The 270,483-nt window shown below is 42.4% G+C and overlaps 8 protein-coding genes, 3 long non-coding RNA genes and 1 pseudogene across 21 annotated transcripts in view; 4 read left to right on the forward strand and 8 right to left on the reverse strand.

Annotated features, from left to right (window-relative positions):
- Positions 1-7,964, forward strand: part of TMEM176B (transmembrane protein 176B) — an 8,508-nt gene extending 544 nt beyond the window's left edge. The window contains exons 1-7 of one of the 4 annotated variants that reach the window (XM_010340466.3): positions 1-95; positions 2,865-3,073; positions 5,174-5,284; positions 5,665-5,721; positions 5,951-6,181; positions 7,089-7,211; positions 7,644-7,964. The exon at positions 1-95 is cut by the window's left edge and continues 78 nt beyond it. In XM_010340466.3, the coding sequence (XP_010338768.2) occupies positions 2,870-3,073; positions 5,174-5,284; positions 5,665-5,721; positions 5,951-6,181; positions 7,089-7,211; positions 7,644-7,736 (819 nt within the window). In that variant the 5' untranslated portion in view covers positions 1-95; positions 2,865-2,869 and the 3' untranslated portion in view covers positions 7,737-7,964. Of the gene's footprint in view, positions 96-438; positions 588-2,509; positions 2,606-2,864; positions 3,074-5,173; positions 5,285-5,664; positions 5,722-5,950; positions 6,182-7,088; positions 7,212-7,643 lie in introns of those variants that run through there. The other 3 variants (XM_074378919.1, XM_074378920.1, XM_003929852.4) reach the window with 3 other exon arrangements.
- A 40,134-nt stretch (positions 7,965-48,098) lies between these two features.
- Positions 48,099-128,916, forward strand: LOC141580005 (uncharacterized). The gene is made up of 3 exons (XR_012511992.1): positions 48,099-48,476; positions 87,769-87,847; positions 128,745-128,916. It is a non-coding gene; the product is annotated as an uncharacterized LOC141580005 (long non-coding RNA).
- Positions 48,684-49,717, reverse strand: LOC101046638 (barrier-to-autointegration factor pseudogene; annotated as a pseudogene).
- On the reverse strand, positions 56,168-79,712 carry GIMAP5 (GTPase, IMAP family member 5). The gene is given in 9 exon segments (XM_010340460.3): positions 56,168-57,566; positions 59,201-59,249; positions 62,510-62,527; positions 62,529-62,564; positions 62,566-62,619; positions 62,621-62,716; positions 74,936-75,294; positions 76,530-76,578; positions 79,608-79,712. Coding segments are annotated over 9 exon segments (1,638 nt in total). The 5' UTR covers positions 79,704-79,712; the 3' UTR covers positions 56,168-56,685.
- On the reverse strand, positions 99,751-128,949 carry GIMAP2 (GTPase, IMAP family member 2). Its single transcript, XM_039472865.2, has 7 exons — positions 128,717-128,949; positions 127,448-127,551; positions 126,587-126,624; positions 118,901-118,933; positions 107,095-107,155; positions 105,826-105,861; positions 99,751-101,005 (listed from the first exon to the last, which is right to left on the reverse strand). The coding sequence occupies exons 2-7, from the start codon at positions 127,476-127,478 to the stop codon at positions 100,020-100,022; spliced, it is 1,185 nt and encodes a 394-aa protein (XP_039328799.2). The 5' UTR covers positions 127,479-127,551; positions 128,717-128,949; the 3' UTR covers positions 99,751-100,019.
- On the forward strand, positions 128,932-135,389 carry GIMAP6 (GTPase, IMAP family member 6). 2 transcript variants are annotated; one of them, XM_003929849.4, is made up of 3 exons: positions 128,932-129,015; positions 131,052-131,136; positions 133,302-135,389. In XM_003929849.4, the coding sequence occupies exons 2-3, from the start codon at positions 131,052-131,054 to the stop codon at positions 134,093-134,095; spliced, it is 879 nt and encodes a 292-aa protein (XP_003929898.1). In that variant the 5' UTR covers positions 128,932-129,015; the 3' UTR covers positions 134,096-135,389. The 2 variants fall into 2 exon arrangements, with proteins under 2 accessions (XP_003929898.1, XP_010338758.1); XM_010340456.3 differs by lacking the exon at positions 128,932-129,015 and adding an exon at positions 129,404-129,491.
- A 651-nt stretch (positions 135,390-136,040) lies between these two features.
- Positions 136,041-151,366, reverse strand: LOC141580004 (uncharacterized). Its single transcript, XR_012511991.1, has 3 exons — positions 150,656-151,366; positions 138,541-138,700; positions 136,041-137,014 (listed from the first exon to the last, which is right to left on the reverse strand). It is a non-coding gene; the product is annotated as an uncharacterized LOC141580004 (long non-coding RNA).
- Positions 151,367-153,205: 1,839 nt separating this feature from the next.
- GIMAP4 (GTPase, IMAP family member 4) lies at positions 153,206-160,094 on the reverse strand. The gene is made up of 3 exons (XM_003929846.3): positions 159,565-160,094; positions 156,580-156,651; positions 153,206-154,449 (listed from the first exon to the last, which is right to left on the reverse strand). The coding sequence occupies exons 2-3, from the start codon at positions 156,635-156,637 to the stop codon at positions 153,518-153,520; spliced, it is 990 nt and encodes a 329-aa protein (XP_003929895.1). The 5' UTR covers positions 156,638-156,651; positions 159,565-160,094; the 3' UTR covers positions 153,206-153,517.
- A 4,874-nt stretch (positions 160,095-164,968) lies between these two features.
- GIMAP7 (GTPase, IMAP family member 7) lies at positions 164,969-222,642 on the reverse strand. 2 transcript variants are annotated; one of them, XM_074378926.1, is made up of 2 exons: positions 222,620-222,642; positions 164,969-169,926 (listed from the first exon to the last, which is right to left on the reverse strand). In XM_074378926.1, the coding sequence occupies exon 2, from the start codon at positions 169,883-169,885 to the stop codon at positions 169,001-169,003; it is 885 nt and encodes a 294-aa protein (XP_074235027.1). In that variant the 5' UTR covers positions 169,886-169,926; positions 222,620-222,642; the 3' UTR covers positions 164,969-169,000. The 2 variants fall into 2 exon arrangements, with proteins under 2 accessions (XP_074235027.1, XP_003929894.1); XM_003929845.4 differs by lacking the exon at positions 222,620-222,642 and adding an exon at positions 175,483-176,118 and having other exon boundaries at positions 164,970-169,926.
- Positions 182,893-190,331, forward strand: GIMAP1 (GTPase, IMAP family member 1). Of its 3 annotated transcripts, none has more exons than XM_010340453.2 (4): positions 182,893-183,040; positions 185,347-185,476; positions 186,442-186,490; positions 189,026-190,331. In XM_010340453.2, exons 2-4 carry the CDS (start codon positions 185,408-185,410, stop codon positions 189,901-189,903), a joined length of 996 nt encoding a protein of 331 aa, XP_010338755.1. In that variant the 5' UTR covers positions 182,893-183,040; positions 185,347-185,407; the 3' UTR covers positions 189,904-190,331. The 3 variants fall into 3 exon arrangements, with proteins under 3 accessions (XP_010338755.1, XP_074235026.1, XP_010338757.1); XM_074378925.1 differs by lacking the exon at positions 185,347-185,476 and adding an exon at positions 183,402-183,540 and having other exon boundaries at positions 182,894-183,040; XM_010340455.2 differs by lacking the exon at positions 185,347-185,476 and having other exon boundaries at positions 182,895-183,040.
- GIMAP8 (GTPase, IMAP family member 8) lies at positions 210,348-261,993 on the reverse strand. 4 transcript variants are annotated; one of them, XM_039473032.2, is made up of 7 exons: positions 261,837-261,993; positions 260,951-261,066; positions 256,535-256,693; positions 225,919-226,579; positions 222,620-222,665; positions 218,114-218,740; positions 210,348-216,119 (listed from the first exon to the last, which is right to left on the reverse strand). In XM_039473032.2, exons 3-7 carry the CDS (start codon positions 256,618-256,620, stop codon positions 215,431-215,433), a joined length of 2,109 nt encoding a protein of 702 aa, XP_039328966.1. In that variant the 5' UTR covers positions 256,621-256,693; positions 260,951-261,066; positions 261,837-261,993; the 3' UTR covers positions 210,348-215,430. The 4 variants fall into 4 exon arrangements, with proteins under 4 accessions (XP_039328966.1, XP_010338752.1, XP_039328968.1 ...); XM_010340450.3 differs by lacking the exons at positions 260,951-261,066; positions 261,837-261,993 and adding an exon at positions 258,753-259,220; XM_039473034.2 differs by lacking the exons at positions 256,535-256,693; positions 260,951-261,066; positions 261,837-261,993 and adding an exon at positions 258,753-259,220.
- On the reverse strand, positions 237,066-244,730 carry LOC141580006 (uncharacterized). Its single transcript, XR_012511993.1, has 2 exons — positions 238,698-244,730; positions 237,066-238,603 (listed from the first exon to the last, which is right to left on the reverse strand). It is a non-coding gene; the product is annotated as an uncharacterized LOC141580006 (long non-coding RNA).
- Positions 261,994-270,483: the final 8,490 nt, after the last annotated feature.

Consider the following 270,483-nt stretch of genomic DNA (forward strand, 5'->3'; position numbering starts at 1 on the left):
GCTGGGCTTCCTTTTGCGGGAATCAGAATCAGACGCTCCTTTGTGCATCTGCGGAATTGTCAAACTCCTGTCCTTTGTAACCCCAAGGAGGCCAGGTGGGTGAAAGAGTGAAACTGCTCTGAGAAGTAAGTGGAGTACGAATGGGAGGTGTTATTCGAATTGTTAATAATATTGGATTTAAACTGTGATACTTAGCCAGGATGTCCATTAGAATTGCTTATGCAGGATTTATTTTAGAGCCAGGCAAGCTGATTCTAAAGTGCAGGTGAAGAAGAAACCTAGCAAAAATGGCCATGACAATTCTGAAAGAAAAACCCCATGAAGGGATCATGAAACAGCCCCAGAAGCTTTAAGCTCCATATTAAAATTGTGGTAATGATGCAGAACATAAAGACTAGAGCAGGTCTATATTCCTAGGGGCGCTTCATTTTTGCTTAGGAGAGAATTTTAAATCAGTGAGGAAAAGAGAATGTATTTTCTACAAATGGAACATATCCTTCAGAAGTTAAACATCTGAATGACAGCAACAGAGCTGGGACCCCTGTCTCCTAACGGCCAAGGCTGGGCTTCCAACTCCCAGATTCCAGGTGGGTCAACATTTAAAAGTGAAAGCTGAAAGCGTAAACCACTTAGAGGAAAATATGGAAGAATTATTTTATAATCTTGAAACGGGGAAGTCCTTTAAAAGTATGAGAGCTAGACACCATAAATAGAATGAAACTTGAATTGTATGAAAATACAAGCAAGGTCAAAAAATAAACCACAAATTGTAAAGAAACATTTGAAACTCGTATCACAGATGGCAATTTTTTTTGAATAAAGAACTTCCATAAGAAACAAACAAACAAAAACATAGGATGTGAATGGGGAGCTCACAAAAGAAAAAATAAAAATGGCCCTTAATGTATGAAAAGATGATGAACCGCACTCATAATAAGAGAACTATGGGCCAGGCGTGGTGTATTACGTCTGTAATCGCAGCACTTTGGGAGGCTGAGGTGGGAGGACTGCCTGAGTCCAGGAGTTTGAGACCAGCTTCGGCAACAAAGCAACACCCCCATCTCTCTCTCTAAAAAAAAAATAAGAGAAAGGTGGATTAAAAATATGTGGAAATAAAGACTAAAAAAGAAAAAATATGTGGAGATAGTTACAGAAAGCAGGTCGGTGATTGCCTGTGGCCAGTGGTTGACGGTATTTACTGGGGAGGGGCTTTAGGGAACACGTTGCATTGTAGAAATATCCTATATCTTGATTGTAGCTGTAATTGCACAAATGTATAAATCTGTCAAAACTCATTAAGATATACATTTAAAATGGGACATCTTATTACATAGAATTGATGAAAATATACAGTGGAATGCAATTTTCCCCATATAAATGAAAAAGATAAAAAGAGTTTGCCTCCTGCATGTGAATTGCTACCACCTCCATGGAGGATAACTGACAATAGCTACTAAAATTGCAAATGCACTTACTTTCCTGTTGTCTTGCCAATTCCACATTGTCTGCAATGGAAAAGGATCAGAAATAACCTAAATGTCTGCCAACAGGGAACCACTTAAATAAATTATGAGGAATTCATACTCTGGAAATGTAAGCAGTGACACAAATGAGTGAAGAAGCTTTTGTGAAAGTTGTCAGAATCAGAATAGAGTCACCTGTGTTAAAAAAAAAAAAATCTGAAAATTAGAGCCTCGGAAGGCCCACAAGGCAGGATTCTCCTGTATAAATACCTGATAACAAAATCATCACAAAGAACTCTGTAAAATGATGACCTTACACAAAGGCCATCATGACTTGACACAAAAAAATGCTTCTGCAAGGACGTTCACCAGCAACTGCCTGTCTCACCCTGTACTGGACTGTCTCACCCTTGTTATTGGTCCTTATAGCCAGGGATAATCATCTCAAAGCAATTATGTAAGTCTCCCTATTTTTTCTTTAAAAACTTTTGTCTCTCTTTACCTCCCTGAATGTGCACGTGATTTACTATGGCAAGCATATCCCCATTGCAATGCCCTGTTCCTGAATAAATCTCATTTTCTTTTGGAGAGCCTCTCTCTGTTATTTAGGTTGACACTTTTTATGGACTCATGTAGGATTATTCTAAAAACATATGACAATGTGAGCGAACACATCATCATGCAAATCAGTGTGTGTGGTATGTTGGTATTTGTGGGAAAAGTGGGGAGAAATAGTTTTTCATACTTTTGTATACAAAAATGTCATTGTAGGATTTATAAGAAACTGATAATATTACTTTCCATCTGCAAGGCAAATAGTGTTTGAGGGAAAAAATGAGAGATAAGGTTTTAAAGGTATATATACCCTGTTGTATCTCTCAAATTTGTATGTGTAAAGTATTATGTGTAAAGATATATACACATATATACTAAATAACTAAGGTCACTGTGACATTGATATCTGTACTTCCAAAGGAAAGACCCTTTGGAGCTTGACAAAGACAGTTTGTTTGTTTTTTGAGATGGAATATTGCTCTGTCACCCAGGCTAGAGTGCAGTGGCGTGGTCTTGGCTTGCTGCAACCTCAGCCTCCTGGGTTCGAGTGATTCTCCTGCCTTAGCCTCCTGAGTAGCTGGGACTACGTATGTACCACCATGCTCAGAGAAGTTTTGTATATGTAGTAGAGAGGGGGTTTCGGCACATTAGCCAGGCTGGTTTTGAACTCCTGACCTCAAGTAATCTACCTGCTTTGGGCTCCCAAAGTGCTGGGATTACAGACGTGAGCCACTGTGCCTGACTGGGATCTTGACAAAGACACTGTTTCTCTCCTCTCACTCATACTGTGTGTTTTTCCCTCACCTGGTTCCCAGACCTCACTTCTGTATGTCTTCTCCCTGGCAGGCAGTATGGCCCAAAACATGGTGACCGTGAATGGTGTTGCTGTGTCCTCTACGCCATCCCAGCCCACCCATATCAATATCCACATCTACCAGGAATCAGCTTTGACACAACTGCTAAAAGCCGGAGGTTCTCTGAAGCAGTTTCTTTTTCGTCCTGGCGACACTGTACCTTCCAGAGCCGGGATAAGTTATGAGCAGCTGGCTCTAGGGGTAAGAGTGGGCTGGTGGGGGTCGGGGGGGGGCACATTAACAAGGTGATGAGGTCAATTAAAATATAGATCCAAATCTTCGAAATTAAAACATTTTATTTTAAGGAGAGAATTGCAATTTGGAGCATACATACGGACCAGGTGGTCTCCAGTATGTCTTTAGAACAAAGAGAAGGTCAGAGGTTTATAAAAAGGAGAAATGTTACATATTGCCCTCCAAGAAAGATCACTGGCTTTGGGGAGCTGGCAAGCTCTGATGGGTGAGCAATGGTGTGGGTACAACTAGTCCTAGAGTTGTCGCAAGGTATCTCAGAAGCTGTAGGTAAAGCTGGTTTCAGGTTATAGCAGGCAGCTGCAGCAGCCTGGCTTGCAGAGAATTACATTTTGGGAGCAACATTTTGTGCCCTGAGTGCTTTTTGCCCCTGGTCTCTCGACTCTGTTTTAGTTGAGTGTGACAAGAATGATCCATTTGGAGGCTCAGCTTTCATAATGGAAACTCTCCTTCTTCGATAGGATGCACAAAAAGGAGAGTGGGTTGAATTCCCATGAGACGGACATGAGAAATCACTGTTTATATCTCATCGTGTGTAAGAAAAAGTTGTAAGTTTCCCCACAGAAATGTGGATGGAAAGGAAGACTCGACCTCTTCTTTGACGCAGAGGAGTCGGTCTTAGCCAGAGGTGGGGCAACAGGAACAAGAGCCTAAAGGCTGTGAATTCAGTTTCATTTCCACATGGACTGAGAGCCCACAGGTGCAAGGCAATGTGTTTAGCACTTCAGGCCAAACTGCAGAGAGAATCCCTGGGCTGTACCTAAAAGTGCTCAGCGTCCCTCAGAAGGAACAGCAGCTCTACCAATGACTGGGACTAAAGTGTATCAGGCGAGGGAGAAGCACATCTCACATCCTTGAGGCAGAAGAACCCTGAATGGAGAAGGAATAGGTCTAGACAGAGGCGGACGATGGACAAAAAAGAATTCCAGGTTAACGAATGGCAGGAGCAAAGGCAAAGAGGCCGGAAGGCGTAGGGCAAGATCTGTAATGGTTAAGGGTACAGAGAATGGGCTTCATGAATGGGTGATTTGAGGCCATATTGCTGAGAACCTTGAAAGGCCAGGTGAGGAGTGTGTCCTGAATCAGCTTCGACAGTGAGAAGGTTGTGGATGGATTCTGAGCAGGAACCTGCTCAGAGTCAGGAGGCATCCAGATGAGAAGGATCGAGGGTCTGCACTCCCATAATCAGACAGGAATGGCGAGGAGACAAAGAAGTCCCGGTCCTTTGTGGCTCTCCACGGCATGGGAGTGAAGGGGTTTGGGGCATAAGGGCAGAAAGGCAACCACAACACGCAGAGGTTTGAGTGTGGGTGGCCAGGAGATCGGAGCCCTGATGTGTGTGTGTGGTGGGGTGAAGGGGTGTGGGATTTGGATGTGACAAATCTGAGATGCCAGTAGGATGTGCAGGTGGGTTGATAGTTGGGTTCTCCAAGAAGGAGTTCTCTTCTGAGTTGGAGCTGGGTGTGTGAACGGCTTACTGGGGTCTGACACCTACGAAATGAGAAGAGGGGAAGCAGGATTGGCGAGGAGGAACCGTCCGGCTGCATTACAGACTCTGCCAGCCCAGCAGGGAGCTCCCAGGCAAAGGCTGCCCATTGCAGGAGCTCCACCCTAGGTGGACATGGCCCTTGAGCCTCTGTCTTGCTTAATCATTGGCTGGGGGACCCTCCCCAGCGTGTGTTCTCGGAAGAGAAAAGATAGGGCAGAAACTAAGGTCAGGCTGGGGGTTTGGATGGAACAAAGGGACCTGTGAGGGAGAATGGGGAGAAAAAAGTGGGAATCTTCAGGTGGGATGAGAAAGTGTTGAAGTGGGGAAAAAGTGGTGACGGATAAATAGCCAAGCCTATGAGAAGGGTGAAGGGAGATCCAGGCCAGTGCTGCTTTGTGGACTTTAAGGGGACAGAACCTTCCAGAATCAAAGCTGCAGAGAGGTCAAGGCAAAGGGAAAGGAGAGGAAAGCCGCGTAGGTAGGAGCCAGGCAGTCGCTCCTGGGGCGGCTGGGGCACGGGGGCTCACGGGAGGGGCCTGGTTTCTCATCCCGTCTTGCAGATAACTCAGATATTGCTGGGGCTGGTGAGCTGTGTCCTTGGAGTGTGCTTCTGCTTGGGGCCCTGGACTGTGCTTCGTGCTTCAGGCTGTGCCTTCTGGGCGGGATCTGCGGTGAGTAAGGAACAGGCTGTGAGCCCTATGGGAAGCAAGTGGTGATGGGCAAGAAGGCGCTTATGGATCTAGGTTGGCGCTTTGGAGATGATCTAGGTTGGGGCTTTGGGGACGTGACCAAAGCCCCTGGGGCCAAATGGCCCTTTGCCACAAGGAAGCTTCCCTGGGGTGTGGATAAAACCCTGTCACTTCCGTTTTTTTCTCGTAGACAGGTGGGAGGGGTGAGGCAGGTGTAGGTGGAGTCCTGTCTGTGTGTCAGAGTTCTTTGTCCCTGAAATCCTTCTTCACACTGACTGTCTGGGAACGTTGGTGGGAGGGTGGTAATAGATCAATTCGGAAGAGTAAACTGCAGGCCTTTTTCTGGTGTATTCTCTTTTCAGGCGATTGCAGCAGGAGCTGGGGCCATTGTCCATGAGAAGCGCCGGGGCAAACTTGCTGTGAGTCTTGGACACCCTCTCTCCTCCACCTTGTTCACTGACTCCCTCCTGAGTTCTGCTCCCTTATGTCTTATGCTGTTTGGTTGCCAGTATCTCGGGGTCTTTCTTGGAGGGGAGGAGAGGGTTTCCTGGACAGTGGCTGGGGAAGAGGAGATGCGTTTGAGGTGGGAACCTCATGACTTTTCCACTGATTGAGAGAGCCTGTGTCTTGACCCTCCCTCTCTTCCAGGGCTACGTATCCAGCCTGCTCACTCTAGCAGGCTTTGCTACAGCTGTGGCGGCCGCTGTTCTCTGCATGAACAGCTTCCTCTGGCAAACTGATGACCTTTCCTACATTGATACTCTGTGTGATCTCCCGGACCCTGTCATCCCTACCTTTGAGTACAGACGGATGCGACAAACAAGTCAAAACATGAGTTGGCAGGAGAGAGACTGTAGATATCACATGCAGTTGCTGAGGGTGAGCAGGAAGAGTCCAGTCTTCAGGGACCCACCACAGCTCTTTGCTCCCAGGGAGCCGGGGGGCGCTGGAGGACAGAGATGTAGGCACTTTGAGGTTGGACCTCATGCTGGGTCTTGTTCACGAGGTTTTAATGTAAGCTGCAGACATTTCTCAGACTTCATGACATGAAGATTCTCTGCATCAAAGAGGATGAGAAACGAAGAGGAGATATTTCATAGAGGAGCTAGCGGGCCACCCCTTCTGGTTTTCCTGGTGTGTGGGTATCCCAGTTTTTCATTACTGAATTAAAAACCACCCCAAAATGTAGTGGCTTAAAATGACAACTTAGTCTTTCCCACAGTACTGGGAAAGAGTTGGCTGGATTCAGATGGGCAGTCATCACTTGTGAGTTTTCTCCTGCAGTTGCAGTCAGATGGGGGTGAAGTTATCCAAGCACTCACCGAGGCTGGGGATCTGAGATGATGCAGTTGAATGACCCGGAGCTCAGCAGGGGTGTCAGTGAGAGCCTGCGATGGCTTCTCCACGTTGCTTGGGCTTCTCACAGCACGGAGACTGGGCTCCAATGGGCAGCACCCCAGTAGTGAGCATTTCAGGAGGCAGAAAGTGGAAGCTGCCCGGCCAGCTAAGGGCTACTACCCCTGTCACTGTATAGTGTCACTTTCGCTGTGGCCAAAGCTGTTCTAGGCCCTTCCAGGTTCTAGGGGTTGAAGGAATAGACTCCACTTCTTGACAGGTAAGGTCACTCTGCAGACAAGCCAGCAGGATGGGAGCTGTGGCTGGAAACAGTCAGCTCTGGCTGGAGCCGCAGGCTGGAGAGGGTCAGCGCCTGGGTGGGTGGACAGGGTGGTGATGTGGGCAGCGCTGGAGCAGCTGACAGCTATCTTTTTTCTTCCCTTATCTCCAGAGGTTGTTCACAGCAATCTGTGCCCTGTTCCTGGCCGTCTGTATCTTGAAGGTCATTGTGTCCTTGGCTTCCCTGGGAGTGGGTCTTCGAAACTTGTGTGGTCGGAGGAGCCCCCCACCCCTGGTGAGTTGTTGGGGAGAAGCTGCTGGGCAGTGCGGATCTGGGTGGTGAGTGTGTGGGGCAGGTAGGAGTGTGGGGACAGGGGCACCCGAACCCGAGGCTGGGCCTGGTCCCCCTCAGCTTCCTTCCATATGCAGCTCTCCCCTTTGCTGTCTGGGGAATGTGACAGTCACCAGGGTCCTGGGTCAACTCTTGCTGCCCTGTGCCTCTCTGCACCCTCCCCTGCCCTGATCTCCCCTGCTCTCCCCTCGGCCCTGTCCCAGGTGTTAATCCGACTCCCCTTCCTCTGCCACCTGGTTTTTTTGCCTGATCTGCGTTTCCTGTCACCTCTTCCTTTCCCTCCACCTTTCCTCTTTCTGCTTTCCGAGTTCTGTGACTCTAACTCTGCCTGCATCCCTTTTCCCCTAAGGCTTGCTTTTCTCTTTTTTTTCCCAGGATGACGGAGGATCAGAGAAGAGGCTATTGGGGGAGAATTCAGTGCCCCCCTCTCCCTCTAGGGAGCAGCCGCCCCCTGCCATGGTCCTGTGAGCCACCAAAGACCCCACCGGGTGCCCCCATGTCCCTGTCTGGGCCAGCCCAGGGCCCCCACTGTCTGGTCCCTCACATTGCCTCCTCCGTGGCCAGTGTCCAGCCCCGGCTTTCTTCTCCCCACAGCATCGGCACCTGCTGCTCCCACTCTGAGGTTCTCAAGTCCATTAACAGATATTGTCGCATTTTCCCCAAGGCTGATTAAATATAAACAATCCAGAAAAGCAATTTTGCCCAGAAAGATGTGGTTTCCCTTTGTTTACACACCTTGTGTGCTGTGAAAGGCCTTTCTTTGTGTCGATATGCATGAAGTTAAATGGGAGCTGATGTATCACATGGGGACACGGTCCCAGGAAGACGAAATCTAATTATGTTCTGCTCCACATCCGGGTAGCAAAACTCCCCTTGATGGTTTTCTTCAACTCAGGGTAAAGTGGAAGGAAGTATATTGGGCCTGGAATCTCGTTCCCTGCCAAGATTGTCTAGGGTCCTGCAGCCTCGGCCTGCAGACTTTAGAGAACTGTGTGGAGCATGGAATGGGACTTGGGCCCGCCCCCTCCCTGTCTTTCCCTTCTCTTTTTTTGTTTTGCAGTAATTAGTGTTGGTTCCGTCTCTTTTCTTCTCTCCACACACACATAAACACATTCTTAGTCTTCTTTTCTTTTGTTGCAAATGATAACAAATTCATTTTGACATTTTCCATTTTCTTTACATATGAAGATGTAACAAATATATAGATGTAAGCATTTCTGAAGGTCAGGAAAGCTGGGAGGGGCTTTGTGAAATCTCCATGAGGTCGGTTTCATTACTGAGCAGCCCCACAGGGCTGGCCTTCAGATCCAGGCTGATAGACGGCAGGACCTGCTTCTTCCTCCTGGCAGAGCAGTGCCACGGAGGCGCAGAGCTGCTGTGCTGGGTGAGACCCGCTCCCACACAGGACTTGGAGAGGAGGCCTGTGCCAAGGTCAGTGCTGCAGGGCTGCTCTCCCTGGGACCCTCAGCAGTCTGTGCCTTACGTAGAGGTTTGTCAAGAAGCCTTTGAGACAGAAGTGTCTCAGAATATGGACAGGGTCAGCCGATTACAGCCTGAGGGGCAAATCCAGCTTGCCATCTAATTCTGTAAAGATAATTTTATCGAAACACAACCATGTCCATTTGTTTCCACATTGTAGCTGTTTTTGTGCTACAAAGGCAGAGCTGAGGAGTCTTAATAGAGACTGGCCCACAGAGCATAAAATATTTACTATTAGGCTTTTTACACGCAAACCTGGTCCTGACGCAGGAGCTTGCAGTGGAGGAAGTGTTTCATTCTGTTTCGTGGTTGAGGGGGTGGAATGCTCAAGAATCCCTCTCCAGAGGAGGCAACCTTGGATGAGCAGCAGGTGTGAAGCCAACTGGTTTCCTCATTTTTCAGGGTCCAGAGCCCATACATCATCACGTGGAAAAACTTGGGCTGAGAACCACTGCAGTTCCAATCCCCTCTCCTTCAGTCCTCGATAAAGACGACATTAGAATCGCAGAGGAATTTAGAACCTCGTGAACCTGGACACTTACTTTACCCCCAGCAATGGCATCATGGAAGCTCCCAATTCTCTGCTAAACAGGCAAATGTAAAGTAGCTGAGCCCAGAAGCCATGCTGGGTTGAAGTGGATAATGTGGAAAGAGACGCATTAGAAGGGCAAGAGCCTATGGGGCCCCACTTAGCCAGGCTCCAGGAAATGCTCAACCCATCAAAAAATGCGGATGGCTGCCTTTCCCCAGGTCTCATGTTTCCACACATCTCATGAGCAGTGGCACTGACTGGCTTTTCAAAGATGTTCACACCTCCTAGTGGGCAGCCTTGGAAAATAGTATCTCCTGGACCAATAGTGTCTCCTGACCAGTGTTCAGGCATGATCGCCTGTTATAAAAAAAAAATCAGGTTCCTTAAGCTCAGGGTTCCTCTTCTAGAATCCAGCCCACTGGGTGTGCTGGCGTCACCTGCAATGCCTCTTTGCCTTGCCTGTGGGACCTGGGGTTATGGAACCCATGCAAAAATGCTGCTACTGTGGCCACTGTTACTGCCGTGTATGATAAATTGTTCTTTGTTACAACTTGGGGTTTTGTGGCTTCTACCAGCACCCATGAAACTGTGGTAGACTGACTTGTTGACCTGCATGTACAGTTAGACCTCAGACCCTTCACTGTTCCTGACTACTGTGCCCTAGCAAACTCAGACACTGGGAGATGGGGACAGCTTGGGACAGCCTGGGAGGGGATCGGGTGTGCCCCAGCACTGCATTCTCAAAATCCCCTTCCTGTTTACTGTTGAGGAGCCTTTTGTGTAGCCCCCGGGTTCCCCACAAAGGGGTGCCTCTCATGGTGTGGGACCACACCTGCCTTTGCCACAGCTGAGAGCTGCAGCTCCCAGGGGCTGGTGTTCCTGGCACATCACCCTGAGGTCTTATCACATCCTCAGACCACCATTGCCCCATGTTCCCTGATCCTGCCAGCCTCTCCGCTCCCTCCACATCTGACTCCTCAGGGTCTACAGGACATCTCCTCACTCTCTAAGTGCTGCCTGAAGGGGCATGTCACCCACTTTGTCCTCACAAAATACATCTCTTCTAGTGTAATCTCTATAATCATAGGCAATTCTAGCACAGTCTCTTCTAGTATAATTTCCAGTCAATCTCCCAGGCTTTTCTGGTAATAATCTCTTCCGGGAGCTCAGATGCTAACAAGCCAGAAAGAGCAGCTTCTGCTTTCTGCTTTGGATTTCAGCCAAAACTGTCAGAGGCAGAGAGAGGCTTCTGAAATGTCTTTCCATCAAGGGCCCAGCTACATGGTCAAAAAGAGGAAGTAGAAATACTTGGAAATCAGGAGCCACTTAAGTCTGTTCATTATCTCGTCCTGATGACGTTCGCAGCTCCTGCCGAGTGTCCTCTGTCCCCTGGAGCAAGATCCTGCCACTCTGTTCTGAGACCGTTTCTTTCTGTTTCCCCATAGGGCAGATGACTCTGCTACCATGAAGTGAGGCTTTACAGGAGCTGCTCTGTCTCAAACTGGGCACGTCTATTCCTTGGGATGTGTCACTGGAACGGATGGGGTGAAGGAGGGAGAGACTGGCCAGGGAGAATGAAGAAGTAGTAGAAACTCTATCCTGCTCTCTAATTGTGAGGGCTTTGGGAGCAGGTCACGGGATTCTCTGTGCAGGTCACACCCCCCATGGGATGGCACAGTGCTGACCTGTTGGCACTAGCAGAGCAGGTAGCATGGGACACGCCTGGTCCAGACTGGAGGGGAGAGAAGATAGCACAGTTTATGAGCTCATCATCCTGAGCTTCTCCCTGGACTGGGGGAAGGCAGGGGCCATGCTTTTCTTGTATCCAGCCTCCTAGGAGTTATTAATAAATATTCACTCAATAAGCAACAATTTTTTTTAGAGACTAGGGTAAAAGTTGATTTTTTGTCACTTCTATATTCTGTAAAAGAAAAGTTTGGGCAGACAGTGGGTGGTCTCAATTCTTGCTGCTCAAGGTGTGATCCACTGGTCTGCCTGGGCAATCCCGGGAGCTGGCTAGGGATGCAAAATCTCGCCCCAGACCAGCCAAGTCAGAACCTGCATTTCCACAAGATCCTAGCACTATGTGTACTTTGTGAATTTTAAGTGGCACTGGCATGAATATAACAGCAAGGTGGTTTGCAGGAGGGAATTCAGATACAGAATTTAATCTCTGTTTTCATTCTTTTCATGAACTTGTTAACTTTGGAATTTTACAAAAAAAATTCTAGTGGTGGCCAGGCGCAGTGGCTCATGCCTGTAATCCCAGCACTTTGGGAGGCCGAGGTGGGTGGATCACGAGGTCAAGAGATAGAGACCATCCTGGCCAACATGGTGAGACCTCATCTCTACTAAAAATACAAAAATTAGCTGGACGTGGTGGCACATGCCTGTAGTCCCAGCTACTTGGGAGGCTGAGACAGGAGAATCCCTTGAACTTGGGAGGTGGAGGTTGCAGTCAGTTGAGATCATGCCACCGCACTCCAGCCTGGGCAACAGAGTGAGCCTCTATCTCAAAAGAAAAAGCAAAAGAATTCTAGTGGTAAGAAACACTGAAATTAAAAGCAAAAAGCGGCATCTTTACTTACTTTCCTTGGCTGAAGATGGCATGAATTTTGTACCTCGGTGCCTCTAAGTTATTCCTTTGATGGCCAGATTCAGTAGTAATTCTTTTTCCTTTTTAAAATCCTGGTAGACAACAGTCAGCTTGGTGGTTTTCTTTTTCTTTTCCCCCCACTCCCTGGTTCTTGTTGCACAAAATGGCCTCTTTCTGCCTGGCAACTTCCGTGTTTTTCCCCTGGAGTTTCCAAGCCTCTGAGGGAAGATGGTCTCCCCTCTATCTGACCTCTCTCGCCGCCCCACTTCCTCTATTCCTGCCTCCCCTGCCCTTCCTCTCCCCTCTCTCCTCCTGTGAATAGCCTTAGAAGTCTGAATCTTTATGCTCTGTAGAAAGTCGGATGTGGCACTCCACCCTTCTGCTTCTGTTTACTTGGAAAAGCTGACAGCTATTTGTCTCTGTGCTCAGCTCATTCGTGTTGGTGAAACTGCCCAGACACAGATGGCCATGATTTCACGGCCCTGGCGTGAGGCCATGCAGATAATCTCAAGGCTATTGTACAGCATATTTATTGAAGGATTGAAAACCATTCAGAGTATAAACAGGAAATGATTCTTTTTTGTTTTTTTTTTTTTCTAGTCACTGCTTTTGACTGTATTTTGTCAACTTCCTAATTCCCCATCAGATCTTGAGTCCTTTAATATCGGGACCAGATTCTAGATTTCACAACTCAGTCATTACAGTGGGCTCACATTTACTGTTCTATGTCCAATCCTTTTCATGTTAAAAACTGCAGCTACCAGAGCCTAGCTTGCCTCTCCTTCCAGAGGAGACCCAGGTTGCTTGGACAGGGAGGAGCTGGGGAGGAACGTGTGGTTGGGGCTGACTCCTCTCCCCGGCTGCTTTCTCGCCCCACTCCAGCTGAGACAAGGAAGAGGGATGCAGGACACGGTTTCCAGGAGCGACTGGCGGCAGGAAAGCTGCAGAGGGAGTTGTGTTTGGGCTTCGTTCACAGCCTTTGCTCATGTGATGTGGGCGGTGGGTGGTGTCTAATTTTGTTGCTCAATGTGGGAGGCACTTGGGAGTTTCCCTGCCTTTAGCTACCTTAGCTGCCTGGGTCAACCAGAAAAACCTCCTGGAAAAGTATTTCCAGAGGAGAGGAATATGAAATGGCAGAAAGGAGAGGGATTCTATCTTGGTTTATTTCACCCCCACAGATGAGATATTTTAACATACTCAATGTTTATTTAGGTTTACTCATGTTTGTATTAAGAAAAACATTTTTTTCCCCTTCTGGTAGCTCAGGCCTTATTTCTGATGTTGTTCTTCTTTCTTAAGGTTGTTACAGATTTTTTTAAAAGTAAAAATCTCTTAGTGATAAATCTTCTCAGTTTTTGTCAGAATACTCTTTATTATGTCTGGCTCAAGACTGATAGTCTCACTAAATGTACCATCCTATCTTCTCAGTATTTTCCGTGAACACTTGAAGGATATTACTTAACTACATACGTTCTGATTTCTTCTGTAGGAAATCTATCTTTTCTCTGGTTGCTTTAAAGATCTTCTTGTCTTTGATGTTTTGAAGATTTACTTTAAAATGTGTAGGTGTATGTGGCTTTATTTTTCCCTGAAAATTTTTTCTGAGGAATTATTTTAAAGAATTCTGAGTCTCAGAATTCACAGTTTTCCTTTTCGATTCTGGAAAACTCTCTGAATTATCCTTTTGAGTAGCTTTTTTCTTCTTCACTCTAACACCTCATCCTGACATTCTGATTAGACATGTTAGATCTTCTTCCAGCTTCCATATCTCTTAATCCCTTTCAAATTATTCTTTTATTAATCTTTTCATTTCTCTCTGTTATATTCTGTTTAAATTCTTTCATAATGACTCTCCAAAGAACTTCATTAATTTCTCCCTCAGTTATGGGTGATCAGCCTTTAAACAGTATTAAAATTTAAATATTAAACTTTTTCTATATATTATTTTTGCTTCTTTTTCAAATCTTTCTGTTGTGTTTTGAAACTATCTTGTTCCGAAGTTAAACCATTGAGAATCTATTTTATTTCTTTAAACTTACTATTTTATTTTATGTAGGGAATAATACCAAACTTTGAAATCTTTGCAGTTTTTCTACCAACTCTCATTAATAATGTTGTATTATTATTTTTTATATTTTAACCTTTTTTTTTTCTTTTTGAGATGGAATTTCGCTCTGCCCAGGCTGGGGTGTGATGCACAATCTTAGCATACTACAATCTCTGCCTCCCAAGTTCAAGTGATTCTTTTGCCTCAGCCTCCCAAGTAGCTGGGATTAAAGGCATGTACCACCACACCCAGCTATTTTTAGTAGAGATGGGGTTTTGCCATGTTGGTCAGGCTGGTCTTGAACTCCTGACCTCAGGTCATCCACCCGCCTCAGCCTCCCAAAGTACTGGGATTACAGGCGTAAGCCACCATACCTGGCCTGTTTTAACCATTTTAAAGTGTATAGTTCAGTGGCATTAAGTTCATTTGCATTGTTGTGCAATCATCACCACTATTCATCTTCAGAACTTCCTCATTATCCCAAACCAAAACTCTGTAAATATTAAACAATAACTCCTTATTTTTCTCTTATTCTATTTTATGCCTCTATGAATTTGACTACTCTAGGTACATCATATAAGTGGGATCAATGAATATTTACTGTTTTGGAATTGGCTTATTTCAGTTAGTATAATGTCTTCAATGTTTATTCATGTAGTAGCATATATCAGAATTTCACACCTTTAAAGTCTAGATAATATTCCATTGTATGTTCACATGAAATTTTGTTTATCTTCTGCCAATTGACATTTCGATTGTTTCTACCTTTTGTCTATTGTGAATAATGTTGCTATAAATGTTGGTGTAAAACTATCTGTTTGAGCACCTGCTTTCTATTCTTTTGGGTATATTCTCAAAAATGAAATTGTTAGATCATATAGCAATAATTCTGTGTTTAATTTTTTGAGGAACCATCATACCGTTTTCCATAGCAGCTGTACCATTTCACATTTCCACTATGTAAAATGCACAAGGGTTCCAGTGTCACCACATCCTTGCCATTGCTTTTTGTTGTTCTTGTTTGTTTGTGTTTATGTTTTTTTGTTAATAGTCAATCAAATGTGTATGAAATGGTATCTTACAATTTTAATTTATATTTCCCTAATGATTAATAATGTCGATGGTTTTTCATGTGCTTATTGGAAATTTGTATATCTTCTTTGGATAATGTTTATCCAAGCTTTTTCACCATTTCTTAATTAGCTTGTTTTTTCGTTGTTGAGTTGTAGGAGTTCTCATGTATTTTGAATATCAATTCCTTGTCAGATACATGATTTGCAAATAGTTTCTCTGATTCTGTGGGTTGATCTTCACTCTGTTAACACTGTCCTTTGATGCACAAAACTTTAAAATTTTGATGACGTCCAATTTAACTTTTTGTTGCCAGTGCTTTTGATATCGTACCCTCCCCAAATCATAGTGAAATCCAATGTAGTGAAGCTTTTGATGTATCTTCTTCAAAGAGTTTTATAGTTTTAGCTGTTTAGCTATCTTTAAGCCTTTGATCCATTTTGAGTTAAATACGGTATATAATGTTAGATAGACGTCTAACTTCATTCTTTTGGATGTAGGTACTCATTTTTCCCAGCACCATTTGTTGAAAAGACTGTTCTTTCTAGGCCGGTCATGGTGGCTGATGCCTGTAATTCCAGCACTTTGGGAGGCCGAGGCAGGTGGATCACAAGGTCAGGAGTTGGAGACCAGCCTGGCCAATACGATGAAACCCCATCTCTACTAAAAATACAAAAAAATTAGCTGGGTGTGGTGGCATGCGCCTGTGGTCCCAGCCACTTGGGAGGCTGAGGCAGAAGAATCGCTTGAACCCAGGAGGCAGAGGTTGCAGTGAGCGGAGAATGTGCCACTGCACTCCAGCCTGGTTGACAGAGCGAGACTCTGTCAAAAAAAAAAAAAAAAAAAAAAAAAAAAAAAAAAAAAAAAAAAAAAGACTGTTCTTTCTCTGTGGAATGGTCTTAGCACCTTTGTCAAAAATCATATTTGGCCACATATGGAGTGGTTTATTCTGGGCTCTTTATTTTATTTCCTTGGGTCTATATGTCTGCCTTTATGTCAGTGCCACAATGTTTTGATTACTACAGCTTTGTCGTAAGTTTTGAAATCAAGAAGTGTTTTAGTCCATTTTCTGTTGTTATAACTAAATATCTAAGATTTGGTAAATTACTTTTTAAAAAAGAAATTCTTACATTTTTGGTGGTTGGGAAGTCCCAAGTCAAGGAGTGGAACTTTCTCCACAGTCCTGAGGCAGTGTATGGTATCACATGATGACAGCAATGAACCGAGAGCCAGAGTGGCTTTTATAACAGACCCACTCTCTTGATAAATAACCCACTCTGGTGATAACTCATTCATTTAATAACCCATTCACCCATTAATCCCTAAATGTATTCATCTATTCACAAAGGCAGAGCCTTCATGACCCAATCACCTTTTAAAGACCCCATTTCTTAATACTATTACAATTCGGAGTTCATACATGAATTCTGAAGGGGACAAACATTCAAACCATAGCAGGAAGTATACATCCTCCAAATTTTTTTTTCAAGATTGTTTTGACTATTTGAGATCCATTGATATTTCATATGAGTTTTAGGATAGATTTTTCTATTTCTGCAAAAATCATCGATGTTTTGATGGGGATTACATTGAACCTAAGGATCACTTTGAGTAGTAGTGAACATCTTCACGATATTAGGCCTTCCAATCCATGAATGTGGGATGTTTTTCACTTTATGTCTTTAAAAATTTCTTTCAGCAATGTTTTGTGGTTTTCAGTGTACAAGTCTTTACTGTTTTGTTATTTTTTTTCCTAAGTATTTTATTCTTTATAATGCTATTGCAAATGGAATTTTTCTCTATTTCCTTTTGGGCTTGTTCATTGTTAGTATATAGAATAGAAATGCAACTGATTTTTTTTTTTTTTTTAAGAGACAGAGTCTCACTCTGTTGTCCAGGCTGGAGTGCAATGGTGCAATAATAGCTTACCACAGCCTTGGATTCCTGGGTTGAAGTGGTCTTTCCACCTTAACCTCCCAAAGTGCTGGGATTATAGGCATAAGCTATCATACCTGTCCCTGCAACTGATTTTTGAATATTGATTTTGCATCCTTCAACTTTGCTGAATTTGCTTATTAGTTCAAACAGTTTGTGTATGTGTGTGAGTTTGAAATCTTCAGGGTTTTCTACATATAAAATCATGTTGTCTGAGAACACAGATACTTTTGCTGCTTCTTTTCTAGCTTGGATGCCTTTTATTTATTTTTCTTGCCTACTTGCTCTGGCTAGAACTTCCAGTGCTATATAGAATTGAAGTGATAAGAATAAGCCTCCTCATCTCATTTCAGGTATGAGCTAAAAAGCTTTCAGTCTTTCACCATTGATGTTAGTTGTGGGATTTTTATGTTTTGTGATTTTTAAAATTTTGAGCTCATGTTTGTTGCAACTTTATCTGTTGGATACATTTAGAACCTAGGTTGATGAATGTACTTTTTTCAGAGAAGATTTTAGTTTGTTTCTGCCAGAAACCTGGGGTCATTATGAGTTTAGGATTTAAAAAATTCCTAGATTGAGATTTTTGGTATCATAAGTTTAGGCTATAAATTCTTCATGTTTTCCAAAAGATTTCTAATGGATTTGAGCCCATTGTGCACATGCTATTTATTTCTCCCGTTCTTTCTCACTCTTTTTAACTCCCTCACTTGTGATCTCCAGGATCATCTCCAAAATAAATGACCTGTATCCTCATCCTTGTCATAGTCTGCTTTGGAGAAATCTAAACTGAGGCAGTCCCCAAATCTACATGTAAGCTATTGTGCCCACAGTTTCTCAGGAAAATCTTTCCTTTCTGTCCAGAACCAAGGTAATGTCCTTGCTGTCCTTGCCACAGTTTGTTATGGGCAAAATTCTTTTGGGGTTTATCTTTCTCTTGAAAATATAACTTTTTTTTTTTTTTTGAGACAGTTTCGCTCTGTCACCCAGGCTGGAGTACAATGGCATGTTTTTGGCTCACTGCAATTTTGCCTCCCAGGTTCAAATGATTTTCCTGCCTCAGCCTCCTCAGCAGCTGAGATTACAAGTGTACACCACCACACCAGCTAGTTTTTGTATTTTTAGTAGAGATGGGGTTTCACCATGTTGGCCAGGCTGATCTCGAACTCCTGACCTCAAGTGATCTGCCCAACTTGGCCTCCCAAAGTGCTGGAATTACAAGCCACTGCGCTCGGCCAGAAAATACAATAATTTGAATATCCCAGTTTCATATAAACACCTAAATCTATTTTCCACCTATGTTAGTACTCAGTTCTTCTTCTGTCCTCTACCTAACCATGAAAACTCAAGTTTTTAACAAGTTAACAGAAATTGACAGCTGCTCTTAATGAATTTACAAAAATTTAAAGTAACTATTTGCATTCCAGAATTTCCTGCTTCTTACAGTGAGTTTTTTTTTTTTTAAGGCTTTTGAGCTACTGCATTGCTAGAAAATAAATGTTTGTGTAACATTAGTTATTACTATAATTTCTAATTTAATGACATCATTATGTTCAGATGATTGAGGCCTCCAGACCTCCATGTTTTTAGATATGCAAGCCCAAATCTCTCTTGAAAGTAACTGCTCTGGTAGCCGGCTTCTTCACCAAACATCTTCTCAGTGAGGACAGACAACTGCCAAGCCTGGCACTTCTGGAACTTTACCCTACTGTCTAGGTTTCTGTGCCCCCAGCACATGCCTGTTCCTGAAGCCAGCCCAGGAGCAGACAGAAGCTTCTCTGGATCAGGTTCATGAGCCGGGGAGCAGCATCTTAAGATTCGTTTCACTCATTTGCTGATCTCTTCCATAGCCCAGAAAATGTCCTTGTGAAGTTAACAACATCTGGGAGGCTGCATTCAGAAAAGACGACGTGCACACAGCTGGTGGTTGTGGAGATGAGGATGGGATGGTGTGTGAGTGGCTTCAGTGGGTGATCGAGTCAGAGGAGGGTCTTTATGGTCACTGATATGGGGCTACTTGAGATGTCTGGGGGGCTCCCACATCCTAACCCTGCACCAGCTCTATGTCTGTGGTTGTGGTCCTAGGAGTCAGATGCAGGGACATGTGGCCGTGCTGTCTCCAAGAGTCAGGAATCCCAGGAGGCGGACCTTACGCTTCTTCAGCAAAGGTAGGACTAGATGCCTCTTGTTACAGTTACTTCTAGATCCTTTTGTAACTGGGAATGTGTGGAATTGGGGGTGGGTGAGAAGGATGAATCCTGAACACTGAGCTAAGGATAAAGGGCAAAGGTCAGTGAGCAGACTCTTGTGATAATCCGAGCAAGCGCTGATGCGCTTTGGACCATGATGGTGGCAATGGAAGTGGCAAGAAGTGATTGCCTTCTCAATATATTTGGGCAGCAGAACTTACAGGATTCTCTAATAAGATGAATGTGGATTATTAAAAAAGAAGTGGAACAAAGGACAGCTTCCATGTTTTTGGCTCAAAGTATTGTTAATTACCAAGACATGGAAGACTGTGGAGGCAACATTTTCAAATGACAGAAACCAGGAGTCCAATTTGGGCATGTTAAATATGAGAGGAGTTTTAGAGATCAGGTTGACATGTTGAGAAGGCATTTGGACATGTTAGTCTGGAGTTTAGGAGCATTTGGTATATATAAACTTGGAAGTTAGCAATAAATTATAACAGCAAACAAATCCTCCTCCCTTGTATATACAACAGAGATATTAGAGGGAGTTGGGAGGACAGTTTCTAAATATTTGTTGGATGAATCAATAAATGGAATGAATTATTTTTTCCAGCTGTAGGTGGAGTTTGTTTAAGCCATTCACATTGAACAGTTGGCAACATGATAAACAGGACATATTTGGGTAATAATCGAGTAAGGCCGTGGTTCTTGGTGTGGGTTGGGAGAACATTCTCACGCAGAGATAGTGTGAAATCATCTAGGGGCTTTTTCAAGTTATACCACCATTCTTGGTTGAAATTTCTGTGGTGGGGAAATTTTTTTTGAGAACCACCGAGTTAGTGTTAGCATAGAATCTCACACAAAATGGCCCTGCATCCATTCTCTCTTCTAATAACAGCTCCCGATTTCCACTTTGGATCTACCTTTTCCTTTTTATCAGGCTAAGTGTTCATGGTGGGACTCTGTCCCCTGTTCTGGGGGTAAATCCTATGACCCAAACTTAAATCAAACTGCAGATCATTTTCCCAAGGCCATGGAGATTGTTTTAAATGTGGGCACATGGCCTGAATGGGTAAATCAGAGCAAATCTTAGGGCCTCTGAGTTATGCCACCCGCACTGGCTCTTGCTTTTCCCACTGAACTTGAACCTAGATGGATGTGAGCTGGAGCTGTAGCAGCTGTCATTGCCCCACGAAAAGTCCATTTGGAGCCGCCAAAGACCACCCCAGGTGCTTATGAATGAAGACAACATGGAAGTCCGAGTTGAGAGGTGAGAAATAAAAAACAACTCACACCTGATTATATTGCTTGAATTCTGAATTCAGCACTGCTTGAAGCCAGATTGAGTCTTGACCATTTTAGTATATGATCATTAAACAGTCTTTTGCTTAAGACACATGAAGTCAAAAGAGCCTCAATTTACAATAGGCTGAGAGACTAGGTACAGTAACTAACATTCAAGTGGGTTTTCTAGGAGTCTCTAGGGCCCAGATCTTCAGGCTGTACTCAGAGGCTCCTGAGCAAGGTATGTCTCTGGGGTGACCCCAAGTGTACTTGCCCATCTGAACTATGAGGAAATGCCATGTAATGGGGAAGAGGTGAGTGTGGCAGGCATTCAGAGATTTTGGGGAAACTCACTTCAAACAAGTGTGCTGTTTCTTTAAAAGCTGCATATAAACTCAAGTTTTGCAAATTGATCTATACATAAGCGTATATATACATATACATAAAATGTATAGTTTATGTGTCTTAGATAATTCGCTCTGTAGACAAAATCCAGGTGGAATAACTTAGTGCCTGTAAATGCTGAAGCCCCGAGAGTCTATCTTAATGTCGCTGCTGGAGGAACAGAATCAAATCAGGATTCTAGAACCCATTTACCGCTCAATACCTGCACTCTGAAGCTGTAAAAAAGAATGAAGAGGCTATTTATGTACTCATCTCATTAAAACTAAAAGCAAACACAGCACAGTGTGTAGAGTGTGCTGTGATTTATTTTGAAAGTGTGGGTAGTGGTGGTGGGGAACAGTATGGACATTTCTGCTGTCCTTAAAAATTTCATGTTCGAAAAAACAAACTTATGAGAGACTTATGGTCAGATCACATTGTTGAAAATCAGTGCTTGTGAAGAACACTAAGAAAAGCAAAAAACCAGTCTTAATACAAATATGAGTACAATGAGAAAGAAGTTAAATTTCTTATAAATGTAGAAACGCTGTAGTAAAAAGGAAAAAAGAAACCTTTTTACTTTTAGAAATAAGGTGAAGTTAGCTTGAGGCAAGCGCTGTAAGGAAGAGTGAAGTCTGCGGTATCATGGACACAGTGCAAAATGCGCAAAGATGAGCGATGGAAAAGCACCTCCATGGCACAGAACTGAGCCGAGAGAAAGGAGCGGGGAGAGGGCATCACGTACAGCCAGAGCGCGCCACCTGCCGGTAAGAGCTGAATAATGAGCTTCGTGCTTGGGATAAAACGTATAATATACGGTACTGGAAAAAAATCACATGTGCACTAACGCTACCTCTACATTATAGTGCCATCATTCCCCTAAATTATCACTCCCTTATGAGTAAATTTGGGTTACAAAAACTTGTGTAACGTAACATTGTGTATATTCTTTGCAATGTATGCAAATACCCACAAATATGTAAATATAGTTTGTTTGTATATGCATAGGATAGTTTCAGAAAGAAACACCCAGAGTAGCAACACTGATTGCCTCTAAGGAGGGAAACCAAGCATCTAGAAGCTGAGGGGTGTGTGTGTGTGTGTGGGGGGGCACTTTTGAAGTGTGGCCCACCTGTATGTTTTTAATACTCCCTAATAAAAAAATAATTTAAATAAAATCATTAAAAATTTTTAAAACTGAAGACTTCCTTTAGACCCTTTTTATCATCTTTAGCACCATTCTGGCTTTATGACTAAAGCGATCTGTTTTGGTCATTTTACTTCTTTAAAACAAGACAACCATTATGACATCCTAGGATCCACCAAAGACCTGGTACACAAGAGAAACCAGAGTACAGTCAGGACAAGGCAAAGAGCGCTTTTCTGGAAGAATTGGGCAATCTATCTGGAGAAAGATAAAGTTCAAATAGGGCCGTGACACTGCACATAAAATCTGCTTTTTTGGACGTTATGGGGGTTGAAATCCCTGCCTGACAGACTCAGAGTCCTTAACCAGACTGCCCCCCAGTGGGGAGAAGGGTACCAAGGGGGTTTCCATGGGGACAAAGGCAGCACATGTCTGACTGCCTACTCCATTTGCAAGGACGAATGGAAAGCCAGAGCTCATCATATACGCAGACAGTAGAAGACTGTAGCATATGGCAGTGTCATGCATCAATAAATAATAAGAACATGCTATAGAGAGAGACAATGAGAAGACAAGAGTCACTTAGCGATTAAAAATATAATTGCTGAAGTTAAAAAATCCCTTTATTGGCCAGGTGCAGTGGCTCACACCTGTAATCCTAGCACTTTGGGAGGCTGAGGCAGGCAGATCACTTGAGCCCAGGAGTTTGAGAACAGCCTGGGCAACACAGGGAGACCCTTACAAAAAAATTGCAAAAATTTGCTGAGCCTGGTGGCATGCGCTTGTAGTCCCAGCTACTTGGGAGGCATAGATAGGAGGATCACCTGGGCCCTGGGAGTTTGAGGCTGCAGTGAACTGTGACTGTACCACTGCACTCCAGCCTGGGCAACAGAAGGAGATTCTGTCTAAAAAACAAAAACAAAAACAAAAACAAACTAACCTCCTAACCCTTTACTTAGAAAATGATGAAAAAGAGAAAGAGGAATAAAATATGAGGGAAAAGGTACCAATTCAAGTGGGCAATCTAAGAGACTGGACATTCACGGGCAGGCATCTCTGAGCGAGAACAGAACAAAGAGGAAATAGGAAGGCAGGAAAAGGGAGTTTGCAGTTAAGGAAGACTTCGGTTTGCAGGGTGAAAAAGGCTGCCTAATATAAGCACATTAAGTAGGAAAAAAATACTCTTCTTTAGACTCACATTTATGAAGTTCCAGAGCACCAAGGATAAGAAGACTCCGAAACCGAAACAACAACAGCGATAATAACAACAGCGAGGCCACTCACCAAGGTGTGAGAATCGGATTCGCATCAGACCTGGCAGAGGCTAGATAGCAAATGGAGCCATGCCTTCAGAATTTTGAGAGAAAATAACTCTGGATTCGGATTTTAAATTTTTAAAATTTGCTCACGCTAGGTATACAGGGGCAAAAAACCCTAAAAATTTAAAAATTGTAAAGAAAACCCGAAATAACTTAGAAATTGGAAACTTTTACTTAAATAATTCATAAATAAGTTCCCAAAGTACATTGCTCTAGTGTGTACCAAGATTATCAATAGATGAACTATTAATCTTTCTGGAACGACTTTAGTAAACACTGGTTGTTGTCACAGCTTTGAATCTGTTCTGCTCCTTCCGGGAACAGGCCCCAATTTTTCTTTAGAAGAATTATTCATCCACTTTTCAAAAGAAGACATATATGAGGTCAGCAAACATATGAAAAAATGCTCATCATCACTGATTCTTAGAGAAATGCAAATCAAAACCACATCGAAATACCACCTCACGCCAGTTAGAATGGCGATCATTAGAAAAATCTGGAGACAACAGATGCTGGAGAGGATGTGGAGAAATAGGAACACTTTTACACTGTTGGTGGGAGTGTAAACTAGATCAACCATTGTGGAAGACAGTGTGGCGCTTCCTCAAGGGCCGAGAAATAGAAATTCCATTTGACCCAGCAATCCCGTTACTGGGTATACACCCAAAGGATTATAAATCATTCTATTATAAGGACACGTGCACACGAATGTTCACTGCAGCACTGTTTACAATAGCAAAGACCTGGAACCAACCCAAATGCCCATCGACGACAGGCTAGACAAGGAAAATGTGGCACATATACACCGTGGAATACTATGCAGCCACAAAAATGATGAGTTTGTGTCCTTTGTAGGGACATGGATGCATCTGGAAACCATCATTCTCAGCGAACTGACACAAGAACAGAAAATCAAACACCACGTGTTCTCACTCATAAGCGGGTGTTGAACAATGAGAACACATGTACACAGGGAGGGGAGCATCACACACTGGGGTCTGTTGGGGGGACCAAGGGAGGGACAGTGGAGGGGTGGAGAGGTCGGGGAGTGATAACATGGGGAGAAATGCCAGATGTAGGTGATGGGGGGATGGAGGCAGCAAACTACATTGCCATGTGTGTACCTATGCAACAATCCTGCATGATCTGCACATGTGCCTCAGAACCTAAAGTGCAATTAAAAAAAGATATACATATGTCTGTATTACATTTTATGTTTTATATATATATATATAACATTTTATGTTCTATATATATGATATATAACATGGTAACATATATATGTTTTACATACACATATGTATGTGTGTGTATATATAACATCTACATATTCACACACAGGCACACATATATAAAAAAACATTTTCTTTATCCACTCATTAGTTGATGAGCCCTTAGGTTTGTTTTGTATCTTTGCAGTTGTGAATTGTGCTGTAATAAACATATATGTGTAAGTGTCTTTTTGATATACTGACTTCTTTTCCTTTGGGTAGATACCCAGTAGTGGGATTGGCAGATTGAATGGTAGATCGACTTTTAGTTATCTGAGAAATTTCCGTACTGTTTTCCTTAGAGGTGATACAAATTTACTTTCCCACTAGCAGTGTATAAGCGTTCCCTTTTCACCACATCCATGCCAGCATCTATTGTTTCTTTTCCCCAACTTTTATTTTAGGATTAGGGATACGTGTGCAGGTTTGTTGTACAGGTAAACTGTGTGTCCTGGGGATTTGGTATACAGATTACTTTACTACCCATGCAGTAAGCACCGTACTCAGTAGGTAGTTCTTTGATCCTCACCCTCACCCTTCGCCCTCAAGTAGGCCCTGGCCTCTGTTGTTCTCTTCTTTGTGTCCATGTGTACTCGATGTTTAGCTCCCATTTGTAAGTGGGAACATGTGGTATTTGGTTTTCTCTTCCTGTGTTAATTTGCTTAGGATAATGGCCTCCAGCTCCATCCATGTTGCCGCGAAAGACACGATCTCATTTTTATAACTGCGTAGTACCCCATATGCAGGTATATATGTAGCAATTTTCTTTTTTTTTTTTTTTTTCAGATTTTAAATGGTTAGTTTATTGAATAATCAGCAACGTGACAACCATCTCATTTAAAAAACGTTGCATATGATCTCGCCATGTGTTGGTCTCTCAGGTACCTCTCCAGCTTTTGTCCCTGGGTGTACACATGTCACATGTGTGCAAATGGCACATATGCAATTTTCTGTCATTGCATCAGATGTATATTTGTTAACTGCTACTTGGTCTCTAAATTGGCATTTTGATTTACCGTGATAATTTGTCACGTGAATGGGATAGGATTTGCTTCACCGATCTTCTATTGTTGCCATTTAAATTTTTTTTTTTTACTTTTTTTTTTAATTGCATTTTAGGTTTTGGGGTACATGTGATGAACATGCAAGATTGTTGCACAGGTACACGCTTGGCAGTCTGGTTTGTAGCAATTTTCTTTATTCAGTCTACCATGGATGGCCATCTAGGTAGATCCCAGGTCTTTGCCATCACAAATAGTGCTACAATGAACATATGCATGTGTGCGTCTTTATGGTTGGATGATTTACATTCCTTTGCGTATATGCTCAGTAATGGGCTTGCTGGTGCAAATTGTTGTTCTGTTATAAGTTCTTTGAGAAATCACCAAACTGCTTTCCACAGTGGCTGAGCTAATTTACATTCCCACCATCAGGGTATAAGCGTTTCTTTTTCTTAGCAACCTCACCGGCATCTGTTACTTTCTGACTTTTAGTGATAGCCATTCTGACTGGTGTGAGATGGTATCTCATTGTGGGTTTGCTGTACCGTTCTCTAATGATTAGTAATGTTGAGCATTTTTTCACAACATGTATATGACTTCTTTTGAGAAGTGCCTGTTTATGTCCTTTGCCCATTTTTAAATGGGGTTGTTTGGTTTTTGCTTGTTCGTTTGTTTAAATTCCTTATAGATTTTGAATATTAGACTTCTGTTGGACGCATAGTTTGCAAATATTTTCTCCCATTCTGTAGGTTGTCTGTTTACTGTGTTGATAGTTTTTTGTTTTTTGTTTGTTTGTTTTTTGCTGTGCAGAGGCTTTTTAGTTTAATTAGGTCCCATTTGTCAATTTTTGTTTTAGTTGCAAGGGCTTTTGCCATCTTTTTCATAAAATCTTTGCCAGGTCCTATGTCCAGAAAGGTATTTCCTAGGTTTTCTTCTAGGATTCTGTAGTTTTAATTTTACATGTAAATCTTCAATTCATCTTGGTTGATTTTTGTATATGGTAAAAGGAACAGGTCCAGTTTCAATCTTCTGCATATGGCTAGCCAGTTATCCCAGCACCATTTATTGATTAGGATGTCCTTTCCCATTGCTTGTTTCTGTTGACTCTGTGGAAGATCAGACGGTTGTAGGTGTGTGGTTTCATTTCTGGGCTCTCTATTCTGGTCTATGTTTCTGTTTATCTACCAATACCCTGCTGTTTTTGTTACTGTAGCCCTGTAGAAAAGTTTGAAGCCAGGTGCTGGGATGCCTCCAGCTTTGTTCTTTTTGCTTAGGATTGCTATGGCTATCTGGCTCTTCATTGGATCCGTATGAGTTTTAGAATAGTTTAGCATTGAACCTGTAAATTGTTTTACGCAGTATGGCCATTTTAACAGTATTGATTCTTCCTATATATGAGCATAAAATGTCTTTTCATTTGTTTTGTCATCTCTAATTCTTTGAGCAGTGTTTTAAATTTTTCATTGTAGATATATTTCACCTCCCTGAGGGATGAGAATTACAAAACTCTCCTTAGTTAGGGAGGTGAAAGGTATTTTGTTGAAAGATATTTAAAAATGCTGAAGTATTTTATTTTGTGTGTGAGTGCCTGTTATAAATGGGCTTGCATTCTTGATTTGTCTCTCACCTTGGATGTTGTTTGTGTATAGAAATGCTACTAATTTTTGTACATTGAGTTTTTATTCTGCAACTTTCTTGAAGTTGTTTGTCTTGAAGCTGTGAGAGCTTTTCGGCAGAGACTATGAGATTTTCTATATATAAAATCATATTTGACTTTCTCTCTTCCGATTTGGATGCCTTTTATTTCTTTTGGCTAATTGCTCTGGCTAGTACTTCCAGTCCTATGTGGAATAGGAGTGGTGAGAGTGGGCATCCTTATCTTAATCCAGTTTTTAAAGGGAGAGAGAGGGAGAGAACGGGGAGAGAGGAGAGGAGGAGAGGAAGGAAGGAAGAAAGGAAGGGAGATGGGAAGAATGAGGAGAGGGAACAGAGGTGAGAAGGAGAGGCGGGAATGAGAGTGGAGGAGAAAAACAGTGGGGAGAGGGAAGGGAAGGAGGGCAGGAAGAAAGAGAGGAAAGGAGGGAAGGGGAAGAGGGAAATAATCTGAGCCATGACTAAAACTAGGTAAAATCTTTGGACTTTGGTCATGTGATGAATTGCCTTTTTGGCTTAGGCTCAATAGAAGTTGAGCTTCTGTTACCGGAAACTGAAAGCAAACTCACTGATTCAATAGTTTACCTAGACCTAGGGACAAAACTGTAAACGTTACAAGAATGTTGCCAAGCAGTCAGAACCAGCAACACTGACTGTAATTGCTGCAAGTGGACCAAAAGCCACACAAAATTTATAAAAGCATTCCAGGGTTCGGAAAGTTATCCAAAGATATCCCTTCCTGATTCTGGGATTGGACATAATTCCTTCAAGTTTCATAAAACTTCCTAGAACAGCAGCCATGATGAACAAATTCTAAAAACGTGTAAAACCAATAACCGAAATGAGTGATTTTAACATTTTTTCACATTTTTACTGTGGACATTTAATATTTGACTTTATTTTTAGTGCAGTATTTTCCCTCTTTTTCTTTTTCTTTTTCTTTCTTTTTTTTTTTTTTTTTTTGAGACGGAGTTCCGCTCTTGTTACCCAGGCTGGAGTGCAATGGCGTGATCTCGGCTCACCGCAACCCCCACCTCCTGGGTTCAGGCAATTCTCCTGCCTCAGCCTCCTGAGTAGCTGGGATTACAGGCACGTGCCACCATGCCCAGCTAATTTTTTATATTTTTAGTAGAGACGGGGTTTCACCATGTTGACCAGGATGGTCTCGATCTCTCGACCTCGTGATCCATCCGCCTCGGCCTCCCAAAGTGCTGGGATTACAGGCTTGAGCCACCGCGCCCGGCCTTCTTTTTCTTTCTTTTTAATTTTTTTTTAATTTTTTAAGATTTGTACAAATTTATGGAGTACATGTGATATTTTGTTACATGTATATAACATGCAATGAACAAGTCAGGGCATTTAGAGTGTCCATCTCATGAGTACAATATATTTTTGTTTCACTATAATCACTTTACTCTGCTATTAAACATTGAATTTATTCCTCTATCTAAGTGCATATTTGTATCATTTAACCCACTTCTCTTCATCTTTTCTAATTTTGTCTTTCCTTCCACCAACCTCACCCCACACTCACCTCCCAATTTTCAAGTAATTTGTCTTAATAACTTATGCCTGCTTAGAGTCTTCTCTTTACTAATTTAATTACACTTTGTGTGTGTATGTATTTTTATTGAGGTATAATTGACACACAATGAACTATATACATATATTTAAAGTGTACAATTTAATATGTTTTGACACATATCCATTGCCCCTAAAAATATCCTCATGACCCTCATCAGTCCTTCCTCCCGACACTTCTTACCCCCATCCCCAGGCAGCCTCTGACTTGCTTTTTGTCATTGTAGAATAGTGAGCATTTTCTAGAGTAAGCGGAATCACATCATATGTACTATATGTACTCCTTTTGTTTGTTTGACTTTTTCCACTGAGCGTAATAATTTTGAGGTTCATCCATATTGTGTGAATTGGTAGCTCATTTCTTTTTGTTGAAAAGCTATATTCCATTGTATAGATACGATGCAGTTAGTTTATCTGTTCACCTATTGATAGACATTTGGGTCATTCCCGATTTTTGCCTATTACAGATAAAGCTTTTATGAATGATCAGGTATAAGTCATTTATGAACATATGCTTTCCTCTCTCTTAGGAACATAACTGGGAGTGGAATGCCTGAGTCCTACTGTGGGTGTGTAAGATTACTTTTTAAGAAATTGACCAATTGTTTTACGAAGTCATTGCACTTTTTTTTTTTTTTTTTTTTTTTTTTTGAGACACAGTTTCACTCTTGTTGCCCAGGCTGGAGTGCAACGGTGTAATCTTGGCTCACTGCAACCTCCACCTCCCGGGTTCAAGTGATTCTCCTGCCTCAGCCTCCTGAGTGGTTGGAATTACAGGTGCCTGCCACCACACCTGGCTAATTTTTTTTTTTTTTTTTGTATTTTTGGTAGAGATGGGGTTTTACCATGTTGGCCAGGCTGGTCTCGAACTCCTGGCCTCAGGTAGGTGATCCACCCATCTTGGCCTCTCAAAGTGCTGGGATTATAGATGTGAGCTACCTTGCCTGGCCAACTGCACCATTTTATATACCACCAGACCCTCCACATCTTCATCAACACTCAGTGTGATCAGTCTATTTAATTTCAGCCATTCTAATTTTTTTATTGCTCCGTAATATTCCCATGATAGAGTATACCAATATGAGTATCCCTAGTGATGAACTTTTACCTCTCTTCTTATGTTTGTGTCTCTAGAAATAATTCTGCAAAACCAGACTATACTAACTGGAGCTTTTATTGCCATGAGATGGATTCTTTGGAATAGGGTTGATGCACTGAAGTGTATTAATATTTTAAAATGAAATAAATCTTATCAAGAGCTTTCTTAAAAGGCTGTAATAATTTACATTTACCAGCAATGCATTAAAGTATCTTTTGCCTTTCCTCCCAACCTTACCACTAATTTTGCAAATAGTATATAACATTTTTAAATGCTTGCAGGTTGTTGTTTTGATTTTTCACTTCCTTGATTAGGAAGTTGAACATTTTTCACATGTGTATTGGCCATTGATTGTTCATCTGTGAACAGTCTAAAGATGTTGCACATTTTAATTTTGGGGAGCTTTTTTGCTAACATAGATTTTAAAATTTCATCTTAAATGTTTTTTTTTTCCTAAGAGATGGGGTCTCATTCTGTTGCCCAAGCTGGATTTCAGTGGTGCGATCAGATCTCACTGCAGCCTACAACTCCTGAGTTCAAGAGAAAAATTTATTTTTTTATCTTTAAATTTGCTTATGGCATCTCTGCCATATTAAACACTTTAAAGCCATCTTTTCTTTTATAACTTCTGGCTTCATGCCCTGGTTAAGAAAGTAAATCCAACTCTTGGCTTGTACATATAATTTCCTGTATTTTATCTTAAGATTTTCACGTTATTATTTTTTTACAGACACAAATTTAATCCTTCTTGGATTCTTTTTTTTTTTTTTTTTTTTTTGAGATGGAGTTTCGCTCTTGTTACCCAGGCTGGAGTGCAATGGCACGATCTTGGCTCACCGCAACCTCCGCCTCCTGGGTTCAGGCAATTCTCCTGCCTCAGCCTCCTGAGTAGCTGGGATTACAGGCACACACCACCATGCCCAGCTAATTTTTTGTATTTTTAGTAGAGACGGGGTTTCACCATGTTGACCAGGATGGTCTTGATCTCTTGACCTCGTGATCCACCCACCTCGGCCTCCCAAAGTGCTGGGATTACAGGCGGGATTCTTTTTTTTAAGATGGAATCTCACTTTGTTGCCAGGCTGGAGTGCAGTGGCGTGATCTTGGCTCACTGCAACCTTTTCCGTCTCCTGGGTTCAAGCAATTCTCCTGCCTCAACCTCCCGAGTAGCTGGGACTACAGGTGCACGCCACCACGCCCAGCTAATTTTTTAGAGATGGGGTTTCACCATGTTGGCCAGGATGATCTCGATCTCTTAATCTCATGATCTGCCTGCCTTGGCCTCCTAAAGTGCTGGGATTACAGGCATGAACCACCGCACCCAGCCTCTTAGATTTTTATGTAGTGTGAGGTGGCAGTCCAGCTTTACTTTGTTCTAACTGGAAAGCTGTTTTTTTCTCACCACATTACCCATTTTCCCCTACTTTGTCATGCATTTATTCCCATTATTAAGTAGGATTCACTAAGTAATATGTATATGGCCCTACTGATCTATTTGTGTGTTTTATGCCAATGTCAGACTGACTTGATTATGTTCAGGCATTTTTCCCCCACAAGGGAGCCTTAAGAAAGTATATCTAATTCCACACACAAAAAGAACAGATTTCAGTTGGAATTTAATTATGTATATATCCATTTTGGATGAAGGTATATTTTTATAGTAGTATTTTCATATAAGAACATGATATGTTTTTCTGTTTGTTCAGATCTTGTTTCATGTTTTTCAATATGGTCGAGTTATATTTATAGTTAAGTATATCTCATATATATATTTATAGTTAATCTATCTCATATATATGTGTGTGTGTGTATATATATATATATATATATATATGTACATGTACAGCATAAAGATCAATAAAACAATATCCAGTTTAAGAAGTAGAGCATTGCCCTTGGAAGCTTCCCATCCCACCTCCATGACTTCTTCTCCCTCTCACCAGGGTATTATTACTATCCTCTCCTTTGTGTTAATCATTCCCTTTCTTTCTTTTTCCTTTTTTTGAGATAGGGTGTTGCTCTGTTGCCCAAGAGTGCAGTGGTGCAATTATAGCTCACTGCAGCCTTGATCTCTCCTGGGCTCAAGTGATCCTCCCACTTCAGCCTCTTGAGTAGCAAGATTACCTTGTGCACCAGCTCACCTGGCTATTTTTTTTTTTTTTTTTTTTAGAGACAGGGCCTCACTATTTTGCCCAGACTGGTCTTGAACTCCTGTCCTCAAGAAATCCTCCTTCTTTGGCCTCCCAAAGAATTGGGATTACAGGCCTGAGTCACTGTGCCCAGCTTGCCCTTGCTTTTCTTTATAGTTGTTCTAAACAATATATGTTTTTAGTTTTTTTCCATGACTAACCTTGTCAAAAATGGAATCAGATTCTGTATTCTTCTGGGAAAAGAATGGTTCTTCTTTGGTTAAACATTATGTATATGATATTTATTCATGTTGATGAAGGTAACTGTATTTTGTTCATTTTTCCTGGTGAATATCATTCCATTGTGTGAGTATCCTACAATTTGCTTATCCAATGTACTATTGATGAATATTTGGGTTGTTTCTAGGTTTTTATTGTCATGAATCTTCTTACAAAAATATCCTTTGCATTCATGTAAGATTTTATTTAAGGCAATGGTCTTCTTTTTTTACTTTTGTATTCACCAAAGGAATTTTTTAAAATCTAGGTCTTCTCTTGAGCATTTTAAGCTGAACTTCTAAAATTTTTTCATCATGAATATTTGCAAAGGATGCAATTACTAGCACATTGTCGATATTAACATTTAAAAATAAAATTACTTCATCTTTTAAAATTATTTTTGATATAATACAAATAACATAGCAATTGGAAACCAATCTTCAGCTATTAAAAAAATACATAAACAAGCCTTTTTCTAACAGTCAGAAATTTTACCTGTTCCTTTTTCTCTGTGGCTGTCCATTTACTTCCCCACAGAATTGCATCTTGTGATGGATTTTTATGCTTCAAAAATCTTGGTCATCCTAGCATCTTTTTCTATCACAAAAATAAATATGGAATTTGAAAAAAATTTTGTGGCCACAGATACTTAGTGTGAAAATTTTCTTTCATATTTAGTTATTATTAAAACATTTGAGGGTCAGTAAAAAAAAATAAAGTATTATCAGTACACAATTGATCAAAGTACATAAATATATCACAACGTTTGTAAAATAATTTATCACTAGCTTTTTAATTTTGAAAATGCATCTCTCAACTGGATGGATGAGGCGTCTTTCATTTATTTCACGCATGCACCATGACGTCACTCTTTGCCAGAATGAGACAATGTTCGGCGTCAATCCTATTTCTATTTTTTGTTTTCATCAGTGCAAAAACTGAGAAGCCTTGTTCATATAAATGAATCAATAGAAATGTAATCAATTTTGTTATGATAAGGGCACTCAATTCTTTGTACTGTTTCCAAAATAAATGCCAAAACCACATAGTGCTTCCTCATTAATTTTTAATTGTCTATTGATGGATATATCTGTCTTCCTTTTTGTTGAAAACAAAGTAGTGGAAACTGCTTGACTTGACAAAGAATTTAATGGCCAGTCATTAGAATCACTTGATTTCTCAATATCTGGGAAGTATACCCAAAAAGCTTTATCAAGACATATCAAATGACTTTAAATTATCTGTCTTACTCTTTCACTGAAAGGTTAAAAAGTATTCTATTTAGCCTATTATGTCTAAAATATTTGGAAAAAGTTGAAATATTATGAACTTTGATAAACCTTTGTCAATCTATTTTTAAAAACTTTTTAAGTGGAAGATTCTAAATACATAGAAGTAGAAAAAATGATGTACTAAACTCAATGTATCTATCATTAGGCATTAACAGTTATACGTGGGCAATCTTATTGTATCTAAACCCCCATCCTTTCTACTCCTAGTTGTTGTTGTTGTTGTTGTTGTTTTTGAGACGGAGTTTCGCCCGTGTTACCCAGGCTGGAGTGCAATGGCGCCATCTCGGCTCACCGCAACCTCCGCCTCCTGGGTTCAGGCAATTCTCCTGCCTCAGCCTCCTGAGTAGCTGGGATTACAGGCACGCGCCACCATGCCCAGCTAATTTTCTGTATTTTTAGTAGAGACAGGGTTTCACCATGTTGACCAGGATGGTCTCGATCTCTTGACCTCGTGATCCACCTGCCTCGGCCTCCCAAAGTGCTGGGATTACAGGCTTGAGCCACCGCGCCCAGCCTAGTTTTTATTTTTGTTATTGTTATTATTTTTTTTAAACAGGGTCTCACTCTGTCACCCAGGTTAGGATGCAGTGGCATGACCACAGTTCACTGCAGCCTTGACCTCCTGGGCTCAATGGATCCTCCTACCTCAGCCTCCTGAGTAGCTGGGACCACTGGTACATACCCTCACCTTCTGCTAATTTAAAAAATACATATTTTTGTGGAGATAGGTCTTACTATGTTGCTTAGGCTGGTCTTAACTCCCGGGCTCAAGTCATCCTCCTGCCTTGGCCTCCCAAAATGTGAAGATTATAGGCACGATCCACCATACCCTACCCCTTTTGCCATTTTTGACAAACTTCCCAAGATTAATTTCTAAATTAAGTCTTTTTTGTTGACCTTGAACTATGGATTTTCAAGATGGGCTGCTGGAAAATGTCAAAGAATTCATCTCTCACCTTGTAAAAGAGGGACATTAAACTAATTGGTTTATTTGATATGTTAAATTGTGTGGAATGCATTGTCAAGTAAAAGTGATGTTTAGCTTTATATTATATTTATATGGGTACATGTTACTAATAAGAGTATTTCAGAAATTAGATAAAATTTGTTAAAATTTGTCGATACTCTTAGCTGTTTATAGTATGTCTGATATAATGTTAGCAATAAGAATTCTAGATCTTATTTTGCAATGTTGTACGTCACAGAAATAACCAAATTTCCTTGTCAATTAGATTGTAAGAAACTCTCAAACTCTCATTAGATATTTAAATGTGACTATTTAAAAATCTTTTATTATTTATCTGTTTTTTTACTCTGATGTTCTCCTGAAAGCTTTTGCAAGCAACTGTGGTCACAGTTTGTCTTCGAAGAGATTAATGGAAAAGACTCCAGCAAGTACAGGTTTCTAGTAACTTTGAGATCACAGTATCAGCCTGGGTAAGAATTTCCAGAACTCTAATGAAGAAATTGATTGGTTTGTAAAACTGTCAACCCAAGGTCGGGCAAAACAAAAATTACTTGGATGGGACTAAGTGAACTGATGAAGAAAAACGATGTTTTAAAAAATTACCTTTGTTCAAAACATTACTGGTTCTTTAATGTTTTGTTTTCCACATCTGAGGAAACTTTTTCTCTTTTCTCCTAAGCTATCTATAGTTGACCACAATCTGGTAGATTATGCATTTGTAAACAGAAATAAAGCATTTCCTTTTTCTCCTTACCTAATCCCACCAGAATTTGAAAATGATCCATGAGTATTCTTATGTTCATGACAATAGTTGTTTGTATAGGTCCAATAAGAATCTAATCTCTTTGTAACAGGACACAATGGAAAACATTAGTTATGTTACCAAAGCTTTGGAATGTAATATTTAGAATGTCATAGCATCAGATATGACCACACAGTTTTAAGAAACTAAGGTTGACTTCATGGGGCCAATAAGCCCTTTAAAAAAATCCCAGCCTGGTACCTTGCTCACAGAGTTCCTAGTCTTACAGTTGAGTAAAGAAGGCCACTTTCTCCCAGGCCCAGGAGCCTTAAAAATATTCTGGAGACCTTGACAAGAGAGGAACTCACCCAAATCTAGAGGTGTTATAGGCAAAATCCAATGACAAGCTCTTGGCTTGGCTTCCTAGACTTGAGAGGCTTCTAAATTTCTTATTAACAGTTCCAGCAAAGCAGACTTAAAAAGAGCCTATACAATCAATCACTATTCTTGCTGCACTTACATAAATTACCAAGACAAGTTTAATGAGAATAGAATTATTTTGTAAAAAAAAAAAAATTAGTCTTACTGTGATTATATTTGGTAAAAATGGTAGTGACTGTGCAGAGAAAAAAATATATCAAAAAAAAAACTATAGTGTACCTGTTATTGGATTCTAGTACTATTCGTTGTCTTTGAGGTTTTGTTATCTACATGTAGAATGGATAAGATATTAAACTAATTTCCTCCCATATCTGGCAACAAATCTTCAAGCTAATGTTTCATGTTTTTCTCCTGCTTTCTGGACTTGAAAGTCTTTTTCCTGAAAAAAAGACTTTCTGCCCTTTTCCTGAAACTTTGCAAGCTGAAACTGGATGACTTGATATAAACTTCAGAGAAATCACCACCACAGCTCATCAATAAGCCACCTTTGTGCCTGTTGCTGTGTAGGCCACTCAGAAAGGTCATGGGAACACCCAGTGACCTCACCCGAGACGTTCAAACTGCAAACCAGGAAACTGATCAGAATTCCCATTGTTTATCTTCACTCCACCATCTAAAGATGCTTTGAGTCCAACCTATAGTACCCTTACCAACTGACTGCCCTATGGATTCAAACACTGGGCTTACAACTTGCTGTAAACCTTAACATTTATTTTTCTTTTGTTTCCATAGAAATGCCTCTTATTAAATACCTGATCATTTACAATATGAAGGCTCAACTTGGATCAGAGCCCACCTGCAACACTGCCTCCTAAAATGAGATGCGACTGTTTAACTGAACTGAATTATTCTCAGACTAAAAGCCTGTGTCAATAAGATATGGGGAATCTTTGTTCTTCTGCAGGTCCTAATCTGTGTTTTTCTTCCCCTTTGCTGATCTCGTCTCACAACTTCCAACCCAAATCCGAGGCGGGTGGATTACGAGGTTGAGAGATCGAGACCATCCTGGTCAACATGGTGAAACCCCGTCTCTACTAAAAATACAAAAAACTAGCTGGGCATGGTGGCGCGTGCCTCTAATCCCAGCTACTCAGGAGGCTGAGGCAGGAGAATTGCCTGAACCCAGGAGGCCGAGGTTGCGGTGAGCCGAGATGGCGCCATTGCACTCCAGCCTGGGTAGCAACAGCAAGAAACTCCGTCTCAAAAAAAAAAAAAAAAAAAAAAAATCTGCTCATAACTACTAACTTGACTTTTAACATATGAAACTTTCTAAAAGTAAAGTTTCAAATGGAGAATGAAGAGGCTCAGAATACACTACCCCAAAGCACGTCACTCAGAACATGTCATCCCCAAATACACCACTTTGGCATCAGAATTATTTTAAACTAAAGGCACATAAAAACAGGAAGTGGAAAAAGATTACTCAGACCTTCACTGTTTAAAAGCCAGTGATGAAACTCCCATGTGAAAGATGTCCTAAACCAAGAAGAAAGTAACATTCTTATCACCAAGGACAGGAAGTTAAGGATAGGAAGGATAGGAAGCTGTCCAAGGATCCCTTATCTTCCGAATCACTTCTCCACCCAATTATCTACCCTAGCACAAGCCCCTTTTGCCTTGTTACATTTTCACAATTCAGGGCATAAATGTTTGACTCTACCTGCTTCTTTATGTCTTCATTTCCTCATGAAGTCTCTCCTGCTATATACAGCTTTCATTAAATACTTCATACGGTTTTCTCCTTTTGTCTTATGTCTATTTAATTCTCCAGGCCCAGGCAAAAAAAAACAAACAAAAAGACAAAACAAAACCAAAAAAATCCTCCAAACAACAACAACAAAACCCTAAGAGAGGGGTGGTAAATTTTTGCCTCCTTTTCCGTACTTTTGACATGCTCTATCCTTTTTTTTGCTTCATTACTTGCCAGCACTATGAGGTATTCCAGGCTCATCTTGTGTTTATTTTCCCTGTTCTAGCCATGGAATCAGCCACCTGTACACTTCTTTACGGAGTCCTGGTTCCTTTCATTGGGGAATGGCATTTAGAAACCAGGTCTGAGTGCTGGCTGTGCTCATTGCTACCGGTCTCACTGCCTGTAGTCTCTCTCAGTGGACAGAGCTAGGTAATCCATGTATCTATAACTGACCCACATATATACACATATTATGTTTTTGTATCTATTAAAAAGAAATCAATTATGAGTTCATATGATATTTCTAACTCCAATCCAGCACCAGGATTTATCCTAGCATTATCTCTTTGCTTATTTGTAACTTCTTTCTGACAATGAGAAAAGTGAATCTCATAGCCTACAATATACTTAATTATTTTGAGCCTAAATATGGGTTTTGGGTTATTTATGAAAAACGAAATTACCAATGAGAGTATATTGCTTCTGTATCGTTCTTTTTGTCTTTGGCCTCACAATCTCCAGTCAAAACATTGCTTTACAAAGTCACTTAGGTCAGCTCCTTTCTTTCCCCCACACCTCTGCATGATTATGTGTTTTTTTTTTATTTGTAATACAGTTAAATTCATTTTTTCAGTCTTCTTTTCATCCTGGATTTCCCCAAGACCTTGGTTGATTTTTTAAAGATTTGCACACAGCAAAGTTTAACACCCTTTGTGCTGTGTAAGTTTATGGGATTGAGAAATGCTCAGAGTCACATATACAAGAGTACAGTTCAACTCAAAACAAGTGGATCACCCAAAAGTTTCCTAATGAGGCCTTTTAGTGGGGTGTCATTTCATGTGACCCCTCCAACTACTGGCGACCACAGATTTGTTTTCTGTTTTTTATAATTTTGCCTTTTCCAGAATGTCATATAAATAGAATCATTCAATATGTAACATTTTGGATCTTCACTCATTGAGCAAAAAGAATTTTAGATTCATTCATGTTGTTGTGGGTTGATAGTTTTTATTGCTGAAGAGTATTCCATTGTCTGGATATACACCAGTGTACTTACCCTGTGAAAAACAGCTGAGCTGTGTCTAGCTTTTGGTTATGAATAAAGCTGCTATAAACATTCAGGGCCGAGCATGGTGCCTCACACCTGTAATCCCAGCACTTTAGGAGACTGAGGCAGGCAGATCACTTGAGGTCAGGGGTTTGAGATCAGCCTGGCCAACATGGCGAAAACCTGTCTCTACTAAAAATACAAAAATTAGCATGCCTGTAACCCCACCTACTTGAAAGGCTGAGGCAGGAGAATTGCTGATCCCAGGAGGTGGAGGTTGCAGTGAGCTGAGATGGAGCCACTGCACTCCGGCCTATGAGACTCTGTCTCAAAAAAAAAAAAAAAAAAAAAAAAACAGGTACAGGTTTTTCTGTCAGTGTAAAGTTTCAGTTAACTAAGGTCAATACCTTTGAGTGGGATTGTTGGGTCAACTGGTAAATGCATGTTTAACATTATAAGAAAATGCAAAACTATTTTCCATTTTTAAGAAACCGCGATATTATTTTCTATTCCTACTGGCAATGAATGAGAATTCCATTTGCTTTCTAACCCTTGTCAGCACTTAAACCATTCTAATAAGTGAGTAGCAGCATTTCACTGTGCTTTTAACTTGCATTCTCTAATGACTAGTGTCATTAAGCATTTTTTAAAAAGTTGTGGTAAAATATACTATTTTAAAGTGTACAGTTCAGTGACAGTAAGTACATTCACACTGTCATATAACTGTCACCGTCTTCTATCTTCAGAACTTTTTCATCTTCTCAAACTGAAATTCTGTACCCATTAAACACCAACTGCTCATTATCCCCTCCCTCCAGCCTCTCCCATTCTACTTTCTGTCTCCATAAATGTAACTACACTGGAAACCTCACATAAGTACAGAGATGTAATACCTGTTCTTTTGTGACTGGCTTATTTTGCTTAACATAATGTCCTCAAGATTCATCCATATTGCATTAGGTTGGTGCAAAAGTAATTGCAGTTTTTGCCACTGAAAGTGATAGCATGTCTCAGAATTTCCTTATTTTGAAAGGCTGAATAATATTCCATTGTATGAATATATCACGTTTGTTTATCCATTCGTGTGTCAATGAACACTTGGGTTGCTCCCACCTTTTGGCTACTGTGAATAAGGCAGCTATGAATACAGTGTTCAAATATGTGTTCAAGTCTCTGTTTTCACTTCTTTTGGGGATGCACTCAGAAGTGGAATTGCTGGATCACAGGCAATTCTGTTCAATTTTTTTGAAGACTCATCATACTGTTTCCACAGCTGCATCATTTTACATTTTCACCAGAAATGCGCAAGAGCTCCCATTTCTCTCACGTCCTTGCCAACACTTGTCATTTTTTGTGCGTGCTTGTGTGTTGCTAATAGCCAACCTAATGGGTGTGAAGTGATATTTAATTGTGGTTTTGATTTGCATTTTGTTAATGGCTAGTGATATTGAATATCTTTCCTGTGCTTGTTTGTCATTTGAATATCTTCTTTGGAGAGATGTTTATCTTGATAAACCTTTTTTGAGATTTTATTAATTTTTTCAACTTTCATTGGTATATTGCATGATGCTGAGATTTAGGGTATGGATCCCATCACATAGCTAGTGAGCACAGTAGCATTAATTTTGTTAATCTTTTCAAAGACCAGTTTTGGGGTTCTTTGATTTTTCTCTACTTTTCTTTTCCTGTTTTTAATTTCGTGACTGTTCTTATCTTTTCTCCCCTTTCTGCTTGCTTTGGGTTTACTTTACTCTTCTTTCTCTAGTTTATTAAGGTGAATGCAACAATTAATTTTTTGAGATTTTTCTTTTTTCTCATACAAGCATTTAATGTTATAAATTTTCCCTTTAAGGTCTCCTTTAGCTTTCTTCCATAAATTTTGATTTGCTAGCATTTTAAATCCACTTATTTAAACGTATTTTTAAAATCTGCCTTAAGATTTCTTTTACCCAAAGGTTGCTTTCAAGAATGTGTCTAATTTTCAAATCTTTGGGAAATTTCTAGGTATTTTTTTTGATACTTATTTTGACTTTAATTCCATTTTGGCCTGAAAATATACTTTATGTAATTTCTATTCTTTTAGATTCGTTAAGGTTCATTTTATAACTCAAAATATGGTCTATTTTGGTGAATGCTGCATGTGCATTTGAGAAGAAAGTGTGTTCTGTTGTTGATTGAATTGTGCTTTAGGTCAAGTGTCAATAGCTCAACAACGTCATTAGTTCAATCGTGTCAATAGGTCAAGTTGGTTGATAATGGTCAAGTCACCTACATACCTAATGACTCTCTGGCTACTTTTTCTATCCATTACTGAGGGAGAAGTGTTAAAATCTCCAACTGTAATTGTAGATGTTCATCTATATCATCTTTTTTTTTTTTTTTTTTTTCAGTTTTTCTTTAAGTGTTTTGAAGCTCTATTTTAAGTTCATATACATTTAGGATTGTAAAATTGACCTTTTTATCATTATGTAGTATTTCTTTTTATCTTTGATAATATTCTTTGTTTTGAAGTTTCTTTTTAAATTTTTATTTACTTTTTTATTTTTAAAATTTTTAACTTTTCTTCATCATTCAACTTCATAAAGTTTCTTTTTTAACATTAATATAGCTATTCTAGCTTTCTTTTGGATATTGTTTGATGGTATACATTTTTAACATTCTTTTATTTGTAACATATTTATGTCTTCATTTTTAAAGTGAATTTTTCTTAAGGCAGCACATACATAGGTCTTGTTTTTCAATCATATTTGAAAATTTCTGCCTTTTAATTGGTATATGTTGATAATTCACACTTAATGTGGTTAACTGAATTAAAATCTACCATTTTCTTAGCTGTTTTTTATTTGATCCATCTGTCCTTTATTTTTTTCTGCCTTCTCTTGAGTTAATTGAGCACTTACTGGAATTATGATTCTATTTTATCTCCTCTATTGACTTATTATTTGTTCATCCCTTAAAAAAAGTTTAGGCGTTGATACAGCAGTTATAATATATATTTTTAATTAATTAGAGTGTATCATTAAATAATATTGTACATATTCACACATAATTTAAGGCCTTAAATTATCATAATCCCACTTCTCTGCTATTATATATATTATACATATTATACATAATTATTAGCCTATACATCTCTATATTATTAGATATCTATCTATCTATCTATCTATCTATCTATCTATCTATCTATAGATGGATAGCTAGTTAATTCCCCCATCCTGGGAATTAACTCAGAGACATAGATAAGCCAAAGGCAGGCTTAAAACAAAACAAGGGCTGGGCGCGGTGGCTCACACCTGTAATCCCAGCACTTTGGGAGGCCAAGGCAGGTGGATCACAAGGTCAGGAGATCGAGATCATCCTGGTCAACACGGTGAAACCCCGTCTCTACTAAAAATAGAAAGATTAGTTGGGCGTGGTGGCATGTGCCTATAATCCCAGCCACTCGGGAGGCTGAGGCAGGAGAGTTGCTTGAACCAGGGAGTAGTACGTTGTAGTGAGCTGAGATCGTGCCACTGCACTCCAGCCTGGTGACAGACCAAGACTCTTTCTCAAAACAACAAACAAACAAACAAACCGTAGCTAGATAAAGAAAATACTGTTAGGTGAATCATGAAAAATAAAAGCACTAATTTTGAGCCATAAAAGTCATACAGAGTAGTGGTATAAAATATGTTCTACATCTTCTGTTAATATAAGACTTTTATTACTATATTAAGACTCACTTCACACCTTCATATTATCAAATTATTTTAATCTAATGACAACTGAGTTATCTTGGCTGTCTCTCCAATGTCTTGTAAACTCAGTTCTTGCAGGGTGGGGAGTTTACCACGTGCAAATGACCCTGGTTCTTCCCTTCTACCCGTTTCCTCCCTGTTTTCCTCTTCCTTCTTTACCGCTTTTTCACTCTCTCCTCTTCTCATCCTTCTTCAACTCTCTCCCTATCCTACCTCCTTTCACTCCTCTTTTCTCATCTCACCTTCTTTAATCTCCCTCTTTTAAAAAATTAATAGGTTTTATTTTAAAAAGCAGTTTTAGATTAACAGAAAAATGGGAATGAAAAATATTGAGAGTTCCTCTATACTCCTCGCCATCTGCCCCAACGATTCCCCTATTAGTAACACCTTGCATTAGTGTGGGACATTTGTTGTAATTGATGACCCAATATTGATAAATTATTATTAATTAAAGTCCATAGTTTACCTTATGATTCAGTTTCGGTGTTGTATAGTCTATGAGCTTTGATGAATGTGTGGTGACATGTATCTACCATTACAGTATCATACAGAATAGTTTCACTACCCTAAAAATTCCCTCTATTCCCCCTATCCATCTCTCCCTCCATCCCCTGGAACTGCCAGCAACCACTGATTGGTTTACTGTCTGCATCATTTTGTCTTTTACAGAATACCATTTAGTTGGAATCATACAGTATGTAGCCTTTTCATATTGACTTAGTTCACGTAGCAATATGCATTTAAGTTTCCTTTATGTCTTCTCATGACTTGTTAGCTCGGTTACTTTTTGATGGAATAAGATTCCGTGGCCCAGATGTGCCATACTTTATTTGTTCATCCACCTATGGAGAGGCATCTTGGTTGTTTCCAAGTTTTGACAGTGATGAATAAAGCTGCTGTGAACCTTCGTGTGCAGATTTTTGTATGGACGTAAGTAATGTATTTTTAAATAATGGGACAAGAAAGGAGAGCTTTCTAAAAATGACAGTGTCGTAAAGAAAACATTTGTTCAAATTTCCAGACAGTAAAAAACTGACCATAGCAAACTTAAGAGACAAACAGCAGGGGGTGGTATTTGCAAGGTATGTGACCACAGTTGACAGTTCTATTTTACTCAGCACACTGCGAAGTTAAAGGAGATAAGATTCTGAAACTCTGACTATTTTATTTTGTTTTGTTTTATTTTATCACCTGAACCTCTGTGGTAGGAGAAAGATGTATCAGTGATTCTCTTTAGATTTATCAAAAAAATCTTATAAGAATTTAGATCTGCTAGGAATTTCCAGATTTCTATTTACATCTCACTGTTAGGAAAACACATTTTGAAATAAAACCACGGTAATTCTACAGATTTTTAGAGAGGAAAAGTTATAACTATTATTATATGGAAAGTTAACATTACAATGTTAATATGAGAGAATATTTTGAAAGTCAATTTCGGTTTCTATTGCAAAGTGCTAATTGTATATGTTCTCCGCATTAGAACCTCTCTCCTCTCCAAACTAAATCAAAGAACCGAGAGTTACCTGTATCTCTTTCTCTCACTTATAATTTCTTTAAAAATATGAATCAATCCAAATGCAAATGTGCAGGTAACTGATCAAGCTCTGCCTCATTCACCTGAGAAAGTCCCCAGAAAGGAGCTCTGTACCCCTGAACCTACCCCAACAAAACAGAGAGGGTCCCAGCATGACCAGGACCACCCTTTTCCCTTCTCCTGAGCCCCTTGTTAAGTACTTGTCACTTTGCCTAAATCACATAGTGAATGGGGTCAGATGTCTTCCTGGTCCCCGTAGAAATGAAATCCTCCTGGGCGGGGAACTCTGCTAAGCCTTGCCTCACCCTCATGTCAAAACACAGGTAACCTGAGGGTAGGGCATTTGGCAGAAGTAAGAGGGAGCCATAGAATGTTTCAAGCAAGATGCCTGCTACTTGTGCAGTGGAATCTTGAGAGCGCCCTTGGATTCAGTCCTCACTGCCATCTAAAATTCCATGTAGGAAACTCTCTTGGCCAGGCTCACGCCTATAATCCCAGCACTTTGGGAGACTGAGGCAGGTGGATTACTTGAGCGCTGGAGTTCAAGACTAGCCTGGGCAACATAGGGAGACCTCATTTCTTAAATAAAAAAAAAAAAAAAGAAAAGAAAAAAAAAACTCTCTTTATGGCGGACCACAGATGGTGGCTGGGAGATATGTATACATCCAGCCTGAACCAGTAACAGGCAGCTGCTGGCCTGCCCTGGGATGCAGCCATACCCAGATGTTTAGTGGCTTCTCTGGGTCTCAGTGCTCCTACTAATTCTGGTAAAAATATTGTTTTGCACAAAAGCATCACAGAGGTGTGGTGGGGAAAAGGAAGTACAGCTGTTTTATAAACAGCTCCTTCCCCTTGCTGTCTCTGAGGGCTTCGAGTCACCCTCTGAAGGCGGCTTTGTAAGGAAACCCACATACATTGTTATTTTCCTGTCCCCAGGGACGTGGTTCCTCTCTCTCTCTCTCTCTCTCTCTCTCTCTCTCTCTCTCTCTCTCTCTCTCTCGCAGACAAAATGTGTGGCCAAGTTTATCATCTTATCATCTCTCATTGCTCTTGTGTTTTTACAAAGAGCCCAGACACCGATGAGGGAGACTCTACGATAGGGAGAGAGAAGTTTTCTGCTGGGCCATCTGCAGATGTAAGAAACTCCAGGACCTAACAGCTAACCAGGCTTTGTTTTCTTTCATTCTCTCTTCTCTCCCCCACCGCCAGTCTTACTAGTAACAGTCTTCGCTGGCCTGGACAAGGCACTTGATCTTTCTAAACCTCAGTTTCTTTATTCTTGAATTAGGAGAAAAAAATCATATACCCTAAAGTCCCAAATATGTGCCAGCTGCAAACATGACGGATATATTTTTCAGAACCTAAAATCTGGACTAGAAAGAACTCAGATGGTACCCCTGTGGTGATACTAGTGAGCTCACTTCTTGTGTTTGTGCAAGAGAATTTTCATGTATGCACATAGTGGCTGCTGCACCCCTATGTGGGTACACATATGGATTCCCCATAAAATGCAGGGCAAGAAAAGATCACTTGAACATCCTTCCCCACCCTGGCCTGCCCCAGAAGTGATGCGATAGTCTTTGAAGAACAAGCTGAAATTCACCCTATGATTTTAATCTTACTTTATTCTCATTGCTTTTTGTTGTTGACTATACCACACAACTTGATGGAAGTCGTTTCCATCTTAAAGAGGGAAGAAATATTTCAGAAATAGGACTCAAGGTGATCTTATCTACCTATCTATCTATCTATCACCTATCTACAGTTGTGTGTGTGTGTGTGTGTACAGTTATATATATGTATATATTTTTAAAAGCAGTTTTAGGTTTACAGAAAAATAAGAATGAAATATCCTGAGAGTTTCCCTGTACTTCTCACTGTCTGCCCCAACAATTTTCCCTATTAGTAATATCTTGTATTAGTTTGGTATATTACACATATATACATAAAGAATTAGTTAAAAGCCCCCTGTTAGCAAGAACGAAGTTATAGATGGCAAGGGCTTTATTACTAGGCAGTTGCCCTGACTCGTAACCCTCTAACTGGCAAATCCTCACAACTGCACGTCATGCTTTTCTAATCAGCATGCCGTTTGTCTTTTGGAAACTCCAGTGAGGGAAGTAGAGAGATTATTATTGCTACTTTTGGCAAATGAGAGTAAAATGATCTGTCTAAGGTCAACCAACTAGTTTCAGAGCATTTCACAGTTTTTCCAGTGGGAGTGTCCACCCTTCCCGTCTCTACCATGCCCCTCATAGCGGAGGGAACCATTCTTTACTCTCATTAGCTTAGAGATGATGCTCTCCCAGTCTGGGGCATGAGCTGTTCTTTTCCTTCTTCCTCCTCCCTCCCTCCCTCCCTTTCTTCCTTCCTTCTTTTCTTCCTTCCTTTTTCTTTCTTTCTTTTTGAGACAGGGTCTCGCTCTGTCACCCAGGTTGGAGTGCAGTGACAAAATCATGACTCACTGCAACCTCAGCCTCCTGGGCTCAAATGATCTTCCTACATCAGCCTCCTGAGTAGCTGAGACTATAGGCATGCACCATGGTGCCAGGCTAATTTTTGTTTTGTTTTATTTTTTGGTAGAGATGGGGTTTTGCCATGTGGCCCAGGCTGGTCTTGAACTCCTGTGCTCAGGTGATCCTCCAGCCTAGGCTTCCCTCCTAAAGTGCTGGGATTACAGGCATTAGCCACTGTGCCTGGACAAGTTAAACTGTTTAAACTGGTTCAACCATATTCCATGGATGAGAAATGCCTGTAAATACAGGGATTTACCACCATTTTAAAATGAATTAATGGAAGGATTGCTGGATATGAGCGTGGTGGGTTGATGGCCAGCCCAGAAAAGGCTTTCTTTTTTTTTTTTTTTTTTTTTTTTTCCTAGAGAGGGACGATGACAGTGCTGTCCAGAGGGCCAGTGTGGCCTTTGGGTGGGGCTCTCTGCAGTGGTGGTTTGGGCTAGAAGAATAGCACTGTGACTGGAGAGGAAAAACTCCTCAATAAAATAATTAAGGAAAATGAGAACAATCCTGATGTTTGTGAGAAGCCCCCTTTTCACTTCTCTTTCTGTTCAGGCCGGATTCTGAGAAAGCAGCAATTTCAGTTCTCGTTCTTGGAGGAAATAGCCTGCGACCAGTCTCTTGGCCAAACGTAGCACATGAATAGCCCTGCTGCACACAGGCCCGGAGGGCTGAGCCCTCTCAGCACACGGGAGCAGCAGCAGATTCTGGCCCTACAGACACTCAGTTTGTCTCCAGACACGTGAAAAAGCTGCCATCTCCTTTGACAGCCTTTCACTCCCTCAATCTCAGGTGCAGACTTGGCCTCATGTTACTGCTGCTTTAGGAAACCCTGGAAATCTTAGTTTCCTGGTAGTTAGAAGAAGTGGACGGTATTGCAAGATGGCCAGGTCCCTGGCCTCCCCTCGCGTAGGAATATCTGCTTGCATGTTCCCTCGCCCCTCTCTGCAGCTCTTCTAGCATTGCCTCGTCTGCCCCTCGCCCACCTCTCTAGGCACCTACTTGGTACTACGGGTTTTCTTCTGATGCTTAGGAGCCCCTCCTTACCAGCCCTCTGTGGAGACCACCGTTCAAGACAATCCAGGGGCAGCACATAGGAAAACAAGGAGTCTTGAATTCAAAACCATTAGCATTGCAAACAAGATGGTATTTTAAAAAAATGTTGATTTTCCCATTTGCCATCCCCCTCACGCAATCCCATCTTTAAAAAATGTCCACCCCAATATCATCCTTGGAAAGAAAGGAACCATCCTTGGAAACATGGGGATTCACTCGGGGTGGCTGGCAAAATATTAAGGGAAACATTAGGGAAAGGTTGTAAGATATAGTCTCACCTTTTGGAAGGCCGAAAGGTTTTATTAACTTATGGAACAGGCTGAAGGCAGCCAGTCAGTACGTTCGAGTATTAAGTCACAGAGTAAATATTAGAATAATAAAAGCTTCCCCAGTTAAGTCTGTTTACCCCACATCCCTTTGCCTCCACTCTGTTTACTTATGTAAATTTTCTGCTGGAGGGGAATTACCTGTTAATGGTTTATTCTGGGCCCTGCAACTGAGACCTTTTATCATTTGTAAAACCACTCTTTAACCACGTAAATTATCCACAAGCACTTTGACTTAGAACCTCTGTTATTAAATCTATGCTGAATAAACGCAAGGAGGAAGAGGGAGTAGTGGTCGTTAGCTGCAATCGCCCTCTGAGAGCAGCTGACAACCATCCCTAGCCAGACTCTGACACTGTATTCTGTGTGTGAGAGCGTATTTCATTCATCCGTCGCTGAGTCAGGGTCTGCAGGACAGACCTCTTCGGGTGGTGACCAATGTCTCAGGTGGTGACCCCGATGTGACCCTTGCCACAGCCAGTGTCCTGGTGTGAGGAGACCTGACCAAGTCATCGTCACGGCAGGCGCCTGAACTTGGAGTGAACTGACGTGATCATCGCTGGGAAGAAGGAAAGCGGTGGACCCCCCCAAAAAAACAGAAGGTGCAGAGACCTCGCGTTCAATTCAAGTTGTCAGTAAGTCATTTGTACCCACTAGGGATTGCCAAGTTTGGGAGGGATTGTTTCAGCCTACGGATTCATTATAGGACAGCAGTTATCAGTGCAACAGAAACTGTATCAAGCTCCATGAATGCACACTATTATTTCCCAAAGCCTATGGTTCCCAGCAGAGAGCACGATGGACATAAAGCTCTGGGAGGGAGTGGGGAGAAATCACGCACAAAGGTGTCCAGTGAATAGGAAAAAGGACAAGGGAAACGCTACAGCTATAGGTCCTCGTCTTTTTTTTTTTTTTTTTTTTTTCCGTGAAAGCCACTGACTTTATTGATCTAAAAAGCTTTACAACGACAGTGACTGTTCTGCCAAAAAAGGAGCCAAATGGTATCAAACGGACTGAAAGTGAGGGTGGGGGTGAGGGAGAGGGCCAGGAATACCATTCAGGAAAGCCAGTAAGTGTCACCAGGGAACTGGCAAGGGAAACAGGAAGAGGGAGGCATGCGGGAGCGAGAATCCAAAAAAGTTGAAATGGTTAGGGGAGTCGGAGGTGAGTACGACAATAGCAATCTTTTCCTTTGTAGCGGACAGGGGAGGCGTCCCTACTGGGCTGCAAACTCCGGATGAGGGCTGGGGATTGACAGCTTCCCGGAGAGCATCGCCAGAAGGCGTCGCGCCGCTCTCGAAGGCATCCAAGGCCGTCCCGGGACTGCTTGGCGCTGGCGCCACAAGTGTCCTTGAGCCATTCCCGGAAGAGGTCTTCATCTTTCTTTAGCACCAAAAGCTGGCCAGGGACAGCACAGGCCTTGTCAAAGCCCCTTTCCTCCAGCTTCTCGCCCAGGACTTCACCAGTCCCGGCCAGGCTCCCCGCTGGCTTTTCCCCCATGGGCTCTGCCACGAGGTCTCGGTGCTTTTGGGAGATTGTCATCTCGATCAGGCTTAATCGGCAGCTTCGGTTCCCTGCCGCCACCCGGCCGCTCCCGCCGATACCTCGAGCCACTGGAACTTGCCTCGGTCCCTGTCTTAAGCAAGCAGCATGACAGAAGGAACTCTTAGCCCGCCCGGTGTCTGATGATTGGCAAGGCAATCAGGTTTATGTTTATAAGAAGATAAGTCAAAGCATTAGAAACCAAAGCCGTGCCGCTAAGCAAAAGGAAAAAAAAAGTGGGGGCGGGGAGTGGGGAAGACTCTGGCAGGGCAGCTCTGTCCAAGCCCGCAACCTCCGCGTGGGGGAGGCGGGGAGCGAGCAGCCCAAATGGAAATGGAAGAAGCACCTGGGCGGGGCCAGCATGGCTGCCCACCGGGACCCACGTCCCTGTGCCTTGGCTCCGCGGACGTCCGCGGACAGTGAAATTTCATGTGTTCCTTGTTTACAAGCAACGTCCTAGATTATAATTCTCCGCTGAGATTTAAGTAAAATTCAAATTCTGATAGTGGCCATTGTTATTTTCTCTTATCCTTAATGTGGCTCTTTAAACATCCAACTTAAGTGAAACAGTAACCTCTAAAAGGAGATAAATTACAGAAGGCCCATGAATTAAAGAGCGATGAAAAGCTAAGCATGTAAAACCACACATTACCCTTTAAAAGAGAACTTCAAATAGTATTTGTTGAATTTGGAAGTAAAAATATTGTGCCCATTCTCAGAAAGTGAAATTTGTGTGTAAGTGTAGTAGAAACATATGCATAAATAGCTGTCTTGCCTCACTGATTAAAGATAGTCTTTGTCCTGGTAGTGAGTCACTGTTTTCAGAACAGTTTGCCAGTTTAAGGTCCATAAACTTAGCCTGAAGACTCAACTGCAAGATTTAAGCTATCCTACCTGTGGTTTTAAGCATATAGTTAAAGTATATTATTTGAGTTTCTGCTTCTAGAAATATTTTCATATTTCCTTTTAAATTTCATGTTACCAATTTCAGCTTGCCATCTTAATGATTAATGCAGTCAATTGCTAAGTTATGATCCTAATATCATCAAGATTCCCATAAGAGAAATTTGAAGCAATATTGCACTTCTCCATACCTAATGCTTTATCACTGTTTCCCGATAAGTCAGGTAAACAGGAAAAGCTGTAGTCTAGTAAAGACCACATAATTCAGTCACCCGATCTAAGTTTACTAGCAGTCAGATAACTGAGATTAAAGCCATGATACTAGCCTTAAACTCTTTTCCTGCTCAGCCCATAAATATAGTAAGTGGCTTGGCTTACTCAGTTTATCCACTACAAAATCTTGAAACAGCTTTAATTAAGTCTAATCTCAAGCCCACAGCTCACTGCCTGGCCCATTGGCTCATGGCAATGAACAAGCAGACTTACAGGTGATAACATCACGCCTGACCAAGACAGACAGATACAGAAAGTGAGACTAAGGAGATAGTATAAAAAGAAAAAAGAGAGTCAGAGAGAGAGACAGAGAGGAAAGGAGACAAGGAGGCGAAGAGAGAAAAAGAAGCACAGAAAGCAAGACAAAGGAGATATAGTAAGAAGTAGAAAAAGAAATGTTTAAAAAAGTTACAGATATTAGAATGTACCATTAGTAAAGAAGGCTATAAAACAAAGAAAGTTAAGACATGTCTAAGTTTGCCCATGAAAAATGTTATAGAAAGGAATTTATGCAAGTAGGTTGTATAATCTTTGTTTTGAAAGTCTAAGCAAGTTTTAAAACATCAGTTGTAAAAGAAATTCTGTGTGTAAACATACTAGTCAAAAGTTAAAGAAGCATCATCTCGTTTTTCTGTAAACTAGACATTAAAATAAAGCACAACAAGTTTTTTGTTTTCAAGTACTAACCTGCTCTTTTACGAAGATTATAAAAAGTCTCTTAGCACAGGCACAACTTCTAGAATTTCCAGTACACACACACCAGCCTGGAGACTCTGTCCTCTCTAAGCATAGACAGAAGAAAAAACTTGAGCCAGCCTAGGAAGACTCTACAAGACCCACAACTCCAAACGATGCAGCTTCCTCAAACCACACAAGCCAGGGCATCACCTAAGGAATGCTGAATAGGACCATACAGGAGGTGGAGGGGAGTAGGAGGTAGGAGGGAGAGGTATGGTGGGAACAATGCAAAGAGGTGAGGGGGCTTGATGACAGATGCCCCTGGGGTAGCAACTGGTCCAAGACTGTTTGAGGTAGGAATATGGAAGCAGCAATCCTCCTCTGTAGCATAAGGCATTGATCTGAGCCCAACAAATCAGTTCTTTTCTCAAATTACTGGATGTACATGCCCTACTCCCCACTCCTAACCTGGACCCATGACAATCTCCTACCCCTGGGGTAAGCCTGGGACTTTCCCAGTTCAGCACTGAAAGTCCTTTGATCAGGGAATCCTCTGAGACCTGGGCTAACCAGGATGGTTTGTCACCCTTTGCACCATCATCACCATGGAAACTTGGGGGATAATTTCTTTTGTGAGTTTATTTAAGGGGAATGCTTTGCCAGACACACTTTAGTTTGGGTACCAGCCCTGAGACCCTAAAGGCAGACAAGAACCCATGACAGCCAGATGTTCAGTTGGAAATGACTGCTGACTTTCTTGATCTGGGAAATCATCAGGTCTTAAGGTCTTAAGGCAAAAACTGACTTGAAAAGGAATTCTGCCTCAAGACTGCAGCATCCACTCCTGGCTCAGCAGCCAGCCTGCCCACCTGTCCTACAGATTTTGGACATGCCAGCCCCTGAAATTACATGAGCCCAATTCCTGGAAATAAATCTCTTAATAGATATATCCTGTTGTTTTTGTTTCTCTGGAGAAAACTGACCAATAGTCAAAGCTAAATATTTCCAGTGAAACTCAGAGAAAGAGCACACCTGAACATAATTGTCATCTTTTTGGCCAGGTGTAGTAGCTCACACCTGTAATCCCAGCACTTTGGGAGGCCGAGGTGGGTGGATCACCTGAGGTCAGGAGTTTGAGATCAGCCTGGCCAACATGGTGAAACTCTGTCACTACTAAAAATACAAAAATTAGCTGGGCATGGTGGCATGTGCCTGTAATCCCAGCTACTCAGGAGGTGAGGCGGGAGGATCACTTGAGACCAGGAGGCGAAGTTTGTAGTGAGCCGAGATTGTGCCACTGCACTCCAGCCTGGGCGACAGATTAAATAGCATTGTGATATTCGGTTGTTATCATAAACGTAGGTTTATGCCTGATGTAAGGAAACTTTTAGTAGGAGAGTAACAGAATGCCTGAAAAGTCTGACTGAGCTCTAGAAGCTCTAGAGCTCTAGAAGCTCACAGTTGACAGAGTGAGACTCTTTCTCAAAAAAAAAAAAAAAAAAAAAAAAAAAATCTCATCTTTCCATGTGATGAGTGGCATGTCGGGGTCACCACCTGAGACGTCAATTACCACCTGCAGAGGTCTGTCCTGCAGACCCTGACTCAGTGACAGATGAATAAAATACACTCTCACACACAGAATACAGCATAAGAGTTGGGCTAGGGATGGTTGTCAGCTGCTTTCAGAGGGCAATTGCAGCTAACCCACCACTACTCCCTCTTCCTCCTCGAATTAATTCAGTATAGATTTAATAACAGAGATTCTAAGTCAACATGCTTGTGGGTAATTAACTTGGTTAAAAGAGTGGTTTTATGAATGATAAAAGGTCTTGGTTCTGAGGCCCAGAATAAACACCATTAACAGGTAATTCCTCTTCGACCTCCCCCTGAGAGGACCATCCAGCACAGTTTACATGTGAAAACAGTAGAGACAAAGGGATGTGGGGTAAACAGACTTAACTGGGGAAGCTTTTATTATCCTAATTTTTACCCTATGACTTAATACTCGAAAGTAAGAACTGGCTGCTTTCAGATTACTCCTTAAGTTAATAAAAACCTTTCGGCCTTGTGTGCTGGGTTACTGATGCATGCAGTTACAGTCATGAGTCTGTCAGGTGAGGCAGTCATTGTGTCTGTCTGGTGAGGGGGTCATTGGTCTTATTTCAGCTTTGCATTCTAGAATTAACAAATAACATAAGACAATTCTGAGTACAATTGGCAACATTCTTTTCTAGTCAAAGAGTGACTCCCAGGAATGGGGTTTTCACCAGGAGAGATGCTCTCGCACACTTTTCTATTTGGCTGTTGTTGGGTGTGTAGATCTATAGTGTGAAGAAATTCTAAAATTGTAGTTTTAAGTTGCTTGATGTCTGCTGTTCTGTTTGTACTGACTCAGTAAGAGATGTCACTGCAATGCTGGCAGTTGCCAGGCTGACTATGGCTGAGACTATAAAGGCCATAAGTTTAACTATGAATCTTTTGTGTCTGACTTGTAATGTTACTTGACATCTTAGTTTATTGTATGCCATTGATGCAGAACTTCACCGGGGGTATGTTAACCTCTTTTAGTCAAGCAGTTGCATTGTTAGAAGCTGTGAAGGGGGTGTTAGTTTAAGTTACAAGGCAGAAAAATGTATATCCCAGCTCCTTATCTCAACTTTGCTGCATAGACAAAGGCCACCAGGGATGAGACTGTAAGCGATGTGCAAGGCTGCATCCCCTAGAACTTCCTGAGCACTGAGTTCTTAATTTCAGGCAGTTTTCATGTGTGAAGATGAAATGTTATTTTTCTTCTGATTTCTTCAACCATTTAGAAATGTTAACCTCCTTCTTAACTCACAGCTGTACGAAACAGGAGGCAGGCCAGACTTGGGCCAGGGCCGTCATCTGTTTCGCTGATTACCCATTCTTGGTGGGACTGCACTGCAACACAACATCCCTACCCCCAAACTCAGTACCATCCAGGACAGCGACGTGTGATGTCCATGGGCATTTGAGGAAAGGGTGGTGTTCCCCATCCAGTGGCAGCAAAGAGAAGAAGGCAGACATGAGGCTCAAGTCTGCACAGGAGGGGAATTCAGTGGAAACAGGTAATCAGATGAGGAGGAGGTCCCTGGGTCCCTCCGCCACGCCTTCTTTGTGTTAGGTAAGGGAGACCTGCACCCGTCCCAGACAGCCTGTGGCTGGACGGGCAGGTAGCTACTCTAGGGTGAGTCTGAAGTGCTAGGCTACGATGCCCCTTAGCAGCATTCTCCAGCACCATTGCTGGCAGTGAAGCTCCACGTCTGGCTCCATGACCCTGACGCCTGCATCATCCAGCACAGAACCCATCCCAAACATGCGCAGGGAGTGTGTTGTGTGCCAGTTCCCCAGACCCTGGGAATCCCGAGGAGTCCTGAGTTCTCAGACCAGGAACCACTTCCTCAACGCAGTGTTCCCAAACTGTTCCAACTGGGCTTGATTTAATTCAGTCCAGCTTCACAGACGTTTATGGTGTGAGTACTGAGGGTGAGGGTCAATGCTGGGCGCCAGGAGGGAGTGTGGGGTGGAGGGATGAAAGCATATAAGAGTGGGGCTGTAGGAGGAGGTTTATTTTGGAAGCAATGTCAGCAAGGAGGAGACCACGGCAGGCTCTGCAGAGGCTTCCTAGATGGGATGACACTAAGCTAACTGGGAACATCCTTGCCTCTTGGGGAAAGTCTCTGGAGGCTGAGGGGCCTGTGATTAAGGAAGGAAATGAGAGTCAGCACACAGGAGGAGTGCACAACGGGCTGGGGCTGGGCAGGGGTAGGGGGTCTGGGTCTCATTCTCAGGATTCGAGGGGGCTCCTCAAATCCTCCATGGAGGCTTCTGAGCATGTTGGTGTGTCTTGGGAAGAGAAGGTGGCAGCAAGTGGCAGCTGGGTTGTACGAGTATAAACCTGGAGACAGGGATAACATTCGGAGGGAATCACACCTGCACTCCAGCAGTAGCAGTGGGGACGGATGGGACAGATTGGGGAGAGCTGAGGAGGTGCCCCGCAGTGTGGTCACTGATGGCAACATCAGGAGGGAGCTCACCTCTGTCCTGGGTGACTCTGAAACGTGGCTCCCTTCGCTGCAGTGGCCCTGCAGAGGAGAACTGGGAGAGCAGAGGGAGGCAAAGACTGCATATGAGTGTGGTGACCTTGAAGCCTCCGGAACACTGGTCCAGTAGACGATGTCTGGGCTCTTCCTCCCTCCAGGGAGGCACTCTGGGTTGACACAGCCAAGACCTTAAGAAAGCATTAGGGAGCAGCACTGCCAGAGTAGCCTCCTTCCAGTGTGGGGATGGCCCATTTCCGGGTCACCCAGTCCAGACTCCCTGTACCAACAAGGAGTCACTTTCACGGTGAGCAGGAGTGCCTGGTATCCAGCCAACAGCCCCCCTCCCCACCCCAACCCTGTGGACATCGAATTCCAAAGAAATAGAGCCGGAGAGTTGATCCGAGGACATTTTACAGTGGAGAAGGAGAGAGGGTTTGGTTAACCTTTCTCAGAATGTTTGCCAAAGTGATTCCTTCCAGAGCATTCAAATGTGAACTGTGTTTCTCTTGTGCCTCTGGTCACACTGAGAAGAAAGCACAGAGAAAGCCCTGCCTAGAGGCCACCCCATTTCCTTGGCCTTCTCCAATTCCCATTCATCAATGCAATCCAACTGAAAGTGTTTTGCTTTACTCAGAGTTCAATGAATGTCCACTATGTGGCAGGTACTTCAGTTAGAGCAGGGGGTTCTTCCTAATTTTAGGAACAAGAAAAGCCAACCCTGTTCCTTTATTCTGGATGCCACTTGCTGAAAGGAAGCATGAGGACTGGGAAGTTCCAACAGATTAAAAGGATAAAAAGGAATGAGGAGAAATTTTCATTAGTTTGAATGTTTTCAAATGCAGGTTAAAAGAGACCTGGGACTCAAATAGCTTAAACAATTAGAAAATTTATTGGGTAACACAATAGGAAATGCAGAGATAGGGCAGGCTGCAGGGCTGGTGGCTCAGGGTTCAGGTGGCCCCAACTCTCTGGCTGCTCTGAGGCACTGCCTTCAACCTCAGGTTGGCAGCACAAAGCTGCTGACAGTCCCACCGTCACACCCAGACCCCACAATACCGGGGATGAAGACAGGCTCTATCTAAAGAGAGACCACCCATCCCCACCTCTGCAGACTTTTACTCACTTCTCATGGGTCTGCATCGGATCTCAGGCCCATTCCTGAGGCAGTCATTGGCAGAGAGAGTGAGATTGTGCTTAGAGCAGCCAGGCAGCCCTGGAGCAGAGGCACACAGCTCCAAGTCTATAAGGAAGAAGGGGAAATGGGAGCTGTACAGCCAGCAAGCGGCTTGCGCCACCGACCACAAGGATCCGAATCTGAATCGGTGATTCTTAGAGCTATGACTCCATTTGGTGATGCTTCAGAAAGGCCCCAGGGTCGAGAGACTTAAACATAATGAAAGATGAACAGAAATAAAAGAATTAAAATTACGCCGCACCAAAACAGAAAAGCACAAATCTCATAACGCAAGAGCATCTGGTGTTTGACTCTGAGGAGCGCCTTGCGTGCCCAGTTGCTCTCGTTCTCCCACAGCTCTTGCCTCTGCTTCTCCACCTGCCATTCCACCTTGATCAGGTACTGCCAGTAGTCTTCTTGGCAGGGCACGGTCCCACCTCTCTGGAGCAGCTGGGCATCTAGGAAGAGGTCGTTGCTGTGGAAGGAGCCCTCTCGCTCCCTCTCCAGCCTTTCAACCACAGCCAGGAGCTCTGCCCGCTGTTGCCTCTGCTCCTCTTCAGTGGCTCGGTTGTTGAAGGCACAGTACCTCTTCTCGCACTCCTGCACCAGGGCCCTCAGGTTGCAGTTGTCTATGTTTGCTACATAGTCATTCAGGGCCTGGTCCACTAAGTCCTCTTTGTGGGTGAAGAGAATGACCACGTGTCTCATGACCCTTACCCCAAAGACCTCCTTCACCCTCCTGACAGCCACCATGTCCTGGGCGGTGAAACGTCCCAGCTGGATCACCAAAAGCAGCACGTGGGGCCCTGGGGCAGAGAGCAGGTAGCAGTCTCCGATGTCCTTATACAGCTCTTGGGCATCAGTCTTTGACTCAAAGATGGAGGGCGTGTCGACCACCAGGACTTGCCTCCCGTTCCATGTGCCTGTCTCCACCTGGCACGTCCTGGTCACCGACTGGGCCCCTGGCTTGGACTTAAACACAGGCTGGCCAAGGATGCTGTTCCCTGTGGCACTTTTCCCGCAGCCTGATTTGCCCACTAGGATAATCCTCAATGCTGGTGGTGTTGCAAACCTGTCATTTTCTGATCTACCTGTAGAAAAAGAAGTTTTGTGTCTTACTAAGTTAATGATCTTTAAGACTGTTAGGTCATGGTTCACGGTTATCTCACGAAAGCTATGAACCTCATCCCCAGAATGACAGACATATTTATATGCATATAAAAGTATGCATACAACTGCAGGTGAATATTGCATGTAGAAAGCCCCCATTGGAAGCCCATGTTTGGATCCACAGCCAGGAGTCAGAATTTTTGCATGAAGAAGATCCGTTAAGCACTCCATCTGGATCGTGGCAAATAGAGCTTTCCCGAAAGAAAATGGTCCCTGTGTTTTCCCCTGCATGGTGTTTAAACCAGCTCCATGGAGGATTAATTGCTAAATAAATGTTGTGAGATTAGAAGGAGGCAGGGGATGAGTAGCTGCAAGTGAAAATACAATTACTTCTCTTTCACCCCCACATTTCCAGGCACACTTGTATAGACACACTTCACACATTCATACAAGCCTTGAGGGTCAAGGAGGTCTCCACTGGCAGAGCTATAGTGGTCCACTGCAAGGGTCAGCTGTCTGTCCCTGGGCCTGTGCTCTCTGGATAGGGAGTGAGATGCTTGAAATTGAGATGATATAGGTCGCAGTTAATGTTAGAGCAATGTCTAGGAGATGGCCCTAGGGTGGACGGCTCAAAAAGGTGGAAGATAAGGTCAACAGAAGCATGTGTGTTGAAAAGCTCATTTATGTGGCTGATCCAAGCACATGAAATTATGGCAGAAGTCGTGCTGGAGAGGGTGACACTGGCAGAAGCTAAAATCTTCAAGGCATGAAGAGGGGGGATCCTGTGGATTTCCAGAGCCCAAATGAATTTGAAGTGCACTGTAGGCTCCTAAAAATCTATTATTTTAGGCCAGGCATGGTGGCTTACTCCTGTAATCCCAGCACTTTGGGAGGCCGAGGCAGGCAGATCATAAGGTCAGGAGTTCGAGACCAGCCTGGCCAAAATGATGAAATCCCGTCTCTACTAAAAAATAATAATAATAAAAAAATTAGCCAAGCATGATGGCGCATGCCTGTAGTTCCAACTACTCAGAAGATTGACGGAGTGGAATCACCTGAACCCGGGAGGCGGAGGTTGCAGTGAGCCAAGATCTCGCCACTGCACTCCAGCCTGGCGACAGAGCAAGACTCCATCTCCAAAAAAAAAAAAAAAAAAAAAAAAAAAAAAAAAAAAAAAAAAAAAAAATCTGTTATTTTATTCCTCCTGCTTGTGTCAGTTCTTCCTTTCCTTAAGTTATTCTGTAGTGTGCTGTAGCAAGCACAATGTCTAAATCCCTATGGAAAACTTTTTCTTTTTTCAGCTGTCAGAATACAAAGAAAGATAAAACATATTCACCATTTGCTTCCAGACCTTTCAACCTCTGGGGTTTCCTTTCCACATTTCCCACATACCTGGTGCAGGGAGAGCATCTATGGGGTGTGTGTGTGTGTGTGTGTGTGTGTGTGTGTGTGATGGTGCGGTCAGGCACAAGAGGGCTGGGGAGGTAAAAAATGATAGTTGCCTTTATCTTTTTCATTTAAAATGAATGGGTTTCTGCCACTGTGTTTTAGGTGGGGAGAGAACTGTGATTCTCCCAAGTCTCTGGAGCTCTTAAGAACTTCGAGACTTTCTTACCTTCAGTCATAGTTCCATATTTGCCCTTCTGGAATCCTTCCATTCTCTCCTGGAATGAACACAGGAAAAGGATAAAAAGCAAATGTCTATATGGGAGCTGGTAGAGCCTGAGAGCACCCAATTCAGACATCTAAGAATAATTAACCTGCAGATGAGCCATTCCCATCACTAATTTTCTAACTCATACTTTATTTGAAACATCTGTAAATAACTTTAAGCAAACCAGCTGATGTTAGGTTCTGCTAAAACAATGCACTACTGCCTCCCTCCCATCAACTTACACAAAATCAGGAAATGTTTTGAAGCAAATCAGTTGATCATCTCCCCCAACCAGAAAGGCATGAAATGAAGAAAGCATTCTTCTATGGAACAAAGAGTGGGGCATTAAAAAAAAAAAAATTGAAATTAAAATAGGCATAGGCAAACTTGCCAGAATAGAGAAAAAAAATTGCCTTGCTGTAAATAACATTGGTTTATTTGAAGTACTGGAAACTTCCAGTCCCGGAAATTCTTTGTGTCAGATGGTCATTCCAGTGGTGGAGAGGAAATTATGAGGTACTTTCCAATGGGAGGGTGGAAATGGGAATCAGGGACACGAAGAACTGACGTGAGAGGAAGTGGTGCTGGAGGACTGGCATGACTGCCTTCCCACCCTGACGGTTGGTGGAGAGGAGGTAGTGAGGTGACTGAATAGAAAGAATCGACTTCAGGCAGAATTCAAGAACAACTCATTTCCTGCTCCGGGTAACAATTTCCAGCCTTGTGCAACAGTATCGGGGATGTACATTTGCCACCTGACTGGATATTGCCAAATATGACTCCCAGGGAGTCGTGCTAACTCCTATTTGCACCACTCATTTATAAGAGGTCCCCAGATCTTCACAGTCACTTGGTAGTAATACACTTTTAATTCCTTGTCATCTGCATGGGCATAAATAAGGATGTCTTAATTGGCTTAAACTTACATTTTGCTGATTGTCATTGAATTAAAAACAGTTTTCACAGTTTGTTTGCTATTTCGGCTATTTATAAACTTCCATACATAATAACTTCTGTGATTTCTATCTTTTCCACATTTTTCTATGCATTTAGTAGATTTTCTTGGCCTTCTTTAGGTCAAGCAATCCATTTTTATATAATCAGAATGTATTAAGACAGCTTCCTGCCCCCTCCCTTCCCTTCTTTTCCTTCTTCCTCCTTTCCTCTCCCCCCCCCTTTCTTTCTTTTTCTTAAGCCCAGAGAAGAGTGTTCTCCTCTCTCCCACACATTGTTCTTGTCTCTGATAAATGACGCTTTTGGCTTTTGTCAAAATAGCACCAGTTCCCTGACATCCTCTCTACTTTAGATGACGTTTTCTGAGGTTTCGAGTCAACATCATGCTATGGTAAAGGTCAAGATGACAGCGGTAACGATGCTAATTATGAACATCATCACTGTAATAAACCTCTGTGCAGACATTTGTAATTTTCAAAGTTATCTCATCCTCCTTATTTTAATTGCTCTCCCAAATTCCCTGTGATCTGATCAAGGATGGTCTTACAATTTCTGTTAAAATGCAAGGAAACTGAGCATTAAATGACCTGCCAAAGGTCACATGTTTACAATGGAGCCAACATCAGGAAATGGCTCCTTTTGTCTGTGGATTGTCTTTGATTCCACAGGTGGAAAAAGAGGCTATTCCAAAGAAGTCAACAGTCCTTTTGGGACATGTGTACAATGCTGCCACTCCCTGGTCAAGACAAATCAATCGGACAGCTAGAAGCCTACCCTAAAACCAACGCGAGGAATTTTATTGCAAAATCTCGAGTGCATTCTTAAAAAAATGTTATTCAAAAATAAAATTGCAGGTGGCAGGAGTTTCTCTGAATTGAGGTCTTTCCTTTTAAAACAGACAACTGCCTGTCACAAAAGCCAATCAAACTCTGTTATGGTAGCCAACCAACAACAGCAATATTTCTCCCAATCCAACCTCAGTGGGTCAGGCTGCATTGAAGAATATATTTCTTGGCAGATATTAACAAATAACCAAGTGTCCACAGGTGAGTCAGAAAGGATACTGAGGACAATACTAAGATGAATCATGAAGAAGATGATAAGAGAACTGAAGAAAGCCTAGAAAAAGACCGGTGGACACGTCACAGGCTTGGAGGAATGTCATACGTCTTGGTCTACAGGGCAGACAAAATTGGGGGAACAGAGAATGAAGTCAGGTTTCTTCTCCAAAGGAAAAATGTTACTAATCTTCCCGCAAATTAGTCCAAAGGTCATGAGAGATTGGAAGGCAGTGTGCAAGCAAGACAATAGCACCCTCTGCTGGGAGGGTCTGGCTCAGGGAGGAGGGTGAAGCAAATGAACAAAACGCACATTCTGAGTTGGAAACGGCATGAACCTGATTTTACCATGAGAAGACCTTATTTTAGCAAAACATGAGAAAGTAGCCTTTTCCATGCTATTTTAGAAGAGATCAAACCACTTCTTTTCTTCCTTGTTCATAGTATTTCCTTCACCCTGTCTGTCCCAGCCCATATATTTCCAGGTATTGGAATCATGTGTTTTGCGGTCTGGTCGCTGTGATTTCATGGCACCTCTCTCACATAAGATGTGGCTGACAAAGGGATTGTTCACAGGTGCCCCGAACATGAGTCTGTTTCCCTATAGGGTGCATCCTGCAGGGGGTCACAGGAAAACTGTGGGGCATCTGGGGGAGCATGGGGTAGATTTCTGAAGTTGAAAGTCACAGGACGAGGTCCACTCAGGGGTCTTGTTTGGAACAGGAGGCTCCTGGGATGGGAAAATATCCCACCTTTGCCCTGGGGAGCCCTAAAGAATCCATCGTCAGCTCCCAGGCTTGTCTGGGACATGGCGCATGTCTGGCTGGGCTGAGACAGGAGAAATTAGGAGGGTAAAATTGGGAAGAATGCCCCGGCTTGCTAGGGGAGCTGGGGAAAGCCTATCACCCTCTGGCAGCTTCAGTTTTCCCATCTGTCCCACGGATGAGAGGATCATTTCAGTCTTACTCCCCGAGAGTCCCATGGAGATCGACTCAGCTAAGTGATGGGCAATGGGCCAGCAAAGCCTGCTGCCCTGGGCCTGGGCTGCGAGTGCAGGCGCTGATTCTTCAGGCTGTGTTCCACCAGCTGCGCACCTGCGGATCCTGCAGCACTCACTGCTGTTGCCCCGTTTTACTGACCAGGGAACCCAGAAGCGAGGGAACCTGTGCAAGGTCACATCAGAAGTGAACAGCTGTGACCAAACTGTGATTCTTCCTATTCCCACAGTCCCTGTGAGTATAAACCCGGTTCTGCTTACCAGAAATGGCTGTTGTGCCCCTGTCCTCCAGGGCGGCGGTCACTGAGGCTCTGGCCGGCTGGCCCTCTCTCAGGAAGGGGAAGCGGCAGCAGAGAGAGCCCTGCTCTGTGGTCTGTGTGTGGGGAGGCTGTTCACAGGGCTGAGGGAGGCCGAGCAGACGCAGTTAAGGAGGAGCCACGTGCTGGGGCTGAAAACTTCGTGACTCAGCTGCAAAAAAAAGAAGAAAAGCAGAGATTCTGGAGTGTGCTCCCCACACCCTTGGGGACTAGGACAGCCCAGCATTGGCTGGAAACTGATTGGGAACAAGACCCTGAAAACCAGCCAAATGCAGTGATGTGCTGCCTCCTTAACGGGTCACTTCCTGTCAGGAGCCTGCCTTGGGACAGTGTACCCCCACCTATTTCCTTTTTTTGACTTTTACGCAAGCAGTATTTGGAAGAAGGAGATATGAAGGGAATTACAGACTCCCCAACTTCCAGGTTCAGATAAGGCCCCTGGTGACTTCAGATAAGGTCCCTGCCGCCCTGAGCACCCATCACCAGGGCACTGCTCCTCCCAGCACTCTTGGGCCCCTTCTCACAGGCTCTGCTTCTGAAAAGTTTCCACTAACCGGGGTCAGAAAGGCACTCTGGTCCACAGAGGACCAGAATGAGCCCTCGCAGGATTTGACTCTGGGCTCATGACTGACCCTGGTAAGGTGTCTGCCACGTGGTGGAGCCCGCCGTGTGAGGACATTGTGGCGCCTACATGTCAGTTTATCTGGTGAGGGTTGAAAGCAGGGTGATAGCACCTCTATTTTTTTTTTTTTAGCTGATTGCCATTTAAGGCTAGATCAGTGGACATAAAGTAATTATGAGATGGAGAACATAATGTGGACTTAGGTGGAGGGCTGTCACCGCCCAGAGAATCCCCACATCTGTTGACATTTGAGGTGGGACTTAGAGTCATATTGTAACAATTGTCTAAGATGTGATGGGTAAAACAATTTTAAACAGTCTCCTACCAGCCCAGAAAACCTCTCCACAAAGGCAGAAGAGAAATAAAGCAATTTTATTGTTCAATGTGCCTTGAACCCGAATGTGATCTAGATTCCACTAGACAATCCAGGAAGAGATTGCAAAGACGGAGAGGGATGCCACCTGGTCATATAGTCAGGCAGGTGCCACCCCTTACACACGTGTTCTCAAGCTAAACCGTAACTAATCCTCAAGTAAGAGGACTTAACAGCACCCTTTGTCACAAATAGTTCATCCTAAGTTCATTCAGTAACCGTATGTGTTAGCTAACTGTCTTTTTCTAGAGGAAAAGTAGACTTCTCATATCTTCCATGGAAAGGGGAAGATTTGCAACTCAGAAAGGCGCTGGCAAAAGAGAGGCTCCTACCTAAGTTAGGCTTCTAAGTTAGGCTCCTTCTTTCCTATGGAGACTGGGAGGTGGGGACACGATCTTCCTTGATGTTTACATTTCAAAGGGATGGCTCCCAGGTGCTCTAAAGTTGTAAAGATAGCCCTAGGCTGTCAAACAGCTTTTAAAAAAGATTTGCATTACAAAGGGCGGAGAAAAAAATTCACACTTACAAGCTTTCTAAAGAAAATGCCCTAAGAAGGGAGGGGTAATTCTTTTCCACCTCCCCCGTCCCCCCCTCCCCAGGAAAGAGAATTGACGTTTTTTTCCTTATTTTTGATATTTTATTGACCCTTACTTTTTAAATTCCTCAAGGACTCTCAACCTAGTCGGCACTCATAACTTGTGTAAATTGAGCAGAGCAGGGCAGGAAGCAGGCTGTAGTCTGATCAGGATTTCACCCTTATTAGTTAGGGACCAGGTACTCCCCCAGCACCTGGCTGCAATCTCTCAAAAACTTGATGGACAGAGTTCACATCAAAATCTTATAAACAGTGAGGGACACTGATGCTAATCATTCTTATCAATGTCGCAAACTTTGCTACTTTCACTTCATTCTAGCAACATCTTCAAACTCCTTCTCTTCTTTCCTTTGGTTTGAGCTATTCACAAACATATTTATCCACTTGGCTGGGTGCTCTGGTACCTCAGTAAGGGCTGATTTTCTGCTTTGAGTTCTCCTGGTCTCTAAATTTTATCTTTTCTTTGCTAGCCATTCCCGGGGTCCTCTTATGACTCAAAGAGACCCCAGGGAGTCAATGATGAAATGTGTTAACTGGTACCTATCAGACTTCTGAATGAGATCTTGGGCTTCTCAGAAGTCAGACACTGTCTTTAGGTCAGGGTTTTGCCAGAATTTAGCCCTAGAAAGCGCTCAAAAATACTTATTAAGTAAATGGGTAATACATACTACGTAAACGCTCTAACTCTTCCCTCACGTCCCCTTTTGTAGTTACATTTAGTGCTAGAAGAATAATCTTAGGTAGTTACTTTCAGAACCTAGGATTGTAGAAATTAGTATATATCCAGACATAAAAGTATTTCCAAAACTAGACTCCTTGTGCCTTTTCCTCACCCTCTCTAGTCCTCTGTTCAGATTTGAAAAAAATAAAATCAAAACCAAAACAGGAAACCTGGGACACCTCTCAATTGAAGTGTGGAAATGGCCATTTTCCCTATCCTGTTTGACACCAAATTCAATCCCTTTTCAGCCTGGACAGAGAGAGTTCTCTACCAAATATGACATACTACAAAATATAATGAATCATTGCTGAAAGCAGGTCTCTATCCACCCCCAGACTCCTCTGTCTACATGTTTTAATGATTACTGAGAAAGAAGGTTTAAAGTACCCAAGTATAATTTTGGATATTTCTATTTATCTTTTTGGTTTCTTTAGTTTTGCTTCACGTATTTTGGAGCTTTGTTTTTAGGTGCAAACATTCTAAAGGATTGTTATGTCTTCCTGATAATTTAAGACATTTATCATTATGTAATAGCCATCTTTATCCTTGACAATATTCCTTGCTCTGTAGACTACAGATCTGTATTATATTAATGTAGCTACTCCAGCTTCCTTTTGATGAGTGTTTTCATGATTTTTATTTCCCCATTCTTTTACTTGCAACCCATCTCTATGACTGTGACAGGCAGAATTCTAAGGTGGGCTCCAAGATTCCCATCAACTAGTGTACATGTCCTGGATAATCTCTTCCCCTTTTGTGTGGGAAGAACTGTGAGTAGAATGAATGCCATTCCTGTGATTGGTTTACATGGTAAGTAAAGGGATTTTTTCAAATTTAATTAAGGTTCCTAATCAGCTAGTTTTGCATTAGTTAAAGGGGAGATTGTTCTGGATAGGTCTCACCTAATTAAAAGAAGCCTTAAAAGCAAGAGATACTTCCAGCTTTTAAGAAAGCAAACATTTATGCTTTAAACTGCCTACGGAGAGGATCAGCCTCCAGGAGCTATCCACACCACAGTCTTTCAACCACAAACAACTGAATTCTGCCAATAACCTAAATGAAGTTGAAAAAGGACCCTGAGCTCCAAATAGCAGCATGGGTGACACTTCTATTTCAGCTTTATAAATTGCTGACTAGAGGGTCCACCTAAGCCATGCCTGGACTCCTGTGCTAGGCTGTTTTTGCATTGCTATAAAGAAATACGTAAGACTGACAGTTTGCAGAATAGGCAGGAAGCACATTGCTGGCATCTGCTTCTGTTGAGGGACTCAGGAAGCTTCTAATCATGGTGGAAGACAAAGGGGAGTCTGCATGTCACCAGAAGAGAGTAAGAGCAATGGGTGGGGGAGGTGCTACACACTTCCAAATAATCAGATCTTACTCACTGCAGTGAGGACAGCAGCGACCCATCTATGAAGGATACACTCCCGTTACCCAAACACCTCTCACCAGGTCCTGCCTCTAACATCATGAATTACATTTGAACATGAGAAATGAGGGGTCAAATATCCCAAAAATATAAACTCTTGATCTACAGAAATTGTGAGATAATAATTGTACGTTGTTGTAAGTTGTCACATTTGCAGTAATTTGTTACACAGCAAAAGATAACCAATTATATTTAAAGCGCATTTCTTGTAGATAGCATATGGCTGAATCTTGTGGTTTTAACCAATCTAAGTGGATTTTAGACCATTTATCACAGTCTATAAAAATTTCAGGCCACTTCACATGTATTTTAAGAGTTATGATAGTGTACTTGCAATTCTTCCTTCCCATTTTTGTGTTATGATTATTGTAAACTTTTACATATTTTATAACTTCCCTAATACACGATTACTTTTTTGTTACAGCTAAAAAATGTAAAATAAATTCCTTTTATATTTGTATTTATTTTTTCCATTTCTAGGGTTTTTCATTTCTTTGTGTAGATTCAAATTTCTATCTGGTGTCATATTTATTCCTTCTGCCTGAAAAACTTCTTTTAACATTTCTTGTAGTGAAGATAAGCTGATAATTAATTGTTTTAGCTTTTGTTAGTTAGATTCTTTATTTCTAACTAACAACTAACATTTTTATTTACCATCATATTTGAAAGATTTTTGCTGGCTATACATTTCTGGGTTAATAGTTTTGGTTTTTTTTTTCCAGCATTATAAAGATGCTATTCAATAGTGTTCTGAATTGTGGTTTCTGACAAAAAATCAGCTGTGATTCTAATATTTATTCTTCTAATATGTCTTTTCCCCCAGTTACATTTAAGACTTCCTCTTTATCATTGGTTCTCAACAATTTAAGTATAAAATGTCTAGCTTTTCTATTTTGCTTTGTTATGTGTTTACCCTGGTTGGAGCACTCTGTTTCTTGAATATGTAGTTAGGTGTCTTTCATTATTTTTTGAAAAGTCTTAACTACTACCTTTTCAAATATTTCTTCTGTTCATTCTCTCTTTTTGACATGTATGTTAAACTGCTTTATATAATTTCATAGCTCCTAGATATTTTTCCCCTCATTTATTTTTCTCCCTTTACTCAGTTTGAACAATTTCTATTAACTTATTTTCCAATTCACTGATTCCTTCCTCAACGGTGTCAAGTCTACTGATGTAACCCCTAAGGAATACTTTATTTCTAATAGAATGTTTTTAATTTTTAACACTTACATTGACTCATAGTTTCCATCTCTCTGTTGAAATGCCTAGTATTTTATTACATGTTGTCTACATTTTTCACTTCATCTCTTAGCATAGTAATCATAATTATTTTAAAGACCCTGTCCCACTTCTGGATCATTTCTGAGTCTGGTTCTGTGGATTGTTTTTGTCTTTTCATAGTGGATTATTATACTCTTGCTTTTCTGAATATATTATAATTTTATTAAACTGTAAATATGCATAGTAGGAAAGTAAATTGAGATAAATAGTATTTATGCCTAGAATGGTTATGCCTCTTCTGTCAGGCTCTTGGTGTTCAGCTGAGTCAATCTAATCAAGAGTTGAACTGGGTTGGGGTTGTTGCTATATATAGTTACCTTCAGTGCATCTTAGGTTTTTAATTTGTTTAATGTTGCCTGGTGCTTAAGTGGGGACTGAAATGCCATAGGGCTTTATTTGGTGTTCCTCTTCCAGTCACCCTCAGATTTCAGTCATCTCTGCATAACTCCATTTCATAGGGGATTGTTCCAGGCTTTGACCCTTCCCTATAGTAGACTGGATTGATTATTAATCACTCAGTATTCTTTAGGTGTATGGCAAGGGCAGGGCAGTGTTCTTTGCTGTTCTTACACAGCTTCAGTCTTAGGCATGGCCTATGTGCCTGGGCCTTGGGCACTGGGCTCTCAGTGACACTGACCTTCTTCTTAATGACACCTATATTCATGAGGGTTCTCCAAAAATATAGAACCCATTGTGTGTGTGTGTGTGTGTGTGTGTGTGTGTGTGTGTGTGTGTGATGTAATTGGTTGACATGATTATGGAGGCTGAGAAGCCCCATAATATGCTGTCTGCAAGCTGGAAAACTAGGAAAGCTGATGGTGTAATCCAATCTGAGTTTGAAGGCCTGAGAACTAGGGGAGCTGATGATGTAACTCACCCAGTTTGAGGCCAAAGGTCCAAGAACCAGGTGTGTGTGTGGGAGGTTGCTGGTGTAAGTCCAATAGTTCAAAGGCTTGCTAACCAGGAGCTCCAATGTTTGAAGGCAAAAGAAGACAGATGTCCCAGTTCAAGAAGAGAGAGTGAATTTTTCCTTCACTGCCTTTTTGTTCTTTTTGGAACTTCAGCAGACTAGGTGATATCTGCCCATACTGGTGATGGCAGAACTTTACTCTTTTGAATCTGCAGAGTCAAATTCTAATGTCTTCTGGAAACACTCTCACAAGCACACACAGAAATAATATCTTACTAGCCATCTAGGCATCCCTTAGTTCAATCAAGCTGACGCATGAAACTAACTATCACAGAATTCAGGGTGTTTCTTGTATATGCGTAATAGAAGTCTTATACAGAACAGAGGGTTTTTTTTTTTTTTTTTTTTTTGCCTCTTTTAGAAGTCAGTTGACAGTCCATTTTTTACTCCTTTAAATATAATATCTTTTTTCTGCTTTAAGTTTATTAGCTTAATTGAATTAGTGGATTGATATATTTTATCTCTTCTGGAAAATTCTAATGTTTTTCTATCCCCCTTTTTTTTGTCTTGTCTCTGTGAACCTATGTTTTTCTATTCTTTTGGAATGATTAATATGTTAAAACTTCTCATTCTTTTCTCTGTATTTCTTACCCTCTCTCCACATTGCCTATCTATTTTGTATCTCTGGGCTGCATTCTGGATTTTCTTCTCTCCTGATTCTCTCTTCAGTAATGTCTAATCCATTAAACCTGTCTACTGAGTTGTTAATTTCAGTTATATATAAGTTCAGGTTTGTGATGGAGGAAACACCAAAACTGGATTAGACGAACAAAAATTTAATGGAGGCAGAAGCAGGTAGAAGGACAGGTAGCCCTCAGACCGTAAGTAAAATAAGTATACTTAGTTTATACCTGTATCTGATTTTTATAGTATCTCAAGTCCTTGCTTATTTGTTTCTGTTACTTTTCGTTTGGTTTTCTCATTGCATCATGTTTCTTTAGGTGGTTGGTTTTCTCTGAGTGCTAAATATGACATTTACAAAGAAGTGTTCAAAGGAAAATTGAAGGCCCAAAATGTTAGTGTCAACTTCCAGGTAGAATTCCTTTTTAATGCCAAATCTTGAGACACTTTTGGAGAAAGATCACTTTAATAAAGTCTCAGGACACTCACACTGCAAGTCTACAGGAAGGAGATGATTTACATCTGATAATTTATCACGTTGGGATCTTTTTTTTTGGAGACAGTCTTACTCTGTTGCCCAGGCTGGAGCACAGTGGCACAATCTTGGCTCACTGCAACCTCTGCCTCGTGGGTTCTAGCAATTCTCCTGCCTCAGCCTCCCGAGTAGCCGGATTACAGGTGTGCACCACCATGCCCGGCTAATGTTTTTTATTTTTAGTTGACACAGGGTCTCATTAGGTTGGCCCGCCTGATGTCAAACTCCTGACTTTAGGTGATCCGCCTGCCTCAGCCTCCCAAAGTGCTGAGATTACAGGTGGGATCCTTTCTAAAAGTAAGATGAGGATGAGAGTCTTCACTTTGGATTGATTGTGGATTTTACTTTTACCCTGACTATCCTGTTAAATTACCAAACCCCAAGGTGTGGCTCCATTTTTAAGCTGTTTCTACTTGATCTGTAAATACTCTAAGGGCAAAAGTGGCTCCTTACCAGGCTTAACTTTCTGGGTTTTCACTTTTCTTAGGTTTGTTATAGAAATTCCTCACTCTCTTGTTAGGTTTTTGAAGCTTTCTATTTATTTTATCTCGAGTTTTGACATTATTCTCTATGGGAGTATTGTACTAACTATCTAACCACCATTACCATAAGATCTATGCTCTGTTGATCTCATCGATTCTGAGTAACCCTAACTCTTTTAGCATCAGAGGCAATCCTGATCTAGGTCTTCATGTGCAAGCTGTCACAGAGGGATCTACAGAGAATATTACAGAGGGATCTACAGAGAATTCTCTACAGAGAATTATCCTTTAACACAAAAAAGAATCTGTGGCTTTTCAGGAAAAAGGCCTTCTCTGCCTATTGGAGACCAATTCTGGGAATTTGGGCTTAAAACTTGGAGTTGATCCTTCTAAGAAATTCTGCAGAACTGGAAGTCAGAAAGTCTTTCGTTCCTTTTGCTTCTTGGGATTGAGATTATCTATTTGTTTCTTGGGATTGAGATGTGAGTGTGTTTGTGTTTGTGTTTGCATGTATGAAAGTGTGTGTGTGTAATTTTTGAGGAGTGGTATGCAGTTCTCTTCAGTGTTCACCATGATACATCATGCTAGCATGTAGCAGAAAAACTAGTCTAGGAATCTTCAGATGCATGAAATCAAGAGTATATGCACAATATAACACCATTTGAAAGTTAAAAAAAAAGTCTAAGTGCCTAAACTTAGTGATATGTAAAGAGAATTATGAGGAGGGAAAGAAAATATGAAAATATGAGAAGAATTAGGCAAAGAACATGATTGAAAATATAAAAATAAGACTCAAACCAATAATTACAAAATATCCAGTATATGGAGTGATAACTGCCTAAATAAAGAGGCTGGGGACAAATTTAGAAGCATCTCAATAAAATATTTTATTGGTAGAATAAGCAAGAACAAATCTAGTTGCCTAAGAATAGGCCAACATTGCCACTGTTAGATTAAAAATCACAGGAGATAAATGAGTGTTTAACCATAGTCTAGCTATAGCTTCCCCCCAAATTTACAGGAATTCTCTTCTGGGGTACTCAATCCATAGGTGAATCTCTGGAAGGAGGACCGGTGTCTGTCAGGGCTATGGTGTGGCTGGAACCAAATACTGATTGTGTAAGAATAAGAATGTACACAGTGGCTGAAATCTTTTGTTCTAAAAGTTCATCATGGCCAACACTAGCTTTCAGAAATAAGTCAGATACAAGTCTTTTTGTGGAGAACAAAAGCTGGTCCAGGTACCAAGGCATGGAAATATGAAGAGAAACATCACCAGCACATGACCCATGCATTTTTTATCCTCAAAGAGATAAAGGGAGAAGAGAGGAAGGGGGACATAATATATTCATGCAATTTTTGAAGTATTGGGCAGATTTTTACCCTGTGACTGGTTAAAATTAGCAAGGAAGTTTTTCCTACAGGAGGCAGTGCTGTTTTATGCTGTAATTTAAATATAAAATTGATGTGTACTATCAAATTACTCAAATTACATAAGTGAGGTCACAAGGCCTAACCCTGAGCTATGGGGGAAAAGCATCCTTCAAACCACAGCCTAAAAAAGACTTTACTGGATGAAATGGTGAATGCCCACTGTTCTGTTGCAGGAGAAAAGGATAAAATAAGCTGAAAGGGGTAGAAATACAGTAATTTTGGGGACTCTGTGCTTGAAAGGAAGAAAATTTCCTTAGGGCAGGAGAATATCATTGATACAATGTCATGCTTATGAAAGAATTTTTTGTTATCTATGATAGAAAACTTAGAAAATGGTAAAAACTCTCATAGTTAGAAACCTAATATTAAAAGGGTACAGGAAAGTCAACTTTACCATTCATTTTCCAAACAATTATTGACCCTACTTTATATGCCAGGCACTGAGTTGTATGACAGGGATACAAAGGTGAAAAAAAAAAAAAAGATCATAATCAAAGTTTCTGAAAAAGAAAACCACTAGAGAAATGTTATTGAATGTAAAGGAAAACTGTAACTTTAAAAATAATATATTATTCAAATTCAAAGATTATAGCATATTTTGAGATTCAGATTGACAATACATCTTTGATTGCACTTCACAAATGTATCTGACAACCATATGCTACTTTACATTTATATTACTGAGGTAGGAGGCAGGACTCAACTCTAGTGGTGGGGATTGGGCTCCAGACACATTGAAGACTAGCTTGAAAGGGAAGAGGTGAAAGAGTCTCTCCATAAAACACACTCACCAGTGTCATGCCAGGTTACCATTGCTAAGGCAACCCCTGGAAGTTACAGCTCCTTTCCATGGCAACAATCCCACGACCTGGAAGTTGCCACCCTTTTTCTAGAAATGTTGGCATAATCCAACCCCTAATTTGCATATAGTTCAGAGTGGGTGTAACTATGACTGCAGAACTGCTTCTGCGCTGCTACTCTGGGCACACTGCCTATGGCGGAACCCTGCTCCACAAAGAGCAATACCTTTGCTGCTACTGTACACTAAACCACTTTGATAAAAGTTGCTAACACCACAGCAGCACTGGCTCGTGCGCAAGTGGCCTTGGACGACCACGCTGTGCCCTCCCTGCTGCCCCCTCTGGTCATTAAAGGAATCCCTCTCTGGCTCGAGGCCCCTGCTTGGGCCAAGTATGGCTGCTGAGGAAGTGAAAGGAGGGGGTTAAACATGGGTTTTTCTTGAGTCACGCTTCAAAAAGTCCAACTCCCTGCAGCGGTCACCCAGGCCCTTAGGACCCCAGACCATAGCCTGCGCGAAGCCCGCAGCCTACCTGGAACCTCCCGCGGTCTTTAGCTCGACCTGGCATTCGTGCACATGCTTGCAGACCCCTCCTTCCCAACGTGTGCTGGGAAGGACCCTAGGGCGCCTGCGCACACTCCAGCTGCCGCCGCCTCCTCCTCCTCCCCTTGATTGGGGCTCAGGTGAATATCTGCTTTCTTTGTCTCCATGTCCTTACTAGAGGTTGGATGATTTAAAGACAGTGAGTTCCCTTAAAGGCCTCTTATTATGTTCAGAAATAGAAATAAGGAAATCTTATTGTTTGGTTTACACAACCAGTCAGCGTCAATCAGCGTCACATTTTCTAATCATGTGGCATTCAAGAACCTTCCTGGACAGGCCCCGGATGCTTTAGCTGCACAGCATAGGATCCTCGGGTGTCTACAATCTCAGCCTATGCACCTGGGGCTCTGCCTCTTCTCCATGACCAGGGAGGAGCTTGAGATACAGGCTGTGCATGTGTGTGATAAAAATATGAATAACCATATAGAAGATATTAATGTTATTTCCCCAATAGCATAATATCATAGTTTTTTTGTTGTTTTTTTTTGTTTGTTTGTTTTGTTTGTTTGTTTGTTTTTGAGACAGAGTCTCACTCTATCACCCAGGCTGGAGTGCAGTGGCACAATCTCGGCTCACTGCATCAAACGATTCTCCCTCCCCAGCCTTCCGAGTGGCTGGGATTACAGGCGAAGGCTACCACACCAGGCTAATTTTTGTATTTTTAGTAGAGATGGGGTTTCATCATGTTGGCCAGGCTGGTCTTGAATTCCTGACCTTTGGTGATCCGCCCACCTAAGCCTCCCAAAGTGTTGGGATTAGAGGCTGAGCCACTGTGCAGGGACCCTACTTCATTTTGGAAAGCGAAGAACCATAATATGTTCTAGAAAAGTGGAAACTATTATTTTCAGCACAGTTGCAGTTATCATTTTGGTAGAAAATTATTGTGCTAATAAACTGATGTCTCAGAAGTAATATTAACATGTGTAACCCCCACATTTCTTTCATTGATGCTAAAAGTCTACAAGAATCCCAAAGGAACATATCTACCAATGAATAAGAACTAGAAAATTATCAAGGAGGAGCGGTCTAAATTGAATTTTATAAAAAGTTCTAAAGTAAAGGCACTTGTTTTCCCTGTGCCATGGATTTATCCCCACTACAAGCTACTTGACATTAAACTACCAAAACTACCAAAGAAAGTTCTTGTTAGACGAATTTGTTTTAAAACTCTGCATACGCAATGTTTAAAATGAGACTTTAAAAACATAAGAAGTTAATTCGGAGCCTTGGCAAAGTTGCAAAGATGATGCAGCGTTCAAAGTTTTGTGTCATTAAAATTCTGTGCCTGAAACGACAGGATTCCTTCTGCTGGAATGAATTTTTTCCTTCAACCTCTCTCTTAACACGTTGCCTGCAGTTTTAGGGCCTGCACTGTCAGTCAGGCCTGATTTCCAAGACCTCCAACTGGCGCGGGCGGAGCGGCACGCCGAGCAGGAACGCGCCCCCAACCAGCAGGGCCAGGCCGAGGCCCAGGCCCAGGCCCCAGATCCAGCACGGCTTCTGCCACGCCCCCAGCGCGACCCACAGGCAGGTGCTCCGCGGCTTCCTCCGCCCGCGGGCGGCCACGCGCTCCGCCACTCTCCGGAGCCGCTCCGCGGGGTCCGCCCAGCGCAGCTGCTGCGCCAGCTCGTACACCTCGTTGGAGTAGTGCGCGCCCTCGCGCTCCCGCACCAGACCCTCCACCAGCCCCAGCAGCTGCTCCGCCTGGGACTCCTGCTCCGGGCCGGTGGCCCGGTTGTCAAACGCACAGACCCGGCCCCCGCACTGGGCCACCAGCTCGCGCAGGGCCCGGTTCTCTGTGCCGCGCACGTAATCGTGCAGGGAGCCCCCGGCCAGGTCCTCCTTCCTGGTGAAGACGATGACCATCCACTTCAGGACGCCCTCCCCGAACATGTCCCTCACCTGCCTCACCACCTGCTGGTCCTGGGCGGTGAACCGGCCCAGCTGGGTCACCAGGAGCAGCGCGTGGGGCCCGGGGGCCGAGAGCAGGTAGCAGTGACCTCTCTTCTCACAGCGGGGATCTGTCCTGGGCACGTCGGAGCTGAAAATGTCCGGAGTGTCCACGACTTCCACGTGCCACTTGTCCCACCTGCGGCTGGCCGTGGTGCAGGCCGTGGTCACAGATGTGGCCCCCAGCCTGGACGGGAACCGTCTCTGACCCAGGATGCTGTTCCCGGTGGCGCTCTTCCCGGCCCCTGTTCTCCCAACAAGGATGAGCCTCAGTGTGGGCTCCTGCCAGGACTGGGTGTCCTCTTCTAAACCTGTGAGACCAAGTGTTATAATTTTACTTAAGTTTAACCAACTTTCCCTTGGGAATTTAGAAAAAAAAAGTTAAGAATAGGCCAGGCTCTGTGGCTCACGCCTGTAATCCAAGCACTTTGGGAGGCCAAGGCAGGTGGATCACCTGAGGTCGTGAGTTCAAGACCAGCCTGATCAACATGGAGAAACCCCATTTGTACTAAAAATACAAAAGTTAGCAGGCCATGGTGGCGCATGCCTGTAATCCCAGCTACTCGGGAGACTGAGGCAGGAGAATCCCTTGAACCTGGGAAGCAGGGTTTGTGGTGAGTTGAGATCGCACCATTGCACTCCAACCTGGGCAACAAGAGTGAAACTCCATCTCAAAAAATAAAAAAAGGAGAGAGAAACTTGAGCCTTTAGGTTCATTTCCACCGTTTCCTTTTGTATTTGGGTGGTCTGTCTGCACCTGTAGGTGCTCCAAAGACAGCTAATTATCATAGAAATGCCCCTTTAAAAATTCCAGGCCAATTGTTCATCTGACATTTCTGGTCATCCACACATGTACAGACATATTTATTTTATATTTAAAACTTTCAATGGACTCTGAAATATTCTCCCAAGACCATCCCCAGAGAGAGGCAGTGGGGGTAGTACTGCCTGGCAGTGAAGAGCTATCTGGAGTCCCAGACTTTGTGGTTTGAATCACAGTCCCACCACGTGCTAGTTGTGTAACCTTGGAGAAGTTAAGTAACCTAAGTATTAACCCTCTTCTGCAAAAGTGGGAGTGATAATAGATCCTTGGTTCTCAGAGGCCTGTGGAGGGGGTGAGATAAGGTCTGGTTCCTTCTTCCCTCCTTCTCTTCCTCTTTCCTTCCTTCCTCCCCTCCCTCTCTCTTAAACGGGCTGCCTCAAAAGAATATCTGTTTTAACCCTCTATCTTTGTTCTCTAAACATTCTACCTTGGAAATCTTGTTCACTTTACTACATGATTGGATATCCTCACTTCTTCCTTGGAGACTGGAGTAGGCTTATTACCCTTACTTTATACTGTGGAATCAAGGAGGCAGGCTAGTCAAAGAACTTAATATCTCACAGCAGAGATCCAGCTAAAATGCAAATCTCAGGGCTGGTGCTATTTCATTCCAGGGTTGAGACACATCTGGAACTTGTCTCTGTCCAGTCTTGAGGAAGCCCCATTCTCATTATTATCCTAAGCTCAAGCCTAGGGAGACAAGGTCCAGAGATACGGTCTTACCATAGACATTTTCTTCATCTCTTGCCATCTTCCTTCCTCCCATTCTTACCTAGAAGAGTCCCAAACACAATTTGTTAATTCATGTACTTACTCCTCAAAAAGGCATAACCACCTACAGTGTGTCAGGCAAAGTCCAAAGAGCTGGTGACAGCACAGTGAAAAGACATGGTTTTTGCTTGCAAGGATCTAAAAATCTAAGTGTCTGTTTTGGCAGAAGGGCAGATGGCTAGAGAGATGACAGGTAAATTTCATCAATATAATACGTTGTTCTAATCCTTTTTTAAGTAAGGATTATACCAGAACTTGAGAGAATGGCATTGGAAGGGCCAACACTCTGCCCTTGAGTTGGTATGATGCTGTGAGAATGAAGAGGGAGACCCAGGCATCTCAGATCAACTTCCCCTTTTCATTCCTAAGACTGTAAACTGAAACCCTTTTCATATGTAATTCCTAAGACTGTAAACTGAAACCCTTCTCATATGTAATTCCTAAGACTGTAAACAGAGACCCTTTTCATATGTTAAGCTATAAACCTAAGATTCTTCCACGTTGTAACATCTAAAGTATAAGCCTATATAAAGAAGGAACCTTCCTTTGTTAGGCGAGCTTGGATATTAGGCAAATATGCCACCTGGCTCCCGGCTGAATAAACTCCTTCCTCCAATATTTGGTGTCCAAGAGATCTGTTTCCCGTGGCGGCTCCTGCTACAGGAACATCGGGTGAGCTTGGATTTGTCTTTTCAGGAACTCCAAAAGCAAAAAGAAGAGTGTAGGTTATAACATTTACCCAATGCCAGTGGGTAAGCTTTAGGTGTAAATTTTTCCCAGGTGATTCTTTATCACTGACATAAGCTAGAGGTATCAAGGGATTCAGTAGCTGGGGGAGGATTAGGTAAACCCTCAGAACCAGAAAATTTACCCAGTGACTTAGGCACCCACCTTCAAGCGGCTGGCCTGAGGAAAAAAAAAAAAAAACCAAGAAGAAAATTGGGATTTTTTCTTTTGGAAATTGAATAGATCTCCCAAGTAGGTCTGGAGGGACCCTGACTCTGTTTTCTTTAAACAAATAATTTAATTTGTCTAGAGATGTCTAAATATGATCTCTGTGCTGGAGAGACTTGGAACACTCCCCCTCAACTCCTGAAGTTGCTTCCCCCTCCAATCTGAGGCTTTGAAAGATATGTTTTCTTTTAGCTTGTTTTTTAAAAATATGTGTTAGTATAGAATTTATGGGTTGCTTTTCTGATAATATAAGTAATAATTATATTTTAATGTTTATGAATAAGACAAAAAAGTTGAGTTTGACTTTTAAAAATTCAGACTATATACTATTGGCATATAAGGAATCTACTGATTATTATACTTACTTTAAATTTAACTGTTATGCAATGAACCCTAAAAATAGTAGAAATAATAAAGAACAACAGCACCAGCAAAAAAAATAAAAAAAAGATAAGCTGATTATGCTGAAATCTAGCATTGTGTAATAGAGCTAAACACTCTGTGATCCAGTTTGCCTGATCACACAGGCTCCTGAACACAAATGCACTTCTCACTGCATCTATGTCTCCAGCCTCATTCCCAGACAATCCCCCACTCAGTCAGCTGCTTCACAAACAGCAGATTCCAGGGCCTTTCCAACCGGCTCTGCTTCCCCTCCTAGAACTATTACTCCTCCCGACCTCTCTGTGCCTCACCATCCATGTCAAACTCCATCTCTTTGTGTCTTGCACCCTGGTCACTCAGGTACCCATGTTCTCTCCCATTGGCACCACACATGAAGGAAGGGCAGAGAGAGAGGCTGGCTGAGTAACTTGTCTTTGACTGAAAGACTTGGAGAACAGGTTTGCCTCGTGTGAAAGCTAGAGCTGTTTCTGTTTCTGCAGGAAGTCCACTGGCCCTCCTCAAAGCCTTCAATAAAGTTCACTCCATGGGCCTTATATGATTAATTATTTTGCATGTAGGAACAAGCAGAGGATCATAATTGACATCAGAGCAGAAATGAAGAAACAGCTATGAGATTCAGAGCAAAGAATAAGAATTTAGATGAAGCAAAAAGTCCTTGTTAACTAAGAAAATGATAAAGTGTACTGCAGGGAACCTGCACAACTCCAGGTAGTTTGTTCCAAACTTTTCCCTAGTTTGGAACAGGGGTTGAAATGACTTTAAATAGTTTTTTTTTTTTTTTTTTAAAGAGTACAGTAATACCCAGCTGAACTCTGAGGTGACAAATGACTCTTAATCATTGAGGAATGTACACTCGTGGAATCCTGTATTCCTAATACTTTAAGAGACGTCAAAGTTTATTGAGTTCTTTACCACTCAAATGTGCTGTTTCTCAGAATTACTTGAATGCTCTTTAAAAATGTACATTTCTTGGATCCATCCTCAGAAATTCTGATTCACAAGTCAAGTTTCTGATGTCCACAGTTCAGAACTTGGACATCAGTCATTTTTGTAACCCCCCCTTATTGTACAGATGAGGAACTTCAGGTGTCCCCATGGCTGGAGCAGGAGAAACTTGAATTAAGGGAGCAGATGTTTAAGGGACCATGCAGGGAAAGGGGTTGAAGACCAAGTGATTAATCTCAGATGTCTCCTCGGGGGCCCCTTCTGTGGACAGTGAGGAGGAGCGAAGAGAGTTCAGATGTACCCAGTCTTGTCACATTGTAACTTACTCCAAGTTTAGATGGCGCCTGGGGCCACAGAAATACCTTTTGCCTTTGCTCAATAGGGAGCTTGAGCTTTAATGCCTTTCAAACTGTATTTTATTCCCAGAGGTGGTTCCAGCACACTCTTCTCTTACTTTGTTAAGGGAATATGGGAGGAGACAGATTTCACTCCCCACCAAGAACGTATGTTCTCCAGAGCTGGAGAAGGCGCTACTAAAATTTCCTCTGGACTTTGCCAACTTAAAAACCTGGAAGCATGACCTTGATTGTTCCAGATCTTGCTTGCCACATGATGCCTTGTGGAATGCAAGTGCACCGGCAGTAAACACCCTAGGAATCACATTCTTTCTGGTTTTCAGAGCATCCCCAGCTCCCACCAGCTCCCAGGCTCAGACTCACCGCTCACCTTTCCCGGTGACAGGCTCTGAAGTTGGCCACAAGATGCCCCAACCTGCTGCTTTCCCTTCGGCTGTGAATACAGAGGGCTCTTTCCTCTCAGCATACAGAGGAAGTCACTCAGACTTCTGAAATCAGGAAACTCAGGGTGGGCCCCATGGTGACAACTTAAAGAGACAGAAACATTTCCTAATTGAGCTGGGCTGGCAATATTTCTCCTACCGACTCTACCTTCTGCTGTGCCTGAGGTTATGTGTCTCCAGCAGGACCTCATGATATATCAAATGTCTTGCCATGGCCCAAGAAGGGAGGGATATTGTAGTCTCTGAGGCCTGACTGTACTTCTGTAATTGATTACTGAGCTAATTCTTCAGTTACCTTTTGCCCTTTAGGGACGTTCCCCTTGTAAAATAGGTCCAGAGAGTCTCTTGCCCCAGAACAAATAACATGATAGCTGTTTTCACCATCTGTTCATTAATTAGACATTCATGTGGCCAGTGCCAACCCTAGATTCAACCTGCCTGAAAAATCTGGAGGTAAAGTCTCATCCTCTGAGGAAGGAGGGCTTTCCCAGCTATTGAAGGACCTGAAGGTGAGCTAGCATGTTGAGAATGAACACGTTTGCACTCTCTTCAAATTAGCCTTTTAAGGAGGCTGTCTAGTAATCTGTGTTGGTATCACCGGTTCTAGTTATTCTGTCTTCTCTCAAGAGCATCGTGAGGTCAGCAAAAAGGCGAACCATTGGGTCGTGAGAAGGCAACAGAGGAACAGGCTGCATATCCAGTTAGGTCATTAACCAGTTATAGGACCTCACCTAACTCACTTAAACTTCGGAGTTGGCTTTCTGGAGTTTACTATATAGGGAAGACAATAGCCTGAGTCTTAACCCTACTGGATAGAATCTGCTTTTTAACCTCTTTCATGCCAGCCGACTTTTTTTCTGGTAGGGAAGAGACCCAACTTTTACTGTTTCCCACCTTTTTGGGGTCACAGAGTCTCCTGGATGCCTGGCATGCCCACTGTTTGAATTCATCATTTCTGAAACAGGGAGCCTGTCATTTTTGCAGTAGGCCAGCAGGGCTGGAGCTATTGTGAGACAGGCAGGGCATCTAGGGCACACAGCTGAAGGAGGCACCCACTCTCAGGGTCACCCAAGTGCAGGTCCTGTAGGTGGATGACCCTGGGAATGAATGTTTTCATAAGAATGAGGTGCCTAGGGCTTTTCACTAGCCTCATCCTAGCCCAAGCCATGCAGAGCAGCTTTGAATAAGTCTTTGATACCTGACATGTACCTTTCATGAAGATGCTTTCAGAGCCTCTTCAACAGCTCCTTGACATTTGCTGTTTCTATGCATGTGTATGATGTCTTACTTGTGTGTATGATGTCTTACTTCAGCCACTCATAACTCTCTGTTAGAGGATTTATCTGACTACAAAAGTATGTGTAGGTAGTGCATGCAGCAGTGTGAAGTTGTCAGAGCCAATGTCTTAGAAGCAGATTTCAATCAATGTCATTTAGGACTTATGAATAAACACTCCAGCTTCCTTACGTATCAAGTTGTCCACCAAATGATACAACTCTGTGATGTACTGCATACAAATCGCTGAGTCCCCTGCAGGACTGGGACCCAGTTGTCTCCAGTGGAAACATCCTTATCACCAGCAGAGGATCATAATTGACCTCAGAGCAGAAATGAAGTAAGGTTGAATTAATGCAACCTGCGTTGGCCATTCTCACTTCCTGTCTCACATTTCCACTTTCCTACTGATGCTTTCTGGGATCTTCTTCTATTGAAAAGTAACCATTTCTGTCTTTATTTTCCTCTACATTCCTGTTGGCTCTTGATTATGTCTCACTGTCTCTGGGCTTCATTGCCTATTATTCACTGATACTTACTACAGTTGTGGAAACCCAGGCAAAGCCCAAGCCCCTGAAACACCTGAGTCTCAAAATTATATCTAGAACTACTGCTTCCTTTTCGACCCTATATTAACACTTCCTTTCTTTCCAGTATTTGCGTGTTCATTGTTTTCTTCCCTACCCTTATAAATGCAGTAAAGAAGATGTATTGGTCTGTCCTCATGCTGCTATAAAGAAATACCTGAGATTGGGTAATTTATAAAGAAAAGAGGTTTAATTGGCACATGATTCCACAGGCTGTACAGGAGTCTGCTTGAATCTGCTGGCATCAGCTTGGCTTCTAGGGAGGCCTCAGGAAACTTACAATCATGGCAGAAGGTAGAAAGGAAGCACACACATCACATGGCTGGAGTAGAAGCAAGAGAGAGCAGGGAGGTGCTGCATACTTTAAAAAATTGTTTATTATACTTTAAGTTCTGGGATACATGTGCAAAACATGCAGGTTTGTTACATGGGTATATATGTGCCATGGTGGTCTGCTGCACCCATCAACCTGTCATCTAAGTTTTTTTTTAATTAATTAATTTATTTTTTATTTTTAGAAAGAAAAAAAGAATAATAAGAAAAAGAATAAAGAAGAGGAATAAAGAGAAAGAGGAAGAGGGAGAGAGAATGGGGGTATTGCTTTGTTGCCCGGGCTAGAATGCAGTCTAAATATGGGTATGCCTATAATTGTCCTTAATAATGGAGACATGAAAGAAAATGAGGGAAGAGAATAACAAACAAGGAGCCAACCAACATTTCGTTTAAACTTCTAAGTTGATATGATGTGGTACTGATAAGAGTGTATATTTTGTGTAAAGTGGAGAGTTCTATAAATGTTAATTATGTTTACTTGTTTCAGATCTGAGTTCAAGTCCTGGATATTGTTAATTTTCTGTCGCATTGATCTGTCTAATATTAATGTTGAAGTCTCCCACTATTATTGTGTGGGAGTCTAAGTTTATAAGTCTTGTATGTCTGGGTATTCCTGTATTGGGTGCGTATATATTTAGGATCTTTAACACTTCTTTTTGTTGCGTTGATTCTTATCATTATATAATGTCCTTCTTTGCTTCTTTTGATCTTTGTTGCTTTAAAGACTATTTTATCAGAGGGAAAAATTGTAACTTCTGCTTTTTATTTATTTTTGCTCTCTGTTTGGTTGGTAAATCTTTCTCCATCCCTTGTTTTGAGTCTTTGTGTATCCTTGAATGTGAGATGGGTCTGGATGCAGCATACCGATGGGTTTTAGTTTTTTGTCCAAATTGCCTGTCTGTCTTTGAATTGGGGAGTTTAGTCAATTTAAATTTAGAATTAATAATGATATATGTGAGTTTAATACTGCCATTTAATATTAGCTGGCTATTTTGCCCATTAGTTGATGTAAATTCTTCATTATATTGATGTTCTTTACTTTTTGGTATTATTTAGAAAGGCTGATACTGGTTGTTCCTTTCTATGTGTAGTGGTTCTTTCAGAAGCTCTTGTAAAGCAGGCCTGGTGGTGATGAAATCTCTGAGTGCTTGCTTGTTCACAAAAAACTTTATTTTTCCTTCACTTATGAAGCTTAGTTTGGCTGGATGTGAAATTCTTGGTTGAAAGTTCTTTTCTTTAAGGATGTTGAATATTGGTCCCCACTCTCTTCTGGCTTGTAAGGTTTCTGCTGAGAGATCTGCTGTAAGTCTGATAGGCTTCCCTTTGTGGGTAACCTGACCTTTCTCTCTGGCTGCCCTTAGTATTTTCTCCTTCATTTCAACCCTGGTGAATCTGATGATTATGTGCCTTGGAGTTGCTCTTCTTGAGGAATATCTCTGTGGTGTTCTCTGTATTACCTGGAGTTGAATATTATCCTGCCTTACTAAGTTGGGAAAATTTTCCTGAATAATATCCTGAAGCATATTTTCCAGCTTGGATTCATTCTCTTCATCACATTCAGGTACACCTATCAAGTGTAGATTAGGTCTTTTCACATAGTTCCATATTTCTTGGAGACTTTGCTTGTTCCTTTTTATCCTTTTTTCTCTAATCTTGTCTTCTTGTTTTATTTCATTGAGTTGGTCTTTGACCTCTGATATCTTTTCTTCTGCTTGATTAATTCGGCTGTTAAAACTTGTGCATACTTCACATAGTTCTCGTATTGTGTTTTTCAGTTCCATCAGTTCACTTATTTTCCTCTCTAAATTTTGTATTCTTGTTGACATTTCGTCAAACCTTTTTTCAAAGTTCTTAGTTTCTTTAGATTGTGTTAGAACAAGTTCTTTTAATTCACAGAAGTTTCTTATTATCCACATTTTGAAGCCTGCTTCTGTAATTGGAACACACTCGTTCTCCATCAAGCCTTGTTTCATTGCTGATGAGGAACTGGGATCCCCTGCTGAGGAAGAGGCGTTCTGATCTTGGGTATTCTCGGCCTTTTTTGACTGTTTTCTTCCCTTCGTTGTAGATTTATCCATCTGTGGTCTTTATAATTACCGTCTTTGTAATTGGGTTTCTGAGTGGACGTCCAACTTATTGATTCTCAGTGCCGAAATCTGAGCAACCCACTGCATGACTAAATCAGCGGCGTTAAGATTGATGGTGCTTTTCTGACTCTGCACCAAGAACTGACGCTCCGAGGCGCTGGCAAAACCGCCTCGCCGGTCACAAGAGTCGCGCTGGCAACACGTGGGGTTCCTCCGCTGGGAATCTCCTGGTGCATGAGCAATAAGAATTCATGTGAAGGTGTGGCATCCTTTCATTCTTTGCGTTTTCACTGGGAGCTACAATCCCGAGCTGCTAGTGATCAGCCATCTTGGATCTCTCTCCCACCGTCATCTAAGTTTTAAGCCCGGCATGCGTTAGGTATTTGTCCAAATGTTCTCCCTCCCCTTACTCCCCCTCCCCTGACAGGCCCTGGTGTGTGATGTTCCCCTTGCCGTGTCCATGTGTTCTTATTGTTCAACTCCTGCTTATGAGTGAGAACATGTGGTGTTTGGCTTTCTGTTTCTGTTATAGTTTGCTGAGAATGAAGGTTTCCAGCTTCATCCATGTCCCTGAAAAGTACATAAACTCATTGTTTTTTATGGCTGCATGGTATTCATGGTGTATATGCGCCACATTTTCTTTATCCATTCTATCATTGATGGGCATGTGGGTTGGTTCCAAGTGTTTGCTATTGTGAATAGTGTTGTAGTAAACATACATGTACATGTATCTTTATAGCAGAATGATTTATAATCCTTTGGGTATGTACTCAGAAATGGAATTGTTGGGTCAAATGGTCTGGTTCTAGATCCTTGAGGAATACCCACACTGTCCTCCACAATGGTTGAACTAGTTTATGCTCCCTCCAATACTGTAAAAACGTTCCTATTTCTCCCCATCCTCACCAGCATCTGTTGTTTCCTGACTTTTTAGTGATAACCATTCTAACTGGTGTGAGACGGTATCTCATTGCAGTTTTGATCTGCATTTCTCTAATGAACAGTGATGATGAGCTTTTTTTCATATGTTTTTTGGTCACATAAATGTCTTTCTTTGAGAAGTGTCTGTTCATATCTTTTGCCCACTTTTTGATGGGGTTGTTTGTTTTGTTTTTGTAAATTGGTTTACATTCCTTGTAGATTCTGGATATTCGACTTCGTCAGATGGATAGATTGCAAAAATATTCTCCCACTCTGTAGGTGGTCTGCTAATTCTGATGATAAATTCTTTTTCTGTGCAGAAGCTCTTTAGTTTAAATTAGATCACATTTGTCAATTTTGGCGTTTGTTGCAGTTGCTTTTGGTGCTTTACTCATGAAGTCTTTGCCCATGCTTATGTCCTGACTGGTATTGCCTAGGTTTTCTTCTAGGGTTTTTATGGTTTTAGGCTTTACATTAAAGTCTGTAATCCATCCTGAGTTAATTTTTGTATAAGGTATAAGGAAGGGGTACAGTTTCAGTTTTCTGCAAAACTGGTTAGCCAGTTTTCCCAGCACCACTTATTAAACAGGGAATCGTTTTCAAATTACTTGTTTTTGTCAGGTTTGTTGAAGATCCGATGGTTGTATATGTGTGGTGTTATTTCTGAAACCTCTGTTCTGTTCCATTGGTCTACATAATCTGTTTTGGTACCAGTACAATGTTGTTTTGGTTACTGTAGCATTGTAGCACGGTTTGAAGTCAGATAGCGTGATGCCTCCAGCTTTGTTCTTTTTGCTTGGGATTGTCTTGGCTATACAGGCTCTCTTTTGGTTCCATATGAAATTTAAAGTAGTTTTTTCTAATTCTGTGAAGAAAGTCAATGGTAGCTTGATGAGAATAGCATTAAATCTATAAATGACTTTGGGCAGTATGGCCATGTTCATGATATTGATTCTTCCTATCCATGAGCATGGAATGTTTTTCCATCTGTTTGTGTCCTCTCCAGTGGTTTGTAGTTCTCCTTGAAGAGGTCCTTCACATTCCTTGTAAGTTGTATTCCTACGTATTTTATTCTCTTTGTAGCAATTGTAATGGATGTTAACTCATAATTTTGTTCTCTGTTAGTCTGTTATGGGTGTATATGAATGCTTGTGATTTTTGGACATTGATTTTTGTATCCTGAGACTTTCCTGAAGTTGCTTATCAGCTTAAGGAGCTTTTAGGCTGAGACAATGGGGTTTTCTAAATATACAATCATGTCATCTGTAAACAGAGAAAATTTGACTTCCTCACTTCCTATTTGAATACTTTTTATTTCTTTTTCTTGCCTGATTGCCCTGGCCAGAACTTTCAATACTATATTGAATAGAAGTGGTGAGAGAGGGCATCCTTGTCTTGTGCTGGTTTTCAAAGGGAATACTTGCAGCTTCTTCCAATTCAGTATGATATTGGCTGTGGGTCTGTCATAAATAGCTCTTATTATTTTGAGATACATTCCATCAATACCTAGTTTATTGAGAGTTTTTAGCATGAAGGGATGGGGAGTTTCATTGAAGGCCTTTTCTGCAGCTATTGAGATAATCATGTGTTTTTTTTTTCCATTGGTTCTGTTTATGTGATGGATTATGTTTATTGATTTGTGTATGTTGAACCAGCCTTGTATGCCAGGGAGAAAGCCAACTTGATTATAGTAGAAAAACTTTTTGATGTGCTGCTGGATTTGGTTTGTCAGCATTTTATTGAGGATTTTTGCATCAGTGTTCATTAGGAATATCAGGCTGAAAGTTTTTCGTTGTTGTTGTGTCTGCCAGGTTTTGAATATCAGGATGATGCTGGCCTTATAAAATGAGTTAGGGAGTAGCCCCTCTTTTTCTATTGTTTGGAATAGCTTCAGAAGGAAGGGTACCACCTCCTCTTTGTACCTCTGGAAGAATTCATCTGTGAATCCTTCTGGTCCTGGACTTTTTTTGGTTGGTAGGCTATTAATAACTAACTCAATTTTATAACTTGTTATTGGTCTATTCAGGGATTCAACTTCTCCCTGGTTTAGTCTTGGGAGGGCATATGTGTCCAGGAATTTATCCATTTCTTCTAGATTTCTTTTCTTTTGAGTTAATTTTTGTATAAGGTATAAGGAAGGGATAGGTTCAGTTTTCTGCTTATGGCTAACCAGTTTTCCCAGCACCACTTATTAAATTCTCCCATTTTCTCTCTTTCTTTCTCTCTTTCTCTCTCTCCTTCTCTCTCTCTCTCTCTCTCTCTCTCTCTCTCTCTCTCTCTTTCTCTCTCTCTCCCTCTTTCTCCCTCTCTCTCTCCCTCTTTGAGTTTCACCTTGTTGCCCAGGCTGTAGTGAAATGGCGTGATTGCAGCTCACCGCAATGTCTGCCTCCTGGGCTCAAGTGATTCTCCAGCCTCAGTCTCCCAAGTAGCTGAAATTAAAAGGCATGCACTGCCACACCCAGCTAATTTTGTATTTTTAGTAGAGTTGGGTTTCTTGATGTTGGTCATGCTGGTCTCAAGCTCCTGACCTCAGGTGATCCATCTGCCTTGGCCTCCCAAAGTGCTGGGATTACAGGTGTGTGCCACCATGCCCAGCCTCTTCTAGATTTTCTAGTTTATTTGCATGTAGGTGTTTATAGTATTCTCTGATGGTTGTTTGTATTTCTGTGGGATCAGTGGTAACATCCCCTTAATCATTTTTTATTGTGTCTATTTGATTCTTCTCTTCTCTTTTCTTCTTTATTAGTCTGGCTAGAAGTCTATTTTGTTAATCTTTTCAAAAAACCAGTTCCTGGATTCATTAATGTTTTGAAGGGTTTTTTGTGTCTCTATCTCCTTCAGTTCTGCTCTGATCTTAGTTATTTCTTTTCTCTCTTTTTTTTTAGATGGAGTCTTGCTCTGTCACCAGGCTGAAGTACAGTGGTACAATCTCTACACACTGCAACCTTCACCTCCTGTGTTCAAGTGAGTCCCTTGCCTCAGCCTCCCTAGTAGCTGGAGCTACAGACATGCGCCACCACATCAGCTATTTATTTTGTATTTTAGTAGAGACGGGGTTTGACCATGTTGGCCAGGATGGTCTTGATATCCTGACTTTGTGATCTGCCTGACTTGGCCCCCCAAAGTGCTGGGATTGTAGGCTTCAGCTACCATGCCCAGCCAATCTTAGTTATTTTTTGTCTTCTGCTAGCTTTTGAATGTTTGCTCTTGCTTCTCTAGTTCTTTTAATTGTGATTTAGGGTGTTGATTTTAGATCTTTCCTGCTTTCTGATGTGGGCATTTAGTGCTATAAATTTCCCCCTTTACACTGCTTTAGCTGTGTTCCAGAGATTGTTACATTGTGCCATTGTTCTCATTGGTTTCAAAACACTTTGTTATTTCTGCCTTAATTTCATTATTTACCCAGTAATCATTCAGAAGCAGGTTGTTCAGTTTCCACGTAGTTGTCTGATTTGGAGTGAGTTTCTTAATCCTGAGTTCTAATTTGATTGCACTGTTATCTGAGAGACTGTTGGTTATGATTTCTGTTCTTTTGCATTTGCTGAATGTTTTAATTCTGATTACATGATCAATTTTAGAATAAGTGCTATGTGATGCTGTATATGTATATGTATATGTATATGTATATTCTGTCAATTTGGGGTGGAGAGTTCTGTAGATGTCTATTAGGTCTGCTTGGTCCAGAGCTGAGTTCAATTCCTGAATATGTGTTAATTTTTTATCTTGTTGATCTTTCTAATACTGACAGTTGGGTATTAAAGTCTCCCACTATTATTGTGTGGGTGTCTAAGTGTTTTTGTAGGTATCTAAGACCTTGCTTTATAAATCTGGGTGCTCCTGCATTGGGTGCATATGTGTTTAGGATAGTTAGTTCTTTTTGTTGCATTCATCCCTTTATCATTATGCAATGCCCTTCTTTGTCTTTTTGATTTTTGTTGGTTTAAAGTTTGTTTTATTAGAGACTAGGATTGCAACCCCTGCTGTTTTTTGATTTCCATTTCCTTGGTAAATATTCCTCCATCCCTTTATTTTGAGCCTATGTGTGTCTTTGCATGTGAAATGGGTCTCCTGAATACAGGACACAGATGGGTCTCGACGCTTCATCTAATTTGCCAGTCTGTGTCTTTTAATTTGGGCATTTAGCCCATTTACATTTAATGTTAATATTATTTTGTGTGAATTTGATCCTGTCATCATGATGTTAGCTGTTTATTTTGCCCATTAGTTGATGCAGTTTGTTCATAGCGTTGTTAGTCTTTAGATTTTGGTATGTTTTTGCAGTGGCTGGCACCAGTTTTTCCTTTCCATAGTTAGTGGATTTTTCAGGAGCTCTTGTAAGTCAGGTCCAATGATGACAAAATCCCTCAGCATTTGCTTGTCTGTAAAAGATTTTACTTCTCATTTGCTTATAAAGCTTAGTTTGGCTGGATGTGAAATTCTGGGTTGAAAATTATTTTCCTTAAGAATGTTGAATATTGGTCCCCACTCTCTTCTGGCTTGTTTGGTTTCTGCAGAGACATATGCTGTTAGTCTGATGGGCTTTCCTTTGTAGGTTACCTGGCTTTTCCCTCTGACTGCCCTTAACATTTTTTTCTTCATTTCAACCTTGGAGAATCTGATGATTATGTGTCTTGGGATTGCTCTTCTCGGTAAGTATATTAGTGGTGTTCTCTGTATTTCCTGAATTTGAATGACGGCCTGTCTTGCAAAGTTGGGAAAGTTCTCCTGGATAATATCTTGAAGTGTTTTCCAACTTGGTTCCATTCTCCCTGTCACTTTCAGGAACACAAATCTAACTTTCAGAAACACCAATCAAATATAGGTTTGGTCTTTTCACATAGTCCCATATTTTTTAGAGGTTTTGTTTGTTCCTTTTCATCCTTTTTTCTCTAATCTTGTCCTCACACTTTATTTCATTAATTTGATCTTCAATCTCTGATATCCTTTCTTCTGCTTGATCAGTTCAGCTATTGATACTTGTGTATGCTTCATGAAGTTAGTTCTCATGCTGTGTTTTTCAGCTACATCATGTCATTTATGTTCTTCTCTAAACTAGTTATTCAAGTTTGCAGTTCCTGTAACACTTAATCAAAGTTCTTACCTTCCTTGCATTGGGTTAGAACATGTTCCTTTAGCTCAGAGGAGTTTGTTATTATCCACCTTTTGAAGACTATTTCTATCAATTTGTCAAACTCATTTTCTGTCAAGTTTTATGCCCTTGCTGGAGAGGAGTTGTAATCATTTGAAGAAGAGATATTCTGCTTTTTGGAATTTTCAGCATTTTTGTGCTGGCTTTTCCTCATCTTTGTGTATTTATCTACCTTTGATCTTTGATGCTGATAGCCTTTTGATGGGGTTTTTCTGTGGCTGCCCTGTTTGTAGATGTTGATGTTATTGCTTTCTGTTTGCTAGGTTTTCTTCTAACACTCAGCTGCCTCTTCTGCAGGTCTGTTGCAGTTTGCTGGAGGTCTACTCCAGACTGTTTGTCCAGGTATCACCCATGGAGGCTGCAGAACAGCAAAGATTGCTGCCTGCTCATTCCTCTAGAAGTTTTGTCTCAGAAGCGCACCTGTGTGATGCCAGCCACTCCTCTATGAGATGTCTGTTGATCCCTGCTGGGAGGTGTCTCCCAGTTAGGAGGCATGGGGCACAGGGACCCACCTGAGGAAGCAATCTGTCCCTTAGCAGAGCTTGAGTGCTGTGCTGGGAGATATACTGCTCTTTTCAGAGCCAGTAGGCAGGAACATTTAAGTCTGTTGAAGCTGTGCCCACAGCTGTCCCTTAGCCCTGTTGCTCTGTCCCAGAGAGATGGGAGTTTTATCAATAAGCCCTTGACTGAGGCTTCTGCCTTCCTTTCAGAGATACTCTGCCTAGTGTGGAGGAATCTACAGAGGCAGTCTGGCTTGAACCACTTTGCTGCACTGCAGTGATTTCCACACAGTTTGAACTTCCCAGCTTCCTCAACACTGTCTGGGGAAAACCACCTACTCAAGCCTCAGTACTGGTGGACACTCCTCTCCACACCAAGCATGATCATCCCAGGGTGACTTCTGACTGCTGTGCTGGCAGCAAGAATTTCAAGCCTGTAATTCTTAGCTTGCTAGGCTCTGTGGGAGTGGGACCCACTGAGCAAGACCACTTGGCTCCCTGGCTTCAGCCTCGTTTCCAGGGGAGTGAATGGTTCTTTCTTGCTGGGGTTCCAGGTGCCACTGTTGTACCAAAAAAAAAAACAAAAAACAAACAAACAAAAAAAAACAAAACAAAACAAAACAAAACAAAAACCAAAAAAAACAAAAACTCCTGCACTTAGCTTGGTGTCTGCTCAAACAGCCGCCCAGTTTTGTGCTTGAAATCCAGGGCCCTGGTGGTGTAAGCACACCAGGGAATCTCCTGGTTTTTGAGTTGCAAAAACTGCAGGAAAAGCATAATATCTGGGCTGGATAGCACAGTCCCCTATGGCTTTCCTTGGCCAGGGGAGGTAGTTCCCCAGCCCCTTGCACTTCCTAGGCAAGGTAACCCGCCCCCCCCAACCCTGCTTCTGCTTACTCTCCATGTGTGGTATCCACTGTCTAACTAGTCCCAATGAGATGAATTGAGTACTGCAGTTGGAAATGCAGAAATCACCCAACTTCTGTGTCAGTCTTGCTGGAAGCTTCAGACCAGAGTTGTTCCTATTTGGCCATCTTGCCCAGTGCTGCACACTTTTAAACAACCATAGCTCATGAGAACTTGCTCACTCTCATGAGAACTCTGTTCTTTGAAAGTGACTATTATTCTTTGTGTGTGTGTGTGTGTGTGCGTGTGCGTGTGTGTGTGCATGTGCATGTGTGTGTGTGCATATGTTTTCTCTGTTGGGACATTTCTATTGCTGTGTCAAGTTCATTAATCCTTTCTCTTTTTAAATTTTTAGGTTCAGGTGTAAATGTGCAGGTTTATTATATAGGTAAACTTGTGTCACAAGGGTTTGTTGTACAGATTATTTTGCCACCCAGATACTAAACCTAGTACCCAATAGGTGTTTTTTCTGTTTCTTTTACTTCTCCCATCCCCCACCCTAAAGTAGGCCCCAGTGTCTGTTGTTCTTCTCTTTGTGTCCGTGTGTTCTCATCATTTGACTCCCACATGAGAACATGTGTATTTAGTTTTCTATTCCTGCATTTGTTTTCTAAGGATGATGGCCTCCAGTTCCATTCATGTTCCTGCAAAGGGCATGATCTCATTCTTTTCTATGGCTGTGTAGTATTCCACAGTGTATATGTACCACATTTCCTTTATCCAGTCTACCATTCATGGGCATTAGGTTGATTCCATGTCTTTGCCGTTGTGAATAGTGCTGCAATGAACATACACATGCATGTGTGTCTTTATGATAGAATGATTTATATTTCTTTGAGTATATACCCAGTAATGGGATTGGTGGGTTGAGTAGTAGTTCTGTTTTTAGCTCTTTGAGGAATTGCCACACTGTTTTCCACAATGGCTGAACTAATTTACACTCTTATCAAAAGTGTATCAGTGTTCCCTTTTCTCTGCAGCCTTGCCAGCATTTGTTATTATTATTATTATTTTTTACTTTTTTGTAATAGCCATTGGACTGGTGTGAGATGGTATCTCATTGTAGTTTTATTTTGTATTTCTCTAATGATCAGTGATATTGAGCTTTTTTTTTTTATATATGCTTGCTGGCTCACATGTATGTCTTGTTTTGAAAAGTGTCTGTTCATGTCCTTTACTCACTTTTTAATGGGGTTGTTTTTTCCTTATAAATTTGCTTAAGTTCCTTACAGATGCTGGATATTAGATCTTTGGCAGGTGCATAGCTTGTAAAAATTTTCCCCCATTCTGTAGGTTGTCTGTGTCCTCTGTCGATAGCTTCTTTTGCTGTGCACAAGTTCTTTAATTGAATCCTATTTGTCAGTTTTTGCTTTCGTTGCAATTGCCTTTGGCATCTTCATCATGACATTTTTTGCCAGTTCTTATGGCCAGAATAATATTGTCTAGGTTGTCTTCCAGAGTTTTTATAGTTTTTGGGTTTTAAATTTAAGTCTTTAATCCATCTTGAGTTGATTTTTGTATATTGCATAAGGAAGGGGTTCAGTTTCAATCTTCTGCATTTGGCTAGCCAATTACCCCAGCACCGTTTATTGAATAGGGAGCCCTTTTCCCATTGTTTATTTTTGGCAGGTGGTTGTAGGTGGGTGGCCTTATTTCTGGCCTTTCCATTCTCTTCCACTGGCTATGTGTCTGTTTTTGTACCAGTACTATGTTATTTTGGTTACTGTAGCTCCGCAGTATAGTTTGAAGTTGGGTAGCATGATGCTTCCAGCTTTGTTCTTTTTGCTCCGGATCACCTTGGCTATTAAGGCTGTTTTGATTCCATATGAATTTTAAAATAGTTTTTTTTTCTAGTTCGGTGAAGAATGTCGGTAGTTTGCTAGGAATAGCATTGAATCTATAAATTACATTGGGCAGTATGGTCAGTTTAACAATATTGATTCTTCTTATCCATGAGCATAGTATATATTTTTTATTTGTTTGTGTCATCTCTGACTTCTTTAAGCAGTGTTTTGTAGTTCTCATTATAGAGATCTTTCACCTCCCTAGTCAGCTGTGTTCCTAAATATTTCTTCTTTTTGAGGTAATTGTGAATGAGATTGCATTCCTGAGTTACCTCTTGGCTTGACTGTTGTTGGTATATAGGAATACTAGTGATTTTTCTACATTGATTTTGTATCCTTAGACTTTGCTGAAGTTACTCATGAGCTGAAGGAGCTTTTGTGCTAAAACTATGGGATTTTCTAGATATAGGCTCACATTGTCTGCAAACAGGATAGTGTAAATTTCTCTCTTCTCAACTGGAAGAGAGAAACAAACTCTCTTTTAATACTCTGTTTTATTTCTTTCTCTTGCCTGAGAGCTCTGTCCAGGACTTTCAATGCTATGTTGAATGGGAGTGGTGAGAGAGGACATCCTTGTCTTGTGCCAGTTTTCAAGAGGCATACTTTGAGATTTTGCCCATTCAGTATGAGGTTGGCTCTGGGTCTGTCATAGATAGCTCTTATTATTTGGAAGGTATGTTTCTTCAGTACTTAAGTTTACTGAGAGGTTTTTAACATGAAGGGATTTTGAATTTTATCAAAAGCCTTTTCTGCACCTATTTAGATGATCATAGGTTCATTAATTTTTTCTTTTCAGTTTAATATTTTGCTAACCCTATTCAGTGTACTTCTTATATCTTTTATGGTAGGTTTTATTTCGAAGTTAAATTTGGATATTTTTAATGTCTTCCATCTTACTACTTAACTATTTTAACATATAGAATACAGATGTAAGAACTGTGTTAATTGTCGTTGGCTGATAATTCTAACACTTTTGTCAGTTCTGGGCTGGTATTTATTCATTGATTTATTTCTTCCTCATTGGTCGTATTTTCTTGCTGACTTTCTTTTTTATTGTACTTTAGGTTCTGGGGTACACGTGCAGATCATGCAGGATTGTTGCATAGGTACACACATGGAAATGTGGTTTGCTGCTTCCATCCCCCCATCACCTACATCTTGCATTTCTTCCCATGTTATCCCTCCCCAACCTCCCCACCTCCCCACTGTCCCTCCCTTGCCCCCTCCAATAGACCCCAGTGTGTGATGCTCCCCTCCCTGTGTACATGTGTTCTTATTGTTCAACACCTGCCTATGAGTGAGAACATGTGGTGTTTGATTTTCTGTTCTTGTGTCAGTTTACTGAGAATGATGGTTTCCAGATTCATCCATGTCCCTACAAAGGACAGGAACTCATTGTTTTTTTATGGCTGCATAATATTCCACGGTGTATATGTGCCACATTTTCCTTGTCCAGTCTATCATCAATGGGCATTTGGGTTGGTTTCAGGTCTTTATTATTGTAAACCGTGCCACTATGAACATACGTGTGAATGTGTCTTTATAACAGAATGATTTATAATCCTTTGGACATACACCCAGTAATGGGATTTCTGGGTCAAATGGAATTTCTATTTCTAGGTCCTTGAGGAAGCGCCACACTGTCTTCCACAATGGTTGAACTAATTTACACTCCTACCAACAGTGTAAAAGTGTTCCTATTTCTCCACATCCTCTCCAGCATGTGTTGTCTCCAGATTTTTTAATGATTGCCATTCTAACTGGCGTGAGATGGTATCTCAACGTGGTTTTGATTTGCATTTCTCTAATAATCAGTGATGATGAGCATGTTTTCATATGTTTGTTGGTTTCATATATGTCTTCTTTTTAAAAGTGTCTATTCATATCCTTCACCCACTTTTGCATGGGCTTGTTTTTTTTCTTGTAAATATGTTTTAGTTCTTTGTAGATTCTGGATATTAGCCTGTTGTCAGATGGGTAGATTGCAAAAATTTTTTCCCATTCTGTTGGTTGCTAGTTCACTCTAATGACTATTTCTTTTGCTGTACAGAAGTTCTGGAGCTTAATTAGATCCCATTTGTCTATTTTGGCTTTTGTTGCCAATGCTTTTGGTGTTTGGGTCATGAAGTCCTTGCCTATGCCTATGTCCTGAATGGTTTTGCCTAAGTTTTCTTCTAGGATTTTTATGGTGTTAGGTCTTATGTTTAAGTCTTTAATCCATCTGGAGTTAATTTTAGTGTAAGGTGTCAGGAAAGTGTCCAGTTTCTGATTTCTGCATATGGCTAGCCTGTTTTCCCAACACCATTTATTAAACAGGGAATCCTTTCCCCATTGCTTGTTTTTGTTAGGTTTGTCAAAGATGCTTGTAGACATGTGGCATTGCCTCCAGGGCCTCTTGGTACGTAAACAAATGTTGGTTTCCATTTGTCTATATCTCTGTTTTAGTACCAGTGCCATGCTGTTTTGATTACTGTAGCCTGTAGTATAGTTTGAAATCAGGTAGCGTGATACCTCTGGCTTTGTTCTTTTTGCTTAGGATTGTCTTGGCTATGCAGGCTCTCTTTGGTTCCATATGAAGTTTAAGGTGTTTTTATCCAGTTCTGTGGAGAAGGTCATTGGTAGCTTGATGGGGATAGTATTGAATTTATAAATTACTTTGGGCAGTATGGCTATTTTCACAATATTGATTCTTCCTAACCATGAGCATGGAATGTTTCTCCATCTGTTTGTGTCCTCTCTTATTTCCTTGAGCAGTGGCTTGTAGTTCTCCTTGAAGAGGTCCTTTACATCCTTTATTAGTTGTATTCCTAGGTATTTTATTCTCTTTGTAGCAATTTTGAATGGTAGTTTGCTCAGGATTTGGCTCTCTGTTAGTCTGTTATTGGTGTATAGAAATGCTTGTGATTTCTGCACATTGATTTTGTATCCTGAGACTTTGCTGAAGTTGCTTATCGGTTTCAGGAGATTTTGGGCTGAGATGATAGGATCCTCTGAATATACAATCATGTTGTCTGCAAATAGAGACAGTTTGACTTCCTCTTTTCCTAATTGAATACCCTTTAATTTTCTTTTCTTGCCTTATTGCTCTGGCTAGAACTTCCAGTACTATATTGAATAGGAGTGGTGAGAGAGGGCATCCTTGTCTGGTGCCAGATTTCAAGGGGAATGCTTCCAGTTTTTGCCCATTCAGTATGATATTGGCTGTAGGTTTGTCATAAATAGCTTTTATTGCTTTGGGACATGTTCCTTCAATACCTAGTTTATTGAGAGTTTTTAGCATAAAGCGCTGTTGAATTTCGTTGAAGGTGTTCTCTGCATCTATTGAGATAATCATGTGGTTTTTGTCTTTGGTTTTGTTTATGTGGTGGATTACGTTTATAGACTTGCATATGTTTAACCAGTCTTGCATCCCTGGAATGAAGTCTACTTGATCATGATGGATAAGCTTTTTGATGTGCTGTTGCAATGAGTTTGACAGTACTTTATTGAATATTTTCATGTTTGGTATTTTTTTATTGGGTGTCAGACTTCTGGTTTTGACGTTATTATGTGCTGAATATTATTGTACTTCTGAAAATATTCTTGAGCTTTCTTCTGGGATGCATTTAAGTTACTTGGAAACAGTTTAATCCTTCATGTCTTGTTTTTAAGATTTGTTAGGCATACTTGATATGTTTTCAGTCTACAACCAATTATTTCCCACTACTGAGGCAAGGCTCTTCTGTGAACTCTCCCCAATGCCACACAAATCACAGCTTTTTTGTTTCTTTTGGTGGGGACCAATCTTATTCCTGGTCCATGGTGAGTGCAGGACACTGTTTCCTCTGATCTTCTTGACTGGTTCTTTTTGTCACCTCAGGGTGCTTCACCACATGTGTGTGCTGATCAGCATTCAATTGAAGACTCAAGGAGGACTCTCTTCAGGTGCTGGATTCCTCTTTCTGTGTAGCTCTCTCCTCTCTCAGACTCTGTTCTGTGAACTCTTAGCCACTATTGTATCTCCAGAATCCCAGTTCCATCTTCTCAAATCAGGAGGTCTACCAGGCTCCACCTGGTTTCCATAAATGTTAGTTTTTTAATGCTGCATAACAAATTACCATGAACTTAGCAACTTAAAACAGCATAGATTTATTATCTCAAGATTAGTGTGGGCAAGGAGTGCAAACATAGCTTAACTGTATGTTCTCTGCTTTGGGGTTTCACCAGGCTGTAATACTAGTTTAAGTTTTATCAGAGGCTTGAGTGGGGAAAGATCTGAATCCTCAGGATGTTGACAGAATTTATTTATTTGTGGCTGCGACTGAGGATTTTGACTTTTTCCTGGATGTTGGCTACAGGCCACTTGCAGTTCTCTGCCACTTAGTCCTGTTCATAGGCAGTTCACAAAATGGAAATTTGCTCCTTGAAGGCCAAAAGGAGAGGAAAAACAAGTCTTTGTACAGCCATATAAATCACTGGAGTGACATTCCATCACCTATGCCATGTTCTATTGGTTTGAAGTAGGTCTCAGATCCCACTCACACTCAAGCGGGGGAGTTCTACAAAGGTGTGAACACCAGGAGCCAGGAATCATTTGAAGTCAACATAGGGTCTGTCTGCTATACCCTCTCTGTGTTGTAACCTGAAAACTCTCTCAAGACAGAGGGCTGGGACAATTGAAACTCTTGTCTTGTTTTCCAATGCTCAGTGATTACTCTTTTTTGTTACCTGATGTTCATTGCCTTTAACACTGTCATTTAATATCATTTGTCTATTTTTTTGTTGTCTCACATGGAGCAGGAAGGGGGTATCTGATCCTTGTTAGGGTATTTTCTTCTGGCAAGGAAGTTTGGACTTTATTTTTTGCATTCAGTTTTTCTGTCTGTTGTTAGGACATGGAAGTGTCATAGCTTTTAAAAAGTTGCTATTATATTGAGAGTCATTGCTCTACTTGTATTACCTCTAATTATCTATCTAAAAATTATTGGTTTTCTTTCTTTACAGTGCTCATACCTTTTATTTTTATTTCTTTTTCTTATCTTATTAGATAGATAAGATGTGTGGTAAAATACTAAATGAAGCAGTGATAGTCTGTATCTTTTGTTGTTCCAGATTTTAATACAAATGCATGCAATGTTTGAGAGAAACTCTCTTTTTTCATCTGTCTACTTTCTATAATTAATACCCATGGAGGGGTTTATGTAATCAATTCACTTCTCCACTAATTAATAGGAGTATCCATCATTAATTTTTTAAAAAATCAATTATAATTTGATTTATTAAAACTTTATGAGTTTTTTCAGATATAGTTCATCATCTTTAGTTTTTTTTTGTTTCTTTTTCATTTGGGCTGTATGTTTTAAAAAAATTTCAAAGCTACTTAATACACTGTAACTAGTACTGTAATATTAAAGTTTCTGAATCTACCTCTGTTGGGTTTTTAATCTTTTTGATTTTATTCATAGGGGTATGATTTGGGTTCACTTTACTGAATTAATTCCATCTTAATACTCAAGTAAATTGGATATGTTTTCCTCTAGAGAAGATTTGTGTTTGCTTCTACTGGATGTCAAGAATTCAACTAATCTGTAATAGTTTTAGTCCCTTGGAAGGTCCTAATTTAATGTAGAAGCTTCCAAATCAGCTCTCCAATTTTACTGACAACCCAAAATTAATTTCTTCATCTCAGGATTGGTATTGACATTTGTCTATTGGTCAATTCTGGCTTCCTTGTTCACTTATTCCTCACAGGCCTCAGTTTCAGTTTGTGTTCCTCATTTTAAAAAATATATTGTTTGCTCCACCTTTGGAGTTTATTTTTCTGGTGAACTCATCAACTATAAAAATTCTGTTTCTTTTAATAAATGTAGCCTCTATTTGCATCTAGCAAGACAATGCTTCAAAGTATCAAGTCCACCATCTTGTCTGACATTTGTCTTTATCTATGTTTCAATGATAAATCTGAAGGAAGTCAGGGCTAAAATACAGCTGAAATGAGTCATGTGTCCACTTACCATCTTCTAAGGAGAAAACTACAAGAGAGAATTAATGACATATGACCAAAGGAACTTTACATTTAATGTATTATTATTTTATTGCCATTTTCATTATATTCAGTAAAAATAGTAGTACTATAAAGAAGAAAAGGAGTTTTTAGGCACATAAAACTAGCTTTACAGATTTGCAAATGAGAGGAATTTTATGCTTACAGATTTCAAAAGGCTTTGATATTACATTTCTTTTTTATTTATTTATTTATTTATTTTTATTGCATTTTAGGTTTTGGGGTACATGTGATGAACATGCAAGATTGTTGCATAGGTACACACTTGGCAGTGTGGTTTGCTGCCTTCTGTCCCCTCACCTGTATCTGTCATTTCTCCCCATGCTATGTCTTCCCACCTCCCCACCCCCCGCCCCTCCCCCATTTCCCCCCAACGGACCCCAGTGTGTAGTGGTCCCCTCCCTGTGTCCATGTGTTCTCATTGTTCAACACCCACCTATGAGTGAGAATATACGGTGTTTGATTTTCTGCTCTTGTGTCAGTTTGCTGAGAATGATGGTTTCCAGGTTCATCCATGTCATTTCAATGCAAACAGTAACTTATAGTTTGATTTGGTTGATTAATAATTGGAGTGATGCTAAGATTTACACATTTCATAGAATCTCAACTCTGACATCAGATATCACATTTTACAGGGAAAGCACTGTTTTCCCCCAGTATATGACAGTGAGTAAATAATAACTGGGATCTTTAACTATAACCTAGGAGTCCTGAGTTCTAGTCTAATGACCATTCTCAAAATTATCATTAACTTTTTGAGTATAATAAACAGCAAGCTGCAGAATAAATTGCACATACCAAAGAGTAAGCAACAAAACAAATGGCACATGCTGTACAATATGCAAAACAACAGAATTAGCAATCTGAGACACAACCGAATACAAAATAAAACACACAGTTTTGTTTTGATTAAGGTTCTTTTTAGGCAATTTGCTTCAGCCAAGGCTATATAACTTCTCTGAGTTGCCATGTACTTCATCAGGCTCTCTCTGAAATTCTTTAATCTTTCATCTGACCCCACAGGTCCACATTCAAGCCTCTGGACTAGGCTGTACAGCTCATTGGTATAGTGATCACCATTTTTCTCCATCAACAGATCCTCAATCAAGTCCATTAGCCCCTTCACTTGGTCATCCCAATTGCTCCCTTCAGCATGGTTATTAAAGGCACAGATTCGCCCACCACATGCTGCCACCAGCTTGCTTAGGGCTTTGTTATCTGAGTCACTCACGTAATCCATCAAGGAGCCACCATTGAGGTCTTCCTTGTGGGTAAAGAGGACAATTGTGTGTCCCATGGCATCCTCCCCAAAGATCTCCTTCACCCTCTGTGCAGCCTCCTGGTCCTGTGAGGTATAGCGGCCCAGCTGAGTCACCAGGAGCAGCACGTGGGGTCCTGGTGCAGAGAGCCAGTAGCATCTCTGCACTTCTTTGTACAGGGATTCAGAGTGATCCTTCCCAGAAAACATATCGGGTGTGTCAATGATGACCATCTCTCTATTTCCACAGCTTCCCCGACTTTTGCTGCAAGTCTTAGTCAAGGTCTGGGAACTCAGCTTTGATTCAAATGCTTGCTTCCTGAGGATGCTGTTCCCTGTAGCACTTTTGCCGGTTCCTGTTTTGCCCACCAGGATGATAATCAGCTCAGATCTGCTGGCACATTGGCCCTTTATAAGTGGTCCTGTAACGAGCAAGTGGACTGTGTTATCACTACATTGGCCATGGCAGTGGAATATTTTTACTAATAAGGAAGTATTCTCTGTCACATAAAAAGATACTCTCAGAATCTATTTCACGTATGAAATGAAAGCTAACTTCTCTAGGACTGCAGGGCGTTGCCATGTTGGAGACTAGGAAAACATACTTGGGCATGAGATGGATTAGAAACATTTCTCATCATGTAATGCTTGCCTCAATCATTCAGTCCTGAGTCTCTAGAAGAAACGTTTTCTGGAGATCAGAGTTGTGTAGGCAAGGCCATGGGTTCCATCTCAATGTGGGCCAGGTGACCTGGCTCTGTTACATGGCCAGAGGTTGCTCCTCTGACCTTGGCTGGGCAGAGTGGGGTCATGACTAACAGGGAAGCAGCTGGACCAGCAAAATAGTTGAATGAGCAATGTAAGATTATTTTTATTAATGAAGAAACAACTGATATCGCATAAAGGATATAATAATTTTGCTTAGAAAGGATGGCATAAGTCTTGTATAAAATAGTCGTGGAACATGGTAAACTTCCCTCTCTCCTTCCCCATTTCCCTTCAACGTGGGTAAGGTTCTGGGGAGAGGAGTGAATGGAGACAGAGGTATGAAGGAGCTTGAGGCTTTAGGGAAAAATGTGTTTCTGACACATAAAAGGGGGAAGACATAGGAGCCATGGTGCCATTTCTGCTGGCCCACACGGCAGTGAAAGGAATGACTTGTCTAGGGTGGGTTCATGGAAGAATCAAGATGCAGCTTTGTAGTCGAGAGAGGAGAGATTTAACTTGCAAGGCAGGGGTGACTCTGGTTCCTGAGGGTTAACCCCTTGATTCCTCTACTGTAAGAGAGGAACATCTGACCTATATGAATGAAATGGAATACCATGATAACAGACGAATCTTTCTGAGGGGAATTTCCAAACAAAGACTCTCCTGCTAAGCCCATTGCCTGTTGGGGTTTAGCTGTTCTTTACTGTCATGTTGCAGAGAGAAAGTTGGAGAAAGAAAGTCTACATTGACTACAGAATATCAGAGCTTAGAAGAAACTTAGATTGTGTGAAGAAAATGAGCTTTCTGAGAGGCAGCATGCAGTGGTGAAGAATAAAGACTCTGAAGCTGGATTGCTTAGTTTTAATTGTCTTTCCATTGCTAGTCATATGATGTTGGACAACTGATTAATTTCTCTGCATCTGGAGAAGGTGATGGTTTATTCCATGTGGTGGTGTTCTAAGGATTAAATAAGTTAATATATGTAAAGAGCTTAAAAGGCTGCTGGTGCACTTGAGCACTTAGTGAAAATTAAGCTAGGATTGTTTTTAGCAACCTCCTTATAGAGGAGGCAAGTTGTATGCAGGGATTAAGTAACTTGGACAAAGTCAACCATATAGTTAATGAAATCTACCATTTACTGAGCACTTTTAATGTGCCAGGATCTGCGCCAAGTGGTTTAACTGCATTACCTAATTTACTCCTCCTAGCAGTAGTATGAGTTAGGGTTAGGTGCTGCAATGCCCACCAGGGGTTCAAATGACCTCTCGGGCTCACAGGACTGTCAATGGGCCTCACTGGGACATTAGTCTACTCAGAAGAATGGAAGCCTTAGCTTGCCAGAGGGACAATGTTGGGCCTTCCACGCAGTGGAAGTTTACGAAGCAATTCATGGAACACTGCTAACGGTCACCTGGGGATACCCCAGGACAAGGAGATGACTCACAGGAGCCAGTGTCTCTTGTAGCAACTCTGGGGCTTAGCTTCCAGATTCCCTGCAAGGAACATGAGAGTTACAAGAGTCACTCTGGCTCAGGGAAGTTCAAAACATAGCTTCGTAGCATGTATTTCTAGTTCTTCCAGTAGAGATATAATTCACCCATCAAGAGAAGTTTTCCACTGTAAGCAAATATTCTAATAATGTTGCAGACATTTTACTCTTATTAAATTACTAGATAATCTGAGCTAAAACGTTTAACCAAAGGTTAAATTCTCAGGCAGAAAGGGAAAGGGTTTGTTAACCTTTTTATCCACTGGTTCCTTTTATTCACCTTAATTGATACATAAATCTGCAACTTGCCCAAGAACTTAGGGCTGTTGAAATTAACCAGTTTTGTGAATGACAAGCTGGCATTCAAACTTGCCCGTTTTCTTCCTATGCCTGAAGTATTAGTGCTTTGCCACGCTGCCACGCCAACCGTTGCTGCATATATTTAAGTATTTTCTCTTCCAGCCAAACTGGCCAGAATTCATGGACGTTTTATCTTATTTCCTGTGCGCCCAGTGAAGTTACGACCTCACCGTAGACATGCAGTAGACACTTTTACTTAAAAGGAAGGAGGCTTTACATTACAAACTTCTATATTCTGAAAACAGCAGCCAAGCAGCTCCTGATACACCTTGCTGGAGCTTGCTTAGAGGTGGCCAAACTGTACCTCTGACCTTCCTCTCACCTATGAAAACAGAAATCGAGGGAGTCACTGAAAGGAACCGGGAACCGGTGGGAGTCCTGAATTGCTGGCCTCCTAGAGAGTGCTGCCTCATTCTCTCCCGTGGGGAGGGTATAGGGAAGAGAATTCTCTCCATCCAAAGCCAAGTAAGAGGGCCTCTAAAACAACCACTCGTAAATTCTGGGCATGTCACCGAAGTAGAGAGATAGGTAGGTCCTTTCCCAGATGGGTGTCTGCTGAATGACAGCAACTGGTAGGCCTATCCAAGTGCAGCATAGCAAAGAGAAGTCTTGAGAAAATTTTTGAGGGAAGTAAGATGTTACCTGGACTCCGGAGACATGTATAAACATGGAAATTGGTGTCTATTTCCTTTCTGGAGAATTTTAAATTTAGAAGGCTGACTAGAGCCACCTAGGACACCAGGATAAGGAGAAAGCAGCAATGGCTTAAGGGGTTTCCCATGGACAGAGGAGATCCTACAGAAAATAACTAGGCACAGCTGCCTTGATGAGGCGCTGCCCAAAGGCCTGCCTTGTATGGCAAGGGGAGTAATAGTAAGGGTAAGAGGAGGCCAAGGGTGCCACGAGGGTGGGAGCAGAGGTCTAGTTGGAGAAGTCAGCCAGAGAGTGCACAGCCTCTGGTGAGAGGCGTGCAGTGCATCAGCCCCGTGGAGCCGCCACGGAGTCCTTGCACAGTGGAGGGCATCTGCTGTAATGGGGCGTGGGATGGCGGTGAGGACCAGCCAGGAGAAGACTGCAAAGACAATGGGACGCAAGCACTCCACCTCCTTCCTTCAGTCGCCCATCTGCCCAATGCGGAAGGAGGAACTGGCATGGGGGTTGCGGAGGCAGAGCTGGAAGGGAGAGGAGGACTTTTGGAAGGTCCTAGAGCTCAGGCTGAGGCTGAGTTCGAGGAAGGAGAAACTCAAATTGAGTGTAAGTTTGATGTTAAATGTCACTGAACACTACAACACCTGATATGTATGTCACAGTGACAATAGACTGTTTCAGTCTGTATTAACCAGAAAGGCAACTGCCTGAGGTGGCATCAATAAATCAAGATTGTGGCTGGGCGCAGTGGCTCACGCCTGTAATCCCAGCACTTTGGGAGGCCGAGGTGGGAGGATCACTTGAGGTCTGGAGTTTGAGATCAGCCTGGCCAACATGGTGAAACCCCATCTCTACCAAAAATACAAAAATTAGCCAGGCGTGGTGGCACGTGCCTGTAATCTCAGCTACTCCGGAGGCTGAGGCAGAAGAATCGCTTGAAGCCAAGATGGAGGTGATCTCACTAGCCGAGATCATGCCACTGCATTCCAGCCTGTGCCATAGACTGAGGCTCAGTCACCCCGTCCCCATGCCCCCCAAAAAGAGATTAAGATTACATAATAGGAGGCAGTTCTGGGAGGAAAAAAAGTTGTTTCTCATTTGGATCTCAGAGTTCAGCTTGTTCAGTAAACAAGTTCCAGACACAATGAAGTGAGAGACCCCTATTTCTCACAGGTGAGGGTTAAGTGTGAAGGGAACTTGGAAAGGGGGGAGATCTGGGCTCTTCTTGATGTAAGAGACTGAAGAAAGGCCTGGTGATGGGCAGAGAGTGAGGAGGAAGGAGTGGGAAAGGGGAGGTCAAGACACACAGAGAGAGAAGCCCATACCATACAGATAGAGAGCAGAAACAGGTGCAGGAAGAAGAGAGAGAGAGAGGACAAGGGAAGGGAAGGGAATGAGAGAGAGAGGCAGCGAGACAAAGAATCTATAGAAATGAGAGAGAAGGAGGAGAAGACTGGTAAGAGAAGGAATATTTCAAAGAGATCTGAAAGATCTGTGCATAAAGGAAAAGCCTGGATGCATATTTTGGATCCTGTGAATATCTCAACAATTTTCAGGCCGGGTGCAGCAGCTCATGCCTGTAATCCCAGCAATTGGGGAGACCGAGGTGGGCAGATCATAGGTAGGAGTTCAAGACCAGCCTGACCAATATGGTGAAACCCCATCTCTACTAAAAATACCAAAAAAAAAAAAAAAAAAAAAAAAAGGATTTAGCCGGGTGTGATGGCTGGCACCTTTAGTCCCAGCTACTCAGGAGGCTGAGGCAGGAGAATCGCTTGAACCCAAGAGGTGGAGGTTGCAGTGAGCCAAGATCGCACCACTTTACTCCAGCCTGGGTGACAGAGTGACATTGTCTCAAAACAAACAAACAATCAAACAAACGAAACAAAAACCCCCTACAATTTGCAGCTGTTGGTGGTGTTAGTAGTTGCGGAAGTTAGAATAAGATCCCTCACCCTTTTTAATTTTGTCCCAACATCATAAGACACACACACACACACACACACACACACACACACACACAAGTCACTTCCTTACCTGAGTGACTGCGTTCAATTTGGTCCATTGGTGCCCCTAAGGGACAGAGAGACAAAAAACTTATTTTCCAGTTCTAAATCATGAAAGATCCTTATATTTATTTTTAAATTTTCTTTCTTTTCTTCCTTCCTTTCTCTCTCTCTCTTTCCTTTCTTCCTTTTCCTTGCTTTCTTCCTTCCTCCTCCTCCTCCTCTCTCTCTCTCATGCACACTCTCTCTTTCTTTCTTCTTTCCTGTCACCCAGGCTGGAGTGTAGTGGCGCAAACTTGGCTCACTGCAACCTCCGCATCCCAGGTTCAAGCAATTCTCCTGCCTCAGCCTCCCGAGTAGCTGGGATCACAGGTGTGCACCACCATGCCCAGCTAATTTTTGTATTTTTAGTGGAGACAGGGTTTCACCATGTTGGACAGGCTGGTCTTAAACTCCTGACCTCAAATGATCCGCCCACCTCAGCCTCCCAAAGTGCTGGAATTAAAAGTGGGCGCCACCATGCCCAGCCAAGATCCTTATATTTCTAAACAACGATGTTTCATTTGTCTACTCATAAGGGACAAAGTGGGCGGGAAAAAAACGACTTCGTACTTTGCAGAGAACTGGAGTCACTTGCTGAGGAGCTGAGAAGCGGGTTTCATTGATAAGCCTCATGCTCAGCTCTCTCTCATTTCTTTTCTCCCTGCCTCTCACAGGTCCGCCTGGCTGCCTTCTCTGTTTTCCCCTCCTTTCCTCCTCTACTCTCTCCAAACCTCCTCTCTCATGCTGAGTCTTTGCTGAGAGACTCAATGAATTAAGAGTATGACTCTGGGGAACCGTGCAGTCCTTTAAGCCAGAAATACACTTCACTTGACCCATCAATTGCTTGAATTTTCCTCATTCCCCAACAGCAACTGGTTATGAAGTCCTTGCAATCTAGGAACTACTATGGAGTGAGAAGTATCGGTACATTTTTACAACTAGTTTCTCTTGTTTAAATCTGGCAGGCACAGACCAAGCCTACAAGCACAGAAAACTTAAAGCCACATGTTAATGCCCAAATTCTTCCCTATGAGCAATTTTTATTGGCTTTATGCCATAGGAATTCTTTCTTTGCCAGTAATGTATAAACTAAATTACATTGGTTTCCTGTAAACTGGTTTCACTTAAGGAAAACGCAGTCACTCTAAATTGCTTCTCTTAAAATAGTACAAATTTGTTCTAAGAAAAATGAAAATGTTTGTGCATGGCTTGGGACCTAGAAATCAACACTGCAGACTTTATGTAAATCTGGGCTTACCTGATTTACTGTCAAAAGAAACAGCTGGCTCCCTGTTCAGACCTGAGACCTTATAGCTCAGCTGGAAGAAAAAAAGAAAGTAAAACTGAAACTCCTGTCTACTTCCTCTCTTGAATTTTCACTGAGCTTCCTGTCAAAGAATCCCAGGACGTGTCTGTTTGAAATTCTCTTTCATGCCATTATACAAATAAACAGTTCAAATGTGAAAGTTAATCAGTAGTTATTTGCTGTCAGGTGGGCCAACCGTCTCTTCTCAAAAGTGAAAAAAGAGTGTTTTAAAGATTTCATCTGGACCAGAAAAGAAAGGCACAAATGCCAAGGAAGTTGGTAGATTTCGCTGTTAATTTATTTTGGTTAGTATCTAAGAGAATGTTAAGTAACCACAATGCTAGTAGGCTTCCTTATCTTGTTCCTAATTTTTGTGGCGATATCTCAATGTTTCCCACTAAAGTAGAGGCAGGCTTTGAGGTTGAGCTAAAAAATTTTATTAGGGGGAAAAAGGAACCAATTGTTAGACATTTAATTTTACCAAATTACCTTTCAACAGCTAAGGAGGTGATCAGATTATGTTGCTTCATAGCTTTGTAATGTATTAAATTATATAAAAATATTTCCTAATATTGAATGTTTGCATACTTAGACAAATCTTAATCATACAAGGCATTGCTGGATTCTATTTGTTAATAGCTAATTCTGGATTTTTGCCTTGATATTCATAAGTAATCTTATCCATTTCTAAGACAGAGCAATTCTCTCTTCGATTGCCCTAGTTCTAGCTGGATCTGGTTTCAGGGTTTCATCTCTTTTTGTTAAGGTAAATTAAAATGGAGACCAGACCCGGAGAATCCCTGAGCAGACAAAAGCAGTTTGGCCTTGCGAATGACCTTCACCTTACTTGATTTGCAAATATAAGCAAGACTTAACTTGAGTTATTTCTTGTAAATGTTTAATATTAAATACAAGCAGAACTTATGCTCAACTAATTAGAAGTAGCCAGCAAACATAGCTATGGACTTTACAACAGGGTAGACCAAATAAGGTAATTATATAACTGTAATCAATCAAATATTTTACTTTCTTCTATGGACTTTACAACAGGGTAGACCAAATAAGGTAACTATCTAACCGTAATCAATCAAATATTTTACTTTCTTCCGTGCCCATCCTATAAAAGCTTCCTTCTCCTATTTTTATCATCACCACCTTTTCCCTATCACTACCTCCTTTCTCAGGCAAACATGACAGTGAACAAAAACTATAGCATAATGAATGTTATTAAAGAGAACAGGAGGATGTTTTAAGAGTGCATAGAGGATCTGCTAAACTACTAGTGGGGGTAGCTGGAAAAGACTTCTTAGAAAATGTAACATTGTTTGAGCTGAAATTGAATAGTGAGTAGAAGTTAGGGAAAGAGTTTAGAAGTATTTTCAGGAAGGAGATAAAGCATATTCCAAGAGAAGTGAAAACATGGAGCTCTTATTTAATCAAAGGAAGCCAAGGATGGCCAGATCCTTGAGATGGGGAGTCAGATTGTGTAGAAATAAGGCTGGAGTTTTGAGCAGATGATTTTTGCAGAAACTCATAATTAAGTTTGGATCCTGAATGTTTTATTATAGAAAATGGAAAATCACTCCAGGCTTGAATCTGGGTATGTTATAGTCAGATATGTGTAATTGTGGGCTGTGTGAATTACGGATTCAAAATCATCTCCCTCATCAGGCTTTACATGATCTGAATTTTGGTAGCTTTACTTGTGGTCTTCCTCCACTTGCTCTGCCTCCCACCAACCCCACCCTCTCAGTGCATGGAAACAGAACAAATGAGTCAAAGCAAACATAGCGGAACCCTGGCTGTAACCTTTGAGGTGAACCCATTGGGGTCACCAGCACATTCTGTTTCCTTTGCTCATAACCCTGTCGGGCCCTACCCCATTTCTTCTCCAACCACTCTCTCATAATATATTTTCATTTTCATTTTTTGTCCTTCCTGAGTTTCATCTCCCTGAGTGTTGAGAGGAACTTGGTTTCTAGGTGTTTTGCCAAGTGTGAAAAATAACTTGTGTGTGAAAGGAAACCACAAGACCCAGGGCTGCTACAGCAGCAAGCTCTGTCCTCAGGGAGGTTAGAAAACTGTCTTATCCTGTGTGATCTGAAGGGGTTGAAATTCCCCTCTGCTAAAACATGTACCCCATTCCTCTCTCATGGGTAAAGGTTTTCCATCAGGACAGTGGTTAGGCAAGGGGAAAATGGTGCATATAAATAAAATAAAATTTTTAAAATGACTTTCCTGAGAAGGAAGTTAAAGGACCTGAATACAGATCAAATATTAATAGCTCAAGTGAAGAGTTAACAATTCAAGTACTTGGCTTGGCACAGTGGCTCATGCCTATAATCCCAGCACTTTGGGAGGCTGAGGTGGCTGGGTCACGAGGTCAGGAGTTTGAGAGCAGCCTGGCCAACATGGTGAAACCCTGAGTCTACTAAAATTACAAAAGATTACCTGGGTGTGGTGGTGGGCACCTGCAATCCTAGCTACTAGGGAGGCTGAGGCAAGAGAATTGCTTGAACCTGGGAGGCAGAGGTTGCAGTGAGCTGAGACTACATCATTGCACGCCAGACTGGGTGACAGAGCAAGTCTCCACCTCATAACAAACAAACAAACAAAAAACAATTCAAGTCCTTAAATGCTGGGGGTCCACTGGAAGGTTTCTTTGATGTGGTCTGTTGCCTATGATCTTGGCCACATCTTGTAAAAGGGATAACCTCTATAGGTTTAACTTGCTACAGATCCTCAGCTTGAATATCATCCATTAAAAAAACAGATATGGCTCTATTTGTCTTTCTCTAACTTTCCCTCTTCATCCTGCCCTGAAGTTCTCCCACATCATAAATTTTTAACTACTCAGTGCATCAGTGATCACATACACCCAAAATACGTCCTCCATATTCTCATTGGGGTTCTGGAATTGCACAGAACTGAGTTCCAGTTCCTACTGGGCCACTGACCAGCTAAGTGCCCTTACACAAACTTGAGCCTAATTTCCCTCATCTTAAAATGGGAGCAATTTAAACTACTATCCAGTAGAATTGCGTGAATTAAATGGAAAAGTGCATGTAAAGAATGAATTCCCAATGACTAGCACAGAGGTTTTCAAGCCTTGGCCTGCATCAGAATCACCTAAAGAGTTTATTAAAATACAAATGGCTAGGCAGCATCCTTGGAATTTCTGAATTAGTAGGTTTTGAATGGAGCCTGAAAATAGCATTTTTGACAATTCCCACGATGCTGCTGGTCTGGGGACCTCACTTTGAGAACCACTGCGCTTGGGCATTGCTGTATCATTTGCACTATTGAAGTTGGGCCACCACCATGACTAGTGAAATTGAGGCCTGTTCCCAGCTACAAATAGAAGTTGGAGGTTTATTTCTGAGGCACCTCAACTTTCAGGGACACTTAGGCTGTTACCTGATGGCCCAAAGGACTTCTCCATTTTGTTTCTTCTAGGTGGATCTCAGATGACAGGGTCTTATGTTGACTTTTCTCACCTAAAACTTTTACATTTCAGATGTGCTTTTAAAAACTCTCTTAGGATCTCTATTTCAGCTGATTTAATCAAAGGTGAGAGTCCTTTAACAGACAAAGCTTTAGCTCAGTGATCCTCAAACTTTAGCAGGCATCAGACTCATTTGGCGGGGTTAAGGTTATTGAAACTTAGATTCCTGATTCTGCTTCCAGAGTTTCTGATTCAGTGAGTTAAGGATGAAGCCCTTACTTTCTAACAAGTTTCCAATTCATACTGATGCTGCTGATCCATGGCCCACATTTTGAGAACCACTGGTCTAATATACAGGTAAGTCTGAAAAGGAGATAATATTATAAACTAGCACCCCTGTGGACCATCAGAATGACTGGGCCATTTGCCATGAACTCCAAGTTTAAAATCTCTGATGTGTCTGTCATGTGGCAGAGGATACAGTAAGGGAAAAAAAGAAGCAATCGTTCTGGCTCCATCTCTTCAAATGTCTTCCCATGTTGCTGAGGAAATGAAACCAGCACATATGGAGAAATGGAGTCCAAGAAGCATTGTCTGATTGACAGACAGCAGAGGATCAAGGATCTCAAGTTGTGGAGGTTTTCATGCAGGAGTTTTTCACTAAAGGAAGGGAGGATTTGGAAATGTGGAGATCTTTAGGGACAGATAAATAGACAGGTGGAAGGAAATAATGTGAATGACTCTAAAGTAAAAATAAGCATTGCATGGGTAAGAAAAAGTAAACGGGTAACCCCTTATCCATTGAGATACTTAATTCTTTCTGGCTCAGCCCTGAGTTTTATATCTTCTTCTCATTTAATGCTTACAGCAACACTAGGAAGTAGAAAATATCATCTCCATTTCTAAAGAAATAAAAATAAGGCTCAGAAAGATGAGTAACTCTACCAGTGTTACTCAGAGAATGAATGTTGAATCAGAGATGGGGTCTAACTGTCTACCCCAAGGCTGTTGCTGCAACTCTCATAAGATAGCAGAATAAAAGGCAAGGGAGCTGTGAAGAAAGTTTGTAGCCTGATATGAAAGTTGTCAATTTCAGGTCAAGAAGTGTGAACTGTAACCTAGGTGATCATGACCTCTTGAACAACAAACATAGTAGGTCTGAGCTACATAATCTTGATCTGCTGGGTGCAGACTAATTAAAGAAGTGAAGAGAGAAGCCCCTTCTAGATACAGAAAGTCTCCCTGTTCTTCCCCTTTTCCTGCCTCTCCTTTACTCCCCAAACCCTGTATTTTACTCTAGCTCTGTCAGTTTGTGCCTCTTTCTCTCTCACTGCTCTTCCCTCTTTCCTCTCTCTTTTTTGCGTCGTGTCCTGTTAACAATCCTGATCCCAGCTTCCCAGCTTCACTATATTAGGGAATATCCAACCTTATGGGGCACCCATCCCTCGATCCCACCCTGCATTCAGAATCAGTGGGTCCTGAAGGTCACGAAGTAGGGCAGAGACACTGGCTTTCCCGGAAAGGCCACTCCAGACCCTGCCTGGCTGCTCTCAGATCCTGCTCTCTCTCTACCCAAAGAGCGCACCGGCACACACTATGCGGCCTGGCCTTCTCCCAGCTTCTCCAGCTTTCAGGTCTTATCCTTTCTGAGTTTAGCATCGCTATGAAAAAAAAAATGCTTTAGGAGTTCATTTAATCTGGAAAATAGGCAATGATTTCTTTCTCTGAGTGGTGGAGAACATTTCAGGGCATAAGCAGACTGCCAGGCTAGAGTGCTCAGAGATGGTTGCAAAGCCCCTTTGCCTGTAAGCATTACTCATGGCCATGAGACATTCTCATACTGTGACAGAAACTGGAATTTCCACCAAGGGAATTGTACTGGTATTTAAAAGGGGGAGGGCATCAACTCCAAAAGCCCTCATTGCACTGCATTAAATTACATAGGGACTTTCTCTCCCAGCACCCCCGCCCCCAACATTGTCTCTGCTATTAATGCATTGACATTTTCATTCTTTCCTCCTCTGAGTGGCACAGTGGCACCCATCAGGACTGTGTTTGCATCAGTAGGGCTCCCCGCTAGCATGGAGGCTATGGTCTTCCACTGGAGCCCATCAGCATGGACTTTGCCATTAGCACCCCAGCACCTGTGCCTCCCACTGACAAGTTCACCACCTCGTGGAAAGAGCAGCAGCCTGGGAGTCAGGAGGTGAAGGCTGTGGGCATGATGCTTGTTTTAGGGTTAAGATGAGGATTGCGGTAGATGATCTAAGTTCTCCTCCCACATCAGCATCTGAAGTTCTCTATTTCTGACCTTACCCAGTGAGCACGAAACTCAACTCACCCATTAGCATAGCCTGGCCAAATGACCCGTCAACAGAGACTCAGTTCTCAGAGAGCTGTAGGAACGCAGCTAAACTGCATAGGGCTGGTTCTGAGGACCTGTGACCCCTAATGAAGACCATACTTGGTGACCAGACCAGGAGAGTGACGATGTCAACCCTGGGAGGTGTGGAGTAGAGTGCCCTGTCCAGGGAGCTATGTTCGTAAAAGCCCTATGTTCTTAAAAAGATTCCAGAGGTTCCACACAGTGTTGACTTGCAGAGACTGAGGGGCCAGTATGTCAGCTTTGTCCCCGTCTTGGTGCAAAATAACCAAGGAGGCAGGTTGTGCTGAGGGACACAGCCCCTTCTTCCTCGTGTTCCAATCCTTTTCTCACCTCACAAACCATGCTGTTCCCTTGAAAGCCCCTGGATTCTGACCTACTCCTCAATATCATAGGGGGAGCAAAGTGTGCCCAGGAGGGTCAGAACAGGAAGAAAAGGCCTCAAGAGTCAGAATCACTCCCCCCTCAAAGGTTTTGCACTTAGGTTTGGACAATGTCTCCTCCTAGTTTCAGTTCTTGCTTTGCTTTGGCAATGTAGCACTTAAAAGACGAAAAACAAAAAAACCAGTGTGACCCATCATTTGCAGAAGTTTGTACCTCTTTATTAGAAACTGTGTGGATTTTTGTTCATGTGCATCTCATCATGTCCCCAGGAAGTCTGTGGTCTACAACTGATGTGAACTCATTTTCCAGAACCTTCTCAAGATATGAGAGCAAGACTGTTCATTGTGAATTTACCTGTGTGGGCAGCAACACTTCTTCCTGTGGCTGCCACAGCCATTTCCTGTCTCACCTCCTCTATCTGTTGTCTTAGCCTTCACATAGCAGTGGCTCCCACATAGGACAGAGATAGAATTGGGGCCCATGTCCCCTCCCTGCACATGGGATGTGCTCTGGATGGCTGGAAGGCCAGGTTGGGATGGAGAAGAGTCTCTCCGTGATGACGCGGCAGAATTGTGTTCAGCTCCGTCTGTAGACCCTCCTCAGGCTGGTGCTGACCCGAGGGTGACAGGAGAGTTTTTCTCTGAGTCTGCACACTCACACACAGTCTAATTCAGACATACCCAACAATGACCATTTCTGACTTCCGCAGGAGTAGGCAAGATGACCACTTAGTTGAAGCAGACCCCTTTGGCCTAATCTGCCAGGCAGGCATCTGACAACTGAGTTCAGAAAGCTGCTGACAGTTTCAGTCTTTAGATTTACTGCATATTTGGAAGCAATGATAACCTACATTCTATTTTATTTTATTTTAAGTTCCAGGATACATGTGCGGGACGTGCAGGTTTGTTACACAGGTAAATGTGTGTCATGGTGGTTTGCTGCACCTATCAACCCATCACCTAAGTATTAAACCCAGCATGCATTAGCTATTTATCCTGATATGCTCCCTCCCACTGTCCCACCAACAGGCCCCAGTGTGTGTTGTTCCCCTCCCTGTGTCCGTATGTTCTCATTGTTCAGCTCCCTTTCTCCCTCTTATAAGCGAGAACATGCGGTGTTTCGTTTTCTGTTCTTATGTCAGTTTGCTGAGCATAATGGCTTCCAGCTTCATCCATCTCCCTGCAAAGGACATAATCTTGTTCTTTTTTATGGCTGCTTGGTATTCCATGGTATATATGTGCCACATTTTCTTTATCCAGTCTATCACTGATGGGCATTTGGGTTGGTTCCAAGTCTTTGCTATTGTAAATAGTGCTGCAATAAACATATGTGTGCATGTGTCTTCATGGCAGAATGATTTATATGCCTCTGGATATATACCAAGTAATGAGATTTGCTGGGTTGCATGGTAGTTCTGTGTTTAGAAATTATCTGAATCTTAGTTTGTGTAAATTTACAGTCTACATGCAATATTAGCTAAATCAGAGAGCTTTTACAGTTTCATATGTGTACATAGGTTCCCTCCCAGTCCGTTCCACATCCACTAGTTATTGAACTCTCTAAACTGGCATTGAAACATTACAACATCATTTTGTTGCACCAATTTTATAAACGTATACAGTGCCATATGTGTTATTTTTCTGAGGCAAACCGAAGGTAACTTTCTCAAAAGTTCTTGCTGCCTTCTTTAGCAGCATTTGACGGAGGATCTTTTATACATTTGTAATAGATAAAAATAAACCAGATTGCAAATCCTTTTTTAAAATCTTAAACCACATACCAGGTTTTTTATTCAAATTGTGTAGGATAAGTTAAACCTAAATTATATTCTATTAACCAATATGAGTGTATTTATGTAAGCATAGTTATGTTAAAGTTTTAAAAAGCGAAACAAAATTCCTCTGCACAGACCTATTTACACTGTGGAAAAAACCAGGGGTTTTTTTTGTGTGTGTAAAGGGTATGAAATGAATTTTATTTACTCAATTTTTCTTGTGTTATTCTGCTATGGAAAATAATTTTTCTGTGTAAAGGGTATGTAACAGAATTCATTTACTTAATTTTTTTGTGTGTTTACTCTGCTGGGCTCTGCAAATCACATGTCCACAAGATAGTCATGAATCTCTGACCTCAAGCAAACTGTTGGTCTAGTGGAAAGGATGTTTGGAATTAATACAAGACCTGTTCCCAGTGAGTCTTTATTGCAGCTCATGGACCATCATGGTGACCTAGGGACTGGCCCACAAGGGCTGGAAACCAGCCTTAGAGAAAATAATAAATCCTTAGCTGGGGCTCAAGGAACACCTTATATTATTCACTGCACAAATAAAGGAGAGGAGAAAATGGGCTTCAGGTATGGACTAGAACAGACTGAGTTTAGGTTTTGGGCAAGGTTGCTGAAGGTGAGCACGGTTGGTAAACGTGTCCCATCAACTGCTCTTGTGAAGTATTTTGGCTGAAATCTGCTAGTTAAGTTGCTGAAAGATTACTGGAAGTTTGGCTAATAACTTTCTTTAGCATGTCTTTGCATTATTCTTTTTATTATTCAATCATTTCAATAATTTTTATTGTCCTTTTGGTATCTCATTTGATCTTTGTGAAATGACACAGTGCAGAATTGGGCAAAATGCTGAACACATGAGCAAAGATGGAGAAATGCCGTCAGAAGATCTGAAAATGGAATTCACAGAGGCCTGCACACATCCTTAAAGTCACATAGTCATGTGAGGCTATATTGCACAATTTTCCCATTCAACACTCACTACTCAACTCTTCACCCTATGTGTCAAGACTGGCTGGGAGGGATAATACCTTTGCAAGGTCTCCTTGGGGAGAGGGTGGGAGAGATGAGTGCGCTGTCTCTGCTGCCTGGAGATCCAACCCTGACCCGCTCCTGTGCATGCACTTTCCCAAGCCTGTTTCTCAAGCCAGTTTCTCTCTCCCTCATGCTAATATCACATCCCATGTCCCTGCCTCAGGTGTTATGAAATAGTTTCATGTGTGCTAAACCACAGGTTTTACAGAGTCTCAATTAATAAAGCCCTAAATCAGCGATTTTTACGAGTTTGAAATGTAAGCACTGGAGTAGATTGCTGGAGGAGATACTTAAGAGGGTGAAGGAGGCAGATTCAAACATTTGCTCTCAAAAACCACGTGGAAGTTTTTATATTCTTCCAATCCTGCAGATGACTTACTGTAAGACCAAAAGTCAGAATTCTAAACTAGGAAAATGGGAAGGTACATTAGCACTCCTCACGTCACTCTCCTGCATGTACTCTAACTTCTGTTTTACTCATGGTTGAAATTGTCAAGCTTTGTGGCTAAAGTCATCAAACTTTCCAAGTTCCCTGTTCAAACACTAGTCTTCTCTCGCTGTCATTACTCACTTCTTTGAATATCTTATTTAGATTTCCCTTCATGGTGAAGAAATTAGCCTTCTGAAACATCTACCCATTTGTCTGTTTTGTGCTTTGCGTATCAACAGAAAGCAAATTTTTTCATATCTGCATAACTGCCAAGCAGCTTTTTTCTGAAGCTCTTATTTAGTTCATTTACTATTTTCTATATAATGCATAAGAATGTATCGTTATTTTACAAACTCCCTTCATATTCTTTGCTACACTCCCCTGAACACTCCAAATTGTCAATATTTCCCATAATCTACTCCCTGGAATTGATCTATGTGTCTACTTGTTCTCTGGTCAACTTACAGAGAGTTGGGAATATTATTTCCTGTTGGATCCAGGCCTTCTGTGAAGAAAGCAGGAGTTAAAGGGGCTTTTTGGTGACAAGGTTTTTGCACCATTGGTTCTTACTGATTTTGGCTCAACTAAAAGCTCCAGGTTACTTTCCATGGAAATTATTCCATTTAGAATGCCTACAGTCTATTCTTCTAAAATTTATGGTTGGAAAAACTATTACTTAAGAATTTTCAAAATAATTTTCCAGCGGATTTTAGTGCAAGGATTTAGCTTGTCAATCTTGTTTTGTGTTATTGGTCCTAGTAGACCTCATTGCAAATATTATTTAGAATGGATTTTTTTTCCTGGAGAATTAAAGAACGTACTGGCTTCATAACTAACTTTGTGACTTCAACGCAACCTTTGATCCTCAGTTTTCTAATATTTAAAAGAAGATTTTAATGTCTATTTAGATGGTCTCACAGGGACATTAGAAGACATACTAAAACAATGATGATAAGAAAATTTTGAAGATGATAAATAGCTTCATAGAATTCAGAAGAGGATAGAGATGGTGGTGACACTGTTGATAATTACTACTATCACCTCTGCAACATGGCAATTTGCGGATTCCAAACCCCAGAGAAGCAATTAAAGTTCAAAAACATTTGTAATATACAGATTTTTTTAGGGAAAAGAGAAGACCCCCTGTTCAGGGATTAGGACATTGTGGAATCTTTCCAGGGTCTTTGTCATGAGAACCCCCACCTGTTAGCCTATGACCAGGAACAGCCCCTGAGAGAACTGTCTATAATGTTCCATTCATCTTTCATTATCTTTTCTGTGCTTTTATTCATGATGTTGATGTCTTGTCTCCCACACCCTAAGGCCCAGAGCTCACAAGTTGTGTTTAGGTATCTTGATTCCCAAAGGGAAAAGGGATGAGAGCAGAGTTGGTGTCATCTCAGCTACCTGAGGCACCCTTTCCATAAATGATGTGGCTCTGGAAGGAGAAAGCCTGGCCCTGAGTGTCTGAGGCTTCCATCAGAAAAATCTAGATATGGAGGACATAATGGGAAGTGGATGGACACTGGGCTGTGGCAGAGCTGGCCCACGTGACCATATGTCCAGGAATGGATCTTGGCTAGACTGTGGGGCAATACAGGCAGAAGGGTCCATGCTCCAGACCAGCACTTCTTACTTTACACTGCCTGCCCTTTGTCAGTGAGTTTAAACTCATAAAGGAAACTGAGGCCATGGAGTCCAACATAAAAAGAGACTGCCAGAGCGTGCTGCTTGCTGTAGCAGTCAGCACTACAGCAGCCTTGCAGGATATTCCTTCCCTGCTCTTCCCATTTGATCTCATCTCAACTCAGCTTGTTGTACAGTTCATCATGCTGTTCATTCCATGTGTACAGTGCTGAGAACACTGTTGAGAAGAGACAAGCTCAGTGTTGTTGGAGGCATAAAACCACCCACAGGTCATAAATAATGGATAAAATAAAGCAGTCTTGCAACTAAGGACCCAAAATAAATGTGACCGAATCAAGGGCTGTGGAAGAGTAGTAGGAAGAAACCAGATGGATTCCATATTAGGAGAATGGGGAGGTGAGTAGGTAGGTGGTACCCCGGGAATCTCAGATTGCGCAACCTTCTCTCCTCCCCTTTCCTTTACCAAGGAAGCCTGAAGGCCACTCTTCCTTGACCTTTAGCAAGGAAGACTGAAGGTAAAAAACTGCAGTTACAACTCCTAAGAGGCCAAAGTCAGTGACATTTGTAAATAGACCAACAACCCTACTCCCTTCCAGGCCTTCCCTAATCTATTCACACCTCTGTTTCCCAAAGATAGTTATGTGCATACATTACCTTCATTTCTTCTGCAACTTCATAAACTTCTCCCTAAAATTCGAAATGAGATAGAGGAATTTTGTGTTTTATTTGAAATGAGATAAGAACAGATCATGATGTTTATAATGAATAAGTTGATAGAATTTCAGCCATCAAGGAAATGAATGGCACTATTGTTCCCATCAGAAGAAATACTTTCATGCTGTATCCCAAATTATATCCATAAAATATTTAATTCCTTTAAATTTTTTCCATAAATATAGCCCTACTGTAAATAAGACTAATGTTTTCAGAAACATACCAGGGATTGTATATCCATACTCAACAATTACTTTATTTTACAAACTTTCTTTTTCTTTTGTCAAGTTATTACTGTCATGCCCCCTTTAAGCTGAAGCACTCATTCTAACACCCCGGCTCTTCTCACAGTATGCCTGGAACTCTAGCACTCACATTGCCCTGGGAGTTAGTGCCCCAAAAGAAAATCCAAATTATAACACTGTTATTGAGGCCCAGCCTCTGCCCCTGGGTACATCAGCACAAAAAGCAGAAATTATTGCTCTTACCTGAGCTCCAATACTGGGGAAAGGGAAAAAGCTTACCATCTATATGGATTCTAAACATGCAGTTCTCAGGTTTACGCTCATGCTGAAATTTGGAAAGAAAGAGGTCTACTAACTGAGAAGCTTTTCTCCATAAAGCATGAGACTGAAATTCTTCAGCTACTGGAAGCAATATACTTGCCAGAGGCCATAGCTGAAAGGAGTTAGGCAGCTTGCTTCAGGAAGACAGTAAGGGAAAGCTCCCCAGAGAACTTCCAATCTGCCCCCACAGTGCTTACACCAGATGTTTTACACAGTTGAGGAAACTTGCACAGGGGGCTTGCCTAAACATACTCGCAGTGGAAAATTCCATTCGTTAATACATGCACAGTAAGAGAAATAAATCAATTTGGAGTGGCTCAGTCTAGGAGCCCACATGCACTCTAGAAGGATGAGACAGAACTGCCAGGAATTTGCACCTTAAGCCTGGGTATTCAGCTATAAAGGGGGCAATGGCAACCTGCTTTCAGGACCACTCTCTTTGCTCGAGTTTTCTTTTTGCTTAATAAATACGACTCCACTCACTCTCTGGTATCTGTGCACCTAATTATTCCTGGTTGTGAGACAAGGACCCAGACCTAGCTGAGCTAAGGAGCAAAAATCCTGCATCACGGTTACAATCCATTGTAGGGAGCATCAAAAGGACTTAATCCCTATAGCACAAGGAAACAAAAAGGCACATCAGGAAGCCAAGGCAGCAGTTCAGGGCACAATCTCAATAAATCCTAGCACTGCTTCCTTTCCATGATTCCCCAATAGAACCTGAATACACATCACAGGAAAAACAGTTAATAAAGGAGCAAGGGAGACAATAAGAAGAATCCTGGTGGTATATGGGATCAAAAGTTTATCTCTCTCAAACAGCCCAATGGAGAATTATAAAAATCTTTCAGTACTTTTTCCATATGGGAAGAGATGCCACTCTGGCCTGGTAAACAAGTTCTTCCTTGGGCCAAACTTAGCTTCAGTGGTTAAGCAGATCTAACAAACTTGATCACTGTGTGCATTCAACAACCCAGGAAACAAAATGCTTCCACTAATAGGATCAGTCCAGAGAAGGGAATCTTACCCAGGAGGAGACTGGCAACTGGACTTCACCCACATGTCAGTTTGTAAAGGATACAAGGTTTTGTTAATATGAATGGATGCCTTTTCTAGCTGGGTTTAAAGCTTACCCTACCAGAACAGAGAAGGCTGATGAGGTTATGAAGTTTCTCTTGAAGGAAATATTCCCCTAGTTTGAGTTCCCCAAAGCCTCCAAAGTGATCATGGCTTCTTTGGTCTCCCAAATAACACAAAGCTTATTTATAACTCAGAAATAACTCCCATATAACTCAGGCTCTTGGAATAAAATACTATTTACATTCACCATGGAGGTATCAGTTCTCCAATAAAGTAGAAAGGGCTAATCAAACTCTAAAATGGACATTAGCTAAGCTATGTCAGGATACAACAGAAACTTGTATCAACTTACTGCCCATAGCCCTCTTAGGCATTTGTAATTCCCCAAGAGCAAAAATTAACCTGAGCCCATATGAAATATTATACAATAGTGATTTTAAACTAATGATCTAATTATTGATCCAGAAGCAGCCAGTTTAGTAAAATACTTAGATAACCTGGGACAATTTCAGCAGGCTTTTCAAAAGTTTGGAACTCAAAGGCTCCCTGTATAAGGAACTAATTAGCAAACGAAGGGCAAGCCAGGAGATAAGGTACTCATTAAAACATGGAAGGATGGAAGGCCGGGCGCGGTGGCTCAAGCCTGTAATCCCAGCACTTTGGGAGGCCGAGGCGGGTGGATCACGAGGTCGAGAGATCAAGACCAACCTGGTCAACATGGTGAAACCCCGTCTCTACTAAAAATACAAAAAATTAGCTGGGCATGGTGGCGCGTGCCTGTGATCCCAGCTACTCAGGAGGCTGAGGCAGGAGAATTGCCTGAACCCGGGAGGCTGAGGTTGCAGTGAGCCGAGATCGCGCCATTGCACTCCAGCCTGGGTAACAACAGCGAAACTCCGTCTCAAAAAAAAAAAAAAAAAAAAAAAAAAGGAAGGATGGGTTAACTACTCAACAACTACAACCCAAATGGAAAAGACTGTTTTCAGTGGTGTTGACCATTCCTTCTACGGTCGAAATATTAGGACTTCATTGTTGGATACATCTTTCCAAGGTTAAGCTTGTACTATCTGAAGCCCTGGACCTGGAACTGGAGACTCCTACCAGCCACTTCCAATACTATGTTGAATGAGGTCATCCTTGTCTTGTGCCGGTTTTCAAAGGGAATGCTTCTGATTTTTGCCCATTCAGTATAACATTAGCTATAGTTTTGTCATAAATAGCCCTTATTATTTTGAGATACATTCCATCAATACCTAGTTTATTGAAAGTTTTTAGGATGAATGGGCATTGAATTTTACAGAAGGCCTCTTCTGCATCTATTGAGATAATCATGTGGTTTTTATCATTGGTTCTGTTTATGTGATGACCTATGTTTATTGATTTGCATATGTTGAACCAACCTTGCATCCCAAGGATGAAGCTGACTTGATGGTGGTGGATAAGCTTTTTGATGTGCTGCTGGATGCGGTTTGCCAGTATTTTATTGAGGATTTTTGCATTGATGTTCATAAGGGATATTGGCCTGAAAGTTTCTTTTTTTGTTGAGTCTCTGCCATGTTTTGGTATCAGAATGATGTTGGCCTCATAAAAGGAGTTAGGGAGAAGTCTCTTTTACTATATGTTTGGAATAGTTTCAGAAGGATTGGTACCTGCTCCTCTTTGTATCTCTGGTAGAATTTGGCTGTGAATCTGTCTGGTCCTGGACTTTTTTTCAGTTGGTAGGCTATTAATTACTGCCTCAATTTCAGAACTTCTTATTGTTTTATTCAGGGATTCGACTTCTTCCTGGTTAAGACTTGGAAGGGTGTATGTGTCCAGGAAGTTATCCATTTCTTCTATATTTTCTAATGTATTTGCATAGAGGTGCTTATAGTATTCTCAGATGGTAGTTTATATTTCTGTGGGATCAGTGGTGATATCCCATTTATCATTTTTATTGCATCTGTTTGAGTCTTCTCTCTTTTCTTCTTTATTAGTCTGGCTAGTGGTCTATTTTGTTGACCTTTTCCAAAAACCAGCTCATGCATTCATTGATTTTTTGAAGGGTTTTTTTGTGGCTCTATCTCCTTCAGTTCTGCTCTGATCTTAGTTATTTCTTCTCTTCTGCTAGCTTTTGAGTTTGTTTGCTCTTGCTTCTCTAGTTCTTTTAAGTGTTATGTTAGAGTGTTGATTTTAGATCTTTCCCACTTTCTGATGCAAGCATTTAGTGCTATAAATTTCCCTTCAAACACTTCTTTAGATGTATCCCAGAATCTGGTACATTGTGGTTTTGTTATCATTGGTTTCAAAGAACTTGTTTATTTCTTCCTTAATTTTGTTATTTACCCAGTAGTTACTCAGGATCAGGTTGAACAGTTCCCATGTAGTTGTGAGGTTTTGAGTGAGTTTATTAATCCTGAGTTCTAATTTGATTGCACTGTGGTCTGAGAGACTGTTATGGTTGCCACTCTTTACATTTGCTGAGGAATGTTTTACTTCCAATTATGTCATTAATTTTAGATGTATATTCTGTTGACTTGTGATGGAGAGCTCTGTTCTTCTCAGCACCATATAGCACTTATTTTAACAGTGATCACATAATTAGAAGTAAAACACTCCTCAGCATATGCCAAAAAAATAGAAATCATAGCAAACAGTATCTCCGACCACAGTGAAATCACATTAGAACTCAGGGTTAAGAAACTCACTCAAAACTGCACAACTATATGGAAATTGAACAACCTGATCCTGAATGACTACTCGGTAAATAACAACATTAAGGCAGAAATAAAGAAATTCTTTGAAAACAATGAGAACAAAGACACAACATGCCAGAATCTCTTGAACACAGCTAAAGCAGTGTTTGAAGGGAAATTGATAGCACTAAATGCCTGCATCAGAAAGTGACAAAGATCTAAAATCAAGACTCTAACATCACAATTAAAATAACTAGAAAAGCAAGAGCAAACAAATTCAAAAGCTAGCAAAAGAGAAGAAATAACTAAGATCAGAGCAGAACTGAAGGAGATAGAGACATGAAAAACCCTTCAAAAAAATCAATGAATCCAGGAGCTGGCTTTTGGAAGAAATTAACAAAACAGATATACCATTAGCCTGAGTAATGAAAAAGAAAAGAGAATAATGGAATAGACACAGTAAAAAATGATAAAGGGGATATCACCACTGATCCCACATAAATACAAACTACCATCAGAAACTACTGTAAACACCCGTATACAAATAAACTAGAAATGGGTAAATTCCTGGACACATAGCTCCTCCCAAGACTAAACCAGGATGAAGTCAAATCCCTGAATAAACTAATAAGAAGTTCTGAAAATGATGCAGTAATTAAAAGCTTATGAACAAAAAAAGGCCCAGGACCAGAAGGATTCACAGCTGAACTCTATCAGAGGTACAAAGAGGAGCTGTTACCATTTCCTCTGAAACTATTCTAAACAATAGAAAAAGAGGGACTCCTCCCTAACTCATTTTATGAGGCCAGAAAAATCCTGATTCCAAAACTTGACAGAAGCACATGCACACACACACACACACACACACACACACACACACACACACGTTTCAGGCCAATATCACTGATGAACATTGTTGTGAAAATCCTAATAAAATACTGGCAAACTGAATCCAGCAGCACATCAAAAAGCTTATCCACCACAATCAAATCAGCTTCATCCCTGGGATGCAAGGCTGATGGTTCAACATATGCAAATCAATAAATGTAATCCATCACATAAACAGAACCAATGTCAAAAACTTTTGATTATCTCAATAGAGGCAGAGAAGGCCTTCAATAAAACTCAACACTCCTTCATGCTGAAAACTCTCAGTGAACTAGGTATTGATGGAACATATCTCAAAATAATAAGAGCTATTTATAACAAACCCACAGCCAATATTATACTGAATGAGCAAGAGCTGGAAGCATTCTCTTTGAAAACCAGCACAAGGCAAGGATGCCCTCTCTCACCACTCCTATTCAACATAGTATTGGAAGTTCTGGCCAGAGCAATCAGGCGAGAGAAACAAATAAAGGGTATTCAAATAGGAAGAGAGGAAGTCAAATTGTCTCTGTTTGCAGATGACATATTGTATTTTTAGAAAACCCCTCATCTCAACCTAAAAACTCCTTAAGCTAATAAACAACTTAAGCAAAATCTCAGGATACGAAATCACTGTGCAAAAATTACCAGCATTATTTTACACTAATAATATACAAGCAGAAAGCCAAATCATAAGTAAACTTCCATTCACAATTGCTACAAAGAAAATTAAATATTAAGGAATACAAGTTACAAGAGATGTGAAGGACCTCTTCAAAGAAAACTACAAACCACTGCTCATGGAAATAAGAGAGGACACAAATGTAAAAATATTCCATACTCATAGATAGAAAGAATTAATATCATGAAAATGGCCATACTGTCCAAAGTAATTTATAAATTCAATGTTATTTCCATTAAGCTACCATTGACTTTCTTCACAGAACTAGAAAAAACTACTCTAAATTTCATATGGAATCAAAAAAATTGTCCACATAGCCAAAACAATCCTAAACCAAAGAACAAAGCTGGAGGGATTACCCTACCTGACTTCAAACTATACTATAAGACTACAGTAACTGAAGCAGCATGGTACTAGTACCAAAACAGACATATAGACCAATGGAACAGAACAGAGGCCTCAGAAATAACACCACACATATACTACCATCTAACCTTCAACAAACCTGACAAAAACAAGCCTTGGAGAAAGGATTCCCTATTTAATAAATGGTGCTAGGAAAACTGGCTAGCCATATGCAAAAAACTGAAACTGGACCCCTTCCTTACACCTTATACAAAAATTAACTCAAGATGGATTAAAGATTCAAATGTAAAACCTGAAACCATAAAAACCCTAGAAGAAAACCTAGGCAATAGCATTCAGGACATAGGCATGGACAAAGACTTCATGACTAACATCAAAAGCAATTGCAACAAAAGCCAAAATTGACAAATGGAATCTAATTAAACTAAAGAGCTTCTGCACACAAAAAGAAACTATCATCAGATTGAACAGGCAACCTACAAAATGGGAGAAAATTTTTGCAATATATCCATCTGACAAAGTCTAATATCCAGAATCTACTAGGATCTTAAACAAATTTACAAAAGAAAAACAATAACCCCATCAGAAAGTGGGTGAAGAATATGAACAGATACTTTTCAAAAGAAGACATTCATATGATCAACAAACATATTTTTAAAAAGTTCATCCTCACTTGCCATTAGAGTAATGCAAATCAAAACCACAATAAGATACTCTCTCATGCCAGTGAGAATGACCATCATTAAAAAGTCAGAAAACAACAGATGCTGGTGAGGATGTGGAGAAATAGGAATGCTTTTACACTGTTGGTGGGAGTGTAATTTAGTTCAACCACTGTGGAAAAACAATGTGGTTATTCCTCAAGGATCTAGAACTAGAAATAACATTTGACCCAGCAATCTCATTACTGAGTATATACCCAAATAATTATAAATTGTTCTATTACGAAGACACATGCACACGTATGTTTATTGCAGCACTGTTCACAATGGCAAAGACTTGGAACTAACTCAGATGCTCATCAATGATAGAATGGATAAAGAAAATGTGGCCCATATACACCATGAATACTATGCAGCCATAAAAAAGAATGAGTTTATGTCCTTTTCAGGGACATGGATGAACCTGGAAACTGTCATCCTCAGCAAATGAACACAGGAACAGAAAACCAAACACCCCATGTTCTCACTCATAAGTAGCTGTTGAACAATAAGAACACACGGACACAGGAAGGGGAACATTACACACCTGAGCCTGTTGAGGGGTGGGAGAGCTCAGGGAGGGATAGCAGGGGGTGGAGAGATTGGGGAGGGATAACATTAGGAGAAATACGTAATGTAGATGACAGGGGGATGGATGTAGCAAACCACCATGGCATGTGTATACTTACGTAACAATCCTGCACCATCTGCACATGTACCCCAGAACCTAAATTATAATTAAAAAAAAAAAAAGAAATCATGCAGGTTTTCTTTCAGCTACTTCCTTGGCCATAACTAACTTTTTCTTCCAAAACCTCAGAGTTGGATGGTGTGTCCAACACCATTAGTGTTCATCAAACATCCACATGCACCTTGTTCACCCCAGCCTCCCTTGCAGCTAGTTTGGGGCCAGGTTCTCAACAGAGGATGCAGTTTAAGAAACAAGACAATCACAGAAATTGTAAATTACATTCTTTGTAGATATGCTATATTTAAGACAATAGCATAGAGAGGTCCTCCCTTAACAAAACAGCAGACTACATTATTTGGCTCGTAGGAAGTGAGGAATAACACCTCATGGGCAAAAATTGTTTAAATAACCAAATAAATAAATACATCTTAAACTGAAATCGGAGTAGAGCCATAAACTCAAAGGGAAGATTGGCTGCCCCTAGAGCAAAGGAAGCTCTCCGCCATACACTCTGGATCCTAAATTTAGAATCAGTTGTAAAATGAATTGTAGATTGAGGAATTTCTGGAATAAGCTGGAAATCCGAAAATGGAGTTGAAGTGGTCTCAGTTCAGTAGTACCAGCACCCCCTTGTCAGTTTTTGATAAAATGTACACAAATCCTCTCTGGAGTAAAGCCACCTTGATTTCAATCCCAGTGATTTCCATACTTAAGCTCACAGTCAAAGACTGTGAATGTAACTCCAGAAAGGAAATCACCGAAAGTGAGAGTCAGCCAAAAACAAAACAAATATTAAAAAACAAACCAAAGAATCAACATCAGATTTATGTGCTGTATCAATCAGGTTAGGCCAGATTACCTTGCAGTAACAAACACTTCACAAATCTCATGGCTGAACACTGAGAAGATTGATCTCTGGCTTGCTCAGTCAACCACAGGTCTTGACAACTCTCCAGGGTCAACCTGCAGAAGATGGAAATGATTAAAATTCAAAAAAGATGGTTAATTTCAATTATAGGTGTAGTAATAACCTGCTAATTTCTTAGGCAATGGAAGAAATAGTAAAGATCAACACATGACTTAAGACTCATGTTAGGCCAGGTGCAGGGGCTCACACCCATAGTCCCAGCACTTTGGGAGGGCAGATCACTTGAGATCAGGAGTTCAAGAACCGGCTGGCCAACATGATAAAACCCTGTCTCTACTAAAAATACAAAAAATTAGCTGGGTGTGATGGTATAATTCCAGCTACTTGGGAGGCTGAGGCATGAGAATCTCTTGAACCTGGGAGGAGGAGGTTGCAGTGAACTGTGATTGCACCATTACACTCCAGCTTTCGTGACAGAATAAGACTCTGTCTCAAACACACACACACACACACACACATACACACACACAATTATGTCAGTGTGTTACACAATAATTTAAGCAGAATTAGAATACACACACACACACACACACACACACACACATACACCCTATGTAAACATTTTATTAAATACACCATGACTATCTACCAGAATAGAACAAAAGAAAATTAGAACTACTATAGTAGATTGAGTGGAATTTTTTAAGGGAATCTTAACATTTTTAAATCGTGTGGTAACAGTATCATCACCTATGCTCCTATGTTCTCAATTTCTTCCTTCAATGGCTTCCCTTTAGCCACAATGATCAGATCTGTCAGTAAAGACCTAGAAAACATGTTTTTGAGGATGCTGAGGTTTTTTCTCCCTTAGCCTGTGTTTAAAATATTCTACTTTCCCCATAACAAGTGCTCTCTTTAATCTTACATTTTAGACATTCTTTTGTATTTTCCCTCTTCTTATAGTGCAGATCTTCTAGAAGCTGTAACAATTGGAATTACCAGTGATTCCTGCTTTAGAGATAATGAGTATCAGACCTTGTCCTGGGAGAAACTATTAAAGGAAGGAGAGGCTAGGGAAGAAAAGAGACAGTGACTGTTTGCCTCAATACTGAGGCATAGCCGTTCCCTGGGGAAGAGGTGGGGTTCAGAAAAGAGAGATCAGGAGAAAGTCACCCCTCCTGACACAAATCTTTCTGAATCATCTGCTGCTTTTTAACTTTGAGTTCTAGTTATCCTGGCTCAGGATAAAAATAATCCCACCTCTGGTCTCCCTTTTTCTCCTTCCGAGGCTGCAAAACGCAACAGCAGACAATTCTGGCTCAGGAGGGCCTGTGCTCCCGCCCACTTCCTGTTCCTCCATATCTAGCGGACACTGCTCTTCCAAGGGTAGGTCTCCAGCCCAGCTCTCCGATCACATTTTGCTGAAAAAGTAAGCAAACATCGGCTGTGTCCTCCATGTGTTCATACACCGTGGATGCTTTTCTCTGCCTCCTCCTGAGAGTGCTTGGCCAGGAGACAAGAAACGTGGCCCTTTCTCTTGCCTGTGGGTTGGTGCAGGGGTAAGTCTGAGTATTTGTGTGTCATGTTTGGATGTGTATGTGTGGGTGCTTGTGTTGTATTACGTGTGTTTACGTGTTTACATGGATGTGTGTGACTGGTGGTGTGTGTGTGATGTTTGTGTTGTGTATGTGTGTGTGTTGTGTATATTTGTGTTTGTGTGTGTATGTGTTTATGTGTTCACCTGCATGTGTGTGAGTGGTACATGTGTTTTGTGTATGTGTGTGTGTTGTGGATGTTTGTGTGTGTGTTGTGGTGCATGTGGGTTTGTGATGTGATCAAAAGAGTTGTGACCAAGTCCGGAGAACATTTTGCCCCGAGACAGACTCACTGCTTAATGTTTGGCCTCTCTGAGTTTTGCTTTCTTCCAGAACAGCATGAAAGGGTGTCACTATCTGTTTCATCTTCTGTGTCGGAGACGAAAAAGCAAACTGTGGCCAATGTGGGAGGTGCCTTTCTGGGCAGGGTCTAGGAGGAGGTGAGAGGTGCCTTGAGTGCAGACCCGTTCCCCCTGGGCCCTTCGAGGGCACAGTGCGAGTTCCTGCATGCCACAGCCTAGTCCCACCCGGCTGTTGTTTCCTGTTAAGCTGCCTGCCCTTTCTCTCTAAAGGACTAATGAGATTACATTGGTAAAGTGCTGCCTCAGTTTCCACCAGGGATGTAAGGAAGCCAGGGACAAAGAGATTGAGAGGCCACCAGTTAGGAAGAACTGAACTCCCTTTGGTAGGTGAAATACTGGACTCCTTCCAGAATCTGGCTGTTGAGGTCTGAGGAAGGCTGTCCCCATGCCTGCTTCTTCTCTCTTCCTAGAAAGTCACCAGACTTTCCTGGACTCCCTCCATCCCCAGCCCAGCACTGCAAAATTGATCTTTACCAATCATAAAGCAACATCCACATATACACTCCTCGGATCTGGGGAGGACTGGAGTGTTTGCCAGGCGAAGAGTAGAACAAACATCCAACAATGTGACAATGAGAAAAACGTGTCTATCAGGGTCCCCTGGGCTTAGGTTTCCCCACACCCCAGAGGCTTTATCTGGATCTGTTTCATCTGGCTATGAACATCCTACATGATCTGGAAAAACAGTCATGGGGAATACAACTTCCTCCTCAGTCCCACAGAGAAAATCGAGCAGAGACAACCTTATGATATTTTGACATAGAGAACTGTGTTAGTCCGTGAAGCCAGGACACATTGCTGTCATGGGAAGGGGACAGGAGTTCCTGGTTGGGAATGATGCAGCCCTAATTTGCAAAGAGGACTAAGAGTTGCTCTAAAAGACAGTTATGCAGTGTGCTGGGACCTTAATAGGGTAAGAGACCTTCACAGGCATCTAGCTCAGGCCCAACATTCATACTGATGGGATGCTGAGGCCCAGGCAGAGCTAACTGGTGGCTGCATCTTCCCTGAGACCTCTGGCTTCCTTCCCAGCTCAGCTCCTGCAATCCCAGTCCCCTGTAACCCTCACTGCATAGCCTTTTCCAAAGTCTGGCCCCAATGCCCATCAAGTGGCCTCTTCTAACAACATCCTACTCATTCAAACCCTCCAGGCACACTAGACCTTCCTGCTGCTCCCAGGACACAACAGAATCAGAATCATAGCTGCTTCTGTGCTCCCCTTCCTTCTCCTCTTGCTCCTCCCCCTCCTCCTCCCTCTTTTCTCCTTCCTCCCCCTCCCGCTTCTGCTCCCTTTTCTCTCCCCCTCCTCTCCCTCTCCCTCCTCCCAGAACAGTTCCAGACCCTATGTCTATCCAAATTTCACCCATTCCTCATATCCTAGTCAGTTGCACCTTTTTCTGTAAAATCTCTCAACCTCATGATGAAGATCACAATGAAGGGTGCGGGGGATAAGGTTCCTAAAGAAATAGGCTCCCTAAAGCAAGCAGAGACTGTCTCAGACCCCTTCTTACATTGCCTCACTCAGTCCCAACCCTAAACTAATGCAAACAACTTTCCTCTGGCAAGAGAAAGGTGAAAAGCAGGTGGCTGTTGAAATTCATTTGGAAAGTCAGTAGAGCACATGACATTTTTTCATAGATGGAGAAAGAGGAATATGAACAAATTCCCCAGGAGAGCCCCCCAGGAGAGCTGTCCCAGGATTCTACGCTGGAGCCATCAGGAGGTAAAGCGAATGAGGAGAGAGGAGCAGATGGGAAACATGAGGGGTACGGGTGAGGTACAGCTCCCTCACCATGGTGTGTTTGGAGAGAGGCAGCTGACGTCCCCCAGTCACAGAAATTTACCCACCTCAGCCACCATCAGAGGCCTTTGGGGTAGGGCCCTCCTTATCACCAGCCAAACATAAGGAAAAAGACTTCTGGATAGGTATGGTAGATAAAAGGAGGTGAGAGATAGCACCGATGACTACATCACCTTGCCAGTCCCAAAAGAAAGGCTTTCACATGGTGGATGTCAATCCTCAGGAAGATGTGCTGACAGTGGGTGTGATAAAAATAAGAGGCCCTGGGCTGGGCGCGGTGGCTCAAGCCTGTAATCCCAGCACTTTGGGAGGCCGAGGCGGGTGGATCACGAGGTCAAGAGATCGAGACCATCCTGGTCAACATGGTGAAACCCCGTCTGTCTCTACTAAAAATAGAAAAAAATTAGCTGGGCATGGTGGCGCGTGCCTGTAATCCCAGCTACTGAGGAGGCTGAGGCAGGAGAATTGCCTGAACCCAGGAGGCAGAGGTTGCGGTGAGCCAAGATTGCGCCATTGCACTCCAGCCTGGGTAACGAGCGAAACTCCGTCTCAAAAAAAAATAAAAAATAAAAAAAAATAAGAGGCCCTGGACGGATGCTTGGATCCCAACAGAACCTGTGTGGGTGTTTGGCTGACTCCCAAGTGGAGCTGTTGTGGTTGTAAGGTTGAAAGCACCATGTGAAGAAGCAGGCCTCAGATCTGGGCTCAGCCTTATCGAGGGCTTCCCTTTCCCAAAGGCTATTGCACAGGGTCAGGCGCTTAACTTTTGTGGGCTCAACTTCATCATTTATTCTGGGGAGACAGGATTTAGAAATGCTGGAAACCCAGCCTTTTCCTGGCCAAAGAAATTATTTGTGATTCATTATGTATTTTAATATGAATGACCTTTTATTTTACAAACTTAAATGGCTTGAGCCATCTGGAAAAAGCCATATTAATCTACTATTTAGGGAAATTACCAATACCTGTGCTAACACCTGTTTGACCTTTAGTTACAGCAGTCAGAGTTAGCTATTCCTTTAAGACTCCTCTCAAGAGCTCAAGTGATACATTTGGCTTTCATAAAGTTCCGTGGCGTCTGCTCACTCCAGGCTGCTCAGATGGGGGTTCCTGTGTCCTCTGGCTCTGATCCGGGCTTGGTGGGAGGGGATGAAGGTCGACTGCACAGACTCTTGCCCATTCACTTAAATTCCTTTTCAACTACCTTGGGTAAGCTGGACGGGGGCCACTGTCACTCAGTTAGAATTGGTGTGTGTGTCAGAGCCAAGAGTGGCAGGCAGGCCACAGCAAGGCCTGTTGGTGCCCAGGAGATTCAGGAGAAGACCGTGCCTGTGCTGCCATGCAGGCTTCATGCTCCATCATCTGAGATACATCAGTGTCTTCCGTGGGGACTAGACTGGAAAACCAGCTATTACTTGTTACTTCTTTTTTTTTTTTTTTTTGAGACGGAGTTTCGCTCTTGTTACCCAGGCTGGAGTGCAATGGCACGATCTTGGCTCACCGCAACCTCAGCCTCCTGGGTTCAGGCAATTCTCCTGCCTCAGCCTCCCGAGTAGCTGGGATTGCAGGCACGCGCCACCACGCCCAGCTAATTTTTAGTATTTTTAGTAGAGACGGGGTTTCACCTTGTTGACCAGGATGGTCTCGATCTCTTGACCTCATGATCCACCCGCCTCAGCCTCCCAAAGTGCTGGGATTACAGGCTTGAGCCATCGCGCCCGGCCGACTACTTGTTACTTCTTTATGTGCTCTGGGTCTTGGGACCTACAAGGCCAGGAGAAAAGAATTCCCTTCCTGACTTCTGCCCCAGTCATATCTAAAAATCCTGGTATTGGGTGTCTTGGTGTCGTATTGGTGAGTCTCGCTCCTCTCTCTTGGCTCTGCTCTTCCGCTGGGAGAGGAAGTTCAGCCCCACTTTCAAGGATGTGGGCCCAGAATGGGGGCCCAGGGCTGGTTTCAGGGCAGATGTTGGTCTTTGACCATCTGTCTCTGTGGTCTGGGGGTATACCCAGGGGCTCCTGGTGAGGACAAGTGGGGGTACATGGGCCCTAACCCCAGTTCCCTCTGCTTTCTTTGGATACTTCTAGGTCTGAGGGAGAAAGAACAGAAGATCCCAAGGAGAGTGAGGCTCATTCTTGTGGGGAAAACAGGAACTGGGAAAAGTGCAACAGGAAACAGCATCCTCGGCAGGAACGTCTTTGAGTCTAAACTCAGCACCAGACCTGTGACCAAGACTTTCCAGAAAGGGAGCCGAGAGTGGGCCGGGAAGCAGCTTGAGGTGATTGACACACCCAACATTCTGTCCCCCCAGGTCCTGCCAGAGGTGTCAACCGCTATCTGCCAAACCATTGTTCTGTCCTCCCCGGGGCCCCACGCCATGCTCCTGGTGACACAGCTGGGCCGGTTCACAGATGAGGATCAGCAGGCAGTCAGGCGCCTGCAGGAGGTCTTTGGAGTGGGGGTCCTGGCTCACACCATCCTGGTGTTCACCCGGAAAGAAGACCTGGCCGGTGGCTCCCTAGAAGACTATGTGCGAGCGACTGATAACGACGCCCTCGCCAGACTGGATGTGACCCTTGCACGGCGCCATTGCAGCTTCAACAACAGGGCGCAGGGGGAGGAGCAGGAGGCCCAACTGCAGGAGCTCATGGAGAAAGTTGAAGCCATCCTGTGGGAAAGTGAAGGCCATTATTACAGCAACAAGGCTTACCAATATACCCAGCAAAACCTTCTGCTCAAAGAAGTACAGGAAAGGCAAGTAACCCAGGGACAAGGCTCTGAGGACATGCCCGGTGAGGAGTCATGGCTGGAAGGGCTGTCCCAGATCCAGAAGGAATCTGAGGAAGCCCACAGATGCATTTTGGGAAGGCCTTACCTTTGAGCCTGTGCTAGACTTGAGCCAAGGACACCATCAGCCCCTGTACCCTGTGTCCAGCCCTCTGTTTCTCTTTCCATCCTGTGGAGCACCTCCCAGTCTCCAGGTCATGATGTCTGGCATAGGAAGAGGGGTGTGGGGCTGTAGGACAGGGTCCAACTTGCACAGATCACATCCCAGTTCCTTCATTCCTTCTGGAACATCTGGGTCTTCCCTCCTTTGTGCCCCAACAGCACACTGCCTTCCTATTGGATCTTCTACCTCATTGGCATTGCCTTTCATGGGATACTTGTCTGTACCCTGATAGAACTAAAGATTCTTGAGGGCAGGCCTGTGTCTTTTTCTTGTGTGTAACTTCCACAGCTTCTGGGCATTGGAGTTGTGCAGTCATGTTTGGTGCATCAACTCTGTGCGAGCTGTTGACTAGATGACATCTCATCTCTCCCCCACCATGATGGTTTAAGGTGCCTGTTTAAGGTGCATGTGGGTGGAACATGGCAGTGGTGCTGGGACATGGGGAGGGTGGGAGACTGGGCTGGGAGGAGAGCAAGCAGGAACAGGAATGGAGGCAGGAGGAGGAGCAGCTCTTTTATTCACTCTTGAACTATAACCCTTCCCTTCTCCCTTGGATAATGGGAGCATGTGGATGGGGTGAGTGTCTGCATGTGCAAACGGGTTCCCTAGCAAGGTATTTTGGGGGGTTGAATGCAAGGAGGCAGGGAAGAAAGTGGGGCTGCAAAGGAAACAGTGGAGTAACTTAAATATCTTGCAAGGCATCCTGCCTGGTTTTTGGGAGAACTCTGAAGCCCACGTTGTTTTCCTGGAAGGCTGTTCCTAATAGAAGGGGCTTATAAGAAGTGATACTGGACAAGATAAGGGAGTAGGATGTTAGCCTGGCTCAGGCCTCAGTTAGGGAGCTGCCTGCCTGCAAGAGGAGACTGATGTGCCTTGGGTGCACCCTGGCTGCTCCTGGGGAGTTGACTGACATCTGGAAAGATAATAAAAGGCCTTAAGGAAACTGCTCCCCAACATATCCCTCTTTGTCTTTCTTCAAGTGGCATGTCAGGGGGTCTTTAGCTACTTTTTCCAAGGAGGGGTGGGAAGTGCAGCTGGTGGGGACAGTGCTGGGAGATGATCAGAAATCGCAGGGCACAGCCTCAGGTCTAGCTGGACTCTAGTCCACTGTTGGAGATGCTCAACAGCCAGACAGCCCAACCTGCGGCCTCCTGCTCTGAAGCCATCCCCCATATTCCCCAAACACAGCAGACATCTGAGAAAGCTTGTGCTTCTCTTACTAACAGATTCAGGAAAGTGTCTCAAAGCAGAGCACAGAGTTATTTGGTGTATACTTAAGATAGCCTTTGTGCCACAACCATTTATGTAAGTGATCAATTTCCCATTGGACTAAAAATGTAACATTTATCATACATTCAGTTCTCATTCACACTCAAGATTTGTGTCAGAATTTTCATTTCTGTTCATGTCTTCTACTTTTCTACTCCTATGTAAATAAAATATTGATTTGATTACAATGGCTTTGACTACAATGTGGGAGCCAATTTTTACCTCAGTCTTCATTTTTATATTCACCTTGTTATTCTCAGGCAATTTTTTCTTCTATGTGAAAGTTAAAATCATTGTATAATTTCCCAAAAAGAATCCTATTGGTATTCTAGTTGGCAATGTCTTATGTTTATGTTAAGTTTGAGGGAAGTGGTAAATAGTTCAAGTATAAGTTAATCAAGACCATTTTGTTTCCAAGTGAACAGACTTGAAACTCCAGAGCCACTGAAGTAAAAGTTAGACTTATTTGCATTTTCATTCAAATGGGAGATAATTTTGTAAATTTTGATATTGTTATTTTAACTCTATTAGCTTAATTAATGTCATCATAGAAAACACAAGCATTTGACCAAATGAGATCCATTCAGTGACTAACTGGCAAAGCATGTCATTTATTAAAGGTTATTTTTAATGACCTCGAATATGCTGTTTTCTCTCTTTTATTACTAAGCACTGGGAAAGATGTCTCCCATGACATTTCAGGAAGCGGAATAGATGTCTCTGCATAGCTCTCACTCTTTCAGCCTCAGAAAAGCCTCAGAAGGCAGGTATGGGTATGTTCTAGAAACTCTAGTCTACCAACTGGTAAGAAATCAGTGGTGGGGTTGATGGTGATGAGAGAGGGTTGTCTTGACCAAAGCTGTGATAAGAGCAGCTTTTAGAGTTTGTTGAAAATATCTCTACACTAAAGGGAAGGATGAAAAACAGGGATTTGGAGAATTTGATCTAAGTCAGTAGAGGGTTTTTCCTCCTTGGTGGATCAAAGCAGCTGTGGAGGGTCACAGAAAGGTTCCAGCCTCTAACCTTTTTGTGGTAACATTTATAAAGCGTATAGAAAAAGCAAAATAATAATACTAAGAAAATAACTTTGAAGGCATGGGAAATGGCCAAATGCAGGTAGACACTGTTACAGAGAACTTGACCCCTAAGATGAGGGGACCACACTGGTCTTATCTCGATGTGGCTTTTCACATTAAGGCACTATCCAGTCATGTGGATGCAGGAATAGCACTCACCAGATATTCACAGTGTCCTGTTGGGGGAGAGAGGGTGGAGTTTGGGACAACCAGAGATGGGAAAAATTTACAGGGGAGCTCCACAAAATAAAAGAGCTACAGAGTGGGGAGATGGGGTGGTGGGGATTTGGAGGGTTGGGTACCAAAAGCTCTGCATTTCTTCCTTCACATCCTTTACTGACCCTGAACCGTGTAAGCACAGGGCACTCTCCAGAGGGTTGCAGGAAAACTTTTGCAGAGGCTGAAAGAACTGATCAGAGATATCAGCAGTTGCCCATGGTAGCAAAGAGAATTGCAAGTTCCAGTCCATCAAGTTAGAAGACCTTGGTAAACTTGTACATTCACACTGAAATTAAAAAGGGTCATATTTTAGGAGTAAGTATGGCATCTCAGGACTAAGAGACTTGCCCTAGAAGGAAGAACAAAATTAAAGCAAACCCTTGCTAACAATGTCTAAAATCAAGCCTTTCCAAGGCAAAAGTGATCTGCCAGTAATTTAAGGGCCTATTGGAACAAACTCAAAGTTCTGCAGAAGATACAATATCCAAAGCCACTACAACATATACAATATCCTGTACCCTATTAAAAATTCTTCTTTTCAAACAGATAAATATAAAGCTATAAAATGTCCTTTTGTGCATGTTTATCTGTATCTCACACATTGTTACCTGTTTTTTTTTTTTTTTTTTTTTTTTTTGAGATAGAATCTTGCTCTGTTGCCCAGGCTGGAGTACAGTGGCATGATCATGGCTCATGGAAGCCTCAACCTCCTGGGATCAAGCAATTCCTCTACCTCAACTTACTGTGTACCTGGAATCACAGGCATGCACCACAACAACCAGCTTAATTTTTTAGTTTTTGTAGAGATAGAGTCCCACTTCGTTGCCCAGGCTGGCTTCAAACTCCTGAGGTCATGCAGTCCTCCTGCTTCAGCCTCCCAAAGTGCTGGGATTACAGGCATGAGCCACCATGCCTGGCCCATATCTTAAAATATTCTGCTTTCTGGGCCGGGTGCAGTGGCTCACGCCTGTAATCCCAGCACTTTGGGAGGCCGAAACAGGTGGATCACGAGGTCAAGAGATCAAGACCATCCTGGTCAACATGGTGAAACCCCGTCTCTACTAAAAATACAAAAAAAAATTAGCTGGGCATGGTGGCACGTGCCTGTAATCCCAGCTGCTCAGGAGGCTGAGGCAGGAGAATTGCCTGAACCCAGGAGGCAGAGGTTGCGGTGAGCCAAGATCGCGTCATTGCACTCCAGCCTGGGTACCAAGAGCGAAACTCCATCTCAAAAAAAAAAAGAAAAAGAAAAAAAAAATTCTGTTTTCACTATCATTCCATTTAAAATACTTTCTGTTTTTCTTGTGATGTCTTTTTTCACTCATAGACTATGTAGAAGTGTGTGTTAAAATTCCACGTTTGAGTATGTTCTAGAAACTACAGTATTCAATAGGGTAGCTATTATCCACATGTGGCTCCTAAACACTTAATATACATGGGTACATCTGAGAAACTCAATTTTAAATTTTATTCAGTTATCATTAGTTTTAATTTAAATTTTGAAACAGTGTAAAATATTTTACCATGAAACACAACTTTACAGTTTTGGTAGAATATATTTACCTCTAACTGTTGCATCATTTATGATATTACAAATCATTCCTGACTTATGATGGTTTGACTTAGGATTTCTTGACTTGATGATGATATGAAAATTCTGTGCATGCAGTAGAAAGCTGTGTGATACCTTCTCACGTGGCTCAGTGGCAGCAATGAGCTGCAACTCCCAGTCAGCACAGTGTATTGTGTTCCCAAGCATAATGACCAGTAGGTTGGGTTTATTGAGAGCATGTGGGACTTTCAATATTTTACCTTACAGTGGATTTATCTGGATGTAACCCCATTGTAAGTTGAGAAGCATCTGGGCCAGGCATGATGGCTCACCCTTGTAATCCCAGCACTTTGGGAGGCTGATGCTGGAGGATAATTGGCCCAGGAGTTCAAGACCAGCCTGGGCAACATGGTGGAATCTCTGAAAAAAAAAAGAAGAAGAAGAAAATTTATATATAAAATAAAGATGCACCTGCATTCGACTGCAAATGTGTTGCCACATAGATTATTTTCAGCATTATGTATAAATACATCACTGTTCTAGTCAGTGTCAATGGATTGATTTAGTTTGAATAATTTTTTAATCAGGACATAATGTCTTTATTTGAATATTTTATGTAGACAGCATGAGTTATAGTTATACCTATCTATGTTGTAACTGATAAAGTTAAATGCTAATTATTATTTTATTTATAACACAATTAAATTATTTTTAGCTTAAAATAAGCATAGACAAATTTTTAATTTTGAAGTGAGGGCATAACACTGATGCAGAATTGAATGGAGATGATTAAGCTAAACTATAGATGGGCAGAAAATATGCTGCAAATTTCATCATTAATAGTCATTATAATATGCCACAGCACAGCAAAACAAAATTTGAAAACCCCACCTTGTTTGTTGTGTAAAATAATTGGAAATATAATGGAGTGTATTATATGAAGAGACATTTTTCAGTAGTTACCTAGGGTACTTGACAAAAAGCTTTCTCTCAACAATCAAAAACAGAATCAACAAAGTTAGTCACCTGGAGCCAAAATTAAACATCCAACAATGAAAAACTAAACCATTTTTAACAGGATCTGAGCTTGTGACTGACAGATATAAAACTTCGATTATTGCACACACACACGAAAATTTTAGTTGGAGAGAACATAAAATAAATTATTCAGTTATAGAAAGTTTTGTTGGAAAATGTGGTGGAAAAAACTAACGAAATTAAATGTATAGGAAACATGAAAAATCTTCCACTAAGGCAAGATTTTAAAAATAATAACAAAGACTAACAAAAAAATGTCCATAGAGGCAAGACTTTTTAAATAATAACAAAGACTAATTGACCTAAAATTGGAAAATTCACAAGTATTTTTCTTGAGCAGTAGATGAGAAGTGTGATATTTAAGTGGCATCATCTTGCAAAGACTTTGGAAATGTTTTACCTCAAAATTTATGAGAGATGTAAAGTCAAGACAAAAATATGAATTATTGGTATAGATTATCTTAAAATCTTTTACACTCGTCAAATAAGAATTTTGCTAGCTATTTGGCACAAGTCCCTTGTGATATAAGTAGTCTTATTATCATATTTTATGACCCAGGACTACTGAGTCTGTTATTTCTGAAAATTATTTTGCCTCCATTGTTTCCAAAGGGCATTTCGTATTCCTCTACTGATACAAAGGAGTCAATTAGGAAAATTGAACACATCTATGTATTAAAAGTAGGATGTACTTTTGGTCCAGGGAATTAGAGACTGTCACACACTTTGGAGAGCTAGGAATTCACAGGCCCAGGGAAGCTTATCAGTGCACAGAGCTGGTGGCTTTCAGGTGCTCTTCTGCTGTAACTTGCATCTGTGGTTCACCCATTGTCTCTTTGCTGTCATTGCCAGAGAATGGTCCTCTTTCTTTCTCATCCACAACCCAAATCTCACCTGAGTGCCTCTTGTTGGCTCTCTTATGCTCCATATGGGGAAAAGGATGACAAGAAATGTCATTTCAGGCTCTTTTTCTGTGACTCAGAGAACTTAAGAGAATTAGTGACAGGGATCCAAGATGGCCAAGTAGGAACAGCTCTGGATTGCAGCTCCCAGTGAGACCATGAAGGGTGAGTGGTCGCTGCATTTCCAGACAGATTTTTATTGCCCACAGACCAGGAGATTCCTGGGTGGAGGAGCAACACAGGTCCCCAGCGCGGTGGTTCTCCACATAAAAATTCACAGATCCAGGCGCCATTTCAGCTGGCGACTGGAGTGCCTGGGAGACAGAGTCGCTCATTCAACTGATAAAAAGGGGACTGAAGCAGAGAGCCAGGCCAGGAGATTCCCGGGCAGAAAAGCACCACAAGTCTCCAGTGAGGCTGTTTCAGCCAGCACAGCGGGTATCCATGCAAAATCTCATACAAATCTGGGTGCCTTTTCAACTGGTGACTGGAATGCCTGGGAGAGAGTTGCCTGTTCAACTGCAGGAGATTCCCAGGCAGAAACACACCACAAGTCTCCAGCGTAGCTGTTTCAGCTGGCAGAGCAGGTCTCCACACAAAATCTCACACAAATTCGGATGCGTTTTGAACTGGCAACTGGAATGACTGGGAGACAGAGTCACCCATTCAACTGAAAAAAAGGGGACTGAAACAGGAAGCCAGGCCAGGAGATTCCTGGGCAAAAAAGCACCATGAGTCTCCAGCGTGGCTGTTTCTGCCAGCACAGCGGGTCTCTGCACAAGAACTCACACAAATCCAGGTGCCATTTCAACTGGTGACTGGAATGCCTGGGAGACAGAGTCACCTGTTCAACTGAAAAAAATGGGGTCTGAGGCAGGGAATCAGGTGATCAGGATTGGCTGGTCCCACCCCCACAAAGACCAGCAATCTGAAATGCTCTGGATTGAGAGTTTCACACCAAGCACAGCCGAACATGGGATGGTCCACCTCTGTGGGGGAGGGGTGTCTGCCATTACCAAGGCAGTCCACCACTACTGAGGTTGTCTGCCATTGCTGAGGCAGTCCACCATTACAGAAAGATTCCGCCACTAGAAGTGGGCTGTCATTGCCAAGCCAGTTCTAACTATACCCCTATAAACAGGACAGCAGGGAAGTTCACATGGCAGCTGGGCAGGGCCCACAGCAGCTCAGCAATGCTTCTGGTGGCAGATTGTGACTAGGCTGCCTCCTCGCTGGGCAGGGCATCCCTAAAACAAGGCAGCAGCATGACAGAAACTTATAAATAAAGCCCCACCTTCCCAGGACAGAGCACCTGGCAAAAAAAGGCGGTTATGAGTTTTGCTGCAGCAGACTTAAATGTACCTGCCCAGAAGCTCTGAACAGAACAGCAGAGCTCACAGCTCAGCACCTGAGCTCCTATGAAGGACAGACTGTCTCCTCAAGCAGCTCCTGGACCCCCGTATATCCAAAGAGTCACCTCAAAAAGGAGAGCTCGAACTGACATCTGGTGGGTATCCTTCTGGGACAAAGATAGCAGAAGAAGAAACTGGCAGCAACCCTTATGCTTCTGCAGCCACTGCAAGTGATCCCCAGGGAAGCAGGATCTGGAGTCAACCTCCAGCAGTCCTACAGCAGAGGCCTGACTGTTAGAAGGAAAACTAAGAAACAGAAAGAAATAGCTTCATCATCAACAAATAGGATGTCCACTCAGAGACCCCATCTGAAAATCACCAACTACAAGGACTACAGGTAAATAAATCCACAAAGATGGGAAGAAACCAGTGCAAAGAGGATGAAACCACCCAAAGCCAGAATGCCTCTCTTCCTCCAAGGGATTACAACTCTTCACCAGCAAGGGAACAAAGCTGGATGGAGAATGAGTCTGATGAATTGACAGAAACAGGCTTCAGAAGGTGGGTAATAAGAAACTTCTCTGAGCTAAAAGAACATATTCTAACCCAATGCAAAGAAACTAAGAACCTTGAAAAAAAGGTTTGATGAAATGCTAATGAGAACAGCTTAGAGAGGAATATAAATGAATTGATGGAGGTGAAAAACACAACACAAGAACGTCGCAAAGCATACACAAGTTTCAATAGCCGAATTGACCAAGCAGAAGAAAGGATATCAGAGGTTGAAGATTAACTCAATGAAATAAAATGAGAAGGCAAGATTAGAGAAAAAAGAGTAAAAACAAACTAACAAAGTCTCCAAGAAATATGAGACTATGTGAAAAGACCTAATCTACATTTGATAGGTATATCTGAATGTGACAAAAAGAGAATGAATCCAAGCTGGAAAACACTCTTCAGGATATTATCCAGGAAAACTTCCCCAACCTAGCAAGGCAGGCCAATACTCAAGTCCAGGAAATACAGAGAACACCACAAAGATATTCCTCAAGAAGAGCAACTGCAAGGCACATAATCGTCAGATTCACCAGGGTTGAAATGAAGGAGAAAATGCTAAGGGCAGCCAGAGAGAAAGGTCAGGTTACACACAAAGGGAAGCCCATCAGACTCACAGCAGATCTCTCAGCAGAAACCCTACAAGCCAGAATAGAGTGGGGGCCAATGTTCAACACCTTTAAAGAAAAGAACTTTCAACCTAGAATTTCGTATCCACCCAGACTAAGTTTCATAACTGAAGGAGAAATAAAATCCTTTATGAACAAGCAATTACTCAGAGATTTCATCATCACCAGGCCTGCTTTACAAGAGCTCCTGAAAGAAGCACTAAACATAGAAAGGAACAACCAGTACCAGCCACTCCAAAAACATACCAAATGGTAAAGAGCATCAACACAATGAAGAAACTGCATTAACTAATCAGCAAAACCACCAGCTAGCATCAAAATGGCAGGATCAAATTCACACATAACAATATTAACCCTAAACGTAAATGGGCCAAATGCCCCAATGAAAAGACACAGACTGGCAAATTGGATGAAAAGCCAAGACCCATCAGTATGCTGTGTTCAGTAAACCCCTCATGTGCAAGGACACACATGGGCTCAAAATAAAGGGATGGAAGAAGATTTGCCAAGCAAATGGAGAGCAAAAAAAACCAGGAGTTGCAATCCTAGTCTCTGATACAGTGTACTTTAAACTAACAAAGATCAAAAGAGACAAAGAAGGTCATTACATAATGGTAAAAGGATCAATGCAACAAGAAGAGCTAACGATCCGAAATATATACACACCCAATACAGGAGCACCCAGTTATATAAAGCAAGTTCTTAATGGCTTACAACGAGACCTAGACTCCCACACAATAATAATGGGAGACTTTAACACTCCACTGTCAATATTAGACAGATCAATGAGACAGAAAATTAACAAGAATAGCCAGGACTTGAACTCAGACCTGGAACAAGCAAACCTAACAGACATTTACAGAACTCTCCACCCGAAACCCACAGAATATACATTCCTCTCAACACCACATCACACCTACTCTAAAATTGACCACATAATTGGAAGAAAATCACGCCTCAGCAAATGCAAATGAATGGAAATCATAACAAACAGTCTCCTGGACCACAGTGCAATCAAGTCAGAACTCAGAATTGAGAAACTAACTCAGAACTGCACAGCTTCATGGAAACTGAACAACTGGCTCTTGAATGTTGACTGGATAAATGATGGAATGAAGGCAGAAATAAAGATGCTCTTCAAAACCAACAAGAATGAAGACACAACATACCAGAATCTCTGGGACACATTTAAAGCAGTGTCTAGAGGAAAATATATAGCAATAAATGCCCACATGAGAAACAAGGAAAGATCTAAAATTGACACCCTATCTGAAAATTAAAAGAGCTAGAGGAGCAAGATCCAAAAAAACTCAAAACCTAGCAGAAGACAAGAAATACCTAAGATCAAAGCAACTGAAGGAGATAGAGACACAAAAAAACCTCCAAAAAATCAATAAATCCAGGAGCTCATTTTTTAAAAAGATCAACAAAATAGACAGACCACTAGCCAGATTAAGAAAAAAGAAAAGAGAGAAGAATCAAATAGATGCAATAAAAAACAATAAAGGGGATATCACCACAGATTCCACAGAAATTCAAACCATCATCAGAGATTATTACAGACAACTCTTTGCACATAAACTAGTAAACCTGGAAGAAATGGATAAATTCCCAGACACTTGCATCCTCCCAAGCCTAAACCAGGAAGAAGTTGAAATCTTGAATAGACCAATAACAATGGCAGAAGTTGAAGCAGCAATTAATAGCCTACCACCCAAAAAAAGCCCAGGTCCAGATGGGTTCACAGCCGAATTCTACCAGACATACAAAAAGGAACTGGTACCATTCCTTCTGAAACTATTCCAAACAATCCAAAAAGAGGGAATCCTTCCCAAATCATTTTATGAAACCAACATCATCCTGATACCAAAACCCGGCAGAAACTCAGCAAGAAAAGAAAACTTCAGGCCAATATCAATAATGAACATAGATGGAAAAATCTTCAATAAAATACTGGCAAACCGATTGCAACAGCACATCAAAAACATTACCCGCCATGATCAAGTAGGCTTCATCCCAGGGATGCAAGGCTGGTTCAACATATGCAAGTCTATAAACGTAATTCACCACATAAATGGAACCAAAGACAAAAACCACATGATTATCTCAATTGATGCAGAGAAGGCCTTTGACAAAATTCAACAGCCCTTTATGCTAAAAACTCTCAGTAAACTAGGTATTGAAGGAACATGTCTCAAAATAATAAAAGCTATTTATGACAGACCCACAGCCAATATCATACTGAATGGGCAAAAACTGGAAGCATTCCCTTTGAAATCTGGCACTAGACAAGGATGCCCTCTCTCACCACTCTTATTCAATATAGTATTGGAAGTTCTAGCCAGAGCAATCAGGTAAGAAAAAGAAATGAAGGGTATTCAATTAGGAAAGGAGGAAGTCAAATTGTCTCTATTTGCAGACAACATGATTGTGTATTTAGAAGATGCCATCATCTCAGCCCAAAATCTCCTGAAACTGATAAGCAATTTCAGCAGTCCCAGGATACAAAATCAATGTGCAAAAATTACAAGCACTTCTATACACCATTAATCAGCAGAGAGCCAAATCAGAGTAAACTCCCATTCACAATTGCTATAAAGAGAATAAAATATGTAGGAATACAACTTACAAAGGATATGAAGGACATTTTCAAGGAAACTACAAACCACTGCTCAAGAAAATAAGAGAGGACACAAAGAAATGGAAAAACTTTCCATGCTCGTGAATAGAAAGAATCAGTATTGTGAAAACGGCCATACTGCCCAAAGTAGTTTATAGATTTAATACTATCCCCTTCAAGCCACCATTGAATTTCTTCACAGAACTAGAAAAAACTACTTTACATTTCATATGGAACCAAAAAAAAGCCCATGTAACCAAGACAATCGTAAGCAAAAAGAACAAAGCCAGAGCATCACTCTGCCCGACTTCTAACTATACTACAAGGCTACAGTAACTGAAACTGCATGATACTGGTAACAAAACAGATATGTGGATCAATGGAAAAGAATAGAGTCTTCAGAAATAACACCACACATCTACAACCATCTGATCTTCGACAAACCTGACAAAAACAAGTAGTGGAGAAAGGATTCCCTGTTTAATAAATGGTGTTGGGAAAACTGGCTAGCCATATGCAGAAAACTGAAACTAGACCCCTTCCTTACACCTTATACAAAAATTAACTCTAGATGGATTAAAGACTTAAACATAAGGCCTAAAACCATAAAAAAACCCTGAAGAAAAACCTAGGCAACACCATTCAGGACACAAAAATAGGCAAGGACTTAATGACTTAAACACCAAAAGCAATGGTAACAAAAGCCAAAATTGACAAATGGGATCTAATTAAACTAAAGAGCTTCTGCACAGCAAAAGAAACAATCATTAGCGTGAACAGGCAACCTACAGAATGGGAGAAAATTTTTTGCAATCTATCCATCTGGCAAAGAACTAATATCCAGAATCTACAAGAATCTTATATAAATTTATAGGGAAAAAAAAACAACCCCACCAAATGTGGGCAAAGGACACTCTCAAAAGAAGACATTTATGCAACCAACAGACATGAAAAGAAGCTCATCATCACCGGTCATTAGAAAAATACAAATCAAAACCACAATGAGATACCATCTCATGCCAATTACAATGGTTATCATTAAAAAGTCAGGAAACAACAGATGCTGGAGAAGATGTGGGAAAAAAAGAATGCTTTTACACTGTTGGTGGGAGTGTAAATTAGTTTAACCATTGTGGAAGACAGTGTGGTGATTCCTCAAGGATCTAGAACCAGAAATATTATTTGACCCAGCAATCTCATTACTGGGTATATACGCAAAGGATTATAAATCATTCTGCTATAAAGACACATGCATACATATGTTTATTACAGCAATATTCACAGCAGCAACGACTTGGAACCAACACAAATGCCCATCAATGATAAACTGGATAAAGAAAATGTGGCACATATACACCATGGAATACTACATAGCCATAAAAAAGGTTGAGTTCATGTCTTTTGCAGAGACATGGATGAAGCTGGAAACCATCATTCTCAGCAAACTAACAGAGGAACAGAAACCAAATGTCGCATGTTCTCACTAATAAGTGGAAGTTGAACAATGAGAACACATGGACACAGGGAGGGGAACATCACACACTGGGCCTATTGGGGGTGGGGATCCAAGGGAGGGATACCATTAGCAGAAATACCTAATGTAGACGACAGGTTGATGGGTGCAGGAAACCACCATGGCATGTATGTAACAAACCTGCACCTTCTTCACATGAATCCCAGAACTTAAAGTATAATTTTTAAAAAAGAATAAAATACTGGAAAGCAACATAGAGTGATGAAAACCAGACAGAAAGTGAAGGTGTTTAGATCCTCAGAGTAAGGAACTACACATGGCCACATCCACATTTGAAAGACTGTTCCCCTGAAAGCACTCCCCAGACCAAGGCTTAAGGGATGAGTAGAATTCCAGTATCTAATATTTCCTGAGCCAACATCTGGAGAGACAAAACTCAGGACACACATTTGACTGCTTTATTTTTCTGCCTTCCTCTCTGGCTCTTTTCCCATAGAAGAGTGGGGTTTCCATATCTTATTACATAGACTTCTGTACAAAATGTTATTGTCTGGTAACCTGGAAACCTGAGCCTTGTCATGGCAATTGGAGAAATGATAAAAGGCAGACAATCCATTCTGAAGAAAGTACTCAGGCTAACAAGGCTGAAAATATCCTATTAATATTTTTGAATGTTGGAAGCTGATTATTTCTGCAGGTTTTTCTCTGCATATCTATAAAGCAAGTATTGTATTTTCGAAAAACCTCAAGCATTAGCATGAATTTAAGGCTTGTTGAAATACGAAGTTTCTGAGGAAGTAAGTGTTGGGTGGGACCTGGGAATTTGCGTTCCTAAGCCTAACATTTAAGGCATTTCCCCCATTTCCAATGTTACTAGTAAATGAGAGGGTGCCAAAAGCCTGTCTCTCCTGCAGAATTCTGAAGGACGTAGAACACACAAAGAACTCAATCAAATCAGGCAAAATACCATCTTTTTACCAGAAGGATAAGACTTTCTAATAAAGATGGAGTAGAGACCAGAGCAGGGACCAGAGCCCAAAGTGAGTGTCTAATCCTTCCACTGGAATGGAAGGGAGCTATTCTCTATCCTAGGCCACCTGACAACCAGAGAGTGACAGCTGCAGGAGAGAAGACCAGGCAGAGCTGCCAGGAGACCTCACTGGTGCGTGCAAAGTAGAAAGAGAAAGCAAACGTGAAGGTCACATCTGGTCACCACAGGGCAAAGGGAAAAGAGAACAATCTGTTTCCTGTTTTTGAAAAGTTGAAACAATAGAAGGAAGGGGTCTGGTGGGTGTCATGTTCTCTAACATCCTGGAATTCATCAGTCATCTGCGTTCCTGAAAAGGAGACTATTTATTCAGCAGCTCCAAAGTTGCTTCCTCCTGGGTGTAGAGGGATAAATAGTTTCTCTTTCCAAACCAGAGGGAGGAGAATGGGCTCAGTATAGAAATGCCCAGTGCTGCCTTTGATATCCTCTCCTGTAACTCAAAATCTGCAGGAAAGTTGCTAAAGCCTATACAATGCTGATCACTGTTATGATGGTGGAAACCAGGCAGAAAACTGAACTTCAATTGAATGAACTTCAAGTGCATTAAATGGGGTAAGACAAGGGACAGTGGCCCATGCAGGAGAAAGTAGGGGAAGCATGAGGAAGTGAATGCAGAAAGCCCCCTGCAGGAGGGAGTTTGGACTCTGTGTGCTGTGGAAATGCAGCTTGAGCCAAGTTTGCCAGTCTCCAAGGGCAAGGGTGATGTGCAGCTGCCAAACGGGTAAAAAATATTTAATGAGTGCTTCACGCACTCCAGGACATTGGAAACCAATGGCGAACAAGGAAGTGTTCTTCATCAGCCATAATTGTAGAAGACAGACAGCAAGTAGTTAAAATATAAGATCAAAGCTATTTTGTCCTGGGTATTCCCAGCCTCAATGAGTGTGTCTTGAATGGGCTAGGAAACATTTTCCACAAAAAGGTCAGATTGATGATGAACACTTCCATATGAATACTTCAGCTGTCCCAAATCATTTGTTGTTTCTGAATCACAGAGGAGCCTCGAATGATATTTCTCATCACCTGTTACACTGTATGATCCAAGTGAGAGTCAACCATAGTGAGACATTCACATGAGATTTGGATGGTGGACAAGGAAGAAGGACCTTTCTCTGACAGCAACAGCAGAGAGACAATGAACAGACCTAGCTGCATGTCATGGCAAATGAGCGCCTGGAAACCGCCCAGGTCTGTGCCCCAGTGAGCTTTCAAGACCTCTGCCTTCCCAACCCTCCAGAGGTGGGTCAGTCTCTAATTTCCTTGATTGAAAATATATCCTACCTTTTTTTTTTTCACAAAGTGATTTATTAGGCAGAGAGAAGAGAGGGAGAGAGAGAGAGAGAGAGAGAGAGAGAGAGAGAGAGAGAGAGAGAGAGGAAAGAAAGAAAGAAAGAAAGAAAGAAAGAAAGAAAGAAAGAAAGAAAGAAAGAAAGAAAGAAAGAAAGAAAGAAGAAAGAAAGAAAGAAAGAAAGAGCTCCCACACTGCCCTGGGAATATCCTACTTTTAATACCTACTACTTGGTGTAAGTGGAGGAAGATGAAATGCTTCATGCTGGGTTCAAAAAATGGAACAGAGCATGGTCTAATAATCCTGGGTCATGAAACATGAAAATGAGACTGCTTATATAACAAGGGATTTGTGTCAAATACATGGCTAGAATTCTTACTTGACAAATGTGGATGATTTTAAAACATCTATACCATGAATTCATATTTCAGCCTGAATTTACAACACCTTTCATAAATTTGGAAATATTTTAACTCTTAACCTTTCACAATGTGGTTGTGTCATTGAAGCTGTGCTCACAATCCATCTCTGCAGAGCCCTGACAGTGAGGCAACCAGAAAAGACCCATGCAGGGGAATCCCTTTTGCCCTGTCCTCTCAGTGGCTGGGGACAGTAGCTACCAGCTGAGTTGATAGTGAACTCAAAGTGTTTTATTCAGAATGGTGCCTCAGTGGTAGGTCTTTCATGTTGTGTAAACATTTAAATACCTAGTCTTTTCCCCAATTTTCCCACAAAAGCTTTCATAACTGAAATAATATTTTCTCTTACCACCTCTCCAAATAAAAATGTGGATAAACATAAACAGAAATTTTATAGCTTTACAGACTTATGTGAGTAAAAAAGAGAGTTATAAAATCAGATATCTGAACTATCTATCTTAAGAAGAGGAAAAGCAGAACAATGATACTACTGTAATCTAGAACCTTACTTATTTAATTGGAAAACATTGGAGGCATCGCCAAGAATAAGGCAAGCAGGTCTGTCATCTCCACTACTGCTCAACATTATAATGGAGGTATTAGCCAATGCAATCAAACAAGAGAAATCAATTAGGTACAAAGATTAATTAAGAAGAAGTGACAGACAAACTGTGGAATAGCCATATGAAAAAATACTTCTCAGTCAAAAAAAGAAAAAGAAAGAAAGAAAGAAAGAACAGGCAACTCAGATGACTCCCAAAAGCATTGTGCTGAGATGAATGAACCCAATCTCAAAAGGGACTTCTTTTGCTCATCTCTAGATTCTCAGTGTCTGCTCTAGAACCAACCATGAGATACAAGAAATCAATGAGTGTTAATGAGTGCATGAGTAGGTATGAACTCGAAAAACTATTGAGAGAAGGGAGCATGCCTCACTCTCTTCTTGTACTAATCACAATGCCTAGTATTTGCCAAACCTTCTGTCTGCCTTCTCTCCTGGGAGGCAAACAGGCAACACTCTTCTTAGGGTTTTTCACATGGGCTTCTCACCTGCTCACTGCTTCTTAAGTCAGAGTCTTTTTCTTTGCCTCATCTGCAGCAGTAACCTGAATGCAAGGGTAAGAATAATAGAGTGTGTGTTACACTGAAAATAACCAATGCTGTTAAAGACTTTTTCCTATTAAACCTGAATTTTCTTTTCTTGGGGGGAATGTGTGGCTTTTTGTTTAAATATTTGCTTACAGATGGTTGTAATACAATAGGATATTAAATTCCTGTCTCAGAATTTTGGCTAAAATGTCAATGGCAAAAACAATAGACACAACATTCCATGCTCATGGTTAGGAAGAATCAATATCGTGAAAATGGCCATACTGCCCAAAGTAATTTACACATTCAACGCTATCCACATCAAGCTACCAATGACCTTCTTCACAAAACTGGATAAAACCACCTTAAACAATGAAACAGAACAGAGGCCTCGGAGGCAACACAACATGTCTACAACCATCTGATCTTTGAAAAGCCTGACAAAAACAAGCAATGGGGAAAGGATTCCCTATTTAATAAATGGTGTTGAGAAAACTGGCTAGCCATGTGCAGAAAGCAGAAACTGGACCCCTTCCTGACACTTTTACACTGTTGGTGGGAGTGTAAATTAGTTCAACCATTGTGGAAGACAGTGTGGCGCTTCCTCAAGGACCTAGAAATAGAAATTCCATTTGACCCAGCAATCCCATTACTGGTTATCTATCCAAAGGATTATAAATCATTCTACTATAAGGACACATGCACACGAATGTTCATTGCAGCACTGTTTACAATAGCAAAGACCTGGAACCAACCCAAATGCCCAACGATGATAGACTGGACAGGGAAAATGTGGCACATATACACCATGGAATACTATGCAGCCATAAAAAATGATGAGTTCATGTCCTTTGCAGGGACATGGATGAACCTGGAAACCATCATTCTCAGCAAACTGACATAGGAGCAGAAAATCAAACACTGCATGTTCTCACTCATAGGTGGGTGTTGAACAATGAGAACACATGTACACAGGGAGGGGAGCACTACATGCTGGGGTCTGTTGGGGGTAAATAGGGGAGGGACAGTGAGGGGGTGGGGAGTTAGGGAGAGATAGCATGGGGAGAAATGCCAGATATAGGTGATGGGGAGGAAGGCAGCAAATCACACTGCCACGTCTGTACCTATGCAACAATCTTGCATGTTCTTCACATGTACCCCAAAACCTAAGATGCAATAAAGACAAAACAAAACAAAAAAAAAGAAATGCCAAAGTATATTCAACAAAAATAAAAATTGTCCCCAGAAAAAAAAATAGACACAAGTACACCCACTTTTTGTGAGGTTAGAGACAGAAGCTGTCTTACTCTGAGTAATTATTTCTACAGAAATCACACATTTCATTGTGTAGTGCTTCTCTCATCTTTGAGCCTTCGCTAACTTTTGTTAAATGCATAGTCTAAGCTTATTTGTGCTTTTGGGAAATAAGGAAGAAATGTGTATACTATTTTGGGCAAAATGATTTAGGGCATGGAGAAGCCAATTTCAAGATGACAGAATATGGAAAGTTGGCATAAGTCACATGTGACCACTAGGACATATTAGTAAACCAGGAAAACATGCTTTCAGGATTTCTAGAAATCATTAAGTGTGGAAAACCCAGTAGAAAAGGGAGAGGAACTTCAACCATTGCTATCTCTATATTAAAGGGAATTTTTGCACCAACAAAACTACACAGATCTCAGAAACTTTGATTACACATAATGTCCATTGGCACATAATGAAGATCCAAGGAAGTTGTGGTCTTTGGCTGATGAATGGGTTGAAACTGTGGCTCAAGTCTTCTAGCGAAAGGGGGAGCAGGGGAAACAGCATGAAAGTAGACCAAGTCTAGCTCCAAAATTATCTTGAACTTTTACCAAAAAGCGAAATTAATTCCTATATTATTAGAAGTGGCAGTAGTATTTTCCAAGACAAAACAGGTTGTAATTCTGCACAAATATGAGATAACTGAAAAGTTTCATTATAGACACAATAAGCAAAAAATTCAATGCAGTGGGGGCAGAAGTGTGTGTATGACCTGCCAAACAACAAGTATTCAAGATGTGGAGTGAAGGAGGTGGGGTCGCAACTATCTGTTATTTCTCAAGAAAAGGAGAGAACTGGGTATTTATCAAACTGGTTAAACTGAGGTTGGTCAAAGAGTGTCTACAGATATACCTGAATATACCAATCATTGCTCTCTTATTTGTTGAATTGCTGTCTTTCACCCTTTCAGGATTTGGGGATCACTATATAGTTGAATTTGTAGAGATCTATTTTCCAGACAAGTTTCTGTTCTTTAATGAGCAAATGATAAAAAACAATTTTACTCTTTACATAACAATGGAATTAAATAGATACTCATCTAGAAATAATTCTACCATTATCTCCATCTCTAAAATTACCTACTGCAAACAAAGAATTGATCTTTCTAACAAACCATATGAGTAAGATGATCACTGTGACTCTGAATACAAAGATAAATGAGTAGAAGCTACAGGCGGAGACTATCTGCTAATACAGAAAGAATCTAGAAAAAAAGGTTTTATTAGAGGTAACATGATATAGCTTGGAATCATCTTCTTTGGTCTCTTGCATACATTTTCTCTGCGTGTCTAAGGAAGAATTCACAAGGTAGCAAGCACCAATACCTTCTGCTTTGGAGTTTCACAAATTAAAAATTTGTCCTTGTTAATCAAACATCTACAATGGACAACGGTGGTCCTTATTTATGAGCACCTGAGAGACACAAACTAGAGCACTCCAACTTTGCGAAATGAGTAAGTATGGGGCAAGGTTGCCAGAGAATATGTAGAAAATACAAACAGGTTTTCATTAAGTTTAATCTTCCATGAATACACGTGAGAAAATTGAGAAAGCAATCTTTAACACATTAATGATTAATTCGAGCATCCCATTCTGGTTCTCCACTTCCGTTCTCGCCTCTTGCTGCCTTGCGACATAGCGAGCCTCCTGTTCTGCTAGTTCCTTCACCATTTGGGCCCTTCTCCTTTCCTGCTCCATTTCATCCTTCAGCTTGCTGATTTTCTCTTCATACTCCTCTCTTATCCGTGCTTTCTCTCTCTCCATCTCCACTCTGTAGAGTTCTTGCATCGCTTGGATTTGCTTCTGGATCTCCTCTTCGGCCATTTGGTACATCCTGTTAGTGTAGCAGCCTCCCTTGTTCTCCCTCACCACGAGCTGGACCAGGGCCAGCAGCTGCGCTCTCTGGGCCTCCTGCTCAGCGCCTGTTGCCCTGTTGTTGAACGCGCAGTAGCGGTCACCAAAAATGTTCATCAAGTCTTGAATGCCTTCTGGAGCTTCCGTTAAGTAGTCATGCAAATTGGTGCCATCTAAGTCATCTTTCCGGGTGAATAGGAGAATCATGAATCTTCTAGCCCTCTCTCCAAACATTTTCAGGATCTTCTCTGTGGCCTGCTGCTCTTCCTTGGTGTAACGGCCTAGTGGGACCACCAGAAGCAGAGCGTGAGGCCCTGGAGAGGTCAGGAGGATGCAGCGACCGATCTCTTTGCACGTGTCAGCATTCTGCACCTCAGTGTCGAAAATGCCTGGCGTGTCAACCACGACAAGTTCTGTTTCATTCCATGTGCCGCTGCGTTTCTCACAATTCTTGGTAATGGATTTTGCTGCAATGCCAGAATGAAACACTTTCTCTCCAAGGATGCTGTTTCCTGTTGCACTTTTTCCTGCTCCAGTTTTACCCACTAACACAATTCTCAGTTGGGAATGTCTGGGCTCTTGGCTTCCAGGCCCTGGGATATCAAGAGAAAAAAGCCACACCGTTAGAATCTACCTCTAATAGTTTCCCCTGCAGGGTCCTCATCCTCTGTGCCCTTTTCTGTTACTGGCTATGGGCTTCTCCTGATGTTACTCCTGCACTCACAGAGAGTCCTGTGGGCCTGATGCTCATCTTGCAGTACTTGGGCAACTGGCCCTTCCCTTAATCTCCTGTCTTCAGTCCTGCTTCTCAGGATTCCCCTGAGCTTTTTAGTCTGATCTTTTGTAGCTATATAGCCCACAGAGGAAGAAATAAAATGGTTTCAGAAGAGAACTGTGAGCTACCAATAATAGCTGTTTGTTTGTTTATTTGTTTGTTTTTTGAGACGGAGTTTCACTCTTGTTGCCTAGGCTAGAGTGCAGTGGAGTGATCTTGACTCACCGCAACCGCCGCTTCGCAGGTTCAAGCAATTCTCCTGCCTCAGCCTCCTGAGTAGCTGGGATTACAGGCATGCACCCCACACCAGGATAATTTTTGTATTTTTAGTAGAGACAAGGTTTCAGCATGTAGATCAGGCTGGTCTCGAACTCCTGACCTCAGGTGATTCACCTGCCTCAGCCTCCTAAAGGCCTGGGATTACAGGCGTAAGCCACCAGGCCTTGTTTCTAGTAAGGTAGTGCAGGGAGTAACCCAAGATTTGACTTTAGAGTATCTGTAAGGGAGATTTATTTTCCCAATTTATGTTCAAAATGAACCATTTCTTCTTCCCATTAAGAAGCCAGGCAAGTGGGTTATACACCCTATCATTATTCTTAAAGCAGAGCTTCCCACGTCTAATAACCACTATCCTAGGATGAAAGAAGCATAATTTCAAAAGTAATATGACTAAGAACACTGGATACAAGAAGGCTAAGATTATCTTTAAAAACAAAAACAAAAAATGTGGGCTGGCATTCCCATTTTTATTTAGTTACCGTCACAGTGGGAGGCTCTGTCCTAAGGATATCCTGAGGGCATTGGTTGACCACAGGGAAGGGAATAGGAGAATCATGGGAAGTAAATGACAAGGCACCAAAGGCCAGCTCCAACCCTGCGAATTTCTCGGTGTTGGCAGCGTGGGGAGGACAATCCATGGAGGAAATTGTAGATACAGCCACAAGCTGTTCCTATCCCTGCATGCCTCTTTAGGATGTCGATTTGCAGCTCCTCCCATCAAGATGCTGTCTTCCTTTTCAACCACTGAGTCTGGGTGGGTCTCATGACTTGCTCTGGACTGCAGGACAGTAGAAAGCCTGGTGCGAGCAGAGACTCCAAAAGTGCGTATGCATTGTGGCTTGCCTTTTCTTTCTGCTTTTCCGGCAACTGCCTTATGAGGAAGTGTGGAATAGCCTTCTTGATGATGACAGCAAGGCCCAGTTATCCCTATTACCCTGGCTGTCTGAGAGCCTGCTAACTACCAGACACGTCCATAAGGCTATCCAAGACCATTCGGCCACATACCAGGCACTAGCTCACCCCGAGCGCCTGAGATGAGCCGAGCTGGTCCAGACCCAAGAATGGCTCAGTGAACCCACAGAATTAAAAGCCAACTAAATGGCTGATGTCTTAAGCTACTAAACTTTGGAATAGTTTATTAAAGCAGCAAAAGCTCAATTGACATAGTGAATTTCTATAGATAAGGAAGAAAATGGAGGGTCATGTGATACACTGAGTGAACCAGCCAGTTTAGTTTGTTGGTTATGGTGAGACCACCAGGAGCTGGGAAGTTACGGACCAGGGAGAGGGATCAATTCCTCCCACATTCCTCTTTCCCGACCCTCCTCCAGGCTGAAGAAACGGGCAGAAAAATAGAGAGGATACAACCAGCTGTTCTGGTGTGCCCATGTTCCAGGAAGTAAGAGATAAGAAACTGTGTCGAGCCCTGGGTCAATCAAAGGATGTTCAATCTCTCTTCTGCTTAGCTGCTACAGCCACACCATGGGCAGAAAGTGCAGAGGGTCAAGAGAAATGAAAGAGCAGGTCAAATGAGGAGGAAATGAGAAAGGAGGTTGGAAATATTTTTCTCCTGCTCGAATGGGGAGTGGCTGGCAAGGCAGAAGAACCCCCACCCCCACCTGCTAACCTCCCTGCAGCCTGGCCTGGGGAGCCCCGAACACACTCTCACCATAACTGGCCCCTGGTGGCCTGAGGTTGAATTTCACACTGCTGGATTGGGCTGTCATTGTCACTTGAACTCCTGTAGATCAAGAACACAACCATGTCATTTCAGGAAAATGGAAGCAACTAGAATCCCTGACTGCCTATAGCCAACAACTTTATTTTTTGCCGTGAACTTGCTGCATTGATTTCTCCTGCTGCATTTCCCCAAAGCCTCCTTAACCCTCCATTGACAGTTTCATTTCCAGATTGTTCCTTTTTCTTTACACAACATAAATGTTTCCAGTGCTTCCTCAGCACTGGTCTGGCCCCTTCCCCCACCTAGAGATTTGTGGCTTGGATGCTTTTGTATGAGGTCTGTAGCCTATACCCTCCTCAGAGTTCTAAACTTTTATATTCACTCGGCTTCTCCATTTGGCTGTTTCAGGGGTATCTCCAACAGAATCTGGCTGAAATTAAGCCCTGACCTCCACCTCCTGTTCTGCCTCCCTGGCTCCCCCTCAGCAGATGGCATCACCATCTAGCCCGTGGCTCCTCCAGAACCCTGGGGTCATCTACAACTCTTTTATCCTCTCTGTCTCATTGGTCCATCACCAAATCCTATTGATTCTACTTCCAAAAAAACTCAAAATTGCCCATTTATCTCCATCTTTGTGCTGATACAACCCACTGTCATTTGTTTGCAATTTAACAGCTTTCTAATTGATCATGTCCCCTTCAATCCGTTTTCTGCTCTACAATCAGATGTTATTTTAAACCTAACATTTGATATTTTTTCTGGTTTAAATTTCCTAGTGGCTTCCTATTGGTTTCAAAAATAACTTAAGTCCTTGGAATGGTCCATAGGCCCTGCATGATCAGCTTCTCTCCTCTCTCCTAGGTGTGAGCCACACTGCCCTCAAAGTCCTGGAAATCTAGGCTCCTTCCACCTTCAAGGCCTTTGCAGAATCGTCCCCTCTCTCTGGAGCACTCACCCTCCAACCTAGTGCCCAGCTTGTTCCTGCTCAGCATGCAGGCCTCAGCTCTCCAGAGAGTCTCCCCAACACCACTGTCCACCAGCAACACCCTCTGGCATGGTCCACTTGGTATTTGCACCCCAAAGAGTTCTTACAGAATATGTATTACCCTCATTCTATTATAAAGACACATGCACACATGTTTATTGCAGCACTGTTCACAATAGCAAAGACTTGGAACCAACCCAAATGCCCATCAGTGATAGACTGGATAAAGGAAATGTGGCACATATACACCATGGGATACCATGTAGCCATAAAAAAGGATGAGTTCATGCCCTTTGCAGGGACATGGATGAAACTAGAAACCATCATTCTCAGCAAACTGACACAAGAACAGAAAAGCAAACACCATGTTCTCTCTCATAAGTGGGTGTTGAACAATGAGAACACATGGACACAGAGTGGGGACCATCACACACTGGGGCCAGGGTGGGTGGCTGGCTAGGGGAGGAATAGCAGGGGGTGGAGAGATTGGGGAGATTAGAAGAAATACTTAATGTAGATGATGGGGCGATGGATGCAGCAAACCACCACCATGGCACGTGTATACCTATGTGACAAACCTGCACGATCTGCACATGTACCCCAGAACTTAAAGTATAATAATAAAAAAAGATGTGTATTACTCTGGGAAGTTATTTGTTTGATTTTTTTACTGTGTCCTCTTAGATTACAATCTTTGTGACGGGAAGATCACATATATCTTGTATTTCTTATTATTCCCTGGAGCCAAAACAGTACTGGGCAAAGAATGGTTCTCAATCATTATTTGTTAAATAAATAAATGAATAATCTCCCTGCTTCTTGCCTCTGACTGGTCACTATGTTCAGTCCACATCTGATCTGTGAAAATGACAGTCCTTTCCTTTATTAATTAATATGTGGTATTATAGAAACATGGTATAAATGTTAAATGTTTTATTTCATTGCTACCTACAAACATTTTGCAATGGAGAAAGATATTTGAAGAACTCTTATTGGAGCAGACTGTGACCAGAACAGGCAGAAAATGGTAGTTGTTAAGGACAGAGTCACCTTGTAGGAAGCCAACGAACATGAAACACTGTGAAAAGCCAGATCTTTCTTTTGAAAGAATGATTATTTCTTTATCCTTCAAGAATAGGGTGTAGGAAATGGCTTCTTGTAAACAAAGAAGAGAAGTCATAAAATTTTTAAAAATCAGTGGCTGGTGTTAGGAGAGAGGATAGGACACCAGCAACAAGAAAACAACGCTGTGACACTGGGTTTTTGTGACATTCTTTGGGTGTTTCTTCACATCCTCATTCTAGTACATGGGCTCCTTAATGCTGCTCTGCTGTTCCTAACTCAGCGGCAAAGCCAGGAGACTGCTTTTGTAGGTGCTAACCTCAGGTGGCTGAGTTCTCCTCCCTCTGCCTAAAGAAAAAGTATTCATCAGAAGCCAGCTTCTCCTGAACTGCAGAGTCACACCCTCCTTCTACCCACGAAACGGGAGCTCAACTCCCAGTAAACCCAGGACGGTCCCGGAGGAGGCAGCTCCCTAACTGGCAGTTCTGAGTAGTCAGTTAACCCGGTAACAAGACCTCAGACCGCAGAGCCTCCAATCTTGACCTGGATGCAGTCTTTGTGGGGACGCATACAGACCTGTTCCCCTTACACATCCCAATGTTCTTCTCCCCACCAGCTCCTGCAGAACTAATTCTGTCCGCTCACCCAAATTTATCCCTAGAAGAATCAAAGTTCTGTATAAATTCCGAAACAAGTGAAAGGAAATCTTTATTTGTAAAACAAGTATTCTCTTGAAAGAGGCAATAATTTGTAGGACTCAGCCTTCAGAACAGAATACAACCTAAAATTAACAAAGACAGGAAACAGGAACCAATGAGAATATAGTCTGAAAACATGTTTACCAGACATTTTAAGATACAAGTCCTCTCTTCACCAAAATTGCAAATTTCTCCCAACCCCCATCACACATACCCCTATTCCTTTACCTGGAAAATCTGGGTCCTGCACGCCTCTCTGATTTTGTGCACAATACTAAGCCAGAATGTTAAGGAGGAGGAACAGAGAGGAAGTGAGGGGAGGAGCTGTCCAGATTTACTTGTGCAAGCGACCTGCCCACCTAATCATCCAGCAGCTCTAATAGAACTTTCTGCAGGGGTGGGATTGTTCTGCACTGTCCAGGATGGCTACCCTTAGCCACATGTGACTACTGAGCACTTGAAACGTGACAAATGTGACTGTAGTTCTGAATTTTAAGTTTTATTTTGTTTCGATTTATTTAAAGTTAAACGGCATTAAAGGGATGATAATGGACTGTGGTAATGCAGTGTTGAGGATAGGGATGCAGATGGACATCTCTGAAGAGCATGGAGCGTACAGATATGTGTACCTCATATTAACATTCAAGATAATTCAGAAAAGAATATTGATTAATATACCCCATTCTGTGCACGTCAGCCAGCCTCTTCTCCCGGCCACACCTGTCCTTGCTCAGTAGGCTCATCACACGGTGGTAGGGATGGGGTCTGTGCATAAATACAGTAATTCTGACTCTCAGTTTCTGAGGTCCAGCTGGCTTCAACCACTGCTAACTGACCAACCTGTTAAGAGCTAAGGCCAACGCTGAGCCTTTGACCCAACACCATATCCCAGGGAGATCAGTCAGCCACCTGGTGGCATGTCCCACTTCCATGATAGAAAGAGCAGAGCCAATGTATGATAGCAGAGTGGATCTTCCCACTATTAATCCTAATGAACCATGTGAAATTATGGCTTCCATTTCCCACAACTTTGGGTTCTATTGACCTCAGTTCCCAAGAAAAGAATGTTTCTCTCATGAATGCAATGTTTTAGTAACAATATAGGAATGTTCAGGTTATGTATTTCTTCTTAAATGAGCTTTGGTAGTTTCAAGAAACTTCATTATTTCATCAAATGTGTTGAATTTATTGGCCTAAAGTTTTCCATGATATTCCCTTATTATCGTCTTAATTTATAGAGACTCTGTAGTGATGTAATAATTGATACTTTATATTTCTCTATATTTTTTTCATCCACCTGGCTAGAAGTTTGCCAATTTTATTGAACTTTTTAACAAAACAGCTTTGGGTTTTATTCATTTTTTAACATATTTTTCTGTGTTCTGTTTCACTGATTTCCATGTTGATCTTTATTTCCTTTCTTGTGCTTACTTTGAGTTTAATATTTTCTTTTTTCTTATTTTTTAATGTGGAAATGGAGCTATTAATATAAAATTTTTCTTTTTTTTTCTATTACAACCATTTAGGGCTGTAAATCTCTATCTACTATTGCATTAGCTAAATCCCACAAATTTTTATATGCTATATTTTTCACTCATTTAAAATGCTTTCTAATTTTCCTTTTAACATAGTTTTTGGCCCACAGATTATTCAGAAGATGTAACTAAGTTTCCAAATGTTTGGGGATTTTCCAGATATATTTGTTATTGATTCCTAATTTAATTTTATTCTTGTCTGGGATAGTCTTTGTATTATTTTGATGCTCCTACATTCATTGAGACTTTTTTTGTTGCCTGGAATATGTTCTATCTTAGCAAATATTTCATGTGCGTTTGAAAATCATGAATATTCTGCTATTGTCAAGTGGAATATTCTATCAATATCAATCAGATTCATTTGGTAGATAGGGTGATCAAGACTCCTACAAACTAATTTCCTGTCTACTTGTTTGAGAGAGGAGTGTCGAAATCTCTATTATTTTGGATTTGTTTATTTCTTCTTGCAGGTCTATCAAATTTTGCTACATGTATTTTGAACCTCTGTTATTAGAGGCCTAATAGTTAGTATTTTTATGTCCTTTTGTAACTCCTTTCTCATTGTGAAATTATGTTCTTTATTGTTAGAAACGTTTGCTCTGAAATCTACTTTGGCAGTAATATAGTCACTTCAGCTGTCTTTTATTAATGTTAAGATGATGTATCTATTTCCATTCTTTTACTATTAACTTATTTGTGTTTTTATATCTAGAGTGGGTTTCTTTTAGGGAAGATACAGTTGGGGTCTTGCTTTTTCAATCCAATCTGACAAACTGCTTCTAATGGGAGTGTTTAGATCCTTTGCATTCCGTGTGATCACTAACAGAGTTGGGTTTAAATCTATCATCTTGCTATTTGTTTTGTCCCTTCCTTTTTCCTATTTTTCTTCCTTCTTTTGGGATTGAATATGTTCATGATTTCACTGTTATCTTTGTCGTCAGCTTATTAGCTACAATTCGTTTTGTTCTCGTTTTAGTGATTGCTTTGGGATTTGTAGTATATTTCTTTAACTTACCATAGTCCCCATTCGAGTACTAGTAAGCCACTCCATATTCAGCAGAACCTTATGGTAATGTACCTTCATTTTCCCCTCTAGAACTTTATGTTATTCTTGTTATACCTTTGACATTTATGCATTTTATAAACCACAGTTATCAGGCCAAGAAGTGACACTGACAGAGACGAGCATGGAGAGCTTGGTTTTAGGAGCCCCAACACAGAGAGCAATACAAGGACAAGCCTATATCTTGAGTGATTTTGAGTCTAGGTTCATCAGCAAAATGTTAAATTAGTGACATTTAAGGGTAAATTTGGCAGCGCTATTCATCACGGAATAACCAAGCAGCCAGGTGGCTCCATGAGGCATAGGCACCGTGAGTCCTAGCAAACCAGACAGCCCCTTTGTAGTGGGTCTTCCAAATCCTTCCCTCACTTTGCCATGCACCAGATTATACACTAAAGGAGCCCATGGAATTTTAGCCATTTCATTGATTGGAATGGTCGGAACAATATCTTCCAAGTACTGCCAGAATCTGGACAGGTTATTAAAGAAAACACTGTTCAGTAACAACATATAGCCCTCAGAAGCTTTGCAGTTTCATTTTTGCCGGTCTCTTTTCTTTTATTCATTTTCTCCTTCTGTTTTACAATTTGACATCTTTTTCTTCAACCCTGTACTCCCTTCACACATATATCCAAATGTCTGTACCACATTATTACAAATTATATGGTAAAGTGACCAGAGGATGACTTTTTAGAGCACATCACCAGGAAGTCTGTGGTCTACAAGTGATGCTGGCCCATTTCCCAGAACCTTGTTATATTACAAGAATGAGCTTGTTGGTTGTAAATTTACCTGTGTACAACAATGCTATCTCTCTGCCTCAGCCAACATCATTTCCTGCCTCATTTTCTCCACCTTTTGACTTGTCCATCACAAATAATTGTGGTCACTTCACAAGATAGAAAGGTTAGAATGCAGGGGCAATATCTGCTATTCTAGACATTGGATGGTGCTCAGAATGAACTGAAGGTAGACATTGGGAAAAGAAGGAATAACCAGGAAGATCTCAGGATCCCAAACTGTGCTTAGCAGGATCTTCCTTGGGCACCTCTTCAAAGTGGTGTTGGACCAAGGGTGAAGGAGACTTAGAGAATATTCCTCTAAGCCTCCAACCTGGAGGGGAGACTACCCAGTTAAGAGTAGCCACAGCTCTGTCTTGAGCTGGGTATAATGCCTAGTGCAAGTGTTCTGCCTGACTTTGCCTTTTATAATCCTGACAATGGAGTTTTAAAATCCTACACTACTTATTAAAAGCTTAGCAGATTCCTTCTAAAAACTATTAATTTTTTTGAACCAACTACAACTTGAACTTTGCATTAGAATTCCTTGATTTCCAAGTTGTGAATGACCACAACTGGTTCTGTGTAAATATAAATATGTAAAAGTTATTTCACATTTTCTCTTATTATATTTAATTCTATTTAGTAAGAGATCAGAGATTTCATAGTCTCATTCCAATTTTAGTATATGTGCTACTGAAGTGAGAATGAGATTTCATAGTCAAAGTAGCAAATTGGCCATAAGCTAAGCATTCTGTAAAATAGGCTAACGTATATTATAGACCAAAGACATCCTCACTTCCTGCAAACCTTGTTAAAGTAAGAATAATGAAGTTTAAAAGGTTATAAAGTCACAATGTTATAGAGAACTTGGGAGCGTGAGCATTAGTGATAAGAGATTTAACCCTAATTCTGTAAGGCAGAGAGAGAAGAGGGTGTGGTGGGGCAGTACATTAAAAATGAGCATAAGCCCAGACAGGCTGGAGCTGAGGTGGCCAGAGAAGTTGGCTGGAGTGTCCTGGGAAAGTTCAGGCTCAGAAACGCCAGCTGCAGTGGAGCTATAGGGCTGAAAATGGGGATTGGTTGATGATCTGAACATGAAATAGTGGAACTCACAACACCCTTCCCTCCCACCTAGAGCCCCACACTTCAGAGTATTTCACTCCAGGTACATCATTAGAAGATCCTTCTCTAAAGTTTAGAATGTCCCAGAGAAAATCCTCTGCATTCTGACGTTTACAGTTCCCTCATCATAATGGCTTGCACCTGCTCTATCACACAAACAGATGGAAAAACATTCCATGCCCATGGTTAGGAAAAACCAATATCGTGAAAATGGCCATACTGCCCAAAGTAATTTATAGATTTAATGCTATCCCCATCAAGCTACCAATGACCTTCTTTGCAGAACTGGAAAAAAAACACCTTAAACTTCACATGGAAACAAAAGAGAGCCCGCATAGACAAGTCAATTCTAAGCAAAAAGAACAGAGCTGGAGGCATCACACTACCTGACTTTAAACTATACTACAAGGCTATGTAATCAAAACAGCATGGCACTGGTACCAAAACAGAGATATAGACCAATGGAACAGAGCGGAGGCCTCGGAGGCAATGCCACACATCTACAACCATCTCATCTTTGGCAACCCTGACAAAAACAAGCAATGGGGAAAGGATTCCCTGTTTGATAAATAGTGTTGGGAAAACTGGCTAGCCATGTGCGGAAAGCAGAAACTGTACCCCTTCCTGACACCTTACACTAAAATTAACTCCAGATGGATTAAAGACTTAAACATAAGACCTAACACCATAAAAATCCTGGAAGAAAATCTAGGCAAAACCATTCAGGATGTAAGCATAGGCAAGGACTTCATGACTAAAACACCAAAAGCAGTGGCAACAAAAGCCAAAACAGACAAATGGGACGTAATCAAACTCCACAGCTTCTGCACACAAAAGAAACAGTCATTAGGGTGAATTGGCAACCAACAGAATGGGAAAAAATTTTTGCAATCTAGCCATGCATCGACAAAGGGCTGATATCCAGAATCTACAAAGAACTAAAACAGATTTACAAGAAAAAAACAAACAAGCCCATTCAAAAGTGGGTGAAGGATGTGAACATACACTTTTCAAAAGAAGACATACATGAGGCCAACAAACATGAAAAAATTCTCATCATCACTGGTCATTAGAGAAATGCAAATCAAAACTACATTGAGATACTATCTCACACCAGTTAGAATGGCAATCATTAAAAAATCTGGAGACAGTGGATGCTGGAGAGGATGTGGAGAAATAGGAACACTTCTACACTGTTGGTGGGAGTGTAAATTAGTTCAACCATGGTGGAAGACAGTATGGAGATTCTTCAAGGACCTAGAAATAGAAATTCCATTTGACCCAGCAATCCCATTACTGGGTATATATCCAAAGGATTATAAATCTTTCCATTGTAAGGACACATGCACATGAATGTTTATTGCAGCACTGTTTACAATAGCAAAGACTTGGAACCAACTCAAATGCCCATTGATGATAGACTGGATAGGGAAAATGTGGCACATATATGCCATGGAATACTATGCAGCCATAAAAAATGATGAGTTCGTGTCCTTTGTAGGGGCATAGATGAACCTGGAAACCATCATTCTCAGCAAACTGACACAAGAACAGAAAAGCAAACACCATATGTTCTCACTCATAGGCGGGTGTTGAACAATGAGAACACATAGACACAGGGAGGGGAGCATCACACACTGGGGTCTGTGGCAGGGGAACTAGGGGAGGGACAGCAGGTGGTGGGGAGTTGGGGAGGGATAACATGGGGAGAAATGCCGGATATAGGTGATGGCGAGGAAGGCAGCAAACCACACTGCCATGCATGTACCTATGCAACAATCTTGCATGCTCTTCACATGTACCCCAGAACCTAAAATGCAGTAAAACATATATTTAAAAAAATAAACAAAAAGGAGGGAGATGAGGGGGTTCAGGGTGGTGGCAAAAATATTAAAGGAAAAACATTAGATCTAGCTTTAGGGAATAGTCACAAATCTTTTTGAAAGGCCAAAGGTTTACATAGCGTGTAGTGACTGAATGGGTGGAAGGTGACTGGCTTTTAGTTTAGGGCATTAGGACAGTAAATACTACAAACTGTAAAAGAAGCTTCTCCAGATAAGTCTGTTTACCTCCACCTCCATTAGCAAAACCTTTGATCATCCCTACGTGCTTAACTGCCTTTTACTTAGGGGGTTGGCAGAAGTTAATTGCCCACTAATGGTGTTGATCCAAAGACCCTTGTTCTTTGATATACTAAATAAAAGCCTGGAGTAGGGGCTGCTCAAGCCAGCTGCCATTAACTCCTTTGAGTGAATGGCCCAGACAGCCCAGCTCACTCTTTCACTGTATTCTGTGTTTGAATGTACATTATTTATCCGTCACTTAGGCAGCGTCTGCAGGACAGACCCCTACAAACTTTGATGCAAAAATCTGAACAAAATATTGGTAGGCTGAATCCAGCAGCACATCAAAAAGTGAGTCCACCGTGGTCAATTAGGCTTTATTCCTGGGAAACAAGTTCAACATACACAAATCAATAAATGTGATTCATCACATAAAGAGAGCTAAAGACAAAAAACAACATGACTATTAGACACAGAAAATGCTGTTGATAAAATGCAATATTCCTTCTTGTTTAAAAACTCTCAATAAACTAGATATTGAAGGAACATGCATCCAAATAGTAAGAGCCATCTATGACAAACCCACAGCTAACATTGCTGAATTGGCAAAAGTTAGAAGCATTCCCCTTAAAAACAAGCATAAGACAAGGATGTACTCTCTCACTACTTCTATTCAACATAGAATGAAGTCCTAGCCAGAGCAATCAGATAAGAGATAGAAATGAAAAACACCTAAATAGGAAGAGAGGAAGTCAAACTATCTCTGTTTGCAGACAACATGATTCTATGCCTAGAAAACCCCATAGTCTTGGCCCAAAATCTCTTTGAGCTGATAAACAACTTCAGAAAAGTTGCAGGATACAAAATCAATGTACAAAAGTCACTAGCATTCTTATACACCAACAAGAGCCAAACCGAGAGGCAAATCAGGAAGACAATCTCATTCACAATTGCTACAAAAAGAATAAACTACCTAGAAATACTGCTACCCAGGGAGGTAAAAGATCTCTACAATGAGAATTACAAAACACTATTAAAAGAAATTAGAAAAATACACAACCACATGGAAAAACATTCCATGCTCATGAAGGCAAAGAATTAATATTGTTTAAATGGCCATAATGCCCAAATCAATTTACAGATTAAATGCTATTGCTATCAGACTACCAAAACATTCTCCACAGAACTAAGGAAAAGCGATTTTAAAATTCATATCGAACCAAAAAAGAGCCTGAATAGCAAAAGTAATCCTAAACGAGAACAAATCTGAAAGCATCACATTATCCACTTCAAACTATACTACAGGAGTACAATAACCAAAACAGCATAGTAGTGGTCTAAAAACAAGTATGTAGACCAATGGAACAGATTAGAGAGCCAGAAATAAGGCCACACATCTATGACCAGTGTTACCTCATGTTGTGGACTCTGCTCCCCACACTCTGTTACCATTTTGCTCAGCTCCCCTAGGTGCAGCTCTGGCAGGCTCCGGTGTGGTGTGTGCTGAACCCAGCAAAGCTGTGGGGGCAGGCAAAGTTTTGGAGGCTGGACTACCACCAAAAAGAGTCCAAAAGGCAGGACTTCCATATCAGTGGGCCTTGACAGCATCAAGCCAAAAAAGATTATTCTTGAGCCATAGGTTGTTGGATTTGCTTGGTAACTGTCACTCCTTTCTTCATTCCTATTTTTCCCTTTCAGAATGAGAATGTCTGTCCTGTGCCTCTCCCACCATACTGTGTTCGATGCTCATAATATGCTTGATTTCACAGATTCACAACCGGAAAGCAATTTGCCTCAGAATAAATTGTACTTTAAGTCTCACTCATTACTGATTTAGATGATAATTAGATGAGACGTCGACGTTACATTTTAAAATTGATGCTGGAACAAGACTTTTGGGGCTACTGGGATGAAAGTAATGTATTTTGCACGTGATAAGGGCATAGATTTTGGGGAACCAGAAATAGAATGCTATGGTCTAAATGATCATGTCCCTCCAAAACTCATATGTTGAAATCCTCACCCTGAATGTGATGGTATAAGGAGAAAGGCCCTAGGGAGGTGATTAGGTCATGGGGGCAGAGGCCTATGAATGAAATTCATGCCATCATTAAAGAGGCCCAACAGAGACCCCTGAGTATATATTCCACTAAACACACATTCTACTGAATATATGTATGTGTGTGTATATACATATATATATATGATATATATACATATATATGTGATAAAGATATATTTCATTTCCTTTAGGTATTAGTCCATTTGGGCTGCTATAAAAATACCATAAACTAGATGGCTTATAAATATATATTCCACTAAAATATATCTTTATCCATTGAGAGTAATGCTGCAATGAGCATTATTATAGAAATATCTGCACTCCCATGCTCACTACACATTATTCACAATAGCCGAGATAGGAAAAAACCCAAGTGTGTCCATGGACAGATGAGTGGATAAAGAAAATGTGGTGCACTATTAACATTTTACTAATAATGGAACATTATTCAACCTTGAAAAAGAAATAAATCTTGTCTTTTGCAACAGTATGAACAATGAACCCAGAGGACATTATGGTAAGTAAAGTAAACTTAGCACAGAAAGACAGGTATTGCATGATCTCACTTACATGTGGAATTTTATAAAGTAAAACTCACAGAAGCAAAGAATAGAATGTTGGTTGCCAGGGACTGGGGGTTGGGGGAAATGGAGAATTGTTGGTACAAAACTTTAGTTAACGCAGGATAAATCAGCTCTGGAGATCTAACATACAGCATGATGACTATACTTAATAGTATTGTATTGCATTTTTGAAATTTGCTAAGAGATTAGACCTCAAATGTTCTCACCACACCAAAGAAAATAGTAACCGAGACGTGCTAGATGTGTTAATCACCTTGATTTAATTCTTTCACAATGTACATATACATATATTAAAACATCATATTATACACCCTAAACATACTCAATTTTTATTTGTCAATAAAACCTTAATAAAGCTAAGGAGAGGGAGGTATTTTTGTAACTATATTTGGAAAATACGATTCATCACATTAGCGAATCATAGTAAATTAAGAAGAAAGAATAACATTTATATTAATGCCAAAAGGTATGCCATATTTTTGAAAGCATCTTGCAAATCTTATTTAAAACATCTGTAAATACATTTTTCTCAGCTTCTTCCCTTATATTTTTAATTCTTTCATCGTATTTCATTTTTAGCGATTTTATTTTTTCCTCCTTTTCTTCCTTTGATTTATGCTCATATTCCTTTTCTACTAGTTTAATTTCCTCGTTTAATTGGTCAGTGTAGATTTTCCTCAAAACCTCTTCCCGTTGTTTCAGCCTTTCCTCTGTGTCCTTGTATATGGCGTCAGAAAAGTAAGCCCCTTTGTTGCACTGCACCATTTCCTCTACCAGCTCCACCAGCTCCCTCACCTGAGCTTCCTTCTCTGCCTCACTTGTTTGGCTGCTGTTGCTAAAGGCACAGCAGCGGTTCCCGCACTCATTTAAAATGCTTTTTAGGTTCACATCCGCATCTCCTATGAAGCCATCCAGACTCTGGCCCTCCAGCTCTTCTTTGCGAGTGAACAAGATGACCATGTGCTTCATGGCTAGCTTCCCAAAGACAGCCTTAATCAATGCAACGGTTTTCTGCTCTTCCTCAGTGTAGCGACCTAGCTGCAGAACCAGGACAATAGCATGGGGCCCTGGGCAGGAGGCGAGGACGCAGCGGCTGATTTCCCTGCAAGTGTGGTTCAGGGTCTCCTTGGTGTCAAAGAGCCCTGGAGTGTCAACAACAAGAAGGTTTCTCCCCTGCCAGGTCCGGGATGCTTTTTGACAGGTCTTGGTAACAGCTTGGGCAGCAATTTTAGACTCAAAAATTTTCTTTCCAAGGATGGTGTTGGCTGTCCCACTTTTCCCACTTCCAGTTTTCCCTACCAGAACGATCCTCAGAGAGCGGTCCTCACTCTCAGCCATGCTCACGTCAAGAGGCTCTGTAGCTTAGGCACGTACAAGACCTTAAGAAGAGGAAGAGAGAAGAAAAAAGCCAATTTTGGTAAGTGGGACCCATTCCCAACCTTCCTTTCTGCTTTCTCTTTCTTCCTGAAAATTTGTAATATTCTATTACCCATATTGAGCCCAGTAAGGAGAGAAAGATGAAATAGTCCAATTATTATGGAAGAAATAATAGAGAAAGCAGTTAAAGAGTTTCCCCTCAAAGTAGTACCAGGTACAGATGATTTCGCAGGGAAATTCTATTAAAACGTTTAAGATCTGATTATCTCAAAGCTACCTAAAACTGTTCCTGACCATATAAAAAGAAGGAAAAAGTTAATTTTTTTCTATGAAGCAAGTACAATATTAATTCCTAAGGCTGACAAATATTTCATCAACAAACTACATATGTGTCTCATTTGTGAATATTAATATAAAAATCCTAAATAATTAGACACTAATAAATAATAGACTATGATTAAGTGTGATTTATTTCAGAAAAACTATGGTGGGTCAATATGAGAATACTGATTGTTACAACACATCCTGTTAATAGGCTAAGAAGAACATTAGCTAGATGCAGGAAAGATATTTGGCCAAATTTAACACTGATTCATGTTTAAAGTAGTTTATAGAATAGAAACTATATACATATATATATGTATAATTTCTTTAACATTATTTCATATAAATATGAATTTTTAAATTTTGTCATCTTTTCTGTAGCTAAAATAGTTGATTATAAAGTTCATTTGGATGAAGGACAATGCAAGTTAGCCTAGACAATCAAGGAAAAGAAGAACAAGGGAAGACTGCTCTACTAGACAGTTAAAACTTGTAGTCTCCCTAATTAAAGCAGTGTGATATTGGTGAGTGAATAGAGACATGCCATGAAACAGAAAAAGAGAATTCGCAAATTGACCATTGCTCATTTTATATTCATTGATATTCAATTCATTTACATTAACTTACATTCTGTGAAGCAACTCCTCATACCAATGAGAAAGATGATGGACATTTTTATAAGCAACACTGAGATAACTATACCACCATATAATTGGATGCAATTCTAATGATAAAGTTGCATTCGATTCCTCATATTGTACAAATTCCAAATAGATCAGAAATTTAAATGTAAAAACTATCCAATATAAATAATTTAAAATGGGTAAATTCTTTGTAATCTGGGAGTGGGAAAGATATTTATAACTATGATATAAAATAGTATAAGGAAGAAACTGATAAGTTTGATTACATAAAAGTCTAAAAACTTATTTAAGGCATAAACACCATAGACAAATTAAAATATAAATATAAAACTAGAAAACATTCTTTCCAATTTATCTCAAAGAAGGCTACTTTCCCTATTATATGAAGAATATCTAAAAGTAGAGAAGCAAAAGACCAGTGACTTGATAGAAAATTGGTTGAGATATGAACACATGGTCAAAGAAAAAAAAGAAATGCAAATGTTTCTTGAATACATAAAAAGGTATCCAAGTCCATTCACAGTAGAGAAAAATAAATTAAATACATAGAATAACTTAAAAATTACTCAGAGGTAACTATTTCTCAACTATAGGTATGGCAAAAGTCCACACATTTGCCAGCATAATATGGTGGTAAAGGTATGGGGAAACAGGAAATTTCCTGCATGACAAGTGTGAAGGAAACAATCTAACACCTCTAGAGGAGAAGGTAGCAATACCTTGAAAAATTACACGTGCATTTACTCTTTGATTATCTATCCCAATTTTAGGATTTATCCCAGAGCTGTGATAACAAAAATGCAGAAGGAAAAATGCATGTGGCTATTCATGCAGTACTGTTAGTAACAGCAGAAGACCAAAGCCCTATCAGATGCCCGTCAGTGGGCACCAGTTGAATAAACTAAGGTATATTCATACAGAAAAGTACCACCCGACTGCAAAAAGGAATGAGAAATATATCTATATACCAGTATGAAGAGATGAGGTATACTGTTAAGTGAAAAAAGCAAAGTGAAGAAAATAATGTACAATTTGCTACCATTTATATAACAAGGAGGAATATTAGTTATATATGTGAATAATTTTTATGTGAAGGTGAAAAAAGCAATGGTAGGACCACTTGAAAACTAAACAAACAAAAGAGTTATTTATATGAAGATGGGAGGAACAAGGTGCAAGGGACAGGAACAGAAAATGGGCATTAGACTTCTGTGATTATCCTTCATTTTTGCAAATTTGATCTTGAGACCATGTAAATAGTTTACATAATTATACAACAAAAATCATCTTTTAAAACACCAGTAAAAATTAAAAGCAAATGAAACAAATAAACTTAATTGATTTTGTGTCAAGGATGAACCAAAAAGAATTGTCCCAAGAGGCTTGAAAATGCAGTATTAATAATTTCACTCTGTGTATGTGTGTGTGTGTGTGTGTGTGTGTGTGTGTACTGTTTTGAAGTCCATCTAAAAGGTATAAATCATGGTCAGCCCAGTAGCAATGTGTGCACTTAATACCTAGATTGTGAACTTCAAATGGCATTTTCCACAAAGAAATTTGGACTCTAAGAAAAAGTACTGGCCGGGCGCGGTGGCTCAAGCCTGTAATCCCAGCACTTTGGGAGGCCGAGGCGGGTGGATCATGAGGTCAAGAGATCGAGACCATCCTGGTCAACATGGTGAAACCCCGTCTCTACTAAAAATACAAAAAAATTAGCTGGGCATGGTGGCACGTGCCTGTAATCCCAGCTACTCAGGAGGCTGAGGCGGGAGAATTGCTTGAACCCAGGAGGCGGAGGCTGCGGTGAGCCAAGATCGCGCCATTGCACTCCAGCCTGGGTAACAAGAGCGAAACTCCGTCTCCAAAAAAAAAAGAAAAAGAAAAAGAAAAAGAAAAAGTACTGATTCCAGGTGTGGTCCAGTAAACATACAAGTTTATCCTACAACATCTTTCATACTAGAAAGCAGGGATGCTACAAGAATTATTTAGTTTTATCAGAAGGAATTGGAAACCACCTTAAAGGGGTTCCAACCAGACAAAGATGGAACAATTTGAGCATCATTAACAAAGATTGTTCCAGTGGATTAAAATATGTCCAAATCCAGTAGTTTATAGCAACACCATCTTCCTGAAAGAAGTTAATTACTCCCTTTGGAGTATGACTCATTCCGAACATTGACAACTAAAGAGAAAGAAGCATTTATTTTGTCTTTCATACATCTCATCTTTTAACTATATTTCACAAAAATGAAAGAATCACTGAATGAAAGTTCCTTTGTATAGGACTACTCCATCTAAAAAATGAAGAAAGAGTGATAAAATATCATCTTTTTGTAACTCTCAATGAAACGAATTGATTCTAGGCAACCATTAACATCTGCTAACATGACAAAAAGACAGACACTCAAACATTTTGTGCCTTCTAATGAAAGTTTAGGATAGCATCTATTATAAACTACTGGATTTTGACATACTCCCCCTTAAAAAAGCAAAGCCAAATTTTAATCTGATCCACCCTCCCCATTAATATAAATTCACACAAAACACTGGAAGCGCATGTTAAATGACATTGTTAGGATGCAATCAGCAGAATGAGTACTGTTGGACAAAAGACCTTCCCTTCTTTAAACAAAGACATTTAACACAAGAAACGAGGAAGGTGAAAACCTACACATTAAGTGAAATGTAAGAGGTGTCAAATAATTGTAACATATGGATTTTGTTTAGATCCTACTTCAAATTATTTTAAACATTTTGAGATCTTCAGGGAAATCTGAATACAGCTGGTAGTATTAAAAATTATAGTTGCTTTTTGAAGTCTGTTTGTGAAACTGTGGATATGTTTTTAAATGGTCTTTATCTTTCAGAGACACATATTCAAATATTTACTGATAAAATGATGTAAATGTCTGACATTTGCTTCAAAATAATCTGTGATAGAGTTGAAAACAGGAGCAAATAGTTGAACAAGACCGGCATAAGTTGATAACTGTGGAATTTCAGCATAGGTACATGGAAGTTCTTTAATTATTTTTACCATTGAATTAGTATAAATTTTCCACAAATAAAAAAATTAACCCTTGTATAGTGTAAGCATTATCAAGTATACACTGCATATCAGAGCACCCTGATAAGCATGTTTTGTATATCTTGTTTACTCTTCAAAATACTCTACAGAGATGATCCACAGTTTCTGCAGAAAGGTGAGCTGGGAGCCAGCCTGTGATAAGGGAACCATGAGGAGGGCTTCACATTTCTTGTGGACTTTTCCCTCTCTCCCATCTTGAAAAGCCAAACGTGAGAGAGATGGTCAGAAAAATCACTTTAAAACTTTCTGATACAGGCAGCAAACCACCTTACCACATGTGTGTCTATGCAACAATCCTGTATGATCTGCACATGTACCCCAGAACCTAAAGTACAGTTTAAAAAAAATAATAAAACTTTCTGAAGTGGTTCTGGGAAGATCCAGAGGATCTCCAGCTAAGAGAAAGGCTGAGAAGTGAAAAAGCATTTACAACAGAGGTGGACAGTTCTGAACTGTGGCTAGACCCACCAGTTCTAGAAAATTTTGTAAGCTCCTTGAGATTTAGTTCCCTCTGCTATAGAAAGGGAAAGTAAAACCAATCTTGCAGGGTTGTCCTTAGGCTTTCATAGAGAGATTTCTATAAAGGTCTTTTCTAGCAACTCTTTTCGTATTGAAAGGCACAGCAACTCCACATGTTACACTGTTAGGGACACAGCTTGACTCTGTTCCATGCTGGAAAAAGTCAGCAGACTGAATCCTAGTGTTCCTTTGCCATGAGTGAGCTGGGTGCCCCTTGGAGAATCACCAAAATCTCTGGAATTGGGATTCTGATCCTTTTTCAGTAAGAAGGCTCCTGTGGAACCTCCAGAAGGTACCCTGCTAATTAGCTTGATTTTATTCCTGTAACACTCATTTTAGACTTCTGACTTCCAGAACTGCAAAAGGAAAATTTTATGTTGTTTTAGGCCACTACATTTTTTGTCATTTGTCATGGTAGCAATCGAAAGTGGATACTCCAAGGTTACGTAGTTAATCTGTGTAAGAGCTAGGACAGTACTATGCCTTTCATCTCCTGTTATTATTTCTGCGATATCTTCATACGTTAACTTTGGCATTTATCTAGCATCATGGCAGCAGAAAAAAAAGCCCTGAGTTTTGTGTGCACACATACATACACATACACACAAAATCAAAAACATAATATTCCTTTTTTATAGGAATGGACAGGTCTCTAAATTGCCTGTCACCTCTAAAAATCTGCTTTCAGAGCCCTTAATTTCCTATGAAGGTTATCAGGCAACACTCTGTGTCTGCCACAATAGCAGTGAGTGGAGGTTCACTATGCAGTCATGCGTGTCCTCTTACATATGAGATTCATGGACACTGTGCAAACCAATCTCCTCACTCCCCTTCCCACCCACCCCTCCCATGGCATGTTCCACGCAGTGCTGCTGGCACAGTGCCCTGTTCCTCCTCAGGGCGGAATCCACTCCACTAGACACCCTGTCCTCACTGCCCTATGCAGCCCAACAGCACCAGTCCCTCTTCTCAGCCAGGCTCACCTTCTCTTGAGTAAGTTGAGTTCTCTGATTTTCTCCAAGGAGGCTGCTTGAGTTGTTGCTTTTGCTTTTACTGTGAGGCAAAGGTATCTACACCCCCACCAAAACCTCTGAGTCAGGAAACTCAGACTGGGCGGAGCCACACAAAAAAATACCGTTTGTCTTTAAAGAAACAGAAATAGAAGTGCCGAGAGACCTGGGGAAGATGGCCGGCTAGGAACAGCTCAGGATCGCAGCTCCCAGTGAAAGCTCAGAGGGCGACTGGAACACCTGGGAGAGAGTCGACCGTTCAACTAAATAAAAACAAAAAAAAAAACAACTCTGAGTCAGGGAGCCAGGGGATCAGGCTCAGCTGGTCCCAGCGCCCCCCAACCCAAAAAAAAAAAAAAAAAAACAGTAATTGAAAACACTCTGGGTTGAGAGTTTCACAGCAAGCACAGCGGAACCCAGGATGGTCCAGCTCTGTGGGGGAGGGGGATCCGCCATTGCTGAGACACTCCACCACTATGGAGGCAGTTCACCATTGCTGAGGCAGCCCGCCATTGCCAAGGCAACCTGCCACTACAGAGAGAGTCCACCATTACAGAGGCAGGCCACCATTGCCTAGACAGTTCTAACTACACCCATATAAACAGGACTGCAGGGAAGATCACATGGCAGCTGGGCGTAGCCCACAGCAGCTCAGCAAAGCCTCTGCAGGCAGACAGTAATTAGACTGCTTCCTCACTGGGCAAGGCAGCCCGGGGGGGGGGGGGGGCGGGGGGGGGGAAGGCAGCAGCACAATGGAAACTCATAAAGCCCTAACTCCCTGGGGCACCTGGGGGAAAAAAAGGGGAGTTCTGCTGCAGCAGACCTAAACTTACCTGCCCAGCAACTCTGAATGAACAATGGAGCTCACAGCTCAACACTTGAGCTCCAATAAAGGACAAACTGACTCCTCAAGCAGCTCCCTGACCCCTGTATATACAAAGAGTCACCTCATAAAGGAGAGAACAGACTGACATTTGGCAGGTATCCTTCTGGGACAAAAATAGCAGAAGAAGAAACTGGTAGCAACCCTTACTGTTCTGCAGCTGCTACAGGTGATCCCCAGGCAAGCAGGGCCTGGAGTGGACCTCAGCAGTCCTACAGCAGAAGGGCCAGACTGTTAGAAGGAAAACTAAGAAACAGAAATAACTTCATCATCCACAAACTGGAAGTTCACTCAGAGATTCAATCTGAAAGTCAGCAACTACAAAGACAACAGGTGGATAAACCCACAAAGATGGGAAGAAACCAGTGCAAAAAGGATGAAAATACCTGAAACCAGAACACCTCTCCTCCTACAAGGGATCACAACTCCTCACCAGCAAGGGAACAAGGCTGGATGGAGAATGAGTGTGATGAAAAGACAGAATCAGACTTCAGAAGGTGTGTAATAAGAAACTTCTCTGAGTTAAAAGAACACGTTCTAACCCAATGCAAAGAAACTAAGAACCTTGAAAAAAGATTTTAAAAAATGCTAACGAGAATAGACAACTTAGAGAGGAATATAAGTGAATTGATGGAGCTGAAAAACACAATACGAGAACTTTGCGAAGCATGCACAAGTTTCAACAGCCAAATTGACCACGCAGAAGAAATGATATCAGAGGTCGAAGATCAACTCAATGAAATAAAACGAGAAGGCAAGATTAGAGAAAAAAGGATAAAAAAGAATGAACAAAGTCTCCAAGAAATGTGGGACTATGTGAAAAGACCTAATCTACGTTTGATAGGTGTGCCTGAATGTGATGCAGAGAATGAATCCAAGCTGGAAAATACACTTCAGGATATTGCCCAGGAAAACTTCCCCAACCTAGCAAGGTAGGCCAATACTCAAGTCCAGGAAATACAGAGAACACCACAAAGATATTCATCAAGAAGAGCAACCCCAAGGCACATAATCATCAGATTCACTAGGGTTGAAATGAAGAAGAAAATGCTAAGGGCGGCCAGAGAGAAAGGTCGGGTTACCCACAAAGGGAATCCCATTAGACTCACAGCAGATCTCTCAGCAGAAACCCTACAAGCCAGAAGAGAGTAGGGGCCTGACTGTTAGGAGGAAAACTAAAAAACAGAAAGAAATAGCTTCAACATCAACAAAAAGGGTGTCCACTCAGAGACCCCATCCAAAAGTCACCAAATACAAAGACCACAGGTAGATAAATCCATGAAGATGGGAAGAAACCAGCACAAAAAGGATGAAAACACCCCAAACCAGAAGGCCTCTCCTCCCCAAAGGAATCACAACTCCTCACCAGCAAGGAAACAAAGCTGGACAGAGAATGGGTTTGATGAATTGACAGAAGCAGGCTTCAGAAGGTGGATAATAACAAACTTTCCTGAGCTAAAGGAACATGTTCTAACCCAATGCAAAGAAATGAAGAACCTGGAAAAAAAGATTGGACAAAATGCTAACTAGAATAACCAGCTTAGAGAAGTACATAAACAACTTGATGGGGCTGAAAAACACAACATAAGAACTTCGCAAACCATACACAAGTTTCAATAGCTGAATTGACCAAGCAGAAGAAAGGATATCAGAGATTGAAGATAAACTCAATGAAATAAAATAAGAAAGCAAGATTAGAGAAAAAAGAGTGAAAAGAAATGAACAAAGCCTCCAAGAAACATGGGATTATGTGAAAAGACCTAATCTACATCTGATAGGTATACCTGAATGTGATGGGGAAAACAAATTCAAGCTGGAAAACACTGCTCAGGATATTACCCAGGAGAACTTCCCCAGACTAGCAAGGCAGGCCAACATTGAAGTCCAGGAAATACAGAGAACACCACAAAGATATTCATCAAGAAGAGCAACCACAAGGCACATAATCGTCAGATTAACCAGGGTAGAAATGAAGGAAAAAATGCTAAGGGCAGCCAGAGAGAAAGGTCAGGTTACACACAAAGGGAAGCCCATCAGACTCACAGCAGATCTCTCAGCAGAAACCCTACAAGCCAGAAGAGAGTGGGGACCAATATTCAACATCCTTAAAGAAAAGAACTTTCAACCAAGAATTTCACATCCAGCCAAACTAAGCTTCATAAGTGGTCTTTTAGACCACAGTGCAATCAAATTAGAACTCAGGATTAAGAAACTAACTCAGAACCACACAACTTCATAGAAACTGAACAACTTACTCCTAAAGGTCAACTGGCTAAACAATGAAATGAAGGCAGAAATAAAGATGCTCTTCAAAACCAGTAAGAATGAAGACACAACATACCAGAATCTCTGGGACACATTTAAAGCAGTGTCTAGAGGGAAATTTATGGCAATAAATGCCCACATGAGAAGCAAGGAAAGATCTAAAACCGACACCCTATCATCAAAATTGAAAGAGGTAGAGGAGCAAGATCAAAAAAACTCAAAACCTAGCAGAAGACAAGAAATAACTAAGATCAGAGCAGAACTGTAGGAGATAGAGACCAAAAAAAAAACCTTCAAAAAATCAGTAAATCCAGGAGCTGGGTTTTGAAAAGATCAACAAAATAGGCAGACCACTAGCCAGATTAATAAAAAAGAAAAGAGAGAATAATCTAATAGATGCAATAAAAAATGATAAAGGGGATATAATCACCGATTCCACAGAAATACAAACAACCATCAGAGAGTACTAAAAACAACACTATGCACATAAACCAATATGCCTGGAAGAAATGGATTAATTCCTGGACACTTGCACCCTCCCAAGACTAAACCAGGAAGAAGTTGAAACCCTGAATAGACAAATAACAAGGGCTGAAGTTGAGGCAGCAATTAATCCACCCAAAAAAAGTCCACGTCCAGATGGGTTCACAGCTGAATTCTACAAGACATATAAAGAGGAGCTGGTACCACTCATTCTGAAACTATTTGCCACAATCCAAAAAGAGGGAAACCTTCCCAAATCATTTTATGAGACCAACATCAACCTGATACCAAAACCTGGCAAAGACTCAATAAAAAAAGAAAACATCCATGATGAACATAGATGTAAAAATCTTCAATAAAATACTGGCAAACAACAGCACACCAAAAAGCTTATCCATCACAGTCAAGTAGGCTTCATCCTGGGATGCAAGGCTGGTTCAACATATGCAAGTCTATAAACATAATCCACCACATGAACAGAACCAAAGACAAAAACCACATGATTATCTCAATAGTTGCAGAGAAGGCCTTCAACAAGATTCAACAGCCCTTTATGCTAAAAACTCTCAATAAACTAGGCATTGATGGAACGTATCTCAAAATAATAAAAGCTATTTATGACAAACCCACAGCCAATAACATACTGAATGCGCAAAAACTGGAAGCATTCCCTTTGAAATCTGGCACTAGGCAAGGATGCCCTTTCTCACCACTCCTATTCAATATAGTATTGGAAGTTCTAGCCGGAGAAATCAGGCAAGTAAAAGAAATAAAGTGTATTCAATTAGGAAAGGAGAAAGTCAAAGTGTCTCTATTTGCAGACAACATGATTGTATATTTAGAAGACCCCATCGTCTCAGCCTTAAATCTCCTTAACTGATGAGCTCAACTTCAGCAGAGTCTCAGGATACAAAATCAATGTGCAGAAATCACAAGCATTCCTATATACCAATAACAGACTTAAAGAGAGCCAAATCAAGAGCCGACTCCCATTCGCAATTGCTACTAAGAGAATAAAATACCTAGGAATACAACTAACAAAGGATGTAAAGGACCTCTTCAAGGAGAACTACAAATCACTGTTCAACGAAATAAGAGAGGACACAAACAGATGGAAAAACATTCCATGCTAATGCTTAGGAAGAATCAATTTTGTGAAAATTGCCATACTGTCCCAATGCTATCCCCATCAAGCCACTAATGACCTTCTTCACAGAACTGGAAAAAAAACACGTTAAACTTCATATGGAACCAAAAGAGAGCCCACATAGCCAAGACAATCCTAAGCAAAAAGAACAAAGCTGGAGGCATCACGCAACCTGACTTCAAACTATACTACAAGGCTGCAGTAATCAAAACAGCATGGTACTGGTACCAAAACAGAGACATAAACCAATGGAACAGAACAGAGATCAGAAGCAATGCCACTCATGCACAACTATCTGATCTCTGACAAACCTGACAAAAACAAGCAATGGGGAAAGGAGTCCCTGTTTCATAAATGGTGTTGGGAAAACTGGCTAGCTATGTGCAGAAAGCAGAAACTGGACCCCTTCCTGACACCTTACACTAAAATTAACTCCAGATGGATTAAAGACTTAAACATAAGACCTAACATCATAAAAATCCTAGAAGAAAACCTAAGCAAAACCATTCAGGACATAGGCATAGGCAAGGACTTCATGACTAAAACACCAAAAGCATTGGCAACAAAAGCCAAAATAGACAAATGGGATATAATTAAACTCCAGAGCTTCTGTAAAGCCAAAGAAACAATTATTAGAGTGAACTGGCAACCAAGAGAATGGGAAAAAAATTTTTTGCAATCTACCCATCTGACAACAGGCTAACATCCAGAATCTACAAAGAACTAAAACAGACATACAAGAGAAAAACAAGCCCATTCAAAAGTGGGCAAAGGATACGACAGACATTTTCAAAAGAAGACATATGTGAGGCCAACAAACATATGAAAAAATGCTCATCATCACTGGTCATTAGAGAAATGCAAATCAAAACTACATTGAGATACCATCTCACACCAGTTAGAATGGCGATCATTAAAAGTTCTGGAGGCAACAGATGCTGGAGAGGATGTAGAGAAATAGGAACACTTTTACACTGTTGATGGGAGTGCAAATTAATTCAACCATTGTGGAAGACAGTGTGGCGATTCCTCAAGGACCTAGAAATAGAAATTCCATTTGACCCAGCAATCCCATTACTGGGTATATACCCAAAGGATTATATATCATTCTATTATAAAGACACATGCACACATATGTTCACTGTGGCACTGTTTACAATAGCAAAGACTTGGAACCAACCCAAATGTCCATCAACGATAGACTGGACAAGGAAAATGTGGCACATATACACCATGGAATACTATGCAGCCATAAACGATGAGTTCACGTCCTTTATAGGGAAATGAATGAATCTGGAAACCATCATTCTCAGCAAACTGACACAAGAACAGAAAATCAAACACCACGTGTTCTCACTCATAGGCAGGTGTTGAACAATGAGAACACATGGACACAGAGAGGGGAGCATCACACACTGGGGACTGTTGAGGGGGGCTAGGGGAGGAACAGCGTGGATTGGGGAGATTGGGGAGGGATAACATGGGGAGAAATGCCAGATGTAGGTGAAGGCAGCAAACCACCTTGCCATGTACGTAAAGTTCTGGGGTACATGTGCAGATTATGCAGGGTTGTTGCATAGGTACTTAAAATAAAAAATAAATAAAAATATATACAAATTTTTTAAAAGTGTGCCTGTATTAGGCTTCAGTAAACAGACTACGAGATAAACAGTCAGAAGTGAGAAAACAAATGTCCTAATATTACTGCCACCCCACATTATTTTAAAACACCAGGCTATAGTTATATACTGGTGAAAAGCCCTTATCTGTAATGTTGCCTTCAACAGAAAGTATCCTAATATGTTCCATCCATCGTCACTCCAGTATAATAATTATTACATTCATATATGGGTTCCTCAGATTCTTCATTCACCAGGTGATATAACTGGCTGCTTTTTTTTTTTGTACTCTAAGTTCTGGGGTACATGTGCAGATTGTGCAGGATTGTTGCATAGGTACACACACGCCATGGTGGTTTGCTGTCTTCATCCCCCGGTCACCTTCGTCAGGCGTTTCTTCCAGTGTTATCCCTCCCCAACCTCCCTGCCCCCTGCTGTCCCTCCCCTAATCCACCACCCCCCAACAGACCCCAGTGTGTGATGTTCCCCTCCCTGTGCCCATGTGTTCTCATTGTTCAACACCCACCTATGAGTGAGAACATGTGCTGTCCTATTTTTAATGGCTGGAGAAGGCTTCCTTTTCTTTGAGAATAATGAGACTGCACCTGATGTGCCTAGCAGATAGGACCACCTTGATGGCACTGTCCAGACCGATGCCCAGGCAGGGATTCCTTTCTGAATGCCTGTCCTGGGAAAGGAGACTCTCAGGACAACATTTTATACAAAAGTATCTCAGAAGCAAAAAGCACATGAAAATAAGATTAGAAGTGGTCAGAGGCTAGAAATAATGACAGTCTCCAGAAACCTAAAATGTTCTTCCCCACTTAGGTTATAGCCACTGTGGGAACAAGGCATCAGTGTCACAGGGACATCCTGAAAACATCACCTTAGTCCAAAGCAGGGGGTGGGTTTGTACTGGAAAAATGGCACGCCCACCACCTCACTGCTGAGTGTCTCTGTCTCTTTAAGTCATCACCATCAGGCACTCCCTCAGCTTCCTGAGCTCTGAGTCCCTAGTAGCTCCGTGACTTCCTCCGTGTTCCAGAAGCAAAGAGCCCTCTGCACTCACGACCACAGTGAACTCAATAAGTCACGACTTCTCAGAGCCAACTTCAGAGCATGTCACGGGGAAAGGTGAGCCTGAGCCTGGGAGCTGGTTGAGGGTGGGAGCTGTGAGGTGTAGGAAGCATTCAGTGTCTGATGTTGTCGTTGAAATGAAGTAAGGGAGCACCTACCTTCTACTAAGTACAAGGTAGGGGAGCAGAGCCTAAAAGGCATAACTCCATGCTCCCAGGACTTTAAGGATGTTTCAAGTTTTGTTTTGTTTTTTTTGAGACAGAGTCTCGCTCTGTGGCCCAGTTTGGAGTGCAGTGGTATGATCTCAGCTCACTGCAACCTCTGCTCCCCAGGTTCAAGAGATTCTTATGCCTCAGTCTCCCGAGTAGCTGGAACTACAGGCACAGACCACCACACCCAGCTAATTTTTTATCTTTAGCAGAAACAGGGTTTCACCATATTGGCCAGGCTGGTCTTCAACTCCTGACCTCATGATCTACCTGCCTCAGCCTCCCAAAGTGCTGGGATTACAGGCGTGAGCCACTGCACCCAGCCGGATGTTTCAAGTTTTAAATGAAGTAAGTTTGAAAGAAGTAGCAAGAATCTTAGGTACAAAAGATTTGAGACTAAATCCTTTCTCTACTCCCCAAGTAAGTAAGGTAAGTGTTTGCCAGAAATACTGAGGGAAACAAAACACACTGTAGAAGGCAGTAAACACTCCATGAATGCATATTCAGCAAAGGTAAAGGATATGTCAGAGGCTATATAAGCAATTCTAACCTCAGAACAAGTTAGAATGAAAATTCTGTATACGTCTGAGCTGAATCCTCTAATCCACCACTCTCCTAAACACTACTCACAGCAAGGTCTGTCAAGAGACATCTAAGGTTATGAATATGATCTTCAAACTCTTGCCCTACATGTGCCCTTAAAGGTCTCCCCAGTCCAAGCTGCCCAGGGCCCTCTTGGCTTCTGAGCCATCAGAATTTCCTCATCTGTACAACGAAGGAGTGGGCTAAGATAACCAATTCCCAAATTCAGATCCACAGATAAGCTGCATTAGAATCACTCAAGGGGAGTGAGGTGCAGATTAAAAATGCAGATTTGTGGCCTGGCACGGTGGCTCACGCCTGTAATACCAGCACTTTGGCAGGCCGAGGTGGGTGGATCACGAGGTCAAGAGATCGAGACCATTCTGGTCAACATGGTGAAACCCTGTCTCTATTAAAATACAAAAAAAATTAACTGGGCATGGTGGCGCACACCTGTAGTCCCAGCTACTCGGGAGGCTGAGGCAGGAGAATTGCTTGAACCCAGGAGGCGGAGGTTGCGGTGAGCCAAGATCGCGCCATTGCACTCCTGCCTGGGTAACAAAAGCGAAACTCCCTCTCAAAAAAAAATAAATAAAATAAAAATAAAAATGCAGATTTGTAAGCCACAATCTGTAAGAAATAATGCTTTTCACTTTAAAGAGTCCCTTAGATAATTTCAAAAGGTAGCAGTTTAGGGAAGCATTGAACTAGATAACTTTGGAAATCCCTCAGAGTTTTACAATTAGAGGATTCTATACATTTTACCTTCTCCATTAAACATATGCCTTTCGTAACTCCAGATTTTGACTTTTAAGAACTTTGAATTAACTTTTGAAACTGCATCCCAAACTCTGTGGGAAGTTCCAAATGACCTGCTTGATTTCTGCAGGTCCCTGAAGCACACTTTCTTTTTGTGATCATTGACGAGGACTTCTTGCTTCAGCCAAATTCTTGCCCTTTGCTCTGAATCTTGTGGCGGCTGCTTCATTTTCTGCTCTGGTGTCAATTATGATTATCTGTTAATTCATACATAAAAAAGAATTAACCACATTAAGGCCCATGGAGTGAACTTTATTGAAGGCTTTAGGGAGGGTTAGGGTAGTTTCTGCAGAGACAGAAACAGCTTTGGAATGAGTATGAGCAAACCCGTTCTCCAAGCCTTCAGCCAGAGACAGAGCAGAAAATGAATAAGCAGCCACAAGATTCAGAGCAAAGGACAAGAATTTGGCTGAAGCAAGAAGTCCTTGTCAATGACTACAAAAAGAAAGTATGCCCCAGGGACCTGCAGAAATCAGCTGGGCCATTTGGAACTTCCCACAGAGTTTGTAATGCAGTTTCAAGAGTTAACTCAAAGTTTGTAAGAGTTGAAATCTGAAGTTACAAAAGGCACATATTTAATGGAAAACGTAAAATAAGTAGAATCCTATCATCGTAAAACTCTGAGGGATTGCCAAAGTTATCTAGTTCCATGCTTCCCCAAACTGCTACCTTGTGAAATTGTCTAAAGTGAAAAGCATTATTTAAAGTGAATAGCATTAAACTATTTAAAGTGAAAAGCATTCTTTCTTACAGACGGTGGCTTACAAATCTGTAGCCAGCCTCTCTCTCTGCCCTTCCTTCATGTGTCGTGCCAATGGGAGAGAACACGGGTACCTCAGTGACCAGGGTGGAAGATACAAAGAGGTGGAGTTTGACATGGATGGTGAGGCACAGACAGGTCGGGAGGAGCAATCGTTCTAGGAGGGGAAGCAGAGTGGGTTGGAAAGGCCCTGGAATCTGCTGTTCGTGAAGCAGCTGACTGAGTAGGGGACTGGCTGGGAATGAGGCTGGAGACCTAGAGGGAGGGAGAAGTACATTTGTGTTCAGGAGCTTGCGTGATCAGGCAAACTGGATCACGGAGTGTTAGTTGTATTAAATAATGCTAGGATAGGGCACAATTACTTTATTTAGAAAAGCCTCAGGTAGAAGGAAAGCAGAAGGTGGATGACAGCATTCGAGCCTCCCCAGCACAGAGTTCCTATTCAGACAAGCAAATAGACACTTGGCTTTGTGAGAGCAGAGCTAAAAGCTCTTAGGTCAGCTTGTTGTATGTATTTGTGAACCCAAGAAAAGAGATTTTTTTCAAGTGTCTTCTCATTTGTTTGCTAGGCCAGTTCCCACTAAGGCAGTTCCCTACGTCACTGAGTACATGTTCAGACATTCAAGGGTTTTTACTCAAGTCTCTTGTAACCCCCAAATTCCCTAGAAAAATCTATTTCTACAGCTCATGTGTCATTGACATAGAATACCCTCTTCTTTCATTTCATTTCTGAGCCAGAACAGAAAACATTAAATGGTTCCAAAATGTCCTTCTAACTTAAGAACAGGATGGGTGCCCTGATTCTGCTCTTCCATATCCTAATATCTTAATCTTAATATTCAATATCTTAATGTCACTCCTAAAGTAGGACTTGTAACTGATTCTGTTTGCATTCTTTCCCCACCTCATCCCAACCCAACTCCCACAAACACACACACAATACACAACTAGATTCTAAGACCCTTGAAGGCAGGGACAATGTCTTCTCACTGTGGTTTCCCCAGCATCTTGCTCTCCTCCCAAGTTACGTCATGTATACCTATGTGATAAATAAGTGGACAAATGAGCTGTGTTTGTGACTCTTCCAGGTGAGCATGGGACAAGCAAAGATGGGAAGCGATGAGGAGCATCTCCATGGTAAGAACGTGTGTCTGGAGGGCACACATGCCCTCTATGTTTGTGCCTGGATTTGGTACAGGGGTTGGGAATGACTCAAGTCTGAAGACATCTAAGAGATGCTTTTTCTGGGAGAAAATTCCTTTAGTATCTTCTAAAACATAGAGGAGTTGGGACCACTAGGATATCACAGTGAAAGCCCCAGCACCATCTCTGCTCCTGGTCTGCTGTGTGATGTTGGAAAGTCTTTTGACTGCCTCAGTAAGATAGCATAACAATTGAGGCTCTAACCTTTTCTACGGGGAGAGGATCAAGGGTATAAAAGATGGAGTAAACATGGTTTACCCAAGAATGTGTTGGAGAACAATGTGTAAGAGTTAAAATATTATTAGGGCTCAAGGGAGAGAAAATGAGGGAGGGAGAGAGATAGAAGAAAGAGACTCAAAGACAGAAGATGGGAAACGAAGACTGACTAATAATGACAAAGAGAGCACCTCTGTGACATGGTTCTGCTGTTGGATTTTACAGACTATGATCCAAGTCAAGAACGGGAGAGGAATAGGGATTCACAATCGTTTTCTCTCAATGACTGACTTACGTGGTGATGTAAGAGCAGAATGATGACAGAGCCCAGTGAAGGTATTTGGTTAGGAGAGAGATGACATCCTGACTGAACAGGGAAAGCAGGGAGGTGGAATAACTCCCAATTATTTATTTCACACCCCACCTTAAGAGAAATGTCTCTGCCTACCTTCCATTTTGACGGGGCGGCACTGCTTTTTTGAATGATAAAGGACTCACTTGGTCAGGATGCCAGCACTGCAGGGTGGCTTGTCACACCTGTCACCGTGAGTAGCTCAGTGTATGACAGGCTCTATATGCAACATCCCACTTATTCCTCAAAGGAACCTTTAAGGTAGACTAAACAGTTACTATTCCCATTTTCAATATGAGGAAACTGAGGATTACAGAGGTTAAGTAAGACCAGAAATAATTATTGAGAAGAGCTACGAATGGAAAGGAGTGACTTTTGCCATACTCTTCAAAATAGGTGACTTGGAAATATTGTGTGGTCCTAGGATGGGTAATGAAGTCATGGTACGTGGTCTATGACACAGATGAACTAGCTTTGAAATCTACCAAGAGAAGTGAAACAAGATGTTGGAAGGGCAGATTTAGAGGGCACCTCAGGGATCATCAAAATCCACCCCTTTCATTTAAAAGGTGACAAAAGTGAAATTCAGAAATTTTCTAGTATATGGACTTCAGACAGTGGCAGGGCAGAGGCCACCAATCAGGTATTCTACCTTCCAGGTATGGGTAGGCACCCTCTAGGTGCCTCTCTCCTTATCAGAATCAGAATCGGAAGTCAATTAGTGACGTGTGAATGGGACTAAAACAATTCAAGAACACTGGCTTTGTAATTTCCTCGTCTCTGTTAATACAATGGCAAAGCTGAGAGCTGAATCTGGTATGGCCCAGCTGATTTGGAATAAAGTGTTAGGCTTTGATCTCTGGGGTGGGATGGTAGATGCCATTCTGCCTGCCACTGGCCTAGATAACTTTAGACCTTGAGGTCCCTGGAACCCCTGCAGAGAGCAATGCCAGTCCTCAAATGCCCAGATCCAGATGGGCAGGGATGATGATTTCAAAAGAAGTTGATCTTAGAGAGTGAAAACCAATATATTGCCTCACCGTCTTAGGCTCTGTATACAAGGTTGACCTAAAAACAGTTGACTTATATCAGTTCAACTTCCCAGAAGTTGGCTCAAAATTACAGACAGGGGCTTAGAAATGGCGCCAAATCTGAATTTGAATCAGGAGCCCCCAGATAATATTATTACCACCGAAGGTGACATGGTGGTCTGTTATTCCCAGCTCCTCAAAGCAATGACTTTGATTCACCAAGGGTGTTCCACATGCCAGCCACTGTGCTCAGCATGTATGTGGATTAGTTTATGTAACCCTCTCAAGAACTCTCTGAGGAACCATGGATATTATTATTCCCATTTTACAGGAAAAGGAAATGAAGGCTCAGGGAGATAAAATAACTTCCCACAGCTACCCAGTTAGCCAGTGCAGAGGTGGTTGTTCAAACCCAGGGTCTGACACTGGATCCCGCTCCGATCCTACTCTGCCTTCCAACGAGTGGTTTCTGGATGACTTGTTAGAGAGCCCAGCACAGTTGTCCCTGCGGGAAGGTCAATGGGAAGGCAGGGGAATGGATCCCTGTGCAGCCTGCATGTGTGCAGATGACCAGAGAGGGATACTGTCCGATGAGGTAATGGCCTGAAACTATAAAGGGTCCCCTAGAGAAATGTTCCCCAGGCTCTAGGACATCAGCAGGGTCATGCAGGGAAGCCAAAGGGGACAGGAATGGATGAGTAAGGACCACCCAGGACTACAGATTTCTCATCAAATCACCTCAGTGAAGCATTGCTTTAAAAAGCAAAAGTCTAACCCACTCTTCTCTTTGGCTCAAAAGACATCCAGGAGATCCATTCACCTGGGTAGGCTGGCTTAGGTTTGGAGCTTACAAATAATTCATTCTCGCAGATTCAGCAGAGAACACCCAGTCCCGGCAGAAGCCCACACTGAGGCTCATCCTTGTTGGGAGAACAGGGGCCGGGAAGAGCGCCACCGGGAACAGCATCCTGGGCCAGAGACGGTTCCCGTCCAGGCTGGGGGCCATGTCTGTGACCACGGCCTGTACCACGGCCAGCCGCAAGTGGGACAAGTGGCACGTGGAAGTCGTGGACACTCCGGACATTTTCAGCTCCGACGTGCCCAGGACAGATCCCCGCTGTAAGGAGAGAGGTCACTGCTACCTGCTCTCGGCCCCCGGGCCCCACGCGCTGCTCCTGGTGACCCAGCTGGGCCGGTTCACCGCCCAGGACCAGCAGGTGGTGAGGCAGGTGAGGGACATGTTCGGGGAGGGCGTCCTGAAGTGGATGGTCATCGTCTTCACCAGGAAGGAGGACCTGGCCGGGGGCTCCCTGCACGATTACGTGCGCGGCACAGAGAACCGGGCCCTGCGCGAGCTGGTGGCCCAGTGCGGGGGCCGGGTCTGTGCGTTTGACAACCGGGCCACCGGCCCGGAGCAGGAGTCCCAGGCGGAGCAGCTGCTGGGGCTGGTGGAGGGTCTGGTGCGGGAGCGCGAGGGCGCGCACTACTCCAACGAGGTGTACGAGCTGGCGCAGCAGCTGCGCTGGGCGGACCCCGGGAAGCGGCTCCAGAGAGTGGCGGAGCGCGTGGCCGCCCGCGGGCGGAGGAGGCGGTGGAGCGCCTGGCTGCGGGCGGCGCTGGCGGCGTGGTCGAAGCTGCCCTGGAGCTGGAAGTTCGGCCTGGCCCTGCTGCTGGGAGGCGTGCTCCTGCACTGGTTGCTGCTCCAGAGGCGCCAGTCGGAGGTCTTTGCGGAGGTCAAATCTGGCTGACAGATTGTAAATGTGGCTCCGATCCCTCAGCTGATAATCGCATTCATCCTCCTCGCTTGGTGTTCAGAGCCCACAGACTCTCCTTTCCTCCCTTACCTCGCCATAATCCACCACCTCCACCACCGTAAGAGTTCTGCCGGGACCCATCTCCCACCAAAACCCCCTCATGCCACTCGGCCCTTTCTGAGCATTCTCCCCACTGAAGCCAAAGGCCACTGTTGCTTTGCCTCTTCTACAGAGGGCTCGGCTGCCTTTCCCCACACTTAGTTGCCCTCTCTCTAGAGAGCAGATGAGGGGTGCTTGTCCCCCATTCTTGGTCGTCCCTCAGGACCACAAGCAAGAACCATCCCAACGCAGAGCTGCAGTCCTGTGCACCCTTGTTTATTCGAATGGAATTTATTTCCATAAATAAATGTACTGCATGATCACATTGTGTCAAAGGCAATCAATCTTTGCAGATCTTTGTTCATCTGCCTTACATGCCCCCTGAACAAAGACATAACTCTGCCATCCCTACCTGCAAAAAAAAAAAAAAAAAAAAAAAAAAAGCACTTATATACTCGCAGGGTAAGTTATGCAAGACGGATGAGTTCTGCGATCTGCGCAACTCAAATCAAAAAATTAAGAGGTTTGGACATTTTTCTTTTACTAAAAGAGGCAAACAGGTTTCTGTCGACTAAGAACTGGTGATATGATGATGGAATATAGAATCGTCTTCTGACCCACACATATCTGGGTCAGATCTCTGGTCCAGGTAAAATAAGGCACGTTAGCTTGTGCTGTCAACCCCACTGTTCCTCCATATTCCTCTATCTGCATTGATTTTGTCTCAGACTCCACCACTCTCACCCACAGATTCCAGCTCCTCTCTTTGGTGTTGCTCTGTAATTCCAAACCTCTCCCCTATGACATTATCCGCCCATTGCCTTCATAGCTAGAGAGACCCAGGTTACTGACGGCCTCTATTACTAAAGAGACAGGCAAAAAGGGAAAATAAGCTGGAACACCCGAGCCCATACTGGAGAACAAGCCTACAAGTCCTTCTTGGAAGCCACTGCACACATCAACAGGAACACCAGTGCCAAACACTGAGACTTGACATTTCCTCAGCAGCAGAGACTTTTACGGAGTTGGTTTAGGGAGTTGTGAACAGATCTTGGCAGAGGTCTTGGTAGGAAATGAAATCACTTTTCAATATACTCTTGCAGTAAACAAACAGAACAGTTCTGCCATTGGCAGCCTGAAGAGAAAGGGAATGATCATTGATGAAAATAAATGTGAAAAAAAAAAGAACAGCAAAGTGCCCACTGTAAGCAATCAAAGATTTTAATCCTTGACCCAAATCGAGTGAGAAACGCTTGATTCTTGCTCTTTGGTTGAGGAGGAATGGGGCCCAGGCCATTCCTAAGGGCCAGTGACCCTGCTGGTAGGAGTGTGGAAGGAGAACTCCAGGAATTCCAGAGAGAAAGGTGATTGTCTGGTTCAACCTACACCTAGCTAGGGCTGAATGCAAGACACACTAGGGAAGAGAGTATGTTTGGTATACAGTAAGTTACAAGGCTGTCTGTATGTAGTGGGATATACACAAAAGGATAAAGTATGTCATGAAAAACACCTGAAACAAATCAATGGGTGAAAACAACCCATAGTGCTGAGACAACTGTATATCCACATGCGAAAGAATGTTGGACGCCCTACCTTACTCTATACGCAAATATTAACTCGAAGCAGATTAAATATCCAAATATAAGAGTTAAAACAATTGAAATCTTAAAAAGAAAACAGGTATATAGCTTCATGACCTAGGACTAGGCAATAGTTTCTTAGATATGACACCAAAAGCACAAGCAACCAAGGATAAATAGGTAAATTAGGTTTCCTGAAGTTTTAGTGAAGTGTACTTGACAGACAAAAATTGCATATACTTAAGGCATATAATTTGGAGTTTTGAAATGCATGTACATTATAAAATACCACCACAGTCAAGCTAATTCACATATCATTACCTCACGTCGTTACCTTTGTGCATGGTGAGAAGACTTAAGATCTACCCTTTTAGCAAATTCCAAGGACAGTCATTCATTACTTAATGACTGGTATATGTTCAGAGAAATGCATTATTAGGCAATTTTGTCATTGTGCAAACATTATAGAGTGTATTTACACAAACCTAGGTGGTAGAGCCTACTACATAAACTGGGCTAAATGGCACAAGCTATTGTTCCTAGGTTACAGAGAGAATGAAGTCCCACTCTGTAGAGAAGGGAACAGAGGTGGCACACCCTTGAGAGATATCGCAAGTTCTGCTTCCATCGTAGCATAGGATTATATCCAGCTTTCTCACCAGAAACTATGGTGGCCAGAAGTAAGTGACACAACATTTTTCAAGTGTTGAGAGAAAAGGGTCGTACAGCATGTTAACTGCACTGAGTACTGTAGACGATTGCAACATGATGGTATTTTTGTGTGGAAACTCATATAAACATAGAGACATGGAAAACGTATGATAAAAATATAGTGTAAAAGATGAAAAATGGTACAACTGTATAGAGCATTTACCATGAATGGAGCATGCCGGACTGGAAGTTGCTCTGGGTGAGCTAGTGAGTAAGTGAGTGATGAGGGAAGGTGAAGGCCTAGGACATTACTGTACACTACTGTAGACTTTGTAAACACTGTACACTTAGGCTATACTAAATTTGTTTTTAAAATAAAGTAATTGCATTATGATATTATGACAGCTAAGATGTCATTAGGCAATAGGACTTTTTCAGCTCCAATATAATCTTAGAGGACCACCATCATATATGTGATACATCATTGATTGACCAAAACATCATCATGCATCAGTGACTACAACATTGTTAACTATAGTCACATTGCTTTACATTAGATCTCCAGAACTTATTCGGTTTGCACAACTAACATCTTATACTCTTTGACGAGTATCACCATAATTTTCATTCCCTTCGGCCTTAGGCAACTACCATTCTATGAGTTTGACTATTTTAGATGTCACAAATGAGTGAGACCTTGCACTATTTGTCTCTCTGTGTTCAACTTATTTCATTTAGCAGGATGATTGGATTTCATAAACAAAAAATCTTTGCCTACCAAAGAATGCCACTAAGAAAGTGAAAAGACGGCCGTCAGAATAAAATGAAATAAATAATATGGCTGATAAAGACCAAGTATCAGAATACATAAATAATTCTTACAACTCTAAAAAGACAAATACTCCAATTTAAAAGGGGACAAAATATTTGAATAGACATTTCTCCAAGGAAGATACAAAAATGATCAATAGACATATGAAAAGATGCTCATTATTATTGGTCATCAAGCAATACAAATCAACAATCAAAATAAAATGTCACATCAGATCCACTGGGATGGTTATAAAATTTTTAATGAAAACAATAAGAAATGTTGATGAGGCTGTGGGGAAATTAGACCCTTATACATTTCTGGTGGGTAAGTAAAATGGTACCACTGCTGTGGGAAACAATTTGGCATATCTTTTAAAAAGTTAGAAATAGATTTACCATATGACTCAGTAGTTCCGTTCTTCATATGTGCCCGAGAGAAGTGAAGGCATATGCTCATACAGAAAGTTCTACATGGATATTCACAGCAGCATTATTCATAATAACCCCAAAGTGAAAAACGACACAGATGCCTATCAACTAATGAATGTATAAATAAATATGGCATATTCATACAATGGAATATTATCTACTCATAAAAAGAAATGAAGTATAAATACATGCTACAACATGAATGAACTTTGAAAGTATTATGCTAAGAAAAAGAAGCCAGACACAAAAGACCATGTAAATACATTATTCTATTTACACAAAACATCCAGACCTGGGGTGGGCTCATGAGAGTGTCCCTAAGAGGATTTTAACTTTAGTTTCTAGCATTCTGTTGACATTTATATTCTGATTCACTTTTAAAGTTTTTCTCTACTTTTATGGTTGAATTATGTTTCCAGAAGAAAAGATAGACTGAAACTCCCATGCCTATGAGTGTGATTTTTTGGAAACAGGGTCTTTGTAAATTTAATAAATTTAATCAAGTTCATATTTAGTTGAGTTAAGATTAAAGTCATTAGAGTTAGACTTAATTCAATTTAATTGCTATCTTTATCACAAGAGGGACATTTGGACAGGGACACATGCAGAGAAAAAAACAGCCATGTGAAGTAGAGGCAGAGATTTAGAGTTTTACTACCACAAGCCAAGGAACACCGGGGACTACCAGAAACTGAAAGAGGTAAGCAAGAGTTTTCCTCTGGAGGCTTCAGAGGGAGCATGCCTTTAACAACACCTTGATTTCAGATTTTGGACTTCCTGAATGGTGTGAGAATCCATTCTTAGTAGTATAAACCACCAAATTTGTGCTACTCTGTTATGGCAGCCCTAGGAAACTGGTACATCCTCCATGTTGAGATTCTCTATTTAATCCTGGTCAACACTAATAATTATATGTTGATGCCATTCAGGGGATGAAAGGGAAGGTAGTACATAAGTGTGGGTAGGCAGGGCAGTGAGGGGAGTACAGGCTCCTCTCAACCACTCTCCTCTGAGAAAGGCATGGTGGTGGCAGCAGTGACCAAAGGAGCACATTGGTTCTAAAGGACCGGGTGCTGACCGAAACCAAAGCCAAGGCCTGCTATAGAACTAAGGGACGTTCAAGCACAAAGTGATCCTGGAGAAGGATATCCACAAGGAAAAATTTAAAAGTCCTCTGAGACTTACACTCCTGACACCTAAACATATTGGAACGGGGAGAGGGTGCCTAAAATCTGTAGAGAGGGAACAGAGGTGGCACACTTTTGAGAGGTATATCAAGCTCTGCTTTCATCATAGCGTGTAGGGTTATATCCAGATTTCTCACCAGAAAGCACGTTGGCCAGAAGTAAGTGACACAACATTTTTCAAGTGTTGAGAGAAAAGGGTTGTCAACCCAAAATCCTATAGCCAGAGAAACATTTTTCAGGAATAAAAGAGGAATCAAGATATTATCGGATGAAAAGAAATTAGGAGAATTTGTCGCCAGCAGACCTCTCTGAAAGACTAAAAGAAGTCCTATAAACAAAAAGGAAATAACGTAAGAAGGAACTTGGAACACTAGCATGGAAGAAAGAACTCAGTAAGCAAAAATATGAAGAAATATAACAGGTTATTCTTTTGAGTTTTCTAATATGATTGATGGTTGAATAAAATATTACAACATTGTCCAGTGTGGTTCTAAGTTTATGTAGAAAACATTTACAACAATGTATATTGTAAATAGGGGAAGTTAAAGGGATGTAAAAAAAAAAAAAGTAAAGTTTATATGTTTCACACAAACTGGAAAAAAGCTTCAGTGGACTGTGATAAGTTGTGTGTATATATGTTAATACCTAGCTCAATCACTTTAAAAGTTATATAGAAAAATACATTTAAAAAACATTATGTATGGGGTAAGCATATGTGATTATTACTTGTCAATTAAAAATAAATTTTGAGGCCGGGTATGGTGGCTTATGTTTTTAATCCCAGCACTTTGGGAGGCTGAGGTGGACAGATTACTTGAGACCAGAAATTTGAGACCAGCCTGGGCAGCATGGTAAACCCCTGTCTCTACAAAAAATATAAATTAGCCAGGCGTGGTGGTGCATGTCTGTGGTCCCAGCTACTCAGGAGGCTGAGGTGTGAGGATCACTTGGGCCTGAGAGGTCGAGGCTGCAGTAAGCCGTAATAGCACCACTGCACTCCAGCCTGGATGACAGAATGAGACCATATCTCAATAAATAAATAAAACAAATATAAAATTTAAAAACACTGTATATTAATCAAAATAGAATTCTGAAAAGTATTCAGGTATACCACAGGGAATGTAGGAGAGAAATAAATAAATGAAAATCAGAGAAAAATAAAGCAAAATTCCTGACTTATGCCCTAATATACCAATAATCATACTAACTACAATGGGCCTAAATACACCAGTTAAAAGACAAAAATTCATAGAATAGATTAAAAACTATGACCTGATTCTATGATTTTACAAAAAAAAAAATTGTTTCAAATATAACAATAGAGAAAGGTTGAAAATAAAAGGATGAATATATATATTTAATATATAATATTTGGATGATATATATTATTCAAAAGAAAAATGAATGGTTATATTAATATCAGATATTAGATAAAGGAGACTTCAGAGCAAATAAAATTATCAGATACAGAAAGAGACATTTTATAGGCCAACCCACCAAGAAGACAGAGCATTCTAAATGTGTATTACCAAGCAAGCTGCAAAATATATGAAGCATAACTAATAAAACTGAAAGGAGAAATAGACAAACCTATAACTATAATTGGAGACTTTACACTCCTCTCTTAGAAACTGTAGAACAACTTCACAGAAAATGAGAAAAGATATACAAGAATTCAACAACATCATCAACCAACAAGATCTAATTGGTATTTGTAGAACACCCCTCCCAGCAATAGAATACACATTATCTCCAAGTGACCATGGAACATATACTAAGATAGACCATATCCTGATTTTTGAAATAACCCTCAACAAAATTAGAAGAGAATTGAAATCATACAGAGTATGTTCTCTGACTCAGTGGAATCAATAACGAAAATAAGATAAATATCCAAACATGTAGAAACTTAACATCATCAATAGACTGGATAAAGAAAATGTGGCACATATACACCATGGAATAATACACAGCCATTAAAAATGATGAGTTTGTGCCCTTCATGGGGACATGGATGAATCTGGAAACCATCATTCTCAGCAAACTGACACAAGAACAGAAAACCAAACACCATATGTTATCACTTATAGGCGGATGTTGAACGATTAGAACACATGGACACAGGGATGGGAGCATCACACACTGTGGTCAGTAGAGGTGCACTAGGGGAGGGACAGCAGAGGAGGGGAGGGAGGAGAGAGATGATGAGGGGAGAAATACCAGATATAGGTGATGCGGGGATGAAGGTAGCAAACCACCTTGCCATTTATGTACCTATGCAACAATCCTGCATTATCTGCACATGTACCCCAGAACCTAAATTACAATAAAAAAGAGAAACTTTTATAATTTATAATCCTTTGGATATATCGTTCTATTATAAGGACACATGCACACAAATGTTCATTGCAGCACTGTTTACAATAGCAAAGACCCAGAACCAACCCAAATGCCCATGGATGATAGACTGTACAGGGAAAATGTGGCACATATACACCATGGAATATTACGCAGCCATAAAAAAAACAATGAGTTCATGTCCTTTGTAGGGACATGGATATACCTGGAAACCATCATTCTCAGCAAACTGACACAAGAACAGAAAAGCAAACACCTCATGCTCTCACTCATAGGCTGGTATTGAACAATGAGAATAGATGGACACAGGGAGGGGAGCATCACACACTGGGGTCTGTTGGGGGGAACAAGGGGAGGGACAGTGGGAGGTGGGGAGTTGAGGAGAGATAACATAGGGAGAAATGCCAGATATAGGTGATGGGGAGGAAGGCAGCAAACAACACTACCATGTATGTACCTATGCAACAGTCTTGCATGTTCTTCACATGTACCTAAAATGCAATAAAATATATTTTTAAAAAAGAAACTTAACAACACACTTCTAAATAATTTGTAAGCCAAAAAGAAAGTCCAAAAAAATTATATCAAACTCAATAATGTGAAAATAAAATATATCAAAATTTGTGAGACACATCTGAAGCAAAGCTAAGAGGGAAATCTATAGCACTAAATGCATACCTTTAAAAAGATTAATATATTAATAAATTAATAATCTAAACTCCCATCTCAAGAACCTAGGGAAAGAAGAGCAAAATAAGCCTATTGCAAGCAGAAGGAAGGAAATTATAAACATAAGTGCACAAAACAGTGAAACAGAAAACAAAAAGTAGAGAAAATTAATGAAACAACAAATTCTTTGAAAAGATTAATAAAATTGAAAACTCTCTAGCAAGAGTAACAAAAAAAAGAAGATAAAAATTACCAATGCAAGGAATGAAGCAGGGGTATCATTATAGACCCTTTAGACATCAAAAGGATAACAAGAGAATACTATGAACGACTCTACACACGTAAATTTGGCAACTTAGATGAAATAAGCCAATTCCTAGATAAAAGAAAGTACTACAACTCATTCCATTTGAAATGAGTAATTTGAATAGCCCTATAACAACTTAAGAAATTGAATTGATTTGGCTGTCTTTAAGTTTGTTATTGATGTATAGGAACACTTGTGATTTTGCACATTGATTTTGTATCCTGAGACTTTGCTGAAGCTGCTTATCAGTTTCAGGAGATTTTGGGCTGAGACGATGGGGTCTCCTAGATATACAATCATGTCATCTGCAAATAGAGACAATTTGACTTCCTCCTTTCCTATTTGAATACCCTTTATTTCCTTTTCTTTCCTGATTGCTCTGGCGAGAACTTCCAGTACTATATTGAATAGGAGTGGTGAGAGAGGGCATCCTTGCCTAGTGACGGATTTCAAAGGGAATGCTTCCAGTTTTTGCTCATTCAGTATAATATTGACTGTTGGTTTGTCATAGATAGCTTTTATTATTTTGAGATACATTCCGTGAATATCTAGATTATTGAGGGTTTTTAGCATAAAGGGCTGTTGAATTTTTTCAAAGACCTTCTCTGCATCAATTGAGATAATCATGTGGCTTTTGTCTTTGGTTCTGTTTATGTGGTGAATTACGTTTATAGACTTGCATACATTGAACCAGCCTTGCATCCCCGGGATGAAGCCTACTTGATCATGGTGGATAAGCTTTTTGATGTGCTGTTGCCATTGGCTTGCCGGTGTTTTATTGAAGATTTTTGCATCTATGTTCATCATGGATACTGGCCTGAAGTTTTCTTTTCTTGTTGAGTCTCTGCCGGGTTTTGGTATCAGGATGACCTCTTCAAGGAGAACTACAAGCCACTGCTCAATGAAATAAGAGAGGACACACACATATGGAGAAACATTCCATGTTCATGGTTAAGAAGAATCAGTATCGTGAAAATGGCCATACTGCCCAAAGTAATTTACGCATTCAACGCTATCCCCATCAAGCTACAAATGACCTTCTTCACAGAACTGAAAAAAAAAAAACACCTTAAACTTCATATGGAACCAAAAGAGAGCCCACATAGCCAAGTCAATTCTAAGCAAAAAGAACAAAGCAGGAGGCATCACACTACTTGACTTCAAACTATACTACAAGACTACAGTAATCAAAACAGCATGGTACTGGTACCAAAACAGAGGTATAGACCAATGGAACAGAACAGAGGCCTCGGAGGCAACACAACATATCTACAACCATCTAATCTTTGACAAACCTGACAAAAACAAGCAATGGGGAAAGGATTCCCTGTTTCATAAATGGTGTTGGGAAAACTGGCTAGCCATGTGCAGAAAGCAGAAACTGGACCCCTTCCTGACACCTTACACTAAAATTAACTCCAGATGGATTAAAGACTTAAACATAAGACCTAACACCATAAAAACCCTAGAAGAAAATCTAGGCAAAACCATTCAGGACATAGACGTAGGCAAGGACTTCATGACCAAAACACCAAAAGCATTGGCAACAAAAGCCAAAATAGACAAATGGGACCTAATCAAACTCCACAGCTTCTGCACGGCAAAACAAACAGTCATTAGAGTGAATCAGCAACCAACAGAATGGGAAAAAAATTTTGCAGTCTACCCATCTGACAAAGGGCTGATATCCAGAATCTACAAAGAACAAAAACAGATTTACAAGAAAAAAACAAACAAGCCCATTCAAAAGTGGGCAAAGGATATGAACAGATACTTTACAAAAGAAGACATACAGGAGGCCAACAGGCATATGAAAAAATGCTCATCACCACTGGTCATCAGAGAAATGCAAATCAAAATCACATTTAGATACCATCTCACACCAGTTAGAATGGCGATCATTAAAAAATCTGGAGACGACAGTTGCTGGAGAGGATGTGGAGAAATAAGAACACTTTTACACTGTTGATGGGAGTGTAAATTAGTTCAACCATTGTAGAAGACAGTGTGGTGATTCCTCAAGGACCTAGAAATAGAAATTCCATTTGACCCAGCAATCCCATTACTGGGTATATATCCAAAGGATTATAAATCGTTCTACTATAAGGGCACATGCACATGAATGTTCATTGCAGCACTGTTTACAATAGCAAAGACCTGGAACCAACCCAAATGCCCATGGATGATAGACTGGACAGGGAAAATGTTCCATATAAAATTCCATATACACCATGGAATATTATTCAGCCATCAAAAACGATGAGTTCATGTCCTTTGTAGGGACATGGATAAACCTAGAAACCATCATTCTCAGCAAACTGACACAAGAACAGAAAATCAAACACTACATGTTCTCACTCGTAGGCAGGTGTTGAACAATGAGAACACATGTACACAGGGAGGGGAGCACTACACACTGGGGTCTGTTGGGGGGAAATAGGGGAGGAACAGCGTGGGGTGGGGAGTTGGGGAGAGATAGCATGGGGAGAACTGCCAGATATAGGTGAAGGGGAGGAAGGCAGCAAATCACACTGCCATGTGTGTACCTATGCAACAATCTTGCATGTTCTTCACATGTACCCCGAAACCTAAAATGCAATTTAAAAAAATAGAAAAATGATCTATGAACAAAAATGGAAAAAAACTGAATTCATAACTTCAAAATACTACAAATGATATCTCTATATTCAGATGGCTTCACTGGAGATTTCTACCAAACTTTTAAGAAATTAACACAAATTCTACAATCTCCTCCAAAAAATACAGAGGAGAAGACCCTCTCTTCCTCTTTTTATGAAGCTAGTATTGATTATTCTGATATTGAAGCCAGGTAAAATTAGTGCAAAGAAAGAAAACTACCGATCAATATTCTTCAAGGATACAGATATAAAAAAACCTTAACAAAATTTCAGCAAATAAAATTCAGCATTATATAAAAAGAATTAAACATCATGAACAAGTAGAGTTTATTTTAGGGATTTAAGGCTTATTCAATATTTTAACATCAATCAGTATAATCTACCACATTAACAGGCTAAAAACTATATAACCATGTTAATCAATGCAGAAAAGACATTTGAGAAAATTCAACATTTATGCATTAAAAAAACTCTCAAAAATTAGAGAATCTACCAAAAAACCCTTACAGTTAGTATTGTACTTAATGGTAAAAGAATAAATGCTTTCTCCCAAGATTGAAAACCAAGCAAGATATCTGCTTTTGTCACTCTTAGTGCTTCAAGTTTCAGCAAGTGAAATAAAATAAGAAATAGAAATGCAAGGAAAACAGAAAAGGAAGAAGTAAGATGGCATCAATTTTCAAATGACACCATTGTCCAGGCCCTGGATTTCAAGTACAAAACTGGGTAGCCATTTGGACAGACACTGAGCTAGCTGCGGGAGTTTTCTTCATACCCTAGTGGCACCTGAAACTCCAGCAAGACAGAACCATTCACTCTCCTGGAAAGGGGACTTTATCCAGGGAGCCAAGTGGTCTAGCTCAGTAGATCCCACTCCCATGGACCCTAGCAAGCTAATATCCACTTGCTTGAAATGCTCACTGTCAGCACATCTGCCTGAAGTTGACTTGGGATGCTTCAGCTTGGTGGGGGGAGGGGCACCCACCATTACTGAGGATTGAGTAGGTGATTTTCCCCTCACAGTGTAAGCAAAGCCACAGGAAAGTTTGAACTGGGCAGAGCCCACCTCATTTGGGCACAGACACTGTATCCAGAATGTCTCTCTAGATTCCTTCCAGAATTTTTTTTTTAGATTTTCTAGTTTGTTTGCATAGAGGAGTTTATAGTATTTTCTGATGGTAGTTTGAATTTCTGTGGAATCGGTGGTGATAACCCTTTTATCATTTTTTATTGTATCTATTTGATTCTTCTCGTTTCTTCTTTATTAGTCTGGCACTATAGTGGTCTATCTATTTTGCTGAATTTTTCAAAAAACCAGCTACTAGTGTCATTGATTTTTTTAAGGGGTTTGTGTCTCTATCTCCAGTTCTGCTCTGATCTTTGTTATTTCTTGTCTTCTGCTAGCTTTTGAATTTGTTTTCTCTTGCTTCTGTAGTTTCTTTCAATTGTGATGTTAGGGTGTTGATTTTAGATCTTTCCTGCTTCCTCTTGTGGGCATGTAATGCTATCAATTTCCCTCTACACACTGGTTTAAATGTGTACCAGAAATTCTGGTATGTTGTACTTTTGTTCTCATTGGTCTCAAAGAACATCTTTATTTCTGCCTTCATTTTGTTATTTACTCAGTAGTTATTCAGGAGCAGGTTGCTTAGTTTCCATGTAGTTGTGCTGTTTTGAGTGAGTTTTTAAACGCTGAGTTCTAATATAATTGCACTGTGGTCTGAGAGACTGTTATGATTTCCATTATTTTGCATTTGCTGAGGAGTGTTTTACTTCCAATTATGTGGTCAATTTTAGAATAAGTGCAATGCGGTGCTGAGAAGAATATATATTCTGTTGATTTGGGGTTGAGAGTTCTGTAGATGTCTGTTAGGTCTGCTTGGTCCAGACCTGAGATCAAGTCCTGAATATTTTTGTTAGTTTTCTGTCTCGTTGATCTGTCTAATATTGACAGTGGGGTGTTAAAGTCTCCCACTATTATTGTGTGGGAGTCTAAGTTCTTGTAGGTCTCTAAGAACTTGCTTTGTGAATCTGAGTGCTTTATGAATCTAAGAACTTGCTTTATAAACCTTTGTTTAGATGCATAAACAAAGCCACCCACTGTGCAAGATCAGGAACCCTAATCTAAAATGGTTCATTCTCCTTCTGTCCCTTCATGCATCTCTTCAGATCCTAACCCACCCACTTAGTAGTAAGATGATGGGAAATTGGGAAATGAAACCTTAAGTCAAAGGTTAGTGGGAAGAAGTCTGAATTACAAAACAGTTTCTCTTTGGTCATCTGCGCTCAATTTTAAGGAAAATAAGGACCTTATACATGTTTGGAAATAGTATGCGTTATTACAGAAGGTATGTTGAAATCTCCAACTATAATTGGGGATTCGTCTATTTCTCCATTCATTTCTGTCAATTTTCACTTCTTGAATTTTGAAGTTCACTTATTTTTTAAAACTGTTAGTTTTTAACTAGGTGTGTGCACAGCCAGTATTGTTATATTTTCTCGATGAATTAACGTACTTATTGTCATGAAGTGTTCTTCTTTATCCCTGGTGAAGAGATAGCATTGTTCTAAAGCCCACTTTGATAACTAATATAGCCATTGCCATTTTTTTATGTCTGATATATGCATGATATGTATCTTTTTTAGTTCTTCTGCTTTTAACCCATTGTGTCTTTATATTTAAAGTGGACTTTCCTTTAGATAGCATACAGTGAGGTCTTGCTTTTTTATCCAATCCGTCAACGTGTTTTATAATTGGAGCATTTAGACATTTAATCTAATATGATTATCAATATGGTTGTGTTTAAATTCATGATTTTGCTATTCATTTTTATTTGTTCCAACTATTCTTTTTTATGCCAACATTTTCGGGTTTTTTAAAGACAGGGTCTTGCTCTGTCACCCATGCTGGAGTGCAGTGGCATGATCTCAGCTGACTGCAATATCTGCCTCTGGATTCAAGAGATTCTCCTGCCTCAGCCTCCCAAGTAGCTACGACTACAGGTGCACACCACCACGCCAGGCTAGTTTTTGTTTTTGTTTTTGTTTAGTAGAGATGGGGTTTCACCATGTTGTTCAGACCGGTCTCGAACTCCTGACCTCAGGTGATCCACCTGGCTTGGTCTCCCAAAGTGCCGGGATTACAGGTGTGAGGCACTGCACCAGGTCTTTTATGGCAACTTTTTAAATTTTCATTTTATTTCCACTATTGCTTTATTAGCCACACCTTATTTTATTCTCTGTACATCGCATTCTACCGTCGGTAAATATTATGTCGCTTCATCTACAGGACTTTTATAACGTTATACTTTCACTCCCTTTCTTCCATCTTCTGCATTATTGTTGTCAAAGATTTTACATTTACATAAAAGGTAAATTCAATGAAAATGCTTTCAAGAGTATATCATCTCTCTTTCAAATAATTTTTAAAGAATATTTTGTATTTATCCAAGTATTTACTATTTTTGATCTCTTATTCTTTTGTGGAAATCTCAGTTGACATCGATTTTCATTTTCCACCCAGTTGACCTATCTCATGGATCAGTCCTGAGCAGCCTATTGTCCAATGTCTGGAAACAATTCCTTTATATATTTCACTATTTTTCTGGTTGTTTATGGAAGTAGGATAAATAACGGTTCCCATTACTCTATCATGGCCAGAAACAAAAGATTTTTACCCCATTTCTTTTCTTGCAATGTATTTATTAAAAATCCTATATAAATTGTACTGTTGCTTTTTCTCCATTCTGCATTTTTCTGTTTGATATCACTTGCCATGGTCCTCAGTCTCACACACTTTTATAAACTGGAATTTAGTTGTGTTTGATTTGATCAGAGAGATCACAATCAAGTTCAATTTTTTGACAATGTTACTCATAGATGGTGTTGTGTATTTCCATCAGGGGGCACTTGATGCCTTGCTTTTGCTCTTTTTATGTTAGCAGTTATTGAGGAGCATTGTACAGATTTGTCAGTTTATTGCATATTGCAAAATGGTGATACTGTATTCTAACATGTCCTTTCTGTTAAGTAGCTAGAATATTTTAATTAAGATATTCCCTTCCTCTTCAATTATTTAGAGGCTGGAAGAACAGTTTATACAGGCAAGGCAGAAGAATTGCTTGATAAACCCAGGATGAGTTACAAATGAATAAAACATTTAAATGCTAGAAAAAAAAAATTTAAGTCTTAGAAGGAAACAGAAAACAATTCCATTAAAATCTATACATGTAGAAGGTATGACTCAAAAATCAGACATACACATAATTTGATTAATTTGCCTACATAATAGTAATACACTTCTACATAACAAAAACAAAGTAAAATATGACAACCTGAAAAATAGTATTTGTAACTCATAGAATAGACAAGTGACTAAGCTCTTATTGTATAGAGTGTCAGGCTGGGCTTACTTCTTGTAACAAGTGTATCACTGTAGGGCTGGATATCAATAGCTGGGGATGCTGGACATGTGTGAAGACAGAGAGTGTGTGGGAACTCAGTGCTTTCTGCTCAATTTTGCTGTGAATCTAAAACTGCTGTAAAAAATAAAGTTTACTGTTTATAAAAATGTAAAAGTCCAACAATTCATTGTAAAAATGGACAAAATATGTGAAAAAATTAACAGAAATACAAACTGATATTAAACATACGAAAAGATGCTTAATCTCAATCACATGGAGAGAAATGCAAATTCAGATGCACTGAGATATGATTACTCCCCATCGGATTTTCTTTTTTTTTTTTTAATTTATTTATTTAACTTAGGTGCATACTGTATCTGGCATTTCTCCCCATATTATCCCTCCCCACCCTCTCCACCCTCCCCTCCCTCCCATCCTCTGCTGTCTCTCCCCTACTCACCCTCAACTGCCCCCAGTGTGTGATGCTCCTCTCCCTGAGTCCACAAGTTCTCACTGTTCAACACCCACCTATGAATGAGAACATGAGGTGTTTGGTTTTCTTGTGTCAGTTTGCTGAGAATGATGGTTTCCAGATTCATCCAAGTCCCTACAAAGGACACGAACTCATCATTTTTTGTGGCTTCGTAGTATTCCATGGTGTATATGTGCCACATTTCCTTTGTCCTGTCTATCATTGATGGGCATTTGGGTTGGTTCCAGGTCTTTGCTATTGTACACAGGGCTGCAATGAACATACGTGTGCATGTGTCTTTATGGTAGAATGATTTATAGTTCTTTGGGTATATGCCCAGCAATAGGATTGCTGGGTCAAATGGAATTTCCATTTCTAGATCCTTGAGAAATCGCCACACTGTCTTCCACAATGGTTGGACTAATTGACACTCCCACCAACTGTGTAAGAGTGTTCCTACTTCTCCACATCCTCCCCATCAGATTTTCAAAACCCATGACATGAGAACAAACAGGCACCTTCACACTTCATTAGTGAAAATGCAGAATAGCACGATCTGTATAGAGTGAAATCCAGCAAACAATGAAGTACTGTTTGAAACTGCAAAGTTTTAGAAATATCCCAAATGAAGCAAATTAACAGAATGCAGGTATTGATATGCAAAGGACTGTCGCTGTATAATGTACAGTTGTATAAAATAAATTAGAGACTCTCTAGATGCTGATTTGGGGCAATTCCCATGATATGTTGTTAAGTGAAAAGAACAAGATTTAGAGCCATATAAACAGTATGCTACCTTTTATGCTAAAAAAAGATAAGGAAATTAAGAATATATGGTCAGGCACATAGGCTCACCTATAATCCCAACACTTTGGGAGGCCAAGGTGGGAGGATTTCTTGAAGCCAGGAGCTTGAGACTAGCTTGGGCAATATAGTGAGACCTTCCCCGCCCCATCTGTGAAAAACAAATTTTAAACTAGCTGGGCATGATGACACATGCTGATAGTCTTAGCTATTTGGAGGCTGAGGCAGGAAGACCACAGGCTCAGGAGTTCAAGGCTGCAGTGAACTATGATGGTGCCACTGCACTCCAACATAGGTGACAGAGGGAGACACAGTATTTGAAAAAAGAAAGAAAGAAATTAAGAATGTGTACTAAGATTCTATTATATTTTTAGAAAGAAACAATGTAAGCATACCCAAGAAACAACGGTTACTTTTAGAAAACTGTGGGAGAATCAGGTAGGCAAGGTGGAATCAAGATACCTTAATATTTGCCATTTCATATTCTTCTGGCTTTTGAATCATTTAAATATATTATTTATTCAAAAATTACATGTAAAAAGAGTCCCCAGTCTTCCGTGTCAAGAAGTCTTAATATATTTTTTACACTTAAATTTATTTTATTTTGTTTCCAAAGGAGAATGTAACATCTGTGCTGTGTTGCGGTTGTGAGAGCAGCCTGCCCCAACAACCAAACAGACGGCTGTTGCACCATTATCTGTACAGAATTTAATTCTCTGGCTGAACCTTACCTGACATTTACTGTTTGTTTTGTTTTGTCTCACAAATGTAAGGAGAAAAGTGGATTTTCAGAAACAGTCATCCATTAATGATTAAAACTGAAAACAAGTATCAGAAGCCCCAGAGATTGTTCTAAAAAATTGTGTACTAAGAGTTAGTAGTAGCTAGAGGTGATTCATTCATTCATTTAAAGGGGAAATAGTTTGTAATGTTAAGCTGATTATCACAGTACTTTTGGGGAAGATAAATGTGATTGAAATATTTTGGTAAGCTCTTGGAGTGAAACAGAAAAACAGATTGCCTCCCCCACCAGGAACGACCCTGGATAACTTATACAAAACCTTGTCTTGCAGTGTCATTGGATTTATGTAAAGCTATTTTCTTTTTATTTAATTTTATTTTTTTAATTTGAGACAGAGTCTCGCGCTGTCACCAGGTACCAGGCTGGAGTGCAGTAGCAATCTTGGCTCACTGCAACCTCCGCCTCCCAGGTTCGAGCAATTCTCCTTCCTCAGCCTCCTGGGTAGCTGGGACTACAGGCGCATGCCACCAAGCCCACCTAATTGTTGTTTTTTTTTTTGTTTTTGTTTTTGTTTTTTTTGTATTTTTAGTAGAGAAGGGGTTTCACCATGTTGGCCAGGATGGTCTTGATCTCTCGACCTCGTGATCCAACCACCTCGGCCTCCCAAAGTGCTGGGATTACAGGCTTGAGCCACCATGCCCGGCCCATTTTCTTAAAACATTTGAATCTGAATTTTACCTTTACTTGTCCCTTGGCATCTCTTTTATAACCAAACATATCTTAATTTCCCCTGAGTACAGACGGACACCTACAACAGAATTTAGTACATGTTGATGTGCTTAGAGAGACCAAAAAAGTAAGTATGTTAATACTTTTCGAACCACTATTCACATTCCAGGTCTTACTGTTTAGATTCAGAGTGCTGGTGAGTCTCTTCTTTCCTCCATAGCTTTGAATAATAGCATCTATACACAAAGAATGGAGTCGGTTGGGCAAATGATCACCTTTTCATCCAAAACACAGGCCCCCCCAATATGTTGGAGTGAAGAACACAGCGAGAATCAAAGTTCAAAGTAAGACTTCCCAGACCTTCTTCCTAAATGGAATAGTGTGAGCCCAGATTGCAACTCAGCTATCATACCAATACACACCACAAAAAATTAGACCGAGAAGAGTAAACCTGAAGAGGAAAAGAGTAGCCTGAATCTGCCCAAAATAGACCTACCCCAGTCAGCTTACAACATGGAAACAGGAAGCCCCAGTCAGGCTACCTACACATGGGTGCAGGGTGATCTAGGAACCCAAGAGAAGGAACATGGAATCCTGGTTTGAGGCAAAGTAACATTAGCAGCGAGAACTAAAATACAATCTAAAAGCTACTGGTGAGTTGGTAATATGTAGTACAGACAAAAACCATAGTTTCCTACGATCAATAACAAACATATTTCTATACTGCAACAAATAAATAAAATGCTATAATGTAAATACCGAAGAGTGATCCCATTTACAATGAGTTGGGCCTTCTAGCCAAACTCTTGTCAAAGCAGCAATTCTCTACTTGCTATGTGATTGTAAACTTCACTTTGGAACCGGCTCTTGTAATACAGCTACTACAGCCTTCATATAGCCGTATTACTACTGTAGGGGTTTGGAAATCAAGGGGACAAATTGTGGGGTGCTAAAAACCACAATTTCCAAAACTTGGCTTCAAATTTTACATATTTTTCTTGGTGCCCAGATAAATACACAATGTTTTTTCTGCATCCAACGACATGATGATGTAATTTTTTCCTTCATTCTATTAATATGGTCTAATACATAACTGATATTTGTATAATGACCCTGTCTTGCAACAACTACTACATGTGCCTGCAGGTTATGTGTTAATAAACGGGTGCAAGATTTTGCCTTATATAGCTTTATCCTGCACAAGAATAGCATGCCATCAAACGCAGAAATCCTTAGCAAAAAATTCTGGACATAGTATTTCCAGCAAAATCTGTAACTTATCAAGAAGTTCTAAGTACCCCCATGAGGAGCCAATATTACAATGACTTTTAGAACTCCAGTTAGAAGAAATGAACAAGTCATTGATCTTAGGCTACATAAGGAGGGGCCACAGAGAATATGAAACTACAGGGACAAATAATGAACAATTTTCAAAAAAATCCCCTAAGAACAAAGGAAGCATGAGGCCAAATGCTGCAAAACAGGAGTCACACCACAAAATATCTTCTCTCAGCCAACATTAAGAGAGATTTTAAGACAGAGGGGGAAACATGAGAACCACGAAACTGAAAGCAATCAAACAACTGAAATAACAAGCAACAACCAGCAAACTGCTAGGAAAAAAATCAGCTGGAGAAAATTCAAAAAGAGACAGCCTTTCTCCAGGAGCTAGAAGATTTTAGAAATGAGTCTTTTAGATAGTTAAGGAACATAAATTGAATGCCAGAAATCAGTATAAATATATCTTCTTGTTAAACCTGATGGAGTACTCTAAACATTCTTATGCTCATACTTGATCATTTATAATGTGTCCAATATTATGAATATGTGAGGTTTTTAAATGTTTTAAGATGACTTTTCCTACCTTTCAATATAATATGGAAGGGGATAGGAGTGAGTTTTTTTAACCAAAGCTTGACAGACTAAAAGAGAGTTATTATTATCCACTAAGGAACAGTCTCTCAAAGACACAAATAAAAGCAACCTGCACTTTTTTTAAAGAGGAAGGAGCAAAAGGAACAGTGATCAAAGTCAGGAAGGAAGGCTGCATGCTGGCTCTGCATGTTCTCTGCAGAATCTTCAGTAAAACTTCCTGAAACTGGAAAAAAAAAAAAAAAAAACAGGAAAAAGAAAAAGCTGAATAGGAATCACTGTGTGCATGAATACCAATGTGTGTTTTTTAAAGTAACAGTAAAAACACCACATTTTAGGCTTTCAGAGTCTTGCTCTAACAAAGAAACAGTGCATAATTCCGTAGGACTAAGGAGACTGGGGAAGAAGAGACTCTTAGAAACAGTGGGGAGGACTTTGGGATTTTTCTTTCTTTTAAATTAGTACTATATTTATTCTTTTTCGTTACCTTGTTCTTTTTTAATTTTTATTTTTATTTCAATGGTTTTTGGGGTACAGATGGTTTTTGGTTACATGAGAAAGTTCTCTAGTAGTGACTCCTGAGATTTTAATGCACCTGTCACCCTAGCAGAGTACACTGTTACCCAGCGTCTAGTCTTTTATTCCTCATCCCCCTCCCAATCCTCCCCCTCCCGACTCCCCAAAGTCCATTATATTATTCTCATGTCCTCATAGCTTAGCTCCCACTAAGAAGTGACAGCATACACCATTTGGTTTTCCATTCCTGAGCTGCAAATGGGGTCTTTCAGGGCACCACTAGAGAGGCCAGATAATGACACTTTTCTAGGAATGGGACTTTTAAGGAGCTCTAACTCCATTGAGCCCCCTTCAGTGGCTTCCAGGCTGCTAATTTTCATAATGATTTTCATTTGTTGGCTTTCAAGATTACCACAGAGTTGTGGGTAATAGAAAAGGGGCAAGTTGAAGCACCACAAAACTCACTATTTTTCTTGAATAAACAATCTCAATATTGTTTCAAGCCTTGGGTTGATACCCAGAAAGAAAAAAAAAAAGTTTATTCTGACTATTTTTGACAGTGTTCTCTCTTTCGTGGAGATTTTTGGAGGCCATTATTCTGCTAATGATGCTAATGTGAGATGATGAGATAACATCGTCTCACAATTACCTTTGCCTTATAAATATATAGCATCATGGTTGCAGTGTGAAAGATAATTTGATAGAAGCAAGCCTCAAAACAGGTTCAATCCAAAGAAACCATTGCAACAATCCGGACCAGAAAGGTGGTGACCATAACTGGAGTAGAGATAAGGAAAAAAAAAAAAAAGTGGATGCTCCAGAGAGATATGAAGCCTTTAGGATACATAATTCTTTTGTTATTTATTGGAAGAAAGAGTCAAGGCTCCTGGCTTGGACAACTTGACAGACTATGGCACCACTTACAAAATAGGAAACCCAGGAAGGAAGTGATGAGCAGCCAGTAAGACCAATAGTGCTGCCCATGAGAATCTCATTACCCATTGAAAACAAAAATAGCAGAAACTCCAAAGGTGTTTACTGGATTCTCCAATACCCAGTAGAACTTGCAGTGTTGACTTGAAGACATGGTGGCCAACAGGATTGAAAGTCATGCTTCATAGTTAACAGTGCCTAGCAAGCAGTACCCAGTGGAGAAGGATTTGGACCAGGACAAGAGTAAAATCAAGGTAAATGCCACGTGGCAAGTGACAGAAATTTTCAGTAGCTAATATAACTCATCCATTGGGAAACCTCAGAAATAAATCCAGAGGAAATAGGAACTTGCCGGCAGCCCAGAGTGTTGCCAGAGCAGGCCAGTTGCAAGCTAGGAAAACAATGTTATTACTGTCAACATGACATCATTTTAAACTTCAGGTTACTGAAGACCTGCAAAGGACCAATTACAAATAGATTCCCAGAGTGTCTTTTAGGCATGACACTTTGGTCCAGGCTTGACCCCTTTTAATCTAGCCTACACCCTGCCCTATAGTCCGTGGGTCAGGAAATGCAGGCCTGCCACACACTAACATACACGAGGACGATATGAAATGAAGAGAAATAAACAGGAACTGTTTGTAGCTGAAGAGGAAAACATGCCATGCTGATCATGCTGTTCACAACTAGATTTTTCACCATTCTGTGGAGTACATCCTACGTGTATTCACAGAAATACAGAGGTGCGAGAGCAAAGGCCACAGAGGTTTCTCATGAACATGAAGTTGCCTCTCACGGGAAAATGGGAGGTACAACCTGCTGATGCTTTAATCTGCTGGGGAGGATGATAGTGTGTTACTGGTAGAGCCTGGACCAATGGGTCCATGGAACAAATTGATGTAACGATGGGCTAGGAAGGAGAGGGTCTTTACTGAAAAGGTAAAGACTTCATCTCAGGTAGGAGGAGAAGGGGCTCATAGCCAAGCGGCCTGGGGATTCTCCTAGGGAAGTGAACTTGCTGGCAGGTTTCACAGATCATGTCAGCAACTCAGCTGACTCCTTTGCAGAAATTTAGCCCAATTTTATGGGATTTTCTGTCTTTATGCAATCATGAAACTATTGTTTTTACTCTTTAGGCTAAAGTCATCACAAAAGCCTTGTTCTTCAGTACGTCTTTCTCAGTGCAGGAAAAGAGAGAAATGAAATGAAAAGAATTGCCGTGAGAAAGGAGGGGAGCCTGGGGGTGCTGGATGACCCGTTGTGAAAAATAAGCATGTTCTTAGAGCACTAGCAAAACAGAGACACTGTAAATAGGCAAAAAAAAACAAACAAACAAACAAAAAAAAAAAAAAAAAAAAACACTTCCATAGTAGTTACTTCTCTCCACTCTCTAACCAAACAAGGTCTGGACCATCTGTTCGTACCGCAATCGTACCAATGAACAGACATTGGTCTGCTGTATCAGGGTCTCTCAGCCTCAGGTCTATTGACATTTTGGTCCAGGTAATTCTTTGTTGTGGGGGACTATCTTGTGCATTTTAGGCTATTCAGCAGCATCCCTGGACTCTGCTTACCACATGCCAGTAGCACCCACTCCCTGTTGAGGCAACTAAGAACTTCTCTAGGAATTGCCAAATGTTTTCTACAGGGCAAAATTGTTTCCAGTTGAGAACCAGCACATTACCTCAATGACATCACATTGAAGAGGCAGGACGAGCAATAGGAGGCTAGCATGTTAGTGGCCTTGGTAAGGCACACATACTTAAGAGAGTGGAATATCAATTCTGGACTTCCAGCTCAAGCAGGGGTCTTTAGTGAGACATGGAGCACGTCAGCCAATTATGGCAGTGAGGAAGGGACACCACTCTTGAAGTCTTTCATTTCAAGAAGAAACTTGCCATTCAGCTCCAAGAAATGCAGCTAGCTGGCAGCCTCCAGCTGCAACACTGTCAGGCCCTACATCAGCTTCTGAGCTGAAGGCATGCTTTCTCCCAGCAGCCACCAGCCTTAGGCTGAGCACAGCAGAGCGACTAGTGCCTGTCCAATGCAGGACTTGGCTATTGGTCTGTCTTTGCCCCAGAATTCCCTGTTGAGGTGGCCCGGGCTTTGCCAGGCTTTCCCTGCCCAACGCATCTCCTCCCCACTTTCCTCTTGCAAATGTCAGGTGTAAATCACAGTCTGAAGGCTTTCCCTGCCCAATTCTGCTTCTTCCCTCTTTTTTCTTTCACGGACATTCTCCATAAATAAACCTCTTATGTCCTAACTCTTTCTCAGCATGAACTTCTCAGAGAAACGGACACAGCAGTATTGTCACCGCACTCAGACTTGGACCTAAAGGAAAACAGCAAGCTATGTCAGAGCCTACCTGTGAGAGGACGCCACATTGCTGAGCCCACACATCCCCCACCTCGTACAGCTCCCAGCGTCACCTGCTCAGCCATAAGCAGCACACTGGGATTTGTTTCTGCCCTCAAGCAGAAGGGAAGCTCAGGCAACAAGCACAGAATGTTCAGACCTTATTCCGCCCATGTTTCTGGTTCTAATACTGGTTATGTTTATTTGTCCTTGCTGTAGTAAAATGTCCAGAATGAAAGATACCTGAGCTGTCAGGGACCTGACACCCAAGTGGCTGTCACTCAGTCTAAATAAAGATCCTCACGCACCAAAGATACAAAAAGCTCACCTGAGTCAAGGTATCTAAACGTCTGAATTGTCTCCTCATGAAGGTATGTATGCTCCTTCCCTAACTCAGAAAAATACAAATCAGAAAGAGAATATGAATTCATAATCTGATTCATCTTTATTATTTGATTCAACTAAATATACTTACATTTTTTTTTTTTACTTTCCAACTTTTATTTCAAATTCAAGGGATACATGCATAGGTTTGTTATATACGTAAGTGGCATGTCACAGGGGTGTGGCGTACAGAGAATTTTATCACCCAGGAAACCAGCATAACACCCAATAGGCAGCTTTTCAATCTTCGCCCTCCTCCCATCCTCCACCCTCAAGTATACCCTGCTGCCTCTTGTTCCCTGTGTCCACGGCACACACATTTTCTAGAAGTTATCATGTTAAGAGTTACGTGGAATCCCAAAGTATTAATGGCAACAGTCCATGCTCTTTTAAACGGATTAATACTGAAAGTAACCTGATATTATCTAGGGAAAAAAGCAGATGACACAGATTATGCCCTCAAAGCATGTACCAAGTGCTCAACATTTGAAACATCTTACCCTGTATCTACCCAGAAGGTTCCAGATTTCTCTCTTACATATCGCCCACCTTTCAAAATGATCTGTTCAGCCATGGAAAGAACACCACTGTCTTGAAACCAAGAAGCAAACTCAAGTGTAGAAACCACATGCCAATGCAGGCAAGACAGAAAGATAGAACAAAGCTGGCATGTTGAGGCCTACCAGCCCCAGACCGCTTACTCCCCAGCTTTCTGACATGACATACAGGAATCCCCTGGTGTTTTTAAACCATTATTATTGGGGTTCTCTGAGTTTTAACCTGTTTCCTAACGTCGGGGGAAAGAGAGGGAGAAAGAGAAACGCAATGGAGATTCTAATAACCTTCTCTAGAGGAAATGTAGAAAAACACTTAGAATTATAGAACTTTGCAGGATTCTCTGATTTTGGCAACCTTACTATGCTGCTAATTGCCATTCTAGTCTATGTCACTGTGATAATTAGCAATAAAATCACTCAAAACCTCCAAGACTCAGATCGGTTTCCTCGGAGAAAGCCAGGAATGGGAGACTGTGTCCCACTTCACATCTAGGCATGCAATGAAAAGAGCAGTGAGGAATAGCTACCATGGGAAGAAAGGAAAACTCTAGCCCTGAGTCACATCCCAAAGGCGACAGGAGAGCTTTGGGAGCCAACAGCTCTGGACAACAGAGAGGCCCTCTGGAGTCTGCTTCCCACATCTGCCATGCCCAGGAGTGTCCTGAATGCATCTGCATCCCCCGGGGTGTTGTGCAACTATCTATATTCTGATCAAGGGTGTTCTCAGCCTTGATAACCGTGTGTATTGATTCCTGTGACTCGATTCTACCTCTTAAGATCCGCCTAATGTCTGATACCTCTTTCCCCATCTTCTTTCTCCTTTACGATCCCCTACTATTCACCCCCACCTGCAATTTATTTATCTACAAATAATAAAGGTGAGATGCAAGGTGGGATGCATTTACCTCTCAGACCCTCAAAGCCATGAGCCCTCTTGCTTCCCCACCAGTCCTACCATGCCCCGTCCCTCCCCTCAACCTGAGGGTGTCCCCAAAGGAACAGACCCCAGGCACTTTGGCTCCCTATGGTAACATATCTTTTAAACTTTTAAAGAATTTTTTGGCTTGGGAAATTTCCTGGACATTTTTAGTTGGTTTGCTGGTGTTCTCCCATGGATAGAGATACCCACTCCACTCATGTTTCCTTCTCAGATCATTGACTATTGCTAAAAGAGCTTTCACCTGGGTTTCCTGGGCCTGGCCAGTTTCTTTGTTGTTAAAAGCACAAATGCGCCACCCACACTTTTTAATAATGTTCTTAAGGGCTTTGTTGTCTGAGTTCTTGATGAAGTCCTCAAGCTTCCCTGCCCCTAGGTCTTCCTTCCGGGTGAACAGCACAACCGTGTAGTCCATGAAGCTGGCTCCAAAGATGCCCTCCAGTTGCGCCACTGCTGTTTTGTCCTCTTCAGTGAATCGTCCCAGCTGGAACACCAGGACAAAAAATGTGTCCCCTTTTTCACAGCAGGACAAACAGTGCTTGAACTCCTCTACTAACTGGGAGCGGTCCTTTTCGACATCCAGCATCTGGCTGAAGGAAGGAGTGTCCACAACCACCACCTCCTGCCCGTCCCAGGTCTTGCTGCCACTCTGGCTGTTCTTGGTGACTGGCTTGGCCCGGAGCTGAGAGATGAAGACGAGCCTCCCCAGGATGGAGTTCCCGGTTGCACTCTTCCCAGTCCCACTCCTCCCCACGAGGACAATGCTCAGGGTTTCTGTCAAAGGAAAGTGGGAAAGATTTGTGACCATGGGCCCATCTGAATTGGATTTTAAAGTTATGCCATGAAGCAAGATTACATCACTAAACAAAGAGGATCCTCAAACAGCATCAAGGCCTCCCTCTCACCCAAGGAGGGGAATCTCCAGACACAGAAATGACTTGGCCCAGTTTGCTCAGTCTGTGGAATCACAGCAGGACTTAGACTACAGTCTCCATCCAGGGTTCATCCACTAACATAGCACTGTTCCTATCACTGAATCCACTCTGCTCCCTTTTTCTGGCACCTTCTGGATTCCCTGGCACCTGTGAGTGCCCCCTGGCCTTCGTACTCTCTACTACCCTCAGCCTGGTCCAGTCTACACATCTCATCCCTTTGTCTTCTGTTCCTGTGACAACTACATCTTCTCACTCCCAACTACTACTAACTGTAGCAACATCTCCTTACAGTATTTAAAGAATTTTTCTGTTAAATTGACTTTCGTGAAAAAAGAACTCTACATATCACCGATAGATTACCAGTTTCCTTAGTTAGGTTATGTGAAAATTCATTTCTCATTAAAACCATATTGAACTTAATTGCCTTTCACTGATGAGTCGAAAGATACCACATGGTTATAATAATGAGTATCCACTAACACTGTTGTGTGTGTGGAGTCCATGATGGAGAAAGAGAATGAATTTTCCTATAAGTGGAATTTGCAGATGCATAGAGACCTTACAACATGTGTTCTTTGGAGATTGCACTTGCTCTGCGATGGTCCAGTGCCCATTCCAGTCTCTTCATAGTTCTCTTCCATTATGAATTCTATACCAAGTAGCTAACATCTACTTCAATGCAAAGGAGGAGAAAAGCACATCACATGCTCTTCTTTCAAGGGGAAGTTATTAACCTGCTTATCCGGAACCTACAGTTTCACAGATGAACAACAGCTTATCTTCCAACATTCCCTTATTTGTCAAATGCTTCAGTCCCTACTTCTATACCTACAGAGGGTATGGTTCTCATGTATCTCTGAAATCCAGCCTGATTCCCCATCCCATATTCTCTAATTCAGTGTTCTTAATGTTCAATGTCTTTATCTTCAGTGTTCTTGGAAGATGGTCTTTAGAGCTGTGAACCCCCATTCACACCAACACTATTCTTTTTTGTACCCTAATAGGTGACATGCTTAGTCCTACCTCTTTGCTTGAAATAGCTGGTATACTCTCTGGAATATCTTCCAGCTTTCTGCTCGGCCATTTAATCCATTCTCCAAAACCTGTTGCAAATTGGGCTTTCTATACACAGCGTCTCCTGACTTTCCCATGTATCTATACTTCCAAAGGAGGGTTCAAATAAGAAGATCTGCTCCTTCGGGTTTTATGTTCTTCCTGGGTGAAGATGTTTGAAGCAGAGAAAAGATGGAGCGAGTAAGAACGGGAAGGACTTCAGTGTAGGTCAACTGAACCTGTAGCACTATGCAGATGAGGAGTCCTTAAGTAGCAAAGTGAGCACTGTGCCCAGCCCTGGGCAGCAGTACTCCGCGGGGAAACAGGGTTGGAAAGGGTCAGCTCCTTTCCTCAAGACCCAACCCTCCAGTTGAAGAGATAGTAAGGATCATGAAAAAATTAAAGACAAGTTCAAGAGAATGTGCAAGGGAAGGCTATAACTTCAGTACAATTTGAGAAACAAAGAGAGAGAAAAGAATCCATGGAATGGACCTGTCCTGCCTTTTCCTTCTGCCAGTTTTAATTTCCTTTCTTTTTTATTTCAACTTTTATTTTAGATACAGGTACATATACACCACAGAATACTATGCAGCCATAAAATAAATGAAATCCTGTCCTTTACAGTAACATAGATGGAGCTGGAGGCCAAATTAACACAGGAACAGAAGACCTGTCCTTTCTGTCTTCTCTATGCCTTTTAGAAAATTTAAAGTTCTTGTGTATTTTATACCTATTTTTAAATGGTATATATAAAAATATATATTCCATTCACAGTTTTACCTTTTTCTCTGAAAATACAATGCTTGTTCCCGTTCTGATGCACCACGCTGTCAATTTTTTGCAGGAGCTCATCCACCTGCCTTTGCTCTTCTTCTGCTGTTGCTCGGTAGTTGAAGGCACTATATCTGTCTCCACATTTCTGGATGAGGCAACAGAGACTTTTATTGCTGTTTCTTAAGAACTTCTCTAGATCCTGATCCCTTAAATCTTCTTTCCTGGTAAAGAGTATGACCATGTACTCAAAGCATTTTTCTCCAAAACTGCTTTGGATGGTGTTCAGCACTGCCTCATCATCCTCATTGTAAAAGCCTAGTGGTGTCACCAGCAGGAAGGCATGGGGGCCTGGATAGGTGTGTCTTTTAAGTTCTGAGTCAATGTTCCTTAAAGAGGAGATGTCCGGAGCATCAATGATCAAAACTTTCTTTTTTCTCCATCTTCTGCTCTCAGACGAGAAGCTCTGGGTTACTGACCACTTACTAAATCCGGTCTCAAAGGCCCGCCTCCCCAGAATGCTGTTTCCTGCTGCACTTTTTCCAGCACCGCGTTTCCCCACGAGGAGGACCGTCAGTTCTGATGTCCCTGGATTCTGCTCGGGTCCTGTGGACTGCAGCTGCCTCTCCCTTGGGCCTGTGGGACAAATGGACAGGTTCATAGTCTCTTCCTGCAGTTGAGTACGGATGTGGGCAGGTTTTATGATTTCTTATCCTTGCCAACTTGTATAGAGAATGGCAACAACACTGTAACACAATAGAACTCTACTCTCAACCAGAAGCTCTCCATCAAGGTGAAAGCCACAGACAGGGGCAGGAGTGAACTAAGCGATACTCATGGAGCTTAAGAGTCCCCAGGAACATGAACATGCTGACTTTGGCCTTCAGCTTTGGTCCTAGGGGTTCCTTTCATTTTGTTATCAAAGGTAAGTACTAAGGCAGGGGCTAAGGCAGGATTAGGGAGAATCTGATTTTCAAATGCCCCTTGGTGGTATAAAATCAAATACACTTAGCAATTTTTTTTTAAATGTGAACTAGTGATATGCAATATAGATGGATCTCAAAACACACACTAAGTGAAAGAAGCAAGACACAAAAGCTGTGTACCATATGATTCTTTCATATGAAGTTAAAGAACAGACACGAATGTTCATTGCAGCACTATTTATAACAGCAAAGACCTGGAACCAACCCCGATGCCCATGGATGATAGACTAGACAGGGAAAATGTTGCACATATACACCATGGAATACTATGCAGCCATAAAAAACGATGAGTTTGTGTCCTTTGTAGGGACATGGATGAACCTGGAAACCATCATTCTCAGCAAACTGACACAAGAAAAGAAAATCAAACACCTCATGTTGTCACTCATAGGTGGGTATTGAACAATGAGAACACATGGACACAGGGAGGGGAGCATCACACACTAGGGTCTGTTGGGGGAAAACAGGGGAGGGACAGCGGTGGGTAGGGAGTTGGGGAGAGAGAGCATGGGGAGAAATGCCAGATATAGGTGATGGAGAGGAAGGCAGCAAATCACACTGCCGTGTGTGTACCTATGCAACAATCTTGCATGTTCTTCACATGTACCCCAAAACCTAAAATGCAATAAAAAAAAAGAACAAACCAAGTTAATCTATGTTGATGGAAGTCTGGACAGTGGTTCTCTGCGGTGAGGGGCAGTAAGAATGTCTAAGATGATGGAAAAGCTCTGTATCTTTATCTGGATGGGGATCCCCTATGTATAGATATGGAAAAAGGCATCAAGCTGTTTATTTAAGATTTGTGCATTTTATTCTATATAAATCATACCTCAATAAATTGCTGTAAAAACCTGCAGAATTGCACCCTACAGCTATCTCTCCACACATCCCCTGGCTGAGCCAGCATCAACACCAACACCAGACCTATGTATTGAGCAAAAGGGAGAGTCAGCAACTTCATTCTCTGACCCTGAGTCATCAACAGCCTTCGTGGGAATGGTCTGACCAGCAAGTTGGGAAGTTGGGATGGACACAGTATTAAACACAAACCAAGACAGCAAAAATGCTAGTGACGCCAGGCCCTCGCTGTGTTGCCTCGGAAAACTTACTGCTTTGCAAATCTGTTTCCATGTTGGTAGAGTGGGAATCTAATGCCCACATTGAAGTTGAAAAGACTAAAGGAAATAGCACCTGTAAAGCCCTTCATACTTGGCTGGCATGGAAGTGTGCATGGAAGGCTTTGCAGGTAAGAAGGAACTTGAGTCAGACCTGGAAGCGCCCCTCCCTCCCTCACACTTCCGCCTCCTGCTTTACAGCCGTCAGGACTTTTGCCCACATGCCAGCACTTTTGCCTCCCTCCCTAACTCCTGCTGGCTGCTCGCCTTCCTGTGCAAATATAACTTCTTCAAGAGAGCTTCATCTAAGTTGCTCCCCGCAAAACCATACAAATTAGCTACCATGTATATTTCCTCTATTCTTACGAAAATAATAATTTATTATTTATTTCAAATATAGGCTGTCTTCAATTTGGAGAGACCATACAGGGTAGTGGTTAAAAGTAAAAGTGAGAAGGAATAATAAGTACCCTTTGAGAGCCAGGAGCTGGTCTGGCCTCCGCAGCAAGGCCGTGGCATCCTGTTGTCCCTCATCCTCCTGTCACCCAGGCTGGAGTGTAGTGGCATGATCTTGGCTCACTGCAACCTCTGCCTCCCAGGTTCAAGCAATTCTCTGCCTCAGCCTTCCAAATAGCTGGGATTACAGGCGCCCCCCACCACGCCTGGCTAATCTTTGTATTTTTAGTAGAGACAGAGTTTTACCACTTGGCCAGGCTGGTCTTGAACTCCTGACCTCATGATCTACCCCCCTCAGCCTCCCAAAGTGCTGGGATTACAGGTGTGAGCCACTATGCTCAGCCCCTCATCCACAATATTACAGAAAATCAGACACGAGCCTTGCACAACCACAACCACTCTGCAATCATGTCTGAGCACACAAAAACAACAGCACTGCCTGAACATTCCCTGCCCTGCCTAAACGGAGGATGCTGCCTCCTGATAGCTTTAGCCTCACTCCACCCTTGTCACCTTGGACAGAAGAATTATTCAAACACTTCACTGTTGAACTACACCCCACTTCCTAAGAGCATCCATCCCGGAGCAAAGTCCCACTTCCTGGAACCTTCCTCGAAATCACCGAACACGAGCCTACAGCCTATAAAAAGTCCTTCCCAGCCCCCTCTTTCTGACATTCCCTGTGACTCCCCATGGTGTGCTGGGCCCTCACAGCCACAGGTCAATAAACCCAATTTTGTTCAGTCACACATGTGTTCCTGGAGGTCTTAGCCAAAAGGCATTGCCAGAATTTTGAAACCCTTCTGCCTGAGTTCACATATTTCTAGCCTGAGATCACTCAGCTGTGAAATGAGGATGAGGCTCGTGACATCTTCTTTACAGGGTTGTTATGAGACCTGAACTGTGTATTTTAAGAGGATTATATACGAATATACTATGAAGATTGAATTACGTATACATAAAAGTTATTTCCCAGAACATAATGTCAGTGCAATTTTTTTTTTGAGACAGGGTCTTGCTCTGTTGCCCAGGCTGGAGTGCAGTGGCATGATCTCAGCTCGCTGCAACCTTGCACTCCCAGGTTCAAGTGATTCTCATGTCTCAGCCTCCCGAGTAGCTGAAACTACAGGCATGCACCACCATGCCTGGCTAATTTTTGTATTTTTAGTAGAGACAGGGTTCTGCCATGTTGACCAGGCTGGTCTTGAACTGATCCACCCACCTCGGCCTCCCGAAGTGCTGAGATTACAGGCATGAGCCATCACACCTGGCCTCAGCTGCAATTATTATCAATACTATTAAAATTATGATTTTATTATCTGGGAGATTTCCATGAGGAAAAGGATCTTGTCTATCTTATTCACAGCTGGACACTCAGAACTTGCACAGAGCTGACTCAGAAACAACCCACATATCCATCAGTAAAGGCACGGTTGCATTTGTATGTGTTCACATTGTGAAATGAACTGCATCTACTAAACAGAAAGAGGTGGATCTATACATATTGACTTATGCAGATGTGCAGGATCTATCATTACTGGCAGTCGTTGCATGGATACCACACGCCATCAGAGAATTCCGCAAGTTGGTGTTGTCCACGAAGGAGTGATTTCTGCTTACCTAAGAGGAGTCAAAACTTGGGCAGGGCTAGACCCAAGGCCAGAAAGAAGAGTCTGAGTTAGGAAAAGACATAAGAGGCAAGCCCAGCTCTGTAACACTTCAGAAAAGTCCAAGGACACCCTCTCTGCATCCAGGACCTTTGCAGGTGCTGTACCTACTCACAAGTGTTAGGAATTCCCTGGGGGACAGGTTGCAGGCACCAACCTCAGCTAGGTCCCCAGGGTGAATTTTTGTTTTTATTTATATGGATAATGTTTCTGCTTCACTTTGGCTGCATAATGCATTCGAAAGAAACATTTAAGAAACGTCAGCTTAATGTTTCTTAAAGACCAACTTACCATGCGGCTTGTCTCCCTCTTGAGATGAAGCTTCATTCACACAGTCCTAGAAAATAAAGGAAAAAATGGTGTACACAGATCTAAAACCTCATCTTCCACAAAGTAAAGGGGAAAAAAAGAAAGAAAGAAATTGAAGTATGTAATTCAGAGTGTAATTCAGATGTGGTCAAATCAAGGCCCTGGTCATGGTCCTCGTCAGTCTTTGTGGACCTGTCCACGATGGCAGTGGATGTTTAGACCCCGTGATGCTGCTGTGACTGGCTCCCAGAGGAGGTGCGGTCTTCAACATCTCCTTTCATCACTGCTCCCAATATGGAGAGGAAGCTTCTTCTGATTTGAGGTGAATAGTCCATAGCATTTGGAATCCCATCCCCCACCAAGTCCGGCAAATAGAGACAACAGGATAGAGAAACCAACACGTAATTGACAACCCCTTCTCCTTCCTGGGGAATCCTTATACTCAGTTCCAAAATATTTATTGTCATGGAATCAAGAAAGGAAGTGAATAAACCCTACGCAATTTTATGAACCTGCTAGTCTAAGAAGCTTCCTAGACTTCATTTTAACCTTGTCTTTGTTAAATCTTCACGCTGGCCAAGGAAACCTTCCCTCTGCTTTCTTGCCTGGCTTGGCTCAATGTCACTGATACCTTCAACCATCCCTCTCCCTGCATCCTCTCCATTTAACTGTCATTATCAGAGTTCTTTAACCTTACACAGCCCAGTTCAAATTCTTTAGTGTTCTTTAAATGCAAAAGGTTGTTAAGAGGTAAATGTGTGCAATATAAAAACAATGATCTTTGTATTCCCACTCTACCAGAAAAGTAACGGTTGGTAACTGGTATATATCCTTTTTCTATGTTCATACAAATACATACAAGCATACATGAACATATAGAGACTTTTTAGGTCATTTTTTCTACAATCTGCTTGGTAATGCATTCCGTACATCTATAGGATTCAATGTAGATAGATCTACAGCATTCTTTAAGTAGATACAATTTGTTCCATAGTATGGACATGCATAACTGATGTGGCCATCTTTTTATTAATCAATCTTCAGGTTATTTCTGGTTTTACTGTTTCAAATGATCCCGTGCTACCTATGCTTGTACATATATCTTTATTTATACTGATTTTTTTTTTTTATGTTCAGGGCATAGAGTCCTAAAAGTATGGCTCTGACTCAGTCTCTGGATTGTTAAACTCCTAAATGTCTCCTTAATTTATTTAATCCTCAGACATTTTCATCATCATAATAACAACAGCTAAGAATGACCAAACACCTGCCAAGTTTCAAGTGTTCATTAACAACTCTGTAAGCATTTCGTTTAATTCTCACAGCCATTCCTAAGATACGTGTGATTATTATCTCTGCTTTACAGAAGACAAAACTAAGATGCTGTAGTCAACCAAACAAATACGATTTCCATGTCCTCATGGAGTTAGTAGGGAGACAACCAGTGAAATCACATGATATGGTGGTGACTGTGCTATCAGGAAAGGAAGCTGTGGGGCTCATTCCAGGCCTGAGAGTCAGGACGGTCAGGGAGGAGACTCCCTGAGGAAGTGAGTTTGAGCTGATGCAGATGGAGAAATCAAAGTAAACGTGGTTCAGAGTGGGAGCCGGGAGAGCAAGTGTCCATTTAGAGAGAATTGCAGGCTTGAGGCTCAGGAGTGGATGTGAGTGTAACTCCGGGGCAAACAGGAAGGCCAGAGGGACCAAGACGTGGACAGCGGAGCACAGAGCAAGAAGCCAAGGTGAATTAAGGATTCTGAACTCTACCTTACAATCACCAGGAAGTCACCGGAGCATGTTAAACCAGAGGGTTTCATTCTAGGAAACATGACATGCCCATTCTTCTCTTTGCTGACATCCCTGTTCCATGCTGCCCTCAAGGAAGACACAGATTGTCACAGAGGAGGGAGCGTTCAGGCTAGGAAATAAGAGAGCAAGTGCCTTCAGTGCTCTTGAGCCTCGGTTTCCTCACACGTAGAGCATCTGTCCATAGAGGTGTCGTGAGGGCTTAATTAGTTCATGTCTGTGTCTGGAATTTAGTGGGCACTCAGTAAATGATTTCCCTCTTATTTCCATCCTGCTGGGGCTTATTACTCTTTCCCTCTGAGAAGTCTCTCTCTGACCAGAATGTCCCCCACGCTCAGCACGTGCCTGCTGTACCCTCTCTGGGGCTTTCCCTTGCCAAATCCTCTGTGCCAGCGTCTCCCTCACCCTCAGCCGGGAGAGCTTTGTTTCTTATACATCAGCCACTCCAGCTGAAGTAGAAGCACCTCTAAGGCAAAGACTGCACTTTTGTATCTCCCTTAGTTACAAATACATTTTCCTTTCATGTCAAAAGCTTAAATAAAATCTCCTCCTGGCTGTTACGTGTGAAAGGGATTGCAGATAAAGCCCAAGAATATATGAGGAGAAAGTCATTATGTTAAAATAGTACAGGCAAGAAACAACGTTGGCTTGGACCAGGCGGTGGGAGTGGGATGGAGAGAAGTAGGTGGATCCCAGGTATATTGATGCCGCAAGACCTGATGATTTCTTGGCTCTCCAAGGAGAGCTACCAGGGTAGCAGAGCTGGCACTGGGGTGTGGGTACAAAGAGCATGGTGAACAGCACAGCCCTTTTCTGAGGTATGAGGGAGAAGTCTTATAGATTTAAGAGAGAAGATCAAAAATGTGGACATGTTATGTCTGAGAAAGTATTAAGAGAGACACACGGAGATGCCAAGCAGCAATTTGCAAAGGAGGAAGAACTCAGAGGACAGACCTGGCCTAGAGTTACTACTCATTTGAAAACTGTTAGTAGTAGATAAAGCTCAATGGCACAACAGTGTGGCATCATCTGAGAAGAGAGTACAAAGATTTGAAGAAGGCCAGAACCAAGTCCTGAGGATGCTCATTTTTAGAGGTCGGAGATTAGAGAAGGACTCAGCGATCCTTGGAACAGCCAGAAAAAGAGGACTAAAACAAATAAACAAAGAGAGGGCAATTATCTGAAAGCCAGGGAAGAAAGAGTCCAGCAAGTCACTTGTGTTGAATAATATGAGGGACCAAGTAAGATAAGGGATTAAATTTGTCCATTAATTTGCGAATCGAGCCTAAAGTCCTTAGGCTGATATTTAAAGTACCCTACAATCTGATACCTCTTATTCCTGCAAATGATGTATCAAAATCTCATTAAAGAAAACCCGTGTTCCATCACACAATGTCATATTTATTTGTACCCATTTTTATACCACTAGCTTCAGCAACATAGAGATTTTTAGAGACATTAAACAAAATTCTTACTTGAAATCTGCTGCCTTCAGTTTTGAGGTTCACATGATAGGGTCCTCGGTTCATTTTCACCAAATCTTCGACCTTGTGAAGGAGCTCCGACACCTGGCTGACTCGCTCATCCTCAGTATCAGCCTTGCTGAAAATACAGTATCGGCCCCCACAGTCTTGAACCAATTGCTTGAGAGATTCGTGGTTTTTAATGAACCCTTGCAGCAAGTCAGCCCCCAAATTATCCTTCTGGGTGAAGACAATAATGATATGCCTTCTGGCTTCAGCTCCAAACATCTGTTGGATGCCCGTGACCGTTTCCTCATCCTCCCTTGTGAAATGGCCGATGGTAATTACCAAGAGCAAGGCATGGAGGCTGGGGGCAGAGAGCTCCAGGCAGTGTTGGATGTTGCGTTGCTTGTCTTCAGCACAAGCTACTGGGGAGAAAAGGTCAGGGGTGTCAATGACCACAACCTTCCTTTCTCTCAGGACCTGACTTTCTCTTTGGCACACTGTGGTCACTATCTGATCACCGAACTTGGAAGCGAACACATCTTTGCCCAGAATGGCATTTCCTGTGGCACTTTTTCCCGAGCGGCATTTCCCCAGGAGGAGGAGCCGCAGTTCTGACGTCCGGCAGCTCTGCTTCGACATGTTCTCCTGACACAGGCTCCCACTGGTTCTGTTGGGACAGAAACAAGACATCCATGTTCAGCTCCCACAAAGAGTGGACAGGAGAACAACAAGAAAAGACATTCGCTTTTTGACTCAAATTGCCCCCAATGGATTTGAGCTACTGAAGCTCTGGACCCAGACTAGATTAGAACAAGAAACACTGTTTCCCAGGACCTTCCTGTTCTCTCATCTCTGAGACAAACCCAGAGATCCCTTTTAGTTTTCTAAAATCTTTTTTTTTTTTTTTTTACCATTAGGAACCAAAAGGAGTCAGATATGTTAGGAACCATAGTAAATAACATGTTTTAAAGTGGAAGGAAATCTCGTAATTAATAGTAATGGTCAGATGATTAAAAAATACAGATTCCTGGGACCCAACCTAGACCTATCAAATCAGAATCTCAAAGGAAGAGAGAACTACTCATCTGTATTTGTTATTTCAGGCTCCACCTTGTCTGACATATGTTTTGAGCTGATTTGCAGTAACTGTTCAATCACCCTTCCTTGTACGTTTTCCTCTGGGTTGCCCAGGAGTCCCTGACCTGAAATCAAGTGAGGCCTGGAAATTCATGGCAAAACTAACACTGCAAGGAGACAACTCTCCTCTGCCATAATCGGAGGTTTTCCCTTTAGGGCACATGAGCAATTAGCTGTGATTCCCACACAGGGTTACACCTGGGATCCTGCGCTTCTCTCTTTAAAAACTTAGTTTTTTGGCTCTCCCTATGAAACCTTCAAAGGGCACCCTCTCGGATGGCCAGCCCTCCAGGGTCCATGGTGAAGTCAGAAAGTTCTTCATGTAATTTCACACCCTCTTCTAGTGTCTCTGCCCCTCGATGGGTTCCTTCCCCTTCCCACCAAGCCTGCTCCAGTATCCTTTTTGTCACTCGTATGAAAAGGCTAAACAACAACAAATAAAAGGCAAAGATGCAGCAAGCAGATAAGAAGGTGACACACATGAGGACAATGTCATGGGACCTCAGGGAGGAGCCAATCACTGGGGACAGATTTGTACCACTCCATAGAAACCACTCCAGGAGAGGGTAAAAATCCCTTAGCTGCCAATTCACAACGTGCTTACACTCATTATCTGATCACTCTGTGTCATAACCTCTTCATTCTTTATATTCTTCTAATTGTGAAGTTTTATGTTTATTCTAGACAATTTGGTATATTCAGAAAATGTTAAAGAAAAAATCTTCTATGGATCCATCATCCATAAATAGCCTTTGTTAAAATATGAGAACACATGGACACAGGGAGGCCATCACACACCAGGGCCTGGGGTTGGGGGACTAGGGGAGGAATAGCAGGGGGTCGGGGGACTGGGGAGGAATAGCATTGGGAGAAATACCTAATGCAGATGACAGAGCAATGGATGCAGCAAACCACCACCATGGCACGTGTATACCTATGTAACAAAGCTGCACGATCTGCACATGTACCTTCGAACTTAAAAGTATGATTTTTCAAAAAGAAAAAAAAAAACAATGCATATAATTTCTTTTCTTTTATTTTTCTGTTTTAGAGACAAGGTCTCTCTCTGTTGCCCAGGTTGTAGTGCAGTGGTGAGATCATAGCTCATTGCATCCTCAGCCTCTTGGGCTCAAGTGCTCCTCCTGCCTCAACCTTCAGGTTAGCTAGAACTACAGGCACACGCCACCGTGCCCAACTAATTTTTTAAAACCTTTTGTAGAGATGGGGGGGTCTCTCTATGTTGCCCAGACTGGTCTCAAACTTCTGGCTTCAAGCAAGCCTCCTGCTTGGGCCTCACAAAGTGTTGGGATTGCAGACATAAGCCACTCTGCTCAGCCCATAATTTCCTCATAAACACATTCATTTGCATCATTTGACAACAACTTTTCTAATAAAGTAGATTTTCATTAAATAAGAATAACATATTCCTTAAAATAAGCTGGAAAATAAAATGGCGGTTGAAAAGTGATCTGCCATCTGCAAAGAATCATATCAGGTTTGTAGTGTTTTTATTACATGTAAATGAGCATTTTAGGTTTTTTTCATTTTATCATACTTACATGTATGTGTCCATCTGAAGCTAATGTAAACTCTATATGAGGGAAATTTACCTAGAAATTACTCCAAATATTGAAGATAACTAGTAGTAAAATAATTTACTTTGCCCTGCCCATCTTGGCTTCCACTGGCACCTACACACACTGCCTAGGGCCCCAGATTCCAGCCAGGCCAGTCCACTACTGCCACCAGAAGGGCCCATGCATGCCACTTGGGGGTCTAAAGGTTGGCCCACCACTGCTACTGGCACTGCCAATGCCACATACATCATCCAAGGGCCCAAGGACTGGCCCGCCAAACCTACTGCTGTAGCCAACACACACCACCTGGGAGGCCAAATACTGGCCTAGTCAGGTCCTCCACCCGCCACTATCAGTGTTTGTGTATACCATCTAGAGGACTGAGTACTGACTGATATAGCCCATACTCACCAATACTGATGCCCATGTGCATCACCCAAGGGCCCAAGGATGAGGCCACTTGATGTCTCTATCCCCAGGAAAATCTTACCACAGACTTTACTAACAACCACAGGCTATACCACTGAGGAACCTTCAGACAACACTGACATTGATTACAGCCAAAAAAATCATATGAAGACCACACTACTGCACCTACCCAGAATCAAAGCCAAAGCACCCTACCCAATCAACACTAGAGATACATTTAATGAAAAAAAGTATTTCCCTGTGAAAGTCAATGCATAAAATTGAATGAAGGAGCTGTTACACCAGATGCACAGAGTGCAAAAACACAGGAAACATTAATAAGCAAGGGAACATAATATCTCCAAAGGAACACAATAATCCTCTAGTAACAGATCCCAAAGAAAAAGAAATCTATGGAATATTTGAAGTGGAATTCAAAACAATCATCTTAAGGAACAGCAAGAGAACACAGATAGACAATACAAGGAAACATGCAAGAGAATACAGATAGACAACACAAGGAAATCAGAAAAAAACAAATCATGGTATGAATGAGAAATTCAATAAAGATATAGGTATTATTTTTAAAAATGGAAATCCTGGACCTGAATAATTCAATGAACAAAATGAAAAAAAAAATGTAACCAAGAGCTTCAAAAATAGACTAGATCAAGCAGAAGAAAGAATTCCTTAACTTGAAGGCAAATCTTTTAAAATAACTCAGTCTGAAAAAAATTTTTTTAAGACTAAAGAAAGCCTGTATGACATATGGGACACCATAAAGTAAACAAATATTTGAATTTTGAGAGTTCCAGAAAGAGACAAATGTGAAAAATCATAGAAAAAAATCTATGTAATAGATAACAGATGAAAATTTCCAAAGTATTGTGAGAGATATAGACATTCAGATATAGGAAACTCAAAATTCTCAAATAGATTCAATCCAAAAACATTTTCTCTGAAGCATATTATAATCAAATTGTCAAAAGTCAAAGCTGAAGAGAATTATAAAAACAGCAAGGGAAAAGTGTCAAGTCACATATAAAGGAATCTCCATTAGAGTAACAGCATTTTTTTTTTTTTAAATCAGAAAGCTTGCAGGTCAGGAGAGAATGGGATGACATATTCAAAGTGCTGAAAGAAAATCTTTTTTGGCCAAGAATACTATATCTTTCAGAAATGAGGGAGAAATAAAGCCTTTTCCATACAAGCAAAAACTGATGTAATTTATTACCACTAGACCAACCCTACAAGAAACGCTTAGTGTATTCCTGCATCTGAAAGTGAAAAGACAGTTTCTACCACCATGAGAATACACAAAAGTACAAAACTCATTAGTAGAGCACATATACAAATAAGAAAGAGAAAAAAATCAAATGTTGTTACTATAGAAATCACCAAATATCAAGGACAAACAATAAGAGAAAATAAAGAAACGATGGATATATAAAACAATCCAAAAACAACAACATGACAGGAGTAAGTTCATCTATCAATAACAGTCTTAAATGTAAATGGTTTAAATTTATCAATTTGAAGGTACAGACTAGCCGAATGGATTATAAAATAAGACCTAACTATATGCTGCTTACAAAAAATTCACTTCCTCTGTAAAGCACATAGAATGAAAGTGAAGGGATTTCAAAAAAAAGATATCTCATACAAACAGAAACCAAAGACATGCAGGAGCAGCTATACTTAAATCAGACAAAATAGACTTTAAATCAAAAAACATAAAGAGACAAAAAAGAGTATTATAAAATGAAAAAGAGATCAATTGAGCAAGAGAGTATAATAATTATAAATCTACGTACACCTAATGCAGATATGTAAAACAAATATTATTTAGGCTAAAGAGAGAGATAGACCCAAGACAATAATAGGTGGAGACTTCAATACCCCAATTTCAGCATTGGACAGATAATCTAGATGGAAAATTAACAAATAAACATGGACTTAAGCTACACTACAGATCATGTGGACCTAACAGATGTTTACAGAACACTTCCTCCAATAGCTACACAATGCACTTTCTTCTTATCAACACAACACATACTATGTGTATGAGGTAGACAACTAATTTTATCATTTTTCCATCTTGAAAAAAATGACACTTTTGATTGGCTAAACATACTAACTCCCTTCTCTTTTACACATCACCCACTATAAATGCTGGGGGGGAGAGGAATCTAAGTACTCTCTGTTGTAGATGGAATTGGTCACCCAAGATGTCCATGTGCTAATCCCCAGAATCTGTGGCTGTATTACTTTACATGGTAAAAGGGGCTTTGACAATGTTATTACAGATTTTGAGACAGATAATCTTGGATCATCCAGTGGTCCACAGGAGAGTCCTTATTATAGGGAGGCAGGAAAGTCAGAGTGAGAAGAAGATTTGAGGACACAGTCAGAGGTCACAGAGACAGACTTAAAGATGCCACACTGCTAGCTTTAAAGACGGAAGAAGAAGCAGGAGCCAGGAGTCGAGGGGATGCTGGTGGTTTCTAGAAGCTGAAAAAGGCAAAGAAATTGATTATTTCATAGAACCTGCAGAAGGACCACATTCCTTCCCAGAAAAGCTTGATTTCAGGACTTTCGACCTCCAGAACTATAAAATAAATTTGTGGTGTTTTAGCCACTAATTTTGCAGCAATTCGTTACAGCAGAAATAGGAAAGTAATACACTCTCTCTCCCAGCTTCCCTTCTAACTAGGGGTGTCCATGTGACCCAGTTCTACCAGATGACAGTTACATGAAAGTCTGCTTTGAACTTCTGGGAATATTAGTACTATTTTCTTGGTGATAGAGACAGCCTCAAGTAGACAGCTCATGCTGTATCTTTTCCCCCTTCTTGCATGGAATTGAAGGGTGATATCTGGAATGGTGACAGATAGTATGGGGCAATAAGTTCACAAATATTAAAACAAAAAGTGAACACATACCACCAAGCAGAAAGATAAAAGACACTTGGATTCCTGCTGCTATCGCTGAGCTTCCAGAACATATCAGAGACCACCTCTTTGTTAAATGAGCACTGAATATTCTAATTTAAAAGCTTATTAATCAAAGTGCAATTCACAGAGTAGCAACATTGCCAAGAACTGGGATCTCATTAGAACTGCAGAATCATACGCTGCCTCAGATGTACTGAATTAGAATCTATAATTTAACAAGACCCAGGTTATCCTCATGAGCATTCAAGTTTAACATGATCTGATTTAAGCCACCTTTAGTTAAAAATGAGCATTCCTGGCCAGGCACTGTGGCTCACGCCTGTAATCCCAGCACTTTGGGAGGCCAAGGGAGGCGGAGCACTCTGAAGTCAGGAGTTGGAGACCAGCCTGACCAACGTGGAGAGACCCAGTCTCTACTGAAAACACGAAATCAGCCAGGCATGGTGGCACATGCCTGTAATCTCAGCTACTCAGGACGCTGAAGACAGGAGTATTGCTTGAACCCCAGAGGCAGAGGTTGCAGTGAGCTGAGATCATGCCATTGCACTCCAGCCTGGGCAACAAGAGCAAAACTCTGTCTTAAAAAAAAGCATTCCTAAATGATCCCACATGAAGAGCCAAGTTTCCCAGCATCATTTACTGAATAGTTCATGACTTCGCCAATGATTCTATCAGACACCAAGTGCCCGTGCGTCCACAGTTCTACCCCTGGGTCCTCTGTTTTGTCTATTGGACTCTTAGTGTAATCCTGAACCAGAATGTCTTCATTACTAAATGCCAATATTACTTAATTAGTATAACTTTAAGTCTTAGTTATCTGATTAAGCAACTCTCAACATCTTGCTATTATTCCAAACTGTCTTGGCTCCTCTGAGCTCCTTAATCTGGTATAGGACTTTTCAAGTCAGCTGTAAATTTCCTTAAGGCCTGCTGAAACGCTGAATGTCATTGCACTGAAGTTATAGCTTTGTTTGAGAAAAACTGATATCTTTATATAGTTGAGTCTTTCCCTCCACTCTTCTTTGTTGACCAGTTTTAAATATGTTCTCATTTCAATTATGATTTCTTTTTGACCCATAAGGTGAGAGAAGTGATCACTAAATTTCAACATGTATTGAAACATTGGCTACCTTTTTATTTATTTCAAATGTTGCAATGTGGCCAGAGAACAATGTCTGTATAAACTATTTGTCATGGGTTGAGATTTACTTTTTGACCCAGTGAATTTTTTGTAAGTGTTCCTGTAGGCTCAAACAGAACATGCAGCCTGTTACTAGGGTACCTTCCACAATGAGGCCTCCATTCACTCTGCTGTCACCTTAGCTACAGCTTCCCAGATGGCCCAGCACACCCTTGCCTCCACCCCATCCTCCTATCTGCCTGGAAGATTCCTACCCATTCTCCATCCCTTAGCCCAAGGACACTGAGGCTCCATGTCCAGGCTTCGGCTGCTCTGCGTCACCATCCCAGCTTCAGGGCGCTCCTGACAGGCCCCTTCCACCTGCTTCTTCCTCCCTTCTGCCAGCCTCAGCCCTCCTCCTCTTAGGGCTCACACCCACTCCCCGACACGCCTCCTCTTAGGACAGTCACTCTCACAGATGTCCAGGAATGTACCCCTGTCTCCCTCCTGCCGAATCTGCTCCCCCAGCAGGTTGGGGAGACACGCTTAGGACCAGGAGGAGAGCGTGCCAGGTCCCTGCGATCCAGCCCCACAGGCAGCCTCCTCTCCCATGGCTGAGCCCATGGCAAGCCCATCCCGTCCCAAAACCAGGCACCAGTGCACACACATTTACACACGTCTGCGCACATCACACACACACTGCGGTCCTGTCCTGGCTCCATCCCTCCATCTCTCACCTGGGTGGAAGCAGCTGCTCGTGCCCCAGGGCACAGAATGTGAGGAAGGCGAGGAGGGTGGGGGAGGACCCCCGGGGAGTGACCCACTTCCTGGGCCCTGGTCCTCCTGGCAGGAGGGTTTCGGGTGTTTCTGCGAAGGAAGAGATTTCTAGAAATAGCTTCACATCCACAGAGTCATAAATTCAGTCGGAGGGAAAGTTCTGTGCAGGGTGCTGAGCGTCTTGTGGGGTCACAACACAGCAGAAACTGGGGAGTACGGCCCTTTCCACAGCTGCAGACTGAGAGGAGGGAGGGGAAATGACAGCAGAGGCTTGGCCACAGGGTGGGGCCCGGGGCAGGAGCCAGGCTGAGCTTCGGGAGCGCTGTAAGAACAGACGCTTGGGTAGCACAGGAGGAGGACGTCAAGCCGGTTCCTGTCCTTGAGACAGCAGAGATTGCAGTGCCACTACGAACTCTGAGCAAAGCCAGCTCCCGGCGGCTCTGTGCCCAGAAGTGGCCTTTAGGACTTCTAACAAGTGCTTCCTCGTTCCCTTCCCTTCCCTAAAACCCACAACCCAGGTAACTGGGAGCCCGACAGACCAACGCTGCTTCTCAGGGGAATTAATGCTTTTCCCCAGCTTGCAAAACATGTGAAATGCTAGACTTCGATGCTTTCAAATGTTCATAGAATCAAATCCCTTTTGTGAAAGATCATAGTGTCCAAAATCCCTGGTCTCTACTTCATAAGAAAATCAAACACGCAGAAAGACTTTTTAAAAAAATGTTCACTGGAGTAAAAATGACCATCTTCACCATTTTTAAGCATGTAGCCCGCAGTATAAAGTACATTCACGTTGCTGTGTGCCACATCTGCGGGACGTTTCATCCTGCAGCACCCAAACTCTGTTCACATTCCACCCCAAATCACCCCCCACCCCTGCCAAACCCCAGCCTGGGTAACCACCTTCCAGGTAACCACTTTTCTACTTTGTTTCTATTATTTTGTTGTTGTTTGAGACAGAGTATTGCTCTTTCGCCCAGGCTAGAGTGCAGCTCACTGCAACCTCTGCCTCCCAGGTTCAAGCGATTCTCCTGCCTCAGCCTCCCAAGTAGCTGGGATTACAGGCATGCACCACCACACTAGGCTAATTTTTGTATTTTTAGTAGAAACAGGGTTTTACCATGTTGGCCAGGCTGGTCTCGAACTCCTGACCTCAAGTGATCCACCCACCTTGGCCTCCCAAAGTGCTAGGATTACAGGTGTGAGCCACCACACCCGGCCTATTTCTATGATTTTTGGCAACTTCAGATACTCATGTGAGTGAAGTTCCACAGTGTCTACCCTTCTGAGACTGAGCAGGATGCCCTCGAGATTCATCCAAGTGAGCACGGGACCCTCGCCTGCACAGGAAGCAGAGGCTGGGGCCTCGAGGGCCTGGCGCTCACATCGGTTTTCCAAATGTCTGAGATGGTGCTGAGCTTCCCAAAGGGACCCCACAGAAGGAGGAGCAGTGGGGGTGGCTAAAGTGGGTGGGCATGCCTCAGATATGAAGTCTCTATAGTAGTCAAAACCACAGGCTTTGGGGTGCTGCTCTCAGCCTATCACATCCCAAGGTATCCACCCCCCACCCGGACTGGTCTTCATGCACCCACCTTGCCAGCTGCTCTATCTCATTACAAGCCTGAAGGAAACCCTGGCTATGCTGGGATGGGCCAGGAAGAAGTCTGGGGACACCCAGGACACATCTTGGTGGGGAAAACTGACAAAGCCCCTCTCATGCCTCACCCCACCTGCCTCCTTATTGAAAGAGAATCCGTTTTGGAGGAACCCTTACCCTTCCTTTGCAGTAAGTCAACGCACATAAAATCAGCTCATTAAAATGATGAGACAAAAATCCTAAGCCAGGTAGTGCAGTTCATCCCCGCTGGTATACTGACAGAGGCAGAGGCTCAGCAAGAAGCTGTTTTCCCAAAATAGTTTCCCTCATTCTTAAAGGAAACATTAAGCCAAAAAGGCTCCCACCTAAATGAAATATTAAGCATCCTGGGGTTGCTCTGAGTAAAACCGAAGCTACAAATAACTCCTCAAAGATGTAGCAAGTCAATTATTTGCTGAGCTGACCAGTTTGCAAAATGATCTTTCAGCAAATCAGCTCTTAGAGAATTGATTCCTGTGCAGAAGGAAGCCTGCCGGGTTCTGGTTTGGCACCCATCTGAGGAAGGACGGGGGCTCTCTGCTCCCTAGTGGCTGTGCGGCTAATGACAAGTGCAGCGAAACGCTCACCAGCGGGCTGAGAGCCCTCCTCACTCAGCAGGCAGGTTAAGAGTAGGGAGAAGGGGCCGGGCGCGGTGGCGCAAGCCTGTAATCCTAGCACTTTGGGAGGCCGAGGCGGGTGGATCACGAGGTCGAGAGATCGAGACCATCCTGGTCAACATGGTGAAACCCCGTCTCTACTAAAAATACAAAACATTAGCTGGGCATGGTGGCACGTGCCTGTAATCCCAGCTACTCAGGAGCCTGAGGCAGGAGAATTGCCTGAACCCAGGAGGCGGAGGTTGCGGTGAGCCGAGATCGCGCCATTGCACTCCAGCCTGGGTAACAAGAGCGAAACTCCGTCTCAAAAAAAAAAAAAAAAAAAAGAGTAGGGAGAAGGACTGGATTTCCAGAAATCATATACGCCAGGAAGACACAAGTTATGCAAGCAAGGAGAAATCGACCAAGACCAAGCGCCGTAGTGGACACAGAGATTAGCAAGGCGAATCCCTGGCTCAAGGGCCCCTAAGGCAGTCTGAGGGTGGGGAAAAGACTAAGCTGTGGTCACAAAACAAGGTAATGTGCCATGATAGAGATGCGTCCTGGCCGCCATGCTAGTGAAGAGGAGGCGATGTAAACCCTGCAAGATGGAAAAACAACCAAATGGGGAAATAAACTTCTAAACAAATCCATAAACCCACCATTTCCTGTGGCAGGTACTGCAGTGGAGAAGATTGCAGGGCACAGAGGAGGGAAGGTTGCATGGGAAAAAGAATGCCTAAGTCTTGAAGAGCTGCACACATTTGCCTGTCAGACGCTGGAGGGAGGATGCTTCGGGCAGACAGAGGATGATAAAGGCCACCAACATCGGGGCCCTGAGACAGCCTGGCAGGTGCGGAAAAGCGTGGTCAGGCTGGAGGCAGAAGGACCAGTCCGAGACTGCTGCAGACCCCAACCTAAAAATGAGGAGGACTGACACAGAGACAGTAGCAAGGGGAACCGATTTATTACAAATTTAGAAAATAGAGACAATAAGGCCAGGCTCAGCGGCTGTAATCCCAGCACGTTGGGAGGCCGAGGTAGGCAGATCAACTGAGGTCTAGAATTTGTGATCAGCCTGGTCAACTGGTGAAACCCCATCTCTACTAAAAATCCAGAAAATTAGCTGGGTGTGGTGGCGGGCACCTGTAGTCTCAGCTACGTGGGAGGCTGAGGCAGGAGAATTGCCTGAACTGGGAGGCAGAGGCTCCAGTGAGCTGAGATTGTGCCACTGCACTCCAGCCTGGGTGACAAGAGTGAGACTGTCTCAAAAAAAAAAAAAAAAGAAGAAGAAGAAGAAGAAGAAAGAAACAATAAAAGAATTCTTTTAAAAAATAAATTCACAGTTGCTAACCCAACTGTTCCAGTAGCCACATCAAAGGGAGTGCTAGTCACAGCAGACATCTTCGTTATTTTGGAAAATATTATTATATGTTGTTTCATTTCAAAGACGGACAATGTGTGTGTTTACTATATCTTTGGCAGATGGTAGTAAAGTGTCTTGTAACTACATTTGTATATTTTGACAATTTTTTGATGGAATTAAATGTCTTGTTCAAGTGAAATTCATGTCTGCTATAGTAATTAAGAAATAATACACTTATTTGAAAACTTTTAACTTCCCCTGTAATCCCAGCACTTTGAGGGGCTAAGGCAGGTGGACCACTTGAGGTCAGGAGTTCAAGACCAGCTTGGCCAACATGGCAAAACTCTGTCTCTACTAAAAATACAAAAATTCGCCAGGCGTAGCGGTGTGCGCCTGTAATCCAAGCTACTCAGGAGACTGACACAGGAGAATCACTTGAATCTGGGAGACAGAGGTTGCAGTGAGCCGAGTGCACATCACTGCACTGCAGCCTGGGTGACAGAGTGAGACCCCATCTCAAAAATAATAATAAAATAGGACAGGCACAGTGGCTCACACCTGTAATCCCAGCACTTTGGGAGGCCGAGGTGGGTGGATCACTTGAGGTCAGGAGTTCAAGACCAGCCTGACCAACATGGAGAAACCCTGTCTCTACTAAAAATACAAAATTAGCTGGGCATGGTGATGCATGCCTGTAATCCCAGCTACTTGAGAGGCTGAGGCAAGACAATCACTTGAACCTGGGAGGCAGAGGTTGCGGTGAGCCAAGATCGTGCCATTGCACTCTAGCCTGGGCAACAAGAGCAAAACTCCATCTCAAAAATAATAATAATAAAATAAATAAAACTTTAACTTGAAGAAGTGACACCTTTTTCTGATTCTCATAAAAGGTAGTGGTCACCCAGGCTGCCTGGATGTGGAGCAGCCTGGCATCACAGCACTTTCTAGTGGCTTCATGGAGAGAGGGCTGAGAGGCCAGTGTTCTGCTAGAGATGAGCACATCGGTGTGGGGATGCTGGGCTTGAGGCTTCTAGAGACAGAACAGGCAGAGACAGCCAAAGGTCTTGATTGATTCCTGTTTCCCAAGGATTGTTCACGCCAATGCTCCCACTGAAAATAACTAAAAATAAAGAGAGTAAAAATATTTCTAAATCTTCTCAACTTCACCCAAGGCCCAATGAGATGATAAAGAATGACCAAGCCAATGCACGAACCTGAGAAGTAAGCAAGCGTAGACAATGGCTTTTCCTGAGGACACTGGACCGTCCTGGAAAATGAGAGGCGTCAAAGCAAAAACTGCACCAGACAACATTAAACAGGCAAGGACGACCTTATTCCAGGCTATTGTAGCAGGGGAGAGAGGCCCGAACTCAGTCTGAACTCCACTCCACTGAAACGTAAAGTGGGAGGATCTTCAAGTGCCGATGCCGATGCTGGAAAGTCCTGGAGGAAGTTAGCAGGAGGCTGACCAGCAGGACGAGTTCAGCGCGGTGAGTTCTTCCTGGCTTTGCCAGTGTTCCCTGTGATCAAGCCAGCTGTGTTTGCTAACTGGTGCCAAAGGGGGCTCTTTCTCCCTCGATCTTTACATTTCATAGGTCATTGAGAAAGATAGTCATGGGTTGTAAAACTGACAGGAGGCTTTCTGAAAGACTTGCATCTCAAGCAGACAAAGAAAGAATGGACAAGAACAAGATTTCTAAAGTAACTACTCAAAGAAAAAGGAGGTCAGAGGCCTAGAGTCAGGGAAAAGCCTGTCTAAAGCTTAGCCAGATCAGAACGCAAGGGCCAGCTTGGTCAGAGTCTCACAGGAGACACCTTCATCCGCCCCTGAAAAGCTGAGCTTCTAAAGGGTTGCACCCTCAGGTGACATTGAACTACAAGTGGAACAGCCACCTGAAATGACGGCTCTGTTTGGATCCGCTGGGTGGCTCCGGGAACTCCAAGTCTTGAAATTGGTTTAAGATCATCCTGGACAAAAACCGACCATAGAGAGAGTTGGAAGCAAATTGGAAAATTCAAAAATCTTCATTGTGGGTCTCAAATTACACATATTGATAATTTGTAGGCTGGACGTAGTAGCTCATGCCTGTAATCCCAGCACCTTGAGAGGCCAAGACGGGAGGATTGCTTGAGCCCAGGAATTCAGGACCAGGCTGGGTTACATAATGAGACCCTGTCTCTACAAAAAAATAAAAATTAAAAATTATCCTTGCATGTAGGGTCCATCCCTACAGGGTCCGGTGACCCCCTCTCTGCTGGTGTGGAGACGAGAAATTGTAGAAATAAAAGACACAAGACACAAAGAGAAAAGAGAGTTTAAGCCTGGGGACCCACTGCCAACCAAAGCATGGAGTCTGGCAGTGGCCCTGAGTGCCTGGACACTCTGACTTTTATTAAGTAAAGCTGGGAGCAGGGTAGGTAGGGCGAGGCCTTGGTGGTCAGTGATAGGGTCAAGTACATCACGTGTCATACAGGTAGGGGCCCACGACTTTCAGGTAAGAAGCATAATGCATCAGCACTTTTCCAAACTTGTTAAGAAAGAACAAAGACATGAAGATTTGTATTACTTTTACTGATTATCTCTTCTAAGAAAAAAGGAAGCAGGTGCAGAGCAGAACATGAGACTGGACATGGAACGTGATCACTGAAGCACAGCATCACATAGAGACAGTTAAGCCCCTGAATGTCTGCGGGGCCTCCCTGACAGCCATCAGGCCTATGGCAAGAGCTCAGAGGAGCGGAGTTTTCTCCTAACTCCCCCAGGGGAGGAGATGTCTCAGTCGTTTTGGACGTCTCCTTCCATAGCTGGCTAAACAGCGGGCGCTTTCCCAGCACTGGGGCTGCCGCATGGCCAAGGTGCCCTCCAGCAGCCCTTACACGGGTGTGACAGAGGGCTTAAAGCATCTTGCCTTAGGGTCATTTTTTTCACAGTGTCACCCCAGGTTCCCACTTCCTACCTGAGAGGCATTAGTAAAAGAATTAGGACTGGAGGAATGGATCCAACATGGCCCATTAGGAGCAGCTCAGGATTGCAGCTCCCAGTGAAAGCACAGAGGGTGAGTGGACGCCGCATTTACAGATGGATTTTTATTGCCCACAAACCAGGAGATTCCCAGGCAGAGGAGCCCCACAGGTCGCCAGCATGGCTGTTTCGGCCGATGCAGCTGTTTTGGCTGGTACCCTGGCATGGCAGGTCTCTGTATAAAATACACGGGTCCATTTTAGCTGGTGATTGGAGCTCCTGGGAGGCAGAGTCGCCCATTCAACTGATAAAAATGGAGACTGAAACAGGGAGCCAGGCCAGGAGATTCCCAGACAAAAAAAAGCACCATGAATCTCAGCGTGGCTGTTTCAGCTGGCTCAGTGGGTCACCACACAGGAAATCACACAGATCCTGGTGCTTTTTCAACAGGAGACTGGAACACCTGGGAGACAGAGTTGCCATTCAACTAAAAAATAAAAGGGAGTCTAAGACAGGGAGCCAGGTGATCAGGCTTGGCTGGTCCCACCCCCACAAAAAAACAGCAATCCGAAAAGCTCTGGATTGACAGTTTCACAGCAAGCACAGCTAAACCTGGGATGGTCCAGCTCTGTGAGGGAGAGGTGTCTGCCATTACCGAGGCAGTCCACCACTATGGATGTAGTCCGCCATTGCTGAGGCAGCCTGCCAGTGCCAAGGCAGCCCACCATTACAGAGAGAGTCTGCCATTACAGAAGTGGGCTGCCATTGCCGACGCAATTCTAATGATACCCATATAACCAGGACTGCAGGGAAGTTCACACGGCAGCTCAGCAAAGCCTCTACAGGCAGACAGTGACTAGGCTGCCTCCTTGCTGGGCAGGGCAGTCCTGAAAAAAGCCAGCAGCACAACAGAAACTTATAAATAAAGCAATAACTCCCCAAGATAGAGCACCTGGTGGGGGGGGGCACATAATCATCAGATTCACCAGGGTGGAAATGAAGGAGAAAATGCTAAGGGCAGCCAGAGAGAAAGGTCAGATTACACACAAAGGGAAGCCCATCAGACTCACAGCATATCTCTCAGCAGAAACCCTACAAGCCAGAAGAGAGTGGGGGGCCAATATTCAACACCCTTAAAGAAAAGAACTTTCAGCCTAGAATTTCATATCTACCCAAACTAAGTTTCATAACTGAAGGAGAAATAAAATCCTTTATGAACAAGCAATTACTCAGAGATTTCATCACCACCAGGCCTGCTTTACAAAAGCTCCTGAAAGAAGCACTAAACATAGAAAGGAACAACCAGTACCAGCCACTCCAAAAACATACCAAATGGTAAAGAGCATCAACACAATGAAGAAACTGCATCAACTAATCAGCAAAACAGCCAGCTAGCATCAAAATGGCAGGATCAAATTCACACATAACAATATTAACCCTAAATGTAAATGGGCTAAATGCCCCAATCAAAAGACACAGACTGGCAAATTGGATAAACGCCAAACCCCATCAGTGTGCTGTGTCCAGGAAACCCATCTCACATGCAAGGATACACAAAGGCTCAAAATAAAAGGACAGAGGAAGATTTACCAAGCAAATGGAGAGCAAAAAAAAAGCAAGAGTTGCAATTCTTGTCTCTGATAAAACAGACTTTAAAGCAACAAAGATCAAAAGGGACAAGAAGGACATTACATAATGGTAAAAGGATCAATGCAACAAGAAGAGCTAACGATCCTAAATATATATGCACCCAATACAGGAGCACCCAGATACATAAAGCAAGTTCTTAATGACTTACAAAGAGACTTAGACTCCCACACAATAATAGTGGCAGACTTTAACACCCCATTGTCAATATTAGACAGATCAACCAGACAGAAAATTAACAAGAATATCCAGGACTTGAACTTAAGCCTGGGCTAAGCAAACCTAATAGACATTTACAGAACTCTCCACCCCAAATCCACAGAATATACATTCTTCTCAGCACCACATCACACTTACTCTAAAACTGACCACATAATTGGAAGTAAATCACTCCTCAGCAAATGCAAAAGAATGGAAATCATAACAAACAGTCTCCCAGACCACAGTGCAATCAAGTTAGAACTCAGAATTCAGAAACTAACTCAGAACCTCACAGCTTCATGGAAACAGAACAACTGGCTTTTGAGTGTTGCCTGGATAAACAATGAAATAAAGGCAGAAATTGAGATGTTCTTTGAAACCAATGAGAACAAAGACACAACATACCAGAATCTCTGGGTCGCATTTAAAGCAGTGTCTAGAGGAAAATATATAGCAATAAGAGCCCACATGAAATTGACACCCTATCATCAAAATTGAAAGAGCTAGAGGAGCAAGATCAAAAAAACTCAAAACCTAGCAGAAGACAAGAAATAACTAAGACCAGAGCAGAACTGAAGGAGATAGAGATACAAAAAACCCTTCAAAAAAATCAATAAATTCAGGAGCTGTTTTTTCGAAATGATCAACAAAATAGGCAGACCACTAGCCAGATTAAGAAAAAAGAAAAGAGAGAAGAATCAAATAGATGCAATAAAAAACGATAAAGGGGATATCACCACAGATTCCACAGAAATTCAAACCATCATCAGAGATTATTACAAACAACTCTTTGCACATAAACTAGTAAACCTGGAAGAAATGGATAAATTCCCGGACACTTGTATCCTCCCAAGCCTAAACCAGGAAGAAGTTGAAATCTTGAATAGACCAATAACAATGACAGAAGTTGAGGCAGCAATTAATAGCCTACCACCCAAAAAAAGCCCAGGTCCAGATGGGTTCACAGCCAAATTCTACCAGACATACAAAAAGGAGCTGGTACCATTCCTTCTGAAACTATTCCAAACAATCCAAAAAGAGGGAATCCTTCCCAAATCATTTTATGAGACCAACATCATCCTGATACCAAAACCTGGCAGAAACTCAGCAAGAAAAGAAAACTTCAGGCCAATATCAATAATGAACATAGATGAAAAAATCTTCAATAAAATACTGGCAAACCGATTGCAACAGCACATCAAAAAGATTACCCACCATGATCAAGTAGGCTTCATCATCCCGAGGATGAAAGGCTGGTTCAACATATGCAAGTCTATAAACGTAATTCACCACATAAATGGAACCAAAGACAAAAACCACATGATTATCTCAATTGATGCAGAGAAGGCCTTTGACAAAATTCGAGAGCCTTTATGCTAAAAACTCTCAATAAACTAGGTATTGATGGAATGTATTTCAAAATAATAAAAGCTATTTATGACAAACCAACAGTCAATATCATACTGAATGGGCAAAAACTGGAAGCCTTCCCTTTGAAATCTGGCACTAGGCAAGGATGCCCTCTCTCACCACTCCTATTCAATATGGTATTGGAAGTTCTAGCCAGAGCAGTCAGGCAAGAAAAAGAAATAAAGATTATTCAATAGGAAAGGAGGAAGTCGAATTGTCTCTATTTGCAGACGACATGATTGTATATTTAGAAGACCCCATTGTCTCAGCCCAAAATCTCCTGAAACTGATAAGCAACTTCAGCAAAGTCTCAGGATACAAAATCAATGTGCAAAATCACAAGAATTCCTATACACCAATAACAGACTTAAAGAGAGCCAAATCAAGAATGAACTGCCATTCACAATTGCCACAAAGAGAATAAAATACCTAGGAATACAACTAACAAGGAACATAAAGGACCTCTTCAAGGAGAACTACAAACCACTGCTCAATGAAATAAAAGAGGACACAAACAGATGGAGAAACATTCCATGCTCATGGTTAGGAAAAATCAATATTGTGAAAATGGCCATACTGCCCTATGCTATCCCCATCAAGCTACCAATGACATTCTTCACAGAACTGGAAAAAAAAAAAAAACACCTTAAACTTCATATGGAACCAAAAGAGATTCCACATAGCCAAGTCAATTTTAAGCAAAAAGAACAGAGCTGGAGGCATCACACTACTTGACTTCAAACTATACTACAAGCCTACAGTAATCAAAACAGAATGGTACTGGTACCAAAACAGAGATATAGACCAATGGAACAGAACAGAGGCCTCAGAGGAAACACCACACATCTAGAACCATCTAATCTTTGACAAACCTGACAAAAACAAGCAATGGGGAAAGGATTCCCTGTTTCATAAATGGTGTTGGGAAAACTGGCTAGCCATGTGCAGAAAGCAGAAACTGGACCCCTTCCTGACACCTTACACTAAAATTAACTCCAGATGGATTAAAGACTTAAACATAAGACCTAATACCATAAAAACCCTAAAAGAAAATCTAGGCAAAACCATTCAGGACATAGGCATAGGCAAGGACTTCATGACCAAAATGCCAAAAGCATTGACAACAAAAGCCAAAATAGACAAATGGGACCTAATCAAACTCCACAGCTTCTGCACAGCAAAAGAAACAGTCTTTAGAGTGAATCGGCAACCAACAGAATGGGAAAAAATTTTTGCAATCTACCCATCTGACAAAGGGCTGATATCCAGAATCTACAAAAAACTAAAACAGATTTACAAGGAAAAAAAAAAAAAACAAGTCCATTCAAAAGTGGACAAAGGATATGAACAGACACTTTACAAAAGAAGACATACATGAGGCCAGCAAACATGAAAAAATGCTCATCACCACTGGTCATTAGAGAAATGCAAATCAAAACTACATTGAGATACCATCTCACACCAGTTAGAATGGCGATCATTAAAAAATCCAGAGACAACAGATGCTGGAGAGGATGTGGAGAAATAGGAACACTTTTACACTGTGGGTGGGAGTGTAAATTACTTCAACCATTGTGGAAGACAGTGTGGTGATTCCTCAAGGACCTGGAAATAGAAATTTCATTTGACCCAGCAATCCCCTTACTGGGTATATATCCAAAGGATTATACATCGTCCTACTATAAGGACACATGCACACGAATGTTCATTGCAGCACTGTTTACAATAGCAAAGACCTGGAACCAACCCAAATGCCCATCCATGACAGACTGGACAGGGAAAATGTGGCACATACACACCATGGAATACTATGCAGCCATAAAAAATGATGAATTCATGTCCTTTATAGTGACATGGATGAACCTGGAAGCCATCATTCTCAGCAAATTGACACAAGAACAGAAAAGCAAACACCACATGTTCTCGCTCATAGGTGGGTGTTGAACAATGAGAACACAGGGACACAGGGAGGGGAGCATCACACACTGGGGTCTGTTGGGGGGAATAGGGGAGGGACAGCAGGGTGTGGGGAGGTGGGGAGAGATAGCATGGGGAGAAATGCCAGATATAGGTGAAGGGGAGGAAGGCAGCAAATCACACTGCCACGTGTGTACCTATGCAACAATCTTGCATGTTCTTCACATGTACCCCGAAACCTAAAATGCAGTTAAAAAAAAAAAAGAATTAGGATCACCTATGAATAACTAAGATCACATATGAGTAACTAATAACTACTATGGTTATACTTCTAGTTACTTTTTAAAAATTATTTATATGGAAATAGGCTGAGGCTTCTTGCTCCTGCCTTGGCACTTATGGGATCTCCCCGCTACACTTGTGTGGTGGCACATGTCTGTGGTCCCAGCTACTCAGGAGGCTGAGGCTGCAGTGAGTCCTAACTGAGCCACTGCACTCCAGCCTGACTGACAGAGTGAGAGCCTATCTAAAATTTTAAAACAAAACAAAACATATTTGATAAGTCAACATCAAGTGAAAACATGAGTCCCAGAGCAGAAAGCCCCTCAGGACTAAAAGACTGAACACTGGAAGAAAGAAATCTGAAAAGATTCTGTTTGCTACCTCTGCCCAGCAGCTACTTTCTTCCAGTCTTCATCTTCAACGCTTTGGTGAGAAACCACCTTGGGAGGAGGTGGTGACTTCACACTATAATGAGGTGGTGTCTCCAGGCTGTCATTCCTAATCATAAGATGCTGGAGAAGGAGGGCTGGAGAGAGAAGGCAGAGGGCAGCTGCTCCCTCTGCAGCAGCTTTTGCCAGCACCTAGCAGGACATTTTCTACCACTTTGATATTATTGTGAAGACATGTGCCCTGCCACGCGGGCTGCTGGCTGAAGGAGAGACAAGAGCAAAATGTGTTTGTTTGTTTGTTTGTTTGTTTGTTTCGAGATAGGGTCTTGCTCTGTCTCCAAGGCTGGAGTGCAGTGGTGCAATCACAGCTCACTGCATTCTCAACCTCTCAGGCTCGAGCAATCCTCCCACCTCCTCCCAAGAAGCTAGGATCACAGGCACACACCATCACAACCAGCTAATGCTTTTTTTGTAGAGACAGCGTCTCCCAGTGTGGCCCAGGCTGGTCTCAAACTCCTAGGCTCAAGCAATCCTCCTGCCTTAGCCTCCCAAAGTGCTGGGATGACGGGCATGAACCACAATGCCCAGCTCAAGAGCAGAATTTTGAATAAGCTTTCTTCCAGCCTGTTCTCTCTCTGCTATCTGGGCATCCAGCTGCAGCCCTCAGCCCGACTTGGCGCCTACATTCAACACAGCTCCCCTGGGCTTTGCTCACAGGTTTTCTTATTTGTTTTGGGTTGGGGGGTGGGGGTGCTGCTATTGCTGCTGAGGCTGGTGGTGGTATATTGCCAAGTAAGACAAAGTGCCCTCTTTTTATTGCAACGGTGACTTTTCTTTGCCTTCTTAGCTGGCTGCAAAGGCCTAAAAGAGTCAAGTTGCTTCTGGAAGATTCTAGAGAGATATAGGCAGGCACAAGAGGCCCACAGACAATAACCAGGAGTGCAAATAGAAAGTTCTTAAACTCTCAGTGATGAACAGTGTTAGCAAACAGCTTCGTGAAGGTTAAAACTATGAGTGAATGGTAGTTAAAGCAGGCGAGAGACCTGATTTTGAAATGAAAACCCCACCAAAAGAAAAGGGATACCCAGAGAGAGAGGGAGGGATAATTCCTGTACAAGTCCACAGCTGCTGCGTATTGTTAGATATAGTGAACACCAAGTTTCTCTTCAAAGAATCAGTACGTCAGTATGTTCAGCTCTCTTCTATTTTAAAGTTTAACTTCCTTGTATTTCCAATAAACAATCTTCTCCACTGGTTCTAATCAGTAGTTCACATCTGTTCCCCCAGCCCCTGGCTCCATCCTGACTCATCCCGGTCACCTGCTCCAGTTACCTGCTCTGGTCACCTTCTTTGACCTAGGTCACCCCTGGCTACCTGCTCTGACCCACCTGTAACCATCCTTCCCACCAAACCCTCCTCCACGCACCCCGCCACTCCAGCTCGGACCCCTGCTCTCTTTAAAACAGCCAATCAGGATTAGTCTAGCTCATGCAGTCTAACCCTAGCTAATAGGGAATGACACAGCAGTAGGGGTGACCCCAGTCAGACTTCAGTGCCCCTTTCCTCCCTTGTCCAAATGTGCGGTCACCATTGCTCCATGCGTGAGCCACATCCTTCTATAGAAGTAAACTGCTTTGGTGAGAGGATTTATCTTCTAGTGCTATTTCTTTTGCAGCATCGAAATTTTACTTACAACAGTATATTCCCAGGGTTTTCCCACTACCTCACTACTGATTCTTCTTTGTGGGATTTTCCCAAATTCTCCATAATTTTTCACCTATAAAATGTAAGAGCAGGGCTGGGCGCAATGGCTCACACCTGTAATCCCAGCACTTTGGGAAGCCAAGGTGGGCGGATCACTTGATGTCAGGAGTTCAAGACCAGCCTGGGCAACATGGGGAAACCCCGTCTCTACCAAAAATACAAAATTAGCTGGGCATGATGGCACATGCCTGTAATCCCAATTAGTTGGGTAGCTGAGGCGGGAGAATCACTTGAACCCAGGAGGTGGAGGTTGTAGTGAGCCAAGATCACATCACTGCACTCTAGCTTGGACAACAGAGTGAGACTTTGTCTCAAAAAAAATTTTTTTTCAGTGAGGACAGCTGGATGTGTCGGCAAACACCTGTAATCCCAATACCTTTGGATGTCAAGAAGGGATGATCCCCTGAGGCCGGGATTTCAAGACCAGCCTGGGAAACATAGAGAGACTCCATCTTTACAAAAATATTTCTAAAATTAGCTGAGTTTGTGGTGCGTAGCTGTGGTCCCAGCTACTTGGAAAGCTGAGGTGGGAGGATCACTCAAACCCAGGAGGTATAAGTTACAATGAGTTACGATTGCACCACTGCACTCCAGCCTGGGTAACAGAGCAGGACCCTGTCTCGAAAAATATATATAAAAATACAAAACAAAGTAAAATTCTTAAACAGTGAGACCTGCTGGAATGACTTGAGCTCCACTCCAGATTGTTCCTATGTAATATTTGAGATGCATTTCCACAGCATTTCACCAAACAAAAGCTTTCTGAAGGCGAGGTCTATGTCTGTCTTGCTTATGACTCTATTCCAGCACCAAACCGTGTCCTGATACACAAGGAACAGGAGAATGAGAGGGAGAGGAATGAAAAAAACGCCACTTTTTTATTCCAGGGAGAGGGTGGAGCAGGTGTGGCCACCGGCCTCACCCTCACCCCTCCCCACCCGCTCAGGTTGGAGGGAAGCGTCAGTCCTCACGGCTTAAGCCCCTCTTCTGACATGGACACTCATGCAGTCCTGAGCCAGCTCCTGTGGGGACACAGCAAGCAGAAGGAAAGCCCCCCCAGTCTCCACCTCTGCCTTCCCCCAGGCCTGGCACTAGACCAACCTGCAGGAGCTCCAGGCTTAGACTGGCCCCACCCCGGAGCTGCAATCAGACACCCCAGGGGTGTGGGAAGGCCACATGGGGGGCATATGGTCAAACGCACCAAGGCACTGCCCAGAGTCCCCCATGTGGTGGTGCATGCCACAGCATCAGTGTCCGGGTAGGGGCCTGCCGGAAGCAGGGCTGAGGAATGACAGTGGGTGCAGCCAGCGTTGGGCAGGGAAACTGAAGGGCAGAGTCAAGGCGGACTCCACACATGTGACTGAGCCGCACGCGGTGAGTGGGGATCTGGAGGAAGAGGCCACCTGAACCATGAGGCCATGAGACCCCAAAGGGTCCCCCTTGCCTCCGACCAGGGAAGCAGGGCCCTTGGCCCGGGCCTTGGGGACAAACGCTTGTTCCTTGGCTCACTTTCCCAGGCTCTCTCCTCTCTGAGAATTTCACCAGGGTCCCTCTGGAGTCTCAGTTTCCTGCCACAAGAGCCCCAATAGATTCTTCCCTGCCTCTGAATTCCATAGTCACTCCCCACAACCCACACAGGAAATTCTAGCCCTGCAGCAACTGAGGCCCCTTCAGGAGCTCTGCCTACTATGCAACAGCCCTCACATCTGCTCCGTCCTGGTGGCAGCGTTACTGTAATCACTGTGACCCCCCTGGGTGTTTTCTTTTGAATATCATTCCTACAGGGACCAGAGAAGGGCAGAAGTCATGAGAGGCTGAGGGTGGCCCCGGGGTTGCTGCCAGCACAGATGCCAAGGGCCTAGGACAAACCTGGGGCTGGGGCCTGCCAGGTACAGATGGAGCCCATGCCATTGCCACAGGGATCAAGAGATCGGAGGTCAGGACCGGAAAGCGTTCTCCAGCAGGAGCTTCCATCGCTCCTGAGAATACGACACGGGCTGAACGCAGAGATTCCAGGGCAGAGATTGATCACCCAGGCACCCTGTGTCTCCCTCAGCACCCGTGATGAACCACACTTCAGAGAGCAAAGGATCCTCAGCCCCTGGCTCGCCCCAGCTGCTCCCACCTCCCCACCTCCTGGCTGGAAAGGCTCCCTCCCGCCAGGGCGGAGGCGCAGGCTGATCAGGGACGATCCCCGGAACTGCTGCCAAAAATCCCGTCCTCACCCATCTAGGAGGACTCCACCCCACTTCTCTGGGCTCCCTGCTCTGACAACCACGGAGCTGAAGCGAATGAAGCTGTCGCGGCTGGAAAACGGTGATCCGGAGCGTCGGAGGAGGCTGCGGACCCTGGAAGGGAAATGAGTCCAGGAGGCGCAGAGCCAGCAGGAACCGGGGCACAGGGCACAGGGCGAGTCCCCACGACAGAAGCCAGGGCTATGGGCTCTCCAGCATCGCCGACAGAAAAGACAGGAGCCTACACCGCACCCCTCATGCGGGACCCCCGGCCATGCTCTCAAACGTATAACCGTAAACCCTTCACATAGCCTGTGCCTGGGGGAGCACTCCGCGACCTCAAACTGGAACCGGGTGCCGGGGGTGCAGGGGGGCAGAGACACTGAGCGGCGCCCCCATTCCTCTCCCGCGACTTTTCCAAGAGACAGGCTCTCCCCTGCAGCCGCCCCTGTGCTCCTCTGCTCCGCACCCTCCATTCTGACCCGCGGATCCTTCCCCTTCTTACCAACTGCTAAGATGTGGCCCGTTAACCAAAACGGTTTCCTTTTTTTTTTTTTTTTTTTTTTTTAATATAATAACAAAGACTTATGCTTTTTTTTTTTTTTTTTCTGCTTCTTCTTCACCTGCAGTCAAGAAGTAGGAAAGTGTTAGAAAAATCAAACAGCCATCCAGGCATCGCTGGTGGCCACGCTTCTCCGTCCCTCCATCACAATCGATAGCTCCCTGCGCGGTCCAGCTATGTTGAGGCTTCAAATCGCACACACAGCACTGTCACCCTGGTGGCCGTGCCTTCCCGTGTAGGCATTAGCGGGCTCTGTGCTTTTTGCCGAGAGAGAGGGGTAGAGCCGGAGGAAGAAAAGGCCTGAGAGGCCCCTGACCTTGTTTCCTGCAGCATCAGCTCCAGAGCCGAGGTCAGAGGAGAGGATCTGAGAACATACGTGGCCAGGAAGATGAAGGTAGGGCGTTCCCTCAGGCCCCAGGGTTTCCCCTTCCTGCTCCAGCACAAACCCGATGACAGGAGAAGGGCAAGTGAGAGGCAGGCCAGGAAGCCCAGGAGAAGGGGCCGCATCCCACTTCCCAGCAGCACAGCAAGGGGGCTGGGGAGACCCCTGGGAGAAATGGCTCCCCATGGCTCCTAGGCAGGCAGTGCTGGGGCCTCACAGCAGATTCCCACGCCCTAAGCTCCGTGTAGAAGCTGCAAAGAAAGGCAGAGCCAAGAGGCCGATGGGCCGGGACCGAGGACCGAGACCAGCGAGAGCCGCTGCTGAAGACCTGCGCCCGGGACCACGCAGATCCCCTGTGCCTCTGCACTGAGACCACTGAAGCTCCACGCCACGTGGGGACGGGCAGTCATTAAGGGCTTTTCCTTTCCTGTCACTGCCCAGAATGAGGGCTCCAGGTGGAAATATGAGTGGACTGTAGGAGATACATGCGTATTTCCTGCAGATCTAAATATGTAAATAAAATGCTTATCAACTACCAAGAGACATTAGACTCACATCCAAGGCAAAAGCAAACGTATGCAGTTTTCTTTTTCAAAGTATTGCTTGTCAACTAATTTCAAGTGGTTTTTGTTTTCTTTCTTTTGAGGGAAAATGGCAAAGCCAGGGTGTCAACAGCTGCAGCCAGCTTCAGGCCTCCACCAGCACTGCCCGCACAGGAGGAGAGGATCTGGGGCTGAGACCCCACCCCCCTGCACAGGACGCTTGAGGGTCTGAGGCTGAGACCCCGCCCACACTGCACAGGACGCTTGGGGGTCTGAGGCTGAGATCCCCACCATCTCTTTCCGGACTTGGGGTTTGGTTGCTCTCAGTAGGGAGTCCCCTCCCTGGCACATCTTCATCTGTGTCTTCACCAAAGCTGGAAAAGGAGGGAGAAGCTGCCTGGGATAATAAAGGTAGATCCCTCTGCTATTAACCACCGCTCCCAACAAATTAAGGCTTATAAATCTAAAACTAGTCCTGTTTGACTGGAGTGGCAAGATCAAGGCCACCGTGCTGAAAGAGACAGCAGTGCCCTGAGCAGAAATGGGTCTAGATGGGAGGGGGGGAAAGACAGGTCTAGAAGTGGGACAAGCAGCTCCCCAAGGCCCCATTGCAGATGCCACAAAGGCCAGTGGTGGAACCCGGGGCAGTCTAGCCACACAGGCGCTATGCTGGGCATGAGGAACTAATGACGTGAATATAGACATGTAAAGATATTTAACTCAGCAAAACATATAACATTCAACTCTGCAACTGACCTGCTGTAACGTGCATGGCAGCAGCAGTTTTTCTTTAACACCCCCACCCCCCACCCCTGCCCATAGCCAAGCATTACATGAAGGGAAGCGACGCCTTCCTCTTTTTCAGGGAACATCCAGTGCTGGACGCATTGGCAAGGATCTACCCGGGGCCAGCGTCCCTGGTGACAGACATACATTGCAAAATGTCCAAGACCTCTGGCACTGTTGTTAGTGACATCAGACATCCATCTCCAGCTGGCGGCCGCAGCAGGCTGCTGTGTGCATGGTCGCCATGACCTGAAGTGTTCCTAAGGTAACTGACAGGAAGGTTACGCACTTCCCTGAGGCTAGGCCCAGGGAGCCGGGAGGTCTGGAATCCAGCCTCCTTCTGCTCCCAAACCACACGGCTCACCATGAGGGCCCTTTCCTTTGACCCAAGGCCTCGCCACAAGCCTTGGGCTTAATCATCCGGCAACCTGTACCCTGATGTTGCCTTTTTTCTTTATTTGCACAAAGATTTCTTCTCCCACATATCAAAGTGTCCCCAGGGGTTATGACAGTACGGAGGGGACTCCAACGGACAGGAATCCTCCTGGTCAGGTGGGGAGGCACACTCTGGCAATGGGGGGGCATTCTGTGGCAATGGGGGGCATCTGCACGAATGTGACCTCCAATGTGCTGCCAGGCGGACAAGGTCACAAGGAGCAGACTAGGGAAAAAGATGAGGTTGAAACCGCGGGAGGCGAGCCCACACTGACAGCCGGAAAGACCTCAGGGGTCTTTGCTTCCTGGCTGCTCGAACTCCAGTGCTCCCACCACATGAGCTGAGAGCTGATGCCGGGATCTGACAAAACCACAGCCAAGGCCCAGCGCGGTGGCTCACGCCTGTAATCCTAACACTTTGGGAGACGTAGGTGGGCGGATTGCCTGAGCTCGGGAGTTCAAGACCAGCCTGGGCAACATGTGAAACTCCGTCTCTATTGAAATACAATAGAAATTAGCCGGGGGTAGCAGCGTGCACCTACAGTCCCAGCTACTCCGGAGCCTAAGGCAAGAGAACCCGGGAGACAGATCGCAGTGAGCTGAGATCTTGCCACTGCACTCCAGCCTGGATGACAAAGCAAGATGCCATCTCTACAGAAAAAAACAAAAACAAAAAACCCACAGCCAAACGATATCTGGCACATCTCCCCAGAGCATGTTAGATAAAGATGCACAGAGGATAGAGAGTAATTCAACACTTGTAAAGCTTTTAAGCCAAAACAAACTTCCCCAAGAGCCTGGCTTGCACATGGTAGCCTTGGGCTTCCCCCACAAGCCTCCCAGCACTTCATCTTCTGTGCTAAGGGCTGAGCCTCCTTTGAAAAACAGAGAATAAGGCCGGGCGCGGTGGCTCAAGTCTGTATTCCCAGCACTTTGGGAGGCCGAGGCGGGTGGATCACGAGGTCAAGAGATCAAGACCATCCTGGTCAACATGGTGAAACCCCGTCTCTACTAAAAATACAAAAAAATTAGCTAGGCATGGTGGCGCGTGCCTGTAATCCCAGCTACTCAGGAGGCTGAGGCAGGAGAATTGCCTGAACCCAGGAGGTGGAGGTTGCTGTGAGCTGAGATCGCGCCACTGCACTCCAGCCGCCTGGGCAACAAGAGCGAAACTCCGTCTCAAAAAAAAAAAACAAAACAAAACAAAACAAAAAAAAAAAAAAAAAAAAAAAAAAAAAAAAAAACAAAAACAGAGAATAAAGTTAACTGCAAGGTGTGGCCCCCGGCCCCCCTGACTCCTGGCCCGGGACATTTTCTACTACACCACATAGTACTTGATGACATGCATTCCTGAAGCCTCTGGAATTCTAAGAGTCGGGGTCACAAAAGCTCCTCTCACGAAGTGGCAGCACAGCATGGTGAAGGGGTGTGTACTTCGGGGCAGAGAAAGCTGGGTTCCAGGCCCAGATGGGAGCCAGGAGCAATCATGTGGACTCCCACGCAGGCCCTCCTCACCTCCCGACAGCCTGAAGCAGGATGTCCAGGCCAGTCCGCCCTGTCCTCTCCAACCCCGCCTCCAAGCTCCTGACTGTCCGCTCCTCTGGCTCCTGGCTCTCGCAGGTTCTGTCTCAGCATGTACACACATACACACTGACACACTCACACTCACATTCATTCATGCACTCTCTGACACACTAACACACTCACATACTTGTGTGTGCACAAACACACTGACACTCTCACACATACAGACACACACTGTCATGGTCACATACACCCGCACACAGACTCACACACACACTCAGGCACACACACACACACTCCTACACATACCCACACACACAGTCACTCACATTCACACACACACACACCCCAACACACCCCTTTCCACCATGACAGTGTGTGTGTGTATGTGTGTGTGTATGTGTATATACACACACACTCGCAGCCTGACCACTGTGGAGGGCTCTCTGCTGTCCCCTTCTGGCTCTTGTTGGCTATGCTTTCAACACAAGCTTTTTTTTTTTTTTTTGAGACAGTCTCCCTCTGTCACCCAGGCTAGAGAGCAGTGGCAGGATCTCCGCTCACTGCAACTTTCATCTCCCAGTTTCAGGCAATTCTCCTGCCTCTGCCTCCTGAGTAGCTGGAATTACAGGCATGCGCCACCTCACCTGGGTAATTTTTGTAATTTTAGTAGAGACGGGGTTTCATCATGTCTGCCAGGCTGGTCTGGAACTCCTGACCTCAGGCGATCCACCCCACTCAGCCTGGCAAAGTGTTGGGATTACAGGCGTGAGCCACCGCGCCCAGCCTAGCATGAGCTTTGGTCAAGGAGAGCTGAAGATGTTCCCCTGGCTCCTTACTGCCCTGTGAGTCCGGCCAGGGGAGATCCTCATTTCGGGCTTCCAAGTCTCTCTCCCCTAAAGCAGACCTCACTGTGGACCCAGGGGGTCTTTACAGACTCAGTGAGTTGAAGGCCCAGTTGCCCCTTAGGCAAAATATGGGAGAAATAAGTGTGTTCACACCAGTTATTGGAGCCTGCCCAGCATCCTCAGAAAAATCTCCATCCCAGCCAGGAAGCATCGTACTGGGCCCCTGGGGCTGGATACCTGTTCTTCTTTTACTCCAGCAAAGTCTAGCCCTGGATGGGTAAGCAGAAAACCATGAACCAAGCGGACCCTTTCGGTGGTGCAGCCTGCTGGAGGCCTCAGTGGCCTGGTCCCAGGACAGTGACAGGCGGAGCTCCCACCCAGGAGGGCAGAGGTCCCCAAAAGGCACAGCCACAGCACACACTTTACCATGGACAGGTCGCCAACTCAGCTCACTACAACCTCCATCTCCCGGGTTCAAGTGACTCGTGCCTCAGCCTCCTGAGTGGCTGGGATTGCAAGCAAGCCCCACATACCCAGCTAATTTTTGTATTCTTTTTTTTTTTAGTACAGACAAGGTCTCACCATATTGGCCAGGCTGGTCTCAAGCTCCTGACCGCAGGTGATCCACCCACTTCAGCCTCCTAATGTGCTGGGATTACAGGCATGAGCCACCCACCGTGCCTGGCCAAAGAATAAGTTTTAGTATTTGATAGTACTGTAGGGAAAATATAGTTAATAATTTATTGTATATTCCAAAATAACTAGAAGAGAAGAATTATGACATTCCCAAAGCAAAGACAGATGTCACAGTTATTCCAACTTGATTATTCCATATTGTATCTAGGTATCAAATATCATATGGGACCCAAAAATATATACAATTGTTATAAATCAATTAGAAATTCTAACTAAATAGAGTGGGCACACAGAGAGACCCTCTGGGTGTGGAAGAGCAGAAAGGGAGAGGCTGCTGGTGAGTACAAGGGAACCGCTGTGGGGATTCACCAAAGAATGAGGCGGGGCAGAGGGGCGGCTTTGACCTCTTCCTCCAGCTCCTGGGTTATTTTATTCAGCCCCAGCCCCAACTGGCCCCTTTGACATCTCCTACACAAACACACACACACACACACACACAATTCCCCTGAGCTCCCCATGCCTTCACCTACCTGAAAGCAAGGACTCCTTCCTCTGTGGGCCTGGATGTCACTAAGGTGACCATAGCCACCAAGCAGATGAACAGCCACGACCTCATCTCAGCTCATTGCTGGCTTCATGCAGGGGTGGCTCAGGCAAGTGCCCTGTTCCCTCTGGTCCTGCCCATGCACCTGGCCAGAGCAGAGGCATCACATGATCGATCCCATGAAGTGTGGGAGAATGAGGTGCCACGAGTCACGCTCCACTTCTCCATTAGGGCAAGGGGCTCTCCAGACCCCTCAAAACACACCCATGTTCACAGGCGAAGGACTCCACAGTGTTGCCCGCTCCTTTCCACTCCTGTTGCTATCAGGAAAACCCAGACATCCTGGCATCCAAAGTGCCCGTAGCTTCTCCAGGGCCACATAGAGTGCCTGGAATACTCTGTTCACCATGAAATTCATGTGTGTGCTACATTTTCACACTCCATTGTCTTGGGTCTGTCTTATTTTTGTTCCAGGAAAATGTCCATTATCACCCAAAATTGTCAATAAAAGTGATGTTTGCATTTTATTTGTAAAAAACAAAACAAAACAAAAAAGCAGGCACAGTGGCTCACGCCTGTAATATCAGCACTTTGGGAGGCCGAGGTGTGTGGATCGCCTGAGCCCAGGAGTTCAAGACCACCCTAGGCAACATGGCAAAACCCCGTCTCTACAGAACATACAAAAAAAAAAAAATTGACAATCATCAGGGCTATCATCCACAGCCCTGATGCCTGCTCACTGGGTGGGGAGACTCAAGGCAGCCCCTTGTACACCAGGCTCCACGTGGCAGAGCCCACACAGGCCACCCTCCCTCCCTTCCCCGCATCCCATTTGGATTGGCTTCCTGGGGCTGCCTTCACAAATCACCACACACTGAGTGGCTAAAAGCACAGAAAACTACTGTTTCACAGTAGATTTGGAGGCCACAAGTCCAACATCAAGGTGCAGCAGGGCCCTGCTCCCTCTGAAACTTGCAGGGGATCCTTCACCGAAGACTCACAGAGGCGACTGAGGAAGATTTCTCTGTCTACAGCCTGGTCCAATAAAGGTCAGGGTTAGGATGGGTGAGACACCCAACAGGATGACTGGAGCCACCCCCGTAACTATCCAGAAACTAGCAGCCCAGGGTAGAGCACAAATAAATGGGCACGGAAAGATGTTCCAGGACAGGAGCTACAGAGAGGCAGCCACCTGGTCATCCTCCAGCTGCCCGAGGTTTGCAGATGCCCTGATGCCACGCCCCCATCCCTCCCTAGCACTCTCCTCCACGTGCACACAGACGCTTAACAAGAGCACCTGTAACTCTCCACAGACCAGAGTACCCGGGAGACAATGCCCCTGCGAGATGCTGCAGCCAAGGCCAGATGGAAAGGTGACGGGTAAACATCCCCGTGTTCTTGCCCTATGGTTGGCGTCTGAGACACACCTGCCAGGGTTCCCCAGCAGGATCAAGCTCTAGTGGCCCAGAGTGGAAATGAGCTTACCACTCACCCTCCAGCGGCCTCCTCTCTTTCTCAGGTTCCCACTCCCCCATCAGGGTTTCTCGGAATCAACTCTCAAGTAAACTACCTGCTTCTAAATCCTTAATTCAGGGAGAATCAAAACAAAGACAACCAATTAACCATAATCATGTCTATTACCCAGGTAGGATTGAAATCAACTGGGAAGGGTAGAAATGTGTGAAATCTTCTCCCTTTCCGTTCTCTGCTGAGTAATTGACTCTCATGCACTACAGCCTTCTCTACCCCCCTCTCAGCACGTGGATTCAAAATTTCTCATCCAAGTTCAAACCCAACTCCCCACAACCCAACGTTTCCAAGTCACCTTGGGAAATTTGCTTCGTCTCTTCAAGTCTCCATTTCTCCAATGTTAAGACAGGAGAGTCTCAGCTCAGAGCAACCAACCCACCCCTACTCAGCCACCACCCACTTAACAGCTTACTGGGAGATTTCTCCCACTGAGATCAAGTTCATAGCGGGAGGATACAGAAACTGCACATTCACCGTGGAAGATAACACCAAGAAGTCTTTCTCTTTCCTGCCTTCTGCTTTCGTCATCTGCCCCCTCCCGCCAGACCATATTTCTCCATGAGACCCTTTAGTTTGGCCACAGGCAAACAGATCCGAAGACCATTGCCTCCCTGCAGAAGTTGGCATGGAGATTCTAAGTTCTCCAGGTGGGAGGAGAAGGGGGATTTACTTACTTTTTTTAAATGTTCTAGGACTTGCGTGTCCTGTTGAACTCATAGATCTTTGGAAAAAGGAGTCACAAGAAAGACGAAATTCTCATAGTCCAGCTTCACAGGGACAGAAGGGCCTCAGCACCACCGGGAGCAGGCGCAGGTGCAGGGCTGAAGCGGAGCCCAAGTCTCCGAAGCACCTGAGCAAAGCCCCGCCTCCCCGCAGCTCAAGGTTCCAACAGCGCCTCCCGCCCACTCCCTCTCCCCCTCCAGGTCTCCCGAGTACGCACTCCAGACTGGTGTTTGCATTGAGTGTGGGCCAGTGAAGAGGGGCGGGGTGACAGAGCTGGTCTGTCCCTTTTAAACATCTGCCAAGAGGACTGTTGTGTTCTCTCTAGAATGTGAGGTGCTTGACTGTCCTCGACTTTGAATAGAATGTTCAAAGTGGGAATAGAAGCTCTCCCACTCAAAAGCTAATCACACCTACGAAAAAAAAAATCAACAGTATTTTTTATAAGCAGTATACAAAATAGTTGCATAATTTTCTTCTTTTTCTTGTAGCCTTCTGAAACTGTTCTGGAATGCATGCTGTTTAAAAAAATGTTCATGGCCCAGCAAAGTGGCTCATGCCTGTAATTCCAGCACTTTGGGAAGCCAAGGTAGGAAAATTGCTTGAGTCCAGGAGTTCCAGGCCAGCCTGGGCAACATAACAGGACCCCATCTCTACAAAAAATAAAAAAATTAGCTGGGTATAGTGGTGTCTGCCTGTAGTCCCAGCTACTCGGGAGGCTGAGGCAGGAGGTTTAGCCCAGGACACTGAGGTTGCAGTGAGCTGTGTTTGCACCACCGCACTCCAGCATGGGCAACAGATCGAGAGCCCCATCTCAAAAAAAAAAAAAAAAAAAGTATCTCGAGACTTGTTCACTTCAAGAAAAGTTTAGGGTAGTCCAATCCCCTGAGGAAATGGAAACCCAAGGGACAATGAAACCCAGGTCCTGTCTGCTTTTCAGCATCTCTGCTGATACGGTTCTTATCTGAGACTCATATAAACTGCTTCCCACAGGCAGAGTGATGGTACAGCCAGGAGCATCTTGGGAAACTGCGCCAGCCTGAGCCCCCTCCCAAGTCATCTGTATCTGGGAGTTATTTGTGCACCACAGCCCAGCAGATCACCTGGCTTTTTCTCCTCATTCCCACCCTTGTGTGTCTAAAGAGAAATGTTTGGGTGGGAGGAAATGACATTTGAGCTCAATGATTCAAAACACTGGTGGTAAGAGGACTTATTCCGGGAACTTCAGTTCTGGGTTTCATCAAATAAATTCAGAGGCTCAACGGAAGACGTGACCTTCTTGTGAGTCCACTGAGCTCTGCCTCCAGAACAGAACCCCAAGGAGTCGGACACAAGAGCAGCGAAATGCAAGCTGCCCAGCGCGCCTGCGCCAAGGGGAAGGCCCGGCCTCTGCAGGCACCTGCCTCCCACCCTGTCAGCCGCACATTGCTGCCAGCGCTTGGGGACTACTGCCTTGGATAGAGAAGCTGGAACTCAGATCCTAGACTATTCCCCTAGGGGAATGTGATGATGGTTTCTAAACTTCACAGGTGCAGGCACGGTTCAAACCCCCACTTTGCCCTTCCTAACTGCCTGAACTTGAGCAAGTGACCTCCTCCCCCCAATGCTTCAGGCTCCTGATCTGTAGAAGGAAGATCATAACGATAATAGTCTGTGGAGTCGGGTGAGGATTAAATAATCTCTCTCCAGTGGGGACTGTTTATTATCTCACACCCCATGCACCCGAGGGACAGAAAATGGGGTTAGGGAGTTGGGTGTGGTGATCTACACCTATGGTCCCAGCTGCTCTAGAGGCTGAGGCAAGAGGATTGCTTGAGCCCAAGAGGTCGAGGCTGCAGTGCCCTGTGATTGTGCCACTGCACTTTAGCCTGGCTGACCAAGTGAGACCCTGCCTCCAAAAAAAACAATGCGGTTAGAGTTAGTATCTCCCTCGCTTCCCACCACGGCTTGCAGCCATACCTCTTCTGCCTTTTGAGAACTAGTTAGCCTCTTTGAGTGTTCGCTGCTGGTCACTTCCCTTCGTGCTTCAGGGTGTGGGTGTCAGTCCCCTCCTCTGTCCCCGGGCTTTGCCCCAGGGCATGCTGGGTGTATTTGTTCCCCATTGCTGCATAATAAACCACCACAAACAGTGGCTCAAACAACACAGACTTACTCTAAGAGATTAGTCCGGAGTCTGAAATGAACCCACAGGGCTAAAGTCAAGGTGTCCGCAGGGGAGGGCAGGTTCTTCTGAAGGCTCCAAGGGAGAATCTCGCTGTTCCTTGTCTCCTTCAGCATGAGACGGACAGAAAGAGGAAGAGCCGGGGGTTCAGGGAGGTGGAAGGTGCCACACACTTTTAAATGGCCAGATCTCATGTGAACTCACTATCACCAAGAGGATGGCCCGTTCATGAGGGATCTACCCCCACGGCCCAAACACCTCCCATCAGGCACCTCCAACTCTGGGGATTACACTTCATCCAACACTGGGCAGGGACAAATGTCCAAACAATAGCAGATGTTAAGGTCCCCAAACCTTCACTTTAACCTCTAGCTGCTTTCCTTTGGCTTCTGGGGCAGCCTGCAGAGGGCAAGTGCCTTTGCTCTGAGAGCAGCCGAGTGAGAACGCTGCCTTCTCTGACTGCATCGAGCACCAGCCTCCCATTCACCAGGCATCTGACCCTCTGCCTCCGAACAGCTGCTTTACATAGGCTCAGGGGCTGGGCCTGGCTATTCTCCGCCACCCTTGGGAGTCCTTCCCATCTTCAAGGATATTCTGAAAGGTCAAGCCTGGCTGTGCTGGGGAAGGGATGTGGAAGCCACAGCCCCTTCTTTCTAGCTGGCAGCCTGGGCAGCAACCCAACCGGGGGAGGTGGAGCGTTTTCCTCTCCCTGTGGAGCTGAGGAATGTGCAGAAAACAGGCCTGGGGTCCTTTCCAGGTTGCTCAGGAAGGAGTCTGGGAATGTGTCCAAGGGGACAAGGGTTTGGGTAGGAACCAGGTCAGGACTCCAAAGCCCCAGAGCCCTGCCCCGAGAGCTTGCCTGCCCAGCGATTTCTACCTTGGTGCGAATGCACTTGGCCGTTCCCTCTGCAAACACTTCCTTGGGCAGGTGGGGACATCTGGACAACTCCTCAGGAGGTGGGAGTGATGACAGCGGCATGTAAAGAAGACAGGACGAAGACGGCCACGGGCTTCGTGAGTGAACACAGACAGCGGGAGGGAAGTCCCCGTGTGTGCCCACAGCTGTGGGTGGTGCTTACGTTTCTGTGCACGTGTCTGCAGAGGGTGTGGTTGGGGGTCAGAAGGAGTTCCTGTGAATTACTTAGAGAATCCTGGAGGGCGGGACTGTACGGGACCTGCAATCAAGTCCAGTGGGTTCCAAATGTTTTCTGCAGGTTCTGGTGGGTATCCCCAGACACCTAAGGGGCAGACCCAGCAGAGAAGGCTGCTGGGGAGAGGGAGCCCCATCCCCCTCTGTAGCTGGAGCACTCCTGGGTGATCCATGGGTCTTCCCATGGAAGATTTTGAAAAAATAAAATTTGACTTCCATTAAAAAAAAAAAAACTGTGGAAGTAGTGACTTCCCATTCAACGTCCTCACTCTTCAGTGAAGAAACTGCAGCCTGGAGAAGGGAAGTGACTTCCCCAAGGTTGTGAAGGAACCAGCGTGGGGAGAGCCTCAGGCCTCCTGACCCCAAAGTGAGTGCCGTCCGCAGTTTACCTTTCGTGTCTCAGCCTGCAGGGCTATGGAGGTGCAGGTGGCTGGAGGGTGCCCTCTGCCCAGCCTCACCCCGGTGGCTCCCAGCAGGACCACCAAGTGTCCCGGTCCTGAGGAACATGAAACAAGGCCTCCCTCTTCTAAAGTCTCTTCTTGTCTCCTGACCTGCCACACTGGTCAGGCCTCTGGTGGAAGGCGTTCAAGGGTCTGTCAGCACCCTCATGTGACCTGGGAGCCCCATTTGCCACCGCTTGGCCTGGAGAAGCTCTCACTGGACCTACAGGGACATGGGACAGTGGGATGCGTATGTTGTGGTGGATGGAGGACAGAAGCTCGGCCCCATAGGCATCCAGAGTGTGCAGCTGCAGCGTCAGGGCACCAGACAGCCAGTCAGGCGGGAGAGCTGGGAGCCCTGCTGGGCACTGACGCAGAGCTGAAAGCCCTTCCTGCCTTAGGCGTGACCTCCCATTAGGAGGATTTGCCCAGCGAAGGGCAGAGCAGGTCCACACACCTGGCGGGAGGGGCCAAGAGGCGCCGTGGTCAGGATGGCAGAGGATGCAGCCCCCAGGGAACAAATCAGCAACACGAAGAGTCATCAAAGATGCTGAGAGATTTAGGTAGACACTTCAAAGTCAGGGGTCGGTGTGAGCCGTACACACACACACACACACACGCTTGCACACACACATTACCGCTGTAGTGGCTCCTCCCCCCAACCAGCACCTGTTCTCCCTGACCAGGCAGGAGAGGCCCCAGCGCACGACTGTTTCCCCTGCACCTGAGCACAAACCCCAGATGCTCTAGAACAAGACAGAGAGGACAATGACTACGAAACTCCCCCCCACACACACAGCCCTTGAAATTGAGGAGGAGAAGGGTCTGTGCCTGGGGAGGTGATGAAGTGGCATCGAGTGTGGCAAAGGGAATGTTCTATTGATAAATCTCCCTTCTCCTCCCAGCAAGTGAAGGGTCTGAGCCATCACCTGGGGCAGATCCAGGTTTTGTGGAGCTTGAAGCTTATAGAACTTGAGGGGGGGTGCTCTTTACTAAAAAATACAAAAATGAAAGTACTAAATTAGTTACCTTGTGTCTATCGATTTCTTTTTAACCAGTAAGTCTTCACATCTCCAATTTTCCAAATTGAGTCTTCCTATTTTAATCACTTTGTTAATAATAATCTCTACACCTATTGAATTTCAAGTGCTATCAGCAACGCTGATTTTCATTTCTCTTTTATAATATTGGGATTTACCAAATATATCATAATATGCAGAATTACCAGATGTATCATAAATATGCAGAATACATGAAGAATAATCCTATATCAAAGAGTCCTACACATTGAAACACGCAAAATCATTTTACACATAAGGTGTTCACAGTTATACAAAACAGATAACACTGACTCCTTTCACAATACCTGTGCCTCCAGGTATTGGCAATCACTGTGCTCTTGGCAAGATATTATAAACTATTTTTCTGGATAACATTAAGGAGGTTTATTTTTCCCAAAAAGAGGTTCCCTGCCTTGCTGTTGAATGGATGTCCCCAAAATTAATCACTTACCTTCAATTCGTATTGTTACGAGGCTGGGAAAGGTGGCTCATGCCTATAATCCCAGCATTTTGGGAGGCTGAAGCTGGCAGATCACCTAGGTTGGGAGTTCAAGACCAGCCTGGCCAATATGGTGAAACACCATCTCTACTAAAAAATTTTTAAAAAATTTAGTCAGGCATGATGGCGAGCACCTATATTCCCATCTACTTTGGAGGTTGAGACAGGAGAATCACTTGAGCCCAGGAGTGAAGGTTGCAGTGAGTTGAGATAGTGCCACTGCACTCCAGCCTGGGTAGTAGAGCCAGACTCCATATATATATATATATATATATATATATATATATATATATATGGCTGCCAGATGGGACAGGCTCTCCATATTCTTTAGCCTCATCTCTGTATCTATATATATGCTGGAGAATGTGAAAAAAAAATGATTGATTCATTACATTTGAGAGAAATACTGTTTAATTTTCTATTTTATCCATTTTCAAATACGTCAAACTTAAATGCTTTACAATGCACAACTGAGGTGCCATTACTCTTTTCAAAAACCCAATTTTTGGGGAGAGACCAAGACAGGCAGATCACTTGAGTCCAGGAGTGCCAGACCAGCCTGGGAAACATGTTGAAACCTTGTCTCGAAGGCAAGAAAGAAAGATAGAAAAGAAAGAAGGAAAGAAAGAAAGAAGGAAGGAAAGAGAGAGAGAGAAAGAAAGAAAGAAAGAGAAAGAAAGAAAGAAAGAAAGAAAGAAAGAAAGAAAGAAAGAAAGAAAGAAAGAGAAAGAAAGAAAGAAAGAAATTAGCTGGTCTTGGTGGCACACATCTGCATCTCAGCTACTCAGGAAGCTGAGGTGGGAGGATCGCTTAAGCCCAGGTGGTGGAGGTGGCAGTGAGCCGAGATTTCGTCACTGCACTCCAGTCTGGACAACAAGACAGAGATTGTCTCAAATACACACATACACACACACACACACACACACACACACACACACACACATTTTTAACGTGCATGACTTTGTCAAATTCAAGGAATTTTAACCCTCTGGTTTGACCCATCATAGCACTGACTATGTAGCCTACCACGGTGGCAGGACACAAATCACAAAACCAATTGTATCCAAGCAGGAGACTGAGGAGTATAATGATGGGTAAATATCTAAAAGAACTGAAAGAAGGATATCGAGAGACACTTGTACACTCATATCCACAACGTCATTATTCACAATAGCCAAAACGTAGGGGCAGCCCCAATGTCCATTGACAAGTGAATGGATGAACAGAATATGGTACATACACACGATGGAATATTGTGCAGAACTTGAAGGGAAGGAAATCCAGCTCAATGCGCTGCAACAATGATGAACCTTAAGGACATCATGCTAAGTGAAATAAGCCAGTTACATGGTAACAAATACCTCCTGATTTTATTTATATGAGGTATCTAGAGTAGTCAAATTCACAGAAACAGAAAGTAGAATGGTAGTTGCCAGGACCTATGGGGAGGGGAAATGGGGAGTTGTTATTTAATGGATGTGGAATTTCAGTTTTGCAAAATGAAAATGTTCTGAAGATAGGTTGCACCACAATGTGAACATATTTAACACCACTGAAACATACCCTCAGACATGGTTACGATGATGTCTGAGTCTGTTTGCACTGCTATAACTGAGACTGGGTAATTAATTTATAAAGAACGGAAATTTATTTTCTCCCAGTTCTGAAGGCTGGGAAGTCCAAGATCAAGGCACCAACAGATTCAGTGTCTGCTGAGAGCTGCCCTCTGCTTCCAAGATGGCGCCTTCTTGTTGCATCCTCACGTGGAAGGCCAAAAAGAGGCCCGGCTAGTTTCCTCCAGCCCTTTTATAAGGTTACTAATCTCATTCATGAGGACTTCGCCCTCAGGACTTAATCACCTAAAGTCCCCACCTCTTAATACTGTCGAATTGGGGATTAAGTTTCAACAGGAATTTTGGAGTGCACACAAACATTCAAACCATAGCAGAGCGTAAATGTCATGTTATGTATATTTTACCACAGTCTTTACAAAGAAAGAAAGAAAGGCATAAGGAACCCGGAGTTACCTCTTATCCAGCTTCAAATTTGTCAGTGAATAGTCAATCTTGTTGCATCTGCCCCTCACCCACACTTTTCCAGAGAGAAGACCCAGAGGATTCCACATATGCCTGGGAACCTCCACCAGTCTTGACTGGCAGTTGACGTTCATTAATGTTGCATGTCTTCATACCATCTCTAGTCATTTCTAGTGTCCCTCAGAATGTTTCCAAATTCAGGCAAACACAGAAATTACTTTCAAAAATTCAGCAGAGCAGCATTTAGCTTTAATTCAGAAAATTCTGTTACAGATGGGCATCAGCATTGGAAACGCTGGCATGAGCTGGGCATTCCCCGCCTGCATCCCCAATTTAGTACCCAAGTGGCTGAGAGATCAGGTGAAGACAACAGTCATTTTAAAGAGCTGGAATTCTCAAAATCTATTTATATCACTTTTCCTTTGAAAAGCATTTAGTTCAAAACAACAGCAAAGACCATCAAAGAATTCTTGTTTAGAATTGTCATTCCAGAGAGTCAAATGTTGGCACATGTCAACGTGTGAAAAGAGATGGGGGAATTTTAAATGCATATTATGAAGTGAAAGGAGCCAATCTGAACAGGCTACATACCATATGACTCCAACTCTGGAACATTCTGGAAAAGGCAAAACCATGGAGACAGTAAAAAGATCAGTGGTTTCCAGGAGTTTGAGTAGAGAGAGGGATAAATAGGTGGAGCATGGAAGAGTTTTAGGGCAGTGGAAAGACTTACAGTGGATACGTGTCATTATATATTCGTCCAAACCCATAAAATGTGTGACATTGAGAGAAAGCCCTAATGTAAACTATGAACTTAGGGTGATAATAATGTGCCAGTGCAGATCCATCGATTGTTTGAAGCGTACCACTCTAATAGTGGGGGAGGCTATACCTGTGGGGCTAGAGTATATGAGAAATTGCTGTACTTTCTGCTCAATTTTGCTGCGAACCTAAAACTGCTCTAAAAAAATAGTTTTTTTTTAACAAAAATTGGTTCATACTTAACTATCCAATGGACAGCAAAGAGGTGTTTGATGTAATTCTATTTATTCAGTATTATTTGGAAAACTTCATATTTTCTAGTGCATGTAGAAAAGTAGGTCCTCCCTTGACTGGGGCAGTGAAGAAGAAAAGAAAAAAGAAGAAAAAAGATAAGTGGATTCACCCTCCAATCAATTAAACCACAAAAAATTTATTTGGATCAATTATCTCATTAGTTTGCCTTTCCCAAGCTTTCTTATTTTAAAAGAGATAGCATCTCACTCTGTTGCCCAAGCAGGAGTGCAGTGATGTGATCACAGCTCACCACAGCCTCAAACTTCTGGGTTCAAGTGATCCTCTCAGCTCAGCATCTCAAGTAGCTGGGAATACAAGCACGCACCACCACACTCGGTTTTCAAAATCCCTGAATGTACCAGCCTGGGCAACAAAGTGAGAACATGTCTCTACCAAAAAAAAAAAAAAAAAAAATTGATTAATTAGCCAGGCACAATGGCACATGCCTGTAGTTTTAGCTACTTGGGATGCTAAGGTGGGAGGATCCCTTAAGCCCAAGCAGTTGAGGCTGCAGTGAGCCATGATGACATCACTATATCACTCCAGCCTGGGTGGCAGAGTGAGACAAGAGAAGAGGAGAGGAGGGGAGGGGAGGGCAGGGAAGGGGAGGGGAGGGGGGAAGGGGAGGGGAAGGGGAGGAGACAGAGCAAGACTCTTAAAAAAAAAAAGGCGGGGAGCTCTTTCCTTTCGCTGCTGCAGCTGCAGCCATGAATATGCTCAGGCTTCAGGCGAGAGGAGGAAGGAAACCCTGAACACAGAACATGGAAACTTTTATTTGCTGTCTTTGTTAATGACTTCTATCCATTGTGTTCACAGAATATGACCTACCAGTGACGTGTAGTATCTGTTGGAAGTTGCCTTATTGCCTAAAATGGGACCGCCATATTAACTGGCTCTGTTTCTTGATTTTCTCTTATTGTAAAACGTCCTGAAGATGCTCCAACAATGGCCAAGAAAACATTCCCATGTTATAATACTCTCCAGGCACGAGGGAGAAGTCACTATAAATATCTACCCACCAGGGGAGGCAATATGGAACCTCAGGAGCTCTACAAGTGATATTTTGGTTGCCCAAGTCCAGCTCTATGACCAGAGCAAGAACCCCGTCAAGACGACCTTCATGCAACCAGCCCGCCATCTCTACTTTGGGAGCTCCCCACATCAGCCACTGGGGGCCTCGGGCCAGCAAGACCACATCCACACCCTCGAGTCACAGCTGTGAAAGTGAACCAGCAGATGTTGCACAAATGTGGTTTGTCCTTAACTGGAGATTGAGCCAACAACACATGAGAAATTAATCTCAAGAAAACAGGAGAAAAGGGGACACAGGGCGTGCAGGATAGTTTATCAAATGACAAGTTTGCACAGCAGAGTACGGGCTCTGAGCAGGGAGAAACCACAGAGCAGTAGCCAGACAAGCCAGGAAGTGCCCGGGCCTGCCTGTAGACACCCCCTCCGAGAATAAACGCTCACCATGCCCATGTGAATAAGTCCCTGAGATTGATGCTCGGGACCTCTGCCACTTGGGCCATAGCAACGGGCCAGGGCATGTGCCCCAGCCTGGAGAAGCCATCTCAGGGCTCAGGGACAGGAGCTCACAGACAGAGGCTCACAGGCAGAGCCAGGAGAAAAGACTCTGCCTAAGAGATTCCCTAAGCAAAACCGTGAGCAGCCACAGTACACCCTGCCTCAGGGTCCGCATGCGGCTTGAGGAGAGGCACTAGCAGAGAGCAGAGTGCTGAGGAAGCTAAAGGAAGAACAAGTTAATTCCTGCGGAAAGGTTCATGGCTGCCGGGTGCTGTGGCACACACCAGTAATCCCAGCACTGTGGAAGGCCGAGGCCGGTGGATCACTTGAGATCAGGAGTTCGAGAGCAGCCTGGTCAACATGAAAACCCCATCTCTACTAAGAATACACAAAAAGTAGCCAGGCGTGGTGGTAGGCACGTGTGGCCCCAGCTCTGAGGGAGGCTGAGGCAGGAGAATCACTTGAACTCAGGAGGCCCAGGTTGCAGTGAGCCAAGATCACACCACTGCACTCCAGCCTGGGCGACAGAGCGAGACTCTGCCTTAAAAAAAAATAGGTTCATGGATGAGACCCCCATTATAAAAGTCAGATTAACAAGAGAACAGCATACAAATGCATTTAATATAAATTTCATGTGACACTGGAACCTTTAGAAATAAAGACCGAAAGAAACAGGAGAATCTGTGTTTTCATCCACAGTCGTGCAGACGTGTGATTGGATGACAAGAGGGTGTGACTTATGCTAATGAACCAGGGGACTTAGCATGGGCTGTTTGTTCAGATTCTTCCTGTGGTCTCTGTAGGACACTCCTTTTCTCCAGGGATAGGGAGGATGCTTCTGGAATGAGGGTCTTATGATCTGCTTTAGAGGAAGATCCGAGAATTATATGGCCTGCTTCGAGGGAGACAGGTGAGGGGAAGGGGAACGTGGCCTTCCTGCTTCTGCTGTTTTCTTGATGCCAAGGGGCTATATTTTGGGGTGGCATGTCCTGAACCCTGTTAAAGCCAAGAGCATTGCCAGAAAGGACAAGAACAGGCCCCGGCCATGAGGCACCAGACACCACGAGTGAGCACCAGGCGGGAGGTGGGAAAAGCAGCGGCCAGCGCATCCGGCATTGCCAGCTTGAAATACAGTTCTCATGATCAAATCAAGATGGAGCCCTCCCCAGTCCCTAGGACTGTACACAGTCCATTCTCCCTCCAGGATCCCCACATGCTTCTTCCTGCTCCATAATTTCTGGAAGTGCTCACATGCAGCGGAAGCTGTCACCTCTGTCCTTCGGCCAGTGCCTCCCCAACCCCTCCCGATGCCTGTGTACCACCATGTCGCCCTCTCCAGAAGCCTCTCTCACCCCACACATGGACACAGTTTTCACTACTCCTATAAACGAAGGTTCTCTTGAACCCACATGCTTTAAACCCAATCTCAGGGGACCCTGCCATCCCCCAGCAGGCTTCCATGTACCAGAGGAAGGACCAGCCCAGCCCCTCCCCACTGAGAGATTTTCAGGCCCTTCCTACTCCCCAGGGGCCCCTGTTCCTGGTGCTCTGCCTTACAACAGCCTTTTAGCAGTGATTGCTGTGAAACAGGAGAGCCGACACACCTGCCTCGAGTGTCTGCGTTGGAGATGCTTTCCGTCCAAGGCCAGTGCAAGAGCCGGGTGTGTATTTGTTTAGCATTGGTTTAACTGCAAGGGCCTGATGACATTCCAGAAACAAAGAAGTTCTGCCCCAAGGTGACTTTCTGCGTCTGCT

This window comes from Saimiri boliviensis, chromosome 10 (assembly GCF_048565385.1).
Source record: "Saimiri boliviensis isolate mSaiBol1 chromosome 10, mSaiBol1.pri, whole genome shotgun sequence".
NCBI lineage: Eukaryota > Metazoa > Chordata > Mammalia > Primates > Cebidae > Saimiri > Saimiri boliviensis.

Excerpts from the sequence above, each read along its gene's own strand:
- GIMAP6 (XM_003929849.4), top strand. The coding sequence starts at position 131,052 with ATGGAGAAAGAGGAATATGAACAAATTCCCCAGGAGAGCCCCCCAGGA. Across the intron at positions 131,137-133,301 it reads TACGCTGGAGCCATCAGGAG|GTCTGAGGGAGAAAGAACAG; the intron begins GTAAAGCGAATG and ends GGATACTTCTAG.
- GIMAP2 (XM_039472865.2), bottom strand. The coding sequence starts at position 127,478 with ATGAGATTTGTGAAGTGTTTGTTACTGCAAG. Across the intron at positions 126,625-127,447 it reads GAAGTGTTTGTTACTGCAAG|GTTCTGGGGTACATGTGCAG; the intron begins GTAATCTGGCCT and ends ATTATAATTTAG. Across the intron at positions 107,156-118,900 it reads AAGTTGCAGAAGAAATGAAG|CTGAGCTATAAGGTCTCAGG; the intron begins GTAATGTATGCA and ends TTTTTCTTCCAG.
- GIMAP7 (XM_074378926.1), bottom strand. The coding sequence starts at position 169,885 with ATGGCTGAGAGTGAGGACCGCTCTCTGAGGATCGTTCTGGTAGGGAAA.
- GIMAP1 (XM_010340453.2), top strand. The coding sequence starts at position 185,408 with ATGGGAGAGAACACGGGTACCTCAGTGACCAGGGTGGAAGATACAAAG. Across the intron at positions 185,477-186,441 it reads GGTGGAGTTTGACATGGATG|GTGAGCATGGGACAAGCAAA; the intron begins GTGAGGCACAGA and ends TGACTCTTCCAG. Across the intron at positions 186,491-189,025 it reads CGATGAGGAGCATCTCCATG|ATTCAGCAGAGAACACCCAG; the intron begins GTAAGAACGTGT and ends TCATTCTCGCAG.
- GIMAP4 (XM_003929846.3), bottom strand. The coding sequence starts at position 156,637 with ATGACAGCCCAATCCAGCAGTGTGAAATTCAACCTCAGGCCACCAGGG. Across the intron at positions 154,450-156,579 it reads GCCACCAGGGGCCAGTTATG|GGCCTGGAAGCCAAGAGCCC; the intron begins GTGAGAGTGTGT and ends TTGATATCCCAG.
- GIMAP8 (XM_039473032.2), bottom strand. The coding sequence starts at position 256,620 with ATGAGGTCGTGGCTGTTCATCTGCTTGGTGGCTATGGTCACCTTAGTG. Across the intron at positions 226,580-256,534 it reads GAAGGAGTCCTTGCTTTCAG|AACCAGTGGGAGCCTGTGTC; the intron begins GTAGGTGAAGGC and ends CTGTCCCAACAG. Across the intron at positions 218,741-222,619 it reads AGAGGGAGACAAGCCGCATG|GCCCAAGGGAGAGGCAGCTG; the intron begins GTAAGTTGGTCT and ends TTTGTCCCACAG.